This window comes from Cydia fagiglandana, chromosome 6, assembly GCF_963556715.1.
Source record: "Cydia fagiglandana chromosome 6, ilCydFagi1.1, whole genome shotgun sequence".
NCBI classification, from domain to species: domain Eukaryota; kingdom Metazoa; phylum Arthropoda; class Insecta; order Lepidoptera; family Tortricidae; genus Cydia; species Cydia fagiglandana.
The window spans coordinates 16,345,544-16,587,719 of NC_085937.1; the positions used below are offsets into that span (position 1 = coordinate 16,345,544).

Sequence of the window (242,176 nt, forward strand, 5' to 3'; positions counted from 1 at the left end):
TGGCTGAAGTGTTTGAAAACTTTAGACAAGTGTGTATAGGTGCGTATGAATTAGATCCGTGTCAATATTTCACTGCACCCGGTTTGAGCTGGGATGCAATGTTGAAATATACCGGAGTATGGCTAGAATTGTTTACAGACTATGAAATGATTCAATTTATAAAGAAAGGTATAAGAGGTGGTGTTTGTCAAGCGTCAAATCGCTATGCTAAGGCCAATAATATATTTATGCATGATTATGACCCGAATCAAGACAGTAGTTTTATCATCTATTTGGATATAAATAATCTTTACGGTGATGCCATGCGTCGCCCGCTTCCAATCGATAACTTTAGGTGGATGAGTGAAGACGAGATTAAACTGTTTGATATAGCAACACTGCGGACAGACTCTGATGTTGGATATATATTAGAAGTAGATTTAGAGTATCCGCATAGCTTACATGACTTGCATAATGATTACCCTTTCTGTGCGGAAACTAAACTACCGATTGAGGGTAAAATTAAAAAGTTATTACTGACATTCGATGACAAAACCAATTATGTTGTGCACTACACTAACCTCAAGCAATATATTGAAAATGGATTGATTTGTAAGAAAATTCATAAAATCCTCACTTTCCGTCAATCATCTTGGCTAAAATCATATATTGACTTGAATTCACAAATGAGAATCCAAGCTAAAAACAGTTTTGAAAAAGATTTCTTTAAACTCATGAATAACTCCATATTCGGGAAAACTATTGAGAATGTCGAGAAAAGGGTTGATGTCAAGTTGTGTAAACAGTGGGATACTGGACACAGAGAACATAAGAAACGAACAAAACCTATATATGGTCTTGATCGTTATATTTCCAGACCAAATTTCCACAGTGTCTCTATTTTCTCTGAAGAATTGGTTGCTGTACAATTAAACAAAACCAAAATTAAATATGACAAACCTATTTATGTAGGTTTTAGTGTATTAGATTTAAGTAAACAAATCATGTACGGATTCCATTATGACTATATGGTAAACAAATACGGTGATAATGTACGGCTTTTATATACAGACACCGACTCGTTTGTTTATCATATTAAAACAGACAACTTTTACGAAGACATTAAACCTGACTTGCATAGTAGATTTGACACTTCAGACTTTCCTCAAAACAATGTATATAATTTACCACATGTCAACAAAAAAGTTGTGGGCATGATGAAGGATGAAAGCAATGGGAGGATAGTGCGAGAATTTGTTGCATTAAGGGCAAAAATGTATGCCTATGTTCTAGACTCTGATCGAAAAAACAAAATCGAATGTATAAAAAAAAACAAAGGTGTTAGCGCCGCGGCAGTACGTCGGTTAAATTTTGATAAATACTTTACCTGCTTAGACTTAAGTAAAACCGTGTATGATAGTATGTATAATTTAATTAGTAATAAGCACAATATGTACACCCAAATTAAAAGAAAGAAAATTTTATGTGGTAAGGATGAAAAGCGATTAATTTTAGACGATGGTATGAAAACGCTTGCATGGGGACATTATAACATTAAGTAATAATTATTGACTGAGGTTTTTTGTTTTATTTTGATTGACTTGTTTATTTATGTTATAATAGATTGTAGTAGATGTTTAATAATGTTAATGCATTTATTATTTTAACGTGAATTAGTTTTTATTAATAACTTTACTTTTAACATTATGTATTTTTAAGTTTTGGGATTTTAGATTTACTTTGTGCCTTTATTATTTAATTATTGACTGAGGTATTTTGTTTTATATTGACTTGTTTATTCAAAATTGTATCTTTTAACATTGTGTATTTTTAAATTTTTGACATGTGTAATTGAATAAATAAAATGTGACTCATTCACTTTTAAACTTTTTTTTATTTCAGTAAACCTACCTATCTACACACCTGCGCACACATGACCATTCCCCACATTATTGCGCAATTCCCCATTCCCAATCAAAAAACAAGAAATGTATAGGTTTTTTAATAGACCTTGATTCATTTCCCCGTGCGCAAGTGTCGTGGCACACCCTGCGGGCCGACCCAGCGCATGATTCTAGGATATAACTGCATCTGGCATGAGGCGTGGGGGGAAATGACTGAACGGGATAGTCTCATGTATCTTTCAGTAGGAGTAACAGCGAAAGCGCTATTATCGTTTGTCCTTGTCACACATATTTTGTTCGCTTCCCCTCTCGCTCTCCCCCTACCCCTCACCCCACCCGCGGCATTAACCTTGAATGCTCACGTGTCGCCGAGGCGCTTCCCCTCTCCCCTCACCCCGTTAGGCACCCTCCCCTCCCGGTCCCCCTCCCCCTCGAGGTCCCCCTCCCCTCCCCTCGAGGTCCCCCTCCCCTCCCCTCAAGGTCACGCCCCCCCTCAAGGTCAAGGCCACTCAGGGTCAAGGTCACTCAAGGTCAAGGTCACTCCCCCTCAAGATCAATGCCCCTCAAGGTCACGCCCCCTCCCCCCCTCCCCCGCGGGGAACCTCCCCCTCCCCCTCCCCTCCCCCCACCCCGCGGGGGGGACATAGATACCTAAACTGGCCCAGAACATACATATCTACCCTACTGATGATGATCAGAACAGAACTCTTCAACGACGCATAGTTCACGTTTCGAGATTTTTCCTCTTCGTTATGTTTGTTAAGCAAGTTAAGTTTTTAATGCACATTTTTGTCAAGCTCGAGTTCTGATGATGGGATCCATAAGGAATCGATGGAACTCCTCAAATATTAAAGGCATGCGTATAGAGATTTTTGTATTTACATCAGAAAATTAAGCATTTTCATTAAAAACTGTCGCATTTGATGAAGTGGAACTGCTGATGATCATCAGAACAGAACTCTTCAACGACGCATAGTTCACGTTTCGAGATTTTTCCTCTTCGTTATGTTTGTTAAGCAAGTTAAGTTTTTAATGCACATTTTTGTCAAGCTCGAGTTCTGATTATGGGATCCATAAGGAATCGAGGGAACTCCTCAAATATTAAAGGCATGCGTATAGAGATTTTTGTATTTACATCAGAAAATTAAGGATTTTCATTAAAAACTGTCGCATTTGATGAAGTGGAACTGCTGATGATGATCAGAACAGAACTCTTCAACGACGCATAGTTCACGTTTGGCGATTTTTCCTCTTCGTTATGTTTGTTAAGCAAGTTAAGTTTTTAAGCCACATTTTTGTCAAGCTCGAGTTCTGATGATGGGATCCATAAGGAATCGAGGGAACTCCTCAAATATTAAAGGCATACGCATAGACTTTTTGTATTTTCATCATAAAATCAAGCATTTACATTAAAAACTGTCGCATTTGATGAAATGGAACTGCTGATGATGACCAGAATAGAACTCTTCAACAACGCATAGTACACATTTGGTGATTACGAATTTCGATTTTGACTTGGACTGGGTCCCGGACTCGGACCCAGAACCGGACTCATACCCGGATCCGGTTCGGACCCGGACCCGGACCTGGACTCGAACCCGGGCTCGGACCCGGACTCGGACCCGGACTCAGACCCGGACTCGGACCCGGACCTTGACCCGGAAAACCACTAGGATACCTTAACTAAATAAACCACTATGATTACCTACCATAAAATGTGTAAGTATATAAGTATGATGATGCCAATCTTACTAGCCCCTCCCGCTTAAACCCCCGTACACCGCACCGCATGGGCCGTTAAGTGGGTTAGGTTAGGTTTGAACTGCGATCCTCACAGAACTGAACTGCTATCAGAGAAGTGGGTTAGGTTAGGCTAGAACTACGACCCTTACAGAAGCGAAATGCTAGTAGAAAAGTGGGTGGTTTTACCTCCTTTTCTACATAGTGTACCATCTACAATAATCTTTCACCGGCCCCCATAGAAGTCGGTTTTTTTTTCTTAAAAATTATTCCTTAAACTTATCCCTTTAGGTACTAGGTAGTAGGTAAACCATTTATAATAATACATTGACGTAATATATAGAAATGGAATACAGATACAAAAATAATATGGATTTCCTAATAGTATTATGCTCCGTAATCAATCAATTTCACGCGCCCCTACGGCCCGCGGGCCGCGTCGAAATAACGAAGTTAGCGGAAATACCAACCTTCACAACATACCAACCTTCGCTCGCTGCCGCTGCCCAGGAAACCGTTTATTCCATCTGATTACTTGTAGGTAGGTTTACTAGGTTTTAAGATATTAGGAAAAAGCGGCCAAGTGGGATTCGGATTCGCCCATGAAGGGTTCCGTAGCAGCAAGTACCTAACATAATAAAATTGCGGTTTACGATTTATGACGTATTAAAAAAAAAACAAGTTACTAGATCTCGTTCAAACCAATTTTCGGTGGAAGTTTGCATGGTAATGTACTTACGTCATATATTTTGTTTAGTAAAAAATGATATTAGAAACCTCAATACTTATCATTTTTGAAGACCTATCCATAGATACCCCACACGTATGGGTTTGATGAAAAAACAAGACCGAAGTGATCCCATAAGTGTTCCGTAAACAAAGTTTTGTACGGAACACTAAATATTGAGCTTCAGTTCTAAGTATGGGGACCCCCCAAAATTTTTTTTTTCTATTTTTGTGTGAAAATCTTTATGCGGTTCACAGAATACATCTACCTACTTACCAAGTTTCAACAGTATAGTTTTTTAGTTTCGGAAAAAAGGGGCTGTGACATACGGACGGACAGACAGACATGCAGACATGACGAATCCATACGGGGTGTTTGTAATTATGTATTTGATGTTTGTTGTGATTGTTTAATTTAATTTAAATTGAATTCTGTACAAATGTACTTTTTTGACCTTCATAGGTGCATTATATATGTTAATGCCTAAATTGAATAATAAAGAAATTGGAAAAAAGATTGGAAATTGGTTCCGTTTTTTGCCATTTGGCTACGGAACCTTAAAAATGATAAAGTAACTTTTTCCATTACCAACCCTTTAAGATGAAGTTCAATGCCTGCAAGTAGCTAGAGTTAGACCAAGCAAAGTAGTAAGTTTTCATAATGCAAGTTGAAGTTTGTTTTTATTAAAACTTAACTTTGTGCTTGTTGCAGATGCAGACTAAGTTTTGTTTCACTTACGCTTATTCTTAGCAGATTGTTTGAGGGTCAGAAAATTGTTGCAATGGTAATTTTTCGTTATGTTTGGCGGAATGGACAGTCGCTCTTTAAGGCCAAGCGCGCACCACGATTTTAGAATCGCGCTGTAATATATCGCAGAATATTCCCTGCGCGCACTGCGATGAAAAAGTCGACGATTTGTTCATTCTCAACATGGATTTCGTACCAGTCGTTTGTCATGAAACGTGTCTTTAATATGCAATCGCTGTATGACTTTGAGCATTTATGACACAAAGGTGATCCCAGTCTATTTCCATAATTAAATGGTCAACATCTAGCGTCTCATTTTGAGACTCCATTGGAGAAGCAGGTGCCGAGATGTTGAGACATGTCTATTAATTGAAAAACGCTTTTTAAAAATCACTAACTATTATTTATGAAAACTAGAAGAATATAAATGATCGTATTAGATTCATAATTGTTACATATTTGCGCTAACTTATTTTTAAAATGTGTTTTTCAATTAAGAGACACATCAAGAGTGTTTACCTTATTTCTATCTTCCGCACCAATTGTAAGTTTCTGTTTGGCCCAATGGTTGACTGGTAGAGAATTCCTTATGGCATTAACTGCGCCATTTGTACTTTCTTGTATTGTGCAATAAAGTTAAAATAAATAAATAATAACTATAGTTTGTCGGCAGCAGCAAATACTAAGCATTTGATACTAGCAACGGGGTGCAAAACTCCTGACTTCGGTCAAACTCGGCTCTGCTCGGCTCAGCATTGCTCCGAGCATTTATTAGGGTTGGCACCACTTGACTTCCTTTTGCGTGCACGACCACAGATAAGAAAATCACTTGATTTTTGACAACCCTAAATAGCCGAAAGGGATAGTGCCATATATTAGAAAGGGACATCATTATATTAGGGAATGCAAATCGGTTATTTTCGGTTATTTTTTGTATGGAAATAATCGGTTATTAACCGAAACCGCGGTTATTTCCATACAAAACATAACCGTTTTGCATTCCCTAACCGCTGTCAAACTTCGGTTTAGTAGAAAGTCGACGATTTGTTCATTCTCAACATGGATTTCGTACCAGTCGTTTGTCATGAAACGTGTCTTTAATATGCAATCGCTGTATGACTTTGAGCATTTATGACACAAAGGTGATCCCAGTCTATTTCCATAATTAAATGGTCAACATCTAGCGTCTCATTTTGAGACTCCATTGGAGAAGCAGGTGCCGAGATGTTGAGACATGTCTATTAATTGAAAAACGCTTTTTACAAATCACTAACTATTATTTATGAAAACTAGAAGAATATAAATGATCGTATTAGATTCATAATTGTTACATATTTGCGCTAACTTATTTTTAAAATGTGTTTTTCAATTAAGAGACACATCAAGAGTGTTTACCTTATTTCTATCTTCCGCACCAATTGTAAGTATCTGTTTGGCCCAATGGTTGACTGGTAGAGAATGCCTTATGGCATTAAGTGCGCCATTTGTACTTTCTTGTATTGTGCAATAAAGTTAAAATAAATAAATAATAACTATAGTTTGTCGGCAGCAGCAAATACTAAGCATTTGATACTAGCAACGGGGTGCAAAACTCCTGACTTCGGTCAAACTCGGCTCTGCTCGGCTCAGCATTGCTCCGAGCATTTATTAGGGTTGGCACCACTTGACTTCCTTTTGCGTGCACGACCACAGATAAGAAAATCACTTGATTTTTGACAACCCTAAATAGCCGAAAGGGATAGTGCCATATATTAGAAAGGGACATCATTATATTAGGGAATGCAAATCGGTTATTTTCGGTTATTTTTTGTATGGAAATAATCGGTTATTAACCGAAACCGCGGTTATTTCCATACAAAACATAACCGTTTTGCATTCCCTAACTGCTGTCAAACTTCGGTTTAGTAGAAAGTTTCCTTTCCGTACGGTAGTACTATTAATTATTCTGTGGCAACACCAACGCTCTCAAGTCATAATGCCGGGGTCACATTAACGGGAAACGCCGCTGATTACCGCGATAATGGACGTTTTTCATACGGTCACACTGGGATTATCGCGATAATCGACGGCGTTTCCCGTTAATGTAGCCCAGGCATATCCTAATCTATTCATTTTGAATTATTATTATTTTTAGTGTATTTTAACTTTGCTTTGATTATAATGTATTGTACCTTTATAAATATATATACTATTGTGTCCTTTAAGTGTATAATTGTACTATGGGTTTGTCTCAATATATATTTATAACAATAAAATAGTCCGACAAACGGGCTGGCGTGTAACGGCTGGGTGTAATATCGTACGTCGGATTTTCGGTTCGTTCGGCATCTCGTTACTTCAAATGAAACTTTCGTCTGAATTTCCCGAAGGAAAACTAACGGTAACTTATTGCAGTCCCATGTTGGGCGCCATTTGTTTCGATACTTTATTCATTTTCGTATAAAAAGAATACCTATTCTTTTTAATAGAACAGTATCGTATTTAGGCAGCTATCTACTACTTAGGCACGAGCTTACACACAGGACAAATAAAATAAATAGAACAAGCTATTTTCAATTAATGAGGTGGTTACATTTCATTACGGTTAAGGTGCAAAATTATATTTTATAAAATTGCGGAATTTATTTTTGAAACAACGAAATACAAGTGGATAATAACATAATAAAATACTCAAATTAAAACTTATAAATAAAACAAATCATTATCGCTTGGTAACCCTCTGGAGAGCAATACTGACCCGCTGAGCGAAATATAATTGAAGAAGACAAGTATAATTGAAATCTAGAGCGAAATTGAATTGAACTTCAATTTTATCCAGACGTAAACAAAACAACAACGCGTAGCACCGTAATGTACGTGTTGGTCGATTGCCGTGCATCACTCGCCCCAAGGGCCCACAACAATTACTTAAAAGGACGCAATAAGAACTATTCTCATTATTTCGGAAACATGAGACAGGTCGAGATGTCTGGTGACCCCAGTCACATTCGCCTTTGTGAAACAACTTTGTAAATTATCGCAAAAGTCATTAGCTACCTTAAGGCCCCCCCCCCCACATCTGGCGTCTTTCGAGCGTCGGCGTCTGTCCAGCGCTATGGAAAATGACGTCGCTGCGCAGTTGCGTCGACGTTGCGTCGAGCAGCGGCCATAGAGTCGTAGACGCCGACGCTCGATGTGGGGGGGGGGGGGGGCTTAGTCGTGATCGAGACTTAATTTATTTAGAATCAAAACTTACCTGAGAGTCCTTCATTGAAAAGAAACTTATTTATACGAAAAGATAAGTTATCATTTAGACCTTTGAAGCTGATTACGGTTATTTTAGTATAATTATAGTTGAAATGCTCTGAAATTATGTGGGTTGGGCGTGGATAGGAGAAATATTAATAATCAACAATTAACCAAGAGTTAGTAGCAAGTGACCTTAACGAAGAGTAAAATAATATTGTTTCAAAGTTAATCTGTCTCGGGAACAGCTTATTTCAGATAATTACAAGTATATTGGTCATTGGTTCTTAGCACTATCTGTAATTTATTGATAATAAGTATTCTAGTTATTGGACATTGGAAGTGTGAAATTGGAGTGTGATGTGTTGGTTTATTGTGAAATGAAACTTTCTATCCTTTCATTTGATTTATTTTCGTAATATTCAACTGTTGACTGACAACAAATTATCTTAATATATCCAATTTGTACATAATGACTTAAGAAAATATGGCAACACTCATATTTAACAATAAATACACGATAGTTAATGGTGTCATCATTTTGAAGTTCTAGCAATCCGATTAGGGTTATTACAGACCCCTACCAGGAATTTAGGTGACCTGAGGATATCTTTAGTATTTTTATCATCATTCAATTGTTTTTTAATGACGAGGTCACCTAAGGGTCTCTATTGTTTCCCAAATAGTTTTAAGTCATAATGTATTGTTTGTCCGAATTTTCGTTAGTCATAATTGGTTTTTCTCAGAAACGCGTAACTTTTCAGGATTGCCATAAAACAAACCTAACCTAACCTAACCCATCTACAGCATAACCTTACGAAAATCCTGAAAAGTTAACGGTTTCAGTTTTATGACTAACGAATATATGGCAAACAATACATTATGACTAAAAACTTTATGGGAAACAAAGGGACCCCGGTCACCTAAATATCAGGGTGGGAATCAGAGCTCGGATAGGGTGAGCTATTTGCCTTATATATGACATAAGACATGTCAAATTATAAGGCAAATAGCTCACCCTATCCGAGCTCTGGTGGGAATACATGACAGTTGATAGCAGTCTATGAAGACAAACGACTCACTTATTCGATGTAAAATTACTACTAAACGTCACAGTAACTCTTAAATTGATTGTCTTTTAAGTTAACCAAGGTGGCGACTAATTATAGTCTTACAATACAGTTGAAAATACTCACATTGCTACTCATTTTATGATTACAATTAAAACAGTGACAAATAATTTGTCATAAGTATTAAATTTATTAAAACATGTCAGACATAGCTATGATTAAATGTAGTTAATAATATTGTACCTGTATGGAAGATCTGTAAGTGACAGATAAAATCAACATCTATTTAACATCATGATCTTATTTGATATAATCTCATTAAATTATTTGAATGCATTATATGATTCACTTCTTGAATGACAAATGTTCTTAACGCGCAACAACTTTAAAGTCCTTAGCATAGTAAAAGGAGGAAAGAAGGTCATTTCCGTTAAAACTTTGAACACATTTCGCGCTTGTCTACTACAGGCGGCTAAAATGGGCGTCAATGGACTGAACAAAATATACACGACAGCGCGCGTTATGACCTACTTTTTCATTTTACTATGGTCTTAGTGAGACAATGCCCAGATTTCATACCGAGCACACTAACAACATCATTATTCATTATAGACATATAGAGTATAACAACAGACAGACCCCTCTCGCCGCTGCGACTGCACCATGCCGACCATTCGTTGAAAAACTTGACACTAAGCGCCACATCAACTCAAGTTTCAATCATCTTATAAACATTTTCTTAAACACATTTGATATGAATCGCCTATTCTAGAAGAGTGTTGTGCGCTAACATGCAAATACAAGGAAGACGATAATTATTATGATAAACCATTTGAACAAGCAAGTTTTTCAACAAATACCTTCACCGTAGACAACGAGATACGATTATTCGAAAGTAGACCACGATACAATCGAAGAATAAAAGTACCTAGTGCTCGAGAGTCTGAATCGGTGAAACTTTAAATTACATTTATTGAAATGCAAAAATATGTACACTTTCTCGCCATTAGGCCCTCTGTCCCTTCGAAAATAGATGTCACTCGACGTATCTATATAGATTTTTTTATCATACTGTTCCCGACAATTGGGTATTCAATAAAGATACGGTTATAGTAATAAATGATGCCAATTAAATACGCAGATATCTGTGTTTATCAGCATTGTTTTGTAACCGTATTATGATGTCATGATGTACGTTTTTATATCATTTAACACAGTTATACCTATTATTTATATGTATCAGTTTACAATTTTTGCGAAGTAGCAACGCAATTATCTGAAGCACGATATACTTTTACGCGGCCAAATATTTTGTGATTATATCGAAAATCGAGTCCAACCATGAGCACAAAAAGCATATATTTACTTGCTTACAGCTCAAATCATCTGCACAGCAAACGTTGTAATACTGCAATACCCCCCTCCTCACCTCTGTATCTGCATCATATACCCAAATACCAACTGTTAATGTTTAACGTTTATAAATTTCGGAAAGTCCTATCTAATATCCTATAAGGTTTCTACGCTTACATTTACATTATACTGTTTCAACTTTTCTACATTCTGAACCAGTCGTGACGACGTACCCTTGTGTATTAGACATTTCAAGTAAAACTATTTCTCTTAACATCACATAAATGATCAGTTCATCAGTAGCTGACAATACGACAGCAAGTGTTTAGAAAAAAGCTCTGCATATGTAAATAATGCTAAAAAGAAGCTTTTTTTGTAGCAATATGTATTAACACTAGAACAAATCTTTAGACCTGCATTTCTTTTTATTACTTCAATGCTGTTAGTATTTCGCTGTCCTTAAATTCTTAGAAGAGTAGTTATGTAATAATTCCGTATGAAAATTGAAATATTTGCAAAGTCAATTTAATAAAACAAAAACGTTCATCTCTCTGTCAACTTCTGGTAAAACAATAAAGCGCTTAACTAACGCAGCTATTACACCAAGAACTTCTTCCCCTCTAAAATTTCATATTCAATATTTCTAGGTAACTGGATTATTACAATTCTGTCTCGCTGAATTCATATTATTTCAAAAATATAAGCATTTCAATTGAATTTACCGAGATGAAATGCATATTCTTTTAATGGAATACTGTTATAAAGACAAGATAAGATAACTCCATATTTTCTTCATTTGAATGCAACCCTCACTGGTAAAAGTCCTAATATCGACCGAAATATTTTTCACAGAAGGAATAGCAAGTCGCGATCTAACCACAAACTTTGTGTCAGTGTGCAAAGCATTGATGTCCCATTTATACGATCTATCTTACAGTATAATACCAACTGATCCCGTCGACTCGTTGTCGAGTCCTACGTCCAATACTTAATGAATGAGCCGTGTTGAGTCAAATCGGCCTATGGGTTTTCGTATAGTTCGTTTTAGCGAGGTTTATTAAGCCGTTTTGGCTCGGCACGACATGGTTATGCTTAAGCTGGGCCGCCGGTCGAAGTGTAGCTTTGGTTATCCGGCGGCGTGTACTATACGTTTGATAACGTCAAACTACGTTGACTTCACTGTCCGTATAATTAGACCTATTGTCCGTCTGCTCTTACAAAGCCTTTCATTTTCCTGTTACGATTCTCTGTAATTTAGAATTCTCGCGGTAACGCTATCTGATAAGATATCTGGCGGTCACCGCTGGATTATCTTCGCGTTGTCAAATAATGAACGTACTGATTATTTCTTATCAGTTCGCAAACAGTGAGCGAATGCCGTAGATTGATAGACCACGTTTACAATCACGTGGTGTAAGGGAAATCCGGGAAAACAGTTTTTTTTTTGTAATGATAAAATATCATAGACATCATCGCAAATACTATGGCTGTTCCGTTAAAGATTCACGTCTCCCGGTTTCCCTTACATTACATATGATGTAGGAATAATCGCCTCATCAGTCCAAGGATAGTTAAATGAACTAGGAACCATCAAAATTAAGATACTATCATCCTTATTCCATCGATACAAAGGCCAAGATCGCTTACCATACACAGAGGACAAAGTAGATCTTTTTAGGACAGTGGGTTAGCTAGTCGCCTACGCGTCTTCGTTGAGTTGCTTGAAGAGTAGAGTCTCCTCGAAGATGTACTTCTTGAGGGTCTCCTTGGGCAGGTCGTCCAGCTCCATCGCGAAGCGGAACGGTTCCTCTGCTACTGGCTGCAGGGAAAAAATATACCTTTAAATATAAGAATTAAAACTGACTAGGTACATAACATTCGGCAATGTTCAGAACTAAAGTCGCGTTACTCCGTAATGGTTCGGCCACGATATTACGCGATAACGTGACCCGCGACGGCGGCAGCGACAACCATAGGTGGAAACGAAAGGTCCGATCGTTGTGTCTCGCTCCAACCTATATGGTATCACTACCGCCATCGCAAGTAGCTCAATGTCGGCGCAATAGCGTCAAACAACTTAAACTTTTATATTTGACATTCGAATATTGTGAAATACGAAATGTAATCACGAAATCACCGTAAAACTTTCAAAAATGAACGTATATATCAAATTTCATAATAATAATAACCAATTAAGTTTCCAGCAGCTTCGTTCTCATTTTTCCTTCAATAACCATTAGCAGAGCCTATGCGTTAACACGTAATCTTGTTTGGTAAAATAGGAGGCGCCCGGCCCCGGGGGTTTGTGCCGCCAATTCAATTTCCGCGTTGAGTACCGTTAGGTCGTCCACCTTAATATCACGCAATTTTAATTCAAACATTTACTTAGTGAGCCTTTTATTCAGCGCGTCGCTTATGAAACATTTTTGACCAGTGTAAGTGCTAACTCCGATTATATTTATTTGTTACGTATTTTTAGGTTAAGTTATACCAGGCACGTGGCATGTTTTGTGGATTGGATAAGGACACTAATGACTAACAATCAAGCTAACGACACGCCGCGCCGTGGGAGGAAAAGGACAAATATTGGACAAGCACGCGTGCCACCAGGAAAATGTGTCTAATTAACTATGGTAAAAATAAAATTTGTAATAATAGGAGTACCGTGGACCCGGGTATGTCCTTAAACTACGTCCAAGACCACCGGTGGACGGGCAGCAGCGTCCCTCAAATTCGGTGTACTCGACTGCGATCGCCAACCCGCCTGCCAAGCGTGGCGATTATGGCATACACCCCCCAAAGGGGGAGGCCTATGTTCAGCAGCGGACGTCTTATGGCTGAGATGATGAGGAGTACCGTAAACACGACCACAGAAATAATTGACTTACTGGTAGGTTTCAACTGTGATGATCAATGACGACTAAGGGCTGATTAAGGGCTGTTTTTGACGGCGCGTGAACTCGTATCCGATTTTAGTTACATTGAGGACTATTGGTTACCAATTCAGCCGGCCAATCAAATACCGCAATGTAATGAAACTCGCATGCGAGGTCACGCACCGTCTAAATGAGCCTTAAGTATTTAACTTTGTGACATACCTTTATTACTTTATGTATGTACTTATTGTAATGACATGAAAACGAAGCAAAAATCGTTTCAATTTTCACCGTACTTGACGTTAGACACTTTATATTTGAAAGGAGCTTTTATTTACTGGGGGGTTTAGAATAGATTAATTTTACTAAAAAAACACTATTAAGTACCTACATACATATTTCATAGAATTTTAAATAAACTGGGTTTAATTTACGTCCCATTGCCAACAGGAGCGGCTCCGTTCAGCCCTTTCATATAAAATGTATGTAATATTCTAACCCCTGTGCAGCCCTAGACACTACATCATGAATTCATGACGACCAGACGAATGCAGACAAATAAAACAAGTATGAGCGAAATTAAATGTATTTAGCTGAGTCAAAACTATGATGCTAAATCGTATGTTTTGTGTACCTATTGATGATTATCTTTGAATTGTTCCAATGAATCATAAGTATCAAACCATACTCCGAGGTTTTGGGTGCGCGAATGATTTCGTAATATTATAAAATGGTTACCAAACTATGAATTAAAAGTAGGAATAGCTAGTAAGCTCCAAATGTGGATATGTTGTTTCTATATTTACAATTTTAATTTTAACTACTTTTGGTTAGTGTCAAACATTCGCGCATCCAAAACCCCGGGGTACCTATGATTATAACAAAACAAATTTTGTTGCCTTAAACATCATAAGGAAAATGTAATTCCATCATATTTAGAATTCCTGAATGAAAACAAGCGTCACCACACAAGCCGTTCCGCTCTCGCCTATTAATCTATACGTGTTACGAATTTATCTTGTTACTAAACAAGCGAGAATTTGCATAATTCAAGAGTTTATAATTAGACCTTTCCCAGTAGATCTTTCCCAGATAGATATTTTCCCAGTAGAGATAGATAGTAAGTTATTATAATGTACAAGTTTTGTTACGACGTAGTTGTTAGACTAATATTTGCCGGGCCGTTTTCTCAGAATAATAAAATAAAACTGAAACTATCATTGAATAAATACGTCAAATTTAACAATTTAACTCAATAAACGTAGTAGTTCGTTAAAAGCCCGAAGGGATGTTTCATGTAGTCCGTAATTGGCTCGGTGGTTTAGTGGTCAAGGCGGCTCAAACAACCGAAACCTCTCCGAATTTCAGGACTGATGTCAACTCAAGATCATATTATAGTAATTGCAAAGCGCTTGCTAGTTGTATCGCTGTAGGGGTAATACAAGTTTAATTGCATGTTGCGCGAAGCATCGTCTCTTTCGCCAATAAATTACAAAGATGTGGATAGTTCACCCCGCATGCAGAGTTAATAGTAGAGGACCTGATGAAATTATACGGCATGCGATGTATTGAACTGCTGTCACATCATTACCAGGGTCCTCATTATTAGGGTCCATGTGAGACATTGTACATATATTATACTTGACATCTATAGGTACTGTACCATGGTTGCAATAAAGAATTATGAATGACTGTCATTAGAGTCGTACGTATCACTCAGTATAAGTATGAAAGTATCACGTCAAGCGGGCCCCGTCGACAACTTGATAATCGCTAACGCTACGTAGCGAACGAAACGCAACTGTCACTGTCATAGAAGAGTGACAGAAAGACACAAGCGATTCGATAGCGAAGCGCAAGCGATCGTCACCTTGGCTAGGCCGTCTGATCCACGGCAACAGAAGAAGAAGAAGAAGAAAGACATTTAATCCATAAAGCACACATACACAGGACAATAAGATGAAAGAAGTAAGATAAAGAGAAAATAATTAGAACAGCAAAAACATAGAAAGAACAGTGAACTAACCTCGTCATTGGGGTCGTAGTACTGCTCGAGGTAGGGGTGCGCGAGCGCCTCCTCCACGGTGATCCGCCGGTGCGGATTGAAGGTGAGCATGCGGTGCAGCAGGTCGAGGGCGCGCGCGTCGGCTCCCGGGAACAGCTCCACCCACGGCACGCGCGGCTTGAACGGCAGGGACTCCAAATAGCCACGAGCCTGAGGGCAAACGGAATTTGTAAACATAAATCCATTAAAGCAATTTTCTCAAAAATGGACGGCAAAGTCGACTTTGCCATCTAAAAAATAGGTCGCGAAGCGCGGAGTTTATGGTCAGTCAAAAATTAAAAAGTTAAAAACATTGCAGTCTCGATTTTAGGACTGCAATGTTGCATACAAATTCCATTATTTGTCGAGTTTCAAACTTTTTAAAAGTTGTAATGGCCATATCAAATGAAGGCACAGGCCCATTAAACAGCCAAACAGATGATTAGTACCGCGACTATTTAGCTGTCTCAAATAGGTTGGCGTATTTTCGGCAGAAAAATACACTTCTATTTTTTTATTAAAAAAAATAAAATGGCGGCAAGGGCTTTGTTCTGTGAAAATATATACGTAAGAATGTTGCTTTTGTAAAATATTTCTATGATATTTATATTTCTTGCACCATTTTTGAGAAAAGCACTATATATGACTCGGCTGGAAGGCTACTTGCTGGCTTCGGATTCAATTAAACGGACTCCCAAGGTCGTCCGTTTAAAACGAATCCTCAGCCTGCAAGTAGCTACTTCCGAGCCTCGACAATAATGTACTATTCCTTATTTACAGAAGCAAACTTGGAAAAATAATGTTGTACCGGAACAGTACATTAAGAAATAGAACTAAAACTGGTGGCGATTAGCCTAGCGTTTTGGTACAAAATTGGGTACACGACCCCAATTGGAGTTAAATCTGGCATTCTTCAAGCTGGGTTCAGGAATATTATGTAAACCGAATAAAAATTGGTCGAAGAATGTACTTGATAAATTTTCAAGCAACTTTCACAATTTAACGCGATCTATATTCGTACATTTTCTGACGTGATAATGTAAGTTATTTTTATCTGTGAAATCAACTTCCTCCGGTTCAGTGTTACGGACAGTACTTAAGATTGCTATTCATTGAACAGGTTTCAATACTCGTTTGCCAAGCCTTTATTTCCGTGTTATTACAAAAACCTTTCAATGGATAAACGGGCAATTGTAAATACATGTGCCAACTACAATAGCAAACTTTGATCCTGTTTGTAAATTCATTTATTCATGGCAGACCGAGTATTGGTTATTTATGTATCCAGAGCGCAACCCTTTTCCGCTTGTTTGTATAAATAAATAAGTTACGTATGACGTTTTAATATCGCCGGCTGATTGGTTGGACGCAATTTTGGGGATTATAACCCTCGATCGAGTTTCTTTTTGCGAAATAATAAAATAGCCGCATCGAGTAACATCAATTAAATTTATATTTCCTTGCGTCAATAGATTTGATGGAGGTATGTCTTTCACAGGCTGCCAAAAGGCAATGTATTGTACGTGATAATGGATGTGGCTTACAAAAAGGCATACAACCGATGACATAAATCACCAAGGAATGTGACGCCATCGGCAGCTCCTGGTGCATTTCCAATCGCTCACCTAGTTGGAGCGGCATTCGCACTTTATAAAACGATTGGTATCAATTTGACATCACTCGACAAATATTGGCTATGTGCGAAGTGAATGGTGAACGAAATACAAGCTAAAACGACGCGCAGTGGCGTCAGGGGACGATAGCTGTCAAAGACGAAGATCCACGATGGCTATTAACTCAACTGTCAGATAACTTGACTTGTACAAGAACATACTTGTTTAGGTACTTTACGATCTCATTTTTAATTTGTAATTAAAGTGCAGTGGGTTCAGCCAGCAGTATTTTTGAAAAATCATGGAACTTTTTTAAGTGATGTCAAAATGTTCAAAAAAAAAACGCTTAGGCTTGTATAACGAACCTGTAGCCCCATATTCGTAATTCGTATTCGCGTTGCGCGTTTGCTGTTGTTTGTCAAACAAGACACCACAAGTATTAACTTGTACCACAAGTATTTCTATTAAGAAATACTTAGGGCATACTGAAAATTCCTGGACTGGACACTTAGAAAAAATAAGTCGTCTCATATATCAGAATACGGCAATTTTCAGTATGGCCACGTATTACAAGAACTCGAGAACTGTACAAGTGTACAGCCCAAACCTCGTGCAAGTAATGTGAATACCCAGCCTGCTGATTGATGAGCGACGCCCCAGTACCGCCCCTTTTGTACGTGTATTGCCGTGTACCGAGGCGGAACAAAGGAGCTGCATGTCCCGACTTTAAATAATGAAAGTGGTTTGAAGACTTAGCCTGACTGACAGTGAGATACGCGACAATTACTATAGCTTTAAATAGGACTTTGAAAAAGGATATTGTTTATTTAACAGTGCGCAAAAAACAGCAGCGCTATTTTCTAATATACCTTCTACTGACTTTTCCGGAAACGAATGAATTTTCAGCGAATATTCACAAAGCCCTCCATTTCCTGTGACGCTGAATTTTAATAGCATTCACATTTTTTCATTAGTTCTTTTTGTAGCCTGGATTTCATGGTAAAAGTTTAGAGTAATTAAAAAGTTTTAGGTATAGCTGGTATGTTCTACATAACGTTCAATTGACCTGTAGAGTTATTGAAGCGAATTAAAAACTTTTAACCACGAAACTTTAAGCGAAAAAACTCGTAGTTACAGCAGCATAAATTGCTAAGCGGGCGAGGTGTTCAAAATTACCTTGACAAGCTCTTAATCTCTTAACAATAAAGTTGCGTCAAGATCATTATTGAACACCTGGCCCGCTTAGCAACTTCTGCTGCTGACTGTACCTAGGTTGGAAGGCAGTTATTAAATTGAACTCGCACAAAACACTAATCAAACTGTAAACAGGCATTTACGGCTTGTATCATCGCCCACACTGTTAACTGTATCGGTGGACCTTATGCCTTTTGTAATAAGATCCACCGATGTAAATTTCGCGCGGTTATCCTCCGAAAATTTCAATAATCTGTACCGAATCGGTTGCTATCGATTATTATCGCAGTTATCCAATCAGCGGCAGGTCGCCGTATCCCACACCGCGATCCATCACACACCGCTAATCGGTCAGCGTGAGCTATTGCCTGCCGACCGCTGGAAATTGGATACCGGTGTCGAACCTATAGATCGCTTACCTCGATAGAGCTTAACCATAGAAGATTTGAGCTGACCACGCTATCCCATTTCAATTCAGTTATTAATTTCAGTTGTGTCCAGATTTACGAGCGTAAATTTAATATAATCAGCAACAAATAATGAGTTTTAGAGGTTGGCATGAGGAGGAGGAGGGAGGCATAATGGGACTTATAGGATCAATCCACAAGAAGAGTAACGGGAGCCATCATTAATGTACCTATGTTATTTTTATTCATGATTCAATATTTTGTGTCGCACACTTCAATTTGCATCATTAAAACACGTTATGAAATAATGTTGTCGCGTTACTTTTTCGTGAAATTATAATGATGCAATAGTTAGTGTTCCGTGCATAACTTTGTTCACGGTACACTTATATGGGATCACTTTGGTCTTGCAAATCAGTTAAATGCGTTTTTTTTGTTTATGGTGTAGGGTACAAGTCTCACGGTTAATTCGCTGCGTAGATTTTTAAACCATTGGTGATCAAAGCGCATTAGCAGATGGCTAAGACACGGACTCAATTTAGTTTAATTTCTGTGTATTTAACATGTTTTGTAAGACAAACCATTTTAGAAAAGTTTTATAGTGCGGAGTCTACTAGGAAGTAACTAACTAGGCACATATTTGTCGAAATCACACCCAGGACGTGCATATTTCAATGCATACGATTAAGCCGGGTATGGGCATTTCGTTGAGCCACGTAACTAGAGATAATTTCGTCAGGGGTGCGAAACTCCTGGCTTAAGGCGGACTTGTACTTGCAACGGCGAGACAGGTAGACATTCTTCCTCCACTGGTGCAGTGATCATAAATTTGATATTGTAAATTACTTATAGAAATCATTTGGAATAAGAATCAGGACATATCCCACCAGTGGAAGTGAAAGTATTTTGTTTGTTTTGTGAGTGCCGTCTCAATTACACCAAAGGGGTAAGTTTTAGTGATAAGGAAAACCTAGGTTTAGTTAATTAGTCGTTGACGATATTTATTATGTCTAGTAGCGAGAAATAATGTAATTTGTATTTTGTTATAGCGTATGGTCATGCCCTTTTGGTGTACGGCTATGAAAACTAAAATCAAACGACTGAGCTAGAGATTACATAGGCAGTGGTTTGGCTGAGTACCTCGTCGAACACCAGACGTAAACTCACCTGGCGTCCAACACTTATATATTTATAATTAGTAGTTTAAGTAGGATTAGTTATCGTAATAAATAGTCTTAGTTGTTATTTTGTGACTTTATTCTTGTATACCCTTGTCAACCCGTAACAAAATGAACAGATAAGATAATCACTTGATTTTTGACAACCCTAAATAGCCGAAAGGGATAGTGCCATATAATAGAAAGGGACAGTATGATTCGACCCTGAACCGCTGTCAAACTTCGTTTTTGTAGGAAGTTTCCTTTCTGTACGGTAGTACTATTAATTATTCTGTGATTTCGTGACAACTTGAATCATGTGTAAATGACACTTTGTATTTAAGGTAATGGTTGAATGTCCTTAGCGCCATGGAACAAATTGTTACTTATATAGATTTGCGTAGGCACATTTATATTCGTCCCGGGCAAAGTTTCGCGGTTAAAGTTGGTGACGTGATATATTGAACTAGACGGTACTTATTAGAAACTTGTCCAACTTTGTAAGTATTCGCTCAGCTGTTTCTCGGAATTAGCTACTGGAAATATGATATATTAGTTGAAGTTTTGTTCCGTGCTAAAATTATAAAGGTATGTTCGCTAATGCGAATAAAGTAACTTAATATTTAAGTGGGGCTCCCATACAACAAACGTGATTTTTTTGCCGTTTTTTTTGCGTGATGGTGCGGAACTCTTCGTGCGCAAGTCCGACTCGCACTTGGCCCTTTTTTTAGTACCTATGTACTCATCAACGAGGGTGGGAAATAGATGTTTAATATGCAACCAAACCTTGTGAAGGTAAGCTTACACGAGGTTAAACATGTTAACACCTCGTATCTGGCAATGTTTAATGCAAATAAATTATCTTTATCTTATCTTTATCATTAGTTTTGGACATTACCTAAATGTAATTGTAACTTAAAAACCGTTGAACTAAATTACAAATGTGTATTTAAGTCCGCCCTGGCATTTAATTATAGGTAACTAAATGAAATCTCAAAACACCGAGATCTTAAGGTCTATACATAGAATTTGATTTAAAGCCGGCTATTGACAAAGTGCGTATTTTAAGAGAATAAGGAATAATAGTACATTACTACAGAGGCCGGGACGAAAGGGGTTGCCGGCCGAAGACATATAGACGGCCGAGCGAAGCGAGGCCGGATAGGTCTGAGCGCGGGCAACCCCATTTCCCGCCGAGGTATGTATAGTGCTTTTCTCAAACATGCAATGAAATAAATAAAATAAAAAATCCACGAAACCCAAGTTTTGTTTATAGAAAAAACTAAAAGTAAACTACACCCAAAATATGTATAACCAACACGTACCTATATCATTATCATTATCACGCGTATGTTTTACACGAGTCGTGTATTTTTACTAGGTACCCGTATATTTTCATGTATCTTTGATTTTTTCGCCTTGTATCCGTCTGACTATCGTTTTCGTCACATAAGTTTACATAGCCTTTAATGTTGATATCATGTTTCACATACATCGTTGCTTTATGCATGGAGTAAATAAGTATAATTTCCACAGTGTTGACGAATTTGTAGTTACATTCATTTAAAATATGCTACAAAACTGTTTCTAATAAACTGTAAGCCATTTTTCTTAGTTTCTCAAATAATAAAATTGCCATAAGCAACCATATACATACTTCGTCTTTGACTTGGCGGCAGAGGCAGCAAGTTATTTAAAATCAGTTCTGCTTACGCTGCCAATTCCAACACCTACGATTACAATTAATTTCATTATTTCGTCGGAACTCATATTAAAGTAAAAAAATCAACAACGCACCATAAATCCAATAAAACAGAATGAAATTTTTCAACTTTACCTCCATAACAATTTAAAAAAATAACTACGCGTGTTTGAGTAGACCTTTTACCGCTAACGTTTAGATGAAATATTTTAAATGTTTTTATTTGTGTACTTAAATTTATAATTTAAAATTATAAAATTTGGTTAATAATGTATTATTTATTAAGTTCATGTTGATTACAACTAAAACTGCAAATTATAGCAAACATTGTTTTTTGTTTTTTTTTTATAGGCGTAGTGGCAGTGTCATTACGAACCATAAAGCCAATACTGCCTCTAGTTTTTTTTTTAATGGATGAATGCCACGATGCTGTGTCACAAATATCTGTGAAATGAAAATTAAAAAAGAGGACTTTGCCGGCCTAGGCCTGCAAGTTTTGTATGAAATTCCATTAAATACCTTTTGTCCTAGCCGCACCTGAAACGTCATACTTCGCAGCCTATTATAAGGAACATAACATCAATATTTCATTGCATGTTTGAGAAAAGGTATATTTTAGGAGCATTAATTAAATTACTTAATTATGACTTAGACAGACTGTTTAACGGAGGCAAAAGTGAAAACTTACAAGGGTAGACTTGAATCAATGGAATATAGTAAGTACCTAATTAATAACACTCACACTCACAGCATCACTCATTCATCAACTCATTTCTACTAGAAATTTTCTAGCATCTAATAATTACTCTTTCACATAGAACGGGCAACGGCGATAAAATTGCGAAGTAACCCAGAACCCAGAGCCTGATTCAGATTTAATAACCTGAACCTGTTATGGTTTTGAACTAGTTTAGATGCGACCTTGACGATAGTCTTGGTGTGGAATGGCGTGCATCTCACGCACGACTTTCACTTCGTTTGGCATGCGCCAATCAGCGTGAGCGATCTTCAAAAGTCGTATCAAAATAAGATCAAAGCCGTAACAAGTTTGTTTAATCTGAATAGAACTCCTGGTCTGTGTAGACTCGCCTTGTGCAAATACACGCGTCCCTTGACGCGTCCATGTCTACGCAGACCAAACTGCTTCGCGCTGCAAAATCCTCGCGAGGTGGCTCATTCCTCATTTTTGTTGTGATATTTTCTTAATTAAATGTTTGCTATTAATGCAATTATAATTCGTACTTGAAACTTTCACTTTAAATTCCGTAGTTGGTCAGTTGAGCTACAAGATGCCACTTATCCGCAATTTCCCGAACTCTAAAACGGAATTGAATTAGAAACAGAGAGCTACTCGAAAACTTATTCGTATTTAAATTATACGGGTGCTTTGTGCAGAGGTTTTATTAGTTTTTCATTTTGTTCTCTGACGTGAAAGTTGTTGGTAATAAGTTCTGTACAAGAACTTAGATTCTTAATTGCTTCTCGTGATTTTAAACTTTTGCTACTTATTCTTAAATTATAATGTAAAAACTTAGACATAAACTCTAACGCAATCTTCTTAACAACTGTAAAACTCATCAGTCTTTTGTTGATGCGGTTCAAAATCACAGATTATAATGGTTCCTGTAAGTCTGTATATGATATATCTTTCGCTTCTATTGTTTTTTTTTTTAGAATAAACATCTCAAAAAAAAAAAACATTAGGACTTGGTTTGACCCTATGTGAATAGATTCCGGTTGCTCTGACTTTCTCTTGATAATTGTGATATCCTCCAGGATGTGGCACAGCTGGTCAAGGTAGTGCCCGGGAAGATGGGCCAGAATGCCGCCCGGTGGCCAGGTTTCTATGGACTTGGTGTGACCCTGTGTACATAGATTCCGGTTCCTCTCACCTTCTCGTTGATGATGCAGTCGAGATCCTCCTGGCTGGGGGAGCCCAGCACGCCCAGGATGTGGTTCAGCTGGTCGAGGTAGTGCTTGCCGGGGAAGATGGGCCGGTTGGACAGCATCTCCGCCAGGATGCAGCCCACTGACCAGATGTCTATGGACTTAGTGTAGCCCTGCGGGAAAGAAAAATGTTTAAGCATTTTGAACGCGCTTCATAAGCCAAACCCTACACCGAACATGCCAAATCCTACACCGGAACTTGCGACACAAACACAACTGAAAACCGCCGTGTCGCCGAAATATTTTTTTAGCTTGTAAGATTTTACTATTGTATGTATGTTAGTTTGTAAGGTATGTATCTGTGGGCCTTAGTTGCCTGATAATAAATGATATTTGATTTTGTTTTTTTTTTATAAGTGTTCGGTATAAAAGGGGGTTTGATTTCTGCCTCGGCTATGGAAAAATGCTCACAGAGAATTCGCTCGATGTTGACGCCCGCAGCTTCGATCGCTGTACAAATATGGTTTCGGGTTAGATATACGTAGAAAGTTCAGCCCAATTAGAATAAACAAACAAGCGAAACTGCAGCGCCAGCGATAAAAAAGGCCGGGAGGCACTGCAGTACCATATATTTACATGAACAAATTCATGTTCTATTTTCCGTCGAAAAACAGTTTTCCTAGCATACCTTTATTTATGGAGCATTATTCCATTTTAATCTTAAGGGCCTTTATTATTTTCTATTTTCTTATTAATTTGGGCATTAGGTATAGATGCTTACAAACCATTAGGTTCTAGGATAATAATAACTAGATGTACTAGTATGCTAATTCTCTAAAACTCTTAAAAATATTAACCCACTCATTCATAAACGCGCTACAAACCACAATTATCTAATAATCGTTTGTCTTTATCTGTATTTGTAAGAAAGCAAAGGAATAAAACATAATTTAACTAAATCAGTCCCATAAAATTTTATGAATAAGGGGGGTAAAAAGATATTCCCAGATGCGTTAGATTTATGAAAGTCAGCATCAAACGTCTTTTGACAAGCCACAACTTTATGTGGCGCATAATGCCGGCTACACACGTAACTATAAATCGTAGCGATTAAACTGTGCAGTCCGATTTGCGCAGTTTTATCTACCGTGTGTATTATGACAAATCGTTGTCGATTATCGTAACGATTTGTCATACACACAGTAGATAAAATTGTGCAAATCGGCCTGCACAGATTAATCGCTACGATTTATAGTTAATCTGTGTAGCCGGCGTAAGTAGTTTTCCAATTTTCACACGTATATTTCTGGCGGGGTAAATCTTGCTTGGAATAGCGTAGGTAGCGGTGACGTACGCACTGACAAATCGGCGTGATCAAATCAATGTCACATCAGACGGCTATGATAGCGGAGTCAGTTATGAAGTTGACCCAAATTTTTTTTATTAAGCTATGAGTTTCATCACATATGATCTTTGAGTAATTCTAAGCATTTCAAGCCTGGGAGGCAATAAGGGGAGGGGGGGTACAAAGATGGCCGCCACCCGTCATCATTCAAAAAAATCTGTTCTGGTCCTGGTGGCTACTAGGGCAAGTTTGGTATCATTTTCGTATAAACCGGAGACGTAGAATTCATTGCTGATATTTGTTTTTTTCAGCTTCATAGTAATTTTACAAGAAAAACGTAAAAAGATGAAAATTTAGGATGGAGGTTTTTGCTTTTGAGAGCTAATAACTTTTGTATAGTGGCCAAAAATATCATATAAAAAATACTATAATAAAGCGTAATTCATGCAGATTCTAAACATATACACGTTGAGTAATATCCTACTGCAAAAAGATGGTGAAAAAATTATTAAATGCCCGCAGCGCGGGTAGTTGGACTTTCGTTTATCTTGCGGACCGTCGTTTATCTTACAAAATGATCGAGTACGAGTATCTACGTAGGTATGCTTACTTTGCTAGATTTTATGATGACGAATAAAATACTTTCATCCAGACATAATTCATCATACAGACATAATTTTATGCACTTTAATTTTAATGCACTTGCAACCATTTGAGTGTTATTTGACCGGTGTTTTCTGTAATAGCATGAAAATTATCGTGAAAATAAATATTTTGCCTCTTCCTAAGTAGTACAATTTCTCTCATAAATAGTGTTTTAATATTATCAGCAAAAATAAGAGCGCTATTTTATTAGAATAATTTCATTTATAATAGTTATTTCTCGGACCCAATTTTGGACCCGGGTATATCCTTAAACTACGTTCAAAAGAGAGGTATGGGCACTGTGAATGTCATCTCGCTTTGTGTGGTAGGGCACAGCACAGCGGATGTCATTCCAGATCTATCCGAGCAGAGCCCAACTGGGGAAGTACGTACTTACCTCCACCTTACAGAAAACACCGGTCAAATAACACTCAAATCGTTGCAAGTGCATTAAAATTAAAGTGCATAAAATTATGTCTGTATGATGAATTATGTCTGGATGAAAGTATTTTATTCGTCATCATAAAATCTAGCAAAGTAAGCATACCTACGTAGATACTCGTACTCGATCATTTTGTAAGATAAACGACGGTCCGCAAGATAAACGAAAGTCCAACTACCCGCGCTGCGGTCATTTAATAATTTTTTCACCATCTTTTTGCAGTAGGATATTACTCAACGTGTATATGTTTAGAATCTGCATGAATTACGCTTTATTATAGTATTTTTTATATGATACTTTTGGCCACTATACAAAAGTTATTAGCTCTCAAAGCAAAAACCTCCATCCCAAATTTTTATCTTTTTACGTTTTTCTTGCAAAATTACTATGAAACTGAAAAAAACAAATATCAGCAATGAATTCCACGTCTTCGGTTTATACGAAAATGATACCAAACTTGCCCTAGTAGCCACCAAGACCAGAACAGATTTTTTTGAATGATGACGGGTGGCGGCCATCTTTGTACTCCGCCCTCCTCGACTAGACGCACGCTTCTTGTCGCCTCCGAGGCTAGAAATGCTTATAATTACTCAGAGATCATATGTGATGAAGCTCATAGCTTAATAAAAAAATTTTGGGTCATATATGGCAGCGATCCGTAACTGACTCCAGTATGAGTGTCGTTGGTGGAATTCAATTTCACGTGACAGTCAAAGAGAGAAGCCAAGCATTTCACCCAACGGAATATTCTTCCTAGAGTAAGCAATTGTATTTTCGATGAATTTCATCTAAAACGAAAGGGTTACAAGGTACACATGACACATACGATACAAGCTTTTATCGCTAACTGAATTTTCTTTTAAACAGATGCAAGATATCTACTAGGCAACCTTGAGACAAGCCTAAAATTAAATAAGGTCTTATTGTTTTATTAAAGACTTTACTATGGCTTTTGATTTCTATCATTTGACCACCTTGTACTAATATGCGATGGCATTATCACTCAAGTTACGAAAGGTATGCTAAATTTCAGCTCCACCGGTAATTGAAATGAAACCTTAGGTTTAACCTTAACAATATAAACACACTAAAAATAAATAAAAGCTTGGAGTAAGTTTAATAAATTAATTAAAAACTTAACTATTTATTTAGTATATTAATTTATATTTAATTAAATTTATTTAGTTTTCAGATAGTAGAGAGCTCGAGTATCGACCCAGTGGCCGTGAGTTCAAGTCTCAAGTAAGACAGTATTTTTTCCACTTTTAAATTTATTCTAAGCTTAATAGACAGACATTTCTGCGTGTTAAAAATTAAATAAAAGCGTGTAAAAACATCTAGGTAAAAATACATTTAACCGCTGCCGCTTTTATAAATCATAATTATTGTTTATACTAAGTAAGGTGTTTCTATTTCAACCATAAAACGCGTTTGAACATCATCAAAACGACTTATGTGGATAACTAACAACATCGTGAAATGTAGCGCGAAATCATGAAGGTCCTTTATACCTCTAGGGTACCATTTAGCAACAATAACATTGATATCCATTAAAAGATCTAAATAAACACCTCGAAGAAAACATTAATTACACAGTTTCAATGTTGTCCTTACTCCTCAGGGACGGAATCATTGTGTAAAGAGAATGTGTAATATCTTATGTATGTGTTGCTAAGATAAATTCCCACCGGATGTCTCCAGGTCCAGCCCAGGAGTTTCACCGGATATGTACGGCCCAACTACGCAGCTGGACGTTTAGTACAGTATTACAGTAATTTAAGTGCTTCATGTATGTTAAGTACATGTCGCAAGATCATCACTACACCTTATAAAACAAAGTCCCCCGCCGCGTGTGTGTTTGTTCGCGATAAACTCAAAAACTACTAAACGGATTTTCATGCGGTTTCACCTATCAATAGAGTGATTCTTGAGGAAGGTTTAGGTGTATATAATTTATTAACCCGTGCGAAGCCGGGGCGGGTCGCTAGTACTAAATATTTCAGCTATATATTTTATTTTTGTGGTCGGCTAGATTTTAGTATAATGACAACCGTGTTAGCTTTGCACAAAGTAACTCTTTTATTGCATTATTTCTAAACGATATAATAAAATACATCTAACAGACTCTTAACTGACCAGATGTTATGTCTATTTGCAATATTATTTTAGAATTTTCAATTAACTGTGTGGAATATCGACTGGAAATATCAATCTTGGAATGAAGTAATATTCATTCAGAAGTGCGCGCACAATCTCGAGCGCTGAAGCCACACAAGGGACGGCACGAGTTTCTAGAGATATAAATAAGTCACGCGACTTTAGCTAACTCAATTTGTCATTCATTGTAATATTAATTAAAGACTAGGTAGACGCATAGTTGGAAACTAATGTATCCAGCGTCAAACATATTATAGGACTTAACGTAAATTCGACACTAACTCCAGATTAAACCATAAGTGAATATTAATATTAATCTAAGCGAGAATGTAGTTACTTATAAAATAATCTTATAACGTCTTTTCCTAGCTTTTCGAATAGCAGTAATTAATTTAATGTCTAGTCTGTCGTTTGAGATTAGACTTAGACTAAATAGGGCTAAATATAGGAGCGAAATCTGATGAAGATATTTGCAAATCTTAATTAAATTAAAACGTAGAATGCCTGGCCTCCCCTTGTCCAATGGGGGGTTCTTTGAGGGCCGCAAAAACACCCTTTCTAACCTGACGTTTGAATAACGTCAACGTCAGATTCGACCTCAAAATTTATCCAACCATTTATTGTCTTTGCGGGCTCACTTCTTATGCCTCATAATTTCAATGGGCGTATTTAATAGTAAGCCTGGCTGTGGGAATAGGTACTACACGAACTTGTAATTAAATCAACTATTTAGGGCTCCGTGGACCGCACTTCGTCCCTACAATTTATTACGAGATACTAGTACGAGTACAAAGGAACCGTAACGTACGAGTACATTACTGGACTGTGAGCTGCTGTCCTTCAATGAAAACTTACATAACACAAAGTTAAATTCAAAGTTCAAACTATAAGGAACTAGTTTTAACTTTGTATTCCAAGAATAACCGAATAAAGTGAGTTACGAATAACAACCAGATATTAGCTTTCATGACCCACTCACTGCGGTCTTGCAATCGAGTTAAATAACACGTTCAGTCTGAATACAAAGTGCGACAATTCCGAAAGGTAAAATATTCAGAAGAAACTTACCTTGGAGTTGAGCATAATTTCCGGGGCACGATACCAGCGCGTGGCAACGTACTCCGTGAGGAAGCCGGTGTGGTCGTGGTCAGGGTCTGCCACTCGCGCCAGCCCGAAGTCGCATATCTGTACAAGGAAACAAAACAATTTTTTTTTTTTATTTTTTTTTTTGAAATTTAAATCAAGCAACAAGGCCCATATTACAAATACCTTACAGACTAACAACATACACATGTTTTTTTATGTTTTTGTATGCGGGAGTGCTTCGTAATATTTTTAATTTTAACGACAGCTGATTTTTAATTCAAACACTTTTAGTGTTTGAATCGAGAAACCAAAAACCTACGATCAAAAATTTGCTTTGTAGGTATATTGTTGTGTAAATAAATCCAGTTTATAATCAGTATCACTTGGACATTTGCAAAACGACAATCCGAATTTGTCACACCACGAAATAATCGCGTTCTCAAATCCCAATTTATTCTCCGAAAATAGACGCAGTTTGTCAAAGCATTTCACTTTATTAAGTGACATCTTCACTTTTAGCTTACTTGGAGGACGTTAACCTTTTATAGAAGAAACTTTTAATATCAGTAAACTTTGTTGCCTTAACTTGTGTGATATTGCCTTGCCGTGTGTGCGTTAGAAACATGTAGGTATCTCAATACCTTCTAATCGCGTACGACGCGTCGTGTTCCCGATAAAACTCCCTAAACAATTAAATATTAGGTAGTATTAGGTGGTAAAGCAGGACCATTATGGTCACGCGCCATATTGCGGAATTTCATTGGAACTAAATTTTTCATAATAAACTGAACTGTTACTACATACCTACATGAGAATAACAGCGCTCTCTTTACAATAATCATATATTTCTGGTCGGGCTCTAAATTGTTACCCATTAAGAATGATATCAGCAAGATACTTAATGAGTAAAGTAGAAACACGGATTGGAAGACGGGTTGCGTTAGTAACGAAAATTTGATCTTAATTTCGCCAGTGTTTTTGCAAATGCGAGTAAAACCGTTTTGCTTGCTTTTATATAGTAGTCATGAAATTAAATAGTGTCATGACAAAAATGCACGAGCACGTTCCGGTTTTTGGGTTAGCCGTTAAAACGAGAATATTCAAGTTTCCATTTAGTCATACCATCGCCCACACTGTTAACTGACCATCGGTGGACCTTATGCCTTTTGTAATAAGGTCCACCGATGTACATGTGTTGCTGTTTGGACTAACATTTCCGAGAGTGGCACATAACTACGGAATACTTGTCTTAGTTGCAACCTTATAATTGTAACCCTTGAACAATCCCTGATAGGAGCAGAAACCCTAGTCAGCCGTCTTAACGCAGTTTGATCTCGTAATGAGTTTGAAGTTGAAGCGTTGCTCATTCCGTTTCAGATGGAGGCTAGATTAGATTAGCTACAGTGACCTAGTGCAATAGGACTTAGTTAATATGACGCAAGTTTAATTTATAGTGGAAATGTCTTGGCTTCTGTTACTAAGGAGATAATTCTTATTCAATTCATACTTTAGGTTTTACTAATATAATTTTAAACCAAGTGATCCGTTTTCATTGCTCTTAGTTGTAGGATATTCTAACTAGTTAATTTCTTCGGGATAAATTAAAACGACAGTTATTTTCGAAAATCCACTTTTAAACTGACCGCATAAGAGCAATTGGGCTGAAGAGTATAGTTCGCTCGAAAAAATTCTGAGGGCCTACCGCGAACCACGTTCGAAGTGTTGCCGCCCTGTCGCACTTACGTACGAATTTACAAGTGCGACAGAGAGGCAACACATCGAACGTAGTTCGCGGTAAGCCCTCTGGCAGGTGTATGTCCCTTTTTATCGAGTGCCATTAAAATGTGACAAACATATCGTGTCATTCTCTCGTCAATACGTATGCTTACACACACTTATTGGAAATTAATATTAAAATACACTGGTATAAAAGACGGGAAGATACTAGGGTTGGTTGCACCAAACCTTCAGCCACCTTTTAAGCCTTCGTTCAATTTAATTTGGGGACCGATTTTTGAATTTCGACCGCTCGACTTCGTGTATTTCGTTCAATAATTTATCCACTACTAGGCGTTTAAATTCTACTATTAAAATTAAAAAAGAGTGGTCAATACCTCTAGATTCTCAATTTCTATCGCTCGTATTTCAACAATTAAATAGCATTTCTCCGTTTTCCACCGATTATCGAGTGACGACATCGAGCGATCGAAATTCAAAAATCGCCTCTCAGTCCGCTGATTGTGGCCAGCCAGCTGACCTGACCCTAATGGCTCCTCTACACGATAGGCCAACGCCGGCCACTCTAATGGACGCAGTCATGCGGTAGAATGAGATAGCAATATCACTTGCTCCCTCTAACGCATAAATGCGTCCCTTGGGAGAGGCCGGCGTTGGCCCATCGTATAGAGGAGCGATAATGTCGTCGGGTGACAAGCAAAAGTCACTAAGTACCACCACAAGTTCATAGCCATAGTGAACCATATTAGAACTAAAAGAGGGTCGATTTTTGTTTGATTGTCCTACCTACCAAATAGTAAAATAAATTGAAGACTACTTATCCGTTAATACTAAAATAGATATTGATGTTAAACTTACCAATCTTCTACTTACCTACCCTCTATATAATCTAAAACAATACTGATTTTATTTGGAAGACTGGTAGCATGGCTCATAATTTCAATTTTATTTTTCTTTCTACAGTTATTATGTATGTTAACATTATGTACCTACTCATTAATGAACCTTACAGGTCTGTTTCTTAAGTATGTTAAGTACACTACATTGTACTAAAAATCCATTTGTATTATGTGACTGTTTGTGTTCTAAATGAATAAAATATTTTTTTTTTTTTGTAATTAATGACTTTTGCTTGTCACCTGACGATATGTGAGTGTAATTTCTGGTGATCAAGTACCTTCAGATCGCAGGTGGTGTTAAGTAGCAGGTTCGAGGCTTGAGGTCCCTGTGTGGAACGTTCGCCGAGTGAATGTACTATTATTGAAAAAGAGTGGTCAATACCTCTAGATTCCCAATTTCTATCGCTCGTTTTTGAACAATTAAATACAATTTCGCGGTTTTTTTTTTAAATCGCCTCTCAGTCCGCTAATTGTGGCCAGCCAGCTGACCCTTATATGTGAGTGTAATTTCTGGTGATCAAGTTACCTTCAGATCGCAGGTGGTGTTAAGTAGCAGGTTCGAGGGCTTGAGGTCCCTGTGTAGAACGTTCGCCGAGTGAATGTACTATTGAAAAAGAGTGGTCAATACCTCTAGATTCCCAATTTCTATCGCTCGTTTTTGAACAATTAAATACAATTTCGCGGTTTTTGTTTTAAATCGCCTCTCAGTCCGCTAATTGTGGCCAGCCAGCTGACCCTTATATGTTACTGTAATTTCTGGTGATCAAGTTACCTTCAGATCGCAGGTGGTGTTAAGTAGCAGGTTCGAGGGCTTGAGATCCCTGTGTAGAACGTTCGCCGAGTGAATGTACTATTGAAAAAGAGTGGTCAATATCTCTAGATTCCCAATTTCTATCGCTCGTTTTTGAACAATTAAATATCATTTCGCCGTTTTTTAAAAATCGTCTCTCAGTCCGCTAATTGTGGCCAGCCAGCTGACCCTTATATGTGAGTGTAATTTCTGGTGATCAAGTTACCTTCAGATCGCAGGTGGTGTTAAGTAGCAGGTTCGAGGGCTTGAGGTCCCTGTGTAGAACGTTCGCCGAGGGAATGTACTATTGAAAAAGAGTGGTCAATACCTCTAGATTCCCAATTTCTATGGCTCGTTTTTGAACAATTAAATACAATTTCGCGGGTTTTTTTTAAATCGCCTCTCAGTCCGCTAATTGTGGCCAGCCAGCTGACCCTTATATGTGAGTGTAATTTCTGGTGATCAAGTTACCTTCAGATCGCAGGTGGTGTTAAGTAGCAGGTTCGAGGGCTTGAGATCCCTGTGTAGAACGTTCGCCGAGGGAATGTACTATTGAAAAAGAGTGGTCAATACCTCTAGATTCCCAATTTCTATCGCTCGTTTTTGAACAATTAAATACAATATCGCGGGTTTTTTTTAAATCGCCTCTCAGTCCGCTAATTGTGGCCAGCCAGTTGACCCGTGACTTATTTCTGGTGATCAGGTTACCTTCAGATCGCAGGTGGTGTTAAGTAGCAGGTTCAAGGGCTTGAGGTCCCTGTGTAGAACGTTCGCCGAGTGAATGTACTATTGAAAAAGAGTGGTCAATACCTCTAGATTCCCAATTTCTATCGCTCGTTTTTGAACAATTAAATACAATTTCGCGGTTTTTTTTTTAAATCGCCTCTCAGTCCGCTAATTGTGGCCAGCCAGTTGACCCGTGACTTATTTCTGGTGATCAGGTTACCTTCAGATCGCAGGTGGTGTTAAGTAGCAGGTTCAAGGGCTTGAGGTCCCTGTGTAGAACGTTCGCCGAGTGAATGTACTATTGAAAAAGAGTGGTCAATACCTCTAGATTCCCAATTTCTATCGGTCGTTTTTGAACAATTAAATACAATTTCGCGGTTTTTTTTTAAATCGCCTCTCAGTCCGCTAATTGTGGCCAGCCAGTTGACCCGTGACTTATTTCTGGTGATCAGGTTACCTTCAGATCGCAGGTGGTGTTAAGTAGCAGGTTCGAGGGCATGAGGTCCCTGTGTAGAACGTTCGCCGAGTGAATGTACTATTGAAAAAGAGTGGTCAATACCTCTAGATTCCCAATTTCTATCGCTCGTTTTTGAACAATTAAATATCATTTCGCCGTTTTTAGGGTTCCGTACCCAAAGGGTAAAACGGGACCCTATTACTAAGACTTCGCTGTCCGTCCGTCTGTCCGTCTGTCTGTCACCAGGCTGTATCTTACGAACCGTAATAGCTAGACAGTTGAAATTTTCACAGATGATGTAATTCTGTTGCCGCTATAACAACAAATACTAAAAACAGAATAAAATAAAGATTTAAGTGGCGCTCCCACAGCAAACGTAATTTGTGACCAAAGTTAAGCAACGCCGGGCGTGGTCAGTACTTGGATGGGTGACCGTTTTCTTTTTGCATTTTTTTTCCGTTTTTTTTTTTTTGCTTTATGGTACGGAACCCTTCGTGCGCGAGTCCGACTTGCACTTGCCCGGTTTTTTTAAAAATCGTCTCTCAGTCCGCTAATTGTGGCCAGCCAGCTGACCCTTATATGTGAGTAATTTCTGGTGATCAAGTTACCTTCAGATCGCAGGTGGTGTTAAGTAGCAGGTTCGAGGGCATGAGGTCCCTGTGTGGAACGTTCGCCGAGTGAATTTACTATTGAAAAAGAGTGGTCAATACCTCTAGATTCCCAATTTCTATCGCTCGTTTTTGAACAATTAAATATCATTTCGCCGTTTTTTAAAAATCGCCTCTCAGTCCGCTAATTGTGGCCAGCCAGCTGACCCTTATATGTGAGTGTAATTTCTGGTGATCAAGTACCTACCTTCAGATCGCATGTGGTGTTAAGTAGCAGGTTCGAGGGCTTGAGGTCCCTGTGTAGAACGTTCGCCGAGTGAATGTACTTCAGCCCTCGTAGTATTTGGTATAGGAAATAACAGATGTGGTCGTTACTTAATTTCTGCAACAATAAATAACTGTTAAATATATAATTTTCCAAATAATGATAAATTTATACAATCAGCATGAAAATAGCGGGTCAGACTACGCGCCAAAGTCTACCCTTCTGTAATATACTTAGTCAGAAGGACCTAATTAAGTGTGTTAACGGAGTTACATACCATTTCACATTCTTATATTTATTTTATTTATGTGAAAATTTTATTTTAGACAGAATATGACAGAAATAAACACACAAGTTAAAATATAATTGAAAATATAAATGGCCTGCCTGTGCACGTTCTACACCGTGTTTTTATTGAATTCCGTTAACTTCGGGGTATGGTTAAGTACGTTTAAGAGAACTAAATGGCATAGTTATAACACAAAAAAATATATTTTTTTTTGCTTTTTTAAAGAAAAATAATTATGTTTAAAAACTAATTAAATGTAGCATATAGCGTTGTTGTAACATGGGCATTACATTTAACTCAACTAAACAATTGAAATCTGTGACATATCAATGTCATTTCGTACATCGATCGACCGAGATTGTACTTAAGTTTAGTAGCAAATGTATGAACTCATTCTAAACACTAATCAATATGTAAACCGGCCCTAAGGCAAGTGTACACACTTGTAGAGGCCTTAGAGGAAAAAAATAAATTATTGATTATCTCCGAAATGGAGTTAATTAGAATATCGGTGTCTTTGAGAAAGTTACTTGATTTAAGCTCAGGAATGCACCCTTGAAATTAACGGAAATAAAAAAAAACACGGTGTATACATTTAGAAATATAAAAACCATTGAGAGAAAATTGATAAGGAAAATAGCAAAACGACACGTGCGTCGAAGACCTCGTAGGTTCAAGATGAATATAAATATATAATGTTTCCTTGTATCAGAAGCCCGAAACATATCGTATTATGTTCGTTGTATCTAGGTTAAAATATTGACTATATACAGTCGCCATCAGATATATCGGAGCGGCCGAGGTGTTCACAATATCTGAACACGCACACTAACGCCCTGACAATAGAGGCGTGTTCAGATATTTGTGAGCACCTCGGCCGCTCCGATATATCTGATGGCGACTGTACAATATTTACCTGTGTCTTTAACAATTTGTATAAGTCTGTTTCCATTAAGCACTGCACAATGTAGACATCCTTCATTTGATCAATAGAATCCGCCCTTAAAATATCCCGAATGTCGATTATCTGTAAAGAAAAACAAATGTTAACAGATTGCAAACTTTATACCGATGTACCAGTAAACACACGTGCCCTACTCGTAGCGCTACGCCGTAGAGCGTAGCTTGTTTTTTTTTTCGATGCGGCGCGCGTACATATCTTGTGAGCAAGGACCCCGCTAAGGATACGGGCGAGCCTTGCTCACATGCATATCTGTCGCCAGTTTTCCCTTAGTCACCTTATACGACACCCACGGGACGAGATGGGGTGGTGCTATTCTTTTCTGATGCCGGCACCACACGGCACGAGCGTAGCTTGTTAGGCAAGGAAGCCAATTTGAACACGCCGATAGATAATAATTTGATTTAATTTGGATACCATTAGCCCGTGCATGACGCTTGAATGGATCGATGCGAGTAATAAAATATCTATAATATGTTCAAATAAGGTTCCAGATGTCGTTACACGTTTATATTGGTGCGAGTGCGATTGAGATTCGCTGCGAGCTCCAATGCCGCTCGTATAGATAAGAAATGAAATAATAAATTACGAATTCGCGCGTCTGTCACACATGTTCGAACATATATAGGGAGGTCACGTATTAAACTAGCACGTAAACTCATCGTGAATAAACTACGCTCACGAATAAACGACTTATTTTCGAATAAGCAGTCACCTAACCTAGTGGAAATTCGTCAAAGCGATTTGCCACGATATCATGCGACGTGCACGTAAAGAGTAAACAAACTTCTAACACAATATCTCGTCTTAAAATTCATGCAATATACTTGCAAAATGTAACTAGTTTTCTTTTGAAGAGCTTTAGAAATAAAAATGATTAATATATACGATAGATCAAAGGAAATGTTATTCATTGAAATGCAGTCGTGAAAGGTGTTGTGTACTATCATTTTAATACCAGTTTGTATGTTTGCTCAGCAAGCGAAAGATGAAACTGGATTATATTTAAAGAGCTCAAGTGGCAGTTCTAGGTACAGCGATATTGCACGCTCAGAATATATTTATTATATAATTTTGAGCGCTTGATATTGTATATTTTTATTAAATTTATTCGGGGAATGTGAAATATTTTATAAAGTTAGTTACATTCGCAAAAAGAATATAAAGGCGAGTTATGATAAAGCCGATTGATGTGTATTTTGGGACCAAATTCTATCGAGCGAATTTTGTGCAACAATATATTTACTTAACAGATTTTTGTCGCTAGTTAAAGTACGATCAATCGACTTAAACAAAGATGTTCTGTTAAATTGAATTAGCTTCTATAGGCATTAATAATAGCGAATGAAACAATGCTCCAAAAATGCCACCCTGAAATACTTTTTAAAATATAAATATATCTCCACGAAAGTTCGCGCTCAAGAGTATCTGTCGCAATCTAGTTCTACAATTTCTACACAATAGAGACAGGGCTGTCTCTTTTTGTTAATATTAGAGAATGGTAGGACACTTTTGACGTCTAATTCGCTACTTTTGATGGACTGTACATTTAAATTTCTACCTTTTTGCAGAGTTCGTGCATTCTGTTTGCAATAACGATACATGCGTGTAGATTGTTCACTCAAAGAGCATATTAACAGCATTTGTGGACTTTAGCATATCAAAGGGAACGTTAAACCTAACGTCATTTAAAGGTCCTGAGATGTGTTTTTACTAGATAAGTGAAAATCAATTTTTTTGCCACTTTCTTATTTTTTTCTTTCATAAGAAACTTCCTGACAGTAACAAACAAAACAAAAGAAGAATTAGTGAAATTGGTCCACCCGTTCACGCGTGATGCCGTGACCAAGGGAAATAGGGATTGGTTTATATATATACAGATACCTATATATATTGTGTTACAAATAGTGAGTTACTACCCGAATCGAACTTTAAGATACGTCAACTAATAGATCTAGAAACGATATGGATTAAATTTGTCAGTGTCAAATGTGACGTTTCTTCAAACAAAAACGTCATTAATCCATATTATCAAGATGTATTTACTGACGTATCTTAAAGTTCCATTCGGGCCGTCAGTCTCGCGGTAAAATAGGAGTGAACGATGAAACCACCTGTATCCTTTGAGCGTTGTTTGAACTGCACGTGGGAGCTTTTACAGCTATATTGCGTCCCTTGGCGGTATAAATCGCATTAAGCGCTATTGGATGTATTTATAAAACTAGCGCGTAGCGTTGTGCAGCCGTAAATAAGGGTTAATGCCAGTTTAACCTTACTTATGCCTTGTTGTTGTTTGTATGTACACGTCCCACACAATTTGGACTTGCATTTACAATTTATTAATTCAGTAGCAAATTTTTGACAAGGGCATATGAAGGGTTAAGGCCACAATAGATACATAAAACAACCTATAGTTCTTTTTGTAACCTTGTTGTGTTTTCTAAAATGTTAATACGGATAAAGGGCCAAAACTATCATATCTACAACATTAATGGCTAGGCTAGGCAATAAGGTCGTGTACACATATTTTAGGTGTTTTGTCCGTGTTGATATTTTAAACCTTGACTGTACTATGCAGCTAAGTGTACATGCGCGCACTAAACAAAGCTCATAGCCATGGTGAAAAATATATATGTAATATTTCCATAATAATAATTCACTTTAAAAGCAATTAAGAGTAAGTAAATTTCTGTAGAAGTATTTTATTTAAAAACTCATACATAATTATTGTTCTAGAACTTTTAATTAAATAAAACATGATAAATCGGACTTTAATTGTTTCGTACCGAAGCCTCAGTTTTCAGCGTATCAGATTCACTGAACCTGAAGTTTCAGTTAAATAATAGAAAAATAATTGTGAGAGAAATACTTTCGTAACAACTACTAACACATCTGTAATTAAAACCATATAAATGTACACAGGATAAGGGTAAAATTTAATACGGATTGGCTTAGAAAGGAAACCTCTACGTCCATATTTCACAAAAAAAGTTATTTTTTAATACGATTCAAAATGTAGGTCTAATCTATTCAAAATTCAAAATGTAGTCTACTTATAATGGGGTAGTCTTTGCAACAAGGTATCTAATTAGGGATTAGTTTGATAAAGCCTGTTGTGGATTATAAACAATTTATGTATAAATAAACAGATTAATTAGTACAATTCTATCGGACTCCATAAGAACTTCATTAATTAGCCTATACAGAACAAGACAAGCTCAGTGAGCTTTAATCGAAAGTATTGGACTAAAATTCTAAATAATTTCTTTGTTTTGAGCACTTTCATGCCTCTAGTCTAGTCTACTCTACAGCAGAATACTGTGCCCCTACGTGGATAAACAGTGCCCACACCCAAAACGTGGACAGCCAACTTAACCACACTATGAGACTAATTACCGGGTGCATGAAACCAACTCCTGGACACTGGTTACCGGCTCTCAGCAGCATTGCCCCACCACACCTCCGACGTCGACAACACCTCCAAAAAGAAGTCGACAAAATTCGTGCAAGGCCCGATCTGCCCATTAATACAGACTTAAGAACTTTCAGATCGCCAAGACTTAAGTCCCGAAATCCACCAGCCTTACTCGTGCACGAGCCCTCGACTGATTGGAACGTCCAAACCGCCTGGATAGAGGAGTGGGCAGCAAAAGACGAAACCACAGATCTATTTCACCTAGATCCCCGTAAATTCCCGCGTGGTTTCAAAGAGGCCCGTCGTATCTGGTGTTCCTTAAACCGTATAAGAACCGGAATAGGTCACTGCGCTTACCTGCGTAAAAAATGGGGCTGGACTGACGCTGAGAAATGCGACTGTGGAGACCCTAAACAAACCGTGCACCACATGGTTTTCGAATGCCCCATAACCAAGTATGACGGGTCACCCATGGATTTCAAAGACCTCACGAGCGACGCTATCGACTACTTACGGAATGCTAAATTTAAGCTATGATATGCATGTTAATATTTAAAAACACAGTGTATAATGCCATACGATAAATAAAATAATGCCTAAAAGTTATTAATGTAATTTTACTCATTAGGTAACGCACTTTCGATACCGATTTGTAGTTTTCTGATATCTGTTATATTTACGGAATTATCGCCTGGCTACACTTAACGATTACACCCTGTATGCTAATTATTTAAGAGGTAGGTTGTTCCTAAAAACTTTTTTTTTTCCTTATTTACTAATACATATAACCGCTGTCACGTGGCGGATTGCCTTCAAGCCCAAACAAAGTACTTCCGTAGCAATAACTAAACTACTAGCTACGGCGTAGCGCTACAAATGTGGCAATCGAGTTAAATATACAGTATGTGTCTGACCATGGGGCTTTAATTCCAGGGCCTGATTTTACTCGCTAAACTGAGCTACTTTTACTCGACCCTTAAATCGGGGAATTTTTTTTGGCTTTTCCATAGAAAACGTCGACATCTGATCAGCCAAAATGTATGAAAAAGTAAAAAAAAATTTGGGATTTCGGGGTTGGTGCCATAATAAAAGTAGCTCAGTTTAGCGAGTAGAATCGAGCCCTGGATTTAAAGCCCGATGGTCAGTAACACCCTGTAGATTAAACTTACATTCCGACATCAAAACAATATCATTTTATGAAATTGTTACTATAGGCCCGTGTTGGCGAAATGAACGCGCGAATGATACTTAGGGCATACTGAAAATTCCTGGACTGCCCACTTAGAAAAAATACTTCGTCTCATATATCAGAATCCAGAAATTTTCAGTAAGGTCCACGTAAAATAAAATTAATAAATGTTGATATCGGAATGTAAGTTCGAGTTTGCTTTGTTGTAACAGTCACATAAAATTTTAACTTACGTTTTCATGCTTAAACCGTGTAAGGATTTTGATTTCTCTTAAGGTTCTCTGACAATAGGTCTGATGCTCGAATGGCGATATTTTCTTAATGGCGACTTTCGTTTTTTTCACGTTGTCGAAGGCCGATCTGGAACAAGAGTAATAAATCATCATACATGAAGGTCTCACCGCGCCTAAAAGGGTATTATCATATGAACACGTAAATTAAGTGAGAAAAGTAGGCCGGTATCGGAAAAATGGTAATGGCGGAAAGATATTTATCATAGTAAGCTGTCATATGTGCAAACCTTAAAAAATTGGCTAAATGACCTAAAAATATAGTTGTGAGGTTTCTTAGCTTATTTATTACCATCCACTTTATGAAAACTTTGAGTATAAATAGACTGAGAAAAAAGTTTTTCGATTAACTCGTAAATGTGTCTGTCTTTCTTCGATATCGATATTCTAAGGTTAATTCTTCGTATTAATTAATTAGATTTTATAGGTATTAAGTAGGTAAGGCCTCATTCAGACGGTGCGAGAACTCGCATGCGAGTTTCATTACATTGCCACCAGTCTGAGTTGAGTGTGACGACCAGTCTGGCCTAAAGGGTAGTGACCCTGCCTATGAAGCCGATGGTCCCGGGTTCGAATCCTGGTAAGGGCATTTATTTGTATGATGATACAGATATTTGTTCCTGAGTCGTGGTTGTTTTCTATATACATATGTAAGTATTTATATATTATATATATCGTTGTCTGAGTACCCACAACACAAGCCTTCTTGAGCTTACCGTGGGTAGGGTTGCCATCTCTAAAATTTAGCAACCAGGACAAGACGTGTAAAAACCCCGGATTTTGGAGCCCAGAACCCGGACATTTCAACAGTTTTTTTTTAAACTTAATCAATATAAGTTTAAAAAAAAACTGTTTAAGTTGCGTCGCCCGGCGGCGGTCGAAGACTTGAAATTTTTAAACCCGGACTACAAATGAAACCCCGCCCGGACGCTCCCCGGACGCCCTCTAAACTAGGACAAATCCGGGGAAACCCGGACGGATGGCAACCCTAACCGTGGGGCTTAGGGCAATTTGTGTAAAAATGTCCTATAATATTTATTTATTTTATTTATTTATTGCGGTATTTGATCGGTCGGCTGAATTGATGTAACCTCAATGTACTGCAATATAACTAAAATCGCATGCGAGATCGCGCTCCGTCTAAATGAGCCCTAAAAGTAATTTCCAACTTTACTAGCATTATTTTTACTTGTTGCTTTAACATAGAAAATGGTGGGATTTGTAAAACACATTTTCATATTACATAATTCAAAATATTCCGCTATTATTATGGTTATTGCTATACTTTCCCTCTTTTTATTAGATCATTATCATTACCTACCCTACGGGTGGTGAGCATATATCAGCTGAAATAACTTGGATATTATAGCTATTTTACGAAAATAAACCCTTTTTCTGTTTTTTTTTTTAAGGAAAACCTACGCATGTTACTTTGGAAACACAAGCCGGATTCTTGTTTTCATAAGAGTGTTTATTTTTGCTTACTTCAGCTTGGCGGAATTATTTATAAAGAAATTTATGAATCGAATTTTCTTTATATTTATTAGGAAGCTGTAACAAATAAACGGGATCTTTGTAAATGCCGTTATTCTAAGCTACCTATATCGAAACTAATAGCATGGACACATAATAAATAATAGTACTAGGTACAGAAGACTCACTCTCTCTAATAAAACGCGCCTGTCACGATTAGCACAGATATAGCCGCTAGGTGGCGACAGCGCCACGCGCGGCTTATGGCAAACCCCAAAATTAGGGTCGAACGGATGTACTTTTAGCTACCTGTAGCAAAGCGACGAAATCGCGGAGTGAGCCAGTCGCCTGGCATGGATTATAATAGAGTTAACTTGTACCTACTTCCTAAAATATCATTAAGAACAATAACTTTTTAGACAAGTTTAAGTATTGCATTATATATCAACGTCTTGCTTTAATTATTGTAACTCATACATATTATGAGCATCCACCTTATACTAAATAATAACATGTATTATATTTGTGTTTGTCCAAGGAGCACACAAATCAATAAAATACCTATACTTAGCTATTAATGGATTTGATATTTTTTTACACGGAAGGTACAATGCACGTCATTGCACAAATGGGAATTATATATTGTATGCCCGCCGGGCACAGATGGGACATACACCGCGAATTCGCATCAGTGTGATAACCGCGTAAGAGTTTCGCCAACATCTGTCCCTAGCGCATGGTGACAGGCAGCCCGCTGCGAAATTTATGGACAAGGACTTAAAAGCCTTGCGGGGTGTAAAACCTAAACATAAATAGTTTTATGTCCGCTAGGCTGGATTACTTACAATGTTAACGTGTTACTATGTTGTAAAGAACTAGCTCTGTGAGCTGTAGAACTCGGGATTCCAAATACGCTATTTAGAATTATTTTATACGTACATACAATCTGAATCGACAAAAAAATGTATTATCGGACCTACTCACGAAATTTCACGAAAATAGGTTTAGAAATGCGACCTGTAGAGGCTACGCTAAGCATTTTTGCCCTAAGAAGTTTCGCTCGTTAAGATGTTGTGCTGTGACTGTCTGTAAATGTGTAGGAATGTATAAAAAACGATACCCATAGGCGTACCCAGCATTTTTGAAAGGGTGGGGCAGAAGTATGGTTATATGCCTTAATTGTTCCTAAAAATTTTTAGCTTCTCGTCAGACCACAGACCAGGGTGGGGCAAGTTGCCCCACTTGCCCCACCGTGCGTACGCCTATGACGATACCTACAATAGAAAAACCAGAATAGAATTATCGTCACCATCACTTACGATAAGGAAATAAATGTGTTGTTTGTTATCGGATGTGTCGTGGCTGCCGACCTCCGTGGCGACCTGACATAGACCGATTGACTGACTGACTGACTGGCTGACTGACATACATATTTGGAACCTTGGAACTCGGACTTTTAAATTCAAAATTAGACATGACAACAACAAGACAAAACCAGACCAGTTCACGACAGATAGCCACCAAGACGGACGACAAGACAGACACAACAGGGTGGTATAAATGACAAAGGATTGGCCTGTCTAACTAGTTGTCTACCTCCTATTTTTACTACGGGTTGAGCTGAGTCATTACCCGTGAAACGAAATACGGCTGTTTTGTTTAACTAAGTATTGACTGTTTTGGAAAATACTCTCAAAAGTAACAAGTTTCTCTATATGGTGTATGAACGAAACGCAATTTTTCGAATTGTGAGTCGTCGTCACATTTGCATCCAGTATCTAACAACTTTTGCCTCTTGAGAGAACACCGAAGTCTTTTGCAATACACTTACTCGTGTTTCGGTTACTGATTGTTTTGGACAAACAGATTCCGAATCACATTGTAAATAAATTCCCTTGCGCCAACAATCTTACAATTACAAGATTTATAATTTAAGAGACATCTGCTCAAATTATTTCGAGTTCAAACAAGGTCAGACAAAAGGGAATATTTGCCAAAAATTAATAAATTACAGCCGCTACGTTACCATGGCGTCTCCTTGTCTGGGATTTACTTACCTGGAAACAAATAAGAAGGCAGTTAGAAATCACATTTAAATAAAAAAAAAATTAGGATACATCGTATATTAATAACACAGTTTTCCGCATGGAAGACCGGCAGAGGATTATATTTAATTCAGTAGAATGAATTAGATTTGAACTATTAATTGCATCGCTAAACGGCAAAAAAATTCACTTCTGTTGTATTTAACTCCCACTTAAATATTTATTTTATTTTAAGTATTTTTTGTTATATCGGCAACAGAAATACATCATATTTATGTGAAAATTTCAACGCTGTAGCTATTACGGTTCATCAGTTACAGCCTGGCGACCGACAGACAGACGGTCGGACGGACAGACTGAGGGGAGTCTTAGAAATAGGGTCCCGTTTTTAGGGTTCCGTACCCAAAGGGTAAAACGGGACCCTATTACTAAGACTCTGGTGTCCGTCCGTCCGTCCGTCAGTCACCAGGCTGTATCTCACGAACCGTGATAGATAGACAGTTGAAATTTTCACAGATGATGTATTTCTGTTGCCGCTATAACAACAAATACTAAAAACAGAATAAAATAGTGGGGCTCCCATACAACAAACGTAATTTTTGACCAAAGTTAAGCAACGTCGGGCGGGGTCAGTACTTGGATTGGGTGACCGTTTTTTTTTGCCTTTTTTTGCATTATGGTACGGAACCCTTCGTGCGCGAGTCCGACTCGCACTTGCCCGGTTTTTACCCTTTGGGTACGGAACCGTAATAAGATAGACAACCGTGAAGAAAACGAGCTCCCTGTTTATTTAGGTCATGCTATTAATTCTCAAGGTGACAAGGGATGTTTTATTTTAGATAAATGTTTTTTTTAGCAATTTAAACTTCTCACGTTTCAATTATGCCGGCTTTTAAAATTGCGAGGGCGGCTGGCGTAATTAATAACAAACAATGATAATTTACGCCGTAAACATAACGTGTGACCAGTTAATCACAGTATGCTGATGTGAGATGTGTTTTTGGCGCGGACGTCCGTGAAATATGAAATGAGTAATGATGACTGATGACAATCAATGATCGTAGGGAGGGACAGACCAAAAATGATTTTGCATATTAAACATAATATAGGTATCTACATCCCTGTCAAAATAAGCAAAAAATATCATGTCATTAGGTCGATTCGGCCAAATTTATAAATCAGAAGTCATTAGTGTGGAACGAAGCAAACTATACATATATATAAAATTGGGCCCCAGAAATATTGCCAAAGAAATATCGTGTTACAGGATACCAGGAAGGACTTCCGTTTTAACATCTAAAGGCTCCGTCACACAGGCGCGTTTTGCGGGCGGCGCGTGAGCGGGGCGCGCCGCTTTTACAATTTTTACATATAAAACGCTCACTCCGCTCTCACGTCCCGCCTGGAAAACGCGCCTGTGTGACGGAATCTCAAATCGTTACAAGATTTACGAACAAAAATCTAAAGTATTTTCCGTAGTTACACATAATGACGACTATATTGAAGGCGACACGTCCGACTGAGAACTTTTAACAAGGCGTATTACCTTGTTTCGCGGCTGTTTAAACAGTAACTTTTCTTTTAGTATCTAATATAACGGCTATATACAACATACGACCCTTGGGGCTAAAGTTATAAGGACCCGAGCCTCGCCTGCGGGAGATAAGACAATAGAATACTGCGTAAATGATGGCAAGGGAGATTAGATTACGCGACGATACTGAAACGCGCTCGTTTAGGATAATTTTCCCTTAGCTAACGACTTTGCAGAACAATTTGGTTTCAGTTTTGGGTAATGGTATCAATGGAGTAACGATAATCGCGTAAACTATACATTTTCGTCACAAAATATTTATAACTTGATAATTATATACGTGAAAAACCCCAAGCAATGCAATGAACCCAATTTCTAAGCCTACGCTGTCAGCCTATTTGTCATAGCATATGTCATATTTCATAAACCATGAAGATAATTCCAATTGTCAGTCTATAGCTATATATTTTACGGCCATAATTTACTACTCACTTACTCCGTTGGCTCAGCAACCCAAAATGAGACTTGGCCTCCGACACCATACAGCGGCACTTTTCTCGGTCGCCAATATTTGACTCGAAGTTTGCTCAGATCCACCTCCACCATGTCCGTTTGCGTTATGTCTATTTTTGTATGGGATTTTGAACCGCGCCAAGCGGAACGATATGGAAACTCTGAATCCTATACAAAATGACACAATTAAAGCAAACGCGTGCGTCACGTCACTGCTGCTAATGACCTAAACGTCAATAAAAGAACAACAACATGTTTTTCCCATCCTTAGATACGATTTATATATTATTTATAAATAATCCATGATTTAATTCCCGCAGCATGGTTAGCATTTCGTGACCTGTGTCATATCATATGGTACGCTGTTTCTCAATATTCCCTTTTTGTCTATTTGACGCCATATTTTATTCAGAGCCTTACGAGTGCTTACGAGGTCGACCCGTCCCGTACATATCATATTGACAGCTAAATCAACTATGCAAATTGAAGTCTTCTACAAACTCATTCGTTAGGTTTGCTTAGTACGCCATTCAGCGAATAATGGAAGTCTAAATAAGATAGTATTTGCTATAGCCAAAATTGGGTCCCTGGGCGACACAAGTAGATAGGAAAGGAAGCGAATTTATTTCTAAGTACGTATGCCAATCGAAATGCCTGTTAGCATAAATTGAGCCAATTTTATTGAGAACCAATATAGTCGTATTATCTGAAGTTCAAACAGCAATGGCAAATAAAATTATTAGAACTGAGCCTTTGCTAATATTAAATTTCTATTGAAAGTCACTTTAAAGACTCAGTTATAAAAGGTAATCAAAGTACTCCGGTCGAGTTTTCGATATTTTGCACTTCGAGAAAGAATAGTGCTATTTCCTGCACCGAGAAACTTCATTTTCTGTATAAGCAAGCGAAAATAGTGGAAAAAGCGGGAACGTTATAAAACGTTGACACTCAATTTCCTATCCTATAGCGGTATAGCGAAGATCCGTTGCCCGCACGAGAGCCAGTAATGTATAAGAGAATACAATGATTTTGAACCTCCAAAGCCCGCACAATACTACATGGCAAACAAAGAGATAATTTTAAAATATCTCATAAAAGAACGCTTCAAAGTGTTCTGTTATTACGGTAAAACAGATAAGTGTATTGTGATCAAAATATATTTAAATATTATTCGTAGTCTGATTTCATCCTACATAGCATATTCCACCCTCCATCCATGTATCTCTCTATATGTTTTTTTCTTGGACGACCGGTCTGGCCTTGTCGGTATTTCGGTAGTGATCCCTGGCCTATGAAGTCCTGTGTTCGAATGCCGGTGCCCAAGCACATATTTGTTCCTGAGTGATGGGTGTTTTCTATGTGAGTATTTGTATATTATTTCAAACATATATCGTTGTCTGAGTACCCATAATACAAGCCTTCTTGAGCTTACTGTATAGCTTAGTCAATTTGTGTAAAACGATGTCCTTATAATGTTTATTAGTGAATTTATATGCATCCCGACGTTTCAAACTCTTTACAGCGTTCGTGGTGCAATGGAGAAAGGTATCATGATAAACTATCGTGGTAATCGAAGACAATTTAGATTTCAGAATATTGGCTTAATAACCGGACTGAACAAAGTGCTCATATAGTCAACTCAGCCTTATCAACGTGGTATCGTTCAGTAACAGTCATCTCCATCATGTAACGGCGACGACCCAAGTCCTAAATAAATGTTTAAATAAGAATTAATGGGCCGTTCCACTGCGTCAAATAGGTTTTTATGTAAATGTACTAGCTCGGAATTCGAGTGCGAGTAAATGTTGGAGCCTGTGGGTATCTGTGTTGTTTTCCATGAATACTAATTTGCTACGTAGATGGCCTCTCCTATGTTGTTTATGACGTGGTATACATCATTCACAATAAGGCATTCAATGCTCTTATACATTTCACTTGAGCTACTTCTTTTTTTCATATCCCTCTGTCACTCGCATTTGCTTTACTCAAATTATCATAACTTCCTAATATTACAATTAATTCTCATTTTCTTTTCATTAAAAAAAAACATTGGGCCAGAGTTTAATGATAATTACATTAATGATTGTCATTTGTTTTAATGTTAGCGAGAGTCGACAGGAAGTGTGCAGTGCTTCGTTTTAACTTACAATCTTGTTTTAAGATAAATGGCCACTTTATCTTGTAGGTACCTGCTTAAATTAATTTTCGGTGGAATGATTTGATGCTATATAGACTTATTTAAGATAATATATTTTTTTAATTTAAACATGCCTAGAAGGATAAAGTAAGAAAATTAGGCTTTTAAGTTCGTTTACTTTACGATACCTACAGGAGAGACGCATAACCTTAACTATAGTAAAAACGTTTTCACCGACGTAAATAACCCTTTTATGATGTTTCCGCTATTCAAACCCTGTCTTTAAAATAACTGATGAGTCACTAAAGGGTGACTTTATAATCTTTATGTATACACAAGCGACTACAGTAACCCAACAAATCGCGCTAATCTGTTCGTTACCCTAAAATCTAGCACGGTCATACGCCATAATGTGCATATAAAGCCGAGCTCTCACATTTAATGTCGTATGAAGTGGACGTGGCGCAGTAAAGCGTTCGTCATGCTTGAATTTCAGGCCGAGCATTACCATTAGGTACTTGAGGGAGCGCCGCCGCCGGCGAGTCGCTTACTATGATGAGCTTGGATAACAAGACCTCGAGTTACGTAGGTAGCTTTTTTATTGACGACCAATAATCTTGTGTTTATAACCATAGTCCATACCCCAGTCTCATTTTGGGAAAAGTGACGACAAACCTGTCCTAGACGCATTTATGAAGAGGCACGCCGGCAAATCAATATATAGTTCCCGTTGAGATATACGAAGCAAATCGATTCGTGCGAATAAATTATATCGACTAAATAATGATTGTCTCTTCGCCTGAGGTCCGGTGATGGAACGGAAGACGAGAAATCAGGTCATGCAATTCCTGTACGCACTCCAAAAAGTAACCAATTGAACATAAGCGCATATATGTAAATTGCGTTGCAAAAGAAGATTATAGATGTAGGTGGTTTGTAGCGTCTGGCTCGGAGAGCACTTGGAATGATATCTCAGTAGAGTTCGTTACGCCTAATGAGAGGCGACCCAGTCTCTTTAAACTTATTTACCGCAGCACACATTGTGCTATAAAACCCGCTTTGCTAGTGCTTTCAGCAAACTAAAATGCAAATATGCTGCCAACGAGCGTTTGGGCACAAAAAAACTTACAAAAAAACAATGTAGCATGCACTTTGGTGTAAATTCAGCACCGTTCCCTGGCCGACAAAGTTGGAAAGATAGTACGGTTTCAAGCGATTTTGTAGCGCACGATACCAACAATTTAGCTTTTGAATAGTTCACGAATGGAACCCGGCGGACTGGAGGAATATTCGGGACGCCCAGATTCAATTATCTTTTTATTCGGTTCACTGTTCCGTTACAACCGGGGGTGTCTATTGGGCTTGTGACATGAGATTGGAAGAAATCAAGAGTTTTATTGTTTGAAAAGTGAATTGTTTTTCCCTTGAAAATTTAGGGCAAATTTAAAACAAATCAAAGACAATGGCAAGCAATGATAAGCAGACAGTGATGCCTTTATGGCCTTTCAACTCCAGAGGTGTCATTATGCGATATTTTAATTCGTCGGCATTATCATTCGGAATTATTTAATTCCTCCATTTTGGCCGCTTCTGTATGGCCCTCACTGGTTTTCGGCAATATTTATCAAATCGGCGGTCTATTTTTGGGTTGGGAGCCATATTTAAAATAACAAAGGCCTAACGACGCGTTTATTGTGCCGTTTTGTTGCAACATAAAGGCTTATTGTAACGACTTTAGAAATATATCCCGCTCATTGAATATACATTAGCGTAATCCGGGCACGTAGCGCAATACGTTATGATTGGCGGTAATATATACAAAATACGGAACATTATTTGATAATAAACAATAACAAATCTGCAACACATCTGTCGGTGAAGTTTAATTTTACAAACGCCTGTCTACTCAAAATCTTCTAAATTATACATTAAATAACATAATTCGTAACTTTGAGAAATGACTACGCTCAGCTCAGTATAATATTGCACGACAAACATAAGTAAACGTATTATGGAGCACATTAGCGTAATCTCGGGACACGGCACCTTATGAACGGCGGTGATTTAAACAGCTGCGTACCTACCTAAATAAAACTAGATTCGTGTAAAGTCAGAAATGGCGTGAAAATGAGGTGATATTCATCTTGTTGATAGATTAAGGTCGTGTGGGTTGGGTTCCTCTAGTTGACATTTTTGTATTGATCAAAACCTATAAATCTGACCTTGTAACTTCTTCCTATATAGTCAAGAAGGTATAGACGTCGTTGAATTTGATCGTACGCTTACTCACGAAGATATGATAATCAGATTAAATTAGTTAACACTTATTGTTTGCAAGCCTAGTAGTTACAGTCTAATCATATGTTATCGATTTTAACTATTATAACTAAAGAACAACCTATCACTATCCTCAAGCAATGTGGCTATTCCTATATTTACTGCTGAACGCATTACCATAACAACAAAAATAGTACATTACTACAGAGGCCGGGACAAAAGGGGTTGCCGGCCGAAGACATATAGACGGCCGAGCGAAGCGAGGCCGGATAGGTCTGAGCGCGGGCAACCCCATTTCCCGCCGAGGTATGTATAGTGCTTTTCTCAAACATGCAATGAAATAAATAAAATAAAAAATCCACGAAACTGTAGCGATGCTACATAATTTCCTATACCAAACATGTACTTTCTCATACAATGTAACCTGTACAACATTAGTGTCGCATTTTGGACAGAATAACATACACCAGAGTATGACACTTATGTAAAACTGTAATGTACCTTCTCAGCTGTAGGTTGATTAGCAGATACTGTCTCCTGGCTAACTGGTTTCGAAGAAACAAGTCCAAAGAGCATGCCACTCGAACGGAACTTGTCACCCAGATTGTGCAGAGATTGCTGGACCAAACCTGGCTTCATGCATATCAAAACGATCCTCGTGGTCTACTCTAACTGCCCAAGTAGGTCACATCCTAATTTAATTTGTATTTTAGAATCATTTATGAAATTATATAAAAACATAAAAAAGACTTTCGTTGGGTAGTCGTAAGTTTGACAGCCCGGTGACAGCTAAGAATATAGGCGTTTTGTTCAGGCATAAGCAAGGATATATTCCAAAGGAAACAAAGTAGAAACGTACGATAAAAATATAATTATTAGTAATTATTATTAACCACTTAAAATATTACAAGTATTAATGAGCATTGATATTTTTCGAGAACCATTTGATTTAGAAAAGATTTAAGTTGGTTTGACGTTTAATGTGTTGATGTGAATCGAAACGCAACGTGTCCGGTAGGGGAAGATTTCGAACTGTCACTGTCACTACACTTGGACTTGGAATAGGAATACGCTAGGATGTAGATGGTTTCTAATTAAAGATTAAGAGGAATTGCCTCGTCTCCTTCCGCCGCCTGGTCCGGCTGGTGGGAGACCGATTTATAAAGTGCGTATATCGCTGTGCGTGAATTGTGCGCGTGATTTACTTAGTGCGTCCCGTGTCGCCGATGGACATGAGCACGGTTGGTGACCGTGTTCCCTGGCGCGCTGTTGCGCGTTCCCGATTTTGCTGAGCGTCATGCTGACGCTGCTTCTACGCCGTAGGACGCGGCCTCGATCTGCAGGCCGTGTGTCGGATGGCTATGCTGCTGTCCGACGACTCCAAGGTGTCTTCACGCGGGTCCTTCCCGTGAAAGTCCGAGCGCCGCGGTTTGTTCTCGCCCTAGCTTGTCACAGCTGGGGCTCGATGAACGCCCGCCGCTGATCTACGTCGATCTGTCTGCTACGCTAAGTTCCAGGATGAAAGCTACGTTCGGTATCCGTGAGTGCACTAGACTTTTATCCTAGGTTTTGGCCAAAACTCCGCGTCTCGTCCGTCTCGCGACCGTAGATTAAGGTTTACTATGGTGTCACCCCATAACCGCCAACGGTTTATAAAAACAGATTGTATTTTGAGTAGCGCCCGCCCTAAGGCGGAGTGCCTTGTAAGTAGTTAGCGGAGTATATTAAATTGCATGTCATATATTTGGTTTTATCTTTTCAATATCCTACCAAGTTCCCATTAACCAGGTTAGAATAACAAGAGGACCCTTGTACTCCAATAGTCCAATGTTTTACTGCGGATCTTATCCGAGGCATTAATCCATTAACTATTTAAACACTTTAAAACCTAATTATTTTTTATTCACTACAATGCAACGCAACTTTAAATCTAATTATTTTTTATTCACGACAATGGCGCCCGAAGAAAGCTTAAATTCAATATATAGCCTGGTTACTGTGAGCTTGGGAGAGTGATAACATAAATTTATAAAATTTTTGTCATTTAAAAAAACTTAATATTTAAAAAATTGAGTGAAATTATTTGTTTTAAAAATATAATATTAATTAATTTGTAAGTTTACTTGTGACAGGGTAGCAAATTCATCAATTATTACAATTATTATTAGGCTACACTATGACTAATTAGCATAGCGCTCAGCCACATATTATTTTTTCACCATGCTCCATTTGAGAGGTAGGTAATTTATTTTAACACTTCATGTATAAAGTGAAGTGTTACCAATTTATTATACTTTATTACATACCCTGACACAAGCAAACCATTTTTTCTACCGACATGCCGGACGGGGAAGGAGAGGAATTTTATGAAGTAGGAGGGGGGGATACCTTATCTACTCACCCCTACCCATGCCTAATGCCTCATTGTTTAATACGCGACCATGGGGTGCCGCGTTAGACAACCACCCGCCCGACCCACCCATTTCAAAAGTATTAAAATATTTATTCATTTTTATTTCTCAAACCAACTCAAACTTTTCATTCCGGTGACTTAGTATGATAGACGAGACACTCTAAATTTCTTTGTTTTTGACTTATTCAGTTCTAAATAGAACTATTTTATAGAACTTAAATGTTCATATTATTTGTTTTTGTTTTTTTTTTTGAAACCTGAGGAAATTGGTCTTAGAATCAACCTCAATTTCGGCTATCTTAGCATAGCATTTTTTAAAGTTCTGCTGAAACATGCACCATTTGTATACGCTAAAGGTAGGGACATGTTGTTGAACGGCATGCTGCATTCCATTTGGAGTAGTATTCCTGATTCGTCACATAACCTCCGAATTTCCGACTGCTAGAGCAAACCGCTTTGTAGTTAAGGTAATCTGAAAAAAATCAGTTACCATTTAATTTTAAAGCATTGGTTCAGTGACATTATGCTCAATATTATACTTTACAAGGTGTATTTTCAAGTTAGTAACTTATTTTTTTATTTGGGTGAACTTAGGTAACAACCCATTTTTTTTGAGTACGCGTACCTCCTTGACTCATTTGGTCAAGATGTTTTTTCAAGCGTTTCCAGGGAAACCAAATTTTTTTGTGACTACACACCCTAAGGGTCCAGGGTGATGTAATTATATTGGAAATAATTCACTGACTTAGACATGAAAAAGAAAACTAAGTTTTTTTTTTCACTTAGTGTAAGCCCACTGGCTACACATTGGGATTTGACTTGAGTGTGAGCTACAAGTTAGCCTCCACTATTATTGATATTATTTGTAGATATAAATTAGCAACTAGTTACCACATTACATTAAGGTACTAGTAATTTAATTTTGTAGTCATAGGCATGTACATAGTAGGGCATGCCATATTAAAACTTAATTCTTAATATTGCATTAGGTATATGATTACTTGTAATATACTAAATAGTAAGAATTTATAAATATAGTTGAAAATACTTAATATTTAAATTGGATTTAAATACTTTAGTGAACCTTAGAATAGGGAGTTAGCTTATTATTATTTTATGTTGAATAGTGGCTAGACCAGTCAATATAGGATTACTTGAATTAAAAAAATATTTTTTAATTAGGTTGCAGAAACCATAGTGTAGTGGCCATGCACTGTGATTTCTAATAGAGTTAAAATTTAGAAATAATGTCAAACAGATAGGCATATCTACATGCATAATTAACGTCCTAATGGACTTGTTGATTAGGTATTCGGTTAATTTTTTTTTTTTTTTTCTCCGGTTACCCCGGCTGCCTCGGTTAACCGGTGCTTAACCTCTTTGCCGAGAGAGGGGATATTGTAGCGATGCTACATAATTTCCTATACCAAACATGTACTTTCTCATACAATGTAACCTGTACAACATTAGTGTCGCATTTTGGACAGAATAACATACACCAGAGTATGACACTTATGTAAAACTGTAATGTACCTTCTCAGCTGTAGGTTGATTAGCAGATACTGTCTCCTGGCTAACTGGTTTCGAAGAAACAAGTCCAAAGAGCATGCCACTCGAACGGAACTTGTCACCCAGATTGTGCAGAGATTGCTGGACCAAACCTGGCTTCATGCATATCAAAACGATCCTCGTGGTCTACTCTAACTGCCCAAGTAGGTCACATCCTAATTTAATTTGTATTTTAGAATCATTTATGAAATTATATAAAAACATAAAAAAGACTTTCGTTGGGTAGTCGTAAGTTTGACAGCCCGGTGACAGCTAAGAATATAGGCGTTTTGTTCAGGCATAAGCAAGGATATATTCCAAAGGAAACAAAGTAGAAACGTACGATAAAAATATAATTATTAGTAATTATTATTAACCACTTAAAATATTACAAGTATTAATGAGCATTGATATTTTTCGAGAACCATTTGATTTAGAAAAGATTTAAGTTGGTTTGACGTTTAATGTGTTGATGTGAATCGAAACGCAACGTGTCCGGTAGGGGAAGATTTCGAACTGTCACTGTCACTACACTTGGACTTGGAATAGGAATACGCTAGGATGTAGATGGTTTCTAATTAAAGATTAAGAGGAATTGCCTCGTCTCCTTCCGCCGCCTGGTCCGGCTGGTGGGAGACCGATTTATAAAGTGCGTATATCGCTGTGCGTGAATTGTGCGCGTGATTTACTTAGTGCGTCCCGTGTCGCCGATGGACATGAGCACGGTTGGTGACCGTGTTCCCTGGCGCGCTGTTGCGCGTTCCCGATTTTGCTGAGCGTCATGCTGACGCTGCTTCTACGCCGTAGGACGCGGCCTCGATCTGCAGGCCGTGTGTCGGATGGCTATGCTGCTGTCCGACGACTCCAAGGTGTCTTCACGCGGGTCCTTCCCGTGAAAGTCCGAGCGCCGCGGTTTGTTCTCGCCCTAGCTTGTCACAGCTGGGGCTCGATGAACGCCCGCCGCTGATCTACGTCGATCTGTCTGCTACGCTAAGTTCCAGGATGAAAGCTACGTTCGGTATCCGTGAGTGCACTAGACTTTTATCCTAGGTTTTGGCCAAAACTCCGCGTCTCGTCCGTCTCGCGACCGTAGATTAAGGTTTACTATGGTGTCACCCCATAACCGCCAACGGTTTATAAAAACAGATTGTATTTTGAGTAGCGCCCGCCCTAAGGCGGAGTGCCTTGTAAGTAGTTAGCGGAGTATATTAAATTGCATGTCATATATTTGGTTTTATCTTTTCAATATCCTACCAAGTTCCCATTAACCAGGTTAGAATAACAAGAGGACCCTTGTACTCCAATAGTCCAATGTTTTACTGCGGATCTTATCCGAGGCATTAATCCATTAACTATTTAAACACTTTAAAACCTAATTATTTTTTATTCACTACAATGCAACGCAACTTTAAATCTAATTATTTTTTATTCACGACAAAACCCAAGTTTTATTTATAGAAAAAACTAAAAGTAAACTACACCCAAAATATAACCAACACGTACCTATATCATTATCACGCGTATGTTTTACACGAGTCGTGTATTTTTACTACCCGTATATTTTCATGTATCTTTGATTTATTCGCCTTGTATCCGTCTGACTGTCGTTTTCGTCACAAAGGTTTACATAGTCTTTCATGTTGATATCATGTTTCACATACATCGTTGCTTTATGAATTTGTAGTTACATTCATTTAAAATATGCCACAAAACTGTTTCTAATAAACTGTAAGCCATTTTTCTTAGTTTCTCAAATAATAAAATTGCCATAAGCAACCATATACATACTTCGTCTTTGACTTGGCGGCAGAGGCAGCAAGTTATTTAAAATCAATTCTGCTTACGCTGCCAATTCCAACACATACGATTACAATTAATATTAATTTCATTATTTCGTCGGAACTCATATTAAAGTCAAAAAATCAACAACGCACCATAAATCCAATAAAACAGAATTAATATTTTTCAACTTTACCTCCATAACAATTTAAAAAAATCACTACGCGTGTTTGAGTAGACCTTTTTACCGCTAACGTTTAGATGAAATATTTTAAATATTTTTATTTGTGTTTTTAAATTTATAATTTAAAATTATAGAATGTATTATTTATTAAGTTCATGTTGATTTTATACAAATAAAACAGCAAATTATAGCAAACATTGTTTTTTGTTTTTTTTTTTATAGGCGTAGTGGCAGAGTGTCATTACGAACCATAAAGCAATAACTGCCTCTAGTTTTTTTTAATGGATGAATGCCACGATGCTGTGTCACAAATATCTGTGAAATGAAAATTAAAAAAGAGGACTTTGCCGGCCTAGGCCTGCAAGATGTGTATGAAATTCCATTAACGACCTTTTGTCCTAGCCGCACCTGAAACGTCATACTTCGCAGCCTATTATAAGGAACATAACATCAATATTTCATTGCATGTTTGAGAAAATGTACTTACAGGTGATTTAATACTGGCACGCGTCATGGAAGTAACCACAAGCACGTTGAATAAAATATCCCCCCCGTATTTCAGGAAACACCTTCGATAGGCACGGCCGCCTGGAAATAGCCTATTTCTAAGTAGTCATTTATCTCTCGGCGCCATTATGTTCCATTAGGGGGAAAATGAAAATACAACTTCGTAAGTTAGTAACAGCCATACGACCGAGATTAGATTTACACTTAGGTATTTATTCGTCGATGTAATGAACTGTGACGAATATTCTATACATAATTTCCTGGAATCTTTGCAATATTAAATTGAACAAATCCGCAACCACTTTTCTCTACATAATAGAAGCCATATAATCGCACTTTGTGTGGGTAACAAAGCCTCCCACCTCTCAACTATGTATTAATATTTTCTTGAAAAATCTGATATTTTCTTAAAATATAAACACCTCCTTTTCCAGAACCAACTATTATCAAAAGCTAATAGACTTTTGTAAAATGTTAGATACAGGAAAATGACATGAAAACATCACACGGAAAAAATAGAAAAATCACGAGAACTATTCCATTCATTTAACGTATGCGGAGTGAAATTTGGACAAAGTTCAATATTGTTTTAAATAAAAAAAACACCTTTCTTTTTTAAAATAATTATGTTCTTATAATAATGTATATATCAAGGCTTAATGTATAAAATAGTTTACTCCCATGCGAGATGCTTTACGGCAGTTCTGTGGTACTTTGTCCATCGCTGTCGAAAACACAGATGTCGGCACTTTATTCAGCTCCGATTTTATTTTTCGAATCAAACTCTGTACATTTTTGGGACGAAAATTATTGCAATATACTCGCCTCTTTAGATTTGCCCAAAAATCTTCTATAGGGCGAAGTTGCGGAACATTAGGTGGATTTGATGTCTTCGGTACGTATGGGATGTTTAACTGCGCCATTTTGCTAAAGGTTTTTTTTGGAATAATGGCTCCACGTTTTTATTTTAGTCTGAGAAAAAAATCCGATTAATACTTAATCCACTGACATAGTGTCGAAAAGTGGCGTTTAGAATCAGACTCGAGAAAACTACATTTTGCTACACGTCTTGCATGAATACTGCCCAGAAAAGAAACATAGGTAGTACATATATAGAACTCCGATTAGTATAATAATTTTTATTTTCTAGTTTTTGGTACACATCTATTAAAATAAAACCGTTTAACTTAAAACTTTTTTACCTTAATTTTATTTTTAAGTTTTTAGTTGAGAGCCCGAAGCGTCCGGCAGGTTAGTGCTCAAACAGAGAACAATGGTTCAAGTGTCTTAATTGCGAAGGCCGAAGGCCGAGCTCCGCGTAGGGCCGAAGGCCCGTAGCGTCCGGCAGGTTAATGCTCGAACAGAGAACAATGGTTCAAGTGTCTTAATTGCGAAGGCCGAAGGCCGAGCTACGCGTAGGGCCGAAGGCCCGAAGCGTCCGGCAGGTTAGTGTTAGTGCTCAAATAGAGAACAATGGTTCAAGTGTCTTAACTGCGAAGGCCGAAGACCGAGCTCCGCGTAGGGCCGAAGGCCCGAAGCGTCCGGCAGGTTAGTGCTCGAACAGAGAACAATGGTTCAAGGTTCTTAATTGCGAAGGCCGAAGGCCGAGCTCCGCGTAGGGCCGAAGGCCCGAAGCGTCCAGCAGGTTAGTGCTCGAACAGAGAACAATGGTTCAAGTGTCTTAATTGCGAAGGTCGAAGGCCGAGCTCCGCGTAGGGCCGAAGGCCCGTAGCGTCCGGCACGTTAGTGCTCGAACAGAGAACAATGGTTCAAGTGTCTTAATTGCGAAGGCCGAAGCGCCCGGCAGGTTAGTGCTTGAACAGAGAACAATGGTTCGAGTGTCTTGATTGCGAAGGCCGAAGGCCGAGCTCCGCGTAGGGCCGAAGGCCCGAAGCGTCCGGCAGGTTAGTGTTAGTACTCAAATAGAGAACAATGGTTCAAGTGTCTCAATTGTGAAGGCCGAAGGCCGAGCTCCACGTAGGGCCGTAGGCCCGAAGCGTCCGGCAGGTTAGTGCTCGAACAGAGAACATTTAGTGCTCGAACAGAGAACAATGGTTCAAGTGTCTTAATTGCGAAGGCCGAAGGCCGAGCTACACGTAGGGCCGTAGGCCCGTAGCGCCCGGCAGGTTAGTGCTCGAACGGAGAACAATGGTTCAAGTGTCTTGAGTGCGAAGGCCGAAGGCCCGAAGCGTCCGGCAGGTTAGTGCTCGAACAGAGAACAATAAGAATAAGAATAAGAATAATTTATTGACAAAACCTTATTGCTAATGTTACATTATGCGTGAACATTTACATTTTACGTATATTGTTACGTGCGCCTGAACTAGGAATATCCTGTATCTCAGGCAAAGAGATAATATACTAATTTAAAGAACAATAAACAATGAAACAAAATAAAATCATGAACATAGAGACATAAAATAGGTATTGAATTATCTTACACTTAGTAACCAAGTATTGCTGTGTCAGTGTCTGTAATGTCTATAAAGTAGGTCAGTCGTGTTTATTTTATTATTAAATACGTTGTTATTAGTTTACCTTAAAAATAGTTACAAGGCAAGAATTGCATTTCGATAGGTTTACAGGTTAGTAGGGCAAGTTAAACATAAGGTTGATGGGTAAATAAAGCACTTATTGATGACAGTTTTATACAAACATTAAATACTAAGGTATAAAAAACATTATCGATCTATACGTCGATTACTAATGATAATAACTACAAACCAACTAATTAGGTATACTTAGACAAACAATTAAAATTAACAGATAATCTTTTAACATGTACTTATTAGTCCTCCCCATAATCAATCGAGTTTATGTACCGTCGTTCGGCCATTTTCCTGACGGGACAGTCAGGGTCCCCAGTTATATGGCCATTGGGTTTTTTGAAGAGACTACATGATGCGCATTTGGGATATTCTGATTTAAATAGGCAATCCTTGTCCGAGTGGCCTAGATTACTGCAATGTCCACAGGTGGGCTCCGATTGCTTGCATGTTTTGGCAGCATGGCCGTAAAGATGGCACTTGCAACACTTTGTAACAGTTGTGAAGTCTCTGACAGGACACGATGACCAATTGATGAAAGCTCGGTTCTGAGATATGAGAGCTCGTCGTATGTAGGCTGGAACTTCTATCACGTAGTTACAGGACTCTGCATCTTTCTTACCCGACTTATGGCTTAATTTGATAGACGCTAAGAAATTTTCCCGAGTTAGGTCTGGAAACTTGTCGGCTATATTCTGTTCATATATACAACTGTAGACCTCTTGTTCCCGTAGAGCCGATGGTACGCCTATTATTACAACTCTGGGCCTGCGCTTGAATGGTTCATCGATGGTGAGATTCGGGGATGTGTTTTTAAATGTCAATTTCAATTTTTCTATGTCGTCCTTAGTATCAGTGCTGATGATAACACCGCCATTTTTAACTTTACGCAGCGCTCTTACGTGCAGTTTCATTTCTTCAGGATTAATAATTTTTTGTACTAGGTTTTTCGTTTCCTCGCTTGACTTCGACTGATCTTTAGGATAAATTGCGACTGAGCTCAAATTATTAGGACGAATTTCGTTTTTGTTACTAGTTTTCACCATATCGGCAAAAGAAAGTGCGTTTGTGGCCGGTCTGTTAGTGTTATCGATACTATCCTTTAGGGCTCGTAAACTGTCTGATAGGTCTGGTTTTCCTTGAAGCGTCTGAAGAGTGCAGTGGTTAACGAGTGCCTTTGCTTTAAGGCCTTGGTAAAGAACTGCCAAGTTTGCGGAACCGTGGGAAACCTTTCGACAAAGATTGTGGATCCTGAGTTTTTGGTCGGAGTTCAATTTGCCTTCCGTCGATATGCTGCAGATTTCACTAAGAGATTTATCTATAGTGCTCATCCAGTTCTGAATTTCTGATGTTGGTACCGGGTCTAGACTGGTCTGGTCTTTTGCGCTCGTTGGTTGTGCATTTTCATTTCCGGTATTCGGTGGTACTGGTGTTGATGGCGGGGAACGCTGAATCTTGGAACTTCTTCCAAACGGGCTGTTATTAGCACTCATATTGATTGAAGTTGTTTAAACATTTTGACGTCATAACTACTTGCACTACACAAGCAAAGAACATCGCATGACACAGTTTGTCAGTATCGAGGTCAATGCATATTGCACACGATTTTAATTTGTATATTATTTAATTATAATTTCAACACGTCTGTTCGCATCGGCGGTCGAATGCTTCTCGATGGTTCCAATGTCTTAATTGCGAAGGCCGAAGGTCGAGCTCCGCGTAGGGCCGAAGGCCCGAAGCGTCCGGCAGGTTAATGCTTGAACAGAGAACAATGGTTCAAGTGTCTTAATTGCGAAGGCCGAAGGCCGAGCTCCGCGTAGGGCCGTAGGCCCGAAGCTCCCGGCAGGTTAGTGTTCGAACAGAGAACAATGGTTAAGTGTTTTAATTGCGAATGCCGAAGGCCGAGCTCCGCGTAGGACCGTAGGCCCGAAACGTCCGGCAGGTTCGAACAGAGAACAATGGTTAAGTGTCTTAATTGCGAAGGCCGAAGGCCGAGCACCGCGTAGGGCCGAAGGCCCGAAGCGTCCGGCAGGTTAGTGCTCATGTCTAAATGCGAAGGCCAAAAGCCGAGCACCGCGTAAGGTCGAAGGCTCGAAGCGCCCTCATACTAAAATGATTACCTACTTGGGACTTCGCATATTTTCCAAGCTATACCTATAGTGTGGGCAGGCCACACCTTGCATCATCAGGACTGAGGAGTTGGAGGTCATTTTTAAATGCTAATGCCCCTACTGCCTAATAGACATGTGCGCCGCGCCGCCGCGCCGCCGCCGCCGACGATTTTTTTCACGCCGCCGCCGCCGATAAATTTGACCGGCGTATAATCGGCGTGGGAAATTTTGATACCTATCGTGTCTTATTCCATGTTGCGTAGTGAGTAGATAGTGTCAGATGTATAATTTAAAGATTCTTATGCTTTTTCGCTTATTATTTGCCAGTGAAGCAAATTAGCATCATGTTTGTCGTGACGGTGTTAGCTGTGATAACGATTTAGCGTTAATTTAAACAAGATCTAGTTTCTGGATCGCAGGTTATTATTTGATATCTTATCGCACAGCTTTTTAGTACAACGCATTTTGTTTAACATCAATAGTATCTTTATTGTCAATTTAATCAGTGAATTAAAGTCAAGAAAATAGCAGGTTCATTTCCTAGGACATAAACATGCTATTTTCTTCTTAGAATCTTCAGCAAGCTGTCACCACGATTATAATTAATTGTGTATTTTATGAGTTCTCGTATGATGCTGGTGACACGCATGAGGGTCATCATCATCAATGTCATCATATGATAGATATAGATATGATTTGATTTAATTATCGCATAATATACAATTTCATAAAAAAAAATACACACGATCAATTCTTAGTCATTGTGATTATCAGCTTCTTTTACTTAACAATATATATTACAATCAAAATTATAAAAGTCAGGTAAAAGCTTTGTAATAAGCTATACCTAAACAATTATATCTACTTATAAGAACTTAAATCACCAAGTATCATCACTAAGCTAGCAGTAAAGAAAACAATGTAGACCTTAATATTCCATAAAACGGGTATTCAAAGACATTCTGTTGAGCGAATCATCCTGCCAGAGAAGTTTACTTTCGAAAACGATGACATCTTTATTCTAACATACATTTCTGTTAAACTTCAGTTCAGACAAATGTACATTATTCATCATTATTTCGTAACAAATCCTACGTGAGGCGACAGCGGCTGGGAAAAGTCAATATAGATTTAAGGTAACTTAAAGATTGTTTTTATTGTGTTTTATTATTATTTCGCTTACAAAGTAAGTAAAAATACTGCCTAAAATGTAGGGTTTTATAGCATCCTTTTTATTTTAATATTTAAACATACCGTTGGTAACCGTTATTAGGTTGGTATTGGTAATAAATGGTTGCCAAGTGACATGCCGGGATATAATTTTCGGCAATAATTTAGAAAACACACATAATATGCTTTGGATAGCCTAGTAAATACTCAAAAGGCTTTAATGTAGAGTTTCTACAGCCACGTTCTCATGCAGTATCAAAATTTATGTCACGCCGATTTCACGCCGATCACGCCGCCGCCGCCGGTCAAAAAATCATCGGACGCCGCCGCCGATGATTTTGCCATCGGCGCACATCTCTACTGCCTAATACTTCAAATCCTACTTTGAAGTCAGAAATGTATTAATCTTGGTGGTTAAGGCAGGCAGTAACCCTGCAACATCAGACAGAACTGATGAGTTGGGAGGACAATATGAAGCGCAAATGCCTCTACCCAAAACAATGAGCACTTCTTTAAAATTGACACATTCGCCAACCTGTCGGTTATGGCAGGCAGTAACCTTGCATCATCACGATCGAGGAGTTGGAGGTCATTATTAAATGCAAGTGCCCCTGTCCAATACTTTAAATCCTACTATGAAATCAGAACTTTATTAATCTTGGTGGTTAAGGCAGGCAGTAACCCTGCAGCATCAGAACTGATGACTTGGGAGGACAATATTAAACGTAAATGCCTCTTCCTAAAACATAGAGCACTACTTTAAAATTGACACATTCTCCAACCTGTCGGTTATGGTAGGCAGTAACCTTGCATCATCACGATCGAGGAGTTGGAGGCCATTATTAAATGCAAGTGCCCCTGCCTAATACTTAAAATCCTATTCTAGTATCAGAACTGTATCAATCATGGTGGTTAAGGCAGGCAGTAACCGTGCAGCATCAGAACTGAAGAGTTGGAAGTCAGTAATAAGTCACTAAGGATTTGTTTCATAGCAAGAATAATATAGTTAAACTAGCAAGTCTGTAATGTTCTCGGTTAAGGTAAGCAGTATCTCTGCAGCATCAGGATTTGAAGATCCAAGATTGAAAATATTATAAAAAGTCATTGTCACGGGGAGCTGATACGGATGCCAAATTTCATCGAAATCGGTTAAGTAGAAGTGGTCGAAAATTCGATTGCAAAATTTGAAGCACATATATGTATGTATATACAAAGAAGATACGGGGTCAAGCTAAATAAAACCGTTTAAAAATAGTTTATTCAAGTAGGCATATTACAATGCGCTTATGAACGTCAAATAAACCTTTACCGGCTCCAACCGTAAACCTCTGCCCCGAGAAGATTTAAAGGCTTGGCCACACACAGAGCGCGACGCAGCGCCGCGTCCGCGCCGCGTGATGCCGACGCGAAGCCTGGTCAAACAGGGCGCGCGCCGATCGCGCCGGCCTCACGCTCTCAACACGCCCTCAAGGCGCGCGTGAACGCGGCGCGGCCGCGCGGGAACGCGGCGCACCGCTCGCTGCCTAACGTCCGATCCTACTGATGTGACCTTGCGCGACGCGGCGGGCCGCCGCGTTCGCTCGGCGCAGCGCTGCGCACGCGCCGCGCGGACGCAAGGGGCCGCGCGGCGCGGGGCGCGACAGAAGCGGGGCGTGATACCGGCGGGACGCGGTCTGTTTGAGGTCGGTAACCTGTTAGCATGTGCCGCGGTCGCGCGGCGTGGACGCGGCGCGGACGCGGCGCTGCGTCGCGCTCTGTATGTGGCCAAGCCTTAAATCCCCCCTCAATTGGAGGAGGGTATCCCAATATGGGACCGGCAACAAACTCGGCGGGACACTATTTTTTGGGAGCCCTTCTTCAGGTCCTGCTTCACACTAGCGATGAGCCCTAAGAAAATCCCAAACATTCTATTTGCCATTTAGTGTCAAACTAAACTACATTGAACCTAGTTGAAGTAACAAGTGTAACAACTCGTGTCAAGCCCGTCATCGTCTACAATAGAAGTAAGACTTTCGATTGTCTCTCAGATATTTTCCAAGTGACACTTGTTTGCAAAGCGTCCCTTAAAGCCGGCGAAGTGGCAGATAACAGTAAGCCTTTCCATCCTTTTTGACTAAGTGTAATTTTCTGGTTTAAAGACTTCAATATTCTCGTCAACTACATATTTTTATGTAAAATTTACAGTTTTACTCATAAGTTCCGTTGGCTTTACTCCACATTTTAAGTTAGTTTCATAATAGTGATATTATATCGTACCCGCTTAAGGCGAATAAATTGTGGGAGTAAATAGTCGCTACGCTAATTAATGAAAATGAACATTTATAGACTCATTAATGATAAAGCATTGTTGTTTCAAAGCCAAAGTCAAAGTCAAAAATACTTTATTCATGTAGGCCTAGTAACAAGCACTTATGAACGTTTTACATAATAATATATTATCTTAAGCTAATTATCAGAGCAATTTATTGAAGTTAATATTATTCCATAATAAAATTGGATTATTATACATGTCAAATTTAACACTAAGAATTTCACAAAAAGATCGTCAAACATAAAAAAAAAATTGTATAAAAAATACTAGTCTAGAATGTTTCTAGAATAAAATCTAAATGTCAATAACAAATGTCAATAAAACTTAACAAGGAAGTACATACATTGAATTATCTATTTCGAGTCACCATTAATCCCACGTGGTTTTATCACTCATGTAGTCTTGTGTGGTATAATAAGCTTTAGAAATAAGTTTACGCTTTACATAATCTTTAAATTTATTAATTGATAATTCAGTAATATGGTTTGGAAGTTTATTATAAAATCTTACACAATGACCCATGAATGATTTTTTAATTTTATGGAGCCGTGTGAAGGGCCCTGCGAGCTTATGTTTATTTCTAGTATTAATATTATGAATGTCACAATTTTTCCTAAAATTAACAATATTTTATGTACATACAGAATATTCTCATAAATATATTGACAGTGCACTGTCATTATGTCAATTTCCTTGAATTTATCTCTAAGTGAGTCTCTATGGTTCAATTTATATATTGCTCGAATAGCCCGCTTCTGCAGAACAAAAATGGTATTTATCTCTGAAGCACCGCCCCACAGTAAAATACCATATGCCATAATGCTATGGAAGTAACTAAAATATACTAATCGAGCTGTTTTCACATCAGTTAACTGACGGATTTTGCTCACTGCAAAAGCTGCAGAACTCAGTCTACTCGAAAGAGTAGCAATATGGGGACCCCACTGAAGTTTAGAATCTAAAGTTATACCAAGAAAAACTGTACTATCAACTAATTCCAATTCCTCATCGTGTGTGTGAACCTAGTATATCAAGTGCTAGCATCTCAAACTTTTATGAGAGTTCTAGTAGCATCCCTAATAGTTCTACAGTTCTAGATGGTTTTTTTAAATAGTTCTGCTCATTTTCGCGAAAAAAATGAAATTTTAAAATGAGATGCTAACTTCACATTTTGACACTCCAGCATCCCAGCCATTACCCACTCCACAGCCTCGAAATAGCATTTAAATGAAAGATACTAACATTTCTAGACGATATACAATGAGTTCTAGTCAAAACTGTAAAAAAAATTTTTCATATATGTATGGGACACGAACATGAAAAATAATTCTAGGTAAATTTTGATTAATGCTAAGTTTGAGCAAAAATCCGAGTTTTGACAACCAGCATCTCAGCAGTTCTGGATAGCGAGCTCCCACGTGCACAAGAATAACCACAGTTCTATCTTCTAGAAGGAAATTTGACAGAGTTTTGATAGACTATGTCCGAAAATAGTCTCGAAATCGAGTAAATGCTAAGTTCTGAGCGTAGCATCCCAGCCAATGCAGGTCTGATACCCAGCATCTCAGCAATTCTGGATAGCCAGTTCCCTAGTGCATTAAAATAACCACAGTTCTATCTTCTAGAAGGAAATTTAGCAGATTTTTGGAGGATTATGTTTGAAATAGTCTCGAAATAGCCTGACAATAGCCTCGAAATCGAGTAAATGCTAAGTTCGGAGCTGGCATCCCAGCCAATGCGGGCTAGATACCTAGCATCTCAGCAGTTCTGGATAGTCAGCCCCCTAGAGCACTAGAATAACCACAGTTCTATCTTCTAGAAGGAAATTTGACAGAGTTTTGGAGGATTATGTTTGAAATAGTCTCGAAATCGAGAAATAGCTAAGTTCGGAGCTTAGCATCCCAGCCAATGCGGGCTGGATACCTAGCATCTCAGCAGTTCTGGATAGCAAGCACCCTAAAGCATTAGAATACATGCCGTTCTATCTTCTAGAACGAAATTTGGCAAAGTTTTGAAAGATAGTCTTTCAAAACTCCAAAAAAGTATCAAAATCGAGGAATTGCTAAGTTCGGAACTTAGCATCCCAGTCAATGCAAGCCATACACCCAGCATCTCAGCAGTTCTGGATAGCCAACTCCCTAGAGCACTAGAATAACCACAGTTCTATCTTCTAGAAGGAAATTTGACAGAGTTTCGATAGACTATGTCCGGAAATATTATCGAAGTCTCGAAATCGAAAAATAGCTTAGTTCTGAGCTAGCATCCCAGCCAATGCGGGTCAAACACCCAGCATCTCAGCAGTTCTGGATAGCCAGCTTCCTGGAATACTAGAATAAACACAGTTCTATCTTCTAGAAGGAAACTTGACAGAGTTCTGATAGACTATGTCCGAAAATAGTATCGAAATCGAGTAAATGCTAAGTTCTGAGCGTAGCATCCCAGCCAATGCAGGTCTGATACCCAGCATCTCAGCAGTTCTGGATAGGCAGTTCCTTAGTGCACTAAAATAACCACAGTTCTATCTTCTAGAAGGAAATTTGGCAGAGTTTTGGAGGATTATGTTTGAAATAGTCTCGAAATCGAGAAATAGCTAAGTTGTGAGCTTAGCATCCCAGCTAATGCAAGTCTGATACCCAGCATCTCAGCAGTTCTGGAAAGCTAGCTCTCTAGTGCTCTAGAAAAACTACAGTTCTATCTTCTAGAAGGAAATTTGACAGAGTTTTGATAGAATATCTCCGAAAATAGTCTCGAAATCGAGTAAATGCTAAGTTCTGAGCTTGGCATCCCAGCCAATGCAGGTCTAATACCCAGCATCTTAGCATTTCTAGATAGCCAGCTCCCTAGAGCCCTAGAATAATCACAGTTCTATCTTCTAGAAATAAATTTGACGGAGTTTTGATAGACTATGTCCGAAAATAGTCTGAAAATCGAGTAAATGCTAAGTTCTGTGCGTAGCATCCCAGCCAATACAAGTCTGATACCCAGCATCTCAGCAGTTCTGGATAGGCAGCTCCTTTGAGCACTAGAATAACCACAGTTCTATCTGCTAGAAGATAATTTGACAGAGTTTTGACAGACTATGTCCGACAATAGCCTCGAAATCGAGTAAATGCTAAGTTCGGAGCTAGCATCCCAGCCAATGCGGGCTAGATACCAAGCATCTCAGCCGTTCTGGATAGTCAGCTCCCTAGAGCACTAGAATAACCACAGTTCTATCTTCTAGAAGGAAATTGGACAGAGTTTTGATAGACTATGTCCGAAAATGGTATCGAAATTGAGTAAATGTTAAGTTCTGAGCTTAGCATCCCAGCCAATGCAGGTCTGATACCCAGCATCTCAGAAGTTCTGAATAGCTAAAACCCTAGTGCTCTAGAATAATTACAGTTCTATCTTCTAGAAGGAAATTTGACAGAGTTTTGATAGACTATCTTCGAAAATAGTCTCGAAATTGAGTAAATGCTAAGTTCTGAGCGTAGCATCCCAGCCAATGCAGGTCTGATACCCAGCATCTCAGCAGTTCTGGATAAGCAGCTCCCTAGTGTACTAGAATAACCACAGTTCTATCTTCTAGAACGAAATTTGGCAGAGTTTTGGAGGATTATGTTTGAAATAGTCTCGAAATCTAGAATTAGCTAAGTTCGGAGCTTAGCATCCCAGCCACTGCGGGCTAGATACCTATCATCGCAGCAGTGCTGGATAGCAAGCACCCTAGTGAATTAGAGTACATGCAGTTCTATCTTCTAGAACGAAATTTAGCAAAGTTTTGAAAGATAGTCTTTCAAAACTCCGAAAAATGTATCGAAATAGAGGAATTGCTAAGTTCTGAACTTAGCATCCCAGCCAATGCAGGTCAGACACCCAGCATCTCAGCAGTTCTGGATAGCCAACTCCCTAGAGCACTAGAATAACCACAGTTCTATCTTCTAGAAGGAAATTTGACAGAGTTTCGATAGACTATGTCCGGAAATAGTATCGAAGTCTCGAAATCGACTAAATGCTAAGTTGTGAGCTTAGCATCCCAGCTAATGCAAGTCTGATACCCAGCATCTCAGCAGTTCTGGATAGCTAGCTCTCTATTGCTCTAGAAAAACTACAGTTCTATCTTCTAGAAGGAAATTTGACAGAGTTTTGATAGACTATCTCCGAAAATAGTCTCGAAATCGAGTAAATGCTAAGTTCTGAGCTAGCGTCCCAGCCAATGCGGGTCAAACACCCAGCATCTCAGCAGTTCTGGATAGCCAGCTCCTTGGAGTACTAGAATAAACACAGTTCTATCTTCTAGAAGGAAACTTGACAGAGTTCTGATAGACTATGTCCGAAAATAGTATCGAAATCGAGTAAATGCTAAGTTCTGAGCGTAGCATCCCAGCCAATGCAGGTGTGATACCCAGCATCTCAGCAATTCTGGATAGCCAGTTCTCTAGTGCACTAAAATAACCAAAGTTCTATCTTCTAGAAGATAATTTGACAGAGTTTTGACAGACTATGTCCGACAATAGCCTCGAAATCGAGTAAATGTTTAGTTCGGAGCTGGCATCCCAGCCAATGCGGGCTAGATACCTAGCATCTCAGCAGTTCTGGATAGCAAGCACCCTAGTGCATTAGAATACATGCCGTTCTATCTTATAGAACGAAATTTGGCAAAATTTTGAAAGATAGTCTTTCAAAACTCCAAAAAAGTATCGAAATCGAGGAATTGCTAAGTTCTGAGCTTGGTATCCCAGCAAATGCAGGTCAGACACCCAGCATTTCAGCATTTCTGGATAGCCAACTCCCTGGAGTACTAGAATAAACACAGTTCTATCTTCTAGAAGGAAACTTGACAGAGTTCTGATAGACTATGTCCGAAAATAGTATCGAAATCGAGTAAATGCTAAGTTCGGAGCTGGCATCCCAGCGAATGCGGGCTAGATACCTAGCATCTCAGCAGTTCTGGATAGTCAGCTCCCTAGAGTACTAGAATAACCACAGTTCTATCTTCTAGAAGGAAATTTGACAGAGTTTTGATAGACTATGTCCGAAAATAGTCTAAAAATCGAGTAAATGCTAAGTTCTGTGCGTAGCATCCTAGCCAATGCAAGTCCGATACCCAGCATCTCAGCAGTTCTGGATAGGCAGCTCCCTAGTGCACTAGAATAACCAGTTTTATCTTATAGAAGGAAATTTGACAGAGTTTTCATAGACTATGTCCGAAAATAGTATCGAAGTCTCGAAATCGAGAAATAGCTAAGTTTGGAGCTCAGCATCCCAACAAATGCAAGTCTGATACCCAGCATCTCAGCAGTTCCGGGCAGCCAGCGCCATAGTGTACTAGAATACACACATTTTTATCTTCTAATGCTTTAGGGTACTTGCTATCCAGAACTGCTGAGATGCTAGGTATCCAGCCCGCATTGGCTGGGATGCCAGCTCCGAACTTAGCATTTACTCGATTTCGAGGCTATAGTCGGACATAGTCTGTCAAAACTCTGTCAAATTATCTTCTAGAAGATAGAACTGTGGTTATTCTAGTGCTCAAGGGAGCTGCCTATCCAGAACTGCTGAGATGCTGGATATCAGACTTGCATTGGCTGGGATGCTACGCACAGAACTTAGCATTTACTCGATTTTCAGACTATTTTCGGACATAGTCTATCAACACTGTGTCAAATTTCTTTCTAGAAGATAGAACTGTGATTATTCTAAGGCTCTAGGGAGCTGGCTATCCAGAAATGCTGAGATGCTGGGTATTAGACCTGCATTGGCTGGGATGCCAAGCTCAGAACTTAGCAATTCCTCGATTTCGATACTTTTTTGTAGTTTTGAAAGACTATCTTTCAAAAATTTGCAAAATTTCGTTCTAGAAGATAGAACTGCATGTATTCTAATGCTTTAGGGTGCTTGCTATCCAGAACTGCTGAGATGCTAAGTATCCAGCCCGCATTGGCTGGGATGCTAAGCTCCGAACTTAGCTATTTGTCGATTTTGAGACTATTTCAAACATAATCCTCCAAAAATCTGCCAAATTTCCTTCTAGAAGATAGAACTGCGGTTATTTTAGTGCACTAGGGAACTGGCTATCCAGAATTGCTGAGATGCTGGGTATCAGACCTGCATTGGCTGGGATGCTACGCTCAGAACTTAGCATTTACTCGATTTCGAGACTATTTTCGGACATAGTCTATCAAAACTCTGTCAAATTTCCTTCTAGAAGATAGAACTTTGATTATTCTAGTGCTCTAAAGGGCTGACTATCCAGAACTGCTGAGATGTTAGGTATCTAGCCCGCATTGGCTGGGATGCCAGCTCCGAACTTAGCATTTACTCGATTTCGAGGCTATAGTCGGACATAGTCTGTCAAAACTCTGTCAAATTATCTTCTAGAAGATAGAACTGTGGTTATTCTAGTGCTCAAGGGAGCTGCCTATCCAGAACTGCTGAGATGCTGGGTATCAGACTTGCAATGGCTGGGATGCTATGCACAGAACGTAGCATTTACTCGATTTTCAGACTAGTTTTGGACATAGTCTATCAAAACTCTGTCAAATTTCTTTCTAAAAGATAGAACTGAGATTATTCTAGGGCTCTAAGGAGCTGGCTATCCAGAAATGCTAAGATGCTGGGTATTAGACCTGCATTGGCTGGGATGCCAAGCTCAGAACTAAGCAATTCCTCGATTTGGATACTTTTTTGTAGTTTTGAAAGACTATCTTTCAAAAATTTGCAAAATTTCGTTCTAGAAGAAAGAACTGCCTGTATTCTAATGCTTTAGGGTACTTGCTATCCAGAACTGCTGAGATGCTAGGTATCCAGCACGCATTGGCTGGGATGCCAGCTCCGAACTTAGCATTTACTCGATTTCGAGGCTATAGTCTGACATAGTCTGTCAAAACTCTGTCAAATTATCTTCTAGAAGATAGAACTGTGGTTATTCTAGTGCTCAAGGGAGCTGCCTATCCAGAACTGCTGAGATGCTGGGTATCAGACTTGCATTGGCTGGGATGCTATGCACAGAACGTAGCATTTACTCGATTTTCAGACTAGTTTCGGACATAGTCTATCAACACTCTGTCAAATTTCTTTCTAGAAGATAGAACTGTGATTATTCTAAGGCTCTAGGGAGCTGGCTATCCAGAACTGCTGAGATGCTGGGTGTCTGCCCTGCATTGGCTGGTATGCCAAGCTCAGAAATTAGCAATTCCTCGATTTCGATACATTTTTCGGAGTTGTGAAAGACTATCTTTCAAAACTTTGCCAAATTTCGTTCTAGAAGATAGAACTACATGTATTCTAATTCACTAGGGTGCTTGCTATACAGAACTGCTGAGATGCTAGGTATCTAGCCCGCATTGGCTGGGATGCCAGCTCCGAACTTAGCATTTACTCGATTTCGATACTATTTTCGGACATAGTCTATCAAAACTCTGTGAAATTTCCGTCTAGAAGATAGAACTGTAGTTATTCTAGTGCTCTAGGGAGCTGACTATCCAGAACTGCTGAGATGCGAGGTATCTAGCCCGCATTGGCTGGGATGCCAGCTCCGAACTTAGCATTTACTCGATTTCGAGACTATTTTCGGACATAGTCTATCAAAACTCTGTCAAATCATCTTCTAGAAGATAGAACTGTGGTTATCCTAGTGCTCAAGGAAGCTGCCTATCCAGAACTGCTGAGATGCTGGGTATCAGACCTGCATTGGCTGGGATGCTACGTTCAGAACTTAGCATTTAATCGATTTTGAGAATATTTTCGGAGATATTCTACCAAAACTCTGTCAAATTTCCTTCTAGAAGATAGAACTGTGGTTATTCTTGTGCACGTGGGAGCTCGCTATCCAGAACTGCTGAGATGCTGGTTGTCAAAACTCGGATTTTTGCACAAACTTAGCATTAATCAAAATTTACCTAGAATTATTTTTCATGTTCGTGTCCCATACATATATGAAAAATTTTTTTTTACAGTTTTGACCAGAACTCATTATATCTCGTCTAGAAATATTAGTATCTTTCATTTAAATGCTATTTCGAGGCTGTGGAGTGGGTAATGGCTGGGATGCTGGAGTGTCAAAATGTGAAGTTAGCATCTCATTTTAAAATTTCATTTTTTTCGCGAAAATGAGCAGAACTATTTAAAAAAACCATCTAGAACTGTAGAACTATTAGGGATGCTACTAGAACTCTCATAAAAGTTTGAGATGCTAGCACTTGATATGCTAGGTTCACACACACTTCCTCATCCTTCACAATGACACTTGTTTGCACATGCCTTACGTTACTACTAGTGACAAACTGAATACATGTAGTCTTTTTCTCATTTAACAATAAATTATTAACATTGAACCAATTTACTACCTTTGAAATAGCATCGTTTACATCATTGTACGCTTGTTGCTGTCGTTTGACTTTGAAAATAAGTGAGGTGTCGTCTGCAAACAATACTATGTCATGGTGGGTCTTTACAAGGAATGGCAAGTCATTTATGTAGATAAGGAACAGGAAAGGCCCCAATATTGACCCCTGTGGTACACCCATAGAGACCAATGACCCCGGTGATCGCTGTCCACTCACATCGACCCTTTGTATTCTACCATTTAAGTAGGACTTAAGTAAATTCAGTGCCGATCATCTAACTCCATAATAGTGTAGTTTCCTGATCAATGTTTCATGACAAACGCAGTCGAACGCCTTAGACAAATCACAGAAGACACCTAAAGCATCTCGTGACTCCTCCCAGGCATCGAAAATATGCTTAATTAGCTCAACACCAGCATCGGTTGTTGAGCGACCCCGTGTGAAACCAAACTGCTTATTATGCATTAAATTATTGCCGTTAAAATGTCGTACTAATTGAGAAAGAACTAATTTTTCAAAAATCTTGCTGAATGTTGGTAGCACAGATATCGGTCTAAAGTTAGTGGGGTCAGAGCTGCTACCAGATTTAAACAAAGGAGTTATTTTACTATGTTTCATTAAATCAGGAAACTCGCCGCAATCGACACTGTTGTTAAATATAACTACCAAGTCAGGCGCTACAATTTCTACTAAGGATTTGACAGCATGGACAGAGACTCCCCAGAGGTCATTCGTTTTTTTGACATTAATTGATTTAAACGCCTTTATTACATCTGAGGTACAAACATGTTCAAAATGAAGGTCTCTACAACACTCTGGAGCGTTATCTTTTAATAATGTAACAGCAGATGAGGGTGATGAATTTAAATCCTTAGTTGTGGATACTGGTACCTCTGTGAAAAATTTTTCAAATTCAGTAGCTACTTCTAAATTGGAATCTATAATTTTGTTATCAATATTTAGTTTCAGTTCTTTCATTGTGTGTTTCGAGCGACCAGTCTCCACATTAATAACTTTCCAAGTTGCTTTAATAATGTCCGGACTATTTTTAATTTTCTGACTTAGATAATTTCGCTTAGCTATATGACAATCTATTTTAAACTTCTTCGAATATTCCTTGACATGTTCTTTAAATTCATCACTCGTATTAAACCGCCGTTCCTCATACAAAGCATACAGTTCACGTCTCCGTTGATGTAAGTCCGCAGTAGCCCACTCACTAAAAACAAATGCACCACTAACTACGACCGATTTTGAAGTAAATATCGCGTTATAATGTTCCATAAAAGTGTGAAAGAATGAATTATACATACTATTAGGACTCATATCGGAAGACAAAAAGGGTAGCGCCTGAACTAGACTTTGCTTCATTCTTTCCACGCGGTCCGAGGTTACTGGTACAAAAGTAATTTGTTTTCTCAATGTATTTTTCCTTAAGGCCTCAAATACCATTAATTGGCCTAAGTGGTCTGATTCTAAATTGCTGATAACTTTTTTAGTAATAGGAAAAATATCACTGAAAATATTATCTATACAGGTGGCACTAGTAGCAGTCACTCTAGTAGGCTCCATAAACATGTGGTTGAGATTACACGATTTGAAAAGATTCAACAATCTACAAGACATTGTTGAATGTTCCAAAATATTTATATTAAAGTCGCCGCATATAAGTAATTTCTTACTAGAAGGTGATAGTTTAAGTAGGACAGATTCCATTGTTCTTTCAAATATTTCAAAATTACTTAATGGCGGCCTATACACACAGACAACAATAAATTGCTCCAATTCTACTGCACTTAGTTCTATAGTCCGTTCAACAGACATGGATACAATGTCCTTACGTTCCTTAGATTTTAACTGACTATTTAAAATAATTAATGACCCACCATGTATGGAACTAAGTCTGGTGAACGAACTTCCCACCTGGTGATTATTAAATTGAGGCATTAATTCATTATTATTTAACCAGTGTTCAGTAACGCATAAAATATCAATATTGAAATCATTCAAAAAAAGTTCAATCTGTAAATCTTTTCCTCTAATACATTGAATATTTTGATGCACCAGGTGGATATACTTTCCATTTTTGCAGTTTTTTTCATTATATTTATTTAATTCTAAATTGCCAGAGACAGAATCCTTTGTCTTAACAGCTAGTTTAAATCAATTAAATCATTGGTTATGACTGGAACCAATTCCAAGTTCATACTAGGCTGCTCAATAGGAGCAGAATTATCTGCCAAATTCTTGGCAGAAATGTCAAGTAAATAGGATAGCGATAAAGCTATTTGTCTTTTGTAATAATTTGAAAGGCAACACTTGCCTTTACTCAAAAACACCATAGGCATATGGTATTTACTAACAAATTTGTTAATGTCAATTATGCTAAACTTACTACTATATGTACAAAGATTATATAGAGATATATTTAACTTATGTCTAGTGTTGTTTTCTGCCTCTGACATTTGCTCACAATAGGGGAACGTGAAAAAAATAATATCATGCACTGCAAGTGAGTTTAACTGTTCCTGATCCATTCACACAAAATTGTGTGACAATAGCCTGAAGCCTCTACCCGCTCCATTACCAGGGCTGTGACTATGATACACACACTGAAGGCGAAACGATAAACATGGCCCAGATTCCGAGATTAGTAAATATCATTAGTAGGTACCATCCATAAATAAACAATGAAGATTGGGCTCGCCCTTACGCAAAGAGAGTAATGTAGCGAAACGAAGACCTATGACCTATAGACTATGTCGTAGGGTATGGTTACTGTCTATTGAGTATACGGCGTAAATGATTTGGAGATGAGTTTTACTTTCCGGGTTTAGGTCAAAATTAGACATGCGGGAAGAAAAAAACTTGACACCAAAATGATGTGATTTTGTTATCATTTGTCCATGCGTCTCGCTCGTGTCAATAAATATCAAAATGTAGTTTGAATCATTCTATCTAACGTACAATCTTGACTACTGAAGAAATTGGCCTTTTTTATCATTAAATCATACTTAAGGGCCTTATAAATATGTAGCTGTTTTGTAAGTATAATTTAATTTACAAACTCATTGATCATTTACATAATTTATAATAATATCTGAAGTTCACAGGTACCTGAAATTACATACAAACACCGTAAAACATTGTTTTATAACTTTGCCTATGTCGAATACTCTGAAACATTCATAATAAACAGAATATAGTTTGTTTACAGTGACGCATACCTACTGTTTGCATAGGGCCTCTTGATATTTGTATTAATTCCGGCCTTGGCATCTTCTATAAGAAATCCGATTAAAACTGATATTTCTATTGTGTTGTATGTCTTCAAACCAGGGTTCGGGATTCGCTTAAAATATACCGGTAAATATCGGCTTACATTTGTTTGATACCGACAGTCAGAAGTTTCTCTCAGCATACGAACATTTAATGCTTTATTTAACCTGAAGTGTCCGAGTGGAAGGGAATAAGCCGTGGTTAAGTTAAAACCGGTTTTAATGTTATGAACCGGTTAAAATTAAAATAAAACTACAACCGATGAAAAATATCAAAACGCAATAAAAAGGTTTGACTTCTAATAGTTCTAAGTAATAAAACAGAATCATGTTTTGAAAATATATAAATCTCAGCGATCGCGCCAATGAACGCTTTCATTGCAATTATTGGATTTTTCTTACTGCATGCAAAGGGGAACGAAGTGATCGGGCTACAGCGCTTAAAGCTCTGCTTGTAAAGGCTAACGATATTAATATCCCCAAGGAAGTTTCCTTTGTGTGTTATTGAAAATATTAAAGCTCTAAGTTTTTTACAGATTCATATGTTTTGACCTTATTTGACATTTATGAAGAAAACGTTGCCTCGGTTTTTTCTGAGTTGTTTAATGGATATTATTGAACCGTTATAGTTCGTTTAGCATTAGAAAGAACTTGCAAGAAGGTAAGCGATCTTGACATGTCTTTTAATTGAAAAACGCTTTTTAAAAATCAAAAACGTTTATTCATGAAAGCAGAAGAATATAAATGATCGTAATAGATTCATAATTGTTACATAATATGTTATTTTATTTATTTGCCGTGACTTATTATTAAAATGTGTTTTTCAATTAAAAGACACATCAAGATTGTTTACCTTATTTCTAATGCTAAAAAAACGAACTATAGTTACGTTCGTCGGTAAAAAACGAAAGTACCTAGCAGGTATAGGTAATAAAGAATAATCCTATGTTTTGAAGCTCCATATTGTGTACTTTCTCTATATTCGACAAGAAAATAAATGACAATAAATATTTTGTATCGCTTCTTTTATTGGTAATTTATTATTATATATTTTTATAATACACAAATAATAATGATACAGATAAAACACGTTTCTATTATGCCAAAACAAGGCAGAGGCCCGCGACCCGTGTCGTGCCGTGTCGGCGGACGCCGTTTTATAAAATTGAGCTTGGCCAAATTGAGTAAGGCTCCAACATACAGGCCCTGGTAATTTAATAACAGGACGTGAATTTGTCGTATTGGTAGCTCATATAATTGTATTATATTACGTGTAATTTTATGGCCATTGGCTTGCCTACTTTAAGACTATTATTTATTTGATAGGTACCAAGACAGTTTTACCGAGGAAAACTTAGTACCTAAAGTATCGCAAATAAAGGAGATTTCTATGAAGGATTTATGATTTTTATGAAAGCTGACTTTAATTGTTACTGCTCTTCAGAAAAAACCTGAATCACATTTTATGGTTTTAATCATCATATATCAGAAATTAGGTACAAACCAACGACTAATATCAGTTGTGACGTGACACCGCAACACTTCAAGTATCTCCTTAAACCTCATGGAACACCTCGAGCCAAATTACAGACCCATAAGGGCTTTGCTAATGAATATTATGGAGCTTCCTGGCGCGTTCATCGTTCTAATTAAGCAGGGTTGAATTACCATATTTGACACGTGAGTCCGCGCACCCGTATCCCACATCCGACCCCTGTCTGCCACTGATCAAGCAACACTCTGTAGTTATACAAGTCTTACGCTAGTCAGTCAGAATAGAACACCCCTTTTGTTGTGACACTAATTAAAATATTTTGTAATGGGTCGACTTCAATTACGTTGGAAATAAATTTTATTTTCTGTCCAATGGATTTCCGTCACTGCATTCGGTTTGTCTTAAACTTATTACATTTTTGATTCCCGTAGGTATAATATTTCAAGATAAGTTCAAATTTCAATTGAGAATTGACACCTCAGTCAGTATAAACGGTGTCCATTAAAATTAGATCCATAAGAGATACGCTTTGATCTACTTCACTATTTTTACAAAATCACCAGAGTAATTCCTATGAACTCGACAATATCCCGATATGGTTAAATGATAAGGAACCAATATGGCCATTTGCAAACAATGCAACTAAGCCCAGACGTCATAGACCTTTTTTGTCATTCCAGGCACGTAGCGAACCGGAAGAGCGCTAACCACAAAATTGAGCAACCTTTACCTTGACTTTTGTAATATGATTGTGAGTTTTCTGCACAGACGTCGCTCATTGAGAATTTTGGAACATCGGGCAATGCAGTTCGCAGTGATGTAGCACCATTTCGCTAAGTGTCAATATGATGGTCGTTCTAGTCGACGTGATAACATGATAAAGACAGTGTCCGTCACTTTCAATCACGTTTTGTTAAAAAGTAATGGTTATTTTATCACATGCTGGATAAAATCATCCATCATACACCTGCAAGCTACTGTGCAAATGTGCAGGGTGCTAGGTTGGATCCTTAAATCATTGCCACCTGAAACTGGCGCCTGTTATTATCAAATCGTGAAATATTAAAGTATGAATAATACCGGTGCAAAAAGTAGCCATATTATGAGTTGCTTATCTATTTAGGTTTGGCTTTTATTTACATTTAATATTTAAATTTTTGTTAATGACTGTACGTGAAACCAGCTCAGCAAGAGAAAACCAAATTTTTATTACATCTACCAACGTCAATTAAAATGGGGACCTTCATTACTAAGCCTGAAAACGCTTGCGGCCGAAATATTTAAGGCCCGAGCGTTTTTTGTTATTTTGATCTAATTACGCCTAATGTTTAATTTAAAGCCCGGCAACTTTTTGTTTGCGTTTATAGGCATATACCATAAGAAGTGTTTTTAGGCATATTTTTATGTATATACATCAGTTATGCTATCGGCATCGGCAGCCTGGAGAATCCCGGTTTTTTCACGTACACAATCGGTCTACACGAAAATTATTACCTCCTAAAAATTCCCCTTATACTGGTATATTATATTATCCCAGTTGATAGAGACACCAAGGCTAGGATTAGCCGAGTTTCAAATCCCTCGTCTTCGAGGATATATTTCTGAATGACAGATTGGGCTCAAGTGACCTCATAAGGTTTCTATTTCGTTAATCGTAGTTCCGTAAAACGAGGAAAATAATTTCGTACTCAGTGATGTAACGGTGCGGCTTTGTATCTCTTTAGGTACTGTTGTAATCTAAAGGATATAGGTACATTAAATGTTGTTCTCCGAAAAACGACCTTATTGCAAGGCGAACTAAGATTAATTTTATCGGGCACGCACTCACACGTCTTAAAAGTTAGGTTCATAAGCCCTTTTTGGTTCCAGCCATTATGACTCAGTGCGCTAGGGCGCGTCATGCCAACTTCCGTATTAGATGAATATTTGCATTTAGCTACTAAAAACGTTACAACGAGAAAGGTCATACGAAAAGTTAAAATCAGTAGCAAACAGAGAAATGTTTTTTAAAGAAAAACTATTTTGGATACTGTTTGGTAAAAATTGATGCGGTATGAAATCATGATTTTTAATATCACTCGGGTATTAGAAGACGTAACAAAAGCAAGGTTTCATTAAATAATACATTTGTTTGTAACGGAACGCTGATAACAGTATCTAACCTCCTTTCTATAATTTAAGAAATAATATGACTAATACATGGCTCAATTATTATCTGTCAAGTGTTTGTTCTTCGTAAAGCGAAAGTGACCTCATTCTATCTGCACCGACGAACCATTTAAGACTACGAAAGTAATATTGATGAATCATATGTATATGTTTATATTATGAAACCGCACAAGTCATTTTAAGCTTAGTACTACCTAAAGATATGTCGCAGAGACAATTAGAATCTAAACTTTATAGTCAGTGAAATCTTTATTCACACTCTTAATTCTGCTACTAATAACTATGCAAATCATGCGACACGAAATAGAACGAATATCAAGACATAATATATGTGCCATCGATGGAAAGCATTCAATAATTAGTCTAATAACATGTAAACACTGGACAATCTTTCACATGCGTATACCGAAGAATAACTTTGTTCGCAACTGTAGCGCAACATCGTGTGTGGACTGGACATCTCACTCCAATAAAAAACAATATGAGTGATAAAGTTAATTTAGCATCCCATCAACAGGGTATACAAATAAAAGGGCGCACGATAAAACATTTCCAGCATTTTCCAGACAACAATTAAACGGCAGTTAGATTACGGATTACGATACGCTTTGGGCGCGTCAATTTCAGCCGCGACAAAGGGCCACGATCACACGAAGCTTTCACAGCCGTAATAACGTACACATTATATAATAGAGCAGAGCCATGACTGAATAGTGAATAGAGCGTCGGAATTGGCGCGAATATGGAAGTCCCCATTTAGATTATCAAACGTTGTACATGTATATTGCGGTATGTATACGCATAACACGCAAAGCCCGGTATGCGGAAGTTATGCGAAACATATTTTGAGGGTATTTCTTAACAAAAGCTTTGTACATTATTCAGTTGTCGGTATTTCGAGATAAGAGCATCGTTAAATATCAGCTCTACTAGTTTGCATTTATGCCCCACGTAGCTTACTTATTAAAAGTTAAAACTAAAATAGGTAAGTTACTTACCTATACTGTATATGTAGGTAGTGTTTGTAGTAGGTATATTTATTATATAAAAAAAAAGCTTTATAGCATGGCGTCAGCAGTAGGACGTGTGCGCATATAAAAATTAACCTATATTATAAAATTGAATGACTACGATTACAAAACGCAGATTTTTTTGGTCATTTATTTTTTTATTTAAGCAAATTATGCAATGTTCTGTACTTTCTTTATTCCATGTGTACCCTAATGCCACACCACGTGTACTCTCAAATCACTAACCATTAGGACTAATGCTAGCAATGTGATGTCGTCGGCGGCAGTGCGTTAGTTTGATTAACCTTAATTAGGGTAACTATGGCAGCCAAATGGAAATGTAATGATCTATACAGACGGTATAGCTCAATAGTGGGACCGGATTTTTGCACTATAAGTTTTGATAATTCTAAAGTTGAAAAAGTGATACTTATCTGATATGGGACATATTTTTAAGCATATTTGCAATATATGATGAAAAGTTAGAACTAGCGTTAGATATAAATTAGGTATTTATATATTTTTAGTAATGATTTTTTAATATTGAATTAAAGTGCAATGTTTAAGTTCCATTGTTTATAATATGTATGACGCTTTATAATGTAAAATTATTAGAATTTTTTTTAACGTGCTTCTTTGTCAAACTACAATTAGCTTATTATTTTGTCGATATTGAATTAAAGTTTAATAAATCCACAACAACATATCTCATTTTTTAAGTTAATAGGCAAGCTAAAAAGCTAGAAGAATAAGATATATGCTCTAGAATTAATATGCGTTTTTTGTCCTATAAGATCTAATATTGAATTAGAGTCTGTAAAAATAAGTCTATTACTATAAAATAATATACGCAGCCATATTATGGAAAGTAAGAAATTTCTGCGTGTAGCTTGCATTGTAATAGTAAAATCTAGTTAAAAAGGCGCGATATTCATACATACGCCGCGCTGGTCCGTCAGTCGCCGGCGCGGCGCTCGAGAGCCTATCATAGCCTACCTATACTTCGCCCCTCGCCCCACCTCCCGCTCAGTAACACTGTCTGTCTTTTCTTATCATTCATTTGTTTGTTTACCGTGCACATGTATAAATTAGATGCGGACATTACGTGAAATTAAAATATCTTATTACGTAAAAATACCTACAGCTGGTCAATCAGATCTTGGCAGTAGAAAGAGGCGGCAAATTTGAAAAATGTAGGCGCGAAGGGATATCGTCCCATAGAAAATTTGTGTTTCGCGCCTTTTTTTAGTGACAAGATTTGATATTTCATTATCTTGACTAATATTGTAATAAAAATGTACAAGATATTCACAACTATTTTTTACTATACATAGTTTGTAAAAAGAACGTCTCATTTCAAACATAGACAGAGAGAATCATCATACTATCTTTGACTTACACTAGTACTAGAAAAGGATGAATATAGTTTTTTGTTTTTATTTACTGACAAATGGTTTGACCAACTATACCTATTTCTGGTTCCTATTGTCATGTCCTGTCCTATTCAAGGTCAATATCATAATATGTATATTATAAACCAACTGCTCAATATTACACGGTATACATCCTGAATATACAATAAGGTAAGTGAGGCCACTTACCTTATTGTATATTCCGTGTGGGCCGTATATGCCTATATACAGCCCACCTTAAATTAAAATGGTTTTTTTTTAATAAACAGGATATGAAGTATGAAAAACTCACTCAAATAGGTTTCTCATTTATTTAAGTTTCTTCATTATACCAAAATAGTTATAAAAATATTACGATACTCTTGGAAAATATACCTTAAAAGTCCTATTATGGGCCTTATTGAACACTAGCAGTGTATTACTTAATCCCGCAAAAAATAATCATTTTGACAGTAGGTAATAACAGATTTTATTGTTTTTAACTTAAGAGTTATACATATACAAATAACAATATTTGATACTTCATAACAGGAGGATTTATTTATAATAAGTGAAAATAATTATTTTGGGCCTTAATAACTAAAGATATAAAAATTGTCTAGTTTACGCGAAAATAGTAGGTAACTAAACATAAATCTTTATTAGTTATAGTAGTATCATCTTTTAACATCTGGGGGCACGGCAGTGCCCCTGCCAAGACGAGCAAAGCGCAAGGGCACTATCTACCTTTTCTCGAAGCGCTTCGTCGTTTTTTGGAACCCTCATAACTTGGGGTTGGATTATACCAGATAAACAAAGTTCTCGGACTTATTAAGCATATCAATTGCATAGCTCTTATGCTTTAGATTTTATTCATATCTAAAAACTTCGATTTCGTCACTGACTCACTCACTTGATGATCATCAATACCGGGTACTTCCTGAAGTCCTCTAAGAAGCTGAAATTTGGTATGTAAGATAGTTTTAGTACACAAACAACAAATAAATTCAAAAACTTGAAATTTTTTATACCTAAGGGGATGAAGAGGGGGTTTAATTTTGTATGGGGAATCAATAATCGCTGAACCGATTTAGTTGAAATTTGGTATGTAGATAGGTATTGTTATGGGGAAGGATATAGAATAGATTTCAACCTCAAAGTTTACCCTTACGGGGTGAAGGCAGATTTTAACTCCAAAGTTTACCCTTACGGGGTGAAGGGTTTATATGGGGAATCAGTAAGAAGTACATTGTGTAACAGATGCCCCCAGATACTTATTTCAGGATTTTTAATAGTAAATCACCCCCAACCCTTTAAATTAGGGCATGGAAGATTGTCATAAGCAACTTACAAAAAGAAGTGGAATCCCACCAAAAACATTTTGATGTAAAATGTTGCCCAAACGAAACCATAAGGCTCGCACTGTCAAAAAGTTATCAGATCTCTTGCCAAGCTTCTAACTCTACAAGCCCTCTAACTTTACTAGCCCTACACCAAAAGTATGTGGCTTGGCCGTTTCATTTCTACAAGAACTACTGTAAGTATAATACAAAAACCGCCCAAATGCGAATCGGACTCGCGTTCCAAGGGTTCCGTACATTACACAATTTTAACAATATATATTTTTTTTAGAGAAAAATGAGTAAAATGTCTTTAAAAAACCCGTAGGGATCGGAAAACTAGGTACTTAAGTCCGACTCACTCTTGACTGCACATTTCTAATAGGTTTTTCTGGCATCTATAGGAAAAGAGCTAATATGTGTATTTTTTTCATAATTTTAGACCCAGTAGTTTCGGAGATAAGGGGGGGGGGGGAATGGTCATTTTTTGCGTATTTTCTTAAATAACTTCTAAACTATTTATTTTAAAATTATGAAAAAATATATCTGATGTTCTCACAATGAGCCCCTTAATTTGATATATAACAAGATATAGTGTTTTTTTCTTCTATTTATCATTCATCTCAAAAGTGACCCCTTTATTTGTGACGTCCCACGGTCAAAGGTACCTTATGGCGGGTATGGAGTTATGCATACCCCAGTAATCTACAATAAATAAGTTATCGACAACACAAAAGATCAACCTCCTAAGTTGCGTAGTTACAGAGATATGATTTTTTGAAAGTAATGTTGTGAAATGAGCAACTTTACGATACAGAAGTTTTAAGTTTAGCCGCCTAAAAAACTATGTTCCTGAAGTAAGTTACATAGTTGACTACAAATAATAATACCTTATATATCTGAGATTTAAAAAATGATGCGACTTGTTCTGTAATGCAAATAGAAACCTTTGATATCGACTGATTTATGTGTATACTAACCAGTCTCTTGAAAATAAAGTTTTATTTCATTTTCACGATTGATTGCAATGAGCTCTCTAGATTTAAATTTTATCTATTAGAAAACGACACTGAGAGACAGTTTAAGCAAAAAACAATACCGATTTAGAGGTGAAAATGTATTTTCTGACTTTTTCATATAAAATCAGATAATTGAATATTTTTACTTTTAATGTAACACACAATCAATTTTTCTGAGCACATATGAAAGAAATTCTGTCATTCAAATGAAATAAATCCTAAAACCCCAACTAAATACTATATTTAACCCCTTATGCCACTTTAAACTTACATAACAATAACAGTATTTGCTCCATACATTTACGAAAAGGTACCTTATGGAAATAAATCTAATAATACATCACTACAAAATATCAATCACATTGAAGCTTTATTCTTTTATGAATAGAAAATATTAATTTACATTAAACTGCCACAAATTTAATTGGTTCTTCGTCATAATAATCTTAAAAAAGACCAATAATTTGTATGTAATGAAAAGGTACCTTGTGGTTAAGTTACATGATGAGGCATGATGATGATGGAACAGTTAGGATAAACTAATAATATTTTGGGGTAAAGATGTTATAAATCGTCTATTTCTTATCAATAATATATTTTGGTTGCCATTGAAGACAAGCGGCATTGAGGTTCAATGACCTTAGATATTCCATAAGGTAATGCGTCGGGTATTGGCATTTTTCAGCAAACCAATGGCTGATTTATTGCATGCGACCAAACCAAATGAAGATTATTCTAGTTAAGAAAGACTTGACGAGAGTAACTTTAGTATAATAGCAGGCTACTTGGATTTATAATGTCGGTCGATGTACGGTTATAATATTTGCTAGGCGCCCCAACCAGAACTGAAATTATCAAATTAGTTTTGCAGAATGCTAATACAGTTCTCTACCAAACTTCTTTTCCCGTATTGACTAGTTTTTTTGGAAATTTTCAACCTTTTTTCCATAAGGTACCTTTTTACTAAACTCTGAGACGACGTTACTAGGCTTATAACTAACTTATAACAAAAATAAAAACAGGTAAACAAACGTTACGCATTAAGGTTTGAGATCACACAATAAAAAAAATTGAGCATTTTTTCACCTCTTTACAAAACATTTCATAACTCCGAAACCAGAAACCCTCATAAGGTACCTTTTCCCGTGGAACGTCACATTTGAATTTCTATTATTTACTTTACATGTATGTTCTTGGGTTATAGACTTACATGTGTATACCAAATTTCAACTTATTGGTGCAGTAGTTACGGAGCAAATAGGCTGTGACAGACAGACAGCCAGACACACGAGTGATCCTATAAGGGTTCAGTATTTTTCCTTTTGAGGTACGGAACCCTAAAAATAATGAATTTAATAAATTTTTCACCTTATGCCCATGTGGCGGTAGCGAAACAGCCAAGCCACATATTTTGACTAAGGTGTAGAGTTAGTGAAGTTAGGGCTTGTAGAGTTTGAAGCTTGGCTCGACAAGAGATCTGACAACTTTTTGACAGTGCGAGTCTTATGGTTTCGTCTTAGCAACAATTTACATGAAAATGTGTTTGGTGGGATAATTTTTTACAGTATAAATATTTATTCGTAACAAATAAGTATTATCTTTTTCTCAAACATGCAATGAAATATTGATGTTATGTTCCTTATAATAGGCTGCGAAGTATGATGTTTCAGGTGCGGCTAGGACAAAAGGTCGTTAATGGAATTTCATACCAATCTTGCAGGCCTAGGCCGGCAAAGTCCTCTTTTTTAATTTTCATTTCACAGATATTTGTGACACAGCATCGTGGCATTCATCCATTAAAAAAAATAGAGGCTGTATTTGCTTTATGGTTCGTAATGACACTGCCACTACGCCTATAAAAAAAAAACAAAAAACAATGTTTGCTATAATTTGCAGTTTTATTTGTATAAAATCAACATGAACTTAATAAATAATACATTATTAATCAAATTCTATAATTTTAAATTATAAATTTAACTACACAAATAAAAACATTTAAAATATTTCATCTAAACGTTAGCGGTAAAAAGGTCTACTCAAACACGCGTAGTTATTTTTTTTAAATTGTTATGGAGGTAAAGTTGAAAAATTTTCATTCTGTTTTATTGGATTTATGGTGCGTTGTTGATTTTTTTACTTTAATATGAGTTCCGACAAAATAATGAAATTAATATTATTTAATTGTAATCGTAGGTGTTGGAATTGGCAGCGTAAGCAGAATTGATTCTAAATAACTTGCTGCCTCTGCCGCTAAGCCAAAGATGAAGTATGTATATGGTTGCTTATGGCAATTTTATTATTTGAGAAACTAAGAAAAATGGTTTACAGTTTATTAGAAACAGTTTTGTGGCATATTTTAAATGAATGTAACTGCAAATTCGTCAACACTGTGGAAATTATACTTATTTACTCCATGCATAAAGCAACGATGTATGTGAAACATGATATCAACATGAAAGACTATGTAAACTTATGTGACGAAAACGACAGTCAGACGGATATAAGGCGAAAAAATCAAAGATACATGAAAATACATGTATACGGGTAGTAAAAATACACGACTCGTGTAAAACATACGCGTGATAATGATATAGGTACGTGTTGGTTATATTTTGGGTGTAGTTTACTTTTAGTTTTTTCTATAAATAAAACTTGGGTTTCGTGGATTTTTTATTTTATTTATTTCATTGCATGTTTGAGAAAAGAACTATACATACCTCGGCGGGAAATGGGGTTGCCCGCGCTCAGACCTATCCGGCCTCGCTTCGCTCGGCCGTCTATATGTCTTCGGCCGGCAACCCCTTTTGGTCCCGGCCTCTGTAGTAATGTACTATTAACATAATTTTGACAGTACATCTGGTGCTAAATTACGACACCGGTGCTATAATAAGCACATTAAAACACTCCCTTTGGCCGTGTGTTAAAATTTGTCACTCGTTGCAAAATATCTATTTTTCGCACTTCTGTCGTAAATACCTACCTATGTATTAACAAAAAAAAGTCACTTGTAAATAGTTACTGCCTTTAAAAAGTATAAGTGCCGCAATGTTATTAGACTTTTTGATTCTATAAACGTCTTTAGGTCAATAAAGCAAGTGATAAATTATTAGAGTTAGACCAAGAAAAGTCTGCAGCAATTTTGACAGCCCACGCAGTGCAAGTGTTATTTATAAGTCATAATTTTATAGAAGTTTCTTCAAATCGACCTTATTAATAAGAGATTAAAAATATTCAAAATTATCTTAAAATATTTTAATCTAATATTTCATCTCATATGTTCAATAAGGCCCGGGACTGGACCTTTTTACCTGCACTGACAGTGGGCCTTCTTAGCAACAAGTACAAATTCAGAATAATTGGGAATAATAGGGAGCAACTGTTATTTTTGAATGCTGGGCCTTGTTACCCGCCGGGCCTGATATGCCTGCACTTCACCTACCTTATTTGTTTTACAAGGGGAAAAGTTGTTGATTAACCGCTCGTGCTAATATTGATACCCAAACAAGCGAAACATTTTTTTTTATTAAATAGGAGGCAAACGAGCAGACGGATCACCTGGTGGTTAGCAATTACCGCCGCCCATGGACACCCGCAACACCAGAAGGGTTGCAAGCGCGTTGCCGACCTTTAAGATGGGGGTCTTTTAAGGTTTGAAGGTCGTATCGGACAGTTCATTCCACAGTTTGGCTGTGCGAGGCAGGAAGTACATTCACAAATTCAAACATTCTAAAATTGAAGCACGAGCGTAGCGAGTGGTTCGTAAAATTGAACCTTGAGCGTAGTGAAGGTTTCGAGTGACGAAGGTTAAATAAAATTTTCATCACATCAGCTCGTAAAGGCCCTCTTGATTGTTCGAAACGGATAAGAAAAGTGGCATTTAATTTGATGCAAATTTTGAGTTGTTTCCGTAGGTAAATTGGATCAGTTGGTTGGTAATATTGACTTTAAAATGATAAATATTGAATAACGTTAGTTTGAAATTGATTTTATGATAAAGTAAATATTATCGGAGATGATCGCTCTTAAAAAATATATGTCGCTAGTCATTTATAACCTAAAAGCGCCAAATTACGCAAAATTATATTGAAATGACACCTGTGTATTGAATTTGAAGAATACTTTAACAAGGGTAGTTATCTGTATGACAATGCACCTAAAATAATTTTCAAATGTATCTATTATTTCTATACTTAACACGATAACGAATTCTACGTAAACGAAACCGCGGGCAATCCCTAGTACATATAGAAATAAATAAGGAAAGGTAAGTTTCCATTAGTGTACTGTGTAAAATAACTATTTACCATTGATAATAATTTTATAAACGCTTTGCGTATTTTAAGGTCACCGCGCTAACCACTAGCCCGCGACCGTCGATCGCTGCCTCCTGCCCCGGCGCACAGCGCGGCGCGCGAAAACGCCGCGCGTTTGAAATATAAGCTCGGAATGCATACTTACGTATCAGTATTTAGTGTCGCCGTGATTTTATATTTCTAATCTTTTGTGTGAGAAGTAAGATCTTTATTATGACCGTGTAATATTAACTCTACAGACTTTAATTCAATATTGGCTATACTGCTTAACCAGAAATCAATATCTAGACAAGCACATTGTCTACATTTCTAACTTTTTACATGTATACTAAGTTGATAGGTAATATCGTAATTTTGCAATATCAGCTACTCTAATTCTGTATTTACATAATAATTCGTGTTTTTACGTTCACCAGAAAGCAGCTGTTCCAGATTTCTAAAAACCGAATATTGTGAATAAATTAAAGTGTTATTGAATATGTTAAAGTTTTTTGTAACTTTAATTTTATATTTACATAGATATTTAGCAAAAATTGAAATATTTAAATATGGCCGAACGCTCCACCTAAAATTTTCTAACTTTTTACATGAACGTTATTTAACATGCTTACAATAACATATCAAAAAAGAAAAAACTTTAATGTTATCAAAACCCATTTTTGTTCCACCGCTGGTCTAGTATGTGATTTAATAAAGTATCACAGAATCTACGAATCTATCAACAATAAATCATAGTCTTATTCCTATTGCCAAATATAAGTCTTCATCTGAACTCTATCTCCGAAGCCACACTTTGTCTCATGTAAAATATTTCTTTTTTTAATTATTAATATTTATGTACGTAGATTTTTTTCCTGCTAATTAGAATATTCCTCTGAAGATTACAGTCCAGCCCAGAAACACAAGAGCAAAATTTGTAATCCGATATGAACACAGGTAAACGCGGTGTGTGTGCCGAAAAAAGCGAATAAAAACGCAACGTGTTTCATAAAATTGTACATTGTGTTATCCGGACACATTCTGCGATTTTATTCCCAGAAATAAGTACCTATTTTCAAGTATAATCCAAGCATTAGTAGATCTACATTGAAAAATTAAGTGAACTTAGCGCCACTTGCATCATTCCACTAACCCGTGGTTAAGCGGTTAAACCGTTAACCCAGTGTCAAATTGTACTGGTAACCATGGTAACTCCAGGTTTAACCGGTTAACCCCGGGTTAGTGGAATGGTACAAATGGGATTTAGAAGCATAAACTATTGGACGTTATATTTTAGAACTGGAAGTGGGAGTTGGAAGGGGTAGACCTCGGCGGACTTTCTCTGATCAGATCGGGGAAATCCTGAAGAAAGGCCAGGTCAAGAGCACCCTAAACCGGCGAGCGTGTATGAGGAATGTTATGAATGTGAAGGAAGCGAAAGAGGTATGTCAGGCTCGTAGCAAGTGGAAATCCGTGGTCTCTGCCTACCCCTCCGGGAAATAGGCGTGGTTATATGTAAGTATATGTATTTTAGAACTATCCAGTAGATACTAGATACACATAGGGTTGCCAGATCGAAAGGCGCTATTATTGGGAAACAATATCAAGTTTTCGGGATTTTGGGACTTAAGTCGGAAAAAAAAAACATTCAAATTAAATAATAAAATTGTATTAAAACAACGATCATCATCATCATCATATCAGCCCTTTATCGCCCACTGCCGAGCATAGGCCTCTCTTCTAGTACGCCACTTGTCCCGGTCCTGAGCTAATCTCATCCAGCAGTGACCCGCAATTTTCCGGATGTCGTCCACCCAACAACGATAACAAACAATGATATTTTACATTATTGGCACTAATGGCACTACGTCAGCTCGCTCGCTCGACGACAGTTCGGAACTTAAAATTATTGTTTTATTACGTGAAGCTGTTTTTCGGGACATTTTTCACTTTGTCGGGAATCGGGAACACATGCTAAAAATCGGGAGAATCCCGCCAAATCCCGACCATCTGGCAACCCTAGATACACATCAACGCATTGATTAAGAATTGCCTTTCATCAAACGCAATTGCTAATTTGTCCCCAGGCCAATCAGATATCAGATAACTTGACAGTACAAAACGAAGGTTATTCCTTGTGTTGCGTAGAAATAATTGGTAGGCAACGAATTATTATTGATTATTTCGGTCCGAGCCGCCTCTCACGTCACGGCCTCTAAGAATACGACGATTGATGAGATTCGATCACTTGCGCTCGCAGTACGATACAATGGAATACAAAAGTCTGTCCCGTAAATTGTGAATCCGATCGACGTACAATAGGTACTACATTAGGTTCGGAAATCATCGTTCATTTTTGGAATACTAAGAGGGCGTTCAGCAAGGTTCAGTGAGCCGTTGTCGCTTTTATGGCCTAATAGCGATGTAATAGTAGGTATAGATTAAGTGATACTATACACATAATTATAAACTCTCTATGATGTGTTCGAGAACTGCATGTTATGACCGCCATTGCGACATTTGATCACACTGATGCAATGTGTGATGTAGATAAATGTAATAATAAATGTGATATTTTTTTCAATTGTAATAAGTAAAAAGTTAAAATGAAAATAGTTTAAATATTTGTTTTTACTTATTGGAACATTTTTTTATTGTACTGGTAGTAGTATTACGTAATTTAATGGTAGTTAAGTTCAATTACATAGGAAAATAACATACAATTTTTATACAAGTTACTACTTCACGATATATACGTCCATGTTCATAATCTTAAAGGGTCGCGATAGGATTCCACAAATTAATCTCAAAGCTAATTAAATCACAGGAAAAACATATTATATTACCGATTATGTTAAGGCAAATAATGATACCATTTTTTCGCCAGGAAAATTCCTGTTACAGAAACAAAAACACAGCATTTTGGAGAAAATGTTGCCGGGGATACATGGAATTTCTTGTTTAGCCGAAACATTAACACGAAATTGGAATAGTAGGTCAATCCCTTAGAAATCCTTGGATAACGAAAATATTTTGTAGAAACTTTGAAATCGATATTTGTCCGACCGACTTTAATTATTAATGGAAAGGCGGTCTTAGTATAATGAGACTATTACATATTTTCTTCAATTATTTTTACCGATTAATAGAGACAGATTTAGTTATTTGCTGCTGAAAAAAAGGTTTTCGAGGCTATAGGATCAACTTAGTGTTTTTAAACTTAGTGATTATTGTACGATTGATAAGAATATCTAGCCACAGTAATGTATAACATTACCTGTGGTTATAACCGAGATATTTCTTGAGAATTCGCGCGCCGCCTAAATGCCAACCTATAAAACCTATGCTAGATGCCAGTACTGTATACCTACAGCATGTTTATATTTGCAACTGACCATAATATTTCTTTTTACATCAGATCTGTATAAGGTAGAAGTACTAGTGCTCGACGCTGCACTAGTATTCGACATGGGCACTTTATGTCAAACAAATATAGGTTAAATTTGAACGGCGAATATTTTTCTGTATTAGACATAGACATGGAACAATTTTATTCAACATCACATGAAATGGCAGAGTTAACAAATAGTGTAACACATTTTTCAAATTTAATCCTTGTCACTTTGACATAAAGTGCCCATGTCGAATACTAGTGCAGCGTCAAGCACTAGTACTTTTACCTTACTGCAAACAGAACAGAAAGAGGCAGAGCATCACACGCATGACCTAATTCAAGCAGGTACAGCCGCCTGACCTTCGCTCGCTCATCCCTGGCCTGCTGGCCTTGATAGGGAATGCCCAGCGTACCGTGAGAAACCTTGCGGCCGCATCCGCTCAAGCCGCTGACTTCACAAGCTATGACGTCAATTCGAGCTTACATTTTGATAACAAAATGATGTCAATTTGTTATCATTCGCGCGTGCTTTCGCTTGTTCTTGCTCGAGCAAGTATTGGCGCGAGCGTGACGCGCGGGCGAATTACAAAATGACTTCATTTAATGTACCTAATGCAAGTTTTAATTAGCCTTCTGGAGTTCACAAACTATGTAAAAACGTAAGTAAATAAGAATATTATTACTACATAATTAAGGTAATCACATTACACTGCCCCATTAGTTAGCACCTTCAATATTAATTCATAGAAGTGACGATAATTGGAATTACGGTCTCAAGCATTTTCTGGACATTGACTTCTTCGACTGAAAATAATGTAACGTTGGAAAAATAAACTTTTTGTCGGAATTCTAAAAACGCTGGGTTATTACCATTCCTTTCATTCCGTCCAAAACTCACGACTTTTATAAAGCGACCAGCTACTTAAATCTTTTGTTTGTAAACCTGAACAATCTTAACGATTACATTTTGGCCATAACTTTTCTTGTCATCTCATCTCTCATCATGGCATGATTACTGTTTAAATATTTGAAGGTATTACAATCTGAAATAATAGTTTCATTAGTTGCATTAGATTAATTAATAATACAGTCAAGTTATCATAGTCAAGTAGCATTGAATTATACATGAGCAACATCTCAAATCTCAATTAAGTTAGCCTGACTGAACTGTGCCAGTCTATTCAATTGTCTGTTGAGTGCGTACAGCACAGCCACAAGAGCAGAGATAACAAGATGACAATAATTAAGTTAGTGCTATTGATAGTATCGCGTTTGATAATCGATGATAATTGAACTATGTTTGAGGTAAATTCAATTGAGTCATTACAGATAATATACTCAAGAGGAATGGATACAGATTTGTACTGAATCAATATAAAAAGGCACCCATTTTTATTACTTTAAGTGAAATAATATAATAAATGTCTCATATTAGACGTTCTCTGATCACTGTCATCACTGCCCGTGGTGTGTACAATATTACTTAAGGAAAATAGATTTAATACCTCCATAGCGGGAAGTTATTGCTCCTTTATTGCCTGGGTTGGCGTGAATTTAATTGAATTGAGGTTAATACCTATTATCATACACGACGGGTGGCGTATTCACGAGATACAAGGTCTAGACATAATGCACAAGTTATTATGGGCTCCTAGGATTTCTAGTTTTGAATATAAGTAGAAAACAACTGTAGAGTATATAATATATGCAAGGTGTAGTAGCGACCTAAACAGCGCTGCAAGCTCTCTGTTTAATGAGAAGCTACCACCGACTGTGAAGCTCCCTGGCTAGTCGTCCAAATGGGTTGCACGTGGATTACTGTCAGCTTTTAAGAAAACAAACAATGAGACATAACCCTGCGGGTACGGTTCTCAAAAACGAACAAAAAATATGAGTATCTATATCAAAAGGCGAATTTAAAAAAGTTATGGCTTTCTGACGGAACTTGAAAATGCCTTATTTAAATTTTTATACCTAATATTTATAGGTATTCATGATATTTTTCTACTTTCTTATCAATAGGAAATTGGATGCAATAACGACACGAACGATCTGTCTGTTTTTCTTTCTATCGTTCCGTTTCTTCATTCAAAGATAAAGAAGACGTGAGAGTCCTTAATACGACGAATATGATGTATATTTTATGGATGTGAAGAGGAGGAACGACGCAAGGCAACACTTCCGCGTGAAAGATGTATTTTCTTGACACGACGCTCGTTGCAAGCAAACGATGTCATGTAACATTACCGCGTGCATTACTTCCAAGGCATAAAATACGCGACCTCCTCCTCCATTAAACTCGGAGCTTACGCTACGTGACAAAATGACAGGCTGATACAAGTAGTAATTTCTGAGTACGGCTGGCTTGGCATTATGATGGGAACTTACCGAGGCTGCGGTCGAGGGGGGCCTTTCGAGTGGAAAAACGTGTGTGCGTCGAGTCGAGAAGATATTGAAAGGCGTGTCGAGGATGGAGGACGCTTAAGATCGAGTCACTGTATCCACCGGTTATAAGGATCTTTATGAAAGGCGGTTTATGAGCACGTAAGATGATACCACTATATTTTTTATAGGTCCTTGATAGAGGTTAACCAGCGTGGTGCTTACGGGGGTGAATTTAAATTGATGGAGGCTTAATAACTAGCTAAATTTAACTTTTAATAAAGTAGACGCAAGCAACAATGAAGATAATAAATACAGCGAAATATTATAAAGTCAAAGCAATTTTTTATAATTTATATTTAATTAAATTTCCTTTGTTCTTAATTAGCAAGATAATACTGAGAAGAGCAGGTTAGATAAAAAGATTTAACAGACAGATTTCTAAGTAACAATAAGTTGATTTGAATATTTACGTAATTTGCGTTGTAAGATAGATTTCCCAAAATCTAAAGTAGGTACTAAGTATTATGAATAATTAAACTTTGTGGATTCAAAGTCAAAGTTTACAGCGCTATGGCTGGTATAACTTTTGCGTTGCTTATTCAGATTACTGAGGTTAAGATTTACCTTGCAGGTTTCTGGGTAATGGGCAACTTTTGCGGCGGTACGTCTCTGAAGTTTTGTTTCACATTATGAAACAGAATAATAATCCGAATACAGACAGACTTCTCTACATCTTATAAAACAAAGCCCCCGCCGCGTTTGTCTGTATGTTCGCGATAAACTCAAAAACCACAGAACGGATTTTCTTGCGGTTTTTACCTAACAATAGAGTGATTCTTGAGGAAGGTTTAAGTGTACAATTTGTTAAGGTTCTACCCGTGCGAAGCCGGGGCGGGTCGCTAGTATATTATATTATAGTTATATTATATAGCGTTGGTACGATTATGTTCATAGATAGAACCAAGGGATTTCTCTCAGTTCCTTCAAGGCATAGTTGCTACATTAATCGCATAGTGTTCACGTATCGCATAGTACTTAATACGACACTAGTCACATAGTAGTCTATATGAGGGGTGACAAAACTTAAAATCGATCAATAAATTGTGTATAATTTTTATTTTCGAAAATAATGATATCGATAAGTCAATAACCGACCTAGAAATCAATTACACGATTATCTTTCTCTATTATTTACATTTTATTAATCCTGTGGTGTCCTTAAACCATTCTGAATATTCATTTAGTATCACACAGAACACAATCACAGGTTTATCCCTGGCCCGATTTCCGAGAAAGCGAATTAGAGGCTTTCGTGTCAAAACCCAACCAATACCATATCGAAAGTATGTTTCGTGAAACAGGTATACCAGAACCGTGTTCCATGTGTTATTTAATCGCTAACAGTGTACGGTCTAATCGTACGCTCGATAGACCCAGTATAAAATGAGCTCTCCGATTTCGCAACGTTGTATTAGATCTCGAAGTCAGGTTACGTTGGCTCGCCAAGAACCCGACTCACAGCAGTCACGCTGCAAAAGACAATGCACGTAGAGATAGCCACGGCTTTGAACTGTCAATTATGTCTGCACCGTGTGGCTGCTATTTCTGCCCGGCGTATTGAACAGAACGTGGCAGGTGAGAAAAGACCTTTCAACTTAGGTATACGTTTCCATTATTTGTTTTAGCAGATTGTGTCAGTAAGCTCTAAATATCTGAGAGACCAAGCTTTGCTCGGAAAACATGTAAAAACTCAAAAATGCGCGTTTTTCCTAGAGATAAGACGTAGCTAGATCGATTTATCGCGCCCGAAAACCCTCAATACCTACCAAAGTCCATCGAAATCGTTGGAGCGGTTTCCGAGATCCCCGATATATATATATATATATATATATATATATATATATATATATATATATATATATATATATATATATATATTAATTACTCGTTTAAAGGTATTAGATATAGGCTCTTTTAAACCAATGTAATTATGGATACAGGTACTAAATTAAGTTGAAGTTGGAACAATTAAAAATCGCGGTTAAAAGGCTATAAGTAATTGTAATTCTTCAAAATTGCACCAACATACCTTTTTTTACGATTGCGACTCGTGTGAAACATAATAATTCTCGTATGCTTTATGGAATATATGATTCCATAACTACGTTCCACCGACGAAGTTTCACAACGCCAGACGACAATGGATAACACTCCCGCAACGTCGCGCGTAGTTTTCAAATTTATAGCCTCATGTCATACGCGACAATGATAACGCACGATATCATCTGACGTAGCTTTACTCGTACATTATAGTGACACGTGCCTATCGTAGACGAAGACTTATGACGTTTTTCCAAGACATTTTTAACAGTCAAACTATAGTACATTACTACAGAGGCCGGGACGAAAGGGGTTGCCGGCCGAAGACATATAGACGGCCGAGCGAACCGAGGCCGAATAGGTCTGAGCGCGGGCAACCCCATTTCCCGCCGAGGTATGTATAGTGCTTTTCTCAAACACGCAATGAAATAAATAAAATAAAAAATCCACGAAACCCAAGTTTTATTTATAGAAAAAACTAAAAGTAAACTACACCCAAAATATAACCAACACGTACCTATATCATTATCACGCGTATGTTTTACACGAGTCGTGTATTTTTACTACCCGTATATTTTCATGTATCTTTGATTTTTTCGCCTTGTATCCGTCTGACTGTCGTTTTCGTCACAAAGGTTTACATAGTCTTTCATGTTGATATCATGTTTCACATACATCGTTGCTTTATGTATGGAGTAAATAAGTATAATTTCCACAGTGTTGGCGAATTTGTAGTTATATTCATTTAAAATATGCCACAAAACTGTTTCTAATAAACTGTAAGCCATTTTTCTTAGTTTGTCAAATAATAAAATTGCCATAAGCAACCATATACATACTTCGTCTTTGACTTGGCGGCAGAGGGAGCAAGTTATTTAAAATCAATTCTGCTTACGCTGCCAATTCCAACACCTACGATTACAATTAATATTAATTTCATTATTTCGTCGGAAGTCAAAAAATCAAAACGCACCATAAATCCAATAAAACAGAAGGAATATTTTTCAACTTTACCTCCATAACAATTTAAAAAAAATAACTACGCGTGTTTGAGTAGACCTTTTTACCGCTAACGTTTAGATGAAATATTTTAAATGTTTTTATTTGTGTAGTTAAATTTATAATTTAAAATTATAGAATGTATTATTTATTAAGTTCATGTTGATTTTATACAAATAAAACTGCAAATTATAGCAAACATTGTTTTTTGTTTTTTTTTATAGGCGTAGTGGCAGTGTCATTACGAACCATAAAGCAAATACTGCCTCTAGTTTTTTTTAATGGATGAATGCCACGAAGCTGTGTCACAAATATCTGTGAAATGAAAATTAAAAAAGAGGACTTTGCCGGCCTAGGCCTGCAAGATGTGTATGAAATTCCATTAACGACCTTTTGTCCTAGCCGCACCTGAAACGTCATACTTCGCAGCCTATTATAAGGAACATAACATCAATATTTCATTGCATGTTTGAGAAAAACTTATAATAAATAATAAGTATAACAACCACATAAAACAATAGACGAGCATAGCCGAGTGCAAGAAAACATATGAATGCAGAAAAACGGCATCGATACTTCGGTTAAAAGATATAAGCCATTCCGCTGTGCCATTTATGACTATTATGCACTAAATGGATGTTATATGAAGGTAACGTCCACTGCCTCTATCAGTTCCAATTAACCTGATTAAATTGAAATGAGAATTGAGCGTTAAATCATGATTTCATGAAACTTATGACTATGGACGATGCAATTAATGGCTGGAGTTTCATTGTACGTTTAATGAATAGTTTCCATTTGGAAAATGTTCCCGCTAAAGAGATACACATAATACGAAATGAATTGGGTAGATATTATATTAATATTTCATAGTCGGAATCTAGTTACGCTGATTGCAGCTTTTATTATAAAGGTCTTCTTTGGACGAAATTTGATAAAGCTAATATCTCTTTATTGATTCCTAGCGATTGTATTTGTGACTCTGTTATAAGGCTTGTGCTCATAACTTTATCGGCTCCGAGGCAATCAATCCCGATCGTCAATTTCACGTGATCGACAATTACTCCTGACTGTTGAAAACCCCAATTGAAGTGATTGTCAATCGCAGTTACGAGATTAAACGATTAACATTAAACTTGGCGGCGTTAGGCGCTATTCGAGCATACGATTAATCGTTTCGCTATGCTAGGTACTGACAATCGCGACTGATGATCTCGTAAATCTTATAAAAGGGACCAAATCGCTGTTTAAGGCGCCTCTGAAGACCCTTAAAAGATCCGTAACGATCAAGTTATGCAAGTTCGTGAAGAGCAATTTGTCTAAAGCCCTACCGCAGCTAGCGCGGGCGAACGTATAATTTTCCTCACAGAATTGCAAATGAGAAATAGAGTCACGCCATGTTCAGATTTTAAAATATGATAAATAGTAATTTCGTTTTCATTTATAAAAATACGTATGATTACGAAAGGGACGCAAATAAAAAGATAAAATCTAATCATATTTTTAAATCTAAATACGCTCCCGCTTATAGCCCTTACTAAGCTCGCGTGATATCTTTTAACAGCATTTTTATAACCTCAAATAAAGCTATGCTTTTATGAAAATATAAAAAATATATGAAGTCTCCGTTACGACGACCAGGCAAACCTCGCATCCTTTATAGGGTTCTAAATTGCCAAGGTTTATTCCCTAGCTTATCTCGTAGTGACGATTTTAGATTATTACATATATGTACATAGATTAATTAATACCTTTAAGAATTTTATGATATTACTGCTCCATAAAAGTCAGCTAGTGTTACGGCGCGATTCGGGAAATGATTTATAGATTCACTAGATATGAAATAGTAAAGATATGTGACGTTCCACGGCAAATGGTACCTTATGGCGGCTGGCGCTTAACGCTATCATTAACGCCGCTCCAATATTCATTATTCAGCCGGGGCAATGGTAACGTAAAGATCCGCCATCTAGTAGATATCATAAATTTCTAAATTCACCGAATGAGACGTCTCATACAGATTATGAAGATGATTTGTGCCATTGAGCAAACAATAGATTTCGGTATTCGAGAATGAATATACGGAGACGCTTCGCACGTGAGTCGAATAGAGCGGCTAGCCAAAGATTAAATAATGAGGTAGCAGATACGAGTATCTCACTGGGTAGCAAAACGAAAATGATCATAGTTCATCGGTCATTGACTATTATTTTACCAGTCAATGAATAACAGGACGTAGGCGATCAGCATAATGATAAGACAACAAAACCACTTATAAAGTGGTTTTGTTTACTTATGGAACATTTCTACTCCAGGGGTGCCATAAGATCCAAGTTGCCAACCTATCATAAACCTCAACTATCTTGAACAACTATTTACTGTAAATCCTCAGGAAAATATCGGCCGAATTCTTGCAAACAAAAGTTACACATGTCATGAGGAGAAATCACTGTTTAAGTACCGCGTGGCAATAATAAATAAATAATAACAATGAGTGGTCGACGATCGCGCATTAATATAAATTGGGGAACGTGTATTAAAGATAGCATATCTGGCTCATTTAATCTATATGCTAACTTGAAGCTTGGAGCGGACTAGGCAGGAATACTTATAGCGGCGTCCGACCACCGTTTCCACATCCGTATTCAATATCGGAGGATATGTTAAACAATTTGTCTTTAGCGAGGTAACGATATTTTTATTCGGATTACGTCTGGCTCTCAAGCTACCTTTCAGTAAAATTACCCCAGAAGATAATCCCGTACTACACTGTATATTTCACGTAAGCGTAATAGGCACTCAACTCAAGACCGTTAATAGGTCTACAATCCTTGAGGTTTATCCTCAAATCGTCAAAATTACGATACTCAAATAAATCTATCCCTTGTAGACGTTATGCGACAGAATGTAAAAACACGGTGCGTATCTTTTGTTATAGAGATATTAGATAATGAACTTTCTGTGCGCTTTTACTATTCTGTGACTTGGCTTATGTCAGCAAGTTCGGACACTAGAAAATGCGGGGGGCATATTTGGTGAGCCGAGGAAGGTTAAAAGGCACAAAGGTTAAACGTTCAGTACGCGGTTCATTGGGCCCGTTTGAATTATGTATGGGGTTAGCTTATAGGTGAGGCTATTTCGAGTCTACGAAGAGAGGTACGTAATAGCATTCTTTCTTTCAATGTTGGGCAGTTAGGGTGTCTAAGTGATGCTACATTTTCAGCACAACACGCAGTACTAAGGTATTAATGGTTTGATTCGTAAAAGGAAAAGGCCATGTTTTTAAACATTGCAAATATATTTGCTGAGAATATTATCATAGCGTTGGTATTGGGTTGTTTTCGTAGTTTTTGCCAAATTTGATTTTAAACCATTATACTTAAAAAGAGCAAAAGGATGACTACGTCTGTAAGTAAATTATTGATCATTTCTCCCTTTATTTTATTTCAAGACATGCAAAAGTAACAAATTTTGTTTTATTTTGTACACTGTTAACTGTACATCGGTGGACATTATGCCTTTTGTAATGGGGTCCACCGATGTATCGTTTAGTGGTTAATGTTAAATAATCTAATGTAAGTTGATTGTACACACGCTGCCAAAATAGCAAATACGGAGGGTGTTGGATATACACAGCGCGTCCCACGGCTATGCCACATGGAGGGAAAGTACCCCGAATATTGTAGATGGAACAATTTACTGAAAGAAGACATTATTTTAATTTAAAAAAACAATTTAAACTGCAATCATAGATTTTTAAATAATTACATGGTTGAACCGGGAATCGAACCCGCTACACGAAAAAAAAAACACCCTGCAGTGGCGGCGCGTCAAAAACAACCATAGGCAAGCCGGAGCTAATTTTAGGCTTACATATTTCCTTTACAACTCTGCTCAAACGTCCAAAAACAGGCAAGCCGGTGGGAATCGGCTTTTATGGACGCGCCGCCACTGCCACCCTGTAGCTTTATCATACCGATCGAAAGGCTTCATCATAAGGATTTTTTTTTTCTAAATAACATAGTGGCAGTAATAAAAGAAAGCGCATGGCAACTTAAATCATATGCTAGTCTTGTTAAGTAAAATCGGATTTACACCAACTACACTGAGAGAAAAGTACAACAAAAATACACTTAGAATTACAAAAATAAACTTAATCCGGGGACAAGGAGAGTTAACTAATAGGAACAAATTGACTTTTGCAATTTCTATTAGTTCTTGCAATTTCTATTATCTGTTTGTTGAAATTATATTTGGGATTACTGAGCTGTTTGTAGAAATAAATTAACTTTACAGAACTAGTGAAACGTCCATAATTATTACTAAAACTTCATTTTTTCCCCCAGTACAGAACTATTTTCTAATTAATTCCTGGTGATGATTTTTCTCTCAGTGTACCGCCGTTAAGACGCAAAATCTAATATCAAAGTACAAATTGGACTTAGCGATTTGACTGTCGCAGCCCTTGTTAAGCGGTTGGCAAGTCGTGTTTAATGAGAATACGGCGTCGCCGTTTGTCGATATAGAAATTTGCCTAAGTATTTAAAAAGTGGTGTTAAAACTTATTGGAAATTTTAGCTTTCTATGTATGACTGGTGATTATAATTACGTTTAATCAAACCTACGTAATATAATATTTAAAACTTTCGCGTTTTGAACAGATTAACTTTACATTTATAGACGGCCGCCTATCGACAATTTATTTTATTACCTTTAAACGACACGTCGAAACCTAGCGTCGGTAAATAAAGGTACCTAATGTCAGTTTTCACGAAACGCTTTTAAGCTGTTTTGTGTACTTTGTGTAGGTTAAAACTTTTTTACTAATATACTTTTCTCGGACAACAGCGTATAAAAAAACGCTTTATTTAATTCGTAATCGAAGAAGCAAGAAATTTTCTGATAGCAATTGTAGTTTCAAACTTTAAAACAAACTTCCTAATAAACTTATCAAATGCTTTGATACAAAGGGCACTTGATAATACCAATTTGAATAAACTACTACTTAACTAGTTTTGGATATCTTATTCAAAACTCAAGAGAGCTTGGGGCAATTCTTAAATTACGGCATTTCAAATTAAGGGGTGGGGGGTCTGGACATCGGATGATGTAGGAGGAAACGGGGTCATTCGAGTGGATGATTTTAGGAAGGGGGAGGGAAGTGGGGGGTCAAAAATCGTCAAAAATAGATGACGTAATTTATGAACAGCCCCTTTCGTGTCGAGTAAATTGGTGTCCTAAAGGCCTGTCATAATTATGAATTCTCTGACATTGTGTTATTGGCATATTGATAAGGGTTTACTAAGAATTTCAATTAGACGCTGGGATAGAAAGGATCTCGAGAGGCGATGTCTATGTTTACGCAGAGTAGGATAATTATAAACTGAAATAGATGTCATATACTTGCTAAACGATTAAAATTCGGCCAAAAGCATGTCGGGCCATGCTCAAAGTGGGTTTCCTATAGACATGCGCGAAACAGTGCTTCGAAAAGTGATGCTATATATCACATCACTTTTCCGAACACGTAATGGTACACTGAGATATCACATCACTCATCACTCGAAACATGACCCGACCGTGAAACAGCGCTCGGGCGCGCGCGAGATGGCCACATTACAGCTATCTCTTACATTACACAGCGCATCTACAGCACTCTAGTGATTCTAGGCGTTTCGGATCCGTATCGGCGATCGATCTATTTATTACGCGTTGCGTTTTGTCACCTTTATGTGAAAGATTTTTTGTTAGTTCTTATAAATTATAAAATAATGTAATTATGTAATATGTATGTAAGTTTCGGAGGTAGATAATTGCCTATGGAGCTTCCCGATATGGCGAGTACTATATAACAATGCGTACATTTTGCTCGCTTTGGTTCTGTCTCCGTAAAGTGGTTCGTTTATAGCCATTTTTTTAAATAGGTCAATCAAGTTAAAGTCCCCAATAGTCCGTAAAAAAGCGATTACTCACCAGCACTAATACATTATCAGAATATTGCCATAACGAAACTATTATTTACACCTTTCATAATTTAATTTAAATATATTTGCAGTTTAGTTCACTCAGTCTTTATAAACAACTCGAATTTCTACAGTCAGTCTCGATATGCACTAATTCACAATTAAATTAAAGGATAAACAAGTATTAACTCGTACTTAGTTTGCCGCGAACCGTGAAAGTCAAGCAAACTATCAAACATTTCACAACAATAATAATAAACGGTTTTCTTTTCGTCAAATTCAAAATCGCAAATAAATTACTCCATTTGACCGTGTCCTTCTGGTATTATAAGAAAAACATTTTAAGCTCTACGCGGACGCTTTAGAGTTTTAAATCTATTGCAGAAAATCATATTCGTAAAAATATTAGTGAGTGACAACTTAAACCGCGGCGATCGGCCGAGCGGACCTATCCGAATGGTTCCGAAGATAGCCGAAAGCATCGCAGAGCGAGAGCGAGCGAGCACTGAGTGCGAGTGCGAGCGAGATAACAAAGCAATGATGGCATGGCATGGCGAACAAACATGACACTATCACAAGTTACATTACACATTACGCGCTCCGTGCGTAGACTTGAACTGACTGTTCATATCGGCGGGTCAATGTATTTGGAATTGAATCCATTTCGCGCGCTTCGGCCGGTCGTTGGCGCTCGCGCGCTCGGTGCGGCTCGCGTGATGCGTGATGTTTGAAGTACTGGTTGATTTCGCGGAGAGATACGTAATGCCATATTACGTGTTCGAGAGATATATCTCATTTGTGATATTACGAGCATTACTTACACATGTCTAGTTTCCTAGTTTCAATTCTGTCAGAACAGGTCAAACGGGGGCTATTAGTAAGTACATATCATGTACTTACATAACAAGCATAAGGGAGTACCTTCGCAGCGCTTTATTGTACGTCTTTTTACTAAGAAGAGTTTTTTTTGCAATAATTCAAAAACGGCTGGACCGATCATGTTCACTACACAAAACTACGTAAACCAGCCATGTTATTATTATGTATGTATGTATGTAAACACTTTATTGTACATAAGACAGGTTAAGATACAATTAAAAGAAAGTATACAATGTACAAAGGCGTACTAGGCCTAGGCGTTTATTTCGTTTTAGACAGGCAGCTCATGCTGGTACGTCTAAATCATAGTTTTCACGATTTCACTGTTTAGATTTTGATTTTGTTTAGTTTAAGTAGACTTCTATAGTATGCAATACAATCGGAGCCATTTGTGTCGTTGATGTCAGCAGCATTGTTGCAGTAATTGTGCATTTGCATTTTACATTTCAATGCTGGAAAATGTCTAGCAAAAATAATTCTGGACAAATTGCTGGAAGTCCATTGAAGCGGAACGCTCCATTTCGATTCACTTCTTGCGTTGGATATTTTTATAGCGGACAAACTAGGTATCAAACAACGAGGTGGAATAACGTTGCCACCTATACCTTTCTACCGATAGCCTCGTAAGATCAGGGTTAATTTTAACGTTTTGGAATTTTGAACTTTCTTTTATTTCTACAGAGTTCAAAACTCGAATTGAATTTGTACATGTACAAGTACGGTAGGACTCACGAGGATAGAATTTTATTTTAGCCAATCAAAACTTCGTGACCTATCTTTTTTTAATAGCGGAAATTCGAACCTGCAGGCGGGGTATATTTATAGAGAAAATGTCAGTGATACGAGTCAGATAAGTGAGATAAGTGCCAGTCATGTGTAGTTTGAGGTAAAAATAGACTAAAAGCGTCGCCTATATTCCGTCGCTCAAGCGTCGCTCGTATCAACGTATAAAAGAGTGTCAAAGCTTTGTTTCGTAGCTTTATACCGGCAAGAATCCAGACAGGGAAAATTTGTTTTAAGGCAATGCATTATTCTATTTATTCTCCTATATTTTCGGACGAAAACAACCTTACGGTTTAGTACTGTTTATTAATAAGCTCGATTTGGTTATTAATAATCTTACAAGTGAAATAGAGATTGCCGCCACATGAGGTAATATATCACAACTTTTTTTTCTTTCGTGACGAAAAAGGACGTAGATACTATGGATAGACCCCCCGCTGTCAACGTCTCTCAGACGAGACGCGATGACCAGTCGCCGTAAGACATATCTTAGCGGCCAAGATATTCACAAATATTTGAACAGAGCATCAAGATACGTGTCATATCTGATATTGGGATATATCTGAGCACATTAGCCACTCCGATATATCTGATGGCGACTGAACGTGCATAGTATGTTCTTTTGGGAACGGGTTTAATTAATTAAATGGTTTACCGTTGATTGGATTGGTCTGTGTCGAAGGCTGACTTTTTCCCTGCAGCGGCCACTAAGCTTTTCAGAGTAAATCAATGGTTTAAGCTAGAGCACAATGCAATCTACGAGAATTGTTTTAGTTTAGTTTTGCGTTTGTAAATGTCGCCTACCTATCGTGATATTTTAGGTTATTTTTAATAATTAGAAGAAATTTAGCTATAAGTTACAAGATCAATTCACACCATTCACCATCTCCGTATTAAAGGTTTCTTAGGATGATTGACTTTTGGCTTTTACAGTATTATTAATGTCACTCCCACACAACATACAAGAGCAAAGCTTTCAGTGTAAGGTTTCCCCTTATACGTAGCAAAACCTATAATCATTGAAATAAGTTTATGCTATGACAACTTAATAACAGTTTCTAATCTTATGGCTGTGCACTGGCGGCGGGCTTGTCTTAAGCAACAATCAAAACTCGTTTTAATTTTATTAATGCACATTTAGATTCACGCCGCGCCCACGCGCAGTCTTGCTAGTCTTCGATATCGATGGTCGACCCTTTACATCCACACTTTTTGGCTGGCTCAAAAATACGTTGATATTTTTTTAAGTGTATATTGTAAGGTCTTAGTTTCGTGCTACCCAAAGGTTCATGGCGATAAGACCCCCTGTTGTTACCTAGCTTTAACTGTATTTCATTTTAAGACAATAATGAATATTTATTATTAAGATCGTGAGAGAGAAAGTCATTCAAAAGGGAGGTCACGACCCTCAATACTGAGGATTGCGACGCAAGGAGGAGGAAAACTAATTTATTGCAGCTAAATTTAACAAAGCTTTAGGTACGTGTATGTATCAAATTCAAAGGAGAATGTTTTGTTTCAAGATTGTAGTTCCAATTTTTAATGACATTTTGATATGTAAATAATAATTTTGCTAATTTTTTGTAACTGTTGCACACTATTAACCTTTTGGGCAACCTGTCTAATTGGATTTTTACATACCTATTTGACAATAACGGGACCAATTAGGACCCCGAAATTGATAGTAATACCCACGTAGGAACGTAGGGACCGCAATTTACTTTATTTGTCTTTAGGTCTTTCAGGGCATCCTAATGCCGCAAGCCGGATTATGTAAGTAAGGTTTACTCGGGTAATTCCGAATGTCGAAAACTGTCGGATAATTACGAAAAGAGACTTTTATTATTATGGAATTAAGGGTGATTTTCATCTGAATTTCGGAATTATCCGACATTCGGTATTACCCGAATACACCTTATTCATTTGATGTAGCTATAAAAAGGTGTATAAAAAAACATCGCCACATTTTATGCACATGTTCAGCGTGTGCTAAAATAAGTTAGCGATTGTAATGATTTCTCTCTTACGTTTAGCCTAATGTGAAAGACTGATTCATTTAATGCAACTGCAAAAAAGTTTTGATACTCGTAGTGTTTCAAAACGCGCCCTGACACTATTCGTTTAGATTAGATATAGATATTAGTTTAGATATTCCAATTCTAAAATCGTTACAAATTCCCATTGTCCGTTACCAATAACCACGACAATCGGCCGATCGATCTACGTTCGATGGTTCGTTCGACATCTAATTGACTCGGCGACGATAAATATAATAGATCGATGATCTGGGGGCCTACCGCGAACCACGTTCGACCTGTTGCCTCCCTGTGACACTTACGTACGAAATTATAAGTGCGACAGAGAGGCAACACGTCGAACGTGGTTCGCGGTAGGCCTTCTGAGGGGCTACCGCGAAAACCGAAATCCGCAAATTGCGGGGATCTTTCTCTTTTACTCCTGACAGAACGGAATTTGCGAACTTAGATTTTCGCGGTAATAGCCCTGATGCCACTAACCCCTGCCTCGATCGATGGTACCTTTTCGCATTACAAGAATTACCTTACCGGGCCCGAGAGTCCGACGCAAACGAACAGGGTTTTTTTTTTGAGAAATAGGTATGTTAACGGTAGTGTGACTCATTTCGACTTTTTTCGACTTAAAATACGTGAGTGACCCGTTCTTAAAATATTCAATATGAATTATGCTTGTTGACTAGTGTTAAACACGTTAGGGGCTGTCCATAAATTACGTCATCGATTTTTGACCCCCTCCCCTAAAATCACCCATAAATCATGCTTCAAATGACCCCGTTTCCTCCTACGTCATGCTATCGTCATCCGATGTCCAGACCTCCCCCCCCCCCCCTAATTTGACTGACGTAATTTATGAACAGCCCCTTAGTTATCAAAAAAGAATCTATAATAACAAAATAACTGTTGTTCGGATTTCCCCATTGGCGTGTTTCCTCATACAACTTAGCTACATATGCAGTATGCACCTCTACAACAAAAGCATTGAGTAACATGGCATATATTCTATATATAAACATGTTTTTTTTACTATTTATATATCAATTGTTCAGACAATCTGATGAAATTTGCAGTGTGTAAAATGAGTCATTATCTGCATTATCAAGTTTTACACCTATAGTGAGATAAGATAATTAAATATTCAGAGCAAATGTTTTGGATTAACTTAGTACATGCATTTGAAAATAATCCTATATTTTAGATTACCTTGCTAATGGATGTTTGATTGCCTGCATAAATTCTTTTCTAATCTTTAACTTTTACTGGATTTGCATAAGGTCCTGTGGTGTAAGGGAAACCTAGCTCATTTTGCTAAGAGCAAGAGAAATGAGGGTAAGGGGCTATTCATAAATTACGTCATTTCAGATTAGGGGGGGGGGGTCTGGACATCGGATGACGGTAGCATGAAGTAGGAGGAAATGGGGTCATTTAAAGCATGATTTTGGATGATTATAGGGGGGGTCAAACATCGTCAAAAATCGATAACGTAATTTATGGACAGCCCCTAATCACCCTACAAGTTTTGGCCCAATGTTTTTTTTACCCCATCCAAATGTTATCCACCCATATAAGCCCATTCTGAGAAATATGTGTTCTCACCAGACAAATCCAGTTCGGAGACTTCCAAAGTATGTACCTTTGCTGCGGCAGTTCCCACCAATGCTCTTGACTCCCTACCGCAGTGAATGTGTTAAGCAGGTATAAGAAAGTTTTATATAGATCTACAATTCCCACTATACACAAATTAATAATATTAATGAATAAAATTTTCATTGGTCTAACCAAATCATTAAAACCTAATAACAATGAAAGATAGGACATTCAACAAATGTATTTGTATATCATGAAAATGATATACAAATATGCTTGTTCAATGTTCGATACTAAAACATTTTAGCGGTTTATTTATTCAAGTAATTGATGAAGCACACATTAACAATTTTAGATAAACATAACAGGTCCTAACTATGAAGCATGGCTGCTTCATATTGAACTAACAAGTGTACAGATAAGGCAACTGAAGCACAATTAACAAACCTTATATAGCCAATGAGGAAAAACAACATACTTACATTTTAAAACTAGTTACTCAAGCTTCATCACATAATATGTGATGATATATATTATATGTCGAACAAAATGTGGTATAACTAGCATGCTACCTTGCCTAATTCAAGCCAGCATCATGTTGTTTTATCACAATGATGTCATTTCTGAATGAGATAATACACCAAATGTTTTAACATTTTTATGCAATGTTCGGAATACCTGTACTAAGTTTTTGTCAGTGTAAGTGCCTCTAAAAAGGTTACATTTTATGCAGCTTATGGTCAGCTATACCAAACAATGCAGTAGTAGTGGATACTTACACAACCATCCCGTAGGCGCCTTCGCCGATATACTGCAGGTTCACGTAGCGAGGCCCCACTTCGAAGACCTGGCCTCGCACGATCTCCGCGTTGGGGTTGGTGCTCGTTGCTCCACCTTCAGCCATCACGATGCACTTTCAGTAAGCGGGAACACAAACTGTTTACTTTAAAGTACCTCACACGCTCACTTCTTCCAACTTCAGCATCCGTAAATGAGGCCACACACTGATCAAGTCTCGGCGTTTTAATTTACATCAAACACCTAATAATTAACCAAAACAAACCGTATCCGACCTACATTATCCACTACCCGACCAAACCGTACACTTGTCACAGTCACTCGCTTATCATTCTCGTTTGCAAGACTTCATGAACACTCCCGCACGTACCGTTACCGCTCCACAAATGAATACACACATAACAGCATCTCTTTCACACTTGTGCTAATTGTAATTTTATCGTTTCCTTTTATTCCCGAGTGATGTGCAACTCTGCGCGTGCTTTTGATACCGGTTTTTTATTATGCAAATTAACATGAAATTATTTAATATGACTTTGATCAAAAAAATTTAAATAAAAATTAAATAGATGACTTAATTTTACATAAAGATAAAAAAAGATAATATTATTTTCATTCAAATTTTAAACAGTTGCCAGCATTAAAGAAGAACTCTAATTGACAGTATTAAGACGGTTTTCAAAATGGTTAAACCAATCCGATTTTTCTTCCAAAATTCATAAATCTTGTAAAGAATGTGATAACTTAAATAAGTTAATATTGACATTAAATGCGTGTTACGATAATTAAGAATGTTCAAAAGAAATATCATAAATACCTTAAATTATTCGCAGTTCTTAAGCAAATCTTGACGGATCCATTGAGTTCATAAAAAAACATCTCTAGCTTGACATTTATTTGACATGTACGTGTATCACGAGCCAATACTTGCATTTTAATTGTTCAATTAAGAAATGCAAATATTATTAAATTAGTTTGAATATCGTAACGCAATCTTCTTTTTTAAGGAATGTAAAATTGTTTGTGAAAAACCTGATGCGGGCCATGGAGTGATAGATAATATTATAACACTGCAAAAGTGACCTCGTCTCATCGTATCGAAGGACTGTGCAATTGTTTAGGTATGTCGGTTTGGTCAGGCAGTACGGTCCCAGGCCCACCCAATCGTTACTCTCAGTATGGTAACTGGTGCCCAAAAATGAGCAAGGTATGATGTTTCTCAGCATGTTTTTTTTACGCCGCTCACAGAGCCGCGCTACAACTGCTACGCTAAACGCAGTGTTTACAAGCAGGCTCGCACGATTACACGTATCACGTATTGTTATGCAGTCTCTTGCGTGGTTCTCTGTTGAGTAGTTGTGTCGCAATTTTTTTTTATCAGCACAGGAAGTCCTAACCGGCACTTTTAGTTCCCACATTTGAGTTAGGTTGTTGGGACAGTTAATAAAAGATTGATATTAAAAGTAGAACATTAAATAAAGACACCGTGAAATACAAAAGCACAAGTAGCATGGTTTAATTATTATTTTTTTTTTTTTTCATAGTGAATTTGATGTGAGATTTGCAAAGCCTTAAAATTTGGTTTTGTACTACACGGAGGCTGCTACTAGTCCTTCTTTAATAAAGAGTGAGTTAACTGTTTGTTTGTTGGGAAAGGGTTGCTTGGGTGCTGTAGTGCTAGTCTGGTAGTCTGGAATCCCGGTGTAAATGTTGTGAAATATGACTTTTTATGGCAAAGGTAAGGTTAAGGTACTTTATTATTATTTATAAACATCAACACTTGTCTTTACCTTTGGTATAAGAATGACACAAATAGATAACTCACAAGATATTGAGTCAAATGGATGTATTCACTAGCCAAAACTTGGCAAAATGGAACCCCGGAACTCTATAATACCATGTCATATTGGCAAGTATTCAGATACCTATTTAATATGTAATTAAATAAAATAAATAAATATTATAGGACATTTTTACACAATTTGAGTAAGCCCCCTCCCCCTCCCGCGTTTACAAAGTTTCACGGTAACTGCTTCCACAGTAGCTGTTCTCAGAATGACTTACATTAAAGTCACTTTGTTTATACTTCTTAGAAATAATTGCATTTATGCATCGAGGTTCATATTTACTACAGTATCGTTTTGGGCAACTGTAATGAGAGCTGTACCGTTTTTTAAATAAATAACTCAGTGTTCCTTATCCATACATAGCAGTAGATACAACCATTTGGTTCCTTCTTAGAATTTATATCAAGTCACAAAAGTGCCAAAACAAGTTTAACACCAAAGTGCTTTTTTTATATTTAACATCTACAAATTAAAACAAGATTTTTTGCTATTTAATTGGCTATGCTTCTCGCTTTTTGTTTCAATTAACTTTAATTGTCAGTAATGACTTGTTTTGTGGCTAATCAAGATGTTATGAATGATTGATCTTAGGTATTAGATAGAATTGATTGCTTATTAATTGTTGTGCTGTCATTGTCAATACTGATTCATGAGGAATTAATGAATACAATATTGTTTACTATATTATTTAGGGCATATTAAACTTTTAATAATATAGTGGGACTGTCAATGGGATTATGTGTTTGTAAAGTAACCATAACAACTAAGAATATTAATGATAGATGCATGCAAAAAATCCAAAATAAAATAAAAAAATCTGTAGCAATGGCTTTAAGGTTTCATATTAATTACATATTATGCAGGAAATAATCGCTGACTTTCAACTAATTAGCCAACTTCCATAATTATTACTAAGAATAGCCAATCTTTGTGGCAACAACTAACTAGGGTTTCTGCTCGAGAATTCCCGAGGCGAGAAATCTCGAGAAATTTGTCCTAAGTCGAGACGGGAAAAAAATATTCAATGCCTCGAGAACTCGAGAAATAAATCTCTTGTGATGATGTGTCTATAATGCATTTCTTTAGGTAGTTAAATAAATATGCACATGTTCTTTTTTTTACATTTTCAGGTAGGAACCTACTTAAAACATTTATTACCAAACAAATAAAAAACTACCTTGATTCGTCCCCTATCGTTCTAGCTTTAACCGATTTTTGAAACTTTTGAACTATCATGATTCATGACATTCATGTAGCGTCTTTTTATTGAAAACTGCTTTAAAAACTAACTAATTTACTATTGATAAATTAAATCATCCCGATATATTCCTATTAGCAATATATTACAATTTTAGCAGCTTTATTGTTACGTTGAGTACTTGAGTAAGTACGAGTAATTAATATTACGTAGTAAAACTTCTGTAAGTTTTATCACATCGAGTTAAATTTATTGACTTGAATATTGCTGCCTAGTAAAATACCATATTGTGGTTCGTTTACATTTTGTTGAACCGTTGAGCCGGTGCGCACGCCTGCACCTATAGTTTTTTTTGTTGTTATATTTTTAATTATTAAGTGCAATTTATGGTAACTAAAATGTACCATATGTTTGATTATTGATCTCACCTACGATTCCTACGAGTCTGATTTGTAAAAAAGCAAAAAAAATTAAATAACATGGTGTTTATTGAAGCTTTCAAAATTTCTCGAGATACTCGAGAAACTCGAGAAATCTTGGTCGAGAATTCCCGTGCCTCGAGAAATTAAAAAGGTCGAGAAACCAGAAACCCTACAACTAACACAAACAATTAACTTTGTGGTGTGTTGTTATAGGTATTATAATGCCCTTTTATCCTCATCCTTGGAAATGTGACATTCAAATAATATTTACAACAGAATGAATATGATAAAGTTAATTTTGGAACATACTTGTTTTAAAACAAGGATCGGAACCAGTTATTTCTTCATACAAAAAATACCGGTCTTATTCGTTCTTTGGTTTATTATATCATTTTTAATGGGACACTCTAATACGAAGCTGTCACCTAAATACACGATTCAGTCCTACGTAAAGAGCATAAAATAATAATGATTATATGAGCCCTGCTTATGCACTATAGGATGATTTTACAGTATGGAAAAAGTTTCAATACTAATATTTGGGCAATTATATCCATGTCAGTTACTGCCATGTGGGCTGCTGTAATAGTTTGTGTACACAGATGTGGCAAATTTCAAAAATGTGCCACATCTGTGTACACAAACTATTTAAGGATGAGCAAGTGTGGAATGTTATAAAATTGAGTTTAAACACAAGGAATTTATTTGTTGTATGTTGTTGTATTTCTTAATAACTTTCTCTCCAATCCACCAAACAATATAAAAATTCTTATACAGAAATATGTGACGTCCCACGGGTAAAGGTACCTTATGGCGGTTGGCACTTACGCTATTATTAACGCCGCTTCAATATTATTGCGGCGCTATTTGACGTAAGCGCCAGCCGCCATAGGGTATACCTTTTGTCGTGGAACGTCACATATTATGAAAATGTACTACCAAAACTATATTAATGATGAAATGATATAGTTTAGTGACATACCAGACCTATGCCTATTAGCTTTAGTGACCGAAAAAATATAAGTAATAGTTAATGAGTAAGTACTAAAGATTGCAGTTGAGATGATTTTACCTTTCTACTTGTATTTCAATGCCTAGAGCAATCAAATTGGATCATATTCTATGGAAGTTTGCATACAATGTGACCAGTTCTCATTGCTCTGAGTAGCTTGTGTCTTTTGGCAACCCTACAAGTACGTTTAATTGACAGGTTATTGACTTTTCATCTGAGCACTCATCTCTAAATAACAAAGATGATATCATGTTCCATATACTCGCTGTCTCATTACAATTTCAACCTAATGTACTTAGATTAAGGATAATTATTGGTTAGCTATGATGGCACAATGTCACCCATAATATTCAGTTCATGCATGATTGTTTCTTCATGCGAAGCAAGGTCTGCATGCTCAGGCAAATTGTGAATGGCACTTGCACACATGTGGTTACGCATTGTGTAGCTGGGTATCATATCATATGTAGGTATATGTTATAAATAGGCAGTCTTAAAATATACTTAATATACGTTGGTACAGTCGGCATTCGCTTACATTCAGCATTACGCTGGTACAGTCGCTTCAATAACATCTTAACAAAAGGAGCTAATATTTCTGTACGTTTCTACATAATAATTGTTCTAAATTAGACTGGCAAGTACATTCGCCGTCAGATATATATCGGAGTGACCAAGGCGCTCACAAAAATCTGAACACGCCTTTATCGTCAAGGCGTTAGAGTGCGTGTTCAGATATTTTTGAGCACCTCGGTGTACAGTCGCCATCAGATATATCGGAGCGGCCAAGGTGTTCACAATGTCTGAACATGCACTCTAACGCCTTGACAATAGAGGCGTGCTCAGATATTTGTGAGCACCTTGGCCGCTCCGATATATCTGATGGCGACTGTACTTAGAACGGTAACTGTAGAGACATATCTCCATTTTGGAAAAGTATTTCAGAATGACAGATACTTTTGTTGGCTGTATCATCCGCGACTGTACAGTAGAGATGCAACGGATAGTTGTTTGGCCGGATATTAGGCCCACGGAACTATACTTACATTTCGGTTTTTCAGGTGCGCATTCTGCAGGTTTGATCTGTTTCCTAGAAACGTTCGCGCGGACTCATTTCTAGGTTCGAAATGAGTGCGCGTGCAAGTCAGTGGAATGATTAAATCGTTTTAAAATAATAAATAAGTACAAGTATGACCGTGTCTGTTTCTTAAATCCAATTTGTTTACTTCGAAATCAAGCAATGTTACTATCCGGTATCCGGCCGGATAGAAGGTCACTATCCGGTATCCGGCCGGATAGTAAAATAATGGCCGGATAGACCGGATACCGGATAGTAACCGGATATCCGGTGCATCTCTACTGTACAGCTATATTAAAGATGTATTTTAAATTCAGATGTGTTCTAATGTAATGCATGATAAAACACATAATGGAAAGTTATATTATAAACATCTTAAAGGCTAAAATTAGATTATTATGTTCGTACGAGAACATAAAAATATATCATTTGAAGTTGTTGCACGGTAGTTACGATAACAACCACATTACTGAATATATTTATGCAATACAAGTAGGAATATGTATAAATATAATATAAGAACTTGATAAAAAGTTATCACATTATTTTGTTGTGTAACATACATTCGCGGGAAAAAGTGTATGATACCTAGGTATTTAACTCTTATTTTGTGACTAACTTAACCCTAACGTGGTGATCTGGTAACAAAGGTGTAAATATGTTCAAGCCAAATTTTCGGGGTTTGTAAGTTACACTGAAATCTTTCACTACAACACCTCCTTCAAGGAACAATCTTTCATCCTCTTTCAATCGAGTTAATTTTATTAATTCAAATCAAAAAGAAAATCCACGGTGTGTCGTTTCGTGGTTTTTCATCACGTTGATGGCTGCGTCACTTTCGATGCCATATTAAAGAAAGGGATGCCACAAATGATTTGGGCGCATACGGCCAAATGTTGCATATTTAGAAACCGAAGCGCAATCGAGGCGTTTGGTACGTGGTCCGAAATGAGCGCGTCGACGACCGCTTGAGTACCTATTGAAAAGTACCAGTGTCTATTCAAATCTATTGTTTATCTAGTCAAGGTCTGTGATTGATATCGCTGCGACCCACTAAGGGTCGCTTGCACCATACCTGTATCTCGATTAAAATGTTCGCTAACGCAAAATTTTATTATACGATTTATCCATAGTTTAACTATTGGGTGATGTTATTCAGTCCGTCAATTGTGGTTGGCGCAACCGGCTCTGAGCCTGCAAGCAACATTTAGGAACATAATATTGTTTATTACCATGTGTTATTCGCATGTTACGCGTTCACGCAAAAACAGCTTCTGGAGGTGTCGGGATCTCGTACGATTTACCCCAAAATCGTTTTAATTCAAGTTCGTCTTCGCTTGCAGCATACGTGCGTGATGTCGGGCGAGGCGCCTATCCAGTCGGACGCGGGGCTCCACACACCCGCGTACCTGTCATGGCGGAAACTCCAGCTGAGTCGCGCGAAGCTGAAGGCTTCGAGTAAGACTTCGGCGCTGCTCTCTGGATTCGCTATGGTAAGTGAGACCACTTAACAAAGGCACTAGTGCGTGGTATCTGAAGAGACTCCTCTCCAGTCGGGCGCAGGGCTCCACACGCCGCGTACCTGACATGGCGGAAGCTGAGTAAGAGCAAGAATAGAAGACTTCAGGTCTGCTCTTTGGATTCGCTATGGTATATGTATAAGCTTGACATCCCGCTAAATAGTTATTGCACTGTATTATGTAGGTACCTAACTATTGTTCCTAATTTGCGCGTAACTATAATAGGTGTTTACGATACAAGTGCGGAAAAGAGGAAATTCGAAACGAGTGGCGAATTACCTATTCGCACGTGTATCGTACAACGTTTTTCATTGACATACGCACGGAAAGTAAGACCATATGTATTGTAAAAAACTTTGTGGTCCAGTAGATCTACCTATTAAATTAACTGACCGTTTCTACCATCTGGCTCCAATGTATCCTTCTACCAAAAAGAATAGATAGTATAGAGGGGTCCTGTCATTGTCAATTTTGTAGTCACGGTACATTTACTGCCATCTATCGACACACGATTAAAACTTAAAATAAAATTGAAAATGTATAAAATAATCAAAATATGTTTACGGATAAATTATTTTTAATTTTTATTGTTCCATACTGACCCATGTTCTTTCACTGATATGTGTTAAAATTGTTAAATACAAACGGTGTCGTTACCGCCATCTAGCCGAGAATAGGCCAAAGGTAATGGCGCCATCTATTCGAGAATGACTTTTTCTTGGCCGTCCGGGGCACGTTTTTTTCTTAGACTTTATTTATCTTATACGGAGTTATATATATCTCTGCTTCTACATAATATTTTCGAAAAGCAAACGAGACCAAAAAAACACGTGTAAAACACAAGCATTGACCCCCGCCCCCGGGTCTGACGCACTGTACTGCATAAGCTGTGGAATATCAAATTTCACACGTTCCTTTTGATTAGAAAATATGAGCATTCTCATGTTTTTCAACTTAACTCGCCGCATTGACGTCAATGGTTCGTACGATCTATCTGTTAAGCGGAGGCTATAAATTACTGACACTTAAAAAAAAAATTAAATCTCGTAACTACATGGAGCTTATGGTGCAGTGCATGTATTTGTTTATGTCGGCGGCCGATCGTAAGATCAGGCAGATCGTAATGTTCCTGTGCAATGTTTTGAGGATAGTCACATTAAACCAATATATAGGTAAGATAGGTTCGTTAGGTTGCTTCAGATGCCCGAAGGGCAAACTGCCCAGAAATAGGAGCCCCGCGTAGCGGGGCTTCGTCGACTCAGGGAACGAGTCAAAGATTTTCACGTTTCACGATATGCCTAGGAATTTCACGATATGCCTGATCTTACGATCGGCCGCAGACATTTACACTCCGAGGGAGAGGAACAATAAACGAAAGCCTCGTGCCTCGCTCTATCAGACAAAATGGTAACTTTCTCTATGATCTTCTTTTATTTGTTCAACGTGGACGGAACATTCACTAACATATTTAGGATGATTTTGTTTTTTCTAATGCATAATATGCAGAGTTAGACCGTAAAAAGTCTGCAGCGATTTTGATAGCCCACGCAGTGCAAGTGTCATTTTAAACGTTAAACTTCTATGAAATTATGACGTACAAATAACACTTACACCGCGTGGGCTATCAAATCCGCTGCAGACTTTTATTGGTGCGACTATACGTCAAAAACAAAGTAAGCAGATGTTCTTCACATTTCCAACAAGCAAACAAACGATGTTAAAATCCCATTTATTTGATATGACAAGTATTACAACAATCTATTATGTTTTTATGAGCACATGTCGGTAAAGTTGCCAATGTAATATTATGTAAACAGTATAATTATGTATAGCTATATATGACATACAGCCTGAGAACCCTTGTCCTTAGTTCCGACAGTTGAAACAATAGAATTGTTTCGTATATAACGATTCTTGATGAGTAATACATATTAGTCTCAAAGGTAGACTTGGTATTGTCAATTACACATACATACTTGTAACCATAATATGTTTGGGATGGAAATACATCAGAGGGCCTGCCGCGAAATGTCGTATCTATTCTGCCTCTGAGACAGAAAAATATCGAAATTTTCTTCTTCTTCCACGCGTTATCCCGGCATTTTGCCACGGCTCATGGGAGCCTGGGGTCCGCTTGACAACTAATCCCATGATTTGACGTAGGCACTAGTTTTTACGAAAGCGATTGCCATCTGACCTTCCAACCCAGAGGGGAAACTAGGCCTTATTGGGATTAAGTAGTCCGGTTTCCTCACGATATTTTTCTTCACCGAAAAGCGACTGACAAATATCAAATGATATTTCGTACATAAATTCCGAAAAACTCATTGGTACGAGTCGAGGTTTGAACCCGCGACCTCCGGATTGAAATTCGCACGCTCTTACCGCTAGGCCACCAGCACTTCAAAAGAAAATATATCGAAATTTTATTTTCACCTCAGCAGCTCGAACAAGGGTACTTTGCTTCTTAAAAACAGTGAGCAAAATGCGATTTTGCCCACTGAGTCATTTTGCTCACTTAGTGAGACAGTATGAGTGAGCAAAATCGCATTTTGCTCACTGAGTGAGACAAAATGTCATTCAAGTGACTTTCATAGTCAAATGTCATTTCAACATGCGGGGTCTAATACAAGTTCGATATACTTGGGTTCTATCATCTCTGTCCCTCTAGGTATGTTCTCACTGCTTAGGGTGAAAAATTTTGTGTACTACACGAGATCAAAGTTATTTACATCTCGTCCGCTTTTGAATCCCTTACTACGCTCAAGACTCTAAATTAGAATATTTCGCTTGCACGAGACTCAAAATAATCACTCGAAGAAATATCAAACTTTGATCTCTTGTTGTACAAATAACTATTTCTCTTTTTATCGGTAGATGCACAGATGTGCAAATTGAGGAAATTTTCTAAAAAAATTGACAAATTCTCGGAAATCTTACAAAATCAAAAGAAAACTTTCATTTCGGAAATGGAAATATTCGATTCCCATGCAAAAGTGAAATATTGCAATTTTGGGAACATTCTGACGGCACATCATCAGTAGACGGAAATGTGACTGGAAGGATATAAATGTTACTAATAGCTACACTTATATACAAAGCATGTAGTGAATATTATTAGAATCGTGACTATTGTAGGTAATTAACGGTGCTTCCTTTCTGAGGCGTAGAAAATTTGTTGTTTGTGCATGTGTGGCGGTGGAGATTTTTTTTATGTTCCGCACTATATTATAGGTACTTTGCAAAGTAGGTAGCTACGTAAATATTACTTTTTTGTTTCGGACAAAAGCTTGTTTAGATATTTAACGTTTCTGTAATATTTAGTGTACAGTCGCCATTAGATATATCGGAGGCATCGGAGCGGTCAAGGCGCTCACAAATATCTGAGCACGCCTCTATTGTCAGGGCGTTAGAGTGCGTGTTCAGATATTGTGAACACCTTGGCCGCTCCGATATATCTGATGGCGACTGTACCTAGATGTTTTCACAAATGACTTACTTAACCCTTTCATTAGGAATTATGAAATAGAGTGTGCTCTACATTAGTCAACGTAAAAGTAACCCCCTTAGATATCACGTTTGTGTGTCCATTATCTGTTACTTTTTAACTTATTATACGAGAACATAGAAACACCGTATCACATTGTGTATGCAAGTAATAAATAGAGCGCACCACGAGTGCGACCCACATTTACAAACAGCGATAACAATGTTTACAACACAAGCGTTGATTTCACATTTGTTCACAGGTAGCTATGGTGGAAGTGCAATTGAACACAGACCAAACCAGCAAAGTGCCTAAGGAGATGCTCGTCGCGTTCACAGTGTGCACCACTCTACTCGTGGCCGTTCACATGCTGGCGCTCATGATCAGCACGTGCATCCTACCCAACATAGAAGCAGTGGGGAATCTACACAGCATATCTCTGGTACACGAATCGCCACATGAAAGGCTACACTGGTACATCGAAATCGCTTGGGCGTTTTCAACACTACTCGGACTAATTCTTTTCCTAGTGGAAATAGCTATTCTATGTTGGGTGAAATTCTACGATTTGAGCGAGACCGCCGCCTGGTCCGCTTGCGTTGTACTTATACCGGTCATGATTGTGTTCCTGGCGTTCGCTATACATTTCTACATGTCTTTAGCGACACATAAGTACGAAGTTACAGTTACTGGCATAAAAGAGCTGGAGTTACTTAAAGAGCAGATTGAAATGGGCGACCATGACGGTAGGATGAATAATCTCACGTTACTCGACCAGGGCAGGGTTATTTGAAAACTTATGGCGTTATTCATAAACGCGCTACGAGCCTTAATTAGCTACTAATCGTTTGTCTTTATCTATCTTTCTGACTTTCGTATTTGTAAGAAAGGGATAAAACTAATTGCGGCTTGTACAATTTTATGAATTAGACTTAGGGGGTAAAGCCTTACCTTTCCAGTGTCCGATTTTGGGATGTTATATACGTTTTTGACTTGAATATACCCACGTTTTTATTGTTAACGCGTAGATTGTAGGAAAGTACTTATTGATCTGTATATTAAAAGTGTACTTATGTAAGTGCCAATTTTGCAATATTATACTTATCGGGTATATTAGGTCGTGAGCATTGAACCTAATAGAATAATGTCAATCTTAGTAATTAGGTAATAAGCAGTGATCGTACATTTTCCAGCATTTTTGGTGCAGCAGAGTGGTGTTAACGGAATTGGTATAGATAATTTCAACCCTAATGATTAATAAGTTTTTGGCAAAAATTTCATTTTTGGTAAGTACAAGCTTTTATCGCTGACTGTACTTTTCTTACGACTGCACCAAAAATGCTGGAAAATGTACGATCTCTGTTAATAAGACATACCTTAAAAAAATAATAGACAGTATAGGTATAGTGTGTAGTTTACTGCCTGCGGAATGAACAGGCGGTACCTATTTTATGTAACTCTCTATCTTAAAGCCAAGAAAATAAAGTATTTGTTACTAAACACTTGCTCAAAAATAATGGTTATAAATACAGCATAAAAACATCTTTTTTTATGTATATTATAGTATTGTACTTTTTCAATAATAAGTGAGGCGCATGACATACCTACATTCGAATCTCCAGTTTATAAAGTTTCCTATAAAAATTACCTTTGTTATGTTTACGATATTTTTTTTACACATACCTTCTTAGGGCCACTCGCGCCAGCAAGGGTTAGCCACTAGCCCAGGGTTAATAACCACTTACCCAATTTAAATTGTACTGGCAACCATGGTAAGTCCAGGTTTAACCGGTTAACTCCGGGTTAGTGGCTTAACCCTGGCTGGCGCAAGTGACGCTTAGGAGCGTTGATCATATCCCTAATATCAGATGTAATACAAATTATAAATATAGGTTAGAAAAATGGCCGAACTTATCCGTTGTCAAAATGTGAAATTAGTATAAATTTAATTTCTAACCAACGTGTAATTTACATAATTGTCCTGTCATACCATTTAACTGCCTTGGCAAAAATATATAAATTGCATAAACGTCCTTTCAGATCGTTTATGAATTAATTTCAAATATTACATACGTTTTTATGTTGTTCCTGCAATGGTCAGTCAGAAAGTTATTGTTATTGCAAATTGTTCACAAAAATAACTCTTAATAATTTCGTCTTCTTTATATTTGTTTTTGGATGCTCATTTCGAGACTTGTAAATCCGAAGTTTAAATTAGTAATGCCAAGAAATAATAGAGCTCAAAAATGCAATTAAGAACGAACAAAATCCATCACAGAAAAGTTATTTATATTTTGATTAAATCAAACAGGGTGCTGCTGGTTGTTTTTTAGTTAATAATAATTGATTTATTTGTTAACGTGACATTTTAATTTTCTATTATAAGTACTATAACGAAAAATACAATTTATAACGTTTTTAAAAGATTTCTTTTGAGTTTGGTTAGGAGTTATCTCGAGTAGATGTCGATTCAGGAAAATATGCGAAGACCCGAAATTTCAGTAAGTACCTAAAAGTTTTTTTTTATTAATGCACCGTTCAGTTTATGTTGACAACAAGAAAAAAATTACCGGTTATAGTTAAGCAAAAGATGCGAGGTACTTCCTTATTTTTTGAATTCAATATTGCCTAGGAATTAGTTAAAGTAAGTAGTCCTAGTACTTAGTCATAGTAGTCCTGACGAAGCCTGCGTTGTGTATATTATATAAAAGTATGGTCCATAACTTCGAATTCCTTCAATGTAGTTTATCTTTATTTACAAAGCTGTTCCATAGTTCCTAATTACCTATTCACATAGGTACACAATAGTTATTTACGATACAAGTGCGGAAAAGAGGAAATTCGAAACGAGTGGCGATAAATTGAAGGGATGTTAACAAAAACATAACTGCTTAGAGCGGTTGACACTTTTTTAAGAACATTGTCAATTGTTTCAGGTGTCAACCAGTGTAGTCGGTTATGTTGTTTTTGTAAACGTCCCTTCAATTAAAACACGACCGAAGGGAGTTTTAAATCGACACGAATTACCTATTCGCACGTGTATCGTAAAACGTTTTACAGTGCATATGGACCTTTAACGTTTTAACACACGCACGGAAAGTGCTCTCTCCCGCACTAGTGCGGGAAAGTAGCACCATCATTATGTACTGTAAATAAAATTATCGTATACCTAATACTTATCAGCTCTGGTTTCCCCGGAATAGGCCGATAAAGTTTTGTTCCATGCGAGTTTTATAACCAACCGTAACTTAATGGTATAAAGGTTAAAATCGCAAGTAACTAAATTTATTACATATTTATTTATTGTGACATTTGTCACTGAGTAATATTCAGCTCTTTCGAGTTAGAGTATATTATCAGTAAATTGATGACGATATATTATGGCGAAGGCAATAAATTAAATGTAAATGTTAACTTAACAATAATTTTACCCCAAATTGGGTTTTACACTTAAGTCCTCTGTGATAATGATAAATATGACATTTTGTTGAATCTGTCGATGTATCTGCGTCAGATGAGAATTGTCGGAACCCAGCCGAGTATGTTGCGCACGAATGTCAATATCAGGGGGCTTGCCAAGATGACAATAGTTGATTGAAAATGCCAATCGAAAGTAATAAGCCTCGTTCATGAACTATAGGGGGCAGCATAGGAGCCGTCAGATTTTTGGCGCGAGGCGTAAATTTACACATTTATGTGTCGTTCATGCTTCCGGTCTAGCCCATAAGATGGCAGAACCTTACTATGCACAAGGAAACGTACCGACGAGATCGGTAGATGGTGGCACCACAGAATAATTAATAGTACTACCGTACAGAAAGGAAACTTCCTACAAAAACGAAGTTTGACAGCGGTTCAGGGTCGAATCATGCTGTACCTTTTTAATATATGGTACTATCCCTTTCGGCTATTTAGGGTTGTCAAAAATCAAGTGATTATCTTATCTGTGGTCGTGCACGCAAAAGGAAGTCAAGTGGTGCCAACCCTAATAATTGCTCGGAGCAATGCTGAGCCGAGCGGAGCCGAGTTTGACCGAAGTCAGGAGATTCGCACCCCTGGTGGCACTTGTTTGGCAATGTACATGTGCACATATATGTTTCCGATTCAGGCCACAAGATGGCAGCAGACCTTCCCACGCGCACGGTCCCTATAGTCACGTGAATTTTCGTATCGTCTGTCATCGCGATACATTTTTAATTTCTTTTGCGTTTGTCGATGTACGATTGTCATATTGGCTAGTTCCGTTGCCGCACAAATACCTCGTAACGGGACGCCACAATAATATCCTTAAAATCTGATGCAGAGTACCTACATATGTTTTAGCATAAGAGTTTTTAAGTCCATTATATAAATAAATAATATTGAATTTTATATAAAACCTTAGTAGGTAAGTACATAATATTAAATCCTAGCATGGAATGTTAAAGACATAGGTGTAATGAGACAGTTCACGAAAAAAGGAACTATTAACACTTGAAAATCTTTAAAAATTAAAATTGTGTAAATCGAAGCAGTGCAATAAATACACATTTGAAAACGGCCAATGATAGCAACCTACCTATATGTATATTCCTAATATTCCTATCAAGTTCATTTTGTCGTGTATTGTCACATAATGTTAAATAAAACATCCGAATAATCCATGCATGATGGCAGTGTGTACCACTTTATTTATAATCGAATGATCTGTTATGGTTTAGCAATATATCACCACATTTGGTCAATACAGTAGCGTAGTTTCTTGTCAATATCTCCTATTTTCATTTTCAGCCAAAGTTCGCTCTCATCCAGGACTTTTCTGGGGTTTATTAGATGTTCCTGTGCGATGGAAATAAAAATCGTTAATAAAATAATTGTAGGCATTAGGTATGTGTAAGTAATGTAGGTACTGACCGGATTATTCAATTCAATATACTTAGGTAGGTAGACTAATTACTAATAGATAAATAGTATACATAGGTAAGTACTTAATTTAAAAGAATTGGAACCAACTATACCTACCTACTCGTAAGGGGGATGGAGTACGACGTAAACATAGAGGTACTTAGTACTTAGGCATATCAGAACTACCGTACGTAATTGAATATCTAACGCTACGTCTTACGTAGGCGAACAACGCGCGAACGCGGCGCGGCGCGGCGCGGCGAAATCAATCCTTTGATGCCCATAGAAGTGTCCTACGTAAGCGATCTCGTTGCGAACGCGGTGCGGCGCGATTTGCACGCGAATGTCAGGCGGCGCGGCGCGGCGGCGGCCGCTTTCGCCGCGCCGCGCCGCGCCGCGTTCGCGCGTTGTTCGCCTACGTAAGACGTAGCGTAAGAAGTCGAATTTATTTTGGACTTGACATCAGGCAACCACAGAACAGTCGGACCACGCTTAAGTTTTCATGCCAAGTTCTAACGTCAACGTATAGGGCTTATAAGGATACAGGATGCATTCTTACTGCCAAGTCTGTGCAAATTTTAACGTGATCAGAGTCTACCTGCATTTGTCCGATGTAGGAGTTAATAAGCCATACTCAGGCTCAAGGTGGGATGGGATAAGGCGTATTAGGCGTAGGCATATTACAAAACTGAAGTATGATGTTGGATTCTGGCATCTGAAGACTATTAGACAATGTCGTAAATCCTGCGTTTGTCTGATGTGCTGAAGATAAACCATACTCACAGGCGGGATGGGGTAAGGCGTGGGCACATCACAGAACTGCCGTATAATAATGTCGGACATCCTGGACTTGACGCAGATATCGTCCACCCAGCAGCCTTCCTGCATCTGCCCTGTGTGCAAGTGGTAGAACCGGCCGATACCGCTCTTGATGTTGCCCTCCCAATGCCCTTCGTAGCGGTTGCCGTTTTCTGGTTAAATAAGATCTACATTGAATTTAAATTTGTGTGTAGTAGATGTAGGATGTCGTAAGATTTGGATACCTACTCTTTAAAAAACGTAGGTAGCTTATTTCTTGTTTATGTGGACACTAGTCTTTAATTGTTCATATGTAGGCACACTATCTCGTTGGCACCGTGACTATATAAACCTTGTTAGTAGAGGTACTCGTACCTCCCAAAACAATAGCGTGCGGAACGAGTGACGTCTTTAATATGTGATGTTTGCCGGTTTGTCGGTTTGCTAAACTTATTATTGCTACAGCTAAAAAGAATATTCCGAGAGGCTATCGTAAACGGTACGTTCCCTGCTGGTCAAATGACAGCGAAAAATTATATGAGGAGTACAAACGAACTGGCGATCACGACATTGGCGAAGATCTTCTAAAATCATTGAACGAAAGCCGGCGAGACAAATGGATAAAGACAGTGGAATCCATGGACTTTAAAACGTCAAGTAGAAAGGCTTGGAGAGTTCTAAATAAACTATCCGGTACGTCTGCTTCTAAATCAAACGCTGCTACTAAGTCTTTGACAAATGCAATTGCCAACAGAATTGTAGATGTATCTCGAGTTAAAGGAAAAAAGGCTGAGACGACCATCATAAAACAACATGCAAAGCAGCTCAAAGCGACACTTCAACCCAATGACAACGTATCTAAAGAATTCTCACAGGACGAAACAGACCACGCCTTAAAAACCCTGCCTCTTGGCAAAGCAGCTGGTTTCGATGGAGTCTACAACGAATTCCTCAAACACGTTGGCCCAAAGACTAAAGAATGGCTCACACTTTTTTACTCAGACATTCTTCATCGCAATAAATTACCGCGCAACTTTAACCGGGCGAAAATAATAGCAGTTTTGAAACCAGACAAGCCTGCCGATGACCCCAAAAGCTATCGACCCATCGCTCTGCTGAGCTGCGTATATAAGCTAATGGAGAGGCTGATTTACAACCGAATTAACAAACACGTGGATAAAGTCCTACCGGTTGAGCAAGCTGGTTTCCGCAGCGGCCGCAACTGCACGGATCAAGTCCTTTCTCTTACAACTCACGTCGAAGCAGGGTTTCAAAGAAATATGAAGACAGTTGCCGTCCTTATAGATCTGTCTTCGGCGTACGATACGGTGTGGAAGCAGGGGCTGATATATAAGCTCATGATTGCGGTACCATCGAGAAAAATAGTGGCACTAATTAACACCATGCTGAGCAACCGTGAGTTTATCGTACATCTTGGCGAACACCAAAGTACGATCAGGAAATTAAATAATGGTCTGCCTCAGGGATCAGTATTGGCTCCTCTTCTATTCAATTTATATACACACGATATGCCGGTTACACAAAGTCAGAAGTTTATGTACGCCGATGACATCGCTATAACATCTCAGCACAAGAGCTTCAAACCCTCCGAAGAGATGCTAAACAAAGACCTGGTAAGCTTGGAGGAGTACTTCAAAAAATGGCGCCTGGTACCCAATACTACTAAAACCGAGGTAACAACCTTCCACCTTCACAACAAAGAGGCTAATTACGAGCCGAAGATATCTTTTGGAGGGAAAACTCTAAAGTACAACCCAACACCAAGGTACCTAGGAGTGACACTTGACCGCAGTCTTACCTACGCGCCACACATGAGCAAATTAGGGAAAAAGCTTCAAACCCGGAATAACATCATGCATAAACTGGCCGGCACCACATGGGGGGCAAGAGCTGATGTGCTTCGCACCAGTGCTCTGAGCTTGGTATATTCGACGGCTGAATACTGCGCACCGTGCTGGCTAAATAGTGCGCACGTGAAGCGAGTGGATGTCCAGCTGAATCAAACCATGAGGTGCATTTCTGGAACTATCAAGAGCACCCCCGTACAATGGCTCCCGATGCTCAGTCATATTGCTCCTCCTCATCTAAGAAGGCAACAAGCGCTTATCCGTGAAGCGAGGAAGATCTTGGCCTGCCCAGACTTGCCTGCGCACGCGGATTTCCAAAACCCTCCCCCAAACCGTTTAAAATCTCGGCACCCTTCATACCATACTGCACGAACTCTGATCAACTGTCAGTTCAACACATCTACAATGTGGGAAAAGGAGTGGAGAGACAAGCCTCCCGAAACCCTGGGCGTTAGTATCAACCCTACAGTGAAACCACCTGGCTTTTTAATGCCCAGAAAAGAATGGTGTCAGCTGAATAGACTAAGAACCGGTTGTGGACGCTCACGAGCGTTCCTGCACAAATGCGGCTGGGTGGAGTCTCCGAAGTGTGAGTGCGGTGCTGCGCAGCAGGATGTCGCGCATATCTATCGAGACTGCGCGCTACGTAAATACGATGGAGATCCAGCAGACTTGTTCACCCTTGACGGCGACGTTATCCAATGGATGCAGGGTTTAAGCATAGTACTATAAACGACTGACAATATGCCATACGATTAAATAAATAAATATGTGATGTGATCAATGGCGGTTAAACGGTCAATTCTGATGAGTACCTACGCTGTCTCACACCGGTTTTCTGTTAAACACCCTATACAGGGTGATTCATGAGACGTGAGCAGGACTAATCCTGCACACTCAGTAACTGATAATTGACCGGTCACCGTCGTATTTAGGTGAAACAACCACTATTTTTCCTATTTTTTAACTTTTTGGTGAGGGTAAATTTAATTCTCTACAATCATGGTTACCCTACAAGACCCACTTAATAACCATAAAACCTCTTTAACCGTAATGACAGCATTTGATTACGAAGAAATAAACTGTCAAACTTGAGTGAGATACGAGTTTTCAAAAGTAACCAGACCGTGATGACAGTGATGACAATCAATTTGACACAGAATATTAGTAGTTTAGTATTCTAATTTTACCATGACCATGCATGTCGTAAATAAAATTATTAATTTTTTTTTCAACACGAGTAGAAAATTAACGTTAATCTCACTAATACTGATACGAATCAGTTGCTTATAATTTACAAAAGGCGCAGTCTTAGTCCTGCTCACGTCTCCTGAATCACCCTGTATACTATATTCTTAACAAAAACTTACTTTGAACGAACATGCCCAACCCCTCTCTCAAGCTCTTATTCCAATATCCGACGTACAAGGTGCCGTCGGCGTACCACATCTTGCCGTACCCGTGTCTGTGCCCCCTCTTCCAATGGCCCAGGTACATGTCTCCGTTCTCGTAGTACCACACGCCGACGCCCTCCGGCTTGCCGCGGACCCAGTCGCCGCGGTAGTCTAGACGGAATGTGCCGTTGTCGAGCCGGTGGCTGAGTATGCCGAATCCGTGCCTGCGTGTTTGTAAATATAGCTTGGAATTTTAGCTTGTAAAGATGTTTTTCAACTCGACCGTATATACCTACTACACGTACCGTACAGCCACCTGCATTTATTAGTTATTTGTTTTACAAGGGGGCAAAGTAGTTAAATTGTTTAACCTCTCGTGCTAATATTGATACCCGAGCAAGCGAAAGATTCCGAAATTGAACCACGAGCGTAGCGAGTGGTTCGAAAAAGGAATCTTGAGCGTTGCGAGTGAAACACAAAATTTTTCACCACACCAACCCGAAGCAAATACTAAATGTTAAATATCAAACAAAATCAAATCAAATCCAAATGAATGTTATTTAATATTTATCATTCAAAATCATCATTTAAAAGTCAATTCTACCAGCAAACATAAGAAAAAAAAACTCAAAATTTGCATTTGATTACTTTGCCTCACATGTGAATAAAATGCAACTTTGCTATCAGTTTTTGAAGTGCAAAGTAAGCCTTTTCGAGCTGGTGTGGTGAAAAGTATATTTTTACTTAGTGCAAAGTGTATAATGAGTTATAGTTTAAACTAGCATTTTAAGCGAGAACAGAGCTTGATAATTATTAGTTACCTGAATCCTTTATACCAGTCCCCTTCATACAATTTTCCGGTGATTGTGTAAAAAGTACCTTTTCCTGCAACGTGGACTAACTAAGTTAAATCTTAAAAGTGCCTTCAACTGCTTCAACTCCAGAGTTGAACAACCGCAGGGCAGACCCAGGTCTTGTTCCCCGATTATGAAAAATAATAAAGTAAATGACGAAGCCTAAAATATACGGAACAGAACATCATTTCAACAACGTGAACTTGCAACAGGTTATGGACTCTACATTGCTGTTGAATGAAGATGAAATCAACAAATGGTTGTTCTGTAGGTATAAGTGTATAATTTCGTGGACCACGCACTTCGGGACAGTGGCCATCTCCATCGATGACCATCAGCTGGATATGATCCAGTTGACCACTTGGAGACGCTACTTTGGCTCTCAACCCTCCCAGCCCATCGGTTTAAATATGCACAGTATATATATTTTGAAAAAAAGAGAGAAATTGCAGCAACTTAAAGTGCTTACTTTAACTTTGTTGTACACGTAGTGACGGTTTGTCAACAGTATAAATTATAGGCTAGTCGGAGTTTTTTGGCTTTCCTTCATTTGTAGAAAATGCTCAACTGTAAAAATTAGGTGGGATTCAAATGCTCTGAACGCCCGACACTGGTGCCTACCTACATTCAAATACGAGTACATCTATCTAGGCTACGCCTATATAGGCTTAGTAATTGTTAACTCTACCTTCTTTTAGATCTGATTTCCATTCCCCTTTGTACACATCCAGTCTAGACGTAAATATTTGATGGTGTAAACCGTTTTTTATTGATTTCTTTTCAGTGGTTACTGAAAGCGGGATAGAATTACGGGGGTGCCTATAGAATGGCATTATTAATAGAGTTTGAAAACATAAATAAATATTATTAATAAAAATAGCTACGTCCGCTGGTGACAATTTATGACAGATTTAGACATAACCTTTTTATAGGTAACTTTTTAATTTTTTGCTAAAACGGCTAAAACCAACCTTTGTACCAACCATTTGACACTTACACGTGCTTACACGCCAAAGCAAGTGCTGCCATCTACCGTGCTCGTATGTTTTCTTGTGCATAGTAGGTTCTGCCATCTTGTGGGCTAAATTGGAAGCAAGCATAAACTTCACATTTACGCCTCTAAAGTCTAAGCTTAGATTCTTAAATCAGATTTGATTAACCGCGTCTGGAATTTTAATATATTTTTGCGTACAACGCGTGATTCTCCGTGACCGCCAAAGACCTCAAATCAACTGATGTAATTAATTGTGTTAATAAAAACCATAAACCATTCCTTAACTATACATTTATTACGCATCTACATTCAGGCATTCCCGTGTGCTACTTTAATTCCGCGACTCAGCTCGACCAGTTGCTGGTAGTGCTCCCTGAATCCCTGCAGTGCCAGCTCTTGCTGGCTCTTCATTGAGGAGTTGGTGCTGATGTACTTCTGGACGCAGTCGACGCAACTGCTGTCTAGTTGGATGTCTTCTTCTGTGAGGCGATCTGGTTTTGTTAGTTGGACGGGTGTTGGCAGGATCTGAAATAGAAGTGAGCTTTACCCCTTGACCGCCAAAGACGTCAACTGACGCGCACAGGTACCACTCAATTATCAACCTTCGATTATTCCAACAAGATTTAAAATGGCGCGCACGATAGGCCTTATCCATAGCCAGCAAATCTTCCCACCATATGGGTCAAGGGGACCCTAGCGACATCTACCGTAAGAGTGTTACACTTCTTAAACGGCTACCGGAGTTCCAAGTCCGAGTTGATTGCTCAGACAGATCAGATGGCAGAGCGCTGGAGTATCGATCCGGAGGCCGTGAGTTCAAGTCTCATCCAAGACAGTAATTTTTAGGGTTCCGTACCCAAAGGGAAAAACGGGACCCTATTACTAAGACTTCGCTGTCCGTCCGTCCGTCCGTCTGTCACCAGGCTGTATCTCACGAACCGTGATAGCTAGCAGTTGAAATTTTCACAGATGATGTATTTCTGTTGCCGCTATAACAACAAATACTAAAAACAGAATAAAATAAAGATTTAAATGGGGCTCCCATACAACAAACGTGATTTTTGACCAAAGTTAAGCAACGTCGGGAGTGGTCAGTACTTGGATGGGTGACCGTTTTTTTTTTGCTTTTTTTTTTTGCATTATAGTACGGAACCCTTCGTGCGCGAGTCCGACTCGCACTTGCCCGGTTTTTCTACTTGTAAATTCTAAGCCTAATAGCATCGTTCGCAGACGTTTCAACTTAAAAATTAAAATTTGTACCTGTTGCACAAGTCTAGTAGCCAGATGTCCCTCAGTAACATCCCCATGTACGGCCTGTCTCGTTGCCACCAGAAGCGCGGCCTCCCGCACCGCACCCGTCTGCAGCAGCTCTAGCATGAGGCTGTCTATGCTTTGATGCCAGGTCAGGTAGAATACTAGTGGCCCGAAGTGGCGGGTAGACCTACGATTGAAAGGGTTTTATGTAAGCTAATACTACTGGTAACTACCGGAATTTTTTTACCTTAATTGTTTACAGTTGGGAAAATAAATCCCCCATACAAAACACTTGATATTTCATTGTAAGGATCTTCTATCATGATATTGGTATATCAAGACTGTATTTTATGGACAATAATAGGTAAGAAAATGAGTTTCATTGTACCTTTGTAAAAAACTAAAACCCGTAATTAGTGTACGTAATTATTTATGAATAAATTTAAAAATATAATACATATCAGAGTCAGATCAAGACAACTCTGCAGCGTATTTGATAGCACAGACTGCGTTAGTCTAAACATCCCACTCACATGATTCATGCAACCGTGGTTGCGAGCTGTCACCCTTATTTTCACATAATAATAGAGGTCACTGAAAAATATCAATCAGCGGATATTTTCATAGAAGTTTGACATTTAAAATAACACTTTCACAGTCTGACATAGAAGACATAGAAAATTTTTATTTAACACCACATTGAAAAATATTTACAGGCAATGCTACAAAACATTATAAGCTTAGAATTAAACTTAAATAGGCAAAAAATATTATGTTTACATGTAGATATAATTTTTTAAATTATGATGTTAAAAAGGAGCGAACCTCAGCGTGTGTTGCAGCAGGCTTGCCTACTACAACGCTGGTTTTCAGGCCGACCCTTCGTACAATATGATTTTGCTTGCTGCTTGTCGGAAACTATGGCTAAGACTATTTTAGATTGTGTAGAAGATAATATAGTTATGTGTATATATGTTTGTTTGTGGATACATTTATAAGATTATACTGTATGATACTATGACATATGTGAAGGTAGGTTTAATGTTTAGGCTTAATAAATACGTTGGTAAGTCTGTGCTATCACAATCGCTGCAGAGCTACCTTGGTCTGACTCTATCTACAACTAATGTTTTTCCTGACTGAGACTAGACTGTTATAATATATCTCTTAACTTAAAGGCCTCCTCTAGCTCTTTCTACTGTACTCTGTCATGGGCCACTCTTCTCCATTTTGGGTCATCTTCAATATTGGTAGAAGTGTTCTCTGGCACTATTCGTTTGGAGTGTTTATTTTAGAAAATTAACTTACCTCAATAACTCATATCTGCTCTTAGCATCCACATGCTGGTAGGTAAGACTGGTGACCCGTTGGTAAGACGGCTCATCCGGCTCATACTGAATGCAAGCTCGGTCCAGGATGAATTCATACTGCTCTCTGTCCAGGATGCTGTTGAATTTCTCCTCATCCGTGAACATGAGGGGCTCCCTTATTGTGCGTCCATTTATGGGGAAATATATCTGAAAAGTTTATCAAATAAAAACTTCTCAGTACATCTAGAACCTAAATATTGTTGATATTAGATTAGAGATGTAATAGTTAAATAACACGTATATATGTAAAAGGACATTGTATACATTGTATTGTAGAGGATTTTTTGACTTGCGTAATGTGAAATTAAAAGCTATCTAATTGTAAGAGCCATTCCTGGTGTAGGTCTCACAGAACCGAAAACTCCAAAAAATTGGGCATATAATAGTTATTTGTTTTACAAGGGGGCAAAGTTGTTGTTTAACCGCTCGTGCTAATATTGATACCCGAGCAAGCGAAAGATTCCAAAATTGAACCACAAGCGTAGCGAGTGGTTCGAAAAATGGAATCTTGAGCGTTGCGAGGGTTTCAAAGCACGAGGGTTAAACAAAATTTGCCCCAGAGTGAAACACAAAATTTTTCACCACACCAACCCGAAGCAAATATTAAATGTAAAATATCAAACAAAATCAAATCCAAATGAATGTTATTAAATATTTAGCATCCAAAATCATCATTTAAAAGTCAATTCTACCAGCAAACATAAGAAAACAACTCAAAATTTGCATTTGATTACTTTGCCTCACATGTGGATAAAATTCAACTTTGCTATTCGTTTTTGAAGTGCAAAGTAATTCTTTCCGAGCTGGTGTGGTGAAAATACATTTATTTATTCATTCCATTGGTACAACAAGAGCACAGTCATACATGGTGATGAATAAAATATTTTATGATTTTTATGAATGATTCAATAAGATATTATTTTAGAATAAATACCTGGTTTAGCCTCTTTCTGACGTCATGGTCACAACTTTGAAGAGTACCATCAGGTAATCTGAAAGCAATGGTATGTTAACACATTCACTGCCGACACTGTGTTCATTTTGTACTGGAAACGGGGCTCCCAGCACCGAAAGTGTTAATATAACTATAACTAGCAATTAAAATATAATAATATTATTATAATAGCTATTAATATCAAGCAGCATAAATAGCTATTAATCCAAATAAATAGAGACAGGGCAAAAACTATGTTTGTCTCAAATACTGAAATTAATATTTCTGTTGATCATTCTTAACTAAAACCTTAAAAAATATACACTTGCCTCTGTACAATAATTCTGTGTTCATTTGCAACACCAAAACTGATATCTGTGAAGATGTATTTGGATTTGTCATAGCCAATCAGAGCAGGGTCCTCCGACAGGACATCTTGGATGTGTTGTTGGATCTGAAAATATTTTTTAATGACATGTCAACTGTAAGATAAGAAAAAAAATTAAATATTTCATTAAACTTTAGTCTAAAATAAGTGTTTGGGAACCTTAACAACTGGAGGCATCTGTAGAAGTTGATCGGCTCTCTCATTTGCTTTGGCGACCTCTTGCTCTAACTCCTCGGATGTTAAGAACTTATATTTGGGAGTAGGAAGCACAGGTAATGCACTGTTGGTTCTTTTGCGGAAAACCCTCGCCAAATCAGGCCTGGTTAACCTTTTCAGCAAAATTTGAATGTCAGGGGAGAAAAACTTCGGCGCAGGATCTTTATCACCATCTAAAAAGACGCAAATAATATTACATATTGCAGTTTATACGACTTTAAAGCAATTGTTGGTTAACATCTATTACCGTATAACGATGGCACGAAACTTAATTTTCTTGAATAAATGAGGAACTGAATGTCACTGTGCTTTAATATTACATTTTTAACGCTAGATTGTGCAAATTTCTTAAATAATATAGACATTTTAATAACAAACAATCCACAAGACCCCGATCCTAACCTAACTTTTTTTTTAGGTAGAGCTATATTTTGACGTTTCTGTCTAGGGATGTACTACGTAGAAAAGAACCGGTAAAAGTTTCACCTGTGACAATTTGTTGTGTTTGTAATAGAAAACAGGCTGACTATTATTTTAAACTAGCAACATTTTTGATTAGTTGTCTGTCTTATCTGTCAAATTTCCTACGCGCTTCGTTGTATTTTTATGGAATTTCTTGTATATTTTCTTATTCGATTTCTTTAAAATTGGATTTTATCGACGGTTTGATGATCTATCATCACGACAATGTCCAAAAGGAAGGCTGGAGTTAACGATATCATTTATGAATTGGATAATGATGACATCGAATTAAGTAGCGAAGATGAAGGTAAACATCCTAAAATTAACCGCCTGGAGCCTAAAATCGGCTCACAAACCTCGACCGACGATGTTATTATTGAAGAAACTCATGTAGAATGCATAGATATCGACTGCTCTACCGAAATTATTGAGATTGAATCGTCGCCTACTAAAGCACAGAATGGAGGGAAAAGTCCGAATGTTATTCAACTCGAAGACGACGACGAGCAACTGGTGGTCGAGGAGGACGATATCATTCAGAAACAGAAGAGTAACACTTCTGGATCATCAATATTTAATGAAGATATAGTTGTTGATTCTCCAGCATCAAACACAGACCTGGGCGTAGCGGGTTGTGAGAATCGGACGCCTTTGTTCACAGTGCGCTTTAAAGATAACAAGACAGCTAAAGCTTATAAGGAGGAAGTAAAAGCCTTTATGTTGAAACTTATTAAACTGCATGACACTGAATCTTTGGAGGGCTCGGAAACAGAAACTGACTTGGAACTTGATATTTGGCCTGAAGACTTACAAGATGTTGACAGTGCGCCACAAATAGAGTCGCAAGAGGAGACAGAAGAACAGGACAACTTTTTCTTTGTTGATACTGACCCATCTACACAGGAACCTGGTGAAATACCAAGATACAAACAGGTGACATATATATTTTTTAGCTAATTTTAATTGATTAGGTGTTAAGATTGTGACAGTAAAAATTAGGTAATCTCAAAAACCATCAAATATTATTCTTCTAAACATGAAGTTCTATTGTTTAGAATAACCTGATTTGTGATTCATAATTCTTCTCGTTGTTTACATTCCTGCACTAAGTACAAGTTTTCTGTTTGATCCAATGGTTGACTGGTAGAGAATGCCTCAAGGCATGAAGTCCGCCATTTGTACGTTTTGTTATCATGCAATAAAGTTTAAATAAATAAATAAGTTCTTTATAAATTAAGCCACACTTACCGACAGCTTGTAAAACACTGGTCTAATCAATAGTGAGGTCCACATAGAGCATACGCGCGAGGCACGCGAGCCAATTTCCTCGTGCGTATGCTCACTCTGTGTGGGTGGACCAAGCTATTAACCTTTTTATTTAGATTTGGTTTCGAGGTTTATTTTGTATTCATGTATTATTTATGTTACAAACCCCTGCTTGGCATTTCAGGCAGATACTCTCATTTGCAATGTACCAGCAAAAGAGTCCACTCCCCCACCTGTGCTGCGTCGAGGCCCGACCTGCTTTAACTGTGATGGTGCGCATCCATTAAGAGACTGCACAGTACCTAGAGACAATGCTAGGATTGCAGAGAAGAGAAAAAATATGGTTAAAGTTGGGTAAGTAACTTACATAGTAACTTACTTACGGTTAAAGTTAAGTTAGTACTTTTATTTGGAACCAATAGGCTACATTCCTACTAGTCAAATCAGCTTCTTTTTTAGAACTGTCAAAACGATTTGCTAATATGGAATTTATATGAAAACGAATGTAGTGACGTCACGGTAAACTCACCTACTTTTTATATTTCAATCCGATTTATTAAATACAAATTGTGTTTAAAAATAGCTGCTATCTATGTTTTTCTAATAATTATCTGGTGCTTTATTTCGTGCGCGGTTTGAAATAATTTATTTTAAGCACAGGAAACATCCCTATTGTGAAAAATCTTCCACTTCTCTTTATCCTCTTGCCCTCTTGCCGGGGGTCTGCTTTTCAGGAATAAAATCTCAAGAATTGATGCAGACACTTGCTCTGAGTGTCTGCGCCATTCAACAAGGCTTTGAGTCAATTGTACTCTGTGCTCAATAAACATTAAATTTGAACTTCTAAATGATAAAAAAAAAACGGAAAATACCTATGGATCTGGAAAGACTTGCAAATCAAAGCATTACGGACACATTCCATGAGGCGCTGAGGAGTGACATGACATTTATAAAATCCACCAACATAGGTAGTTGCATGGTCCTGGCATCGCCACTATCAGATGAGGCCAGGTTGATGTGCAAGCTATACTTAAATGTGATGTAGTGGTGTAGGTAATACTTCACTACTACATCATTATTACTATTAGATCTCATTACGGGGGTGACATCGTCACTGCGTGACAAAACCCCTTTAAAATAAAAGAAAAAAAAATCAAAGCAATTGAAAGAACCCTTAAAAAATTACAAACATTCCAGCCGCTACCATGTAGAAGACGAACAGAAGTACGGGCATCTGATCCCCGGACGCATCTCTGGCAATCTGCGACACGCGCTTGGCTTGAAGCGGAGCGAGATCCCGCTCTACATCTACAGGATGAGGCTGCTCGGGTACCCGCCTGGCTGGCTGGAGGAGGCGCGGATATCACACTCTGGGATCACCATGTTCGACTCTACGGTAATTTCAACCGTCTAGTTTATTAATTTTATTAGTATATTACAGTTTATAAATTATATGGTAATCTAAAAAGTTTCACAAGCTATATTCGGTTCTACAAGACGAACTGAAGTCCGTACCTGGTTCCTGGACGGATTTCCGGCAACCACACGCACGGTGCACGCACAGTGAATCGTCATAGGCCCTAAAATTAAAAATTCGAAATTGTTGTATACAAGTTTAAAAATTAAGATTTCACAAGTAAAGACTCAGTGGTGGTCAATGGGTTAAACACGTAAAAAATTTATAGGTACTTTTTGTATAACTTATTTTTATATAAATTTTCAGGGAAGCGCAATAAGAGACCCAGAAGAGGAGGAGGGCGAGGTCTGCGAGCCGGGCTCCAAGGACAAATTTGACATCAAGAAAATACTTGACTTTCCTGGCTTCAACGTGCCTGCTAGTTCGCGTTACCGAGAGGTCGGTCAAAATTTCACGCAATATGATCAAGAAATTTGATGTATGTCTGAATGGCATGAACTTTCTAATCGTATAAGAAAGTGTTATGAATAAGAGTGGAGGATTTACTGACGTCACTGATCTCCCATATATGTCGCTGAAGATACCAACCACTTGGCATACGATAATTTATTTTATTAAGACCCTATGAAACTTGAGATACCGTCTGGCTATTAGCTCAGAACAACCCAAAAAACTACTTCTTGTCTCATTCCAGGAAGCCCACCTATACGGCTTGCCGCCTATATCGGAGCAGGACAGCAAGATAGCCATGCTTCAGATGTTAGCACCCAACGCCATGAAGGCGTACAAGAGGAAAAAGCTGACGTTCTTTCCTTCAGCCGATAAGGCTAAGGCCGACGGGCAGGCTGAAATGGAGTTAGATAGTGGCGATGGTAAGAATAGATGTTATTTATATTACATTTTGGATTTCACGGACCTATAAATCCCGGTCTTTTGATAGGCTGCGTGGGGATATAGAATTATAGATCCAACACGTAGAGGCCTCTTGGAGAGCTTTAATGTCATGTAGAAAATGTTATTTATTATTATTTTTGCGAATCCTGGTAAGGGCATTTATTTGTGTGTGACAATGCACTTTAACTAACCTGATAAAACTACCTACCTGATTTTAACGTGAACTTTTCGTCTGTATTTGATTAGGATCCTGGCTACATCTTTTTGCTTTAAATGTAAAGTAAACAACAAGAGCGAAGCTTTGAACTTTCGATTCTAGTAACCCACAAATGTGAGGATGAAAATGAAAAGACACCTGATATTTTTGGTCACAGAGGTCGTCGAGTTCCCATCAGTGCCGCCGCTGCCCGACGACGCGCCGCCGCCGCCCCCGCCGCCCCCCGCATGTCCTCCCCCACCGCCAGACTCACCTCCCCCCCTCCCCGCACCTCCTCCTACATCCTCCCCACCCCCCACCCCGCCCAAGTCCCCTGAGCGCCCTGAGAAAGTGACCGACAAGTTGAACGAGACGGACGATATAGAAATTGTGGCGGTCACCGAGGTGAAGGATATACCGATGCCTATGGACGCGTCGCATATCACTATTGAAGATGATTTGGTGAGTATAAACTGAGTATTCAATTTAGTGTAAGACAGTTACAATGTTCAGTCCGTTTCGAATCATCATCATCATCATCATCTCAGCCATAAGACGTCCACTGCTGAACATAGGCCTCCCCCTTGGACCTCCGGACATTCGTACCGGTTGGAAGCGACCCGCATCCAGCGTCTTCCGGCGGCCTTAACAAGGTCGTCCGTCCATCTTGTGGGTGGACGTCCTACGCTGCGCTTGCTAGTCCGTGGTCTCCACTCGAGCACTTTTCGACCCCATCGACCATCTTCTCTGCGCGCAATGTGGCCTGCCCATTGCCACTTCAGCTTGCTAATACGGTGGGCTATGTCGGTGACTTTAGTTCTTTTACGGATCTCCTCATTCATCCATCCATCCATTTCGAATATTTCGATCTAATTAGAATCTTTCGTAAATCAAACAAACCAGCATTTCTTTTGTTTCTTTGCTTTCTCGAAACTAAATTCATCTCAATTTACTATGCAACACGGACAACACGGTTCAGATTAAAAATAGTTTATTTTTTTTATGTTTGACCTTAAAAGGTTACAATTGTTTTATCTCCAGAATGTAAGTTGATCGTACTTGTATCGAATTGTACGACAAACTAATTCAACAAACATCGAGATTCGAGACCCGTGTTTTACTTATTTTGACATATACAAGGATGACCAAGTTTCCTTATTTATTTATGTTATTTTATTTCTAATAACTTGCTATATATATTTCAGGACAAAACTGAACTAAGTAGCGGCCATATTAGTCCCTCCCTAGACGATTTAGAAGAAAAGAAACGACTCCTGCTCAACGCTTTGGAAACAGACGTCACTCCGAACTCCCCTACCATTGCCATAGACACAGAACCAAGTAAAATACCAAGCGATATGGAGACTGTTAGTGAAAATGAAACCGAAAATGACTCTAAAGAATCTAAAGAAACTGGTGATAAGGACCAAGTACCTAATGCAATACCTTTAAGATTAGAAATTGATTCTAACGCATCTCCCTCAAGTATAGAAAGTCCAAGTAGAGATCCATTATCATCCGAAGCCAGGACACCTACATCAGACAACAGAGGCGTCAAAACTACCTCCTACGGCACTCCGGTCTTAAATATTGCTTCCCCCTATATGAAATTACCAAGTGACTCGAACTTTGCTAAAGACATTTGTGACGTTATCAATTTTGAGAATCTGCCCAACTCGACGGGGAAGTATAAGAATATATGTAATCTGTTGAAGAAGGTGAAGAGTGAAGTGGACAGGATACATGACTCGTGAACTGATCATTGACTTTATTGTAATACTGGATAGGTCGCTAATTCTCCTGTTTGATATTCGTACTATTAGACAGCGAGCCAGGAACAAATTTCCTTGACCAAACCGATATCGGTTTCCACCGCGATACAGCCGGCTGACGATATTATTTATTCACAATAGCATATGAACTATCTGACAAAGTTTCAATGGGGATGCGATGACGATTATTTTACGTGTTTGGGTGACGTTTCTCAAGCCACCATCGGAGCGGCAGCTGACGTCCACGAGGGTTCATTACGTATAGCCCTTAACAACTACGAATTATCGCCCGGGATGCGATGACCGACGAAATTTACGCCTGGCCCGCGGTCTAGACCCTATAGTCAGTTTTGTACAGAAATAACTAAATTGTGACTCGATCTGTGTGAAAAAAAAACCGCACAATGTGGTACGTTTACACGTGGCACATTAAGCTGTGCTCGCGGTACTGGTTTTGTATAAAATAAAAATTGTATACAAGAATTAATTTACTGTTTTCTAAATTAATATAAATTAAAGGATATAATGGGCGATACTATCCAGTGTTTATGTATGTATATTAAGTAATCGGCGGTTAGGACGAATTGTGTTCATAAAATAGTACATGATAGGTTATTATAACAAAAGCAGATTCAATTCAAATTGCAGTCAACAAAATACACCATCTACAAACAGTTCGAAAAAAAAAATCAATGCCATGACAATAAATTCACGATTTCACTAAGATCACAAGAGTGTGTCACCCAGAATTTCAGATCAATTTATTTCTAAGTCGCGGGCATAGACGAATAAGTAAGCTTAGAGTGCTTATTCCATGCATGGCTATTAGGGAATGCAATCCCGCATGAGGAACTCAATCCCGGTATTCCGCGGGATTGCCATTTTAAGTCCCGCGGGATCCCGGTATTTGCGGGATCCCGCAAGTTAGTATACAATTTTACGAATTAGTACTAAATTTGAAGGTTGAAAACAAAAAGTAAACTAAAATTAGAAATAGTACATTTTGTATTAAACGAATACGGTATAATGACAGTAATCAAGAATTTAAGAACGTGTGTAAAGGCTTAATTAACGCGATTTCGTAAGTCCTGTACCACTCGTGGCACACACAATGTTTTTCATCACACCTGTGAGGAAAAAAGAGGGAAAACAATAAAAAATCTGCCTAATTTCGGACGTACCTTCATAACAATATTCCCTGGGTACAAATTTAAGATTTACGGACCGCGTCGTCTACGTAAAATAACACCTTTTACGAGCAAGTGTGATGAAATAAATAGACAAATTCGGGCAAAATGCTCTTCCGTGTCATTACCCCTTTCCTCCATAGATTTTCGCCAGTAGGCAGGTGCCCGAGCTTGTGTTCCTTGTAGTAACACGTAAGAACCACGTCGCTCTTCGATCCCGCAAATCCCGCGGGATCCCGCTTAATTTACGAGCGGGATTAATCCCGCAAATCCCGCGGGATCCCGCTTAATTTACGAGCGGGATTAATCCCGCAAATTGCATGCGGGATCCCGGTATTTCGGGATCCTGGTATCCCGGTATTGCATTCCCTAATGGCTATCCATACTTAATACTAAAAGTTGTTTGGGAGGTATGGTAAAATAAAATCATGTCATCAATAAGTTTTAAAATCGCTTAAATATAAAGCTTTTCGCAAAGCTCGCTTATAACTTTTATAAATGGAGTTATGTTTATGTATGGAGCAATCTAAACTTACTTATCTATCTATTGGCACGAGATATTTTGTCTAATTATGAGACAGGAATCCGCGGGGCAAATTGTGAATTAAGACTATGTTTGGCACTTATGGTACTAACTGATCTGACTGAGGTCATATCTCTCAATTTGTTGGCTGTACAGTTAGGCTGCAGTTAGGACTAAGAATAAGAATACGAGGTATTTTTATACTCAATAGCATAAAGTTCATAAAAGCCATTTGGAATGTTTGGAGCTTCCAACTCTATGTTTATTGTTTAACAATGTACTTGTAGGTACAGTCAGCAGCAGAAGTCGCTATACACTCCAGGTGCTCAAAGAGAGGTAAACGTTTAAACTGTCAAAAAGTTGTTGACTGTCATGGTAGCATTTACTTGTGAGCGCTCAACATGTCACAAATATCTTAACAGTCGCTATTCATTAATTTCTACACTTACAACAAATCATTGATACCTTAGCTGTCAAAAAACCACTGGTATCTAAGCGGTCAACGTGTCAAATATATCTGAACAATATGGAAAAATAGACGTTTAAAGCATACATGTATGGTCGTATATTGAATGAATAATAGCTATGCTAATTTCAGGTAAAGCGTTTTGACAATCATCGAAAGCAGTACAGTCTTGTCATCACATACATCTATCTCACGTTTTGCCCTTCAACCATTGACAGTGGTCTGTCAGTCAACTTACTGCAAACTATTTCTTTTATTGAATAGAATCATCAAAACGAATGAGTGACACATAGCGAAAGCTAACTGAAGCCGAATTTAGAGCCAATTGTCAAGGCACGTTGTGGTCTTGTTACTAAGGCGTTTGCTTTTCAAAGCAGAGACCGCGGGTTCAAATCTCAGTCGGACGCACCTAGAAATTACAGCTTTTTTTTTGGGTTTCATTTCTATTATTAATTTGTGGTTTTATATTAATTTCGCATAAGTTTATATGTTTTTTGAAGATATTATGTCACATGTAGCGTATGTACGACTTTCTAACAGGACGTTGTAGGTTTGAACCCGCAGTAAGCGTTCCTTAGATTACTCCTGTGTCGAATGCCATTTGATGTTTACTGCTAGGTTATACTAACAATAAGTTCAAAGATATACAGTATGTATCAGGACGAAAGGCCAAGAAAGAGACCCATTAATGTTTAGATCATACTGGACAACTTTTACTATGGGACCAACCCCGATAACGCGGAAAAATAATTGGAAGTTTTATATATTTTGCTGGTGTGATGTTGAAATTTTCTATGGGAGAGTAAATTTATTTCCGGGGTTTCGGGGTTGGTCCCATAGTAAAAGTTGCTCAGTATGACCTAAACATATTAATGGGTCTCTTTCTTGGCCTTTCGTTCTGATACATACTGTATATAACTCCGTATACTCTATCCTCTCTGCTAAGTTGTAAAAACAAAATTCGTCATTCCTCCAACAAAATAAAGAGAGGAGTCATAGTTGGATATGCTTAACACCTTTACTGCCCGTGCTTCTCACGTGGGGCCACGGCTAGCCTCTATTACAAAGCCATAAGGTTTACATGTCAGATTGGGACAGTGAACATGTTACGTTTCAATTCTATTGTTTTCTCCTTTGTTCTTTGATCGATTCGGAGCATCGTATTTTAGTACTATAAAGTATATTTTAGTAAAATAAGCGGGCTAAATAAATATATTAACATATAATATGCTCTACGGTTTGGAAGAACGGCCACCTATGACAGTTAAAATAAAAAACCGATCATTCTCGTAGAACCTACCAACGAATATAATACTCAGAACCTACTTATTTATTGTCTAAGTTTGACACTTGACGATAAAATACTTCTTTAAGAAAGGAGGTGTCAATTCGTAGCTGCTACAGTATTTTTTTTAAAGTTAAACTGATACAACGTTGATGCTTAGTTACCATTGAAATAACAACTGCTTAGCAACTGGTGGCACCCTGGCTGCTGACGTACGTGATTGGCAGTGCGTGTAGGTATTAATGACAGTAGCTTGAATTTGAGTGCTTAGATACCACTGACTTTTTAACCGTTATTGTCATTGTGATTAAATAAGGGTGTATGTGTTAAAGAAAAACTCAGAAGTTAAGATATATGTGACGAACTGAAAGCCTACGCTAAAATGACAACTTAGATGTCCTTATTTTTGTGACGATTGAAGTGTATATGTTTTCTTGGACACCTTGCCCGCTCAGGTATATCTGCTGCTGACTGTACTAGGTACCTACATGTGTTGCAGAAATCATAGGCAAACTGTAATTTTCTTGATGTCTACATGTATTGTTTTTACGCTTCATGGCCGTGTATATGTCGGCGGCCGATCACAAGATTAGGCATGTCGTGAAATTCCTAGGCATATCGTGAAACGTGAAAATCTTTTTACTCATTCTCTGAGTCGACGGAGTCCGCGGGCTCCTATTTCTGGGCAGTGTGCCCTTTGGGCATATGAAGCAACCTAACTAACCTATCCTACTATCGTCAAAACATTACGCAGGAACATTACGATCTGCCTAACCTTACGATCGGCCGCCGACATATATACAGTCGCCATCAGATATATCGGAGCGGCCGAGGTGCCCAAAAATGTCTGAACGTGCACTGATATTTGTGAGTACCATGATCGCTCCGATATACCTATCTGATGTTGACGACTGTACATATTATAGTTTCTTGCTGCGTTCAGCATATTACCATTATGTTCTGTAAGTACGTAGCTTTCCGAGAAAAGTGTATTTTAGTCTGTTTCTTTTAAAGAAACTGATGTTATACATATTTTAGTTATGAACACCAAAAAATTAGTTTCGATTTAATTATGAAGAGAATACCTACATATGATGATATTGATGACGATGTTTTTAAGTGCAAGCAATATTTTACGTGTCAAATTATAGCATAATTCGTTTTAGGTTTTACTTTACCTAAGTACTATTTTAGGGTATTAATTACCTTATTGAAGTGGATCGAGTAGGTAATAGAACTAGTTTTTGTATAGTTTCATGATATCTCTAAGGTCTCCTAGGTGATCTACTCATACCTTTGATCTTTCTTATTGGCTATCAAATATCATAGTAAGTTTCGATGTGGAACATTATTGCAAATTATCCGTCCGTCTTTGTCTTTCTATTAAATGAATCTTTGCATCTATGTTAGACGTCTTTCTGACTAAAGGTCTGTGCACACCGTGCACGTGCGCGTTGTATTATACAGTTCCTTATGAGAGACGGCACACCGCTTGCGTGACTTGAGCGTATACGCACACTCAGTCGGTGTGCTCTGGCCTATATGGCGATGCCTAGCGAAAATATAAACTATATTCACTGGTTCATCGGTGATGACTCAAGTTAACACGTGTACGTGTAGTAAGCATTTGATTCCATGTCGTGAAAATGTACTTAACTTTTTTTATTTGTCTATGGGTATGACGAGATTTATGAGAAGATCGAGCCTCAAGCAGGCGCGGCTCACTCCGCGATTTCATCGCTTTGCTAGCTAGCTAAAAGTACATCCGTTTCACACCAATTTTGGGGAAAGCCATAAGCCGCGCGTGGTGCTGTCGCCACCTAGCGGCCATATCTGTGCTGATCGTAACAGACGCGTTAGAGAGTGAGTCTTCTGTACCTAGTACTATTATTTATTCTGTGCCTCAAGTGAATATCCTACGAAAGAACTTTTTTAAATGGATTGCATTATTTTACTACACCACTCCCCATACCATTTTATCTCATTCACCTGTACTGTACACTACCCTTTTATTGTGAATTATATTTCCTTTTACACAATGAAACAAATGGATTGTCACAGTTGTTTTATTTATTTTTTCATAATATCAATAAAAATCTCCATTGGTGTCTTGACATTATTAGCAATAGTGATAAAGAAACGAAACCCACCCAATATAACTAAGCATTATTTGCATAATTTAAAATAAAATAGTGCAATAAATGAAACTAAAATAGATTAAATATTATCTGAATACAGATATGGTTACTTAAAACTTTTTAAACATATAATATAGGTAATTTTCGTCTTATATTCTACATAAAAGTCTGACCTAAATAAAATATACAACGTCGAGCACGCCCATGCGCGCGCTTCATGTTTTCATTGTAATAAGAAAGGTGCTGATTCTCGTAGCGATTTCAGCATTTACCAATTTTTTTCATACATACAAATTGCACTTATCATTGCAAGGAGACGGAAACCTTTTAAACATGACGAGTGCATGTAAAAATACACCTTCATGTATTACTTTAGAGTTTAAAATTGCAAGTCATTTCAGACTTACAAGACAATTTAGCTGTTTATTGACAACTTGACAAGGTATTTCAACACTTCTGGTGGTTTTAAGGGTACCTATCAAATATACCCTATCGTTAAACGACCATTTCAGCTAGATGACATAAAATTTAAATACACAGTCAGCATATAGTCAATTCAGCTGCGACGACATGAAAGTAGAATACTCAGTCAGCAAAGAGTCAATTTAGCTGGATGGCTAAGAATTAGAATGACTAAGTAGCTAAACGTCTGGAAATATAAATAGTCCGTATGATTAGAATACCTAATAAGCCGGAAGTAAAATTATTTGGTTGACGTGAACACAGAACGAGTTAATAGCTAAACGTCTGGAAATGTAATGTGTCAATGTGTTTACAATACAAAGTATGCGCGGGAAGGTATTAATTTCAAGTGTCATATCAAAATCAAGACGTTTTGCTAACGAGTCGTTTGGCGTTTATTCCATTTAGTGAAAAAGACATTACACAATACAGACTATTTAGCGTTTATGTCTTAAGTATTAAAGACAATCGGAGATAATGACGCTTTGCTGCTACGTCATTCTAAATTGTAACGTTCTAAGATCCAGACGTTTTGCTAAAGAGGCATTTAACATTCATGTCTATGTAGTCACAAAGACATAACACAATCCAGACATTTGAGCTATAATATCTTTTAGCGATAAGGTCAAATCGATAGGGATCCGGTTTTAAGAATGGAGCACCCAAAATTGGCAAGATTCCCTGAAATTCCTCGTATTCACAACTTCGCATTTGTTTTGAGACATTATATCACAACTCCGTTGTTAACGGTAAATAACTTGACGTAACTTTGCCTTTCAAATTAAGGCCACTACACTTTTTTAATGTTTTAGTAATTTTAGTTTATAAGATCGACATAAAACAACTGCCAAATTTATTATTAGAACTCATCACAAATGAGCTTATTCTTTTACATAGAGACAGATTACAATATTCGAGATTTTGCTAGGTTAAACTAAAAATGTCAGGAAATCATGAAGTCTAACGTAAATACAATCTATAATGGAATGAAACTGTTGAATGTAATAAACATTTAGTCAGGCCGGTTAAACATTTAATTAAGAAAATTAGATCTATTTATTTTTAAAGGGAATATCGACATTATCGACCTTTCATATCGAGGTCTTATATGAATATATATTTTATACATTGCGGATCAGTTAGGGACAATATTCGGCGATTTTGCTGCTTCATTATTGGTCATATAATTAATGTTTGGTGTTACCCACTTTTTATAAGAGCCATATTAAGATTCCCTAACGCTAAGTTTCGCCAATATTTTGACGATGAGGAAATAAAAGACAGTCAAAACGCTCGGACCTTCGCCCTTTACTATGATCGCGGTATGGTTGACGGTTATTTCGGACCCGTTTCATATAAAACAATTGGCAGATAGGACTTTTATGTGGTAAACCTTTTAGGTTCATATTTTATATGAAAGAGGTCGATGTCCGCGTCCACGATTAAATTCTTGGCGGCGTTGGCGGAGCTCCGTCGTGATCCTGTAACAAAAGGAAATTAATGTAAGTAGGTATAGGTACGATTACATTTCTTTATTTTCTTTTGAGAGGTATAGGTATTATGCTAATTAAATCAATATAAGTATATTAAGTTATTTTTAGAAGCGTAACAACTTTGCATAGACCAGACCTGCTAGCATGAGTTTCGATCTCGCGCGCGTCTCCATACATCTAGCGCTATTTCAAGTATGTACTCGCGCGCGAGAACGCTACTTATGCTAGACCGCCTGGCGACTCCACAGACGAAGAGGGAGCATTTCATGAAATTGTCTACCGTTGTCCCGTACAAACGCGAAGTTTCTGAAGATTTAAAGGTAGAAGAGTTTCCTTTTCTATGACAAATGGTCAAAAATATGCACAGAAAAATAATCGCCTGCTTTAAATGCCGAGAAAAAAGTCGCAACACAGGAAATAAAATGCGTTTGTACGGGACAGCCCGTGGAATGCTCCAGAGAACCAAATTCTATTATATAAGTCACGCGGCAACTGAGGCCTGATTGATAGTGGCTCTCGAAGCCCGTGATTTCGGGCTTAGGACAAAAAGTTGGACCCCTGGCTCAAACGAATGCCACTATAATAACACACGCCTAATTAAAGCTTTAACACATTCAGTGCCAGCGTGAGCTACGAGCGTAGCCGATAACATTGGAAAACCCGTATGTAGCGAACAGCGCCTACGAACAGATAACCCGCCTAGCGGGTCGGTGGCAGTGAATGTGTTAAATGAGGGAAGAAAAACCTTGTTTCAAAGCGTAGGTTACTCTGGTCCTTTTAAGGCCCAGCCACACTAATGAAAAATCCAAAATTTGCCACTGAAATTTGAACTAAGTAGTAAGCAATAGAGTTGATTTTTAACTGTTTGAAAATTTAACGAAACAAAAGAAATGAAACGCTGTTCTAGCTAATTATGTAATTTAAAAACTTGGTTAATGTTACGAGTCAAGGTGAAATTACAAGAAACAACATTTTTCTACAAAACAACACCTATACAATATTGATTCTGTTCAAATAAGAGTAGGTTCCTTAAATGGAAACATACTTATGCCATAACTTTATGTAAAATTTCGAAATTTGCTTCGCTCCTAATAGATATTAGGCTCCGCTATATAAATGTATATTGCATAGGGTAATGCCCACTAGTTACCACCAAGTTGTTACCAGTAGTAAAAAGTGAACAGCTGAGATTTTTTTCTCATTGTTTAACAAAAGATAACAATGCCATTCACAGTAACGCTGCAAATCGCCGTGTGCTATGATTGTTTCAGCATGACTTTTATTCACAAATAAACCTTAAGCCGGTGCCATAACATTGAAAACTGATTGGCAGGAGTTAATTAGAAATGAGTCTGATAATAAAACGTGTTAATTATGAGGAAAAAGAACGAATACGGTGGCAATGTGTTCAAAGTCTCTTTTACGATAATGTTGGTGAGCGTTATGGCACAAAAACATGCCAACTAGGGTAAGCCACGTGGAACATTGACACAGTTATCCTAATTTATTGAAAAAGACAGTAGAAAGACAAATAACTTATGAACTAAATATATCTATGAATACTACTAAATTAAAACTTACAAACCCTAAATATATCTAAAATAAAACAAGGAATATAAAAACTACTGAAAGAGGCCTCCCCGCGCTAGCCCCGGCGCAAACGAGCTTATCACACTCGCTGCGTTATCCTAATTAATGTATTGTAATAATTCGATAATTTATGGATTTTTTTTGTTAATTCAGTGTTTGGAACATTTCCAGTATCTGGCTACAAAAACAAAGTTTGAAGTGTGAAGGCAATATAACCAAAGAAGTAAATACCTGTGAGTTGCGCGGAGGTTTGTTGGCTTCGGGCAGCTGGCGGCGCCTGGGGCGCAGCATGTACATGGCGACGGCGAGCGCCATCATCGCGAACATCACCAGGAAGCTGTTGCCGGCCGACTCGGGCGCCGGCAAGCCGCTCATCTCGTCCAGGCATTCTGTATCCGTGCAGTAGGATTGCCCTTGTCGAAGCTGGGATAAATAAAATATTTTATCCGATTCGTTGCGTGTTCCATTTTCGAAAACTTTTGGCTGTGGCGCGGAACAATCATTTCATGACACGGCAGCCATGCCATGCGCCATAGAATATGATGACACTCCTCCCGTGTCATACGCCACACGTAAAAAACATTGATGACACGGCAGGCGTGTCATCAGCCCCGAATCGGTTAATTTGTAAATAAAATTAGGGGTTATCCATTAATTACATCACACGAATTTCTAGGTTTTTTAACCACTCCCCACCTCATTGTCACACTTGGTCAGATTTGGCAAATCCCTCCCGCCCCTGGTGTGACGTCACATTTATCAACGAAATCGGCAAATCAAGTTAAGCAGGTTGTACCCATTGTTAATATTTTATTAAAATATTTTTGAAAAAAGAAATATTAAATTAATAATGTTATAACCCAAAACTGATTAGGAAAGAAAATTAAACGAATAAAAATGATTATCAATCCAAAAACTTCGTTATTTAATTGTACAGCAAATGAAATAATTTAAATAAGTTAAAGTGACATCACAAAGTTTGTGATTCCCCCTCCCCCGTGTCTCAACATGTTACATTTTCTTGACCCCTCCCCCCCTATTTTATTTTTATGAACATGCATAATTTACTTATTTACTTACTATACACTTAGTATGGCTAAAGTAAAGGTGATGTGATAATAAGCATTTAGTAAAACATCCAAATTTGTATTTTATTTCTGAAATTCCTATTGCTTGAATACATTTAGTTCCATTGGAACCTTGTGAAAAATAAACAACAAACAAACTGTAAACTCTACATAAAAGGAGATAATTGTATATGTTAACATAACATGATATGAATCAAAATAAAATACAATAGATAGTAAATAAGTCAGGATAAATAAGATCTCCACACATAATAACTATTATGTCACTAAATTAAATCCCATTTATGGTAATCAATAATAAATCCCAGCCAACAAAACTATTTCATAAACATGGCAGTCTGTTCAACGGAGTATCCCGATAGGTGGATGTTTGTTGATAACCAAGCAATTATACATACAAAATAATTGGAATACCTACTGATAACAGTTGTTTCAGTATACGCTTTGAGTGTGTGTGTGAACAGTTGTGACGAATCCTAAGCCATGAGTTTTCTGATAGCAAATTATTCACATACATAACATTGCAAATGAATTTAGCCTGTAAAAGGGTGATGAAATCATGAATTTTGAACGATTTAATCAAGCGATAATTCGTTTTTTAGAATGCTATTAACATTCGTTGTGAACGATTCTTGTAAAGTGGCACTTATCGATAATTGTAGCGTTCACCACAATAGGCACAAGGTCATGATAGAAATACTCACCAGAGAGATCAGTCGCCGCATAGCCAACTCGTGGTTCCAGATGCACTCGCAAGGATCCATTTCGTCACCCATTTCTGCATAAAGAAACTTGTTTGAGCTGTCTGCGCCACATAATATACCGTATAGTTTGGCTGCTAAAATTATCTTAAAACTAGTCAAAATCTTCACATAACATAGTCACAATTTAGTTGAAATAATAAAAATTAAGTAGGGAATAAATTACATAGCAAACATTACATGATTATGGTGCTTTGTTTTTATTTACAAATATTGTTTTAGAATCTTAAAACTCAGCTGTCAGGGGAGGGGATTCTAGCTGGTGAAAGTGATCCTTTACCTGTGTATATTATTGTCCAAGAAAACACAACAACACAACGATATCGTCAACAAAACGCTTATTATGGGAGTGCTTCGTCGCCACCGTCTTTTGCTAAACAAAAAATAAAATGCGATTATCCTCAAAAGATGGTGACGACTCGCGACGTCATTTTTCCGATTGATGTCTGGGTGTTTTCCTATTGGCTGGCTTGGTATGTCATTTGAGAGGGGATTGACAGTTCAGTAGCAAGTTCGAGTAGACATCAATTTAGGTTTGTTCCGAAGCGATCTTTTGTTTTTGAACGTATGCGTCCGCACGTCCTGATTCGATCGGGTAATTTAATCAAATTGGCGAAAAATTGATTAGTCTGAATACGCCTTGAGCCGCTAGAAAGTAGAATCCTATAGAAGTGGTATAAATGGTATAATGCGTGCCTCCGTGAGGGACAAAACCTAACGCAATGCGACACTATGATTGATGACGACACATTTATTTGTTGCCCACTATAATCCATGCTAAATTTACGGTGGCGAACAAATAAAATGTGAAACTGTGACAAGGACAAACAATAGGCTACATTCCTAACTAGTCAAATCAGCTTCCTTTTTAGAACTGTCAAAACGATTTGCTAATATTGAATTTATATGAAAACCATAGATATAAACTAATACGAAGTAATATATATGTCCATGATGAAAACGAAATATAGTGACGTCACGGTAAACTCACCTACTTTTTATATTTCAATCCGATTTATTAAATACAAATTGTGTTTAAAAATAGCTGTCATCATGCTGTCATCTATGTTTTTCTAATAATTATCTGGTGCTTTATTTCGTGCACGGTTTGAGATAATTTATTTTTCACCACACCAGCTCAGAAAGGCTTACTTTGCACTTCAAAAACTGATAGCAAAGTTGCATTTTATTCACATGTGAGGCAAAGTAATCAAATGCAAATTTTGAGTTGTTTTCTTATGTTTGCTGGTAGAATTCACTTTTAAATGATGATTTTGGATAATAAATATTGGATAACATTCATTTGGATTTGATTTGTTTTGATTTTGTTTGATATTTTACATTTAATATTTGCTTCGGGTTGGTGTGGTGAAAAATTTTATGTTTCACTCGGGGGCAAATTTTGTTTAACCTCGTGCTTTGAAACCCTCGCAACGCTCAAGATTCCATTTTTCGAACCACTCGCTACGCTCGTGGTTCAATTTTGGAATCTTTTGCTTGCTCGGGTATCAATATTAGCACGAGCGGTTAAACAACAACTTTGCCCCCTTGTAAAACAAATAACTATTAAGTAAGTATAGGAAACATCCCTTTAATAGCTCTTTCGCTGCTAACTCCTACTGAAAGATAGGTACATAATACTATCTTGATTGGTCACTTCTTGTACAGGTAAGTCAAAAACTAGAATCTTGAGCGTTGTGATAGTTTTATGTCAAGACAGTTAAGACTGAGTCCAGTTTCGCCCACATTAGAGGAATTGTGTTTTCTTATAACTTATAAACCAATCAATTTCTATATAAATCCGTATACTAATAATTTAATATTGTCGTCCTACTGATAAAGTTTTGGTCTTTGTTGTCGCATATTTTATTTTGTTACACGAGTTATAAATGTTTGATGACAATGTTTGGCTGCCTGTCTGTCTGTGGCATCGTAGCTCTCCAATCACTTTGTTTCATATTTGACTATAGCAAATGCCTATATACGCCTATGTTTTCTTATATATTAATACATTGGCCTATTCACAATGCAACTTTACACACTGATTTCAAAGAATAAAAAAACACCTACCACTAGTGCCTCAAGCGTTCCGTAAAACACATTTTTTCAAATGTTATATTTCGTAAGAGATCAACTCACTCCTTCTTAAAGGAGGAGGAGGGTTACTTACTTTACTTTTTGTGTTTACCTGTAAAGGGGGGACACATAATTATTTTCTTTCGGAGCGATTATTTCCGAAACTGTTCACTCTATGAAAAGATCTACCTACCTATTCAACGATACCCCACTTAAGGCACTTGTCCCACCAAGAGCGAGTAAGCGATTAACTATCGGCGATTTTCTCGCCCAAGAAACGAACAAAAGATTAGGATTCTGTGTTAGTATAAGAGACACATATATTAATAGTTCATCGCTGGCTGTTCACACTGCCGGCGAAAACACTCGCTCTACTAGTTTGTCGCCGCGATAAGATAAAACTAGCTCAGCGGTACTCGCTCGGCGATGCTCGCTTCGTAGTTAGAACTCAAGCTGCGAGACCAATCAGTCTGCGTGTTCGGCTACGCTGCATCGCCCGAGCGAGTGACGCGAGTAATAGCCCGTCGCACTCGAACACTCGCCTATAGCCGAGCGACAAAACTATTGGAGCTAACACTCGCTTCTCGCCGCTCGCCCACTCGTTTCTAGTTTATCGTTCTACTCGCTTATCGCTCATCGTCGGCGGTGGGACAAGTGCCTAAAGCAAAAAAAATCTAAAACATTTTGTTCAGGAAGTAGGTACCGACACTATAGATATTTACGATAAAAGTGCGGAAAAGAGGAAATTCGAAATGAGTGGCGATAAATTAAAACACGACCAAAGGGAGTGTTTTAAATCGACACGAGTTGCAAATTACTTATTCGCACGTGTATCGTTCAACGTTTTACAGTAGGTACATATTTATATGGCCCTTTAAACTTTTGACATACGCACGGAAAGTGCTGTTTCCCGCACTACTGCGGGAAAGTAGGACCATATGTACTGTAAAAGATTTTGTAATTATACCGTTCTATCGCCATGGATGATTTATGTATCCATGTCACTCTACGGAACCCTAAAAAGAAAGTCATCGAAAAGCTGTTTTAAACAAAGAAATCACTCAAATTATGAGTGTAGCGAGTTAATTTCCATCAATTTTTTCGTCTCATTTCAGTATAACGCTGGCGACTGTAAACCTTCGTCTCGTTCTTTCAGACAGAACTACGATATACATATATTTTGTATTGTTATTGATGTTGGTATATTATGTATTTCCTCCCCTTTCCTACATACCACTTTAAGCAACGACACATATCGACGCTCCGTGAAAAACAGGTACTTAATACCTACCTACCAAAAACTTGTGAAAAAACTTAACGATATAATTGGAATTTCCATCAGGGCGCAATAATGCGCTTACAATAAAATATTTTATACTTTTATATCGGGGCACTTTCGCGATGGAGCCTTTAAGAGCTTCACTAAGCTTTCAGAGTGCTATGGGCGTGGCCAGCGGAGGGTGTGTCCAACGAGCCCGCGCCCCGCCTACCACTTGTCGCGAGGCCGCACTTACATTTTAACTATTATTTCAATTTAAATATATTTATTTCAGACTGCATGGGTCCATAACATTGTTAGTATTACAAGATTTACAAGTACTTAAATTTAGGAGTTACGGCTCGATTCGGAAAATGAACTAGATCTCTACTAGACCTCAACAAGTTACGATATGGATAATTTAAAGATATTTGTAAGATAGATACTTATGTCAAATTTGACGTTTCCGCGATTCTGGAGGTCCTCTTGACTTGAACGATTGCTACAAGTTATGACTTAGACCAAGTCACATCTAGTCGATATCTAATGTAAATCTAGTTGATCTCTATATCGTCTCTAGATCTTGTGATTATCCCGTTTCCCGAATACGCGTGAGTGCCTACGTCACACATCAAAATAATAAATGCATATCACTATACCTTATAAAACTAAGTCCCCAGCCGCGTCTGTCTGTTTGTGTGTTTGTATGTTTGTTCGCGATAAATTCAAAAACAACGGAACAGATTTTCATGCAGTTTTCACCTATCAATAGAGTGATTCTCGAGGTAGGTGTATAATTTGTTAACCCGTGCAAAACCAGTGCGGGTCACTAGTTATGTATAGGTAAATGCGAAAATTACTTTGTCCGTTGGTTACTTAGTTTCTTTTTTTTAATATTTGAGGACAATCATACATGGATCGAACTAACTCCAAACTGTGCTATAGCTTGTATTGTACTATAGGTGGTATATACGCTGGTACGTAACGATTTTACATACGTATTTAATACACAGAAACTATTCATAACTCGGGAAAAAAATTACAGGAAATATGTAATAAGCTTATAACACATTTACTTTGCTAGTTACGAGCTACGGCGTAGGCGTAGCTAATAAGTCGTCTCAAAACTTTTCAAACAAATATTTTTTTTCTTCACCTCACTCTCACGACCGCCATTGACGGATTCTGATTAAATCATTTGTTACGGTTTTGGCCATGTTTTGACCTTAATGATAGCTCACTATGATTGGTGCCAGCGAAATGCACTGGAATCCGTGTCATCAGACATCTTGCTCGCGATTATTGGTGCCTGTGAGATGCACTGAAGGCTATACATTAGGATACATTAGGCTGTAGCATATGACATTGACATGGGTCAATGTCATATCATAACAAGATACCATAACAAATTGGTAAATCAAAATCGGCTTCATTATGTATGATTCCCACCGAATGATTCGAGCTGGAGTGTTCCTGTCTAGATGACAAAGGAATTTGAACTTGAGAAGCCGCTCTACGTTGTTCAGCGGATCTACCTACTGCCTTTCTAAGGCCCTTGCACCATCCCACTAACCCGAGGTTAAGCGGTTAAACAGCCGGCCTAGCCAAGTTTACAATCGCTATCGCTTCGACAACGAAAAGTATTATGTCTCTCTATCACTCTTCCATATTAGTGTGACAGTGACAGTTGCGTTTCGATCGCAACGGAGCGTAAGCGATTGGCATCTCGGCTACGCGGCCAGTTAACTTAGTGACAAATTGTTACTTTGTATCCATGGCAACTCCAGGTTTAACCGGTTAACCCCGGGTTAGTGGAATGGTGCAAGTGGGCCTAAGTAGTTGAACAGAGTAGTGGTACCATTTGTCATAGTCCTTTCTATACAGCGATTTCTATTGTATATTTCGCACGCAAATCAGTTACATTGTTATCTACCGTAGATTAAATTTAATAAGCTTGGCATAATAAATTTATATGTACATTGAATTGTCGATTATATTATAAAAGGTACAATATTTTATATTTTACAGTAAGTAGGTACTTACGTATAAACTCGTAGGTCTTTCGTAGGTGTCTACCACCAGTACAATCAAACTTTTTCTATTAATACTGGGCGGGTCAACACCAACCGCTCAATTTTCAAACGCAACAAACGTCCACCAATTCCATATTCACTTCCATCCTTTTTCCAAAACGATGCAACACAACTCCCTCACCTCCAAAAGGTCGTAATCACCGTACATTTTCCTTCGAGCTCAGTCGTTCTTACACGCAAACTGTTTTCCTAAGTATAGAATGTCGTAAGCGCCGCAGGTTTACTAAGAATATAAGTCGTTCTGGACAGGGTGGTGTCGGGGGGAGGCGTGGCGTCGCCGGGTGGAATCGCCACTGTGCCCCGGACAGCGCGCCGTGCGGACATGGCGCGAACACTGCGCCCGCCGACCCGCACGTAAGTTTTAAATTTTTGTTATTTTCTGTAGGCTGCATGGTTATCCATTATCCGTTATTAAGTAAACAAGTTTATAAACTTTACAAGTACACTTTTTGTTAACCGTGAAATGAATTTATTTTTCTTTTTGCCCGAAATTAATATATCTGACACGTGATTTTTTGCTGATTCTAGGTAAAATATTAAAAATATAAAAACGAAACATCGATTTTACGGCTAAATCAGTGTTAGAATTCACATTAAGGCTAAATCTTATTTGTATACAGTTAGGTATTATGAAAAATATTACTACCATCGAAACGGTATCTTTTTGTGATATACCTACCTATAATGTTATTGGACATAAAATAAACACAAATCCCAAAATATAACTCAAATCACATACAGTAGAGTCCGGTTAGTACGACTCCGCATATAACAACCAACCGCTTATAGCAACGTAAGTATAGGCACTTGTTTGGTTTTAGTACAAGCTACTATGAAAGCACAACCGTTTATAACGACTCCGCTTATAACGACCGATCGCTTTTAACGAGGGAAATTGACTCAAAATCCGTCCGTCAAGTCCGGTTACAACGACGACCGACGTAGTTTTTACAAATAAATTGTTGGTAAGAAGCTTACTCCGTCCCGCGCACCCAACTCTCCTCCCCCTTTTGCATATAGGGAGCAAGATGAAACAGATAGTCATGCGACTTTTCGTAATCTTGCAAACTAAATAAAACAATTCCCATTATTCGATTGAGACACATAATACACACATAATAAAAAAAAATAAGATAAATAAGATATAATTATGTAAGTTGGGTGACATAATGCAATATTTTGGTAGGTACCTTCGAGCTGATCTATCGATGGACACAGGAGGTGGCCAAAGGAACTATGTGATAAAACAACGTCATCTTGATTAGATTCCCAAGAATTACGACTTTTTATTTTACGGAATTCGAGTAATTTGCGGATGACGCATAGACTTATAATATATAAAGACGTAGTCTCAGCGAGCTGTCACTGTTGCCACTTTTGTTTAGTGTACGATTAACAATGCGGCCCACGTTGCTGTAGCCATGTCGATAAAGTCATATCGATAAACTATCGACATTTCTTGCAATTTTAATTTAACTTCAAAGGCTTAACGATACCTAAAATGACCAAAAACGCTTTTATTCTTTATTGTGGTTATCAGATCACAATTTTATAGTCACGCCCCAGCAGGGAACCAAGGCAAAGTTCAGATATTTAATTAAAATACATAAATACCTCCTAAAATAGGTGTTCCGCAATAATTGAATTATATTATTATATTATAATATATTCATTATCCATTAGCATTTCAATTATGTTTATGTTTAACGAAGATATTGAAGCTTCAATTAATCGCTATTTCGTTCCGCTGTGTAGCGTTTATCGATATATAACATGATTAAAATCGACTTTTCACATCCCTAAAAGAGCACAATGAAAGCACACATATACGCTTTTACGCACACATACACAGCCTGGGCGCATCAAGAAAGGCAACACTTGATTTGAAGTCCACCTTGTCAACTGTTATGGTTGTCCTTTTTTGACAAACGGCATTTTTAAAAGAGCGAGGAGAGAGAAATGATACTAGTTGCTGCGCCTTGAAAGAGAACAGAAAAGGTTGGGCCCTTGGGATGACGAGTGAGTACGCGTACCTTGATGAAAAGTGGCTTCTTCTAAACACACAAGTCTCTCCATTTAAGACAAGGTGTCGTAATACTAACGTAAATATATATTTTAAAAGAAATGTTTTATTTCTTAAATAAATAAATACAAAATGATGTAATTATTTTGATTAAAAATATATTAAAATTGGCGGCTCGTTTTGTACGACGTCCGGTTAGTACGACGTAATATCAGCGGTCCCTTGAGTGTCGTTATAACCGGATTCTACTGTATTTTCTAACAATCACCAACTTTTGGCTTTTGCAAAATTTTCCGCTAATTCGTGTTAAAACAAATGTACTTAACTGTTTAACCTTTTGAACGCCGAGAACACCTAAAGTCGTCGTTACTTTTTGTGCCCACAGCGCCAAGGACAACTATATATGTGGCGCACGCTGTAAAAGTAACCTTCACACTTTCCAGTAAGGTTTACATTAAATCCCATGCGCCCAGGACCTTCGGGTTTGAGTGATGTTTGTATTTATGTCGGCGGCCGATCGTAAGATCAGGCATATCGTGAAATTCCTAGGCATATCGTGAAACGTAAAAACCTTTGACTCGTTCTCTGAGTCGACGGAGCTCCACTACGTGGGGCTCCTATTTCTGGGCAGTTTGCCCTTCGGCATCTTCATCTGAAGCAACCTAACGAACCTACCCTATCTATATATTGGTTTAATGTGACTATCGTCAAAACATTACATAGGAACATTACGATCTGCCTGATCTTACGATCGGCCGCCGACATTTATATGATAGCGTTCAAAAGGTTAAAAATTTTAAAGGAAAAATACTACTTAAAATAAAAAATCGGAAAATATGTAGGAAAAAATAGGTTTATCTATTTCATCCATGAAATTACTTATGTACTTACCTATACCTAGATATTTTTGCTGTGTTACGACCGCTTCTCTGTAGGTACAAATGTAGTTCCCATTTTCCTCTCTGTATAAATATTTTTTCATAATTTGTTGCATTAGCTATGCCCCTTGTACCTATTGTAAAAAAACAATCGAAGGGGCATAGGTCTGGTGGATATATATCAAATTGTGTAAAATATTTTCAATAATGTTAATTAATACCCAGAAAGGAACAAAGAGGACCACTATTGCATAGAAAGACGGTTTCGCGCGGTCGTGCACTTTCTTCTTAAAGGTAAATTATATTTAAACGTTTTCAGTGTAATAAATCTATTTGTCAGTAAGATATAAGTCGCCAAATACAATACAAATACTATTCGAGCCCGTCGCTTCACGCGTACAGTTTTCGAAGTAGCTGCCTTTTTCCATTGACAAATATGTAGTTATTTACGATACAAGTGCGGAAAAGAGGAACTCGTGTCGATTTAAAACACTCCATTCGGTCGTGTTTCAATTTATCGCCACTCGTTTCGAATTACCTATTCGCACGTGTATCGTACAACGCACGGAAAGTGCTCTTGTTAATACAGTCTATAAGCTCTTTTACAGTACATATGGTCCATATGTACTGTAAAAGAGCTTATAGACTGTATTAACAATAACAATATAACAAATTTTTAATGCCAATAAAAGTTTAACAGGCACGTTACAGGGGACCCCACACTAGGCATGCCTATAGTATCGCGGGAGTTACCATCAGTGATAAAAAAAATATAATTATATTAAACATAAGAATAGGAATTAGGAAAGAAAGCGGAGTGTGAACTTGTGTGTTTGTAAGCTTGTTGTGAGGAGGGAGTGAATAGTGTGTAAATGAAATCTAAGAATGTAATGAATGTAAAAGTTAGTTAGATTTAAGTGTGTTCGAGCGTTATGAAAAACTGAAACTGAACTCGAAGAGGAATGAAGAAGTAATCCTATTAATAAATAAGTTTTTGGCAAAAATTTCATTTTTGGTACAAGCTTTTATCGCTGACTGTACTTTTCCTACGACAAACACCTAATACTCATCGAGACGATTCTAAAAAACCCTAACACAGTTAGGTTGCGTTGTTTCATCACAGAGTTCCTATGGCCACCTCCTGTCTCCATCATCAAATCAGCTCGACGGTATCATAATATTGCATTGCCATCCGATTTATAGGTACGTGCATGCAAAATTTCAGCTCAATCGGAAACCGGGAAGTGGATCAAATTTAACTTGCAAGATTTGATTACAGACAGACAGACACCGGTCAGGTGAAAGTAAATAAAATAGGTCCGATTAATAAGGCAGTGAACCGGTAATAGAAATAAGAAAGCTAAGTATATATGCAGGACAGGCCTGTGCAATCCTCCAATAATAAATTTCAGTAGGTAATTATAGTTCGTTGATTTATAGTTCGTTTTTTTAGCATTAGAAAGAACTTGAAAGAAAGTAAGCGATCTCGACATGTCTTTTAATTGAAAAACGCTTTTTACAAATCAGGAACTATTACTTATGAAAGCAGAAAAATATAAATGATCGTATTAGATTCATAATTCTTACATATTTGCCGTAACTAATTTATAAAATGTGTTTTTCAATTAAAAGACACACCAAGATTGTTTACCTTATTTCTAATGCTAAAAAAGGTAAACAATCTTGACGTGTGTTTTTATTGAAAAACACATTTGAAAAATAAGTCACGGCTAATATATACGATTATTTAAATTTTTTTGGCTTTCCTAAGTAATCATAATATACGATTATTTACATTCTTTTGCTTTGATAAGTGATAGTGACTGATTAAAAAATAAGCGTTTTCCAATTAAAAACACGTCAAGATCGCGTTGTCTTTTTCTAATGATAAAAAAAACGAATCGCGGGTGCAAACATAGTGTCACTATACAAAATTAAGAACCATTCTAATAGTGACGTTGTTCCATTTTTGAAATATGAATTTTCAGGCACAAATCATTTTGGATAGTGACACTATGTTTCTCAAGGAACGTTATGTACGAAATATCATTTGCGATAATATGTTACTCTTCGAAGGCCGCAAAAATATAATGTGACGCGCTCCTATCGCTCTACAAAATTAAATAAGATCGTGTCAGATATTTTTGCTGCCTTCGTTGTGTAACATACTATTGCAGGTGACTGTACAAGTGTACAGTAGTTGTAAATTCGCTGTCGTTCGAGAGGCTTGATGTCAGCGCCGGCCCGACATGCCGACATCCATGCCGACATCCAATTCCGGTGTAGTGGTGTCGGGGTTGTGACGCTTTTTCGGTGACGCTGGCCGCGACGCGTGACACTCAAGCTAACAGGGCTGCCAAATGTTATCTTTGGATCTATTATAACATAACTTAAATGAATTTAATGAAGTGTGAATGTTACAAATTATGACATGAATGTATCTTAGTTTAATGTTTCCTGGCTACTCGCTCTTGTTAGTAGGTAACATAGTAGATATTGTGTACACGATGTATACAAGGTGTAACATGAGGAAACCGAATAATTTTAACCACGCATTTCTGAGGTCAAAAGAAGAAAAAAATGTAATATGAGTTTAGGTCAATTTCGCCCAAAAATTTTTTTTAATTTGTTTTTTTTTTCAATTTTTTGAATGTACTTGTACATAAAAAATAAATGTTATTGGTAAACTTGTTACTTAAAATAGATTTTTACATTTTTTTTTCGTAAAACCTTCTTTTTGCAAAGTGTTACTTGTTACTTTTTGACATCTATCAATAAGGATATTTAGACTACGTCCCATAGCAGCAGCATTACCATCGAAAAGGCCTTTTACATTATGTAACAACAAAAACTTGTTTATTTTTAAATTAATATTATCTCTGAAACAAAGCGTATTTTTTTTAAAGTTTATAGGACATTTTTGTCTCTAAATATGATCAGGAATACTATGTTAAAATTATTCGGTTTACTCATGTTACACCGTGTATTTTAAATGTACCTATAACCAAGTGTGATGAATAAACTACTATCTATCTATCTTGTATTTACATTAAACTATCTAATTTTTTTCCGCTTAAAGTCGAAAACCCTCAAGATGCGTTCTCGCATTATGGCTCCTCTACACGATGGGCCAACGCCGGCCACTCCAAGGGACGCATTTATGCGTTAGAGGGAGCAAGTGATATTGCTATCTCATTCTACCGCATGGCTGCGTCCCTTGCAGTGGCCGGCGTTGGCCCATCGTGTAAAGGAGCCATTAGAAATAGAATCGGAAGTACTTATTTGACGTCAAAATATTACAATAAAAACAACCAAGTTATTAATGCCTAGTCAAGTGACAATCGTTGATATAAGATGCCAATCAAAAGTGAAATAATGTATGGAATTGATCACGTGACTTTTCGTTACATTGTCATCTCCATCCCCATACATTTTTTCTTTTCAATCGGCGTTTGTCGATCGATTGTTGACATGTTGGCTAGGCCCCCAGGTACATCAAATAGATTGCCTCTCGGCGTCGTATTATAGCTGTGACTCTTCCAAGGCACACCATGGAAAACTGAAAGTAAATGCTAAAACAAGACATAAGTACCTACCTAAGCTAAAGTTAGCTTAAACGAACTCTATAACATAAAAATCTTCAAGTTTTTTAAAGAAATAGTACGTTGACTGAAACAGGGCTTATATTTTGATCGTATCCAAAAAGATATTTATTAAAGAACAGACTCTTTTTATTTGCGTGGGAAAACGTTGAATAAAACTATGCGCATATGAACATTTCTTTTGTCAAATACAAAATCAGAATTGTATTTTCACATGCACTGTAAACATGAATTCAGTATTTATTAATAGCAATCAAACAAAGCAAAAATAAGCCATTACATACCAGCAAGCCTATTATGGATCGCTTTTATCCACATTTATCCACGTGATAAAACAACTGTAACTTTTTAACTCTGCGGGATAGAAAGGGACGGACACCGTTTTATCACGCTGTCACGTAGACAAATACGACCATCATATCCGTACAGATGTATCTGGAAATACAAAAATAAGATACCTACTCAAGCGCCAACCCTACCGGCGGTCAGTGGAGGACCCTTCGTCACCGTCAACATTTGTCACTTGATTACGCGACCTAATGGAGGGCCATCGGGTATTTCCGGTTATTTCTGCCCAGTAATTAATACCAATACGGTAGGTCAAGCACTCTTTGCTAAGGCGCGTTTTTGAAAAGGGTCTGGCATTTGTTTTGGAACGTCTCGAGTCTTGAAGGTTACCTAGATTTGTTTATAATGTTTACCTACTTAAAACAAAAAGTATGAATTAACATTTACGTAGTATTTAGCGCGGCAAAAGGGGTACAAGTTTGACATTTATTTAGATAGTTACCTACTGATAAATAAATAATGGAACAATGTAACGATTTCCAAAATGGAACATTTCTTTAGTTTTTGTGTGGATTCTAGAAACTACCGTGAATTTTCCCAACTTGTTGGAACTAATTAATCAGCCCCGAAGACAATATACGATCAGGGGCAGAGACAACTGATCCCCGCATAGAAAATTTGATTGATTATGTTATTTATCTATCTGTATTAAATTCAAATCCCGCAAATTCTAAGAGGGGTCTCCATCACAATTACAGCACTACTATCTGAATAAATAAAATAAAGAATACCTAAATTTAATTACAATACCAAGGGCACAAAATATTTAATTTTTAAAGGGATTTTGAATTTTTATATAGCTTTAGTTATTTTAATTGTAGTTCGTTTTGTTTTAATATTCTTTTTATAACACTTATTATTTAGGTATAATTATAATAAATGAGATCTAATTTCTTCTCTGCACCACCTACTATCTATCTAAGTTCTATCTCCACTGCCAAAATATTGTCTGGAAGAGATCGCTCTTAAGCGATAAGAACGCCTGTTGTTACCTGTAACCAATTGTCTTTGTTTGTGTGCCTGTAAGTAGGCACATGTATTGGAAATGTGTGAGGTGTGCAATAAAGAGTATTGTATTGTATTGTTGGCAGGGTGGGGCGGCTTCGTGAGGGGGTCCTCGTGTAGGATGTCATTGAAGACGCCGACGCCGGCCGCCGGCGAGCGCGAGACCTGGGGCAAGAAAGTCGACTTCCTGCTCTCCGTCATCGGCTTCGCCGTCGACTTGGCCAACGTGTGGCGCTTCCCCTACCTCTGCTACAAGAATGGAGGGGGTGAGTGTAGCGAGACCTGGCTTAGCACATGAGCATCACACCGGTGCCTGTCCTTCTTTAATGCTTAGAGAAACACGGGTAGGCTATCTCGCGGGCGAGATCGTTACTGTCACTGCGCTCCTACTGCTAGAAAGTCGATTTCCTGCTTCCTATCATCGGCTTCGCCGTCGACTTGGACAACTTGTGGCGCTTCCCCTTTCTCTGCTACAAGAATGGAGGGGGTGAGTGTAGCGAGTCCTGTAGGTTTAGCACATGAGCACCGCACTATTAGTATCTCGCCCAAGCTAGACTGCCCGTAGTGCCTGCCCTCTTTCTGTCATCGGCTTCGCCGTCGACTTTGCCAACGTGTGGCGCTTCCCCTACCTCTGCTACAAGAATGGAGGGGGTGAGTGTAGCCAGACCTGTAATAGGTTTAGCACAGCATGAGCACCGCACCATTATCTCGCCCAAGTTAGACTACCCGTAGTGCCTGGCCTTCTTTAAAAGGTACAAAAAGACGGGTACCGTCGTATCTCGCGGGCGAGATAAGTAGTTACTGTCGCCGCGTTCCTGTGCTAAACCTACTGCTAGAAAGTCGACTTCCTGCTTTGGCGCTTCGTTCTTCCAACGTGTGGCGCTTCCTCTACCTCTATAACAAAAATGGTGAGGGTGACTGTAGCAAGAAACAAACAAAGTCGACTACTGCCATCGCCTATATTCGCATCGCATAATAATGAAACGAGTAGGACAGCGTCGAAATTGTACAATATTACACAACTTGCTCATGTGTAGGTAGGTACCTACTTTATTTAATTGAATCTATTAATGCATATAGGTATACGTATAAATATTAACTTATAATATAAGTGAATACATTTCTAAGGGTAATTTCGGAATCAAAATATCATAATACCTATACGTCTGCATAGATGTGAATAACGAAATCTTACCTTTTTTTACTGTTGTAAAAATTTACTCTACGAGTAGGTAGTATGAATACAAACATAAATAATTTGACTGTAAATTAGTTATTGCAGTTTGAGTGAAGTTTCTTCAACAACGCAAGTTTCGGTATACACCAAAGTAATGCCCATTAAGAACTTAACTAAGTTGGTAACTTGTCAGTCACAAGCAGGCCATTTGACTCCGTGCTCAACTGCGTCTCTGTGTGTGTAGCTTTGATCGACAAGTTACGAGGGATCGATTCGCTTTGAATAAAATTGAATCCCTATCTATACGTAATCCGATGGAGACCGAAAGGTGATAAGGGGCAAATGTGACTTTACCATGAATTTTCATAGTTATGGTTTTATAAACCATAACTATATTTTCGGCAGGCGGGAGAATATACGAGTACCTAAATCAAGTTAATGTAGAAACGAGGATATTGTATTTTATCTAAGCAAGATTTATATTATAATAGTTATTTGTTTGTGTTGTTATTATAATAGTTGTTTGTTTTGCCCCCTAGCGAAATAACACAACAATTTTCACCACCCCAACCCGAAGCAAATATTAAATGTAAAATTTCATTCAAAATCAAACCAAATCAATTCCAAATGAATGTTATTAAATATGTATCATCCAAAATCACCATTTAAAAGTCAATTCTACCAGCAAACATAAGAAAACAACTTAAAATTTGCATTTGATTACTTTGCCTCACATGTGAATAAAATGCAACTTTGCTACGTACGTACGTACGTACTAAAATGTACGTTTATAAATGTGTCTGTTACATAATTAAATGAAAGGATCTATCTATCCAATAACTTTGCTATCCGTTTTTGAAGTGCAAAGTAAGCCTTTCCGAGCTGGTGTGGTGAAAAGATTATTTTGGCGCGCAAGAAGCTTCACTTCTGGTATCGTAATTAGGCGGCCAAAGGGTTAAGTATTTTTAGTTTACAGCAGGGATATTTCGCGTCCATAATACTAGGCCAGTGTAAAACTGTTTCTCCACATTTATTCCTTTCGTGTTTGTTTTTTCATGAATTCTTATGTTTGTATTGATTAATTATTGGATTTATTGAATAACAAAAGTTATAAACTATTATTAAAATTAAGCATAAACTAAATAAAAACTAATAACTTAGGTAAATAAATTAAACTTACCCACCTACCTTAGGTCCCCCAGATCTGTCCCCTGCGAAAGGGTGCCCATAAGGCTGGCTACATTCCCACACTGAATATCTTTTTTTAGGCCCTGAAAAAGATTCTGAGCGTCATTTTGTGTTTTAATACAGTAAAATTATACATTTTGCGTTTGCGTCAAATCCGGTAGTTCTGATTTTTTGCAGACTTATTCATGACGTTGGTCCAATGAATAATCCAAGTTGGTGGTGACCTCGAGCGCCGAACGCAACTTTGTCAAAAATCGAAAAACCTGCGAAAATTTCGGTTTATGTTTAGTTTTGGGCGATTCTAAGGATTCTAGGTTTTTCGATTTTTAACAAAGTTGCGTTCGGCGCTCAAGGTCACAAAGGATTATTAATTGGGACAACATCATAAATAAGTCTGCAAAAAATCAGAACTACCGGATTTGACGCAGAAGAGCCACGTTACAAAATTCTACAATTTCACTGGATTATTTGTGTTGTTATAACAAATAAGACACACTCAGCAACGTTTAAAATTGCACTTATACTCTGGCAAACCCACTTGTCAGTATAAATTTTCTATGGGAGGACAACCCTTCACCCCTACATTTATTAAATTTTATTAAATTGTACAACGGGACTTAATCGCGTATTTACATTTTACGATTTACCTTCAATTTCCGAATTTTAAAAAAATCTGTGATTTTTTTAAAAATTGCTGCCTTTTTCTACTGACAGAAATGGCTTGCCAAACTATAACTTCATCCATTTAAGCTACATCTCTATCAAGATTTCATTAAGGTCACCTTGACTCTATTAATCTCAGCCTTATCCATATAATTATCCTCTCGAGCGCGGTGAACGGCTAAGTGGCTCTTGCGCGCTAATTGTGCCGCTAAGTATCTTGTCTGTGCAGTAAGAGGGTTAAGTATGGGAGTTTACTACAAATGTATTAAAAAAAATCAAAATAATTTGATACCTTCGTTTCTGGATTAGTACTTTTATCTCTTAAGTTCTTCTTCCTGGCGTTATCCCGGCTATTTTCCACGGCTCATGGGCCTCATGGCAGCCTGGGGCTTGATAACTAATCCCATGATAGGCACTAGTTTTTACGAGAGTGACCCGCCTAAAATAATTTTAATATGGGGCATTATCTATGAAAAGGGAGCTTATTGTCGATGGCGCTTACGCCGCATAGCGTCGCGCGGCATTGTATTTATACCGGAGCATCTATAATAATGGCGTAAGCGCCATCGACAATAAGGTCCCTTTTCATAGATAACGCCACATATGTTTGAGTCTGACGGGAGTTTTATAGTTAACATTTTTGACGAAGACATTTGTATCAAGATTTGTTTTTAAATAAACTGAATCTGAGCATCATCCCTGCAGCCTACACCTATATATTAATATTACCTACATTACGTACCTCCCGCGCGATGAATGGTTAAGTGGCACTTGCGCGCTAATTGTGCCGCCAAGAGTCTGTGCGGCGGCGAGAGGGTTGTGTGGGAGCTTAGGTAGGTACGTGACACTTTGACATTATCACCTGCATTTAATAATATGTAACATTGACAAACTAAACTTTGGCACCTAACGACTGATGATATGAGAACAAAATTTAATTAATATGTTAAAAAAACTGAAAAAATTACATTTCGCTGACTTTTGCGGTACTTAATAGCTAATAGTAAAATATATATTTTTTCTTACTCATTGTTACTGAAAGCTAACAAATTTGATTCTTAACTAATGTTACAATGCGAATCAAATTTGTATTTTGTAAAATCTGTGTTTTAAAATGTATTACTCGTACTTACTTGTATGATAAAACATCATTGATTCTCTTGCAATATGCAATATATTGTGAGCTTTATGCTACGAGAGCGCTACGGCGTAGCGCGTAGCAGGTATGGTATTTCTAAAGCCGTTTACAAATAGGTACTCAAACTAGAAAATATGAAAATATCATGATTGCTCAATTATATAGCAATTGCTCCCATGAGCCGGGACAACGCGAAGAAGATGATGATGATGTATTATTAGCAATTGCTGAGAAGGCCACAAAGTGCTAACAACCTCAGCGGGTTTCCATTTCTATGGCCTGTCACTATGCCCGTCACTTTCACACTTTCATACTTGTTAGAACGTGACAGGCATGGTGACAAGCGATAAAAATGACTCAAAGTAGAAAATATGAACACATGATAGCTATCATGGCTCATGTGAGCAATTGCTATATAATTGAGCTCAATTATATAGCAATTGCTCCCGTGAGCCGTGGAAAAAATGCCGGGACAACGCGAGGAAAATGATGATGCTATATATAGCAACTTCTGAGGCCACAAAGTGCTAACAACCTCAGGGGACTTATCATGATGTCCTTATTGCGATTCTTTTAGGACCTAAACTGAATTGCTAAGGGACGGAGCTATGCGACTTATATAGCTCCGTCTTTTAGCAATTCAGTTTAGGTCCTAAACAGAATAGCAATAAGGACATCATAGTAAGCCCCCGGTCACAGAACATAATAAACTAGAATCTTAGTGGAAAACATTTATTTACATACAATATATATACAGTGGTACAATTAAACGAAATTAATAACTAGCTTAAATCTAAAATAGGCCCCTGAGGCATTGTAGCAAGGATGCTGGCGGCATTTCCCCGTTGTATCGCAATACTGAATAGTTGAAGTCCAACTCTTTACTCCAACGTAGGCGCATGGGCATGTATGCCACAAACCAAAGCCGCACTCGTAAAAGACGTCGAACAGTTGCATACGTCAATTAGAACTCCAGGTAGGGTTGTCACTACCGCTTGCCGAGCTAAGCGAGTCCAACCACGCACGCATGAATTTTAGAGTTGGAATAATAAACTTGTACCGTATTAGCTATTTTGGGCTGTGTTTAACGTTAAAATCAACGTTTAAAAGTCAAAGTGGTACCCAAATGAAATATATTTAGTATATACCTACCCCAAGTAATACCTAAATAATTGTCCCGTATCCGTCGCCTTAGAGACTGGTAGACATATCGCAAATATATTTATATGTTGTAAATAATTAGGGACTTTTTTTGTCTTTATATTATTTTGCTCATTTATATATTTAAGTTTAGTTTTTAATGAGTTTTATGTTTAGATTATGTAGTATATTTTTAACGGTTTGCCTAATAAATTATTAATATATTTATTTAATCGTATGGCTTATACAAAAATAGGCAGTTATATAAAGGGACATGATGAAATGAGATTATAAAGAATTGTAAAAAATTTAACTTGTTGTTAACAACAAGTGACACTATTGACAATTTTTCACCGGGCTTCAGATTCATCTCGTCATATCATTATTATATACTGATTTTCTCGACTCGACTCGCCTCGCACCAATCAGAATGCACAGCCTGCTCGAGACGGCAAGGCGATTGTTAACCGGCTATTATGCACTGAGGCGCGCGCAATCACCGCTAGTGGCAACCCTAATGAACTCACGGCTTGTAGTGGAGAACCTTACATTGAGTGCTTCAGGCCTTCTGAGTGCGTTTCAGAATGTGTTCCAGTTCACTGGAGATTTGGGAGTCGGGTATTTTGGGGAGGAGTTACTGTTTTGATTTGGGCCGAACAACCTTATTAGATTGACGTCAAGATTTTATAAATATTATTTATATATATTTTTTTTATTATAGGAAAAAAATACCATTTCAGACTATTAAGCCAAGCGCGCACCACGATTTTTTGTCGCGCGATAATTTAGTCGCAGAAATGTAACGTATGGGTTTATATGGCGGTGCGCGCATATGCGACAAAAAAATCGCAGCGATTTTAAAATTGTGATTTGTTACATTTTTCCGCGACAGCGCGCGACGCGATTGTCGCAAAGTGAATTGCAGCATACGAAGCTGTATGGCCCCGCGCGCACTGCGATAATAAAATCGCAGCCGGGACCTCAGTCGGCATTTCGCTCTCCAAGCGTCAACATATCGGAACCTGCTTCTCCAATGGAGTTACAAGATGAGACGCTAGATGTTGACCGTTTAATTATAGAAATAGAAGGAGATCACCTTTGTGGTATAAATACTCAGTCATACAGCGATTGCATATCGTTTCACGACAAGCGACTGGTACGACATCCATGTCGAGAATTAACAAATCGTCGACTTTTTCATCGCAGTGCGCGCACTGAATTTTCTGCGATAAATTACAGCGCGATTCTAAAATCGTGTCGCAAAAATTAAAATCGTGGTGCGCGCTTGGCGTTAGACCCGAACTTGGAGCATTCCACGAAATTGTCTACCGTTGTTCCCTAAAAACGCGATTATTTTAGCTAATCGACAACACTAAATTATATCGTATATAAATTACGTGTAATATGAAATATCACAATAGGTACCTAACCTACGTCGTCCAGATATACACTCAATACCACAGATTATTCATTAGTTGGGTCATTCTCTGAGAAGACATTTTGTCTGCGGTTACGTCTAATTACCACGACTCTTTTCATAGATTTTGTATGAGTCGCGGCAATTAGTCCGCAGGCATTTTTTGAAAATGACCTAGTTACTTCGTAACACAATACGCGTCATCTACCTACTTAGATGTCTACATCAAACATCAAACATCAACATTTATTCAGCAAATAGGCCACAAGGGCACTTTTACACGTCAACATTGAATTTACATAAAAGCAAAAATAATAACATCAAAAATTTTATAAAATAAAACTAACAATTCAATCTAACGTATTACAATTACTAAGAGATGTATATGGTCTCTTAATGTCGAATTACATACAAAATACAGATAAAAAAACACACGAAAAAAAATCTATAATATTTAGAGGTGTAAATGTCTCTACGGCGACAACAGCCCAGCCATAACAAATCCGGATCAAATTCATAACCTGTAAATACAATCAGAATCCGCCTCGCTTCTGTGCTGCGAGTGACAAGACGCGTTGGGCCGGAAATGAGTCCTTCGCGGCCGGAACTGCCTCTAATGAGATTCGTCGCCTCTACTCGTTCCGCCGTTTAGGACCGTCTTCAAAACTTTGGATAATGGATAATAAGCCACTGAGTTGAGTTGCTGAACTTCTGAGCATATTAATTTAGTGATTTTTAAATTATTTTCGGGAATACCTCATTTCCGAAATTACCCTAATACACCTTACCTTAGCTTCGTGGACAAGTTAACTTGCTGTTAAAACTTTCGCCTAGTGGCACGATTGTTTAAATTTTTTAGAATTTTTAACTAGTCGTCGATGTCAATATGGGTATTTTGACTAGGTACTACTCAAATCAGTTTCTTTTTTCGAACTGTCAAAACGATTTTCCTACTATGAAATTTATATGAAACACTAGCATGTGACGTCACAGTCAAATTCCCTACTCTTTATAGTTGTATACGGGTTTTAGAATGGAAATAGTGTCTAAAAATAACTGCTCTCTCAGTTTCTCTATCTTCTGGTGCTTTATTTCATGCATGGTGTAAATAATTTATTTTAAATACAGTCAAATTCCCTATTAAAGCTTAAACTTTATGAAAATTACTTAGCTTACATATAAACTTTCACAACAGCCAGCATCGCCGTCATTTTTCACTACCCCCAAAGTTTCCTATACACTAATTGCATCCGGTCTTTGGTCTCAGCCCTTTACCGTCCAGCAGTAATTGACAATCAAAACGGTACACGCCAGCAGCAACTTCGTTACCCTCCCGATGTACAGGAAAATTAGTAACGCAATAATGGGAGGCGTACTTAATAAGATAATGTACTGGGACACTGGGAGGAGGAGACTGCCTGCGTGTTGTGGACTCCGCATATTATACTCGTACGCTTCATATCATAAAGAAGAAGCATTCTGCGAACTGTCCCGTGCAAACGCATTTTATTATGTGCATTAGCACTTTTTATTGGCGTTTAAAGCCGATGATCATTTTTCGGGGCACATTTAAAAAAGAAAATCCTATAAAGTAAACGTACTGGTGCTCGACGCGGTCCCATCAGTATACATGTCATCTTGTAACTTAAGTCATTGTCAATAGAGGTGACAGCAAGGTGTCATCTATTGGGCATTAGCATGTTGAGCACTAGTACGTTTACCTTACCTGGATATTTTCAGAAAATTCGCGGTTGTCCCAGACAACTTTACGGAATGCAATTTTAAGCGCATTTAGAGAAGTGACCTACTCGCTACAGAAATGTGTCATTGAAGTTACTGGCCATCAAATTTGTTTACTGAAGCCGTTACTATACCTATACAGTTGGGTGCGCTGCGGTGAGAATCGTACATAATGAATATATAATGAACCCAATACTCGCGGTCACCGCATAACTCCATTCCGTACATTATTTAGGTACTTAACAACAGATGCAAACAAACCCCCAAGACCCGGGACAGTGAGTTTTTCACTTTTCCTCTAAGCAACATAACAAAGGCCCTTGATTAGATTAGGTTAGATTTGAACTAGCGTAGCAACATAGCCACATGACTGAACTGAGCGGTAACTTTCACATAACAAAATATGTAGCACGGAAAAATATGTAGTGTGACCGTCTTGCTGCATCTAGTAAAATGATCTATTCTGGGAGGTCATCTCGCCGAGGCGATCGCGTGGCGTAATCTGATTATACGCCGTCGATGACTGTCTTTTGACGTTTGAAGCGAGATTGCCTGAGAAAATGTATTTAGTGCTCCGAGGGAATGTAATTCAATATAGCTGAACCGAGAGTGGAGCGATGCGGATGTTTCGGGATGGGGTTTGGAGTAAAATTTGTGTAGGTAGTAGGTCAGGAAATGAATGCTCAAAAAACGTTGTAGAGGGAAATGCTAGGAACACAATTTTTGACTCCGTAACTTTGTTTAGACTAGTTAGGAGGTGAACATATCAAAAGTCCCTGGCTGTAGCCCCGGTGCTGCGGGGTAGAGGGGGGTAAGAAGGTCGAATTCTTCGATTTTTCATTGATATCTTGGAAACTTTGCATCTTAGCGACATGACTACTAAGACAAACCGAAAGCTCATAAAATTAGTTACAAGTTTTATCTAGTCAAGTTTTTCGATATCTCGAATAGTTTTTGAGATAGACGCTCTTGAAAGTTTATTTAGGGATTTTAATGTTATCTTGATATCTACATCAGTGATGCTGTTAGGCCATGTTTGGCATCATTTTCGTATAAATCGGGGGTGCTGAATTCATTTATGGTATCACATTGACACTATTCCGAAGTAAAAACAAAATTAAAAAAATATATATTTTTTTAAATCTCTCTTCACGCTTAAACCGCTGAACCAATTTCGTTGAAATTTGGTACAGAAATAGTTTCAGGTTCGACACAGGACATAGGATAGTTTTTATAACCAAAAGCATCTTTTGAGGATGTGAAAAGTGGGGTGGAAGTTTGTATGGGGAGTCAGTAACCGCTGAACCGGTTTAGGTGAAATTTAGGATGGTATACATCTGTGATTTAGATGAAAATGATACCTAACATGACTTCAAACCTTACCTTAAGCAGTATGAACCTCAGGAATTCAGTTTCGTCGATGAAGTTGAATTCCCCCCATACTCCATTTCACAACTTTAAAGGATGATTATTGAGATAAAAAGTATCTTATGTCCTGTCTTGGGACTCGAAATATCTGTATACCAAATTACAATTAAATCGGTTGAGCGGTTTAAGCGTGAAGAGGAATTAAAAAAAAAAGTTATTTGTTTAAAGTTTATATGTTTTTTCTTAGGAATGGTGTCAATGTGATACCAAAAATGAATTCAGCATCCCCGATTTATACGAAGATGATACCAAACATGGCCTAGCAGCTTCACTAATGTATATAGATATCAAGATAAAATTTAAAGCCCTATAAACTTTCAAGAGCGGATATCTCAAAAACTATTCAAGATATCGAAAAACTTGACTGAATAAAACTTGTAACAATTTTTATCAGCTTTTGGTTTGTCTCAGTAGTCATGTCGCTAAGACGCATAGTTTCCAAGATATTAGTGAAAAACCGAAAAATGAGACCTTCTTTCCCCCCTCTCCCCCCCAGCACCGAGGCTACGGCCGGGGACTTTTGATATGTTCACCTCCTAACTAGTCCAAACAAAGTTACGGAGTCAAAAATTGTGTTCCTAGCATTTCCCTCTATAACTTCTTATTTCTTGGCCTATAGTAATACATAACAATTCGCGTGTTGACATTATCATGGTGCCAATGTAACTTTTTTACGAGAGTCAAATCCAACCAACTACCTGCAACCAATCAATCCAAAAGTTATAGTTGTGAGAATCGTACGCTTAAACTGCCCTGCAAGCCTATTATGGATCGCTTTATCCACATTTATCCACGTGATAAAACAACTGTCACTTTTTAACTCTGCGGGATAAAAAGAGATGGACACCGTTTTATCACGCTGTCATGTAGACAAATACGACTATCATATCCGTACTGGTGTATGAATGTTGTAGTACATCATTAAATTATAAATTAATTTTGTGATTTGGTCAATATCTAGATTTAAACTCCGTCTGTTGAAACTCTGTTAAACTACGTTGAACTAAAGGTAGAAAAAGGTAAACTAATTTTAGATTGATCGTTGACATAAAATTTAAATTCTCTACAACCATGGGTAACCATGTTTCTTCAGAATTTACCTTTACCAAAAAAAAAAACAGTATATAATACCAAAAAATAAAAATATTTATTTCACTTACCTAAATACGATGATGAACGATCCATTTAACATTTACTGAATGTGTAATAGGGTTCCTGCTCACTCCTAGTAAATCACCCTGCGTATGAAACTGCTAATGTCAAATTATTTATTTCCCTGAATAGGTATAGGAATACAGGTTTAAGTAAGAAAATGTCTCCATAACCGTCTCCCTCCTAATTGTCGGGGCAGTGATTGCGCGGTAATTGATTGCGGCCACTTCATCACGCGCCAATTCATCACGCGTGACGTGACGGCTACGGCGCACTAGCCGGGACTTGGCCCTTGTTTTGACGAGACTATATTTTAGGGTGACTTTTCGAAATCATACTACATTGCCAATATTAGTTAATTTAGTTAGGTCAACTGTAATATGACGGATGAGGCAATGCGTAATCGCAAAAGTATGAGTGTGATAGATACTTTTGAAGAGCTTTTGAACGCCTATTTAATTTATTTATCTTATTTGTAAACCTATTAAATGTCAGGTAGGTACTTTATGCGCCCCTTTCGGACTGTCCTATTCTCTCCAGTACATCAGCGTGTATCCGGTTCGAAGGACCATGTATGACCGGCACAATTTGGAGTTGGATAAAAGTCTGGTTGAATGGTGGATGGATCCTCAATAAAACTGTGTATTTTCACTTTTCATATACATTTATACTGTGAATCGACACTATAAGTAATTTTATGTCTTATTGATTTAGTCTCTTGGGTCTCTTGACTTGATCACTTGGTGTTTTTTATTTACCTACTTAAAACTACGGGCTATCACACAGTCTACACGTAATAATCACAGCAGTGTACACAGCGTAGGTACGATTATTGCAACAATGAAAAGTGCAATGTTTTTAAATCATATGTATTGTAGTTGATTTATATGAGAAATCGTACGGATTTTTGCTTGCTTTCGACTGCTATTCAAATAATTAATAACAAATTTAAATTGAAATGAAACTGAAATTTGTTTATTGCCAGAACATAGTGTTTGGTTGATATAATCGCAGGTTTTAAAAAAAGGTATTAGGTACTACATTCAGTAGCAGAAGTTGCTAAGCGGGCGAGGTGCTCAGAATGACCTTAACACGCTCTTATTTTCTTAATAATAAAGGCGCGTCAAGATCATTTTGACCACCTGGCTCGCTTAGCAATTTCTGCTGCTGATTGTACTTCAAGAAAAACTAGTACTAAATCATAACAAACCCACTAAATAATACAATACGACGCTCCATAATAGACACATTTCCGTCGGCATCGAAATAATCCAGATAAAGATCCAACCCGGCTGATTTAATGCGTACCGTTGGAAATCTCATAATACCCAATCATCCGGCGTCTGCCGGGACACACCCGGCATTCCCGGGCTATGGGAGACGATTCGATTACACCTGACTTGAACCGGGCCGGCAATACGGATTTGATTTAATAGACCTTGTATTTATTGACTGTCGGCTCAATGGGGCAGTTGGTTTCCGAGTAACTGGGGAGTGGAGTTATGGAGTACCTATTCTCATCTTGCGCTTTGCTTTTACGTTTCTTGAGAAATTAAAATGAGAAATGATTTAATTTAGGTAGAATTGAATTTTTTTAGAATTGTGTTTCTGTATTTCTTGTGCAGAGGTGCAGCTGTTTGTATCATTAACATAACTTCGTCTTCTTTTTTTTGTCTTTATAACATTGAAAAATTTTTAGGTAAATACTATTGGAATATCGGAATATCTAACATATCGAACAAGACCGTCGGAAAATTGATGCCCTTGAGCGATTGGTGCTGGAGACGCATGTTACGAATCCCTTGGACAGCTTTTCGAACCAATGTATCCATTTTAAAAGAACTTAGGATAAGAAAACACAGATCCAGGGCCAGATCGAAGGGAAAAAAAGATCCAGAGGAAGATTTCCTACGCGATTGACCGACCTTTTAAAAATAATGACGGAGTCATCTGTAGTCGAGTGCACTCGCAACACCATCAACCGTCAGAAATGGAGACATCGCAAGAGAAAGTTTGAAGTCCACCAACATAACCGGAATGAGGACCAGCCATGTGCGTTATCCATCACATTTTTACACGACTGCTCAAAAAAAGGAGTGGATGTTTTTAGCGTTCATGTTTGTATGTGAGTTTCTTTATAATCTCTCACTTTTTCTTACAACATTGTAAACCGTTTGGGATGACACTCCGTTACTTAGTTAGGAAATACTAAAACGTAAATAAAGTTTTATTTGCATGCTCAACTACGTTTCAAAACCACTCGTCCCAAAAATATTTCAAAAGCCAGCAACAGGAATCGCAAGTTGCGTCTTAAGACCCCATTATCCTCTAAGTGTAGTAAAAGTTCGGCCGCCTTTTAGCGAGTTCACAATGCCTTTATCCCGACCTGTTGCATCCGGCTATAAAGTAAATCTCCCCAGTCTCCCCTCGGCGAGCCGCGTAATGCGAACTCGGGGTGTTTCAATCATTTTGGTAGTGCAGTGGGAAAATATGGTTTTGATTTTTCCCTTGTGAAGGAAATATATTTAATGTTTATTCATAGGGTGGCCCATTTAGATCGGTCAGTATGGGAAAATCTGAAACTATAAGACATACGACGATCTCTTCTTAGGAACCATGTCGTCGATTTTAGTAACAAGAAAAACTGCATTCATACATTTGCCACCCTGTATGGGGTACGAAAACATGTCAAAACTTTTTTCCCTTTACTATCTTTATTTTAAGATGAAAATTTATTGTTAAATGTGCGTTGTGCGTCTAGGAATGATTTTTGCTACTCGTACGTTGCGAATAAATGTGCCTACACTTACCTACACATTATGCTACTTAATACAGTGTACTTACGACGTTTTTAAGGAAATAGTTATTTGTACAACAAGAGATCAAAGTTGATATTTCTTCGAGTGCTTATTTTGAGTCCCGTGCAAGCGAAAAATTCTATAATAGATTCACGAGCGTAGCGAGTGAATCTCATTTAGAATCTTGAGCGTAGTAAGGGATTCAAAAGCGCACGAGATGTAAATAACTTTGATCTCGTGTAGTACACAAATTTTTTCACCCTAAGCAGTGAGAACATACCTAGAGGGACAGAGATAATAGACCCCAGTTAAACGAACTTTTATTAGATCCCGCATGTTGAAATGACATTTGACTATAAAAGTCACTTGAATGACATTTTGTCTCACTCAGTGAGCAAAATGCGATTTTGCTCACTCATACTGTCTCACTAAGTGAGCAAAATGCGATTTTGCTCACTGAGTGAGACAAAATGACTCAGTGAGCAAAATCGCATTTTGCTCACTGTTTTTAAGAAGCAAAGTACCCTTGTTCGAGCTGCTGAGGTGAAAATTGTTTTTTGCCTCGAACCGTCTTAGAGATGGTAGTTTGTACGCAAGATATAAAATAAGTAAGTATGTACCTACATATCTACCTAGTACCTACATAGAGGTAAGCATAATTGGACATTGTAGTGTCGCACTATGTAGGCATTGTCAATAAATTCCACAGTTATTTTTACCCCACAATGAACTACGATATAACTCATAATTTAAGTACAATATCGACAATACTACGACTCCGTTTAACCTGCTGTTAACTTCTGCGCATGTTTTAGAGCTTATGTTTGGGGGATAAGATTCAAAATTGTATATTTCTTATTGGATTAGTTTGCACGTTTATGAGACGGACGGAAGCGTCTCGTTCTTCAATTGGGACAGTCATTAGCTGGTCGCATTCAACGTTACTTGGAAACTGTTGACAACGTGTTGGCGTCAACAATCTGTATTAACATCAAGAGGACATCTGTAGGACGACCAATAAAGCATTGGTTCATATTAATTTTACCTTTAGTTTTCCCCGTTGTTGGGGTAGAAACCCTTGACCATATTGTTCGCTCTGTTCCAAATTGAAAAATTGCGTGTATGGGGATCGAAATTTACCGTTACCGAAATTATTTTTTCTTTTTTCTAATTAGAGCTTCCAGGAATTCCTATGAAATATTGCCTGATTTTTCCAAGAACATTTCCAACTTTTCTGAAACTTTCCCCAAACTTGCACAGTTGCACATCTGTAGGCACCGCCCTTGCGAGTGTGCATGGGATACAATAGATATCTGACAGTTGATACTGATGCTGTATGATACAATAGTTGTACGAATATATTATGTCATCCCAAGAAAATTGACAATTTTTTCCACTCTATTTGCAAGTAGCAAATATACCCCTCTAGCTAGGAGTACGTGAACTGTCAATTACAAAATTGGCAGCGCTGTGGCGTCGTTATTAATTTATACTTACTTCATTAAACTCTGAACTAAGATAGTAATAAAAAAATATCTAATACTTACGTCGATATAGGATTAGGAAGGTACTTTTTGAAACCGACACATGATTTTAAGTATATCAAATAACGTTTTTACTTTACCTATATTACCCTCTATAGGCTATATTTGAATAATAACTTTTTTGTTTTTTAATAATTTAATTATTACGTCAGTGCTGTAAATCCTGACCTTACTGGTACTTAAATCTAGTCATACGATCGACCGTCGCGAAAAAAAGGATAATACATTGATAAACTTTTGTTAGCTTTACTGAAACGGGATGATATATTAACATATATTCTTAATAAGCACCCGTAGCGGTGACAATAAAATATACTGATGCAAACCAAATCAATGCAACATTAATAATATTCAAGCCGTGTCAACTGAATTCACGGTTCAAAGGGACGAAGTCACGGGTAAAATTTGCCGGCGTCTTAAAAGGGAAATTACGAGCAATTTGCCTCGCTCCCGGCGGCATTATTGCGAGATCGAGACATTTTTATACTTTAAGAAGATTATTGGTTCAATCTGTGGAAACAATAAGTCGGCTTTAGAGATAGTGAATTAATTATTCGAGATTCTTATTGGTTGGTCAGGGATTTGATTTCTTAGGGCCCTTAAATCTTTGAGCGCGCGCGGCTGTTGTGCCCAATATTAAATTTATTTTGTTGAACATCATAGGGTTGCTTTACCTACTCATTTTTACGTAGATATATATATGTATTATTAAAAGTGTATCTACTCACCATAGAATGCTCATGAATGCTACTTTTTAACTAACAAAAAGTAAGTGAGTAATAAATAAAACTAATCTAAAAATAAATAAGTGAGTAATTAAATTCCATGTCGTTGGCTTATCAGTTATCACGTATGACGTATTATGGAATACTTAGTGGAAAAGCTACCACACTACTCGTCACCACTTAACCACAAAAGTTTGGTGAATTTTTTTAATGAAAGAACCACGCCCTCGTAAGTCAGAAATTAAAAAGTCATACTTATTACCTTACTATTTTATCTTCTATTAAGATGAATTCATGTTTGTGCACAGGAGCGTTCCTGGTGCCGTATTGCATCATGCTGGTGGTGGGCGGCATCCCGCTGTTCTATATGGAACTGGCACTGGGACAGTTCCACCGGAAGGGCGCCATCACCTGCTGGGGCCGCCTGGTGCCGCTCTTCAAAGGTATTCCGTTAGTGATGCGTTCCTGGTGCCGTACTGCATCATGCTGGTGGTGGGCGGCATCCCGCTGTTCTACATGGAACTGGCATTGGGACAGTTCCACCGGAAGGGCGCCATCACCTGCTGGGGCCGCCTGGTGCCGCTCTTCAAAGGTATAGCGTTAGTGATGCGTTCCTGGTGCCGTACTGCAACATGCTGGTGGTGGGCGGCATCTGAAGCTGGCGCTGGCACAGTTCGATAACCCCCCCCCCCATTACTTCGTAAATTTAAGGAAATAATCGAAGTTATTCCCATTGTTTCTTTCATTTCTTTCAAACAATTATTTACTTTGAGGTGCATCATTGGGGTAACTTCGAAAGCAGAATAATTTTGAAAATGGCTGATATCTACTAAACCACATTACTTTTGATACAAATACAGGAAGATGTAGCCTAATTAGATTACAGTTCGGTACATACGATCATGGTACGATACTTAAAATTTCTTGTCTAATTTCGAAACAATATAACAATAAAAATAAAACCTTATAAATCTTATAATGTTTTTTAATTATACATTTTTTCAGGACAAGTTGTGATTTAGTTTTTATCCCGCCCAGAATGAGCTCTTCAAACCAGCCAAATATATACCTACTTCTTTTCTAAATCTAACAAAAAAAATCGTCAACAAACTAAAAATCGGGCCCGAATACCCATTGGCGCAGATCACGTAGCTGCGCTATCAAACTAGAGGGCTTGGATCTTGAATTATTATGCTCTTAGGTGGCTCTTAGGCTTAGTTGCACTAGAGCCGGCGGCTCAGTGAAAACAGGAGATCGGAATATCTTCATATATGTCGTTCGATTCGTCGACTGGTTTGGTGCATTATAACAACTTTAAAATAAGACGTTGTTAGATAACTAAAAGAGTATAATTTTTAGATTGAGTGATGATTTAAATTATGACTTGAAGTAAGTACATATACTTATACATATTTGAAATATGTACATATAATATGTATACAGTAGATATGAAATTAACTCTTCCTTTTAACTAAATTGTCTATAATTGAAGGATACTCGTGAGGTCAAGGTAACTTTTAAGTAATAGATCTGTACCAATTTGTTATCCTCATAAATTTTACATTACTAACTTGTAAAAAAATATAAACCCATTTTTTAATTCAAAACCGTATTCAAATATCTGTCCTGCTGATAAAATTATTAAAACAACTTAAGTTGATTTGCATTTTACACTATGCAATTAAGTTAAAACTCCAATAGATAGGTAGGTACCTATTCAACTTTTAAACTTAAGCAATTTCAAAAGAGTCTCATGTTAGGGTTGATATAAGCGCGCCCCGGCACTTATCCATAATTGACACCATTTCGCCCTAAGTGCCCCGTATGGACTAAAAGGACTCGGAGATTTGCGAGGCTTACGCTCTGATTTCATTTGACGCAGTCGTCACGTGCCGTGTAAAGTGGCTTCGGTGCGATTTTTACGAAATAAAATTGGTAATGGAGTGGAAAGGTTTGAGTGTGGTTTATGGGAGGATTTTTGGGTGACCGGCTGGGCTGGGGTGAGATTTTGATTTAATGTTACGGTATGTGAATTCTTTGACTTTTTGGCCGCATTATCTGAAGTAGAATTGGGTGGATTAAAATTGTTAGATGTGTCACTTACGTATTGACAAGCTATATTATTGTGTTGTAGAATACATATTATACGTCGGCAGGTATATAGGAACATACTAGGTACTTCGGGCAAGATTCTAAAGGATGACTCACGCTATACCGGGCCGTGCCCGGGACTTCCTATGACAGCTGATCGGTGATCACGTGGTGCTCCGGCCCGGCCCCGGACCACTCGGACCAGTCATCCATAATCATCACAATAACTTGCGACCGTTTTGAACACCGGTCCGATCGCTCTTAACCAACAGATTACTGACCTACCGAAGCTTACCAGAAGCGTGCAAATGTTTCCATTCTATTATTTTTGTCATGCTTTATAGTTCGTTTTTTTAGCATTAGTAAGAATTCCACAGAAGCAAGCGTGCAGTTTTTATCAGGCTCTTTAACTGTTAATAATTATTGAATTATCTAAATACATATTATTTACTTAAAATTATTACCGCTATAAGTGTCGGATTTGGAACGTCAAGCTTACTTCTGCGAAGTTCTTTCTAATGCTAAAAGAAAACTATAGGGAGGCGCATAAAAATAAGCGGATTTGTAGTAGGTATCGCCCGCAGATGTATCCGCTTAGTAAAAAATAGCTAAGTAAGACTTACCTATAATAAATAACAGTATTATACATATTTGAACAGGCATCGGCTACGCGGTGGTGCTGATCGCGTTTTACGTCGACTTCTACTACAACGTGATCATCGCGTGGGCGCTGAGATTCTTCTTCGCCTCTTTCACCACCATGCTGCCCTGGACCAACTGCGACAACGAGTGGAACACGCCGGCTTGTAAACCGGTAAATCTGCTAGTTCAACTATTGTGTTCGTGAAAATAGGTATAGACAAAACGGTGACCCAAGATAAATGGATGATCCCAGGCAGCGCCGCGCCGCATTGCAAAGTTTTACCACATGGTCAGTTGCGGGACTTGCGAGAAGTGCACCAACTTAACTCAAGAATAAAAGTATAATGTTAACTAGAATAGGTGCCGTTACCCTGTGAAGCATATCCTCAACAAACCATACACAGATTTATAAGTTAATTCCCATTCAATTCAGTTCTTTATTGATAAAAATAGAATTTTACATGTCTGGTGCTTAATGCCACACAATTATGGCTTGTATCAACTAGATGTGCCTACAAGTACAAAAGTACAAGTACGCTGACTTGCAAGTAAACCGGTAAATGCACCTGTTGCTAATTATTTACATTCTAAAGTAGACGAAACCTTTGAGATGGTTTAAATTCTTATAAAACTTCAGAGGAATTTCAAAGAATCTGAATCTACCTAAAGCTTCATTTCTGGTGGCAGTTCTCGGCGTTCCTCCATCAGACGAACACCAACCAATCCCGCATACACAACTCCACAATGGCGGCTGCAGCGACAACCCCTTTCACTTCTGCCGCTTCCGAGTATTTCAAGTGAGTATATTTATTTATTTATTTATTTAAACTTTATTGCACAAAAGAAAACTTATCGTACAAAAGGCAATATATATGAAAGCCGTTGACTTTTTTTACATTCACCAAGAATTAAAAAAAAGCTATATGAATGGTGCCGAAATTTCCAAATTTTGCGCCTTTTTCTTGCGGTACTGAGTTTTCCACGATCTTTTCGTACCTACTACGACAGATTTTAGAAAAAATCTGACTTATATCTTATCTTAGACAGGATACCATAATAACTAATTAGATATCCAAAAATAAAATGTTGAGCAGTGGGGCATATGTAGGCATATAATTAAATTGTATGTATATGAACAGAGTAATAAGCCGCTGCCCCGATTTTGTTTGTCCAAAAATCTATGTACGTGATTATAAAAGGAGTGACTGTTTTAGCCGGGCTATACTGGAGCTTCAAGGCAGCGAAGGCCTGCACGACCTCGGCGCGATCAAGTGGGACATGGCTCTTTGCTTGCTGGCGGTCTACATCATCTGCTACTTCTCGCTCTGGAAGGGCATCAGCACTTCTGGCAAGGTCATGATTTTACATTAAAAAATAATAAGAAAGAAGTAACCAGTGTGCACGATGGACTAACATTTCATCTGTACAGTTATAAGTGTGTTATATTTAAGAGAAGTTTTACCTATAATTTCATAGGGTTTGCCTAGATACTAAAACTCGTATAAATAGCATAATCACCAGATTATTTTTATCCTGAAACACTGGTGAAAACCTTTTCTCTCTTGATGTCTGCTAAATTGTACCTATTCTTGTAGGTGGTTTGGTTCACGGCTCTCTTTCCATACGCCGTACTGCTTATTCTTCTGGTACGCGGCATCACTCTTCCCGGCTCGGCGGACGGCATACGGTATTACCTCAGTCCCAACTTCGAGGCTATCACACAACCTCAGGTAGGTTGAATAATTAAAACAGTTGAAAGGGTTTGTTCTTACTTATATTACTGTCATTAACTTTTTGCTGAAAAAACGACGAAAATAAATTTTTAGTATTTAAAGGGTTAGCAGAATCTAAAACCCATTAGTCATATGTGATGATGCCTTACGGCATCTTTATTTGTGTAAATAAATTACATAAAAAAAATTATAAATTACCTATGACAGAAAATTACTTACCAATTCCAGCACCTGAATTAATAAATCGAATAATTCCAAGCTAACAAGTTGATACGACTGTTGATAAAAGAAATTACAACACAACGGGTTTTTTCCTCGAAATTTTGTTGATGCTTTTTCACGGGCTTAGGTGGTAGGTATATTACGACACCTGACCTACCTACCTATTCTGTGCTGTACCTATATGAACTGAACTGAGAATCAATTTCATCAATAGGTATGGGTAGACGCGGCGACTCAAGTATTCTTCTCTCTTGGACCTGGTTTCGGTGTGCTCTTGGCATATGCTTCATACAATAAGTACCATAACAACGTGTACAAGTAAGTTTTATAATAATCTTATTTTATTAATTAGGTGAAAAAATGTTTAAGAACGTATTAGCTACTTCTAATTTTTTTTTAATATAATTCATCACAAATACCTACCTCAATAAAAGTAAACCAAGTACAAAGGACATCATTGTTGGGAATTGGTGGTGGTTACACGATAATATGTTTATGTCGAAAATAATTTATACTGTAATTTATCATTATCAAAGAGAATAGAGTCTATCATTATGAAATAAATAATCTAAACTAATCTATATGAGGCCTGTTTGAATCGTCAAAGTGTGACCATACATGGCTACTTTAGCCTCCTAAGTCCCCGCGTAAATTTTTTTGTACATATTCCAAAATCTATTTTGAACTTTTATTGTGTAAGTAACTATGCGTTCCAATTTCAAAAATAAAACAATTGCTTATGGGTCTCAGGAGGTTATAAGGTAGATAATATGGTAAGTGGCTTATAGACCTCATACTGTGACCTGTGACACACCTCAATTTCTAAATTAAAGATATTTTTCTAACAGAGACGCCCTCTTAACAAGCGTGATCAACTCCGCTACATCGTTCGTCGCTGGCTTCGTCATCTTCAGCGTTCTCGGCTACATGGCAAACGTGTCTGGTCGTCATATTGAGGACGTAGCGACAGAGGGCCCGGGGCTTGTGTTCGTGGTGTACCCGGCCGCTATAGCGACTATGCCGGGCTCGACGTTCTGGGCGCTGATATTCTTTATGATGCTGCTTACACTTGGACTGGATAGTTCTGTAAGTAGAATCAGTTAATTACTAAGGTTTGGACTACATGGTGAACGTGTCTGGTCGTCATATTGACAACGTAGCGACAGAGGGCCCAGGGCTTGAGTTCGTGGTCTACTCTAACAGCAAAATGCCAAGCTATCGGTCTATAACTGAAAATTTCGATATTCCTATTGATAATATATTAGATGTATAATTTTACAATGTGTCGATTCTATCCAAAAACACGATAAACTTCTTTCCTCTACAGTTCGGTGGTTCCGAGGCCATAATAACAGCCCTAAGCGACGAGTTTCCACCGATCGGGCGGCACCGCGAGATCTTCGTGGCCTGTCTCTTCACGCTCTACTTCTTCGTGGGCTTGGCTTCCTGCACCAAGGGCGGCTTCTACTTCTTCCAGCTTCTTGACCGCTATGCGGCCGGCTACTCGATTCTGGTGGCCGTGTTCTTTGAGGCGATTGCCGTTTCTTGGATTTATGGTGAGAATAATTTGTCATTACTAAGCAGGAGTAAGTACCTAATTATAAATAACATATTCCCAACATAAATACTTACTTAGTATGACTACGTCTTTGATTTCCTGTACCGCTACCACCAGTTGTGACATTGACATATTCGCTCACGTCTACGTAACTTCCTTTCTATGCATCTCGCTCGTACTCGCATATTAGTTTAAGCGAGATATATAGAAAGTAATTTACCTATACGTAGTCGTAAGCGAATAAGTCGCTGTCAAAACTGGTGGTAGCCGTACTGATCAACAGAGTTACTTAAGTAAGTCAGTAAGAAAGAGCCAAGTGGTAGTTAATGTTTCTCTTATCTTCTTTAATATGATATACCATTCGTCTTTGGAAGTGAATCTCTTCGGCACCATATCGTCATATTCGTCCGATTTTCCGTTTCTTATACAAGCAAGTACCTAAGTAGTTCACGAGTTGATACTCATGTCTTGCCCCTCTCCAGGCACTGAGCGTTTCTGCGAAGACATCCGCGACATGATCGGCTTTCGACCGGGCCTCTACTGGCGTGTCTGCTGGCGCTTCGCGGCCCCAGCCTTCCTTCTCTTCATCACCGTGTACGGGCTTCTGGATTACGAACCTCTGCAATATGAGGGCTACGTGTACCCCGGCTGGGCTAATGCGCTGGGGTGGGCTATAGCCGGCTCGAGCGTTTTGTGCATACCGACCGTGGCGATATTTAAAATTCTCACCACTAAGGGCAGCTTTGTGGAGGTAGGTATCCATATTTTTAAATTTCTTTTTTATCGTTTCTTAAGAAACTACAAGTTTATAATTTTTGTTTATTTCTTGTATAAATACCTGACACCAGTTCTAGTTAGTATGTACTATAATCGATTTGTGGTGTTTTGTTTCGTTTTGAAACTCGTAAGATATGCCTAATCAATGATTAGTAATCATAATTTAGAAGCCATAGTCATATTTTGTTTTTAAAAGCAAGGCAAGCAAATATGAAAGGCTACCTTAGAATCCTCTATTTTCGAGCTCCAAGGGCAAATCCATTTTTCAATATTAATGTCCTCAGCGCATACGCATCCTGACCACGCCATACGCGGACACCGAAGCGCGTCGCAGCGCTACCAACGGCATGGTGGTCTCCGAGAGCGGCGGAGTGCGGCTCGCGTCCGCTGCACCCTCGCCCAGCACACCTCCAGCCACCACCCCCACAACACCAGGCCTGGCCGCAGGCCCCGCGCTCGTCTGAGCGCAGCTCTCCTTCGACGTCTACTATGTGTAGCCCGCTTAGCCTCTTTTAGCAGTTGAGTTGAACCGTCTCGTCTCTAGGAAATCGGGGTTGTGCATGTTATTCTGGTTACGGCATTTGTGTGGTAACCTACGGCAGTTCATCGGATGGTTGCTGGATAAAAAGGCTGTTGATTTTTAGTAATTACTTAGGTATTTTAAATGAGGCTAAAATATTGTTTAACGCTTGCAGAAGTTTGTAGGACTATCTTGTTTAGGTTCTTGTCGAATTTATAGGAGAGCGCATGTGTGTTATTGCATTTTTCATCCCCAAAATGCATATTTTTTAAGTGTAATGTTTTTGGATAAAAACGAGATTAGTGCTTTCGATTGGTTTACGCTTTAACTATATTTTTTGTACAAAATATGTTATGTTAATCATATAATTAATATAAGTAATATTTATACAATATACTCAAGAAGAAATATTGTGCTGTGATGGATGATATATTAGAAAATACTGAGCATATTTGGATGAGTTTTGTAGCTGGTAAGTAAAATATGTATTAGACGCTTGCTGCTGTGCTGTATTTTACTAGATTAAGGGAAAAAAGTAAGTAAATGTTTTTTAGTTGCTCTATAAGTATTAATTTAAAAAAAACATATGTAATTATTTCTGCCATTTTATCATATTATATTTTTACTGACATATTTAGCAAGCTTTATCGATTAAGACTAAAATAGTATCCAAAATGAGTCGTAGGCAAACCCAAAATTAGGTGTAGTTAGATTCAAATAAGAAAAAAATATAATTTCTGGATAAATGTAAATAAAACGATTGAATGATAGTGTGTGAAAGTTTTATATAATAATCCAATCTATTAATATTATAAAACACTTGTGTAAATAAGTAGCTACCTACCTATACATTATAAACTCAATTTGCACTAGAATTGATTTCGATACACTGTAGTTCAAATGGTATTATAATCTATCTAGATATACCTAACCGTATAAAATAGCACAAAATCACAAAAAAAAACATAACTAATCCACAGAAAGTTACAAATCTAAGTATTTACTTGTTAGATTTTATTTTAGAGCATATATTGTGTGCTGATCCGTCTATGTTAAACTTAGGTCATAAATGAGAAAGGAACGAAAGCACTTGCTTATCATTCTTGTAAACTGGACTTATAGTGTAGGTATATTTAAATTCCTAGGTGTACAACAGAATAATTCAGCAAACCGTCGATGTGTTAGCAGTAGCTTATTTTATACATATACAGATACTTTAAATTAATAAAGCATGAAGGTTGAAGCTGGAACAATACAGTATATTTACAGAAACCCTATTTTAATACATGTTTGTATGTTTTTCCACAAATTTATTTTATGTTTCTTTTTTTGCGGGTTGTAAATGCTTGTGTTTTAAATTATTTTATGCCAAGATATATATGTTTAAGGATTGTACATTAAAATGAGAAACGTGTATTGATGCATTAATATTTTTTAGAAGTAGAAACAATGTAGTTAAGTATTATGTAGTAATTTTGGCGTAGAAAAATACGTACCTTAGATAAATATATACCTAGTACATATTTAAATATATTATTAACCACTAAATACCAAAGATATGTTTGTAGGTATAATTTTAACAATAATAAATATAATAAGAGATACATATTTTGAACCTACATATTAGAGATTTCCCTAGTGCTGTTTTTGTTTCTTAATAACTTCATTCATGTTTAAAATAATATACCTATAACATTATTTATAAATAACCCAAAGGAAATAACTCACAAATAAATATTTGTAGATTAAAGTTTCGTCTAGTAGATTTTAAGGATGAAAATGAAATGCTGTGTAGATAATAGTAAAGTAGAATTAAAATCGGTGTGATAATTAATAAAAGAGTTCATATACCCACGTATAGTTATTACTAATCTTAGGAAATTAGACTTTATCTCTTTATGGTTGTATTCGTACATTCAAGTATACATTTTCGAAATCTAGATGTTGTTTTAGTTTTGATGTTATTGTAGGTACCTAACTGTAACGGTGCTCCATTTTTTTACAGTTTATTTGACTTTTTTTCTACTATTCGTCACTCCGTCCTGGGCAATGCGGACTGATGAATAGTAAAAATAATAATTTATACCTTAATTTATGGATGGGAAAACGATAATGGTACCTAACACGCACTCCACATAGGCTTACTTATTTTACGAACACCTCGTACACAACTTTTAAAAAAGTAGCTAAGTTTCGTAGGTAATATAATCAATATATAATTGCTACATAATGAAATAGATTTTAACTACAAAGATCCCATCCTTAAAATAACCTAATAAAATAAATTCTTGAAAACTAGATTTTAGGTAAGCTGTTTGTGGTTTTTTTCCTAATTATATTGCTATAACTTGTAGGTTATATATTTACAGAAAGTAATAATAAATATATTCCTACAATATAATATACTCGTTTCAAAGTAGCTGTTGGTTGATGTCTCAATATATAATAATGTTTCAATCTATAAGTAGCCAATATTCAAGATGTTTGATGTTAGAATATTTCATGTCAAGCAACGTGCAGAATATTATATTATGTTATTCGTATAGCTGTTGATGTTATCCTACAGGCGATCAGTAGTCATACCAGCCATTATGACTATTGATTAATTTATAGAATAAATTTGTTTATACTTACTGTAATTTGAGTTTTATTGAAAACACCTAAAAGCTGCCTAACAGTAACCATAATAGTAATAGTTGTTAGGTAGGTACCTATTATTCCTACAGGAATGTCAGGAATATGCTCCATCAAATTTTATTGGTTTACACTGCTACCAAATTGTTAACTTACAGAATTTACAAAGATTTAAATATAAGTAGCGCATCGCGCCGCGTACGCCGAACAACATATACGTACGTAATAACAAGCAATTTAAAAAAGTTTTAGAAGTATCCCGCCGTACTTGAACATGTGTTTTTTTTAAATAATAACATGGATACTGATTAATTAAGCCAAGTAAATTCAACTTGAGGACATCCAAATTTGTCAGAAATAGACAGGTAGCTGGATTGTTAGTGCACGACACGTTGCACTTTGTGATTATGCGCTGAAACTTGGCACTGTTGATTCTTAGCTGGCCTTGAGCAGATACAGACCGGGAACCGTCGAGAGCCACGTCTCATTTAATGGGGGGGAGGGGGGAAGTTCAACGCTGCCGCGCTTCACTTGGAGCAACATTTCTCTAAAACTATACCTATTAGGGCATGTGATACCTATCATTTTTGGATAAATTAAGAATGAGGAATCTATTTTTAGAACAAAAACAATGCACTTTCTAACAAAAAAAGCATAAAGTAGAAAAGACTAAAAAACGTATTTTTGTTTTTTTTATTATACTTGGTCAAGCAGATCTTGTCAGTAAAAAAAGGCGGCAAATTTGAAAAATGTAGGCGCGAAGGGATATCATCTCAAGAAAATTTGAATTTCGCGCCTTTTTCTGCTGACAAGATTTGCTTGACCGTCTATAATGACCAATTAAAAAAAAAAAAGTGCGCACATTTGCGAAAAAAAAAGCGACAAATTTATAAAATGTAGGCAGGCCTAAAACGTTATCGCGCCATAGAAAATTTGAATTTTGCGCCTTTTTCTACCGACAAACTTGTTTGACAGACTATAATATATATACCATCGTGTAACAGGGACAACATGATAGTGTTTTATTATGATGTCTCTGTTTTACAATTATATATAAAATTTTATAACAGCCAGTGTGGGACCACCATAAGACTTGGGATCAGTAATTGCAGATTGCCTCTCTTTCTAAAATAGGCCACAGGTATCCAAAAAATGGACTGCGTTATGGAATAACGAACTACTTAGTTCGTTATAACGAACTACTTAGTTCGTTATTCCATAACGCAGTCCAAATATAAATAAGTCTTCTCAAACACGCATGTTAGAGAACGTAAATACGCCTCAACATTTAAAAAAAAGTAAAAAAAAAAGTGACAGTGACAGCTGCTTGCTTTGAGGTTGCTTGCTGATCCTTCCTAATCGTTATCAATTGATTTTCTGGCTAAACAACTAGTCAATCGATATGGAACCAAAAAGTGAAGACAATTCCGTTGAGAAAACTATCTTTGACGCTATCGCGCAAGGAGACTTAGATTTGTTCAAGAATACCTTGGCGCAACATAAAGGGAACGTCGATTTCTTCGACGAAAATGGCATGACCGCACTACAACACGCCGCTTATAAGGGTAACAAGGACATGGTGCAACTGTTGCTCGATAGGGTAAGTTAATGTACCTACGATTTAATGTGAGAAACGTGTATGAAACTCGTCTTTTACTGTCTGTATTGACTATGCTATGTGTTGCAGGGCGCGGACGTAAATTCTGGAAAGCACGAGTACAACTACACAGCGCTGCATTTTGGTGCCTTATCCGGTAATTCCGACGTTTGTAAGCTGCTGCTTGACGCTGGTGCTAAATCAACCGCAACTAACTCCGTGGGGCGCACAGCCTCGCAAATGGCAGCGTTCGTAGGGAACCACCACACTGTTGCCACTATCAACAACTTCGTGCCTCGCGCTGAAGTTTCCTACTTCTCTGTGCCTCAAGGTCAGCAAACTGAAGCCTATTTACCATCCTTCCTGGTAGATCCTCTTCATAAATTTGTCTTGGGAGTCAATATTCACCCTGTGCGGTTAGCCCTTAATCTACAACATATACCTGGCCTTCTAGAGAATGCTGATAAAATTAGTAAAGTCTTAGAACTGTTGTGCAAAAAGGAGATGACTCGGGGCAGTGACACCAATGAGGTCATGGCATTTAAGTACCACTATCTGTCATACATTGTGCGTGAAATACACAACATCAGAGACAAGCAGAAACCGGGAGCAGAAGAGAAAAAGCATGATATCGTTGAAGTGTTTGCTAAGAAACTCTTGAAGCCAGGAAAAGATGGAGTATCACTTGACCTGATGGATACATTCCTTAAGGATTGTGTTAGGGAGTTCCCATACAGAGAGTGCACAACGTTCCACCAAATGGTTTCCTCGTTGACAAGCAAAGACCCGCCTCCAGCGTTGTCCGTAATTAATTGCACTATAAACGGGCAAAGGGGCTTTGTTGACGCTATCCCCTACTGCAGTACTTGCGGTGAGGAGAAGCCAGCCAAAAAGTGTTCCAAATGCAAGTCCGTGCAATACTGCGATAGAGAGTGCCAGCGTCTGCACTGGTTCGTTCATAAAAAGGCCTGCAACAGAGAATCCAGTGTTCCCACTACAACCAGCGCTAAAGTAAATATTGATGCTGGCGAATTAAGTGCGGAGCTTCAAAACCTCGTAGCAGGATAGAGCTAACCGTAAATGTAGTAAATTATTGTAATGCACCAAGTCAAGTGATTCCAGATCAATAAATGTACCTATAACTGTTAGGCCTATAATAATAAATATTTTCTTGACACATATTAAGCTAAGCTTGTAATTCCCATTTTGTTGTATTTAAATGTTTCTGAAAGTGATGTGTGGTTAATTAAATTTATTTACATTACCAACCACATTTTTTATCTTATTCTGCGCAATCCCGTTACAATAACAAAACAAATAAAATTAAGTCAGCTACAATACACTGTAACAACATGTAGGCTGGATATTGCTTTCTTCCATTATCTGAACATCTCTGCATTCAGTGATATTAAATTAGAGGATTTAAGATGACTAGTATCAACGAAAACGGTAAACCAAAGATTCCAAAGAATATGTATTCCATATAATTTAATTCTAAAAAACTTGAACAGAACACCAATAATAAACAAGATCATGTGACTTTTGAAATTGTCGCCATCTAGCGACAGCCACGACAACTTCGCAGTACTTTACGTTCTTATTAAGCTGTGTGGTGTGTTATCTCTTTTATTGTAATCTAGATGGCGCTTGTATTTAGTTTGCGTAAGGAATGTTCACATTATTGTAGCAAAAATAGTACGGGAAGTTCTTCTTTATGGTCAATCTCATATAAAAAAAACATTCCATTATTTAATTGTCCTGTTTTAGCGAACGGGAATTTATTACTGTATTATTTTTTTACTATTTATAAAATGTATCCACTAAGAAAAATGCAAACAGTCAATAAAATATGCAAATAACCGCGGTCCGCGTCTACATAACCCGGTCAGCTATCATTTCAAGTTATACGATAGAGTGAGATGGTAAGACGACCTTACAATCCATACATATCTTATTTATCCTGTTCTTACAAGACCGTCATGTATGATCGTGCGAATACTGTTTAATAATTTTTTTTATTTCTAGAGTCGGACCAAGAAAAGTTTGCAGCGGATTTGATAGCCCATGCAATGTAAGTGGTATTTATACGTCATAATTTCATAGAAGTTTGAAGTTTAAAATAACACGTGCACTGCGTGGGCTATCATATCCGCTACAGACTTTTCTTGGTCTGACTCTTACATTGTGATAGGGGTCGTGCGCGTTGGAGGGTCTGCCATTTTGTGGCCAGAATCGGAAACATAAACATATACATTGACAATTGAAGCCAAAGCAAGTGCTGCCATCAATCGTTCTCGTACGTTTTCTTGTGCATAGTAGGTTCTGCCATCTTGTGGGCTAAATCGGAAGCATAAACTAAACATTTACGTCTCGCGTAACGCGCCTACAGACGTTCCAGAGGGGCTACCGCGAAAACCGAAATTCGCAAATTGCGGGGATCTTTTTCTTTTACTCCAATGAAGGCGTAATTAGAGTTACAGAGAAAAATACCCGCAATTTGCGAACTACGATTTTCGCGGTAATATCCCAGTTCATGCACGCTCCCTATACATACACCTAAAAACTGTACTTGTGTACCTACTCGCCCAAAAAGTTATGAGAATAATCCCAATGCACTTTAAAACTTTACCTGTTGTAAGAAATTACCTACATTATATAGGCTATAAAATAGTTATTGTTTCCGCTCGTGATAATATTGATACCCGAGCAAGGGAAAGATTCCAAAATTAAACCACGAGCGTCGCGAGTGGTTCGAAAACTGGACTCTTGAGCCTTCCGAGAGTGTGGCGGGCGAGATACCTACTGTCCCTTCCTGTGCTAAGCCTATTGGTGTGGTATTTTTTTAAATTTTAGAAATATTATCGATACAATTTTTATTTTCGTCCAGAAGTATGTCCTGAGTCCACTCACTCTTTGCCCTTCATGTCTCTCATCAAAAATTAACAAAATACCAGGCTAATGCAGCAAAAATAAAAACAAAAGCAAATGGTTTTAATAATAGGTATATTTATGGTAAAAATCTACAAAAGCTAATAATAGGATTCTCTAAATATTTACAAATTAGGTCTATTATAATATTCTATACTTAATTAAAAAATAATGATTTATTTTATTACGTATTAAGTATTACATGTGAAGGGTTGTAGGGACACGGAAAGGACATGTCTAATAGTCACTTTTTTTGGAAGATTTTAATCTTTAAATGTAGAGCCCTCAATGAACTATTAGTTACAATACAACTTCTGTTACCGCTGCAATTATAAATAAAACTACTTTTTTTCTCACTTTAAAAACACCTATACACGAAAATAACATGGTTAATTACCTACATCGTTCCTTTCAAACCGCGATAACTCAAAATGTTGTCACAGTGACTAGACATTTTCTTTTCGTGTACCTATTACCCTTCATGTGGGAATAAAATCGAGCAGATACAATTAAAATTATAATTTATTCTTTATTACACTTTTTGACTTTTTCACAATATGATAATATTATTTTAATATGTAGGATCCTATTATAAATATAAGTAGGATATGATTTTCTAGATTCATAAGAAGTGTAGATTTAGATTTTCACTCAATTCACTGGTTCATTTCAGTAAAATGAGTTGTTTTTTTTTATGTTGGCCAGTTATTATAATTCTAACACTAATCTAAGAATATATTCCGATACATTTCACTTACTAAAGATCAATCATAATAACAACTAACCATAAATAATTAGATATTTTATACAAGGCACTGTTATCACAACAAAATATAGTATATTTCACAGTTAAGCCTACGAGGTAATTCAACTCTGAACTCACGTTAATCGAACGTAAAACTTTCTATCAACAATATCTACAATTTAAGTATCTATTGCAAATAATGCCCGTCGAGCTTATACTAGCACCAAGTCAAATGGTGACATGAATCACCCTTCGCCTAATAGAGCGCTTATTGTAAAGCTCTTGACTCTGCGGCAGGGCGCGGGCGCAGGCACGGGGGGTGACGGCACCGCGGGTGGGGGAGGGGGAAGCGCGGGCGCCCAGCCGAAGCCTGCCATGGGTCCCGGCCAGAGACCTAGGGGCATAGGCATGGGCATATGTCCTAAATACGGCAGCTCTGGAGGGCAGAAAGGCGGAGGCGGTGTGATGTTCTCAGGCGGAGCGACTAGCGGAGCGGGAGAGTCCACGAGAGGCGGCGATCGAGGCGAAGCGGAGCGCAAGCTTCCTTCTTCCGAACATGAAGACGCTGCGTCAGAGCATGCTCTCTTAGCCTCGGTGGACTCTGTATTCTCCGTCCCTTCGGTGTCGACGTTCTTTCGTTTGCATTTGGACTGGCCGCATGCCCTGAAGCCCTTTGCGAACGGATTGTTGTCAATCTTCAGCTTAGTTATGCGGTCGTTCTGTGGACAAAGAAAAAGAGCGTTACAATTATGTTACAGACAGGAAATTAAAGTCATTTGTTCCGATCAATCGTTATAATTGCTATCTCTTGCAGAACTGAGCGCGTGCGCTTTTAAAATTAAAATTAGATTGTATGCGGTATTAGGTATAATAGAAATTCGATAATTAATACGCTGTCATAATTTGCGTCTACCAAACATTTATATCCGCCGTAACGGTTTAGTCGCTCGGAAACTTTCTTATCTCGAGAATGCAATTTAAACATCCGTTTCCGCATGCATCCCTAATAGCTTGTAAGGGATAATTGTCACATGTGGTGTGGCGTGGCGACAGCCCAATTAGCCCAGGCGCCGGCGCAAGCGACTCTCCTACTGCGAAACCTGATCTTCGGAAACTATTTGTTAGTTAAAAAGTTTGCGCATTTTTTAACATTATAATATAAAACTAGTTGATACAGCGATAATTGCCATGGCGTTTACTTTATAAAATCCGGACCTTCGAAATTCCCCACTGTGGTTAAGCGTTATCTTAGCGAAATCCGGACCGCAAACAGTCTGGGCGCATGCGAAGTCTTCTAACGATGTTTACAGGACTTGATAAGGCGGCGCCAATGCTCACCGTCGCCGATAATGCACCCGCTGAGATAAAAATGAGTGCTAAAAGCTTGAGGCACTGCAGCTTTACCAGACCTCCAAATTTGGCCGATTAGCGGAACAGGGTTTGCTAGCTCGGCGCCGCCCCTGGCCCGCCCTGTCGCCCGTGACGTCACGCGACAAACACGCCAGGCGTTTTCACTTTTTGCGTGACGGTTTCACATATTGGCGACTGTCGCCAGTTTTTAGTGTTCCGTACAAAACTTTGTTTACGGAACACTTATGGGATCACTTCGGTCTTGCAAATCAGTTAAATACGTTTTTCTCAGAGACCGTTTGACATAGATACCTAAAATTTGGAACAGTTATAGCATTTACCACCACTCATATTGTAAATAAGTCAAAACTGCTTATTTCTTATTAAAGGGGGAAATTTAGGGGGTTGAGAGGGGTAGGCTGAAACTTTTTTCATTTGTAAGAATCGTGTGGGGTACCATTAGAAAGCTTGCAAAAAATTGAGTCGATGGACTGATTTTGACTTCATTTTAGACTGCAATAGTTTCGTCAAAAAATGCATTTAAAGTTGCAAGTTTTCATACAAAAATTTTCACCTCTGTCCTGGCGATTTTCGCGAAAACTATAGCTAACAGGCAGCTGACCAGTCAATACCCAACTTAAAGAAGCATGGAGACGGCGGGAAAATTATCAGCTTAACTTTATCTTTATTAGTTTTTCAACTGCAGCTTGACCTTTGGTTGCTTAGGGCTAGCTAACTGATGCTTACACTGGTCAATTCGTATTAGGCGAGAAACATCCTTAGTTAAAACTTTGGCATTGAAATTTATGACTTATGTCTTTGACACAAAGTTTAATTCTGCTTGCTTATGTATGTATGTATGTATGTCACTTTATTGCACATAAACAGGTTTACATAAAATGGACAAAAACAAAACAAAAATAAAAATGTTATGTACAAAGGCGAACTTATCCCTAAAAGGGATCTCTTCCAGCTAACCTTAGAGAAAATGCGAAAGGATCAGATACTAACAGGTGAAAGACAATTTAATATGGACAAATAGCACTATGAGAATTTTGGATACACATAAAGGACGACGAGAGCGAATAAGTACTTAAAGAAAAAGAAAAAAAAAACCAGTACTAGGTACATATTAATAAATATAGTATAAATACGCATAAACTATAACATACCTATACATATATATACTTAGACATATACTTACATAAAATACACATATACATATATGTATACATAAATATATAAACTATATATAAATATATATATATATATACATATAAAGTATTCAGTTCTAACTACATCAGGAGTCTAATAACCACAACTTTTTCAACTTCTCCTTGAGTGAGGCAACAGATTGCGATTTCCTTACGTCCACTGGTAGATCGTTCCACAGCTTAACTGAGTAGGCAGTGAAAGACCTACAGTACGCACGCGACTTTTTCGGTGGAATGGCTAGAGTCAGATTGGCACTAGATCGCAGACGGTGATCGCTAACAGTAGCCAAAAAACTAAATCTTTCTGATAGATACGTAGGGGATGCGGGATTAAATAACACGTTAAAGAGTAATGACAGAACATGCACATCCCTAATACGACGTCGTATCGGAAGCCAGCCAAGCTGCGAGCGGAAGGCAGACACGCGATCGTACTTACGCAACCCAAATATATATCTAATACAGACATTTTGCAAGCGCTCTAGCTTGTCAAGCAGTTCCTCCCTTAGGTCCACAAAAGCAATGTCCCCATAATCAAGGAGTGGCAGTAAGAGAGAGCGAGCAAGACAGATTTTAGTAGTAAGAGGAAGAAAGTTTTGCAGTCGCCTTAGAGAGTGCACCGAAGCAAATAGCTGGCTTATTTTGTGGGATATTTAATTTTATCTCAATAGCCTACTATAAGTATGAGAGAGATCTACAAAATACGACCTTATTATATTGCAAATAAGTTTCAATTTCGAACGGGCTTTCCAACCAATGGACTAGGCATCTCAAAAATCTGAAAAATTCAAATTAAGAATTCCGTTCTTGACTGTCGTTGTGTTTTTTTTTCCACAGGACACGAGAGTTAGTAAGGCGTATAGAGATAATAAAGTCATTTAATATTTATGAACAGCTTTGGCCTCATGTATAGATTTTATTGAGAGTATCTGATTCTTCAAAACAATATACACAATATTCCTTTTCATTAAGTACCATTACATTTCTGTATTAATTGTATAATTATAATATCTATTAATTATATTCAGTACTTATGTATATTTTTGAACGGATCGGTGAGCAACACGATTCAGGGCTATAACCGCGAAAATAGAAGTTCGCAAATTGCGAGCATTTTTCTCTGTCACTCTAATTACGCCTTCATTGGAGTAAAAGAGAAAGATCCCCGCAAATTGCGAATTTAGGTTTTCGCGGTAGCCCCTCAGTCCTGTTACGAGAAAATAATTTTGGAAGACATGAATAGTATATGACAGTTAAATATCACAGTTTTTAGAAACAAAGGTAAAATTTACGAAATATTTAAAGTAAGCCGATCTTGTTTTTTAGCAGTTCTAAATAATATTAAAGTCTATATATATGGCATAGAACTAGAAACAAAATCAAATAAAAAATAATAATGAGTTCTAAATTCAAATTGAAGGAGTATACATTTAAGGTATTATAGGCCAAGCGCGCACCACGATATTAATTTTTGCGACGCGATTTTAGAATCGATTTTAGATTATATATCGCAGAAAATTCACTGCGCGCACTGCGATGAAAAAGTCGACGATTTGTTCATTCTCAACATGGATTTCGTACCAGTCGCTTGTCATGAAACGTGTCTTTAATATGCGATTGCTGTATGACTTTGAGCATTAATAACACAAAGGTGATCCCCGTCTATTTCCATAATTAAATGGTCAACATCTAGCGTCTCATTTTGAGATGCAGGTGCCGAGATGTTGGGGACTTGAGAGCGAAATGCCGACTGAGGTCCGGCCGGGGTGCGATTTTATTATCATAGTGCGTGCGGGGCCATACAACTCCGCATGCTGCAATTCACTTTGCGACAATCGCGTCGCGAACAATCGCGGAAAAATGTGACAAATCACAATTTTAAAATCGCTGCGATTTTTTTGTCGCATATGCGCGCACTAACATATAAACACATACGTTGCATTTCTGCGACAAAATTATCGCAGGACAAAAAATCGTGGTGCGCGCCTTACTCTAAATTATTATAATACATCAAGCATTCGCGAGATGCTCGACTTCGGTATTCAAACACAAAGCAATAGTACAAGAATCTAACTAAATGGAGGCCGAAGGAGCGATTCGAAGATCCGAAGCGTCCGACAGACGCGCGCCTCCCGTAACTTTTCCAAGTATTTTTAAGTACAAGTGTCTAAGTCGCAAGATCCAAAGGCTGAAGTCGCATTGGGCCGAAAGCCCGAAGCGAAGGAGGTCAGTTCTAAACACAGGTAATTAATAAATGCGAAGTCTAAATGTCTAAATGCGAAGGCTGGAGGCCGAGCTCCGCGTAGGGCCGAAGGCCTGAAGCCTGCAAGATGTCAGTGGTTAAACACAGAACTGACAGCCTGGACGCTTCGGGCCTTCGGCCCTACGCGGAGCTCGGCCTTCGGCCTTCGCATTTAGATACTTGTACTATTGTTCTGTGTTTAAGTACTAACATCCTGGACGCTTCGGGCCTTCGGCCCTACGCGGAGCTCGGCCTTCGGCTTTCGCATTTAGACACTTGTACTATTGTTCTGTGTTAAAGCACTGACATCCTGGACGCTTCGGGCCTTCGGGCTACGCGGAGGTCGGCCTTTGGCCTTCACATTTAGACACTTGTACTATTGCTCTGTGCTAAAGCGATGACATTTTGCTAAAGCTTGGCCTTCGGCCTTCGCACTTAGACACTTTGTACTATTGTTCTGTGTGTGTAGTTGAATACGGTATCCTAAAAACAGGCAAACAACCTCTGTAAAATGTAACGATGCGAGCGGTACGGCTACCATCAGTTTGGCATTGACATAAACGCTACCGTGGGCGTGAACGTAATTTACTTTCTATGCATCTCGCTCGTACTGATATATTAGTGCGAAAGAGATATACCTATAGGAAGTAAATTACGTTCACGATATCGTTTATGTCAATGCCAAACTGATGGTAGCCGTACGGAACACTAAATGCCTCGAGCTATCTCGGACTTGGCCAAATTATTTTCTGTGTAATTAGGGCTTTAAGCAAGTTCGCTTTGTTTAAACAAACTTAAGTATGCGGCGATTGATTTAGGGGCTGCGAAGACGTGGTCTACCTACTTTTTCTAACTGTCGGAGTATAATTGAAGCGGTGTGCCACCTAGTTACGCCGGTGTCGGCAGCTACAAAAGCAGTATTCTAATTCGCTAGTAATTCGCAACAATGCTTTAGCCGGCGGGCGTCCGTCTGTCCGGGGATAATGCGCAATGATACGCTGCTGGCATTGTCCGGTCCCGTTACCCAATCCAGGATAATCCCACAAAGCTGCCGAAACTTTCCAATGTGATATCCTTCAATTTTAGTCCTTATTAAAAAGGTTTAAGGTTCGTGTGGCCGTGCTTGGGTGTGTAAATAGGCGCGGGAAAGCATTCGCGCCTCGCTGCAGTCAGCTTGAAAGGCGCCGCTAGTGCAAAGACGCCGCGACCTAATTACGTACGGAGGATTACGCAACGGTACGCTGCCCAGCCTTTGTGGTATCAAAACAAACAGCAGGGGGCGACTGTGCCCAAACTAACTAGATAAATACACGTTTATTGAAGTATCGAATAAATAGGATTAAAATTCATGAAGCTGAATCCTCTATAACGGGGTGTTACATATAGGTATTTTAATTTATTTATAAGATACTTACTCCAGTTGGTATTGTTAATATAAGCTGGGGTTCTAATATTGTATACCATTACATTATTTGTCTTGTTGAAACTTCTAGAATAAGAAGAACTGGTGAAAATAAGAAGAGGTAAAAAGTACAAAGGATAAAACAATACCTATAAGAGAAGGATGAAGTATCTTAGGTACGAGTATTAAGGATTACCAAAAATTGGACCACCAAATGTGTGTTAGATTAGCAAACTATATCAGTTCCAAAGGAATAGCGGCATTCCTATCATCTCCGAGAATTGTTAGGACTAACTGTTCCCTATTGTGGAATTCACGCATTTCAACACAATTACGAAATCAGATAATGCGACCTACAAAGTGGACGGTCAAAAAGTAAGTAAATTAGCCGGTTTTTGTTTTCCTAAATACACAATGACCGTTCGAGTGGCAATCGGAACCATGTTTTTATCTGTGGCATTTTTTTCTGGCTCGTCAGTAAAAGCATTGGCGCCTCCTTTCGAAAAAAAAACATAAGTGCGAATCATCAATCGTTCCAGGAAATGGAGTGAGTATTCGGGGAAGCAAGGCGTGTGTGTATAACTGGGGTTTCCCTTCATCACAAATTTGCATTTTACCTAGGTAGGTATTATAAATAACTACCTAAGGTAAACGTACTAGTGCTCGACATGCTAATGCCCAATAGATGACACCTTGCTGTCACCTTAATTGACAATGCCTTAAGTTTCAAGATGACATGTAACTGATGGGACCGATATACCGCCGGATACGTTTACCTTACCTTTCTACCTAATAGGTCAAAATTACATGGAATTTTAATTTAAATCATTTCTTTATTGAAAAAAGTTTTAATTTCACCATTTTAGCAATTTGACCGGTATGGTGAGTCGATGGAAATATTCGATATGAATAGAGTCGGACCAAGCTAACTGTGCACAGACCCTGCAATGACAAGGTGTGGAATTGACACCATAAACATCCAATTTCTATGAAAATATGTCGTTTATTGCACTTTCACACTTTGCCACGTCAAAGTCGATGCAGAGTTTACGACGATAATTACAGCCCGTGCCCTAACATAACCTAATTTGTTTTGTTTGTTTTGCTTTTATCGACTTTGTATTCTTGTATGTGTGTCACAATAAATAATTATTATTCTTATTCTAAGTACAGATGTAGTGCATAATTATTTTTCATCGTATTTTCTCGGAAACGTTTGTACTTGTCATGACTTCAGTCTAGTTGAGAACTTTTTGTACCGAAACTGACTGAAACAGCAAGATATCACGTTCGTACGTTTCCGTGAAAATACGATGGAAAATAATTATGCACTACATATGTATCCACTTTTCTATACAGCTAGAGCATGGGTACTGAAGTTGGGGCGCTCACTGTACAGGCTTTACTTGCGGTCTGTTTTAGCACACAATTTTCATTAAACGTTAGTTTACATCAGGGGTCTTTAAACCCCGGCCCGCGACGTGTTCCAATCCGGCCCGCCGACACCTAAAGCGAGCCGCGGGAGCCAGGCTCAAGGGGTTCAGGCCTAACAGCAGCCGCGCGAAAGTTTTGAGGTGCAATATGTAAAAAAGTTTGGAGACCCTGTACCAATCCATAATATCAGAACAAAGTAAGCACCAACCTGATAAGCAGTGACAGCGATGAACTCGGTCTCAGGGAAGGCGAAGGCTGCGTGCGGCGCGCCCCACGCCAGGGCGGCGGCGTCGCGCGCGCGCACCACCACCACGCGCGGGCGGTACTTGTGCATAGATGTCAGCACCATCTGCGACAAGGGATAACGTGTTGAAAGATAGGAAAATGGAAAATTTTATTATGGAGAGATTCAACTTTAGGAAATTGGTAGATATAACATGTTTTCGTGAGCATTACAATGTATTAAGAGAGTAACTGTTGATGGACAAAAGCATGATAGGTAATTATCAAGTCTTGTGATGAGTGTTTTAGCCTTAATCGATCATTGGCTAATGCTTGTGCAAACCAATTCAAGTATTATATATAGTACCTAACTATAGGAGTGCCTATATCCTATGCCATATCCCGACTAGGTAAAAACAAAAAATTGGATTTTTTTATTATTTCTAGGTAAGATTAGTTCCAGTCGCTTTATTTTATAAGTAGCCATAATTTTGTTTTATAGAATTAATGGAAGTAGTATATTTATCGTCTTTTCAATAAAGATTTTCAAAAATAAGCCTGACTCGTCAGCTTTTATATTATACCGTTCAAATGACGCAAAAATGTAAAGCGCTATTATAAAAAAATAACAAGAATAAAATAAACTAAAGAGGGAAAATAAACTAAACCCTATCATTCAGAAACGGAAGTTTGACAACCTATTTGAAAGCAGCTGAAAGTTTAAAACTAGCTACCTACTTATTAGGCCAATTCACACATTGTATGTAGAGGTAAAGTTATTGACATATAATTTTCTCAGCAATGTTTCCTAGGAGCAATAAATGTCACATACGTATCTAAATTTGTAAATTGCCCTGTAAATTGATAACAGTCCTGAATTTGCTGATAACACTTTCAGACAAATACCGGTGTAAAATACAAACAAACTACTTAGCAAACCCAAAAACCGTGCAAACAGTGAATAAAAAGGCTGGTACACGTCGGCGACTGATGTCGCGACGTCTGCCTTCTTGACTTGTTCCCATCACCTGATCCAACCCATCTTGTCAAACGGGGGGCCAGTTTAAGTATAAACTTCAACAGCCTATAGCTTTTGAGGTTCTCAAGGCCTAGTTACACTGGTTTATTCGTCTTTCTGTTCTGTGAATAACACCCCAAGTCTCTGTATCCACGGCACTTGACAATTCGCTACCTGTGTAGGCGGCGGTCGAGTGCACTCGAGAGCCAAAAGGGTTTTTCAATTGTTTTAAATTGTTTCAGTGGATGCTACTGACTTTTTTTGTAGATAATTGCTTCTTTTTAAGTTTTGTGTTGGTACAGTCGCCATCATATAAATCGGAGCGGCCAAGGTGCTCACAAATATCTGAGCACGCCTCTATTGTCAAGGCGTTAGAGTGCTTGTTCAGATATTGTGAACACCTTGGCCGCTCCGATATATCTGATGGCGACTGTACGAAAAGTTCAAGTAGCCTAAATACCTGCCAAGAGCGCCAAGGGCAAATTACTGAAGTAAATTTATGGTACTTTATTACGTGTGAGCCATTCTCCTATTCATTTTGAAACAAATAAAATAGCCGAATCAATTCGTCCTGACAGACAGATTGACAGACATACAAAAGTTTCGCCGCCTCCGGTAGCTCGTCCATCATATGGACGAGTCTTCGATCAAACTGATCGAATCAGTGATACAGAATCGTTCTGATTGATACATTTTATTTTGTAGTTTTTTGAAATCCTCAAAATTCCTACCATTTGGTCGTGTCAGCATGATATCCAGTCAAGTGTGGAAAACGGTGGGAAATAAAACTTATGTTATGTGTTATTCGACCTATTCAACTATAAAAAAATAATTAGAAGTATTAAAAAAATAAATAATACACGGGCAATTTCATTTTAACTTGTACTTTAAAGCGCGACTTAAGTCGTGTTTCATATAACGGTCACATTCCTGGCAAAATGTATGGGATTTGAAACTGACCGTCAGTTTTGTGACGATTGCTAGTTGGCCGTTAAAGGTACACAGTCAAGTGAAAATGCCCACTTACCCACCTGTGTCTAAATGTCTCGCTTGTTGGGAATTTTTTTAACAAATTTTTAAGAAGTTAGTGGTGGAACCATAATATTTGGCCTCTGCATTTCCCAGCTTTTTACGTATTTTTTTCACACACATTATAAAATTTTCATATCTTCCGAGAAAATTCAAACGGTGTGAAGGTATGTAACAATACGAGGCATGAAATTAATAAATCGCCAATTACCGAGGCATCGCACCGCGGGGCTCCTCAACGGTCGAATACTTGCTTTTTTCGAGTCTGGCGACCCTTTGTTTCAACTATCTCTTTCCGACTGCATTATACTTTGTGTTTTTTAAATACTCGATTATTTTGATAAAATTCCTTTAAAAGCGTCTTCACAAAAACTTGATCGACAAATTGATGCAAGGAAATCGTTGTCGATAACCAATGACAATCGATAAACCGTAAAATAACTTTAGAAAGCCATACTTTCAACTATAACTATTATAATTTATTGATGAAAAACATCGATATCACTGTCGGTAAGACAATGCAGTGTCATAGCTCGTGGGCGTCACTAATAGCTTTTTATCGTGTAGGCGTCGCAAAGAGTCGCAGGCGCACACTTGTGCACAAAAACGCGCCGCAATTAGCCCGTGTCTAGACGGCTTTATCTGCAAACATAGACGTGACATGTGTTTGCGTAGCGCAGTTTTTTCACGATCGACGCCACCTATCAGTTATTTGAGATTTTGGGTGAAAATATACTATGCTGACTATCTATCAATTCTGAAAAATATGTACCATACAAAAATAAAAAAAGTGGAAACCATCAATTTAAATATGTACCTTATATTTAAAAATTATACGTCTTCCTACATAGCACCTGACTTCAGCTTTCGTCTTTTCCTTTATAGGAAAATAGTGATTTATTTGTTAAGTATGTATGTATATCTAAACAGTAAAAAATTGTTAAAACAATGCACCGAATTATTTTTTCCTCATCAAATGACACATTTAACTTTTTACATATAAAATTTAAATCGCAAAAACTTGAATAAGAACCAAACAGTGGCGCCGTTTAGGTTAGATTTAGATAAAAAGCCTCATTTACACGTGTCGCGACACGGAAGGTCGACACATGCGCGATAAAAACCCTTCGCTACAAGATTAATTAGATAAGGGTTACCGGATATCTAGCCGCGCAACCCCCGCTGAATTGGTCGGTGCTGCGATTGACTTATGAAATTATTATAGGTACATAAATAAGTAAATTATGGTTAAACCATGTATGCATGCTTTTAGGTTTATAATGCATAAATTTTAAGTTTATTCTAGGTAAATTTCATATTAAGTAGCTACGTAGAAGATAGGATACCTTCAATTTTTGTGTGTACAGTTCGCAGCAGAAGTAAGCGGTAGCAAGCTAAGCGGGTGAGATATATAATAGGTACTCGTACAGGTTATATTAAGAATGTACTTACCTACCTAATTATATTTATTTGGTCAACTTTTGTAGATGATGATGATGATCAAGCACGATCGCAATCTTTTATATTTATGTACTAATGAACAACTTGTTAGTTGTTAGTTAATAATTATTTTTAACTTTTCTTGACTTTCATGAACTTGCTTAATTTCTGCAGACATTTAACCGTTAGTAGGAATACAGAATTTTCTTATTCATTACTGTAGTAAATAGTAAAGTATAGTATTACTTAATTTTATGAGCAATATTCATTAACATATTGATAATTATATAACGTGTTTTTACAATTATATGGAACAGCGCGGTACTTTTTTATCCTTAATCTGTACCCGACAGTCAACTTAACACCACATCTACAATCCCGAATTCAAAAGCGCCCTAACAGGTAGTTACGTAAACTATTCAAGCACTTTCTTACACAAATCACCACAATTAGTTAACCACTAGTTCTCACTTACAAATCTAGTCGGGTATTAGTTAAACCCTTTCGCCGTAATTGCCTTTAGTTAACCGAGATTATACTAATCCGTTTCATAATTAGTAACGTTAAAAGATTCGAGTAAAAGTATTTTGTAAGCGATAGCGTTTTGTTCCACTTGAGACTTCTATGTAACAAAAGACTGCGCAAAAAATGGCAAAAAATTGAAACAAAATAAAAGACAGTGTAAATAATTTTCCTCAAATTGTATCCTCTTGCCCACCATACAAAGAAAATTGGCAGTCAAATTTGAATCGATGGAATTAGAAAATAGAATTGAATTTGTTTTGTTTTAAAATTGAACGAATCAAAACAAATACAACTCTGTTCCATTTGATAATGATTCAAACTTCATTGAAGCTAATTTCATAATTTGGTGACCGAAGAGCTGGCGGCTACCTCGCATAACGTATCAGCATTGCGATACAGCTAGGAAATGCCGCGAGCATCCTTGGTACTTACGATGCCTCAAGGGCCTATTTTAGATTTAAGCTAGTTATTAATTTCTCTTAGTAATACCACTGTATATATCTTGAATGTAAATAAATGATTTTATGCTGCAAAAAAATAACTGTAGGTATACCAGTATTAAAACTTTGAACCACGCGAGGATTTGTTAAGAGTCCTCCCATAATTTGAAAAACTGCACGTTTAATAGATAATTTCATTGTGTTAAATTTTAATTTGAAAGAGCAAAAATTATGTGTTTAAAATGTATATGTGCAGCAAAATTTTATCATCTTTATCCTTCACATCGCACAGCACAGCACCCTTGATAAAAACGGACAAAAACCTCAATTTAATTCCCACCTACACTCTTGACTGTATCTAAACCCTGAGACCGCGGCTTATCCTTTGTACCCCTAAAAAACCTGCAAAAAGGGTAAACAAAGCACGGGGGCATTATCGCAGGTGGCGATCCTCAAGTGCGCAGTCACCCAGGCGAGTATTTCTGCAAGAACGACTTGGCTCCCGTAAACGAACACAATAGTAACTGTTGCACCTCCAAAACAGCCAAGTTAATCCAAAATATACTCTATTTTTTGTGGTCTAAGAGTGGAGGCGAGTGAATTTGTGTGGCATGAGAACGGTTACAAAGAAGCCGCCTGAAGATTACTGCTTACACGTAATTATATGCTATTATGGTATTTGTTGAAGCTGAAATTGTAGCGGTGTGTTTTTTGAAAGTTGGTAGCACTATGATATTGTAATGTGGCGATCGAAGGCTTAATTGTCTACGTATGAATATGCAGTAAAGTTGGCCACTGACGAGCCTTCCAACAGTCCAAATAGCGTGCAGGCTACAATCCAAAATCGGTCCGTGAATATCAAAAACGTACAATGTTTAATATTAGGATGCCGTCCATTTGGATGAATCCATTGTAACGGCATCCATTTGGAAGGCTCGAGTATTTTTGAGTCATCGATTAGTACCGTTGGCAAATAAAGTCATGCAAAATAAAAAATGTACATATTTTAAAAGGTTCCTCATGTTTGATTATAATATAATAAAATATAGTTTTAGATGTGATCTAACTGAAAATAAAAGTAATGAAAGTAAAACAACGTAATTAGTTCGGAAGGAACGAAACTTTTCATGCCTCTATAAGTTATTATATGTAGTTCAAAGACTTACTTATTGCAAAATACAATTAAATATTCAAACTGAATAAGAATATTTTTTTCACACCTATTTCAAAGATGAAGATCGCTATAACTGTTTTTTTTTATGTTACAAGTTTATAATGATACTTAAAAAAAATGGACAGTAGTTTTTCAATGTCCAAGACTTCGCAGTAGGTTTTACGCGCGACCGCCCCGCCGCGCGCGCAGCGAACCGCACCGATCTTACCCTGTGTTGTGTATCATACGAGATTTGTTGTGATAGCTGACTGTTCTTATGTTTGGATTGACTATGATTTGGGTCAGAAAGTTGAAGGGTGTTTTTGGATTTGGGATTTATAATAAACAATTAACCAAATAATCTTGATTTTACTGAACTGAACTATGTAGTGGATTGGTTATGAACGTTACTCAGCTGTGAACAGTGAAAGTTTTCAATAAAATTTTGCGAAAGCTTAATTAGTGACAGGCGTTTTGGTGCAACCGACCCCATCTTAGTGTAGATGGAACTGTGGTAACTTACAGATGATTAGCACAACCATAAAGTTGTTACCTTTTCTCACAGTTTTTACAAGCATTATAAAATGGAATTGAGCTGAGCATACAAGGGTATCATTAATCGAGGCATTCGAGGCGTGAACCGCGTTGTCCAAACACCGCGCCCGCGCAAACAGCCGCAAGCGCACAATGCGATACAATGCCTTTCAGCGCATTTGTACGCTGACGAAACACTTAAACTTTCCTTTGTACGGCTGAGACTCCTGCGGCGAGCTCACGAAACAAACGAATAACAACCTTATCTGAATGAACTAAAGTTTAACTTGCGATGTTAACGCAGCGGTAACCGTATATCTTGGACGACACGTATGATACCAAGCGTGTATTGGACGTTAAACGAAATTCGACTTTTTGCGCTTGTCATGCAGTCGGAATTTGATCGTATGTATGTTGTAGTTACATCAGTTGGCTATAGAGACCGGTATAGGAGGCGTTGCCTTTGAAAAGTTATGTAGAGGCCTACGTGAAGTCACGAGCTCGGATGTAAAGAATCGATTCTTGTCTATTGATTTCTTGTTTTCGTTTTTAATATAGACGATTCGCTTTTAGTTTGGACTTTATTGAGTGCTTTATTTAGAATCGATTTTGATTAAGTATGATTGAAAACAAAAGAAACGTGAAATAACATAATCGAACTAAGATCAAGATCATATATGTAGGAGAGAGTATAAAGTTCGTGCATATTTCAGATATGTATTTCTTTTTGAATTTTATGACAGGTTATAAAATTATTCTAAACTTGAAATTAATTAGTATGTCTCGTGATAAAAAAGTGTTAGTGCTTCTTGAAATTTAGACAACAGTTAATCCCTTATAACTAAGAGATTAGATATTGAAGAAGGGCACATATCTATAGGCATGCCTTTTTATTTTACCCTGTCACTCTCGTAAGGAATGCTAATCGGTTATTTTTTGTATGGAAATAACCGCGGTTTCGGTTAAAAACCGATTATTTCCATACAAAAAATAACCGATTTGCATTCCTTTCGTCAGTTAACTATCTGACCTATCAGTAGACAATACATGTGATTACTAATATCCGGCATTCCAGTTGCCAATCATTAGCGTTATCTCGGAGCTTGCGCTAGGCAACATAGTTTCGCAGATGACTACAGTGATTATGTAGGCTTGCACAGGAAGGTAGTTAAAATAATTGGATGACAAGTGTAGGGCAACGTATGTTAACTAAAAACAAGTCAAACATTAATACATATTTGAATACTATATTGGGTTTCAAATAGGTACTGGAAAAAGTTATAAAAAGGAGTTTCGAGCTACTTAAATAGTATTTTACACAATAGTATTGTAATAGGTACTTAAACTCCGGAGACATCATGCACTCTCCTTGCGTTTTCGACTCATGATCACATTTTACTTATTTTTACCAGAAACTTGAATAATATAAAAAAAAACATCTTACATGTCCCTGCGCATCCATAGTGTTGTTCGTCAACTTGAGCTTACTAAAGCTGACAGGATTGGCGGTCCAGTGATGTCCAGGTGCAGGGGAGTCAGGGTGCAGCATGAGTCTCCTGGGAGACTGGGGCTCCGCCCCGCCCGCCTCGGCCCACGCGCCGCCCGCCCAGCGCCAGCGCCGCCGCCCAACCAGCGTGAGCTCGAGGAGAACGCAGTATTCTTCGCGAGGGTCCAGCCCGCCCAGGGAGATGCGGAGAGAGGGAAACATGCGGCTGTAACAAAATTAATTAATTAGAGTTCAGCTTGATATGCATAATTCATCAGAGAAGAGACCCAAAAATAAATTATACATGTAGCATCTTTATAGTTCTAGAAAATATACCTAGTTACAGTTGAACTATAGGGCAGTGCCCAACTCTATTCTGAATATTTAGGCAATCATCAAGTGTCATAAGAAATATTGATGTATTTTTATTTTTGTATAATATGGGTCAGTTTAAAACATTATTCTTACAGTAAGTTCTTCACATTTCTAGTATTGACAAATGGCTCAACTTTACTCCATAAAAATATACATCAGACTCTTAAGGATAAAAAAACTTGTCTGGTGTCTCAAGTTGTGAACACAAGCGTCAATTTTATGACATCTCTGTTGTTAGTCAAGAGGGACAATTGTGTCGTCCAAGATGACAAACACAAGCAATCAAAGCACTACTTTGGAGCGTGCGAGCGTGGGAGTCCCTATAGTGTTGACAAAGCATCTGTCCTGCATAACACCATCCAACTTAATTCACAAACAAAGAAACCATAAATTCCAATTCACGAAATCGAGACAAAGAAGGTGATAACAAATTTCCTATTGGACAATGGTTTTATCGAGATTGTAAAGCGTGTGATACGTGTAAAGTGTCGGTAAAGTAGCTTTTGGCACCTGTTATTCAGCTAAGCGACTGGTCGTAAAAGGGATGCATCTGGCGCCTGCCTTATCGCTGACCGCCCACGACTGATTAGCGGTGCCTAAAACTTAGCTTTGCGGATTTTGCTTTATTGATGTTTTTTTAATCGTGCTGTAAATATTGGTCGATGTAATCAATCAAATTTACTTTATGGTGGGGTAGAATTGTAGGTTATCAAATTAGATATCTCTTTGTTTAGAAATGTTGGTATGCTTCCCTAACAAGTCCAGTTATTATAACTGGCTTTGGTTAATACTTAATACTAAATAAAATAGGAAATTTAATTTTTGTATCTAAAAAGCACCGATTGCCACACACACCTTTTTTACTTTGATTAAAAAGTACCAAACTACTCAGCAGACACATTAACCGGACCCAACACTCAATCCAATAACCCTAATCTAACCCTCAGTAATACAAAATTATCTACATTTCATAAGAACCTTCACGCATTCCCAAAAGCGCAGCCTCCATCAGTCATAACGCCGTTATCAGCCGCCCCCGGGGGCCAAGGCTGTTATTTCATTCCTCACCACGCGCAAGCCAACTTTGGCATCACGGCAACCAGTGTAAGCGTGGTCTTTGACCGAAAGTTCTTACTGATCTCGAGGTTACACTTTATAGTGGTTTATTAAAGCGAATGGTCACACACATCACAAATTAACACAGAGCTACCGCTAATGCAGGCCACTGATAACAGCCGAAGCTCAATTAACAGCCTGAATTAGCCTCCATTAAGAGTTTACGATGCCCGCTACTGCCTTACGTATCAAAGTAGCGACAAGCACTTAGCAATCGGAGCACCAATAAATACTAGGCTTGCTCTAAGTTTTATTGCTGGAGCTTAATGCAAAATAGTTGTAATAGTAGTTGTATGAGACAATTTGGGAAAGTTATAAACACGATCTTTAAAAGAAGAATTGAATCACGGCGAAAAGTAGAAATTGGTTTCATTATTTATTTATGTAGGCAATTGGTTTTTTTCTATTTATGTATGAATCATTTGCCACAATGTCTATAATGATATTAAATACAAGAAATTATTATTATTGTTCCTCAATAGTCAAAACTATAAAGTTTAGGTACCCTTACCTCGCTAAGTAGACGTTTGGTGTCTTGTCTACCATCTTACACAGACAATATTTACAGATCGCCCCAAACATGTCACTTTTACAAATATGTGTTCAATACAAAGTGTACGTCGACGCCTTCTCTGTTGACTGTACATTGACAAATCCCTGGCTACCGTACGCACTATCGGTACAGATAGGGACATCTTTGAAGGCGCCGACAAAGTGACGATTGAATATCGACGCCTCAAACGCGTATCAATATCAATTATTTATTCTAAAAGCTACCTTGTTAGACATATAATAGAGTTTAAGTTGCGAATGTTATGGTATAATGATAAGAAGTTGAAATGTCCGCGGTGGGTATGGAGATATTAAATATTTTAATGGAATTGAAACAGTTTCATCAGGTAGTTTCTTATTACAGGTACTAATACGAGTAGAAACATTAACTGCTGTTTGTTACAATATGAGACATATTTAAAAACTGATGTTTTATTACCCGAATTTATTTGTAACATGGAATGGGTACGAATACCTTAAGCATTAGATACATAAAAGGAAACCGACAATAGCCGTCTAGGTAAGTAGTTTCCCATTTAATATCGTTCTTAATTATAGATAGACCAATTAATTACCTACTTTTTAATGACATTTATACAACTTATTGGTAGTATCCGACGTAATGGAAATGCAATTAATTAAAATTAATTATGAAATGATGACATGTATCATCAGTGTCATGTGTCTAAAATTATACCTACTTGCCATTTTTTATTACAATAACTTATCGTGTCATTTAGTTACCTACGATATTTTAGGTGTCTACTCGTACGCTTTAATTTGGCTATAGATACAAAGTTATTTTTTATCCTAATATGGTAATTCATAAAATATATTATTAGTATTAAATAGCGAACAAGAACGAAACGTACTTTCTAAGTTTTTATTTAAGTAACTATTAGGTTGAGTACGTGTCCTTCAGTACTAATGTAACTGTTATACATACGGCTACAATAAAAATTGCCACTATTAAACTATTAATCCTTAATTTACAGGTTTAAAACAATAAACCTATCCTTTTGACCAATTATTCTCTCGCTCTTACTTATTCCCTACGCAACAAGATAACGAAGGATAGAAGTCAAATTAAAATTGAATGGGCCGGCCGTCGCGGGCGGTGGTCACAGAATAACAATAGGACCACCACAACGATGAATAAACTTAAGAGTGGGTCGTAAATCGGTAACAACCTGCCAATTGCCGCACAGAGGCGCGAACAACCCTGGCCGAAACCGCCACATCCGCCGTGGCTGTAACATCCGCACTCGAAAACCAGCAAAAACCGATTTATACACTTCTAGCCGTGGATGATGCGAACTCAAATTTACATTAGCAAAGACTAAAAAAATATTCGGTTAAAATCTGATATTAGAGAAAATAAAACTTGTGGTCTTGGTGACTAAAGTTCGTTAAACTTTTAAGTAAAGACAGGTTCGTTAATCAACAATATTAAAATGTTAAGACTAACCTGCGTAATTCTCCTTAGCCTTTCAGTTGATTACTTTCCTATCTACCGTTAGATAAATATATTAAAACTCTTAAGATTTATGAGACATTTAACAAGCAGCAGTAGATTAGTCGAGTCTTTGTTGCGTTACTCATCACCGCCCGTTTCCTCCTAACCTACCCTAAGCCAGTTATCTTTACTGCTAATTTCATGGTCTTTTTATCGTCAAGTTCAATGTGAAGGAGCAGGCGATCGTTAACGCGACAACCCCGGCTTTGTCCCACGTCCCACGACATCTGCTTCATTTACACTACGGGCTGTAACTCCAAAGATAAACAAACTCTCCAATTCTCGAGAGCCAAAACATAAGAATGCATATATCCAGTATAACCCTCGCTCATTAGCGCTCATACGAGAAGTCCGGCCAGTTTTTTTCGTCCACCCAGATGTGAGGCTGAGCAAATACTCTTACATGCTCCGAGCTGATAAAAAATTGGACACCTGGAAGTGTCAAATTGTTCACTAACCCTGTGAGAGCGGGCCGTGTGAATCGGCGGCTGGCGCGTTGATCCCACGACTCGACCCTTGCTTTTTGTCCTACCGCGAAACCATAAGAAGCTTTGTAGCTACGGGTACTTAGCTTATCAATTATAATCGCGTGACATTGAATCGTAAACGAGATGTAATGTCAACATTGTCTGCAAATGGCTAATAAACGCTAGTTTTTGCGGTGGAGGGTAGAAAAAATATTGTAATCTTATGTGTTAATTGATGCCTCGCGTGCAGCTATCGTAATGGGCAGTGTGAGCGGCTAAACGCGCGCATGACAATACTATTACGGGCATCGCCCGCGCCCGCGCAACCACAAATTGATATCGCCCGCGGCTGGCCCCGTCATTGTTGTTTCAGCTAAGTGGGCTGTTAGCCAGGACGGAACTGATGTTGTCGATGAATCAGCTAAAACGATCACAATGCTCCACTACACACCAGAGGCGGTTCCGATAAAAGTACTATGTTAATTCACTTCCAAATATCCTGTTAAGACGCGGATGTCAAAACTGACAGTCAATAAATTTGCGCAAAAAAAACTTAACCGCTTTTAAAATGCTTCCATAATGTTTTATATTTGTAAGATACAAGTTCCATATGCGCTCGAGCGCCTCCGCAAACCAAACAAACTACACTTTTAAAGAAATATGCTCGTAACAAAACAAATAAACCAATTTAGGGGCGGTCACAAAAAAGTCTCGGAATCGTCTCGAGCGCTGCAACGCCGTATTAGCATATTGATGGGCATCTTCTATCTGTCGTCCTTTGTCTAAAATCAGCGACACCACCTTCAATCATAACGATCGCGACAAAAAACGTTTTATTATATTTTTTATTGGCAGTTTCTGCCAGTTTTTGCGGACAGATTGCAGGTGGTAAATAATAAAAACAGGTAAATGCTTGCGTCAGAGTGAATTCTAATGAGCGTTGAAGTATCGAATGTGGGCATTATGCTAAGAGACGGGCCGTTTACCCGTTAGTGTCATGTCGGAAGACATTGTACGCGGCAGGAGCGTTGAGACAGGGTGGTTAATCCTTTTGAATTACAGAGCAATCGCCTCAAGCACACCGGTATATGTGCGAGTATAGTTGTTACGGATCTCGAGATCCTATTTATATTGGTTCTCTGAAGGTAAGCGGCGGGAATATCAGGCCAGAGAGGCCGAGGCGGCGACGGGGTGTGAGCTGGGACATTACGGGACAAAGCACGCCCGCAGCGCGCACCTGTGACATGTTTATGCGCTACTCGTCGCCAAATTTACTGCCTCCCCCACACCGCCGTAGGTGAAATTGGAAATTTTTAATCACCGCGGCGCGCTTTTGCCAACAAGCTTGCGTTTAATTGCAACGAGATTGTATTACGGTCGCAAATTATAAAGCCGCTCCTAATTAACTTTTGATGTTATCCCCTATTGATTCTGCCGGGTCGATACCGGCAATCAGTGTGATAGCCTTAAATATTGATATTGGTTCTTTGATTTAAAGCGCTTTGGTTAATAAAGCTTCATATTTATTCAATCCAAGTAGCTCTCGATGATGGATGGTTAAAGTGCTACTTTATTTGGATGAGTAAAAAGTGCGAAGTTAATTTCGCTTGAGTACAGGCGCCGGCGCCGGCCGGGTCGGGGCTGCTCGTAAATTGCGAGGGCAAGGGCCGACAAGCGCGCGGTAAATCAGTTGACAGAGCGCCGCCAAAGCGCTTATCTGCGCCATCTATAGGCTATTATGCGCCTTTTGACGTTCGGACAACGGCTCGTTTAGACACCGATACCTATTTTAAAGAGGTAATTGCTTTCAGTACTTGTACCGTTATTCAAACAGTGACTAATACATTGTGACGTCATTTTCGATTCACGATACAATAAGTAGATTGATTCTTTCACATGAATAGCATGTTAACGTCTATTACATTCCTTCCAACCTATTGAATTGGACTAATAAACGAGCATGTTAGTTTCGAATGAGAATAAAACAATGGACGATCCAATTTCCTAATTCAAATTAAATCCAAAATCTGAATCGAAACTACACGTAATCACGCGTGAAACGATTGTGCAACCCTGTCCACACGTATTTTAGGATACAACAGGCCCATGCACGTTTAAACTCGCCTTTAATACCCAAGGCTTAGAGGTCATTTGGGATATTCATAAAAGGGATATGTTTATCGCCGATTGTACAAGACGGACCAGTGGCGATCGCTCGTTAGCTCCCGACCCCAAATAAATCACCGTTTTATGAGAACTCACCATTTTTTAACCTGCATCTTAATGAAATGCGAGCGCAGTATGGGACCCGACTAGTGACATTAAAAACGACAAACCATAAGGACGGACAGTTTCTAATTATAATCCTGTCAAAGCTACGATATAAGGAAGAATTGATGATCACCTCAAACAGGAGATTTTATCTCAGATAGAGATCAAGATAGTAGCTGTTGAATCGTAATAGCTTATCGTGTTTTTGTCCGTCGGTCAAATACAAATAAACGGTACAATGGTTTTGTGGATTTGTGACAGTATTCAAAGTTGCCGCCCACGCATCGTTGGTAAAAAATTGCAATAAATACGACACTTTATATTTGATTATCTTATCGTAAAACCTTAAAAAAGCAAAGCAAGCTTGCCGCCGCTGTGGCACTTCCTGATTGAGGATTAAACTTTCTCAAAATTACCTACTTATTTAAGTACCTAACTGGTTTCTTTATACGTTGATATTTTGGTGGCGAAATAATTAATACTCGTAAGCTACGTGTCATGAGCTAGGGTCACAATATCAATAAAAATCTACAACCTCTTGTCTGTGTATGACAAGGGTCCTGACCGAATTTTAGTCATCTTATTGCATTTTTAGAGAACGATTTTTTCGGCTCTATAATCATATAGGTATAGCACAACCGAGGTTTGAACCCACAATTTTTGACCACCACTCACATATGAAATGTTAATCATTAACCTATGCATAAGAAAGTCACATATAAGGCAAGCCGTAAAAAAGAGCGTTGTTTTGTTCGTTGGTCAACTGACCACCCACCAACGTCCCGGAAGCCGACAGCTCATTTGTCTTCCAAATGACCATAATTACATCTAGAACTTATGTCTATAGGCTAATAGCCTGTCAGTCATACGCGGAACCATACGCGAAACACGTTGAGCGCAGAACAAACGACTATCAATCAGGCACAGGATCTTCGCTCGTCGTACCGTGATGCCGCGATCCCTAGAACCGAGCTACTGTCTTCCAAGAACAACCGACAGGGTAATTAGGCACGTATGGGTTGGAGGATAAGGTGTGTTTTCGGTTGAGCGGTGAAAATGAATGGCGCCAGTATTTTAGGATTTTCGAAGAAGCGAAAGGGAGATACGGCGCGGATTTTAATCCTTACGCTGCGTACACGCAGCTCACTCGCGCCGACAAAGAGGCCGCCGCACGCGAGTCTGCGCCGATTCACAATTAAGCCAGTGTGTGTTAATTGATATTAATTTGGTGTGTGTGGCTTAAGTAAAAATATCTAGCGAGCAGTCGTGGACAGAAAAGACAGAGCTATCTTCTCTAGGTTGGGACTTATTAAAGCTCTCCGGCGCTAAAACAAAAATTCAGCCTGTAAGGGTAATCCATTCTTGGACTCTATTGAATTGTGTTTGGAAAGACAGACAGTTAAAATACGAACATATAAAATTAGCCAAAAAAAAGGTTAAGGTAAAGTGGACCTAATTAGATTTAATCACACCTGGGTTGGGTCGATTTTTGCCTAACATTTATATAGAGGTCGTATGACAAATAAGTTAACCGAGCCCAACAATCCGTAGGATAGTCACAGTTCCCGTCTCATTCAATAATCTATTGAGGTTTGACAGAAGAACACTCACTTCGCGTTCGGGGAAATTTACTCCAAAAGATTAACCTGCAGGAAAACATGTACATTAATCATTATGCAGTAGCAACCAACTTTAAGACCTACAACAGACATGTCATTACTGTCATTAGTGCTAAATGCCAATAGTCATTATCATTCTAGTGTCATTTCATTACATCATGTTTAACCGACGATATTTTTTTGTATCACATGAGGTAATAATAAGCACTAACTAACTGTCTACTTTACATTACCTATTACGCTCATGTCGTTATTGAGGAATTATGGCTATGGCTTCTGTATAATCATAATATGTATAATGGTTGCACTGCACCTTTATCATTTAGGTAGGTATACCACTTACTTAAGTAGGGTACTTTTTAGGAAGTGACGGCTACTATGTTATAGGCTCGCAGAATACAGTTAGTAAATTAAATATTTTTAACCTCACATTAGCTGAAATGGCTTGAAAAACGCGCGTTTCATAATTGATTAGTAAAGCAACAGCTCCAATTTGTTAGCCAAGTTCAAGACAAATACAGGTAACCTACCAGCAATCCATCTCCCGTAAAAAATGAGACTAATTCATCACACCACACTCAGATACATTTTAGCAAACCGTAGATTTATTGACTTTTGTAATTTTTTTAACCAAGATATTTTATAAGGGTCAAACAAAAAACTGTGTTACGTCTTTCCTGTAGACATACACAAGAGTTAAGGGCTATAAAGGTTAATTTTCTTATTTAACCTTATTTATTTATTATTTATTTATCCACGTGAAAAAGTCCTCCTTTTATTTAGAGAACTATGATTAAATCATTACTTACATGCCCACAAGCTGTTAACTATTGCCCACAGGAGAGAAAACTTAGTGTGTTCGTGCGAACTGTACATTTTTCTCTCCTGTGGGCAATAGTTTTAGCTTTATAGCCCTTAACTGTATGTCTACAGGAAAGACGTACCACAGTTTTCTGTTTGACCCATAAGTACCAGGATATTAAACAGCCACCGCACCGCAGCCTATGTGCGCTTGCAACAAGTGGCAATGATATTTCATGTTATAACATCAATGTTTGTTGCTGCTATTCCAGCAAGTTGAAAATAATACATGTGCCCGCCTGTGGACACTAGGAACGTCATACGCGCTTCACCTAAGGTTAAAGATAAGATTTCGCTGTTGAGGAAATTTCAGATCAACATAGCGCGTCTCCATTCTCCGGGGTCTCATGTAGAGTTCATAATTCTAAATGTCCGCTCCTCGCTTCCCCCTCAATACTCAGCAATACGCGGAATCGCGCCAAGGCTGAGCTAATGTGTGGTTCAAACGCGCCGCGGACGCGTCGGGACAATTAGTGGATGGATTGCGACATCCCACTCCGTGCTATTGACATTGAACACTTGTTACACATTTCACGGAAAACGCTGTCTCGGCCAATTTGTCGGGTGTTACGATGCGATGTTTGCTGTAAACGGTGTTTTATTGGTCTTGAGAATGCAGTAAAAGCTAGCGGCACCCGTATGTGGAATGTGTGATGTGCTGCGTGTGGTTTTTACTTTGTTGTCAGTAACTGCAGATCGCATTCAAGCCATAAAATTACTGTTTAAGACTGCACTATAATTTAATAGGTAAATGTGCAAATTTTACGGGGCTAGTAGGTACCCATTTCATTGGAGAGGCTGTGTAACGCGTTTCTATTTAAGTTACAAGCTTTTGAAAAACGGGCCCTTGACCATTACTGCCAGCCAGCCAGTTACAAGCACTTATTTTCAGCAAGCAAACGTCTGATTTTGGTATGCCGTATAGCGCAACATGTTAAGTTGACGTTATGTAGCTACTTGGAGGATTCTACTAAGTAGCGTAGCGCCCTGACCCACCCACGCGCTGAAGGGGTATATTCTTTTGAAGGACCGCTTTTTCCTCAAGATAGCGAGAAACTCCGATGAACTTCACGACTAGCGCTTCAAACGAATTCCTACACCCAGTCCATCCCACATTCTCCCAGAATCAGCCGAGATTCGTATTCATCAAAGCTCCCATCGTGGCATGACACCAGTTTTATGCGAGAATCGTGTCCCTCCCGCTCTATCGACGGTAGCCGCGCGATACGATCGCGATGCGCGCGCGATGCTATCCCGGCCACGACGCGCGGGTGGCACCACACCCACGGCTCAGATGGGATTACTGCACGAGACAGAAAAGAAAGAAAGTCGGTGACATCAGGCCCCGTAGCCAACCTGCCAATCGCTAACGCTAGGTAGCGATCGAAACGCAACCGTCACTGTCGCACTTATAAGGAAGAGTGATAGAGAGACACAAAGCGTTTCGTTATCGAAGCGATAGCGATTGTCACCTTGGCTAGGCCGGCAGTTTACATTGCCGCTTACGATCGGGCATACTCAGTAGGTATGATAACTCCTTGAGCCATCTACGTAGATAAAGTGAAAGGAAGTTAAGAAGACATCTTGAAATCATACCCTGCAAAGTGTAACTCGACACTAAAATAATTTTAACGATATTAAAACCTTGCAACGGGAATGCACTTATTTTTTGGCCATCCTGTATAGTTAAAAGGTGATGAGCATGAGCACCCGAGAAAATGTATTATATTAAGGCCAAGTTAATCCACATATTTGTCTCACCTAAAGGTTTAGTTGACAAGATCAACCTTAACCTTTAAAGACAATAAATATGACGAGTGCAGTGCAGTATAGACAGCCGATATTACAAGCCAAGCATGGCGCCAGCTTCACATTTACATGCGCGAGAGTTGTGGACGCGCGACTGATGTTATCGGGTCCAGGGCGGGTGGTTCATGGTAACCACGTAGTTTGAGACACCAGTGTAAAATTGGCCTACGTCTGTTTAAGAAAAGAAAACAGCGATTCGGACCTTTAGGATATCGGGTTTGCGTGAAACCTTTGCACATGTTGAATTAGGCTGATGGTTAATACGAGTATAAAGATAAGTAGCTGTTGATAGACTGATAGGTACTTATCATGATTTTTTTTAAATTATTTACTAGAACTATACTATACATATTTAAATTAAAAACACGTTAAATAAATAAGATCTCTAATATTACACGTAGATAATAAACATGGAAATAACTAGTTTTAGGTAGGTATTCTTCTTCTCTGTTGTATTGTTTTTGACAGAGGGTTGAGGCGGAGTATGTCACTTTCTTAGGAGGTCACTTTCGAGTTAGGTCTGAAGACTTTCTGAGGTCGTCACGTACAGGCGGATAGCTCATCGCACGTGGTATTAGGTCAGTTATTACTAGAAATTTCCCAATATATCTACCTTATTTAAAAATATCCTGTTGTTCTGTTGCCTCCTCCTCCTCCTGTTGTTGTCTCCTGCTGTTCAGCTGAGTTGCACCACCACAGCTGGTGCAACTCAGCTGAAACGTCGGAATTTAAGGTAAAAACAATGAAAATATATCGCGGTAGACCCGGTTGTGTAATTAAATATATTTAAAAATACTCAAATTAATAACCATCAACCAACTATTATCTAAAGGGTCCACCAGTGTCAATCAACTCGCTAGAACCTAGCGTGAAATATAACGAATTCACAGATCCAAGTACTAAGTTGGTACCTTATGGGTACTGTAACTCGATATGATCTGGATCGTACGTGACACGATTTTAAAGTCGTTATGAGTTATGATGGACGACGCACCCTGTTCTACTCATAACTGCTTCTTGGAGTCCATTTTTTTCCTCTTGGTACCAATGCCAGGGATATAAATATACAGTGAGGAATAGATATATAAATACAATTAATTAGATTAATAAATGGTGTCAGTGTCAGGATAATGGAATATTTCAAAATTTTGATAACTTTTATTATAAGACTCTGTTGAAATTGGCTTATAAAGCTTAACAAAAAACTAGGACTGTGTTGGTAACAAATTGATGGGATAAAAATCCATCAACACTAATTATTATCTCACCTAACTAACCCAGTGTATGGCCAGATACAACCGTACTTACTATTGAGTACCTACATCTCGCTCGCACTAAAAAAAAACAATTTATCTCAAACTCTATAATTATGGAACGAGAGTTAAAAATAAATAATACGCTATCAAGCTATAGAGCTGAGTCATCTTTGAATTACATACTTAACTTGAATAAAGCTACCAAACTCCTTGTAGTTAATGACACAACCATGTTACCCTGAATTTAAACGTGTCTTTCCAGGCCCAGGACATTCAGGAACAATATCAAAAACCCAGTTAAGAATAAACCACAAGTTATGGGCACGTAGCTACAAGCACGTTTTGTATACGTGAAAACTTGTATTGGGCGCTGTTATCTCGAGCCCCTACTGTGTGACAGTAGCTGCTCCCGGCTCGCCACTCCAAGTCACTTCAAGTGCCAGGAGAGGACTAGAGGAGTCTCGACAAGCAGAGGTGGGCGTTCTCAAGCCGCGATTACTGCACTTAAGTGCCATACGACGAAATGAACGCACAATAATTGCTAGCTCCAAAAAATACATTAAACAGTTGACGCTTTCAAAGAATGTCAAAGGCAAGGCTCAATTGATTGCCGGAATTCGGCATGCAGAGACATTAAAATTTGTTAGCAAGCCGTGAGAATAATCCCCAAGTTCCACGTAACATGGGTTAAATGCTTGTATCGGGAGATACCGATCTAACCCGCTGCCCGTTGGCGCCATAAAAACAAAACATCTTCAACACGACCACTTTCTTCCCTAAATTATTCGAGGAATTTACGACGTTTCGACCGACAAAAATGTTATAACCTAATGAGAAATTATCATCAGTCCGCCGTCCGGCAAAAAACAAATCATGCCCGATGTCGGAACGCATATTTTTTACATTCTAAATTCGAATTATAGTTTTCGTGTTTGTTTTTTCACGATTCGTCGATTGTTTTAGACTGGAGCAAAAAGGCTCGGGAGCCTGCGATGACTGCGCGGGTCATGGATTCATGATGGATCTTACGTCGTGCGCGCGATAGTTTGCCGGGCGACAGGAGAAGTGCCGAGTCAGCGCGAGTGATGGCCGCGATGGAGAGCGCCCTGCCTGTGCCCGTGACAAATGACGCCATGCGCCGGAGTTCCCTGGAGATATGACAACTCGCGATATGATCGGCGCGTGCTTCGGATTCCCGGCGCTTGCTCCTTTTAGCCGGAATTACCCATTACATTCAATGACGCTACGCTTTTGTCCAATGACAAAATACTTTGAGATTTCAACTAAGCCTTCATTATAGTAAACGGTTTCAATCAATTTAAAAGGTGTACAAACAACGTGGTTGTAGATAGGTATTAAGGTGTTTGGAACAATTTACGGTACAGTGGACTTTGGCACTTAGCTGGCGCACCTCGTTAGATTACATGGTACGTAATTGACGTCTCCCGCACGAGTGCTTATTGCGTTAGCGCAGAACATTTTCAATCATGTTAGATCAGATAATGTTATAGTCAAAAATTATGAAGCATTATGTCAGTTTAGTATTCGGGTGGAGCGCTAAGCGGGCCGCCGATAGCCAATATCTTTGATCTGAGCCGTTGGCAGTTCCTCGCCAGTGTCACTAGTGGAGACGAGTCTGGGAGCAGTGGAAGCGAGCGACGGCGGGCTGTCATAATCTGATTATTAGTGCTGCGTGCGCTGGGCGGGGCGCGCGGCGGGCGGCCGGCGGCGCCGCAGGGGGCCGGCGCCCGCGCGCCTCCCGCTCGCACGCACGCGCCACGCCCGCCGCGCGACAGGGACCGCGCTATGCCCGCGCTGCGCAGGCGACAAACGACCCGTGGTAAAACAAAAGGAATGTCGGCGGCGACGCTTTGAGCGCCGGCGCCGGTCCCCGCGCCCTAATCACCCATTTTAATTACGACACAGATCGAATCAATTAATCGGTATTTCTGTTAAAACAAGCGCCGGAATGAGCTTCGCTCGTCCGTACGATATGAAATCGTGAACACGAGATGTGAGCTGCGATTGCGTCTTTCACTCATAAACATTTTATAGAAAGCTATTACTTAAAGTTCATAGGCATGATTTAGTGATGTTGAAGCGCGACACTTGACGTCGCATTGCACCTAAGCGTCGCGTCGCGTACCTACTCTAAGCTGCATATCCTCGCCAACCAAAAAAGTAGGCCAGACGTTTTTAATTATAACTTATGATTTTTTCAAGCGAATTCGGGCGCGCCCTTCCCCCCGGATAACACGAGAATAAATAACGAGTTTTTGTGTTGTGTGTTTGTTTTTAAAATGGCGGGAGGTCCGCGCGACGACACGCGAGCGATCTGCGTGCGCCTGCGCGCCTCGCCCATTTGTCATATTTCGGTTTGGAGAAAAAACAAATAATAAGAATTTAGTCTATTCTAACCAGTGTTTATTTGTACGGCGGTTATTGAGGGTCGGTATTATCTCTAGAGGGCAGATGGGACATGTCAGCGCTTTGTTCAATTTACTAGCAATTTGTATTTTTTACTGGAAAGATGACGATGTTGATGATCTTATAATTGTTAAACAGTTCATCGTGATAATAAGTGAACCTGCATGACTCTGGTCCAACTAGGTTTAATTTACACGAAGATTGTCTTGAAGACTGGTTCAATTGAATAAAAATGTGATATGAGCTTTATTCAGATTTAGGACACTTCCAACAAATTACATTGGATATGTTTAAGTAAGTAGTTGTGTATTTCTTTAAGCAGATTTGGTATAAGTTAGTCTCCGATGGTGATTCATGGTGGAAAATGATCATATTGGTAGCTAAATAATTTGTATACTATGCTTTTATGTTTGTAAAGCTTTCGTAGCGGATCTACGGCGTAGCTCCGCCGCCATTAGACACTCCGCGTTGATTCTATCGACTCTTTCACAGGTAGAAAGGTTGTTGGCTCAAAACATTCCAAATTCAAACAGAGCAAGCAAGATGGCGTGCGGCAGGTGTTAACTCTGCCTTATGTGCGCGCAGGCTGCACAAACGAACCGCCCAAATCCCGTGTTTGCCGTACTCATTCACCGCCCGGCCCACTCGCGGACACCTCGCCTAATGAACCTACGTGGAATCGCTCCAGCTCCTATTTGAACAACCAAGAGGTAGAAAGCTTCAATAACTCAATTATGATCGACCTAGGGCTCAATACGAGAAATAAATGAAATACTTTTGACCCATTTCGGCGGGACGGCGCCAGGACCGGCGCCGGCGGCCCCCGGCCGCTCTCACGCGGCATCATTAATACAAAACAAACAAAAGTGACCTCTAGACGGGCGCGCCGTGGCTAACGAGATTCACCAAACGCTCGGATAAAGCGGTAAATTATTGGAATGCTAACCGCTCGGCGCGGTGGTCGTCCGCGCCGGCGGCCGCACGAAAAAAACGTGTTAAGGAGATGACAAGAGCACGGATGAGCTGGGCTAATTATCGGCAGCGCAAAAAGTCCGAGGCAGCCACAGGCACGCGGGTACAGCCACCGAGCACGTCGGCGATTCGACAACATACCGCTTTTTGCTGGCGATATTTAATAACAGCGACGCCGGAGACGCGACGTGTCTTAGCTTTCGAACAGTAATTACACGCCATTAATTATGGGGGCTGTATTTTTGCCAGCGGAGCGACATTCGTTATCGATGTAAGTTTCTTCTGCGCGAGGAATCGCGCGCCTGCTAATGAGGAGATTGAATCGAGTAATTCTCCCGTCTAAGCGTTACCTGTGGAATCTGCATTTGAACACGCATTCCATTGTAATCCTTGTTCACATAAAATAAGTTATAAATTTGAATGTGATTTCAAATGTAGATACGGCGGATATGCTAAGCGATTGCAGGAGCGTCACCAGCGCCCACCAAGAAGGAACTGTGTAATTTCTTCACTGCTCGCTCCACATTATCGATCAAGAAAAAACATAATTGAAGGGGTTCCGTCGTAAAGCAAACAAGCTTATAATAAGCTGTAATTTGTGCTCGTCCATTTAGAGAAATGCACAAATTGCTATAGCAGCTGTTTGTTTTGTCTATGGCGGAGGTCCGATCCAAATTATCCGTTAACAAGCCCCGCGTCAGATTCGGCAGCCCTAATGGGTTTTCGTTAAGTTTTTGTTGGTTCTTTTTTAAATTTATGACAAGTAATATGTTTTCTTAAATTCTATTCTGGAATTGCGACAGCTGCATCGCTTAATTGACTAGATGGTTGGTCCGAGTGAGATATTTAATAGGTTCTCGCATGCCATGCTCATTACAGGTTACCGAGACTTACAGAAATGCAGTAACTTATTCATAGAAACGCTGGTTAGGTAAAGTCACTTGCCGATTAAAGCGTTGGTGTCTAAATTGGGAGCTCAGACGAGCTAAAAAGGCTTCCTGTGGTTCCAGACGCATATTTTAACGTTAAACAGACTATTTTATTTTTAATTAGAGAGCGACGAAAAACAACTTAGTGTATTTACTGGGTTCTTAGAAGAAGAATCAGTTTTATATACTTATTTTAATTTTTTCCGCAACTTATGAATTACTAATTAATTGCACTAAATATTTTATTACCACACTGTGGTTTTAAAACCTTGACGTTAACATCATTTTGATCATTTGTTTTAATTATTATTGGGTAGGTAACATTCTTAATAATCGTAAAAATCGATGTAATGATAACATATTAAACTAACAAGAAAAATAATCATTTTACAGCATCCTAGTCCTTGTATTGACTAAAACGTAGATACAGTGATAACTAATTAAGTAGATATTTAGATGGGAATCTGTACATAATTACAAGCATTGAATATTCGTCATGGTCCGTGAAACAAGCATTAATAGTTAATTACTGTTGAATTATTAATTAATGGTTAAAGTTCCTAGTAATTTAGAACACGGAATTTTCTGACTCGCTACGAGTACAAATACAAACTGTGTTAGGGGTAGGTACTTAAATGGCGTTATACTTAATCACAATACCAATAATTAAACGAAAATTATATAATATAACAACCTACTGTTTAGATTTTTTTTTCTCAATTTATCTAATAGTTAGCTAATCTGATGCTGGATGACGCTCCCACGTACTTACAAATGTAGTGTATATTTAGGTAATTATTTTCTATGGTTTTATCACGGAAACGTTTTGTCTTGCTATTTCAGTCAGTCTCGGTACAAAAAGTACTGAGGTTGACTGAAGTAGCATGACAAATACGAAAGTTTCCAAGAAAATACGATGAAAAACTATTAAATATGCACTACATCTGTACAAGGTATGAGGATTTCTAGTTTAGTGAGTCTGGATATTTACAATTTTAATAACTCATCGGTTATGGAAGCTACCATAATGCACCTTACCTAATAAAGTATAAGAATGCAAGCAACGAACAACGCAACAAAAAACCTTTGGAAGCAAAAAACTTAGTTCGCGTTGCATTTACCTAATTTGCGTGTAACATGCTCATTAATCACTCTAACACTGCATTTATCGGTTTTACTATTGAATAGCCAATTGGTAGATTGGTACATAACACATAACCAATCAATACGACACGTTCAATAAGTATTTTTTCAAATACCGGGTGTGACCTGTAATATGAGCAAAAAATTAAACTGTAGGCTGTACTCTTCATACTGACCAACATTTATTTTGTTCAGCGACTTTTAAAAAAACCTTTGGGTTTGATTTTTAATACACTTTAAAGTTTATTCTATCACAATGATATGGCGTCGCGATGGCGTCCATTGAAGATACCTAATATTTATTTTGTATGAAAAATAGGGAGTCTAAATACTTCATAATTTTTAAAAGTTGTTGATCAAAAGTGTCACCGTTTGAGGAGTACAATATATGTTTTAATTATTTGCTCGTGTTGCAGGCCACACCCGGTATAGATAGAGTCAACCTCAACCTCATCTCATCAAACAGCAAAAATGCTAATGCATTGTATTTTTTCACAAAGAGCTTGTATTTAAGTAACTTTATATTAAACTGGTTAGTTCTAATTTCTTTTAGTAATACCACTGGTTAGTTAACCTCCTGACCACGGTATTTTCTTACAGTCTACATCACCCTATTGATACCTTAGACAGTAATTCTATTCCATTGTAAAACTGATACAGTAAATTTAGTTATGATACTAATGGTAGAATACCAATTCGATCCACATAAACGTAGTTTACATGGACTACTAAGTTACTAAGATCATAACAGTCATACGGCGCGATTCGGGAAATGAATTAGATATTCAATTCACTATTAGGTATGAAATAGTAAAGATATGTGACGTTCCACGGCAAAACGTACCTTATGGCGGCCGCAGTAATATTGGAGCGGCGTTAATAATGGCGTAAGCGCAAACCGCCATAAGATACCTTTTGCCGTGGAACGTCACATATCTTTACTAATTCATATCTAGTGAATCTCTAATTCATTTCCCGAATCGCACCGATAACCTTTCCTTATGTGGCTTTAGTCTGGTAAAATAGGTACTTAGACATGTACATACACTTCAATCTAATGAACCTTTAATCCTTATGCCTAGTGGGATAACTATTTAACCAGATAAAAATAGATAAATATGAAACAAGAGGCACTGACCGTCCGCCCTTGGTGATGATCATCTCCGTGCCTATGTCGTGGAACCGCCTCCAGAGGTCGCCGTTGAGCAGGCGCGCCTTGCATGCCGGCGGCTCTGCTTCCACCCCAAGACGGTGTTCTGAAAAATAATAGTTTTGTGGGCTATCGTTTTCTATGACTTAAGTGACATTTGGTAACAGTAAAATACATTAGATATGTATTAGGTAAAGGTAAATACAGTAGGTATATGTCTGAAGCCGCCAGGCGGGCGCCATTGTTGCGTGAACAGCCTTTGGAATAAAGAAACTGCATCCGTGAACGTCCATCGGTGGACCTTATGTCTTATGTAACAAAGTCCACCGATGGACAGTTAACAGCGTGCGCCCTGTGAGCAATTGTAGGTACCTAAAGAAAACCTTAATTCAAGTTTTCTAATGTCAAATAATAATCTGCTATAGTGTACTTACTTATATGTAGTTACCAAATCTAATAGTTTCATATTTATACATTTTGCATAATCTGAGCTAAACAGATGCCATGCATTTGTTTCTTAAATTCAAAATCTTGTGACATACTTTCAAAATCTAACTAAGGGCCGGTATAGATGGACTGCAACTTGTATGGGAACTGCACGCTGACGTTGCAGTTGGCGTGCAGTTTCCATACAAGTTGCTGTCGGATGAGTCGTCTGTACCAGTTAGATTATGAAAGTATGTCACAAGATTTTGAATTTAGTCACATACTTAAGCATAAATATCATATTTTTTATATCCAGGATTCTTTACTGAGAGAAAAATCATCACCAGGAATTAAAAAACAGTTCTGTACTGGGGGAAAAAAATGAAGTTTTAGTAATAAGTAATTATGGACGTTTCACTATTTCTATAAAGTTTATTTATTTCTACAAACAGCTCAGTAATCCCAAATATAATTTCAACAAACAGATGATAGAAATTGCAAGAACTAATAGAAATTGCAAAAGTCAATTTTGTTCCTATTAGTTAACTCTCCTTGTCCCCGGATTAAGTTTATTTTTGTAATTCTAAGTGTATTTTTGTTGTACTTTTCTCTCAGTGTAAAGTACTCGACTCAGTCTACATTTTATGATTTGTGTTCTAGTAGGTATCTCATTTTAAGTTTGGTTTCTTAAATCGAACCTAGGTACTTAAAAAAAATTCCACCATCTTGAAATTGATACTGTTTGTTATACAATTCCCAATAATAAAAGTTTTATTGCCACACAATTACCCGATTCGGCGAAGTTCAAGAGGTAATTTAATTAGCCATTATAAAATACTTAAAATTGTGTTGATTATAATGGCATGGTCGCCCCGTGTGGCATCACGCGGCTATCACATTGATGCGTGTCCTCATGCCGCTTCGGTGTGTGAGAGAGACAGGGCTATGCCCGTATGTCCTGCTCGCACACCGAAGTGGTGCATATCTAAACCGATTTACTTGTTTTATAAAATAAGGTGTACAATTATTGTTTCTAGATTGTAGATATTTTCTGTTTCATAATTTCTGCTGTCTCCGTGGGTAACTGATTTGGTTGTCATAAAGTCACCAGGAGCCAACGTGCTCACAAAATTCAAGGTGTTCTATTTAGATAGTTCTGAGAGCGACTTTATTTCAATGGAAAGAGCAACGCTGTCACTGTCCCAAAACTTTAAAAGCTTGATACTAAACATGATATAATTAATACATTTGATACTCAGAAGAGTCAATAACAGTAAAAAATCAGCATGTTCAACAATTTTTAAAAGCCATAAATTATTTATTTGATCCCTAAATGCAGATCAGCAATTGTAGGTATCTACCACAAAAAAGTTTTTCAATCCCAGTCATGCAATATAGTTAGGTACCTACCCACTTGCCTCCACACAACAAATAAATAATCTAAATGTCATCCCAATTATTGGCAATGGCAGAGCTATGATGAACACAATTTATGTGACTATCAAATTATGAAAATCTGACGGCCGCCTTTGATATGGGAATGTCGCGTCGCCGCCTCGTCGGAAGTCGTAAATAAGTCGTATTATGATCGCTAACTCGACCACGGCTCGGTTTAACGACTAATTAACGATTCATCTCGTTATACAGCCGATATGCGACACAGAGTTACAGAGGGCCTACCGCGAACCACGTTCGACGTGTCGCATCTCTGCCGCACTTGTAAATTCGTACGTAAGCTTGACAAGGAGGCAACACGTCGAACGTGGTTCGCGGTAGGCTCTCAGGTTCTTATAAGCGTACGGCCAACGTCAAAGGTATGTTTACATTTTTCGCCTTATTACAAAGGAGTAAGGTGCAAACGTGTAAACATATTTTTGACTTCGACTGTACCTTAAAACTACGAGAATATTAAAACAAAGAAACCAAAAAGACCCTACAAAAAAATAAACGACTAAACGGAGTTTACGTTTAGTATTGATCCACAGGTAACGGAAGTATTCGTACTTTCGTAGCAAAATGATTGAAGCTGTTGGTGTACTGCCTAAATATTTTTCGCCTAATTTCACTTCCCAACCAACTTATAAGATCTTAGGGATAAGTTCGCCTTTGTACTTCTTACTAATTGTATGTTATTTTTAATATGTCTTTTTGTACAATAAAGAGATTACTACTTATTGCAGTACTTTTAGTTGGCAAACCAATGCTTAGCATATTATTATTTAGCATAATTTTTATCTGATCACAATTTTATTTAGTAGATATGTTCATTTTGCCACGATTTATTTAGAAAAGTAGTCACTAAGCAAATGTTTTATTATACCATAACTGTTTATTGTTAAATAACGTTTGCCCAAATTGAAACTTCGCCTACTTCTTATTTGATCACAATTATATTTAGCATTTTTTTATGACCCGTAAAACAAAACTGCTCCCAAAGATAGATAGGTTATGGTTATTTTTTTATGATCCTAAAAACGAAACTGCTCCCAGAGATAGGTAGGTTATGTTTTTTTTTATGACCACTTGACCAGTATAATTCGAAACTGCTCCCAGAGATAGGTAGGTTAGGGTTATTTTTTTATAACCCGTAAAACGAAACTGCTCCCAGAGATAGGTAGGTTAGGGTTATTTCTTTATGACCCTAAAAACGAAACTGCTCCCAGAGATAAGTAGGTTATTCACAATATTAGGCGAAAAATAATTTATGCCTATCAATACATTCGACATAACAGTAAAAGACATTTTGAAACCAGACCAACTAAATATTTAGCCATACAATAATATTTGCGACACGTTATATATGCGAAACATTGGTTTGCCATCTGATAGTTTTGCCAAATGATACCTACTATGGGGAAAATAGTTTGGGAAGTGATAATTTGCCATACAATTTTCGGCCACATATTAATAAACCGATGCTGTTACTCTGGCATATTCAGGTCTCTGCGACTAGTATCTTAATAGGGGGCTCTAGTCCAGTAATTATTATTTGTGACGTCCCACAGGTAAAGGTACCTTATGGCGGTTGGCGCTTACGCTACTATTAACGCCGCTCCAATATTATTCTGGCGCTAAGCGACGTAAGCGCCAGCTGCCATAAGGTACCTTTTTCCGTGGAATGTCACATTTATTATTATGTAAGTAGGATTTTATGGAGCAAATTGCACATTGGAGCTCTATATTATTAAAGAAGCATATTTCCGCCGGCGGTGCGGTGAAATGGAGTGGCAAACAAGCCATTGGCTATAGTTTACAAATAAGCATTTAAATACTTACTTTTGTAATGAGTAGTACCGTAAAATGGGGTGAGTACCTCGGTAAACCTCGATAACATTTTTTTTACATATGAAAACTGAATGGTGTATATAATAAGTGTTTCGGACGTTTGTATTTTATTTTCGGTACTACCATTTCATAACTTTGACGATAAAGAGGAAAACCCACCTCACCCTGTAGTGCCTCGTATTTGGGGTGAGAGGGTTTTTCATACAAAGGTGATTTTGGAAGATTGTTGGATCGATTTTTTTTTATTATGCGTATTACTATAGCCCCATTTTAAATTGGAATACATTATTTTTGTAGCAGTAGCCTTAAAATCCCTTCTCTCCTCATTCATAACCCAGCTCTCCCCGCGAAACCACTCACCCCGTTATACGGTACTATTAACTTCTGTAATGAATGAGTATTATATTTTGATTTGCGTGCTGTCATATTCATATCACCTCACCTCACCTCACCAGAGTCACCTCACCACTTATCATAACGATATATAAAACAGATACAAATAACTAAACAATAAATATAGTGACTATCTTCAATCTTGTTGCGTGATATCCGCCATACGCGAGAATCACGCTTGTACCTCATTCGTTTTAGCCGTTTTAATGTGACACCTCTCAATAACGTACACGTTTTATAATTACTTGTTTTAATAAAAACAATAATCGTAGATCAAAATGACAAGTCGACATTTAGTTCCGCCCGTTACAACGGTTAGTATGGCGAACGGATGTAACCTATAATAAGTTTGTATTACATAATTACTAATTAAAATTTGATTTGTTCCTAATATATTTTATTTATTCAATATTTTTTGATTTGTGTTATATACTTATGTATTTAAATTAATTTATATTTTTATTATTATTTTATTTTAAACTTTATTGCACAATATAACAAATAAAGTACAAATGGCGGGCTTAATGCCTAAAGGCATTTCTACCAGTCAAAAATTGTATTTCGGTTTCTGTAGTTATTAGAAGTGCGTTGATGTCTTTTGTATGATGTTGATGGTGGACTTTGATTACAAAAATTGTTTTAAACAACTTTTAAATTTGACATCAAAAGTAGGTAATTATATGAAGAAATATAAAGGAAATAGGTAAATTAAGTATGTAAACAATAAAACACCAAGCAATGTCAAGGTACAATAAAAAACAGTGCACAGGTCTGTTTCAGCTTAATGTAGAAAAACATGTCTTTTGTTATTTAAAAAACCGGGCAAGTGCGAGTCGGACTCGCGCACGAAGGGTTCCGTACCATAATGCAAAAAAAAAACAAAAAAAGCAAAAAGAAAACGGTCACCCATCCAAGTACTGACCCCTCCCGACGTTGCTTAACTTTGGTCAAAAATCACGTTTGTTATATGGGAGCCCCATTTAAATCTTTATTTTATTCTGTTTTTAGTATTTGTTGTTATAGCGGCAACAGAAATACATCATCTGTGAAAATTTCAACTGTCTAGCTATCACGGTTCGTGAGATACAGCCTGGTGACAGACGGACGGACGGACGGACGGACAGCGAAGTCTTAGTAATAGGGTCCCGTTTTACCCTTTGGGTACGGAACCCTAAAAAATAACTTTAATTCCAATTAATTTACCAAGCTTCACTTGCACCATATCCCACTAACCCGGGGTTAACCGGTTAAACCATTAACCTAGTGTCAAATTGTACTGGTAACCATGGTAACTCCATGTTTAACCGGTTAACTGCGGGTTAGTGAATGTAGCAAATGGCGCTAAAGATAATAATCAGTAACAAATAAGTACCACCACTAAATACCTTCCAAAATTGGCGTTTTTTTAAACAGATCATTGAAGAAATTGTAGGTAGGTAGGTAATTAGTAATATACATATAATCAGAATAAGACAGACAGGATCTAAAGCAATAAGTGGCAACATGAAAAGAGGAGTCAGATAGAACGGGAACCTCCATGGTAGTGGACCTGTGTGGCTTAATAATTGGCTTACTTAATGCAGCGAAGCCTCCAAAAGCAGGATCTATAAAGTAATAACTAACTTTTCCTTTGTAAGATAGGTAAATAAACATTACAACTTACGCAAGCCGTTTAGCGACGCATGCAGCATTTGCTGCCTCAGCAAATACTCTCCGAGGTGTGCCTGATCCATCATCATCGCGAATATACACCACAGTCCAGTCACTTCACAATATCATAACTAAAATCCAGTCAAAAAGTTCCAAAACAGTCTTGTTGTTAAAAATACACGCGCGTTTGAGTGACGAAAGAGACGTCTCCACGAAACGGCAGCTGCGTTTAAACTGAATTGTTTTGTAAGCTCGGGCGGCGCGAGCGCATCGCCACGCCCCTTCGCTCTGATTGGCGGGCGGCTGACCAATGGTGGGAGAGGATAGAGCCTTCGTAGCATTGGAGCGCTTTCCCGGAGCTTTCCGGCCACCTTCGTTTGACAGGTGATCGTGATTGACATTAGCTTTGATTCGATGCGTAGGCGCTAGCTTTTGTTTTATTGAATTAAATCTCGTTATTATTGAAGGGATCTTTGTCGGAAGTTGTAGATGCAGTATTGAGTCGATTCATAAATATGTACGACGCACGTAGGTATCTACTAGAGATGCAACGGATAGTTGTTTGGCCGGATACCGGATAGTGACCTACTATCCGGCCGGATAGGCCGGATACCGTATAGTAACCGAATATCCGGTGCATCTCTAGTATCTACATTGACTTAAAATGTCGTTCTAATTCGAGTAGTTTGTCCTCCTCCCCTATAATAGTTTTCATTTCATCAGGTACCTAGCCTTTATTATTCTTCCACTGTGCTAAAATAATTTGATATTAGTAGGTACACCGATATATTTTTATAGTTACATATTGGTGATATTGGTCTACCTATTCGACTAATATATAAATATGTACCTAATACTTCTTCACATTTAATTACTACACCTACCTCCATTTGCCTTTAAATTAAAGTGAAATAAGAAAAAACCTGAGGGCAATGAATTTTATAGATCAGCCATTCTCAAAGTGTGTCCCGCGGAACCCTAGGGTTCCGCAAAGCCTCTGTTGTGGTTCCGCGAAAATATACTTGTTATTACAATAATAAGAAAAAACCAGGTGTTCTATAGGTGTATCTGGTCCACAGTGATGAACGAAAAACTTTAATTTGGGGTTCCGTCAAATATTTCGCTTGCCGAAAGGGTTCCGTGACCAAAAAAGTTTGAGAACCGCTGATATAGATATATACAATAGGTAAGTTAACCTACAGTTGATTGAATTTTCAAGAATCACACATTTTTGCAGTAGGTATCACCACCACCTATAAATTATATATTTAATTTAGCCTAATAACTACTCATTATTAAAGAATAGTTTTCGCCTTGTTTGATATGTACTTGTACACTAATAATTTTTCCTACAACTTATTCCTTGTCACTCTTTAAATCTGATTTTATGACATTTAAATTAACAAAATATGCTATTTTGTGGTAGTTACAAGCCCTTTCCACAATGGGCCCTACCAAGCACGATAGCATAACGTGGTACAAGGCACAATTAGTTATTCTACGTACCTAATATTCAGAACAAACTGTCGGAGCGATTCGGGATATGAATTAGAGATTAACTAGATACGAACAAAGATAATATATGTTCACTATTTCATATTTAGTGAATCTCTAATTCATTTCTCGAATCGCGGCACCAACCGCCATAAGGTACCTTTTGCAGTGGAACGTCACATATCTTTACTATTTCATATCTAGTGAGTGTCTAATTCATTTACCGAATCGAGTCGTGTGTTACTAATGTGCATATTGTCGCCTGCCTGGAAATAAGTAGTTGATTCACCCACCTGCAACACATGAAAAGCGAGCATTATTTCCTATTATCAGATGAGCAATGTGTGAACCATGTCATTAGCCAAAGCTGCATAATCGCGACACTTCCTGCGATAATGTGGAACAATAGATGTACCTAATGGGTTACTCTGACGATAAGGATTAGTCACGAGTGAGAGGTTATTGCGATTTGTCATTTCGTACGACACATTCTTAGGCACACTTGTACCATCCCGATAACCCAGGGTTAAGTGGTTTGTATACCCTTAACTTGTTGCTGGAAGAGCGGGGTCTCCTGTCACAAGTATTAATATACTTACTAGGAGGTCCCAACCCTTTCTCAATTTGTAACACAATGACTGTGACCAATAAACGATTTTTCATTTTCATTTTCATTTTCAAGTGGTTAAACCGTTAACTTAGTGTCAAATTGTACTGGTAACCATGGTAACTCCAGGTTTAACCTATGAAGCTTAGTAGAATGGTGCAAGTGAGCCTTAGGCACACCTGGAGTTACCGTGGTTACCAGTACAAAATTGTAGGTACTTCTATGTTCTAATTACGTCACTTAATTGTGAATGAGCGAGTGTCAGGGCCACCCCACATCTAGCGTCCCTCGAGCGTCGGCGTCTGGTCAGCGCTATGGAAAATGACGTCGCTGCGCAGTTGCGTCGACGTTGCGTCGAGCAGCGGGCATAGAGTTGATGTAGACGCCGACGCTCGAGGGACGCTTGATGTGAGGTGGCCCTCACTGAGAACAGCATTGTCTAGAGTTAGACCAAGTTAAGTTATTAGCAGCGATTTTGATAGATTACATTTTGTCACCGGGTTAACGGTTTAACAGGTTAACTCGGGCTAGTTAGTGAATGATGCAAATAGCCCCCATACTGTTGAGTCTCATGATATAAGGTTAAGTTATTTATTTCTCGGCCGCTCTCCCGGAGAGTCTCCCCCTGACGCTACATATCTTGGTTTACATACCGATTTTTTTAGGTAGTATAGCTATAGCTACCGCGAAGACACATTTTAAAAATGGATAACTACTAATTTTTTTTTTATTAGGTTGTGTTTTTATTCGTTCTATTTTAGGAATGCTGGTACCTGTGTAGTTTTTTTTGTAACTTTTATTCACGAGCTTCATTAAAAAAAACAAAACGGGTTGCACTCCGGGAGTGCCGACAGAAGTGAAAACTCAGTGACTAGTCCAAAATGTCTGCAGCACTATGTATAATTGATCCATCCTCCTTTCTATTGAAAAAATTAAGTTCCAAAATTGCTGGTCAGTGAACTTGTTTAAAATTCGAAATTCAAATTTGTACCTAGCGTTAATTGTTTAAAACTCGAATAGAAATTGTAAAGTTACCTTGCAAACCTCGCATCTAAATATATTTGGCCATGATATTTTGAGTTTTATTCACCAGTACTAGAGTTCACTTTTATTAGCGATTTCATCAAGATGTAGCTTTATATATTTGAGTAATATAAAGTTAGAATGTAATTGTGAGATCGTCGTATTTCAACCCGTACAAGATTAGAACCTTTTTCATGTAATGTCATTGAGTTTTTCTTTATTGATGTAAATGCCATCTAAATGAGTGGCCAACTAAACCTTACGGTCACGTGATCGCCTTAGGCTGTCTCGAGTTTATCATTTTTTCCCCACCTCAAAAAGTGCCCAGCGCCGCGCCGCTAAAGAAGTTTTCATTTCAAAAGTTGTAACAGGATTCAAGCATAATTTTATATTGAAACCCTGGCTTAAGTACTAGTACCTAGCCTTCTCATACGATACGACAGTTTGTAGGTATAAACACTCGCACTCTCCAATCTAATTCACATCTCTTGCAATCAATTGAAAATCAAAGATATTAATTATACAATACAGTAGTAGCATATCACATACCTATGAAATTAGGAAAATTGTAGCAGAGATATATATAACTCCGTATAAGATAAATAAAGCTAGTCTAAGAAAAAAACGTGCCTCGGACGGCCAAGGAAAAGTCGTTCTCGAATAGATGGCGCCATTACCTTTTTACTATTCTCGGCTAGATGGCATTAACGACACCGTTTGGTATTTAACAATTTTAACACATATCAGTGAAAGAACACGGGTCAGTAGGGAACAATAAAAATTAAGAATCATTTATCCGTAAACATATTTTGATTATTTTATACATTTTCAATTTTATTTTAAGTTTTAATCGTGTGTCGATAGATGGCAGTAAATGTACCGTGACTACAAAATTGACAATGACAGGACCCCTCTATACTATCTATTCTTTTTGATTGTAGTAAAAAATCTAACTACAAAGAGGATTAATAGAGAATGACGTTAGTCAGAGGTGATAACGAACTAGTCATTAGTCAGCTACCAGAAGTGAAAGGTTAATCCAATATTATACCTACTACTCGGAGACTTATCATTAGGGATGATTATCTAATTTTGTTGTTATCCGAATAGATATTACCATTGTGGAGGAGGATGAGGTAATTTACGTAAGGTACTCTAGGTAAGCTTATTATATTTAGGGCCACAGGCATCATCCCGCGCTAACCCGGAGTTAACCGGTTAAACCTGGAGTTACCATGGTTACCAGTACAAGCACAGAATAAATAATAG

General features: G+C 38.0%; 10 protein-coding genes across 14 annotated transcripts; 4 read left to right on the forward strand and 6 right to left on the reverse strand.

Annotated features, from left to right (window-relative positions):
- Positions 1-9,615: 9,615 nt before the first annotated feature.
- On the reverse strand, positions 9,616-111,115 carry LOC134665427 (mitogen-activated protein kinase ERK-A). Its single transcript, XM_063522393.1, has 8 exons — positions 110,701-111,115; positions 40,870-40,996; positions 35,988-36,098; positions 34,765-34,899; positions 29,283-29,399; positions 23,631-23,798; positions 15,648-15,836; positions 9,616-12,564 (listed from the first exon to the last, which is right to left on the reverse strand). Exons 1-8 carry the CDS (start codon positions 110,823-110,825, stop codon positions 12,445-12,447), a joined length of 1,092 nt encoding a protein of 363 aa, XP_063378463.1. The 5' UTR covers positions 110,826-111,115; the 3' UTR covers positions 9,616-12,444.
- LOC134665608 (uncharacterized) lies at positions 59,624-61,386 on the reverse strand. Its single transcript, XM_063522574.1, has one exon. The coding sequence runs from the start codon at positions 61,373-61,375 to the stop codon at positions 60,125-60,127; it is 1,251 nt and encodes a 416-aa protein (XP_063378644.1). The 5' UTR covers positions 61,376-61,386; the 3' UTR covers positions 59,624-60,124.
- Positions 111,116-111,615: 500 nt separating the features above from the next.
- On the forward strand, positions 111,616-126,011 carry LOC134665436 (calcium release-activated calcium channel protein 1). 4 transcript variants are annotated; one of them, XM_063522408.1, is made up of 4 exons: positions 111,616-111,926; positions 112,264-112,346; positions 117,620-117,769; positions 121,546-126,011. In XM_063522408.1, the coding sequence occupies exons 3-4, from the start codon at positions 117,632-117,634 to the stop codon at positions 122,074-122,076; spliced, it is 669 nt and encodes a 222-aa protein (XP_063378478.1). In that variant the 5' UTR covers positions 111,616-111,926; positions 112,264-112,346; positions 117,620-117,631; the 3' UTR covers positions 122,077-126,011. The 4 variants fall into 4 exon arrangements, with proteins under 4 accessions (XP_063378478.1, XP_063378479.1, XP_063378477.1 ...); XM_063522409.1 differs by having other exon boundaries at positions 111,616-111,840; XM_063522407.1 differs by lacking the exon at positions 112,264-112,346.
- Positions 125,922-131,945, reverse strand: LOC134665438 (MORN repeat-containing protein 3-like). Its single transcript, XM_063522412.1, has 5 exons — positions 131,770-131,945; positions 131,049-131,112; positions 130,204-130,451; positions 126,951-127,138; positions 125,922-126,101 (listed from the first exon to the last, which is right to left on the reverse strand). Exons 1-5 carry the CDS (start codon positions 131,912-131,914, stop codon positions 125,991-125,993), a joined length of 756 nt encoding a protein of 251 aa, XP_063378482.1. The 5' UTR covers positions 131,915-131,945; the 3' UTR covers positions 125,922-125,990.
- A 406-nt stretch (positions 131,946-132,351) lies between these two features.
- On the reverse strand, positions 132,352-136,666 carry LOC134665425 (small ribosomal subunit protein mS22). The gene is made up of 7 exons (XM_063522391.1): positions 136,485-136,666; positions 136,181-136,410; positions 135,963-136,087; positions 135,634-135,691; positions 134,638-134,846; positions 133,336-133,516; positions 132,352-132,600 (listed from the first exon to the last, which is right to left on the reverse strand). The coding sequence occupies exons 1-7, from the start codon at positions 136,600-136,602 to the stop codon at positions 132,385-132,387; spliced, it is 1,137 nt and encodes a 378-aa protein (XP_063378461.1). The 5' UTR covers positions 136,603-136,666; the 3' UTR covers positions 132,352-132,384.
- A 132-nt stretch (positions 136,667-136,798) lies between these two features.
- Positions 136,799-149,139, forward strand: LOC134665405 (zinc finger CCHC domain-containing protein 8 homolog). Its single transcript, XM_063522356.1, has 7 exons — positions 136,799-137,632; positions 138,150-138,319; positions 139,163-139,361; positions 139,689-139,820; positions 140,077-140,254; positions 140,651-140,934; positions 141,678-149,139. Exons 1-7 carry the CDS (start codon positions 136,925-136,927, stop codon positions 142,224-142,226), a joined length of 2,220 nt encoding a protein of 739 aa, XP_063378426.1. The 5' UTR covers positions 136,799-136,924; the 3' UTR covers positions 142,227-149,139.
- LOC134665448 (small integral membrane protein 14) lies at positions 147,765-153,691 on the reverse strand. The gene is made up of 4 exons (XM_063522422.1): positions 153,518-153,691; positions 153,181-153,254; positions 151,620-151,811; positions 147,765-149,786 (listed from the first exon to the last, which is right to left on the reverse strand). Exons 2-4 carry the CDS (start codon positions 153,250-153,252, stop codon positions 149,748-149,750), a joined length of 303 nt encoding a protein of 100 aa, XP_063378492.1. The 5' UTR covers positions 153,253-153,254; positions 153,518-153,691; the 3' UTR covers positions 147,765-149,747.
- Positions 153,692-158,969: 5,278 nt separating this feature from the next.
- Positions 158,970-192,812, forward strand: LOC134665408 (sodium-dependent dopamine transporter). 2 transcript variants are annotated; one of them, XM_063522359.1, is made up of 12 exons: positions 158,970-159,018; positions 166,607-166,786; positions 182,939-183,073; positions 185,381-185,535; positions 186,051-186,160; positions 186,578-186,716; positions 186,959-187,093; positions 187,533-187,636; positions 188,167-188,404; positions 188,646-188,874; positions 189,359-189,627; positions 189,938-192,812. In XM_063522359.1, the coding sequence occupies exons 2-12, from the start codon at positions 166,642-166,644 to the stop codon at positions 190,115-190,117; spliced, it is 1,839 nt and encodes a 612-aa protein (XP_063378429.1). In that variant the 5' UTR covers positions 158,970-159,018; positions 166,607-166,641; the 3' UTR covers positions 190,118-192,812. The 2 variants fall into 2 exon arrangements, with proteins under 2 accessions (XP_063378429.1, XP_063378430.1); XM_063522360.1 differs by lacking the exons at positions 158,970-159,018; positions 166,607-166,786; positions 182,939-183,073 and adding an exon at positions 183,094-183,222.
- A 1,306-nt stretch (positions 192,813-194,118) lies between these two features.
- Positions 194,119-195,672, forward strand: LOC134665358 (ankyrin repeat and MYND domain-containing protein 2). The gene is made up of 2 exons (XM_063522290.1): positions 194,119-194,407; positions 194,495-195,672. The coding sequence occupies exons 1-2, from the start codon at positions 194,210-194,212 to the stop codon at positions 195,470-195,472; spliced, it is 1,176 nt and encodes a 391-aa protein (XP_063378360.1). The 5' UTR covers positions 194,119-194,209; the 3' UTR covers positions 195,473-195,672.
- A 1,718-nt stretch (positions 195,673-197,390) lies between these two features.
- LOC134665428 (T-box transcription factor TBX6-like) lies at positions 197,391-238,253 on the reverse strand. The gene is made up of 5 exons (XM_063522394.1): positions 237,797-238,253; positions 232,018-232,135; positions 213,525-213,792; positions 205,928-206,068; positions 197,391-198,796 (listed from the first exon to the last, which is right to left on the reverse strand). The coding sequence occupies exons 1-5, from the start codon at positions 237,870-237,872 to the stop codon at positions 198,323-198,325; spliced, it is 1,077 nt and encodes a 358-aa protein (XP_063378464.1). The 5' UTR covers positions 237,873-238,253; the 3' UTR covers positions 197,391-198,322.
- Positions 238,254-242,176: the final 3,923 nt, after the last annotated feature.

Coding starts and splice junctions, on each gene's coding strand:
- LOC134665608 (XM_063522574.1), bottom strand. CDS start 61,375: ATGAGTGCTAATAACAGCCCGTTTGGAAGAAGTTCCAAGATTCAGCGT.
- LOC134665427 (XM_063522393.1), bottom strand. CDS start 110,825: ATGGCTGAAGGTGGAGCAACGAGCACCAACCCCAACGCGGAGATCGTG. Junction 36,099..40,869: donor CACGGTTTAAGCATGAAAAC/GTAAGTTAAAAT, acceptor TTTTCTTTACAG/ATAATCGACATTCGGGATAT. Junction 12,565..15,647: donor ACTACGACCCCAATGACGAG/GTTAGTTCACTG, acceptor TTTTCCCTGCAG/CCAGTAGCAGAGGAACCGTT.
- LOC134665436 (XM_063522407.1), top strand. CDS start 111,843: ATGTCGGTTTGGTCAGGCAGTACGGTCCCAGGCCCACCCAATCGTTAC. Junction 111,927..117,619: donor GGTGCCCAAAAATGAGCAAG/GTATGATGTTTC, acceptor CTTCGCTTGCAG/CATACGTGCGTGATGTCGGG. Junction 117,770..121,545: donor TGCTCTCTGGATTCGCTATG/GTAAGTGAGACC, acceptor ATTTGTTCACAG/GTAGCTATGGTGGAAGTGCA.
- LOC134665438 (XM_063522412.1), bottom strand. CDS start 131,914: ATGCCATTCTATAGGCACCCCCGTAATTCTATCCCGCTTTCAGTAACC. Junction 130,452..131,048: donor GACTGGTATAAAGGATTCAG/GTAACTAATAAT, acceptor ACAAACACGCAG/GCACGGATTCGGCATACTCA. Junction 126,102..126,950: donor CGCCTTACCCCATCCCGCCT/GTGAGTATGGTT, acceptor TCCATCGCACAG/GAACATCTAATAAACCCCAG.
- LOC134665425 (XM_063522391.1), bottom strand. CDS start 136,602: ATGTCTATATTATTTAAGAAATTTGCACAATCTAGCGTTAAAAATGTA. Junction 136,411..136,484: donor TTTCGTGCCATCGTTATACG/GTAATAGATGTT, acceptor GCGTCTTTTTAG/ATGGTGATAAAGATCCTGCG. Junction 135,692..135,962: donor CACAGAATTATTGTACAGAG/GCAAGTGTATAT, acceptor CATTGCTTTCAG/ATTACCTGATGGTACTCTTC.
- LOC134665405 (XM_063522356.1), top strand. CDS start 136,925: ATGTCCAAAAGGAAGGCTGGAGTTAACGATATCATTTATGAATTGGAT. Junction 139,362..139,688: donor TCACCATGTTCGACTCTACG/GTAATTTCAACC, acceptor ATAAATTTTCAG/GGAAGCGCAATAAGAGACCC. Junction 139,821..140,076: donor CTAGTTCGCGTTACCGAGAG/GTCGGTCAAAAT, acceptor GTCTCATTCCAG/GAAGCCCACCTATACGGCTT.
- LOC134665448 (XM_063522422.1), bottom strand. CDS start 153,252: ATGGGTGACGAAATGGATCCTTGCGAGTGCATCTGGAACCACGAGTTG. Junction 151,812..153,180: donor TGCGGCGACTGATCTCTCTG/GTGAGTATTTCT, acceptor TATTTATCCCAG/CTTCGACAAGGGCAATCCTA. Junction 149,787..151,619: donor AACCTCCGCGCAACTCACAG/GTATTTACTTCT, acceptor CTTTTGTTACAG/GATCACGACGGAGCTCCGCC.
- LOC134665408 (XM_063522359.1), top strand. CDS start 166,642: ATGTCATTGAAGACGCCGACGCCGGCCGCCGGCGAGCGCGAGACCTGG. Junction 187,094..187,532: donor AGGCTATCACACAACCTCAG/GTAGGTTGAATA, acceptor TTTCATCAATAG/GTATGGGTAGACGCGGCGAC. Junction 188,875..189,358: donor TGCCGTTTCTTGGATTTATG/GTGAGAATAATT, acceptor GCCCCTCTCCAG/GCACTGAGCGTTTCTGCGAA.
- LOC134665358 (XM_063522290.1), top strand. CDS start 194,210: ATGGAACCAAAAAGTGAAGACAATTCCGTTGAGAAAACTATCTTTGAC. Junction 194,408..194,494: donor TGCAACTGTTGCTCGATAGG/GTAAGTTAATGT, acceptor TATGTGTTGCAG/GGCGCGGACGTAAATTCTGG.
- LOC134665428 (XM_063522394.1), bottom strand. CDS start 237,872: ATGATGATGGATCAGGCACACCTCGGAGAGTATTTGCTGAGGCAGCAA. Junction 213,793..232,017: donor ATCATCACCAAGGGCGGACG/GTCAGTGCCTCT, acceptor ATTTTGTTACAG/CCGCATGTTTCCCTCTCTCC. Junction 198,797..205,927: donor TCGCTGTCACTGCTTATCAG/GTTGGTGCTTAC, acceptor CTTTGTCCACAG/AACGACCGCATAACTAAGCT.